At 42.1% G+C, this 243793-nt stretch overlaps 7 protein-coding genes across 20 annotated transcripts; 3 read left to right on the top strand and 4 right to left on the bottom strand.

Moving 5' to 3' along the window:
* Positions 1 to 2594: 2594 nt before the first annotated feature.
* ARL14 (ADP ribosylation factor like GTPase 14) lies at positions 2595 to 7641 on the bottom strand. Its single transcript, XM_027777767.2, has 2 exons — positions 7278 to 7641; positions 2595 to 4654 (listed from the first exon to the last, which is right to left on the bottom strand). Exon 2 carries the CDS (start codon positions 4561 to 4563, stop codon positions 3988 to 3990), a length of 576 nt encoding a protein of 191 aa, XP_027633568.1. The 5' UTR covers positions 4564 to 4654; positions 7278 to 7641; the 3' UTR covers positions 2595 to 3987.
* A 1249-nt stretch (positions 7642 to 8890) lies between these two features.
* Positions 8891 to 20294, top strand: B3GALNT1 (beta-1,3-N-acetylgalactosaminyltransferase 1 (globoside blood group)). 6 transcript variants are annotated; one of them, XM_055816978.1, is made up of 4 exons: positions 14356 to 14521; positions 18678 to 18937; positions 19552 to 19730; positions 20160 to 20294. In XM_055816978.1, coding segments are annotated over exons 1-4 (591 nt in total). In that variant the 5' UTR covers positions 14356 to 14370; the 3' UTR covers positions 20161 to 20294. The 6 variants fall into 6 exon arrangements, 3 of the variants coding, with proteins under 3 accessions (XP_005228958.1, XP_055672953.1, XP_055672952.1); XR_008749364.1 differs by lacking the exons at positions 14356 to 14521; positions 20160 to 20294 and adding an exon at positions 8891 to 9099 and having other exon boundaries at positions 19552 to 19682; XR_008749365.1 differs by lacking the exons at positions 14356 to 14521; positions 20160 to 20294 and adding an exon at positions 13065 to 13192 and having other exon boundaries at positions 19552 to 19682.
* PPM1L (protein phosphatase, Mg2+/Mn2+ dependent 1L) lies at positions 15200 to 123236 on the bottom strand. Of its 2 annotated transcripts, none has more exons than XM_055816976.1 (4): positions 122818 to 123236; positions 48437 to 48607; positions 29548 to 29709; positions 15200 to 24956 (listed from the first exon to the last, which is right to left on the bottom strand). In XM_055816976.1, exons 1-4 carry the CDS (start codon positions 123218 to 123220, stop codon positions 24610 to 24612), a joined length of 1083 nt encoding a protein of 360 aa, XP_055672951.1. In that variant the 5' UTR covers positions 123221 to 123236; the 3' UTR covers positions 15200 to 24609. The 2 variants fall into 2 exon arrangements, with proteins under 2 accessions (XP_055672951.1, XP_027634025.1); XM_027778224.2 differs by lacking the exon at positions 122818 to 123236 and adding an exon at positions 118601 to 118743 and having other exon boundaries at positions 48437 to 48611.
* Positions 123237 to 140024: 16788 nt separating this feature from the next.
* On the top strand, positions 140025 to 149342 carry LOC106112065 (serine palmitoyltransferase small subunit B-like). Of its 6 annotated transcripts, none has more exons than XM_055817533.1 (4): positions 140078 to 140195; positions 145050 to 145236; positions 146329 to 146381; positions 148349 to 149342. In XM_055817533.1, the coding sequence occupies exon 4, from the start codon at positions 148381 to 148383 to the stop codon at positions 148621 to 148623; it is 243 nt and encodes an 80-aa protein (XP_055673508.1). In that variant the 5' UTR covers positions 140078 to 140195; positions 145050 to 145236; positions 146329 to 146381; positions 148349 to 148380; the 3' UTR covers positions 148624 to 149342. The 6 variants fall into 6 exon arrangements, with proteins under 6 accessions (XP_055673506.1, XP_027634041.1, XP_055673508.1 ...); XM_027778252.2 differs by having other exon boundaries at positions 146329 to 147033; XM_013294303.3 differs by lacking the exon at positions 146329 to 146381.
* A 10969-nt stretch (positions 149343 to 160311) lies between these two features.
* NMD3 (NMD3 ribosome export adaptor) lies at positions 160312 to 170108 on the bottom strand. The gene is made up of 15 exons (XM_055817335.1): positions 170009 to 170108; positions 169588 to 169722; positions 169042 to 169138; positions 167938 to 168018; positions 167407 to 167535; positions 166776 to 166866; positions 166522 to 166600; positions 166118 to 166214; positions 165739 to 165856; positions 164930 to 165075; positions 164151 to 164263; positions 163408 to 163480; positions 162794 to 162900; positions 161597 to 161667; positions 160312 to 161174 (listed from the first exon to the last, which is right to left on the bottom strand). The coding sequence occupies exons 1-15, from the start codon at positions 170050 to 170052 to the stop codon at positions 161041 to 161043; spliced, it is 1515 nt and encodes a 504-aa protein (XP_055673310.1). The 5' UTR covers positions 170053 to 170108; the 3' UTR covers positions 160312 to 161040.
* Positions 170109 to 187144: 17036 nt separating this feature from the next.
* Positions 187145 to 198699, bottom strand: SPTSSB (serine palmitoyltransferase small subunit B). Of its 2 annotated transcripts, none has more exons than XM_055817337.1 (2): positions 198348 to 198699; positions 187145 to 189096 (listed from the first exon to the last, which is right to left on the bottom strand). In XM_055817337.1, the coding sequence occupies exon 2, from the start codon at positions 189063 to 189065 to the stop codon at positions 188823 to 188825; it is 243 nt and encodes an 80-aa protein (XP_055673312.1). In that variant the 5' UTR covers positions 189066 to 189096; positions 198348 to 198699; the 3' UTR covers positions 187145 to 188822. The 2 variants fall into 2 exon arrangements, with proteins under 2 accessions (XP_055673312.1, XP_055673311.1); XM_055817336.1 differs by lacking the exon at positions 198348 to 198699 and adding an exon at positions 198132 to 198328.
* An 11830-nt stretch (positions 198700 to 210529) lies between these two features.
* Positions 210530 to 223842, top strand: OTOL1 (otolin 1). Of its 2 annotated transcripts, XM_027778274.2 has the most exons (9): positions 210530 to 210610; positions 212109 to 212259; positions 212474 to 212667; positions 213715 to 213816; positions 217613 to 217745; positions 218860 to 219219; positions 220847 to 220936; positions 221847 to 221918; positions 222064 to 223842. In XM_027778274.2, exons 5-9 carry the CDS (start codon positions 217736 to 217738, stop codon positions 222957 to 222959), a joined length of 1428 nt encoding a protein of 475 aa, XP_027634075.2. In that variant the 5' UTR covers positions 210530 to 210610; positions 212109 to 212259; positions 212474 to 212667; positions 213715 to 213816; positions 217613 to 217735; the 3' UTR covers positions 222960 to 223842. The 2 variants fall into 2 exon arrangements, with proteins under 2 accessions (XP_027634075.2, XP_027634071.2); XM_027778270.2 differs by lacking the exons at positions 210530 to 210610; positions 212109 to 212259; positions 212474 to 212667; positions 213715 to 213816 and adding an exon at positions 216558 to 216661.
* Positions 223843 to 243793: the final 19951 nt, after the last annotated feature.

The following is a 243793-nucleotide window of genomic DNA, read 5'->3' as shown; positions in this document are numbered from 1 at the left end:
ATTTTGAGTGAGTCGCTCAGCTCTACATTACCTGGTACTGAAAAAGCCTTGTCCCTCATTCCTTACACATTATGCTTCCCTTTGATTCTGCAGAGTATTTCATTATTGGGGGAGTTGTCTTCTAACAACTAAGGAGGAGGGAGTGTTACTATCCAAATTTGCAATGGTTTCTTATGCTGCTCTGCACCTTCCCTTAAAATGGCATTTCAGCCCACTGGAACTATGTTAAATGAGCTCCATGACAGCTATTTCAAAACTCATGATTTTATACAACAGTAATCTTATTAATGAATGGTCAAAACGACAGTTCCCCTTACCCTGGATTTGTCAACTTTTAAAATGTCACATTCAAACGTGTCTGAAGTGGATTATCTTCTTGTGAGGGCACAGGATATAGCATGTCTTGGTTTCACAGATCCTTTGTGTTTCACAATCTCAGATACGTACTGTTTATTTCTTCATGGATGACTGTTCTGTCAGCAGAAAGAAACAGGTGCAGCAAACTTTGTGCAAGAAATACTAGCAGACACTGGGGGACTTGTCCACTTCAGCTACAATATAGTTGTAATGCTTCTACCACTTGATTGCAGTTGCACAAGACTGCCAGTATGCATCAATAAAAAATGCAAGAAACGCCAGGGTGAACAAGGTGTGATTTATTAGGAGACCTAATAAAAAAAGTTCCAAAACCTGAAGCAATATAAACAGCTGAGGGGTGTCCCAAACTCTTTAAGGCCTTTCATTCCATGCCAACTTTTCAGCTTACAGGCTTTGGTTCCACTGCCAAGTGGGGCAGTACTCCTCATATGCTGATTTCTTACCTTCTCAAAGCACTCCAAACCTTCAAAAATCCTAAAATTGTTTTTAGTGAGTAACCTATATAAATTCTAAATAATAAAACAAGACTTATCCAGGAATAACTTATGCTTACGATACTATGGATTGTATTTTTAGCTCAGGTCGAATTCTACTTTGTTGTGCTCTGAAACATAAAGACAATTCTGCTCATTATATTGTTCAGCCAAGCAATCAAAAGTTATAAAACTCTCCATAGCAGGATGAAGCTGTAAAATGCCTTTGTAACTTCCTTGCTATTGATTTCACCATGTAACACGTGATGGGATCAGATATCAAACAGTTTCCAGGCTTCCAACAGGGAGCAAACAGTGCCGTGGGGCTCGGCAGTCTTGCAGAACTGAGCCAGAAGTTCCAATTCCTCTGCACTTTCCTGGCCTATGCTTTTTCAGAGATCCTTCCCAAAACATGCTGAGTCGTCAGGGAGATTCTTTACTCCATGTGTAGAAAGGAAATTTTAAGCAGTGGGTTCTATGTCCTCTATCTCCTCATCCTAAACAAGCCCCCAAGTACACCACTTACTCATGCAGTATAGAGAAAGACCAACTAGCTCCAGGAGCAGGGGAACTAATTAAGTCTGAGCTCTGTGGATTTATGTTCCCGCTTAGGCTCTCTTGAGGCTAAAACGGAACATTTGTCTCCTAGGGGATTAGTCTTTTGTACTTTATCAGCCTTGCTTTCACTCGGGGCACCAGTATGGTCACTCCTCTATCTCACTGATTTTTTTAATTAAACTTTCAGGCATATAATTATTTTGAGAACCTGCACCTTTGTCCAACTTGATATTAGTTTTAAAGCTTAAAAATTATTCAGTAAGGTAGGGATCTCCAGGGGCAGATAAAATGGGCACGGCTTCACTTCTTTAGAAAACCAAGCTCTTAGAAAAACTGAGTTTTAAATACTTGATATTCTGCAAAGTGAATGGAATAAAGTTTATTTATTTCCTTTGAAGCATAATGTAAAAGATTCTCTTCAAGTCAATGTGAGCATCATTTAATCTAATGTGATAACCTGGAGAAGGGATTCTGTGCCTGAAAGCTTATTCTCTGTTTTAGCTATGTGAGCTAGTCTATTACACAACTTTATTTCTCCCTTCAGAACTTGCTTCTTGTCTAATTAGAGACCCTCGTGCACTCTCATTAAATCTCTCAAGGAGTATTTCTCCCTATGGAAGTCCCGAGGCCAGCAAACTATATTCAGGTTTATTATAATAGACACGATTAAACTAGTGGGAGAATTCAATGTGTAACATACACATGCAAATGTTTATAAATATATTGATCTGAAATAGTACATTTTCAACATTGAATCGTCAGGTTTAGAAAACTAATGTTCCCATTGTGGCTGACTTTTAAGAATCTTTTTGGGGACAGAGGATGTTATTTTATATTGAGCCCAAATCATCAGACCAGGCAATACAAGTCTAAATACTTTCTCAACATGACTCAGGATTTAGCCTGTAGTAATTACTGTCAGTATGAGTGACAACTGCTGTTGAGAAACCTTCCTTTGTTTACTATTTCAGCAAATTCACCTGATGATGTTTTTGTCTTTGAATTATATATGCATGAGACAACAGGGTATGTCTGGGTGTTTTTCTTGCTGCTTCACCTTTCTACAACTTGAAATTCCTGCCTGTTTATTAGTAAGAACTAAATGTAAATTTCTTATATTATTACTTGGCATAATCGTTTTGTTTACGAAAAAAGCTCGTAACAAGCTTTTACAAGTGAGAAAAGCTCACAAGCTGACCTTTGCTACAACTTTTTTCAGAGCACATAACTGGGGGGGGAAATTTTGTTAAGGGACTGTTGAGGCACAGAGTGATCAAATGACTTGCCCATGGTCAAAGATTGTGGTAGATGTAGGGAAAAAAAAATAATATGACTATCTAAGCAAGCATCCTAACCACCGGAGCATGCTATGTCTGCAGACACTGCCCAAGGAGGCAGAAATAATTGGGCTGGATTTTCTGGGACTGTATAACCAATAATTAGATGGTCTCTTTACTCTTGCTTTTAAAAGAGCAGGCCCTGTTAACATTTCAGCCTTAGTGTTTAAAGTGTTCTCATGGTTGATACAGTTCAATTAGTCTTGTAATTATGAATCCTTCGATGCTTAATGGACCTTATGAATGAATTGGAATACTAATTCACTCCATCGATCAGGAAATCTAAACAGAAATTTCATTTGGAATTTTTTTTCTACAAACTATAGTAAGAGGATCAGCAATTTGGTGCCAGTTTTATCTCAAGTTTAATTAAACCTAAATTTATGAGTAACAAAATTTCAGTTGGATTCAGTACAGGCAGGACAGGATCCATCATGATCTATAAAATTGACAAGGAGCCAACATCCCCATTCCTCCCCACTTTATTCCCCACACAGACAACGGGGATGAGCGCTTTGCTGGACCAATCCTGTGCTGGCTTCCACCATCCTGCTCTTGGCTACGGGTAGCAATCCAACAGCACAGAAGCAAAGAGATCGGTACCTGGAAGTCTGTAATGAAGGGACATCAGACCTACACCTTACAAACAGCACCAGATCTTTGTTTTGTCAGTGACTTGATGAAGTGAAGATCCTGTTTGTTAAAATCTGTTTGGAGTAACTGGTTCCAGAATGCAATAACATCCAACAGGTATTTCAGATTCATAGGATCTCCTGTATATAACTAAGAGTTTAAGCTCTAAACTGACTATATTTTTACATGAGAAATACATCCATGGAGCATTTATTACAAAACAAACATTTTATCCCTCGCTTTTCTTGCTGAATGAACGACTTCACTATTTTATATCTTGACAAAATGACTCGATTTAAACATTTGAAGCACTGCTCACCTATTTTGTTTCCACCTGCTAAAATTCGGAAGCTCAACTTCACCTCTTTGATCATCCAACAGCCACATTTCTGAGCAGAATAACCCCAAGTATACCGTCACCAATGAAACACTGCAGAGTGGCATCTCAGAAGCATGTGCAGGTGTAACAGTATCATCAATTATTGTCAAGGTTCTTTATAGATATTTACTGATAAGAGTTCTCCAGAATCCAGTATTTTCAGATTTAGTCCAACAAAATGTATTCATTAATGTTCATGAGAATGCGATGATAGAAATTCTTGAAGAGTTTAAACTTCCTTAGAGATTGTAAAAGTCTCCTTTGATCTGCTGTAGTGTTTTGAAAACATGGTTAGCCTTTGGAGAGCTTCTGATAAACCTTCTCCTGTGATGGCACAACAGGGTTGTACATACCAATTTCTGTCACTGCAGTACTTCTTCATGTTGAATTTCCTGGTTATTTCCTCAGCGTTCAAAGCTCCAGGCAGATCCTGCTTGTTTGCTAGCATGACAACTGGTATGCTTTTCATAAATTCATTCTTTAAAATGAGTTCAAATTCTTTCTTTGATTCTTCCAGACGTTGCTTATCAGAGCTGTCCACAACGTACAGAAGTCCATCTGTGTTTTCCAGGAAATTGCACCAGACCTGTCTCATTTTCTGTTGTCCTCCAACATCCCAAAATGTCAATGTAAAATTTCTCTCGGTTTCAATCATATCAACATTAAAGCCAATTGTTGGAATTGTTAGAAAAACATCATTATACTTGAACTTGTACAACAGTGTAGATTTTCCTGCAGAATCAAGTCCTAACATCAGTATATTAGCTTGCTTGACTTTGGAGTGCTTGGTGTTCTGGAGGCCCATTTGTGCCGCGGGGTTCTCTAGCAAGCCCTTAAAGGTGAAATTCCCTGTCTTCTGTGAAGTTGATTTTTGTCAGCAATGTGTCTGTCTGCCTCTGTGAGACGAAGCACAAAATGTAAGGAAGAGGAAGAAGCAGCCTTGAGATATGGAAAGTAAGTAAAAGCTCTGTACAAATGCTTGCTGGCTTTTACCAACTTGATAATATGCAAAGAGTATTTATGATGGTGCACTGTACATTGCCAAGCCTGTGGGTGGAACAGCTATGAGTAACATACCAATTGGTCACAAGCACAAAGGTTACAGTCTTTGAACATGTTTGAACAGTGAACCACACTTACAGGACCATTTAAGAACTCTTTACAATGTAAATTGTGCAAACTGAACCCCCAGCAGTCTAGCTATACTCCCAGATCCCAAGGTCTAGGGAACTGCGAGCTGTCTGCTCTGTTTCAGTGTGTGCCCAGAGATAAATATGCCTTTATGACTGCATCTGCATCCATTTTGGAAAAGAAATTAAATATAAACACAGGCAGTGAGGAGGGGGAATCTTAAGGTTTGCCCATACTCAGCAAGCCACAAAATGACACAGTACCTGATTCATTGGTGCATCTCATGTCCCAGCAACAAATACATCTCAAATGGTTTAATCATAGAATCACAGAACGGTTTGGGTTGGAAGGGACCTTAAAGATCATCTAGTTTCAACCCCCAGCCATGGGCAGGGACACCTCCCACTAGCCCAGGCTGCTCAAAGCTCTATTGATCCCAGCCTTGAGCCCTGCCAGGGATGGGGCAACATGTGCCAGCGCCTTACCACCCCCACAGTGAAGAATTTCTTCCTGGTATCTAATCTAAATGTCTCCTCTTCCAGTTTAAAACCATTCCCCCTTGTCCCATCACTACATGGCGTTGTAAAAAGCCCCCCTCCAGCTTTCTTGTCAGCCCCTTCAGGCACTGGAAGCTGCTCTAAGGTGTCCCCGGAGCCTTCCCTTCTCCAGGCTGGACAACCCCAACCCTCAGCCTGTCGCACACCAGAGGGGCTCCAGCCCTCCGAGCATCTTCCTGGGCTCCTCTGGGCTCGCCGCAGCAGCTCCGTGTCCTCCTTATGCTGGGGGCACAGAGCTGGACGCAGGGCTGCAGGGGGTCTCACCAGGGAGGAGCAGAGGGGGACAATCCCCTCCCTCGACTGCTGGCCACGCCGCTGGGGATGCAGCCCAGGTGCGGCTGGCTTTCTGGGCTGCAAGCGCACGTTGCTGGGTCATGTTGAGCTTCTCATAAACCAACGCCCCCAAGTCCTTCTCCTCGGGGCTGCCCTCAATCCATTCTTTTCCCAGCCTGTATTTGTGCTTGGGATTGTCCCGACTCACATCCAGGACCTTACACTTGGCCTTGTTGAACTTCATGAGGTTCATGTGTGAGTCTACATGGGCACATGTAAACACATGTAAACTGGCTGCCTCCGACTCCCACAGTTACTCCTCTTGCCTGCTCATGCATGAAGCTGTCTGCTTGGATTACACTGTCAAGAGTTGTAAACTCGATGATTTATGTTTATATGAAGAAGATTAACCACACTTTGCATGGTGGAGACTAAATATCGATCTTACGATCTGGTCATTACTAAGATTCTGCTACCTGAAATTAATAATTTCAGTTAGCTTTGTTACGCTCAGTTGTTGCCCATGGATCTACGATGAAGATTTCCTTGAGGAAAGGAACGAGAAGGGTGGAGTAACTGAGTCTCAATTAAAAGACCTTTTTTTTGCCAGCATTCTAAATAGTGTGTGTGTGGGGAAAGAGGATAGAAAATTTAGTCTAGTATTATTTAATTCAAGTCTCCATTTTTTGGCAGTTAGTAGACCTACGCTGGGCTGGTTGAATGTACGCTGGGTATTGCAATACTTATTTGCCCTTATACCCAGATGCACTAGTATTACTTATTACCATGTGTCTTTGCTTCAGAAAGTACATAATCAGCAAAACAGATGTAAAGGTCTTCTGGCCAAATAAGCTGCTGACTGATAGGGTAATCATTTTGATAATTATGATATTGGTGGCTCAGGTATTACAAATGTTGCGTAAAATAAACCGCAGCCTTGACAGACAAGTTATAATCTGGTTTCTCTTGAAGCTAAAAGGGTTATACCGGAACTAATTGGGGGCAACAAAAGATGACAGTGACATACTCACAGTTGTACATTTTTCAAACTTAATAACATGTATAGATTACATGTAGGATTTTTTTTCAGGAGTGGGTCATGATGTATTAGACCAGGGAAGAAAGTGTTTGCATTTCTTTATAAATAATGTATATGAATGAATCAAAAGATGGGGAGACAAGAAACTATGCAAAACACATTGTTAACACAGTTGAATGAATCATAATTCCCTGCAAAATAGCATGCCATTTCCTTGAAATATGGTTATCTCCATCAAGGGCAAAACCTCCCTTCTGTGTGACCTGTGACAGCATGGATGGATGGTCCACGTCCCTGGGTGGTGCTCTGATTTAAAGATTACTCACAGTTCTCTGCTCTCTATGTTTGCTCCAACTGTATCTGATATTTATGGTCTCAACTGTTATTTCATTACATCAGACTATCACCTTAAAGAAGTGATTAACCAATCTCTGATTTTTTACAAGCTAATTAAATTTATTTCCAGGACAGAACAGCTAGCTTCTGAAGACTCCATGGTTTTGCAGTTTTTAACCTTACCTGAGTCAAACGTGAGTTTGGTTCAGAGCAGAATTTGGTGATGCAGAGCCGCTTCCAGTATGATTTCCCACATTGCTCTGGAGTTTATACACCAGCATGAGGTCAAACCAGAGCCGTAATCAGGTGCACCAGACACAGCGTGACACACACAGCCTTCTGCTTGCAGGTCCTGAATCTACATTGCACTGAAAGGTGACCATTTGACAGAATGAGAAGTGTACCTTTGATTTGTCCAGAGGTGTGTTTGCCTAGCCAGGGTGAGGCTATCTTGCTTGTGTAGGGTTTGCCTGCATGTTCGGTTTAAAAAAATGCAGAGTAATAGAACAAAACCAGGACAGCTGATTTACCACCAATTAATCTGAACTCAAACTTTGCACAATAAACGTTTCATAAATGATCTAAGTTCCTGAGTTGTCCAAGCAAGATATTCCACCATGGCTGCATGCTTTTGCAATGTGACAACATGTAATTAAAGTAATAATTCAGGGAGGCTTGGGGGTGAATCCTCACCATGGACTGAAGGTATTCAGCCTGGAGAAAAGGGACGGGGGGGGGGGGGACGGGACACGGGGGACGGGGGGGGGGGCACGGACGGGACGGGGGGGCAGGACGACACCTGATTGCTCTCTGCAGCTGCCTGGAAGGAGGCTGTAACAAGGTGGGGTTGGTCTCTGATCCCGGATAACAAGTGACAGGATAAGAGGAAACGGCCTCAAGCTGTGCCAGGGGAGTTTTAGCTTGGGTATTGGGAAAAATTCCTTCACTGAAGCGTGGCCAAGCACTGGAACAAGCTGCCGGGGGGGGGGGGGGGGGGGGGGAGTCACCATCCCTGGAGGTGTTTAAAAAACGCATAGATGCGGTGATGTGGTTCAGTGCGGGGTTAACGGTTGGACTCGATGATCTCAAAAGTCTTTTCCAACCTATGCGATTCGATGCTTCTATGATCGGTTCTAGCGGCAGAAGGATGAGAGCAAGTGCGGTTTGCAAACGGCTGCCTCCTGCCCTGCAGCCCCTGGGCTCAGTGTGACACCAGCCAGGCCCTGGTGCTGGCGCCGGGGCCCCAGGAGCGCGGCCAGCGGCCGGCCCCGAGCCCCCAGCGGCCCCGAGCCCCCAGCCCCGAGCCCCCAGCGGCCCCGAGCCCCCAGCCCCGCAGCCCCCAGCCCCGCAGCCCCAGGCAGCCCCCGCGGAACGCCATTTGCCGCGGCCCCGGCGGGCTGGCGGGGGCGGGTGTTTCCCGGTTCCCTCGGCGCGGGCAGCCGGTGCGAGCAGGACCCGCCGCCCTGGCCCTGAGGGGCCGCGGCCGCTGCGAGCGGGAGGCGCGACGCCGTGCCCGGCGGGCGGCAGGTGCCAGCGGCGGTGCCGGTGCCAGCGGGGCCGGGGGGACGTCGCGGCTCCTCACGGCGGCGCGCGCGAGGCCGGAAGGGCGCGCGGGGGCGCCGCCATTTGGCGCGAGAGGGCGGCTGAGGCGGCGGGGGCGGCTGAGGCGGCGGGGGCGCCCCGCTCCCGCTCCGCTCCCGCTCCCGCCCCGCTCCCGCTCCCGCTCCCGCTCCCGCCCCGCTCCCGCTCCCGCTCCCGCTCCCGCCCCGCTCCCGCCCCGCTCCCGCTCCCGCCCCGCTCCCGCCCCGCTCCCGCCCCGCTCCCGCCCCGCGTTCCCTTTTCGGCACAGGAACCGTTACATCGCTTCGAGTGTCTGTGCGGTTCCCGCAGAGCGCGGCAGGTGTCCCGCAGAGCCCGTTCTGCCTTGTGGGCCGGGACCGCGTGTGCGCGGCGACAAGTTGCCTAGAACGGAGAATGACGGTTGCTTGGGCGATTTGAAGTGAGAGTAAGTCATCGTTAAAGGCTATTTCAAATAATTTCTAAGATACTGTTATATTAGATCGTCGTACACCAGGATCTCGCAGAAATTCCTCTAGTTTTTGTTGGTCCTAAGCCCTATGAAGAAAACAAGAAGCCAGGAACAATGCAATGCTTCCAGATTATTTCTGCTAGTAGCTAATAAGTAAATAAATAAATAAATAAATAAATAGATATTTTTATGTACATCTAACATTATAAATATGGACTTTTTAAAAACTTTACACAGGGATATCCATTGGTTATGGTAATTATTAGACTTTAACGCATGTGGGAATTTGCCACCCTTTCCCTGTGAGGAATGCCAGCCCTCAGCGCTGCCTGGCTGTAGCGGAGGGAGGGAAATGTATCGGAACTCACTACAGCACATACACAGTACAGGTTTTCTTACATTTGTTTTAAAGTCAACCGATTTTATCTGCCAGCATAATCTCCAAATCGGTCGCTGTGAGCTTGGAAGCAAATGAAAGTGTTCCCCTGAAAGGAGCAGTTCTTGAGCTGGTGCTGCCCTGCTGCAACTGGAAGCAAAAACTGCCCCCAAGGAGAGCCTGGAAGGGGTGGAGAACCTGTCCTGGAAGGTCTGCAACTGCACTACTTCCAAGCAGAGGTGCCAGCAAAACTTGCAGACCTCACCACTTCAACATCGTTACTTTGTTTTAGGCGTTTGAAATAGAATGGAGGTTTTCGTGCCAAGGGCTGTGGTTAGGGTGTCAGCCCTGGTTTGCCCTTTTCTGCGTGTGTTTGCGCTCAATGTTGGAGGATGACTGCCTGTATTTTGAATGGTCGGCGCTGCGGAAATGTCTCATGTTTTGGGGAGTGTCGTTTCTACCCTGTGACCATTATAAGGGCTGTGTCTTGGCGAACTTATGACATCTGCCAAACAGTTTAGTGTGCCGCTGGAGCAGTGGGACCTCAGGGAAGAGACCGGCAGGGTCTGGACTAACTAGCTCCTCAGGAGTCGTACAGCAAACCAGCATTTTGCAGTGCATGTCCTGGATGCCCTGTGGTGCAGCCTTGTCATAAGGATTTAAGATTGTGTATTGCATAGTGTGGACAAAGGACCTGAATTAATGATTTATTTTTTCATTACCTAGCAGATCAGGCACTGGCCTCCAAATCTGTTGTTCACAGTATCACATAATCAGGCTTTTGTGTCCATAAATAATCAAAATACTTACAATCAGATTTTTGTTCCATTAGGTAGTCAAGAACTGATCAAAGTTTTATATGCTTTTACTTTAAATTGATCATCAAACTTTGAGAAATGTTATTTATATAAAATGAAATACGTAAGCACTGATACATGATTTAGGTTAGTTTCTTCCAGTTTCTTCTATAAAGCCGGAAAGTAAATATGAGATTGGCAAATCTAAACTTGTTTACAGTTATAATTGACTTTTGTAAATGCAGTTTGAATAGTCCCGATGGTAGTTTCCTTTGCACTCCAAACTTCTATTCTGTTTTAGTCACAGAATCGTGATTTTACTTGCATGTGTTTAATCCCTTTGGAGAAAAAGAAGTGAACCAACATAAAGCTTCTGGGGTTCTGTGTTTTTATAAGCTAGGACACTGGTCATTTTGGGAAGTTCTTACCAAACCTCAGCTTGTTCATTTGCAGTTATGTGAGGTACCTTTAATGAAGGATTGACTCCTGTTAGCCCCTCGGTATTTTTGAAGTAATGCAGCTTTGAAAGGAATCTGTCTGAGATTCTTCTATTTAAACAGCTATTTGTATAAAATTGCTTTAATACAGTTTAAGTGATGTGCTATGCATTGCTGGTGAATTGCGCTCCAAATGCTTCCTTTAAATGGTCATTAATATAAAGTCAAATTATACCCAGAAATACAAGGCAGGTGGGCTCCGGCAAATCAAATTCACCTGAATTCTAGTGTGCTGTGTTGGGGTTTGGATCTGTTTTTTTTAATATAAAACATTTACAAGCCCTGCAGTGATCTTTTTGAAGATAAGGTAAATAGTAATTAACTGTGCTGTGGAATTGAACCTTCCACCATCCTTACTGTGTCTTTGTGGATACTTCACAGTGTAGGGTAAATATTATTACTGCAAACATTGGAAATCATTTGGAACTCCCACAGTAAGACATTGTAGTTATTTTGGCTTGTCTAATATATGTTCACAGTGTATGTAGTTTTAAAGAAATACAGTAAAGGTAAGGACTGCTAAATGGAGGGTATGGGACTGAGATTTTATATTTAAATTTATATTAAAAAGTTGTATTGATTTGAATATCTAGTCCTGCCACTGCAGCGATGTCTTGAGCATGGACTCTATGTGGCTGTGTAAGTACTTGCACATGTAGATCGGACTCCAGAGCAAGATGTGTGGCTTTAATCGAAAAATGCTTTAGTTTGTCTTCATCTCTTGTGCTGATTGCCATTTTTGGTTTGTGTGGCGTGCCTGATGGAGCTGAGCGAATCTGTTGTGTTTTCATGCACTGGCAGATGGGGGTAGGCTTTTTAATGAAAATAAGGCAGATAGGATCCCTTCTTTAAAACTTAAATAGGTGGACGTAGCAGGAGGATTTGGTAGTGTCTTGTTTGCTTAAATGGAAAATATCAGAAGAATTCACAAAACTCCTTTAAGATTTGAAGCTCGTCTACTGGAGTGGATACCCTGCTGCTCCCATTACATCAACTGTAAAGCTGCTATGACAAAGTTGGTTGCAAAGCCCCCTTCTTAAATCACTTGATTTAATAAGCACATATTAGATAATAATTGATTGCTGTATAATGTTGCGTGTTGTGGGAGCAGCCACTTCTTTGGGCAGTGTCAGAGCTCAGTCTGTCTGTCAAGACAGGTTTGTGTTCGCGTGACTGCAGCTCTGACACTGTTCGTAAGGAAGCTGATTTTCTCTGTCTCCCCCCGTCACCTATTCAGTCAATTCAGAACAAGCAGCTGCTGAACCCTTAAATGAGGGATGAAATACTTGGGCTTCTCTTTTTACCTGCTTGCTTGGCTGATTTGACCCAGCTTATAAAAACTAGTAGGACTTCCTTTCTATACAAATTCTGGAAGCTTCTGAACATCAATTTGCTGAGCCCTTTGTAGCCATTAGATTTTGCACATGGTATTCCTTCCCCGAGATTTAATTGAGTTGACAACGTGCTGAGATCTCTGTGATCACAGTGCTTGACGTGTGCTCTTTTGTGATCAGGTTTATGTAAGGCACATTTCCAGGGTGAAAGCTATGAGGTTTCAATCCATACCATCCTCAGTAGCAGCTCAGTGTTCTGCTCATACTCATTTCTGGGATACAACAGTGATTTCTGGTGTATAGGTAACGCTGGACCACAGTCTCGGATTCGCCTTCCATTATATTACAGCGTGCTTTCAACTGACACTTCAGGCAAGACAAGAAAAATGCCGTATTTGAATAACAGCATTCTGAACACTACTGTTTCATTTCTTTTTTTTAGCAAGAAACACACTTCAGGACTTGTGGTACAGGTTTTGAAGTCACTGACTGCTTCTGCAAATTAGTTGCTGCCCAGTTCCAGTTAGTATCATGTATATAAGACTGTTAAAATGGATTTTTTTGTTTCTCCTTGTATTTCCTGTCCTTACGATGTGGTACCTAGCTTATTTTTCCAACACTGTGATTGAGCATACAAACCTTACGTATTTCTATGAATATGAACCGATTTACAAGCAACAGTACCTTTTCACACTGCGGGAGCGCTTGAAATGCAAAGATGTAAATCCACTTCTAGTCATCTTGGTGTCTTCAAGTCCTAAGGATGTGGAGTCAAGGCAGGCCATCCGGATAACATGGGCATCTCAGAACTTCTGGTGGGGACATCGAATTCTGACCCTGTTCTTACTAGGACAGGATACTCAAAGAGAAGACAATCCTGCAGCACTGTCGGTAGAAGATGAAAGCATCCTCTGTGGTGACATAATTTGCCAGGATTTTATGGACACTTACGACAATCTCACCTTGAAAACGATCATGGCGTTTCGGTGGGTCAGTGAGTGCTGTTCAAATGCTAGATTCCTCATGAAGACCGATGCCGATGTCTTCATCAATACTGCTAACCTGGTAGAATTTCTTCTGAAGCTGAATTCCTCAGAAAGTGTTTTTACTGGTTATCCTCTTACAGATAACTTTGCCTACAGGGGCTTTCACAAAAAAATGTACATCTCACAACCTGAATGGATATTCGGTGTATATCCTTCGTATTGCAGTGGGTTGGGTTATATATTGCATGGAAAACTGGCTCTGAGGATTTATGAAATGATGAGTCATGTCAAACCTATTCGATTAGAGGATGTTTATGTTGGAATTTGTTTAAATATACTTAAAGTGAACATCACTATTCCAGAAGGTAAACAACAATTCTTTCTTTATAAAATTAATTTTCATATTTGTAAGTATAGAGATCTGATTGTGGTGCATGGCCTTACATCAAGTGAAATAGTCCAGTTTTGGCAGGATTTGTCATCAAACACTTCAGTTACTTGCCTTTGATTCTGTGATCATGTATGAACTTAAAACTATTCGGTGTAAAACCGTTAGAAGTACAGGGCAGCACAAAACCAGAGCTAAAGAGATGACTTTAGCTGAAGGAGGGCTGTGCTGCCGGGGCAAAGCTGCAATGGCAGCGCTCCTTTGGGACATTTTAATATTCTTAAATAAAAATATTAGGAATTCAGAAAGCACTTTTCCATGTCTGTCTCCCACACGTGCAGGATACTGCGGAATACTCTCCCCGTCTTCCTGTGGTGCTTCTCCATGTGGTGTGCTGTAACCACGGGATTTCTACATGAATCTTTTGGAATGTATAAAATGTCACTGTGGAACAATGTTTATGCCAAGAAACTGGCTTTGATGGTGCTTCCCAAATTCCTACTTTGATTTTTTTTTAATCTTTTTTTTTGCAACTGCATAATCCTTTGCCACTCCCAAGTATTTGTTCTCTGCCTAGCATGGAACTTAGAACAACCTTCTTTGTCCTGGTTTCAGCTGGGAGAGAGTTAATTTCCTTCTCTATAGCTGGCGCAGCGCTGTGGTTTGGGTTTGGTGTGACAGCGGTGTTGACAGCGTGCTGATGTTTCTGGTTGTTGCTGGGTGATGTTTATACTGAGTCAAGGACCTTTCAGTTTCTGGGGCCCTGCCAGTGAGAGGGCTGGGGGGCACCGGGAGCTGGGGGGACCCGGGAGCCGGGGGGACCCGGCCGGGACAGCTGACCCCCCTGACCCCAGGGTACCCCAGACCCTATGGCGTCACGCTCAGCACGTACAGCTGGGGGAGAAGGAGGAAGAGGCACGGGACATCCAGCATTACGGTGTTTGTCTTCCCGAGTAACGGTTACGCGTGACGGAGCCCGGCTTTCCTGGGGATGGCTGAACGCCTGCCTGCCCATGGGAGGTGGTGAATGAATTCCTTGCTTTGCTTGCGTGCGCAGCTTTTGCTTTACCTCCTAAATTGTTCTTACCTCAACCCCTGAGTTTTACATTCCTTTCCAACTCTTCTCTCCATCCCTCGGGCTGAGGAGGGAGTGAGCGGCAGTGCTTGGTTGCCAGCTGGGGTTAAACCACGGCAGCCTTTCAATGCATCACCTCAGTAATCCTTCTGGGCGCGTTGCACCTTCTTATTTACACGTATTGCCTCCGTAGTTGCTCTGAGAATGTTACAAGCCTGTGGATTTTGTGGGGTCTGCAGGAGCTGATGGGAAGTTCCAAAAATGTGATGCACTGTGTGTGTGTATTTCTAGCTATATTTATATACATATAAAATAGAACGGCTTTGGTGGCTTTGACAATGTGTGCAGACTCTGGAGGGCTAGATGCAGGCGAGTTCATGTGCAGTTTAATGACTAGACATCTCTAGTATATCGGGATAATCAAAACCCGCATCTGTAAAAGCAGACGTGTGTGTGTACTGATGCATCCCCAGAGCTTTGGAACCACACAGGGAAGATTAAAACATTTATACAATGACTTTATATCTGTTTCTAAAATAGTTTTCTTTCTTCAAATTTTTGAATCAAAAAAGTAAGAAATACCAAGATGTGTATTTCTTAAAGAAGACAAGCTCTACTACATCTGTAAAGACAGGTTTTTGAATCACTTTATTCGTATCAGCAAGGCCAAGTTTTCAGTAGTTTACACTTCTAATAGACAACAATACAGAATTTGCAATTGCATTAACATAATTATTCTTGACACACCCACTACACAGTGAAGGCAACATCCTGTACACCTAGAATGACAGAGCACTGCCACCTTATTTGTACTACAGCTAAGATGTTATGATGTATTTACATTTGGCTGTCTTTCAGATAGTCTCTTAGAGACAAATTAGAAGAGGTGCAGAAACCTCTAGTACCAAGTTGGAGGTTTCACCAGTTTTTTTGTTACATTGTGATTATGGTTGGTACTGAATCTCGCTATCTTTTCAACAACTGCACATGTTTTTTGATGGAATAATAGGATGTGTTGGTTTTTTTAGATATAAAAATGAGGTCTTGGGGACAATACTCTCTAGACAAGTATTTCAGATGTCAGTGTTCTAAGAATTTATGTTAAGAAGGTCAAAGTTTTCCAAAAATAGATTTCTTTTGTTAAACTAAATAGCTAAAGATACAGTATTGCATAACTGAGGGAAGAATGCTATTGTATTTCTAGAAACAGGTAGAACTGCAGCCGTTCCTATGGGTTTCGGATCTGTTGTTTGATTGTACTGTGGTCAGATCCTGAGAGCTCTGTGAGAAGTGTTTAACTTGTTCTTTGATTGTTTATACACCTTAAAAAAAAAAACCTCCATTTTTTTTAGAAACCTGCCATGTTAAATGTTTAGAAATAAATAGTTTGTCATGAGAACACTGATACTACAGCACACATTGTATTGCTTTTTCAAAAAAAAAAAAAGTAATTGTGAAAGACTACGCAATCTTCAGAAACTGGATAGATAAAGCAGACAGTGCTCCTGTTGAGAGAGTACGAAACGAGTATCAAGAGAACTGGCTGTGCGGGGCTGCACTAAAAATGCAACTGTCACCAAGCACGGTATTTTTTATATTTGTGCCCCAGAACAATACTACTGATTGTAGATTACAAGGCTTTTGCTTTCACAAATGCAGGTTTATACACAGTGATCTGTTTATGCCACCTGAAATTTAACCTAAAGTGACATCAATTCTGCAAGAAATTTACATTGGAAAATATGCCTGCACCTGTTCTGTTTTTTTTTTACAAAACCCTCATTTCCAAATCTGGTTTGTATTTGAGTCTGACCTTATTATTGCTTAAAAGACCATAAAAATTCATAACTAAGCTAATGTTTCCACTTAAAGCAAGTATCAGGGAAGTTTCTAGTGTGTGCAGCCATGCAAGAGGTAAAAAAAAGCTTAAAACTGTGAACTAATATAAACATTTAAGTCAGCGGTGGGCCCAAATTGTATAGCATCTGCCTACAATATTGTACTAAAAATGAAGTTTAAACCACTGGCTAAGATTTTTCCAAATCCTAAGGCTCCTTTTGTCGTGCAGGCAGGTGGTTCGGAAAGCTGTATTAAATCAGAATCCCAAGCACTCGTGATGTGGGTATGAAAATGGGGCGCTCTGACTTGCAAAGCCCAATAATAATCCATCAGTCGAAGGTGTTGGGAAACCACTGCTGGGTGGGCAGCAAAAGAGGTTTACAATGTGAAATGTCAAGCCTGTGCTGCCTGTATGTCACTTCGGAAGAGTTAAAAAGTCAAATGTATCAATGCTTGTGTGCATTGGAGAGCAGGCAAGCTCAAAGTGAACCATGAAGCAGTACGTGCTGCCAATTCAGGGCATTATTCTCTATGATCAGTTCGCTATTAAGAGGACACAGACGGTTTGGAGTATTTTCCTAAGTTTTGCCTTACGTTTTCTAGTCACTACTAAAGCCTTCCAGTGGAAGTTCATTGCGAGTAACTCATGAATGCCTGGATGCACAATAAATAATGTAATTTTTATCACATTTCTTTCAAATTTAAACTAAAAACTGATTGAAGGTTGTTAACCAAGCGATGCTGAGTTCCTGATAGGTGTCCCTGGGTTACGTTAGGTATGTTGAAGAAGTTTGGGAGGCAGAACTTTGCTCCGTATTCCTAAAATGTTTGTTAATCTCCATTTTTGTCTGAGTAGCGTGTATACCATTTTGGTTGTTCAGGAAGTACTTTACAGTTCACCTAAGGTCGAGGTGGTAGGGAAGGAGATGTCGCACTTTCTGCACTCTCTGTTAAATTAGGCTTGCCAGGTTTTAATGCAGTTACTGTATGTTGCATATTGAGCTGTAAACCGTATCCAAATGCAAGTACTCCATGTAGGAGGGGAAGAAAACCAAGTTAAACTGAAGCTAAGCAGATGGTTGGGTTTGGTGGTGGGTTTTTCGTGTGTAGTTGAGTCCACATTTTAAAGAAACCTAAAATTGTAAAACCAACACAACCCGCTCCCCCCTCCCCTATTTATATATTGGGTTTCTAAAAATCCTAAAGCCACTTCCTTTCACAGGACTAAAGAGAGCATAGCCTGTCTCCGAAACGCTGCTGTTACGTGATGCTTCGCTAAAGGTGGTATCGACCTGCAACTCAGATGAGGAGGTACTACCTGTGGTACAGCACCGTTTGTCTCACCTGCCCTTGTGGGACTCTGGGACTTAGTTTTCCTCCTATAAAATAAGGACTGAACAGTATAAAATTTACCCAAAGTCACCTCCCTTGGGATGGTTTACATACCGGAGCTCTGTTTACCTCTAGCCTTCTGACAGCTGCTGCACAGTGTGTTCGTTTTCCAGACCACATTAATCCCAATAATCTGAATGAGTGGGGTTTATACAGTGTGAGGGTGTCACGGCCGCCCCGGCTGGGGTGGGGCTCAGCCCAAACTCCTAGCTGCTTCTCTCAGTAATGCTTTGCCTGCGGTGGTCCTCCACCTAGGAGTAAAGTGCAGTGTCCCCTGAGCTTGCAATAAAGATAAAATCTTAAAAACATTTCTGGCTTTGAGTGAAAAAAATGTTACAAACAAGCCTGAAGAGGCTCTTATCTACAATAATACAGCCGCCTCCTACTAAATGGAAGCTGTCCTTAACCAAGATGGATTGCCTAAACATTGCGCTTTGTTATCTGGTGTGTTGTGTAGGATTTTTGTTAACGAAGCTCTGACCTGCCCTTGCAGAGTTCCAAACGTGCAGTTCATTCTCGAAATGACTGTCTCGAGTGTTTCTCAGGGAGTGTTTCCCAATACCCTGTGTAAAAGCGGTTTTACAGCCGCTCAGTGTAACATTCGCACAGTACGTGTTTTAAAGTTGTTTTTCCACACCCCGCTCCTAACAACTTTGTAGTTAAGTTACGTGACGGTTTGAACTTTTTAAAGAGTTGATTTCATTTGTAAATCCAGCATGGCTAGCCACCGCTTACGTTCTGTACCTAGCTTACATGCACAGGAACGACGTACCAAGGAGCAGCGAGTGATTCACTAGAGAGTGGAACTAGCTCTAAAGAACTTTTCCCAAACGAATCATGTTTTCAACATAACTAAATTTGTCTTTCCAGAAGGAAGAAATTTAAAAATGACACATGGACTTTGGCAGTTGTGTTGTGGGAGCCTCTGGCCATCAAGAACAGCTGGAGCCAGCGGGGTGCAGGGGCGCGGGAGCAGCCCGGCACGGAGCCAGCCTGCCTTCCCGGGGCGGCAGCAGCGTGGTGGCACCGGCACTGACGTGCGGGACGCTGAGCAGGTGTCCCACTGCCAGCCCACACAGCTGGACTTCAGGACTCTCATTCCTACCAGGATTAAAGCAAGTGCGGATCAAGTAAGTGCAGATCAAGTACGGTTTCACCTGAATTGCTCTCACACCCCTGAATACAGCGCATGAATTCCCGGAGAGCAGGGTTTGATAGTTCTGCATTTAGATTCCTAAAATGTTGTAACTGGTTATTAATTTCATTAACTTGGTGGAATAAAGGCTGAAGTAGATCTGAGCATCCACATTCCTAGAAGTACTAACACATTTCCAAAGGCTTAAAAGAATAGAGGGTTGGCCATTTAAATGCAGAAAAAAGTGCTTTATTTCCCTATTGCTCAACTAATTGGAATTCTTCCTTAAGACTGAGCAGCCCAGACACAGGAGCTGAGCTGCTCACGAAAGTGGATTTCAAAACTTTACTCAAGAACTGCTCTTGTTGTGAGCATCTATCTATGGTTTTAGATAGGCTTCGGCTGCTTTGGCCGCACACGTTTTGCTTGACAGAGCGTCTAGACTATCATCTATAACCAGAGACACCTGATACCTACAACTTTAACTTACCTAAAGGAAAACTATATGTAAAGCAGCTGCTTACCTAAGCCTTAGACTGTCACCACTATATAAATAATAGTGATTAAAACTGCAACTCAGTATTAACTTAACTGTATATATCTCTTTAGATACGAGTCCTCAGGTTTAGGGAGGTAATTTATCACCATACTGACTGCACGGAGGGGCAGCAGCTCTGGATGTACAGCTGCCAACTTCCGCAGGACATTCTAAATTCTGACCCTGCGATGGTGCACAGCCAGCTTTCGGAATGGAGGCCTAAAAACCTACTTCAGGAAATGAAAGGCTGGTGAGTTTGGGTTTTTTTTTTCCTTTAGTATAATCACTTACTAGATGTTTCTCTGTGTAAAATAAGTATCAGATACATTAGCAGTACATTAATATTAAAAGCAAGGATGTCGTATATTCTAAGAGGCAGCTGAACAACAAAACTCCCTTACTTTCAAGATGCAGCGTTAGTGTTTATGTAGGAAACACTGTCAGCTCAAGCAGATGCAGTGCTTTAGTACTAACTTTTGTATTCTAACAACTTGACAACTTACATAATTTTCCCTTACATAAATGGTAAAATACCATAATAACATCAGCAGCAGTTGGTACTGGCCTTGTGTTCACAAGTCAGTGGACAATACATGATGTTGGATGGAATTTATTTATAGTTACCTAAACGTTCTATTCAGTAAAACAGGCTCATTCATTTCAAATTTTGTATTTTTAGAAATTGTAGGACCGCAGTGCTGATGCGAGCCTCACAATGCTGTCTGCGACTGTCCCTCCCCCGCGAGACAGGATCAATACGCCCAGACCACTCCTGCTGGATGTTGCAACAAAAGAAGCGGCGTACGATTTATACAAAATAAAATAGCGTCTCCTGCCGCCCCCGAGACTCCCAGTGAAGTATGGACTCTCCCAAGCTGGATCGCTGCGCTCTGTGTAAGCCGCGCTGTTGCCAAACATTTGGATCCCACTAACAAGCATTTAAAATGCATTCACCAAGGTTGCAAAGCCACCCACGTGGGAGGGGGAGCTGGCAGGGGCCGCAGGGCCGCACTGTGGTGTGCCAAACTTTCACGTCTGTTTTTTTAGCATCTGAGCGTCTGCGTTTCGTAGCTGCGCCTGCGGATGCACGCCTTCAGCCCGCGCTGCTCTGGCACTGCTATAAAATTCAGCCTGAGAGAACGGGCCTGCATTCACCTCCTCGTGAACTGCACGAGGGACAACGGGAACTTCTAATGACTTTTTTCACACGGGCTGAGAGCAACTACTCGCAGAATGCTGCGTGGGTACGTGCCGAGGCCAGGCCTGCCACTAGGCGGAGCTGCGATCGCACCTAACCAGGCCGGGACCGAGACCCGGCACCCCGCGGCTGCACCAGCAGCTACAAACGGGGATGGTTACAGTCCGTCCGTTACACCAGTGAAAAGCCCAACACCCCACTGGTATATAATCAGAACGATAAACTAAATGGCAGTCCATAAGCCAAATGAAAAGCTAAATGGCAGTATCTTTAAAATGCATGATGTGAGTTACACTGTTAGCTTGTAACGTCACTGGGAAAAACCCAAACGCTTCCAAGCTCTGGATGAGATGACTAATTACAAGGTACATTTTTTCATATTGGACCGTATGGAGGATGCTTTTTGGCAGCAACTTCATGTTTTTCTGCATGGGACGCTCTTGAGGAACAGATGTCACCAGTGGAGCTACTCGGGCTTAAGCAGCAAAAAATTCTGCGAACAAACACGGCCAGAGGGAGCTCTCAGGTCTGCACAAGCCACTGCAGCCGGACAGCATCTCCCTTTGCGTGCAGAGGTGCCCAGGCAGCAGGGAAGCAGCACCGAGGATGCCCCTGCGATGCTGTGACACATTCTGCCAGGCGGCTCGAGCATACGTGGGGTATTTCTGGTTACAGTGTCCAGCAGTGCTTTCCAGATGTAGGATGTATTATTAAGGCAGTGGAGGATCAGACCCTAGACTGTTTAGGTTGCATAAGCAATATGTACATTGGTTAATCTTGTCATCCAGCAGCTGTATGTATCACAGCAGAATTTGGCACAAATCAGCACGACTGGAAAGTTATAGGTGTCCAGATCTGCATTAAAAACTTCTTTGAAGACTTCTAGCAGGGAGCATAGGTAGGCACTGCGCATGTATGTGGAAGACCGCACAAAGCCTCTCATCTCCGTTAGTCCTTCATCTTTAAACAAACCTAAAGTAGCTATAACTATTTTTTTTAAATAATAAACCCAAAAGTCAACAACCTTACCAGAGATCATTGGCGTGAATGTCTTTGGCCAGGAGAGAGCTACTAGAAAGGTGGGAGTGTTGCAGAGAGAATTGAAGGTGCTAAAACATCTATTGTTGCACCTGCAGACGCTTGAAATAGGGCTGATTCAGTAACTGACTGGACAGGCCTGTGAGTGACAGAGTAAATGAGTCCTGGAGTAAATCTCCAGACATGCCTGCCGAGCAGTTCTGCATTGCACTGCACTATGTGTTTCCCCAAATCCTGCGAGCATGGCTTACTTCCAGAGCAGGCCACGTTCCCACTGCTTCCTCACGGCTGCCTCAGGAGTCTGTGAATGCCTACGGATTCCTGCCACCTCATTTTCCCATCTGTCTCGAATGCCAGAGCAACCGGCAGGCGAGCTGTGCTCAGCAGGTCGGGCACCCCCCGCAACGCTCGCTAACCTCAAGAACATGAGCTGCAGGAGCCTTAGTGGCAGCCATGAGCTTTTTGCTCAAGCGGCGTTAGCCTATAATGGTTTTTTTGGAGCTGACCACTGTTCCAGTTCCAGTTTCTCAAAGGATTAGTAGTGATGTCTCTGCTACACAAGCGTCCCTCGGCTTTAGAGTTCTGTAGGCTGCTGACTCTAATTCTTCTTTTCCCTGGGCAGCCATTTTGACAAACATCCAGGCTGTCCCCTCCAAAGAAAAGCCAGTACAACGGAAACATCAGCTGTGAAGGAGAAAGGAAAGGCAAACACGACATGCACCAGGAACTCTGCCTGGAGCACAGTTTGGATACTGCTGCTGTAGCATTACTGAGTACACGATTAAGCGCTCCCCATGAAAATATCACACAAGGTTTTCATTTCACAGCATTCTAACCTCAAATACCTTTTCAAAATAAAATAACTGAGGCGCTCGGCAATTATTAACATTCCCTGTTAGCTGCTCAATTTAACTGCACAGTTGCATTTAAAATTCACTGAATGCACAGTTCAAGAGATGTAAAAAGTACAAAATCTTCCATCCTCTGGGGAAGGACCGGTGGTGGGCTGGCTGCCTGCTGGCTTCAGAGGGTGCGGGACACTTCTGTACTCCTCTTTTCACTTGCCTGTTACTCAGCGTCAAGGGGCTCTACCCAGAGTCTGGGATGAGAAGAGGCTGCTAAAGGGTATGTGTACAACGTGAATAGCACTGGGAATAGCAACAGATCCAATTAAGAGTTGTGACGATCTCCAAACAGATGAAGGGAGGGAATTTTGTTGGGGAAGAGATACCCTAGGGACAACATGGAAAGACTAAGACGGACATTCCTTCTCCAGCAGAAATTTGTGCTCATTCATTTTTGCCTTGAGAGACACACACCCGCTCTGCACAACCACAACGCATCACAGTATTTTAGGGATCAGCAAGCCACTGGCCCCAAAACGCTGTAGGGTGATGAGAAATATTGCGTCTACCCAGGAAACAGACAACACTAGTTAACGCGCTGCACCCCTGATTCACCTCGGGACCTAAACGCGGACAGCCTCCACCACCTTCAAGATGAGAGACTTCAGCAGATCGGCCAGGACCACCCTGTGAGGGGAGGGAATGCCAAGGATAGCTGTAAGACGCGACAGGGGTAAGCCATCCATCCGAAATACTGACCTCCAGCTCAGGCCCTGGCTCTGTCCACTGACACGCGCTGCCCTGGCGCTCCGCGGCTGTTGCCTCTCGATCATGAAGCAGGCAGCTAAACTGTCAGAGGTAGAGCAAACTCAGACGGTCGTTGTTTAAACTTACAGCAGTCACAGATTCCAAAATTAAATACTGAAAGCTAGATCTAAACATATTTTTATGTAGATCTAACACAAGCTTTCATCTCCACAGTGCAGTGACACTACCTGGGATTTATACATTATACCAACACACGGTTCTAGAGTGACCTTCCCCCGGATTAACACCACAAATTAATCTGCAGCAGTACAAGGAAGTCTTTTAATAGGCTTGACTTCCATCTAGGTAGCTCTGCGGAATGCCCTGTTTTAATTAGTTTTCCAAACAGTCACTCAGGAAATTAATTTCATCTTGCATTCCTTTCTTTACACGTCTGTGAAAAGTCCATGCCAAAAAAACACTGTAAAGGGTGGGTCTCGGTGAATGACAGGCATCCTTCTATCACGACAGAGCCATTTTTTGCTATGGAAGGTGTCAGACCTCACCGTATTTTGTTGAACTTTAACATTAGTTGGTTTGAATACAATATGGCGTAGAAGAAATGTTATTAGAGTATCGCACAGACTGAGTAAACATGTGGCTTCAGGTAATTCAATAACTATACCTAATCACATGCTCGGTGGGGATTTATTTAAGGGGGGTGAGGTTAAACAAAGCGAGAGAGCCAGTTCTGTGGTAGCAGGCTAATAGTTGGCTCCTCTTCCTCCTTCATATCAATAACAGGCCAATAATCACAAACCTTTTCCTATACAACCTTATCACTGCAGATTAAAACCAGAAAGAGATGAGAAACATGAGAATCATTCTGAAGAATCACACCGATGAGTGAGAAGCAGCATCATTCCTATCACTTGCTCTTAAGCGGCAGCACTGCCCTGACCCTGCCGTGCACCTGAACGAGCCTTTGACTGTTAGAAATGATCAAATGGAATCAAACGAAATGCGCACACAGGATTTGTAAAGAAAATTCTGAAATGGAAGATTACAGTTAGTTTCTAAGGAGCAGCAAGGTCACAGGAGACAGGTACATGTGAACAAATGTAATTCTTATCACTCAGAATGAATTTGTTGTATTGCTCCTTTTGTTAAGCAAAGAACAAAGACCAGAGGGATCTGTTCCTTTTGTGTAGAACCTTAATGGTATTTACTACAGCTTTCTACTATGTTTAAAATGTAAGAGTTTGTTTTTAGTTCAGAGTGAGGCAGAGAACCGCTGGCAATTACTGTTCTTCCGTTTTGCTGCTATTCCTGAACTTCACCACCATCACTGTTATATTATCAGGACATCCTCTGTAAAAGGACTGTAGAACTATACTCTTTGCACCGAAGTGTGGTTCATCCAAGCGTTCCTTGATGAATCGGACAGCTTCCTCGTTGCTGAAAGCATCCCACAGACCATCCGACGCCAAGATCATGAACTCTGGCTGCAGTTTGTCCAGGTCAAAGGTAAGAATATCGGGGTCGGGAATGACAACATTCAGGTTCTTCAGAGGGTAATCTCCTAACGAGCGGGACATGGCCAGGATCCCCTGCACGCGCCAGGAGCCATTGAAGCTGATAAAACCACCTGGAGAGAAACACCAACACTTAAAGCCGTTCTTTTGCAAGTTAGAGCATTCGCCTGGCTCCCTGCCAGAGCCCCCCACCATTCCATCCTGCAGCATCCTGAGGCGTACAGACGTTACCGATCTCAGAAAGCAGGACATGGCTTAAGTAAAGCTCGGAGCGCTGCGGGGAAGAGCTGGATTGTGGCTGCTAGTGCTATTGAACCAGCTGAAGCAGGCAAGTCATGAATAGCTCAGCTTTCAAACGAAGCAGCTTCATGCTTTACTCCCCCAGAGACCGGCACCTTACTGAGCACAGGTGTCCCTGCAGCACACAACTTACTGGTCAGAAAGCCTCATGGCAACGTTAAGACAAAAATAGAGAAGGCAAATCTTTATGTTCTTGTGTTAGTGAACCTCCTTTTCCGTTTTCCCTGTTTCAGAAGATCTACGAAGGAAACAACACTGAAAACACCCTGCAGTAGGACGCACATCTCACTTTAAGGCATAAAGCAAAGCAGCAAGTGCAAAACCATTTATAGGCTCTTCCTTCAAGCTGCCTTGAATGAGCGGTGTCAAAAAGGACCAAAAAACTGCTGTGAACAAACGGATCGTGAAATTTTACTTCGAGTCGGAAAGATGCAGTGTGGGATCTGACTGACTGATTTTACCATCACCAGGATTAAGGCTACTTCTAGTTGAAAATATATTCTTTTATTTAGGGGTTACTTACAGCGAGAGAACATTTTGCACTGAAATCGATGACTGAGGCTGGCAGCCCCTGGTTGCTACACACTCTGGCTGTGCCAGGGAGGGAACAGCACAGTATTCAAGGTCAAAGAGTGAAACTGAGGCACCTTCAATTCCTGTGCATGCATCTGCGTGCCACTGTCTGCACTGTTCCACAGCAATATTCCTGCCACTGGAACGTGAATGAAAAGCTACTTGAGGACAAAAAGATTGCTAACATGGAACATTAAAATCTATGACGAAATTAGGGGAACTGTTGTCTTTTGTGTCTGCAAGCTGTCTGCTTTGGTGTTCTTATAAATGTATTTGTTCTTTGTCGATATCAGGACGTTTTCAGCTCTGCACCTCAGCCTATGTGTTATTTGCCAGTCACCTACTCACCTAAATCTTATGATAGCGTTTCCATTCCTGGTTGGCTGATCTAATCTGTAAATTCTTTCTGCTTTCAGGTGAAACTATATTTCATTTGTTGATTCATGGTTGCTAAAAGCTTGAAACTTGGTTTGTGTTAAAATCAGCAGAAACACCACTTTTTATCTGGGTGTTCAGAGCCTCCGTTGTGAAGATGCTTCCTTCCATAGCCAAAGAAAGGAAGGACCTGCGAGCCTACGGCAGCTCCCTCAAACACACCTCATCCAGCTGCTGCTGTAGGTTTTGGGGGCACCTCGGCTGAACGTTGCACAGCCACCTGCTCACCAGCTCTAGGTTTTTTCCTCAGCCATTAGGACTATAGTAACTGGAGTGTGATCATCTGTATGTATCGGAATGACAGGGGAAGCAAAAAGCAATAAGAAAAGGCAGTTTTAAGTAGACATTTTACACATAATTAGAGGAGAGCAATGCCTGCACCCGTTACTGTACCTGCAGAGCAGACAGCTGATGCTGCCGAGTTGCTGAGCACGCTTACTCCAGTCTTTGCAGGCTGTGCTTACGTGTACAAAGTGACTTTTCGGTGCCGTTCTCACATGGCACCTGGAACTGCCTACGGCACAAGTTGAATTCCAGTGGTCTGCTGAAGTGTCTGTTGGCACTTCTAGTATTTTCTTTTATAAAGCCTTCCATACAGAATACATAAAAATGCTCAGGGAAAAGCAAACATTCCGCAGCGCGGGCTGCTGCTGGAGAAGCAAAGGCATCAAAGAAAGAGAAGCTTTTTGGCAGCCGCACATTTTGCATGTTGGCAAGAGCTGAGCTTGGAGGATTATGTTCAAGGTGAATCACTTAAGTTTCCATCTGTGACAATCACCTCGTGGCTCTACAACCCACCTTCTTCACAAGCCCAAACCAGGGTGGTTTCCAGGCCACTGTCCTACACTGGTACAATATACATCGCTCAAGCGCCTGATCAGGAGCTTCCTTGTGTTTTCCAGGGACACCAACATCCTTGTGCCACAGGACATGCATTTCCCTTTCCCACAGCAACAGGTCAGAGCGGTGGGACCCCCACCTCATTTAGCTGCGAGACGACCAGCACCGCAGTACTTGTGCGCGTGTGTCAGCCAGGCTCTTGTTGAAAATAAATCAGTCCTGACAAACCTCCCGTAACCGGTGCTGTTAACTACACAGCCACGCTGCGGAGCAGGTAACTCCGCAGGATGTGGCACCTCGGCTCAGAGTGGAGGGCGCTGCCCTGCCCTCGTAGCTGCCACCTTTCCTTTTGGCCTTTGGCTGCAAGCTTGGGTACCAGGGACTTCTCGCTGCGCTGCACAATGCCCGTGAGAAACCTGAGCAGAGGCTTCAGTGCAACAGCTGCTCGAGCCCTGTTGGACTGATCAAAGGAATATTTTTTTTCTGGTTGTGGGTTGACTAAGACTTTGTACGTGGTTGCTGGGAACAGGGAAAAGAGCGGGACTGAATTAATTCCGCATCCGCTGACCGCTGACAGCAGCAAGCAGCGAGCCTCCTTAACATCCTCCATGGCAGCCAAAAATGATGGATTCGTTTAGACCTGTCACCCCAATGTTAACGCCCTGCTGAAACGCAGAGGGCAAGTCACGCTTGTCTTGGAGCTGTTGTTTCAGGCTGCCTCAAATTCATTTCTATCAGAATGAGCTTTGAAAGATACTTTCTCAACTGTGGCTATATGGGTTTAACTTTTAAATTAAATCTAACCCTACTAACACAAATGTGCAGTCATTTTATAACTATCTATAGGGCACTGGACAGTGCAGCTTGGTGGTGCAATGTGAAGTCGGAGCTACCAAAATATAACATAATGATGGGTTTATTGTCGCTTTTTTCAGCTCTGCATGACGATAAAGTATCTAGACGGTGGGAAAGAGTCTGGTATGTTAGTCACAGTAGCAACGTAGGGTTGATAAATCAGTTTGGGCACTTTGCTTCAATTTTACGCTTACTGTATGTAAAGAAGGGATATTCCAAATCGTAAAATTATCCAGCAGTAGTATAAACTGGGTTGTTTGTTTTTAACAGCACTATGAGGCCATATCAGTCATGATAATACAGTGGGGCAGCAGGTCACAGAGAAGTGAATTCATTAAGTCACTAGGGTAGACAGAATATTTCTTGTTTAGCTGCAGATAGTTACAACATTTACCTGTCTATTAAAATAATTTCTTCCCAAGCTGGAAATTCCAGAAAAAATCCAGGTTAATTTTACATGTTGTTGTTATAAAGCCTCACTTCTGGACAAATGAAGTAATCATGTTATTTTTTTCTTCTCAGTGAAGGCCTTTTCTAAGGGAACAATTGCACAGAGGCCCTGGACTTGCCTCAGGGGGAAAAAATTTTACAGACAAATCTCCAGATTTTACTAATGCATCCCCCAAGTAAAGACTTGAAGCAAAATGAGACCAAGATGTTCTTATTCCCTCTTCTTAGGATCTGTATACTTTTTCTTCTCCTTTGGGGAACATACGTGACCTCAGCTCTCTGCCTAGCAGCGGGAAGGATCCCCACTGCTCTTACGCCTCCTCGGCACTAACAGCAGAGCAAAGCGCACATGGTGCACGTACCGACATCTCTGCTGGTGTGAGTGTACCGATAACCTGTTGGTTTTAAAAATGTTTTATACTTGGGGGGGTGGTCTGGTGTGAAACTTGTTCTTTCCACTTTATAGAGAAAGACTTGGAGGCAGAGAGGCAATGCATCTCTGGAGGCAATGCTCATTGGTAGGTTTAACACAAACAAGGGGAACTTTTTTTCATCAAACAATTTGCTGCTGCAGGCTGCTGCAGAAGCCAAACCAGAAATGGGTTCAAAAGAGACTTCGACAAATTTACGGAGAATTGGCTATTAAACTTGATGATCCAAATGTAACTTCTAGCCCAGGAGGTCACTAAACTGACAAGTGATGAAAGCAATAAAGATTTATTGCAGAAAGGTTTCTGTTTCTTATATTCTTTCCCTGTACTCCTGCTACAATTTACATGTTCGTGCTCCTGAGCAGTCACTATATGGGAACAAAAAACAGCTTTGATGAATTAGATTTATGTTCTGCTTATTTTAGGAACTAAACCTCACTCAGCTTCATACCCAGTCTCTCACATAAAGGCTGCTGATACGGTTTGGCGTGAGGAAGCCTGTAGCACTGCTGCCCCTGTTTATTAATTCGCTCTCTGCAGGGGTCACAAGGCAACTGGCTGGCACGGGCAGCGGGCTGTTGAAGATGAAGGCTGCTCTTCGTACTCGACACTGGCTCATTAAGGTATAGGTCAATCTGCTTCCATTTCTCTGTTTGCACCACAACATCCCACTGAAAAGTGCTGTGTTAATAATGGGAGATTTTATCTGCTGATGCCTCAGTCTGGTACTTTACAGTTTCTCTCAGGGGAAAAGTCTATATTATTGACAGAGAAGAAAAAAGATGGAACTTCAATCCAAAGCAAAAACGTTACGACTCACCAGCTCTTTTAATCCTCTTCCTCTCTTTCAGTTGGTAGGGCTTGTGATCGTGTGACAAGGGGATAGCGTTCCCATCCTTGTCACACAAGACTCCTCGCGAATCACCAACGTTGGCCACTGTGAGCTCTTTATCTGACAACAGTGCGATCAAACAAGTTGTACCTGGAAAAACAGAAGGGAATGGGAAGCAAAACAAATATATGGGGGGTGTGTGTATATTATATAGAAATGATCAGCAGGAAAATGCTTTTCCTATTAATAATGTCAGAGGGGGGCTGAAGTGGGAGGAACATTTCCCAGTCTCGGTCTGAGAGCTGGCTTTTCTTCATGGCCAAGGAAAGTAATAAATGAAAAGTATAAATTGGCCCCAGAGCCCACTTGCTGCTTCCATGAACAGTTTCCATGCTGCAGTGGTCCGTGCGTGTGTGAAGCAGAGCTCTCTCCCCTCATCCTCCCAAGAGCTACGGTCAGTTTTAAATTTTTTTTATTGCAAAAAGGAAAACATTTGACATTTTTAATTACCTCAACCTTTAAATACACAGAAAATGACTAATTAGTCATGGACCACAGTATCCAACAGGCATAGTGTTTATTAGCTAAAATGGCAGGAAAATATTGGAAAAATTGCCTATTTTTCAAGTGCAAATACTATAGTTTTTGTTTTCCTCATATAATGGATGCAGAGCAGAATGAATGTTGAGCAAAGCAGAACCTATTAAGACCATGCCTTTTCTCCATTTCCCCCTTCCAGCTAGTGCGAGCTGTATTCATATAAACTCCAGCTACTCCAAGCGTTCCTTGCACGGCCTTTGGACCAGATGTCACAATTTCATTCATGCTTTAGAATCAAAAGATGGCAAGTAAGTTTTTAACACACTAACAAACGTTAAAAGGCCATGTGCCTGGCACTCAATTTAGATTGCACAGTGCTGCTAATACTGCTACAAAAGGCAATTCAACAGTAAATAAAATTAACTTCATGGCTGCTTTCTTTTTCCTTCACGTAGACCAGAAAAGCACATGGTTGAGTTTTCAGCTCTGTTGTTAATTTAAACCTGATTATTCATTAAAAAAACCAAGGTGCATCCACAGCTGGGTTGCTTGCATGTTTTAATTGGACAAAGATGCAGTTTTAATGAAAATGCTGGCAATGGGGCATCCCTGCACTGCCCACCCCCAGCGGCATCCTGACCTCTGGTTTGCTCCTGGGGAGCCATATTAGGGTTTAAGTCTACGCTCTGTGTCTTTAAAACTGAATTCTCATAGCTGCTGCTTGTTGCACCGCTGTCCGAACCCAAGCTAAAAACTGTGTTTTGCTGTTCCCATGTCAGTAGTTCAATATCCCATGACTGGTATAAATGAAATAGCCACTAATAAACAATTTGTGTTTAGATGCACCGTGTCCTGAAGATTTATTTTTAACTTAATGGTCTGTCTTGCACAGCTCTAAACTAGAGCTATTTTTTCACAAGACAGGCATATATACGTATGTATTATTTTTACAATTGATTGACACGTCACAGACCTAAATGGATAGAGTTTCCCATTCGTTGCTAAACCCCCTGCTAACTGCACAACTCAACGGCTCACCTAACACCAGGACGTGCAGAGGAACCTGTCCACCGGGATCACCCGAGGCAGCCAGTAATGAGCTGCCCGCTCGAGAAGTCTCTCCTCTGCAGACTGAACGAGACTGCACCCAAGGGCGCGGGAGGCTGTGCCGGGGGAGCACTGCCAGCTGGGCGCCCGCCCTGTGCAGACGCAGGGTGTCTGGCCTCAGCACCCTGGTGCACAGACCCGCTCCAACCCCGGAGGACTTGGCAGTTAGAATACCAGTATCCAAACCAGAAAGACAACAAAATAATAACGAGGATACAAACTACTGTAGTGGGGTGCAGCTGGTCACTGAAGCAGAACAAAATGGGATTTACCATTTGAGGTCACCTCATTCTCTGCCTGAACAAATGCTGGTAACTCTCCACACCCATAAAACTCTGCTTCAGTAAGAAAACTGCAGCAATAAACGGCACCCTCCCTCGCTTTCATTTATGAAGCCTTCCTTAACAAATGTTCGAGCAGCATCATGCTGACAACCTGCATGAGACTAGAGGGCTGGTACCTGCTGAAGCTGGTCTGACATTTCGCCCTTGCAATTTGGGTTGAAAACAAAACCTGTGAGATGTAAAATGGGCGCAAAAGTGAAAGCCCTGTTGGATGGGAACACAAAGCCAAAACCAACGCGGGAAGGATCCTGGAGTGCTGCGGGACAGAGACCCACGCGCTGCACGCGGGGCTGCACGGCTCCGTGAGCCACCACCCAGCCGACGCTTCCTTCTGAGGATCAGAGCTCCAGCTTTACCTGGAGCTGCCGTCTCGGCCTGACATTTGCATTTGTACATCCACCGACCCTCCTGCACACAAACCCACCCTGCTGCTCCGCAGATTGCCTTCCCCCCTTCCCATGACACCAGCCCAGCATGTATTTTTCCTACAAGCCATAGTAAAAACCACATGTTTCCTAGTAAGGAAAATACTTCAAATAACATCCTACAGCCCTGGCATTCAGAAAGTAAAATGCTTCACAAACACAGTCATTATTAACACGATTTATATAAAAATGGTAACTTTGAACACAGTCATCTTGGTTATATGATCTGTGTGAATGAAAGAGAATGAGCGTCTGAAACAGAAGATAATTTCCAATGTGATTTAGGAAGAATCAGTTGTTTCATGGTCCCTGACTGATGGCTGGGCTATCGTTAAATCCCTGACCTCACGCAACTGCCTGCCATTACATGAGAAAGAAAACTTATTTTACTTTGTTTTCTTTCCCATCTATTTTTATTTCAGTCATTTAACCTTGTGTAGAGTTAGAAAACATCGTGCTCTTGTCAGCCGCCTCAGATTTAATGCAATTGCACAATGGAAAATTCCCGACATAAAGGGTCTAAAATTGAGAACACATGTTATATTAGTCCCTCGATGCAGCTGCCAGAGTAATACCCTGCTGAGCTGTTTACAAAGAAAATGACCAGAAAATTTAAAACCTGTACTACACTGGCTGCAGAGATAGGGTGTTTTTGTTGTTTGGGTTTTTCTTTCTTAACTCAGGTAAGATTATTGGTGGTGTGGTTTAGTATCAGACAAGGCACCTTGTAAAAGTCAAGGCTGCACTGGCTCTACCAGTTTTTAGATAACTGCTTTGTAGAGACGAGAAAAAAGTCACCAGAATGCAAACAAAACCTGATTAATACATTAAAAGGCATTAGAGAGCCCAGGCATGATCCAGCTCACCCTGCAGCCGCTGGAGATCTCGTGCTTCCTGTGTGGCATCAAGAAATCCTGCTGGTGCCTGGCTCCAAATCTCTGCTGGCAGGGCAGCTCAGGATGAGGACCAGAGCTCTTGGGCTCCAGATGGCCCAAGCTGGTTGAAGTTCCCCCAGTACCCTCGTTCCATCCTAACCCATTAGAGAAAAGGTGCAGATAGTCTCACCAGGTTCTCACCACAATGCTTCTTTTCTCCCTCTTTGTCGAGTTTTCCTTCTGTTTTCCAAGTCTCTCACACCCCACAGCTTTCAGGCCATCAGCACGTGTAACCGCTGCCCTTCCTCTCCCCCCTCACCACCCTCCTTGACCCTGAATTTTTGCTTGTCCCTTGGTGAGAAATCACACCTCCACCCTGCCCTCACCTCACACTCTGAAACACCAGAAGTCCCTGGCCAAGACTCTTCCTCCTGAGCAGCTGTCCTTCCACACATGCCTTCCCACTGCCTTTCCCAGTCCTCCCCCACCTTTTCCATAGCTCTTTGCACAGTCTCTCAGACAAGTGGGACTCCCTCCTCCCACACTGTACCCATTGCTTCCCCATTTGCCCGTGTGCGAACGTTGCTCATGTGCTGCCTCCTGCAGACCTGTCTTTCTACTCCAGTGCCTTTTTTGAAACATCTTTTATTTGTTATCACCTCATCCCTATGCTTCTCCGGCTCCTTTCTTTCACAGCACATCTTTGTGATGCCCCTCTAAAACCCCATCACTACCCTTGATGATTTTTATGGCTACCCCTGCGTTCCTGTCTCACCTGCAAGCTCACTGAAGGTGCCGCCTGCCATCACTGCCAGAGGTTTCCTTCCCTCCAGCTCCACACTCCACCTCCTCCAGCGCAGCCTCTGCCCCAGGCTCACCATCGAAGCAGCTTCTGATGAGTCCCTAGCAGCGTTTTCCAGTGGCAGCGCAGACAGTGAGTGAGCTTCTTTCATCCCTCTCCCTGGCTCCAGCACAGCCAGCTCAGTGCTGCTTCTAGGCTGACGAGACACCACTTCTCTCCTAGTTTTCTGCTTTGATTCTCTAATTGCAACCACCTCTGAAGACCCCTTCATCCCTCTCCTCTTCCCGCTCCTCTCCTGTCTCTGACCAGCGCCTTGCCTCTCCGCAGGCTTACTTCTGCATAACCCCACCTGCAAACACACACATCGCCAGTATCTCCACACAGACCCTGCACCTGCTTCTCCATCCCACACGGGCCTCTTCTCTCACCTAAAAGGTCCGCCTGTGTCCTTTGCAGGTATTTATCCCAACGTCTCTTGCAGCCTGTTCCATGGCCTGAAAAGCACCGTCAGGCACCTCGTGGTGCCACCACGGCAGGAGGAGCAGATAGTTTCACTGCCTCATCTCAGCTTTCTATCACATCTGATGTGAAGTTTCCCGTAGGGAAAAGGAAGAAAATTGGCAGAATGGTGACTTCAAAACCATCATCATTCTCTTCAGAGAGACCAACACTGTCCTCTTAGCATTTGGCCTAAAAGCATTAAACCCCAGAGGGCTAAAAGCTGCGTTAATTCCCACACAGGTAGGGCTTGTGACAGCTCATTGGCATTAAACAGAAGTCTGTGCAATAGGAAATTGGTCTAATCTCATCTTGGAGGTGGGCTGCAGAAGGAGGAGGTGGGCTGCACCAGCTGGGACCACTGTGAAGCTGCAGGGAAAAAGATCCCCAGGAACCTTAATTAGAAAGGGAATAACCTGGCTAGCTGGGCTGCACCACGCCTGGACGGGCGCAGCTCTCCACACCCTGCTTTTCGCAGGCTCAGCCACAAGAGCTGGGGAAATGCCTATGTGAAGAGCATCAGCCCTGCACTGGCAGCGTCTTTCAGTCCCAGGTTTGAAGCAGCCGCGTCCTGTCCTTTACCCGGGTATCGAACTGAGAATGGAATAACAGCTCAGACCAGTCCTGCCTTGGCAGGTGATTCCTAGTCGTGTGGGAGGGATGTTCAATCAACCCACACAATTGCTTTTTGCTAAGTCTGGATGCCCTGTCACAAGCTGAGGGTGTACAATAGCACTCCTGTGATGCCCGACTGACGGAGGGCAGAGGTCTACTGTACCATTTGAGCAGAAATGTGTTCAGAGCCACTGCAGGTCAAGAAATTCGGTACTTACCTGGGTGGACCAATTTAAAAAAAAAACCAACCAAACAAAAAACAACTCAAAAAATCCCTTCCCATCTTCTTTTCAACAGCGCTCAAGCTTGAACTCACATAATAATTAAGCAAGAGCTAGTATATTTGAGCTTCAATAATCTCCAGGAGGAAACAGAATTACTCAGAACAGTGCAAAAAGCGGGATAAAGAAACCCACAGATTTATATTTACTCTCCACTAGCAACTCACACCGCATGCAGCTTCTTTCTCATTTATAGACCATGCATTTCCACTTGCCTTACAGGGACTTTAGATCCTAAACAATAAGTCTCCAGTAGTTTTCAGGGCATATATGTGATGTTTTTATCATTAATGTAGCTGTCCTCTGTGCCCATCTGCCTCAGCTCCTCCTGTCGAGACCAGCCATGTGTCTCCTGATTTCCGATTTCACATGCTGTGCACATACCCCTCGGGCAATGCAACTAAAACTTTGATTATAGCCTGTGGAATAGGCAAGACTGAGAAAAATGACGGAGGATAAAGGAGTCTCTTGCTTCCCAGTTGCCAGGAATATGGCTAAAAAGTGGTGCGTGACCTTCAAGATCATGAAACGCTGCCTCCATGTGCCCTCCAAGTGATCCACCAACTCGAATCTAAAGCCATATAAATAGATCTAATTATCCACTGCTTATCTATAAGATAAGAAACAATAAAACCAAGCACGAGACATTCACAACGAGACATTCACATTTTATTCATGCCTGAGCAGTGAGAGGGCTGCAGGAACTGCAGGGGCTGAAGCCCTTTCCTTGCTTGATGCTCCCCAAACCACCATGCACAGAAAAGGAGGGACAAATCAGGTACTGAAAACAACAGTTTTCCAAACAAAAATGATCCAAACAACCTTAACTGAGGTGGGATCACTGTAAAACCTTTTGCTGAGATGGACCTTTTGCTGGGTCCCAATGGTTGGCACCCGTCCTCGGCTGGTTTCTAATCCAAGGCACCACGTCTCGTGCTTTTTCAGCTTCTCTAACAACATCCGACCTTCACCAAAGATTTTGTGGAAGGCTAAGCTAATTGTGCTCATCCTTTACTCCTTTATAGGTTATTGAAATGTTTAAATAGCTACACACTTTCCTTTAGCCAAAGCTACGTAGATTAGAGAAAATGCCATTATAATTTCCAAAATACACAATTTTGGCAATTTACTGGGCTAACTGCCTGCAACTGAAATGAACTGCCTATCACTCAACAATACCTTGCAAAATACATGTGCACTTTTAAGATATCCACCTAATTTCCTCAAATGTCTCGCAAGGTACACAGGACCGAGCAGCCTACACATTATACAGGCTTCATCCCCGAATCCCCTCAGCGCTGTGTTTCCTACAAATGAGCTGCACTTGCCCCTTCTTTCAGTCAACAAAATTCTTCTGCAAAAGTCAGTTCTGTAAAGCACGGACCTAAAAATAACCATTCTGAAAACTCAAGGTCTCATAATTCGTTAATCATCTCAACATAATGTTTTTTTCCGCTCTAAAATTAAAAGATCTCCTACTTTTAAAATAGATTAAAAGAAACATTGGATTCTTACAAATACGTAGAAATTGCTTCACATCTTGGTAAGATCATAGCTTAATTTCCGTCATGAAACAATTCCTACCTGGCTGTATTTTAAGATTTTGTATTTGATGCAGAGAACCATATTGTATTTCTGGTTAGATCCTATTTTCCTGTCTAATCAGTGAGTATGTATATACAACTCAATCCTGTTTACCATTAATCATATTGTATTCATCATATTTGGGATACACTTACAGACTAACAGATTCATGCAGATGTTCTGACTCAGCTATATAAAAAATGGCTAAGAGTGTTTTCCAGGTAGGAAAACGAGCTGGAAGGAAGTTTTGTGCGTCAGGTAGCAAAAGTTAATTACTGAAAAGTGGAAAGCCTTTTGGGCAGCCTCTCCATCTTCCAGACTGCTCTGACATTGCCTCATCAATACTGCAGCGGAAATGGCGAGTGCTCCCACCTTTGTGCTATCCTAGTGCCACTTGATTAATTTCTTGTCCATGTGAAAAATAATCTTAATACAAAGGGAATCTCCATTTCAATTCAAACGTCGATTTCTTGGCATCACTCCCATATGTAGTTTCACCTGAACAACCCACTCAGCCATTGCATATGCTAGAAGTAGAAATATGTTGAAAACAGTTTATTTTTTTCTGGTTAGAAATTTCCATATGCCACCAGGATAATTAAAGTGCAGAAAACCACATGTGCAAACTCCTTTGCAGACGGGCTTGGGCATTCTGCAGTAGTTAAGCCTCCTGTGCAGTGTTGCAGCGACACAACAAGAAAAAAATGCCTACACTATGGTCTGTATGCAAGAGGAAAAGAAATCTCAACAACAGCTCCAACCAGCTGCTACATAAGCTGAGCAACAAGAGGAAGGGTCTAGCTCAGCGCGAGGTTTAGAGATGTCAGACGGAGCAGACAACGCGCAGCCCCCCGCTCAGACCATGGCAAGCACGCAGCATTCCCTTGCTGAAAAGCACAGGTTGTATAAACTAAACCCAGAAGTTACTGCTTTCAAACAGGAATTATACCTATTCCCCCACCCTCCTCCAATCTGTTGCTGAACATGTTTTCCCCAATTCCTAGACCTCTACAGCAGAACTAAAATTTAGGGGCAATTTCTATTTCTCTCCTTTGAACCGGAGGCTTTCCTAGGAGATCCGAGCTACTCTGACCCAAGGTAGTGACTAGCTTGGTTTCGTTTAGCTCAGCAACTGTGCTGAGCGATTTCGGAACAAAGCGGTGGGATTTCTATAGGGTCAAATGGCCAGCAGAAGGGGAGCCAGAGGATATCACAACCCTTCCAAGCCCAGAATAATACCCGCCTCGGTTAACAAAAGCTGCTCACATGAACCTGGGACATTCAGGAAGAAGTTGTACACTTTTCATTGGGAAACATGAGGGTATTCCTTCAAAATAACAATACCTAAACTTTTCTAAGGAAGAGCTGGATAAAAGTTTACAAACAAATGAAAGCTACTAAAAGTTTTACAGTGAGATGTGTGTAGTCTGCTTCATTAAGATGTGTCCCAAATTCTGTGATCTGTAAGACAGATCTTCTACAGATCCATTAGAAATCTTCTACAGCTTTGCATTTCCCATTATGGAACGATATCAAATTTCAATGTAAAACACAGTTTGCAAAAGTGATTGCACGGGGGGGGGGGGGGGGTGGGGGTGGTGGTCATGGTGGTGGAAATAAAAGGATTCATCCTCTTAGTAATTTCAGACAAATAAACCCCTCCACAATCACAGTGCCAAAGATATTAAAGACGTGAAGTTTATGACACTAAAGGCTTTTGAGTGAGTCAGTTGGGTACTGACCTGCTGCAGGATCCACCCCACGCTTTGGGCCAAGCAGAAGTTTGCTGGTGGCAGCACAGGGACAGCCGAGGCTCGATGCTCGGAGATTCCAAGCGTCAGCAATAGGGTCAGCAATGCCACTGCTCCACACACTGCCCCACGAAGCCGCTAAGAGCATGACTGACCTTATCTAGTTAGAAAATGTTATGCTAGATGGTCAACAGGCTTTTATTAGTGATGTTCAACTGTAATGAGGCCTGTAATCACAGGGAAAAAGTAAAAGCAAAATGAAAATCCTACTTGGACCCCTCCCCCCTCACCAAAATAATTAAAAGCATGCAATTTGTGCCAAGCCCTGTGACATCTCTGGCTTTATCCCAGTTCTGCCTGAAGGATCAAGGCTACAAAATTTCATTTGAACCCCAGGAACTGGCCTGCACTTCCCTGAGGTGCCTAAGCCATAAATACCAGAGCCAAAGCAGCAGCTATAAATAAGGTGTCAGCAGGCAGGCACTAAATTGAACTCAAAACACATAATTAGCAAATCCTTCACAAACAGTGCAACTAACAGCTAACTTATAGATGCTGCGTGCATCCCTGCATCACTCAGCCTTAACAGGACTGTTCAAAAACCCCCGTAGTGGCTGGCAATTGTATCCGACAAATGGTTTTTACGACAACTGCATTATCCCTTGTCTCCTGGAGCATTATCCCTTGTCTCCTGGAGTCAGGTTTTACAAAGGACCAGCACCCTCAGCAGCAGGACCGTCTATCAGGTTGCAGCTAATTTCACGGGGGACCACTGTAAATATCTGCTGCGCTCTCCAGCTGGCCCTGAAGCACTTATATGATGGATCACTCACCTTAACTCCTGAACAAATAAGGAACTTATTAGTATACAGGCAGAGCTGTACAGCAAGGCGGTATTTAAGAGTTATTTATTCGGTGCCCAAGGTGTTATCACAGAATTACAAACACAAACATGTACCCCGTCCAAAAGGATTGCAATCTTACTTTGTATTTCCTGCACTGGCTGAAAAGTGGAAGCGAGTCGAGGAGGAATAAAAGGGGTGGGGAGCGACAACACACCAGAATTACACACAATTAAAGAGGTTTGTGATCTAATTCAAGATCCTTACTCTGTTCCCATCCCCTCCACTATCCAACACACGAAATTCGGTGATGCAGATTTTCCTGAGCTGTAAATTGAGGCTGGTTGGCCTGAGCAAGGGTGGCAGCTTTAATCAAACTGGTGACTTTTCCCCTTTTCAGGTTAATCAAACACAGGGGCTAACCATCTTCCAACACCCCTCCAAAAGTCACCTTGGACCATACTTTTTTCTTTCTGTATTTTCTGGTTGTGTCTTCCACTTCTCCAAATCAAAACCTACTTTGGTCATTTGCAAATGCAAAACCCCTCCATCCGCCAAACATCCATTTTCTGGGGGCAGAGCTGTCACCTTGGAAATCATCCGCCCGGCACGCGGCTGAGTGAAACAGCACGCTGTGGGGTGAACGTTTGTATGAGATCAGCAAAACCAACAGGCAGCTGGAGCCCAGGCCGACACCTTTCCAAAGACAGGCTCAAGCCCCTGGCAGACGGTGGCTGCAGCCTGTCATCCCAGAGCTGATGGAAAAGATGCACAGAGAGGGAGCAAAAAGCAACAGTATTGCCAAAACTCAGCAACTGCCACTGTTAGAAAGGTATTACAGCATGAGGAAGAGCTAGTTTTTGCTTGTTCATGACCAGCTTCTTTACCTTAATGGGTTGTTACAGATTATGGATAGGGTTTTAAATAAAGCTTCACTTGAGAACAGAAAGCCGCCTTTTGTTCTTGCTCCTTTTTCCTCCTACATCTCCCCATGTATAATTCAAACACTGGGAAATAATGGAAAAGGCTAACAGTGATTGATTGTGGCGTGCAATGCAGTTGTGCATGCAAAGCAGGGCTTAGCATGAGCTGAACGCTGCTGCAAATGCGGAGAGCACAAGGACAGATGACACAAAGATGTGTGCAAGAGCGCAAGTGATCTCCAGAAACACAGCAGCGCCCACCCTTACACCATAAATCCCTGTGCATGTGCGTGTTCTTGATGTTATGATGTATTTTCTTCCAATGATTTTCATATTAAAATGTTCTCAAAAGAAAGCAAATATTAGCTTTTTGTACACAATATGGCAATACTAGGAGCAGCGAGAGTGAAATTACTCATTTCAATACTAAAATCTAAGCAACTGTGGGGTGAAATGAATAGTCTTGCAAAGGTGCAGCCGGTGATGATTTTGTGCCGCTCCACCCTGCTACAGCAATGCTGCTTATACTTGTCCGGGTAATGATGCAGGAAAATTTAATAAGGATCTCCAAATGGTCTGCCAGGTTTGTAGGCAGAACAAACTTTGCTGCTTTCATGGCTACTCACAAGACCCTTCAGGCATCTATCTCTGCATCCATCAGCAGGTGACAAACCCCCACTGAGATGGATGGCTTTCTTCCAGAGGCCTGGAACAGATATCCTCTCTGCCTACACTGAATTTGCAGCAAGCTGTGTCTTCAAATGCTATCTGTGTCTGATATCTGTTTAATAAAGGATACAAAAATGAAATAAATCCGTGCTCATGTTTATCTATTCATGCAACACGTGCGTCTAGAATTCAGGAAGAACACTACAGTACTGACAGCGACTATCTCAAGCAATGGTGCACATCAACTGAATCTATAGGTTTTCAAATGAAATCTAACAAAAACTTATGCAAAATAAATCTCAAATAATGGTTTTAATTCCCCAGAGCTTACTTCATTAGGCCAAAGATACAAACAGGGAAGATGGTAACCAGGTGGTGATAATGCAGTGTCCCTGAAAAAAAATCTTTAAAAGGCTGGAGAAGCAACCTTTCCCGAATGCAAGAAACATCAAACCACCCTTCCACTGGGCACAAACCAGAACTGATTCTATCTCAGGTTATGGTTAAACTAAGTAACCACCGAAAAAATAAGTTTATGCATTTTAAAGATGCTTTCCAGACTTAATTGATAAGTACACAGAAAGAAAAAGGTCAGTTAGTAATAATTGGTATTAAAACCATTACATGGTTTATAAACCATTTTCTATTAGACTTCTGAATCTCAGCACTCTGCAGGGCTGTGTTGGTTTCTTCTCTTTCTGCAGGACTTTGGTAATCGCAAAATTATCTTTTTTTAATTGCTTCAAATGTATAAACACCAAAGTAAAGAATACATGGCATTTATACCGTAAGACTAAAAATAGTTACATATACTTGAGTGAGAACAGAACACTTCATGTGATTAATAAAAAAATCCCTAACTTACTGACACAGCCCTGCAGAGTCACCATTGGACCTACACTGCACAGAGGTTTCACCAAATATAAAAAAAAATATTTTTTTTGGTTTACCAAATCTATAAATAGATTTACTAAATACTCCAAACTAAGTATTGTTAGTATTTATATCAGTTCTGGAAAAGCAACTGCTAGCTGACAAATGGAAATAGCTAAATACCTACTTCAAAATTGATGAGGAAGTGAAGAATATTTCACAGGCAAGTAGGCACCTGTCAAAGTGCTACTTCTGCTCTGAGCTTCTGCTGAAAGGCTACAATTACAGGAATAATAAAAATTTATTTTAATGGAGCAAAAGAATACAACATGCTTGGGCTGGCTTAAATACATGTCTGTTGTTTATAAACATTGCCAATATACCAGAAAGCTGGAAGACCACAACGCAGGAAATTCAGGAGTCACACAGTTTGCATTGAAGCTACAACCTGAAATGTAGTTTAAATGGGTTTATGTGTTCACATGCAGAGACACTGAGGCTGGCGTTCAGCTCCTCACTAGAGCTGCTTCCCTGTATTTTACCTGTGAACAACAAGCTAATTCAAAGCCAACAGAAAAGAGCGGGCACGTTTAGGATACGACTCTTCACATACTAAAGCACATGCTTAAAATAAATCCATTAATCACCCTAGAAACACCATTCTCCTTCCAATGACTACTGAAGAGCTCTAGAGAAGTTGCCAGAACTGATGTCTTTAATGCAGGTATCAAAAGGTAGAAGAGGCTAACTCTGCCCTCGATGTCTGCCCTGTGATTTCTGCTGCAGGTACTGGCCCTCTGCAGAAGAGCACTGTTTCACAGTGACCAAGTTTTAGCTGTACCTTTAACGTGTAAAAGAAACAAAATAATCCAAAGAAAGCGTGGAGCATAAGGCAGAGATTAAATAAATTCAGCAGTAATCATCTGGCTATAAAGGGTAAAACTTCTACTGTATTATCTGGAAAAAGCACAACATCAAGTTCTCACTGCAGTGACCAAGACTCAGAGAAGGGAGTTGGTTTAGATCATGTTTTTGAGACCAAATAGCTAAAAAACATTTAAAAATCAAACCTGAGCTGGAGAGAAAGCAGCCACCCGTGGTGGCCTGCAGGCCACTCTCGTTTTCTGCTTGTCAGAAGGAAGCCTCTGGCACAGCAATAAATGTTGCCCAACACATTTGAGCGCTGTTAGTTACACATCTGTTGTGTCGAGGTGTTTGCAACACATCAGAAAATAAATGTACTGGATCGCTAAACCCCTGTCAAGGGGCGCTCGCTACAGCACACACAAATCCTACCCAGTAGCATCTCTCGAGATAATAGAAACACATCATCTTCTATAATTATCCTTTTCTTCAGAAAAAGACATAGTCCCTGGCTCTTCGCTTGCTTGCTGTCTCCTTCCCGCTCCCCTAGTTTTGTTCTTTCATATTCCATGCAACCCACTGCCTTTGCAACTGTTGTTTTTATCATGTTTAGTGCATGACACTCCTTCCTGCTCTTTAAATCCCTCCTAAAAATGTACATAATGCTTTTCAACCATTTTTTAAGCTCAGGTCACTTCATTTTTTGCAGTATTACATGTTCTTGTAGGACCATTATCACTGTGTAACTGTCAGATTACGGATGTCTGCTCTTCCCAGTGCTGTCAGCACAGCAAGCCCATACTCTGCTTTACTGGTAATGGCTGTAGCCAAGACTGGAAAAGAAATATTCCCAAGCCTCCTTGTCAGGACAAGGATTTCAACACCTGAAAAGTCAGCACTACTGAAAGTGTGTTCCCGTATTTCCCCAATGACCAAGCCCTCCATGAAAAGGACCAAACACATACCACATGCATGGTCCAAGCACAAGTGTGCACTGTAAGACAATTATTTTTTTTTATGTTTTGAAGAAGGACATAACAAACCCAACAGATTTCTTTCTGCATTTTTAATGGATTACTGCTGAGCACGAGCCACCTTGGGATAAACATCACAGCAAAGACAACTTGCTTGATCTTCCCTGTGATGTAGCATAACGATGACTTTACCTGCTAAAGCTCTTTGCAGTGGGAAAAAAGGTTTTCCCCCAGAACAGTATTTATTATTTCAAATTGTAGGATGTATTTTGATGCAATTTTACTGCCTTAATTTTCTCATTTTCTCCTTGTAGTCACTTTCTCTGGGGGAAAACACCTGCCTGCACTGCTAGAACGGGAGCACTGTAATTGAAAAAGGAGCATCATTGGCCCTTTGATGACTAAAGTTAACCTTTTCCCAGCATGACCACACTAGCACGGATGCTTGTGTGAAGCAGATGGATTTGCCAGCCTCTTGGGCTGAAGTTTAATCCTGGATATTTTTGCCTTTCTGTACTTTTGCCAGCAACAGCAAATGCCCACAGGACTGGATCTACGCTGGGTTGCAGTCCTGAAGTCAGAATGAAGGTCTGAGCCTTGGATTTACTCAGAGCCAGTTTTCACAGCTGCAACTACTAGTGAAACCAGACTCAGCCTTCTGTGAAGCACAGACATACAAGTTGAATAAGAGGAGTTGATTTAATTCCTTATCAATTTATTATATACTAAATCAGGCCAGGAATGAGGATAGGAGGACGCTGCATCATCTGCTTTGCAGGAATGTGTGATTCCCAGGGAGAGCACAGCACCAGGCATTGCTGGGGAAGGCGGACTACAAACCCCATCTCATCAGAGACAAAGCGCAATGTGTTGTAGCACCAATCACCACATTTTATCTCAGCAGAAAATAAATTCTGTTGCTAAAATTGGAGTATTCAGGCGATTTGGGACACGGACTGCTAGCATAAAAACCTCGCTTTAAGAAACACTATGGTACTAACAGCGAGTGTTGCAAGCAATGGTGCACATCAACTGTAGCTAAATTTTACAAATGAACTCTAACACAAACCACACCTATAGGGAGAGGTGCGCAGGCTCTGGGCAGGTGTGAGCTTTCGGTCCCCCGGGGAAGATGTGAGGAGGAGCAGCCACCCATTTTCCTTGCAGCGTGCTCCAGGAAATGCTGGGCACCCTGGCAAATATTAGCTAAGAAAACATGTTTTGGGCTGACATGTGGCTGTGGATACAGTGCCTAAATATCTTTCATGACTGCTTCATGGCAGGAAAAAATGAAATTAATCTTTTTTGTCGCACAATAATGAAATTCAATTTCTACAGGACTCTGGGGGAGAGGAGCCATCCATTAGAGAAAAACCTATTGACAGCACAAAACCACCACCAGAATCTCCTAGCAGGCTTTCGCTACCTGCCACACCAGAGTTAAATGCCAAAGCGCTTTTAAATATCCCAAATTTGTATTTGTACAGAGTAGTCACCGACTACTCCAGCTGTTTAGAGATGCTATAAAGCGAAGGAATAGGATTAATATCCAACAAAGCTTCAGTGGGAAAAAATGTTCTTGCACAAAATTAACCCAGCCGTAGCTAGTCAAGAATGCCACTTTTTACACTAAAGGATTTAAAGATTATGAGAGGATTCGTACCCGTCTGTCACTTTTGGCCTGCTTTCATTTTATAAAGCTTCCCTAGTCAAACTTTACTAAAAATCTTGTCAACATCTGATTATTTTTAGATGAACTCATTTTATTTGGTACCTCTGATACACTGATTTCCTAAAGGGAAAGATTTACAAAAAGTCATTAGGATGTTGAGCCCACTGAAGCTGCACGTTATTAATATTGCATGCTACTAGAAAGGCCAAATTAACATGCAAAATTGTACCAGAAACCCAAGCCATTCTAGTGCAGTTCTGTTTTATTCTGACAAATGGATGTAGCTGAATTCTACCCATTTTGGGACACAACCCTGGGGTGAAGGGAGTCAGCTGGGGGTAAGCACTCTGTGAACCCTTGGAAAACAGCCCTTCCAAGAGGGACGGGAAAGGCTTCTGGATGGAAAAAAGTCTGCTCCTTTGCTGGGGAAGTGCTCCCCTCCACACAGCACCCTGCTACAGTCAGCCACTGACCCCTCGTACCACATACCTTAAACTCATAACTTTCTAATTTCCCTGGCTGACACATAGAAGAACTCCAACTGCTCATGATTACAGAAATTAAACCGGGTTTTGCTCATGTCACACATAGTCCCCAACCAGTCAAAGCTGTATTTTCCCTTTACATCACAATCACTTTTGTTTTCACAATTTTGATTTTTAAAGATTGCTTTCTTCATTATGTATGTAAGAACAGCAGCTTGATCTTCTCACTGAATAGACTTTGGTATGGAAAAACACTAATAAAAAGAAAAATGTCACCAACACAACTGCTTGAGTGCTGAATAGCTGGAGCACTCTGGATCACAGACAGCTGCTGCAATTATATTTAACTGCCCATTTTCTGTGCTTTGCTCACAATCAGATCTTACTTCAAAAGCAGGTAGCATCATTCCTGCTTTTGTTGTAAACAAGTGGCATGATTAGAATGACGAACAGGTTCCATCTCTGTGTTTTAATCTCTACAGATGTCTCTACCTGATTGGGCAGCCGAAATTTTGGCTTATTATTTACACTAAGCTGCGCTCTCTGTTCGTTCTGAATGCTGGGACTTTTCTAAACTAGTTAGTTCTGTATTTCTACATGACTGTTTTGTAGCATGATATAAATCCCCAAATGTGTGTTTCAAGCAGTTTTAATCTTTGCTTTCTCTTACAAACACAGAGTTTTCAATAAAGGAAAATACTTTTTCTTCTGACAGCATTTGGTAATTTCCTCTACTACATTTTCTCCTTCTTAACAAACTTCTATCAATCAAAATGACTGGAAAGATGAAGTGACTGAACCAGGGAAAAAGATTTACTTGAGTCACTGGATTGGTAAATTCTGCATTAAAAAAGATAAACAGAAGAAACAGAAAGCAATGATTTTTGAAGCTTATTTTTAATGCATCATTAAAAACAGGCCATAAGTGATTAAAAAAAGTATCCTGCACCCTCATTTTAACTCAGTTCTCCTTTTGGGAACTCATATGACTCTGACATCCTGAAGTACGTGACATGTTGTCTGCAAATGGCACTGTATGGGACTTGAGAGCATCCGCCATCAAAGCAGTTTAAGAGAATCAGGCTTATTTATTGGGTGAGTGCACGAATATAATTGATATAGTAATAGAGCACTGTAATTACTTGAAGTTACTAAAGCTCACAGCCCTGTAAGTACCCAGAATGCGCAGTCTGCAAATGGCATTTTAAGTTGCTCGAGTGCCTTTGAGATCAAAGTAGCTTAAGAGAATCACATTGCTAGTGAGTGGGAGTCTGAGTAGAAGTCTGAACGAAGTTGATAAGCAGTCTGAGCATTTAAAGTACTTCAGGGCACTGCAGCCTGAGTACAAAGTAATAGGACAAAATAACACCAGCTTGTCAGTGCTTGGTTTTCCAGAGCTGGACTACTGATGAGAAACTCAGATGATGGCAATTTTAGCAGGGTACCACCTAACCAAACAAAAGAGTGATCCATTTGGGCTGCTGTCTGGAAAACATGATCTAAACAATATGAAAAACCCAGTTACAAATTTGAGGCTTCTGCCTGGAACACAGCTCAGCACAGCTCCCCAAGGCCACCACAGTGCCAGGTACAGTCAGGGGAATAACAGAACAAGAAAATGCCACCAGGGATTAAGAAAAACCCTCAAATGGGGACATACTAAGTATAAACTCTCCTTTTCTATGACAAGGCTGCTTGAGGCTGGTTGGTAGGGCTGCAGATGAAAGGAAGTGGTGTGTTGCAGCTCTCAGCCACATGTGGTTAAAGCGGAGAAACACAGCAACATCTTTCAGACAGAGCTAAGAAATGGATGCTGAGAGATGTGCTACTGGGGAGAGTGCAGTGAGCCACACATGCACACACCTGGAGCAGAAACACACAGCTCGTCCAGACAGACTTCCATATGCATTGCCAGTCCGCTCATTACCGTGAATACTAATTCAGTGGTAAAATAATGAATTCTTCTTTTTGTTCGATTCCTTCTTTGCAAGGTTGCCTCATTAATTTCAATTTATCTACACACTGAGAAACTTGGGAAGATTCAGGGGAGTAGGCGTATAGCATATATGGGTAGCTAGTTTGGAAGATCAGCAGAAAACATGAAGAGCAACTCATTTTTTCCTCTGTAACTGTGAAGATCACGCACCAAGACAACTCTGTGAAGGATCTAAAAGCTAGAAGAAACTTCTAACTACTTTAACAAAATGCTAGTAAGTAGTATTAGCTATAATTAAGAAAACCTTCAAATTATTAAGAGGTGAATAACAAAACTGAACCCCCCTGTAACTGCACTGTTAAAATGCCTCCAACGCTCAACAATTTAACTAGTTTTGGGTATTCACGTGCATTAAGTCACATTTAAAAATCAAATTCTGTGACTATCCAGTACACTCTTAACTAAGTAAGCCCAAAAATAAGTTAGCAATGAAGGAGAAAATCACAGAAACCAGGTCGCACCACTTGCAGAGACAATAAAGAGACACAGCTACATCAGTCAACATCAGTGCATTGCAAAGGACAAAGTGCTGTTAGAAAAATAACTGTCCTTTCAGATAGTTAGTATGCAATCACTGATGTGGAAAATTTTCTATCTCAACTTGATTTTAGGAAAAAGAAATGTTTCACTGAGTCACTTCATACCTTTGAGGACGAAGTTCAATTTGCCAGCACAAGCACTAGTATTCAGGAGAAAGACTGAAAGTGAGCAATTCTTTTTCAGTAAAATGCAATTTAGAAAGAAACACAAAATATACCTGCTTCATCATAGGATACAGTCAGTTTTTCCAGCATTTCTCGATCAATTGATAAAATCTGCTGTTCCAGGATGGTTTGGTAAGACAGCACACTGTTCTCCTTGTCCTTCTCGTAGTCCTGAAGATGTTGTTTTAGGACTTCAGGCAGGCGGGACTTCACGTATTCTGCTGCTGACTATGTACAAAAGAGGTAAAAGTTTAACTAATATTGTCTTTTGAAAAGATTAACACAAGTCCATAGTATTTTTTTTTTAAATTTAAAGCATTCTCCAACGTAACTCCTCACAATAAAATACTCAATGCTACTAACTCCATGGTGCAAAATCCACAGGTCATTTCTCTGCCAAAATGACCCCTGCCCACCCAAAACTTCCAAGGAGTCAGGGATATAATGGACCAAATTCCTCTAAGCTGAGGCATAATGCACTCTTCAGCAGGGAATCTATGGCAGTTCAGAAGGAGTTACCTATGCTGGACTAGACACATACATACCACAACAGCTCAACTTATTCATTAACATATTTTGAAAATATAATCATGAAATATAATGTTTTTATTCTAAATTTTAAAGTACAAACTGAAAGAGTGGAATCACTTCACCTGCTATTGATACAAACCCAGGCTTAGACAGGGAGATAGAAGTGAATGTTTAACAGCACTAAAAAATTACATACATATACACACATGCATACACACACAGAAAATTCTTTTACATTTTTTTCTCTGACTGCTCCAGGCCATAAGGGAACAGAAATTAACACAAGGTGGCATGGTTGTACCGATGTTATGGACCTTTGTGCAAAAACATAAATGGTGGTAACTAATAAGAGCATCTGCCTCTGGAGAGGTGTGAGTGCCCCAGGATCCCTGCCACCACTGAACAGCTCTCTCCTTCGGGGCTTGGGCTCAGACACCCTAAGGAGATCCAACACAAGATAGCTTTCTGGTTTTTAAGCATTAGCATCCCTCTCCTGCGAGTATTACACTCCCACTATAAGGGATAATTAGAAAGTCCCTCTTTCTGGCACGGATTTGGGGTTGGTTTTTCCTGCTTTCCATCTCTGATACAAATGGAACTGGAAAAGGGAGAATGTAGCCCAGGCTGCTGCCCTGCTCCAGCTTTCCTGCCAACCTCAAGACAAAAGAGAAAAATAAATGATAACAAGGTCATATTATTTCAGGCCTGGGACTGACCAGAAGTTACCTCTACTCAGCAACAGGCTGTTCCTGGATTTATATTTAGTTTTCCAAAGTCAACTGCCAATTAAATTGCGACCTTAAAATGTCACTAAAGTTGTGTTCAATTTTTCTGCAAGCTAAGCCATGTGAGACAAATGAAATTATTCTAGAAAAACCAAACAAACTCTCCACACGAGTACAGCATACTTAATGTTACTTTGTAATAGTGATTTTCTTCCAAGGGAAGGCCAAAAGATACACCAATTATTTTAGTCCAAGTTCAGGCACTTGTGGTTAGTGTTTCCTTTGAGAAGAGGTTTTTACTCTGCAGGGGAGTATTTTTGTGCTCTTCCCAAGGCAGCAACTTTAAAAAGCATAAAACAAAAGAATAATTTATACATATTCATTTCCTGAAATACAGTGCCAGCTACGTGAATATTTATATATTACTGGCTGTAAGGAAAAATACCCGTCCTGTCCCAACGATCTTGCAGCCCAAGGGAAAATCAGGAGACAGATGGGTACAAGCAGATGGGAAAACCATCCGGCCCATCAGCCGCAGTCGGTGTGATGGACAGCCATCGCCAGCCACGTGCAGCCCAACTGGCAAATTTTTCCATAGACATCGAGGCAGAGGATTACACCTACTTCAAGTGTGATCTCACAGGCGGGGTTTCTCCCCCTCAGCGAGAAGCAAAAGCCAACGCTTGCTTAGCCCACTGCCTTTCAAATTACATCTAGATTAAAGATTTAAACTGTAAAGCAATGATGAAACTGATACAAACTCCTCTCTTTTTCCAGCAAGAAAGGTGATCAGCTACATCTGAGTAATTACGTCCTTAGCTGCACTGCAGCGATGAGACAGATAGTGCTATATTCTATTCAGTACAAAAGCAATTCTATCTTGGTTTTAAAAAGTTACTCCCAGTACCTGGAATATTAAAAAATAAAAAGCGTGAGGGTGTGAGCGCATGTTTATGCATGTGTTTGCAATTAAAGAAACCAAGAAGCTAACTGTACTGGGTGAATAAAAAATAAACAACATTTATCAAAGAAAGACTTCCACCATTTCCATGCTCTTCCATCTTGCCGCAGTTCTCACCACACAGACCACAACACTCATTGACCAGATCAGAAACGCCCCCTGCACCCGTCCCACATGGACCTCGGAGCAGGTCACGGTCCAGAGACCCGTTTGCCAGGATGCTGCTCACGGGCAGCCTGCCGGCAGAGCATCCCACCCCCCTGGGCAGCCCACCAACAGCTCGGCCGCTCCTCCACCAGCCAGCACAGGGGTCCCCTTGCTCTCAGGATATCTATTTTCATTAATATATATTTGTGTCACAGGTGGAAGTTAGGGGAAATAAACCCATTTCAGTACTTTGAGGTTTCAAAATAGCTTCATCCTTCTCCTCCCTATAGTCCCTCTTACTCCTGCAGGAAGGAATTACAAATGTAGCTGCTCCTGGAAAGTGCCTGGCCTCAGCCATTAATTATAGGTACAACTAGTGGTACAATATTTTCTGGTCAGCCTTCCTCATCACCACCCCTCTGAGAAAGCAACTTGGAGCCATAGGCACTGCAGCAGTGAGAAATACAAAAGAAATGGTGGTCCTGCTCACGCAGGCACCTTCCCACAGATCGCTGCTTCAAAACAACAGCTTTGCAGAAATGCACATTGCTGAACGACTACCTCTCTTGGTCACAATAACCTCCTATTTTCTGGTAGAAATTTATCCTTTTCTTTTATAAAATTGTAACTGCAGCATCCCTTGTGGATCTGTTTTCAATGTGAAGCACCCTTCTCCAAATTAAATGAAAGACTGACTTTTAACACCTTAATTGGCTATAGGGAATTTCATCCTACCATTGAAAACTAATATTCCACATATAGAATAAGTTTTAAAACATCTACATACAGTGAAATACACTTGCAGTGCTTATTCACACACACACAAAATAATCACATTTTTATCTATTCATTAAAAAAAACCCCTACATAAAAATCACATCAGGAAATGCTGAAATGCCTCACTATGTAGTAAATGCAGCCAGCATCTGTCTTTAACTTTCAAATTTGCCCACTTTTTTTAATTTTTAAGGAATATATATCCAATACAAATTGACATTTTATAAATTATGCTAACTGCCTACTAAAATTTGTTCTGCTTTTCTGAAGTGCATCCTTCTGGGAGCACCATTGTATGTGAGGAAGCAAAGACCTAAACCAGTTAATTAAAGGCTTCTTTATGAAGCTACTTCAAAAATCAAGTAGCACCTTGACAAAGCAGTCATCTTACACAGTTACATTCGGTAGAGTATTTGGCGTCTGGAAGGCTACCACAGGCGCAGGGGACAGCTGCATCCTTGCACATCCTCATCATGTTCTGCAGGCTGCTACAGCTCAGCATGTCCCACAGCCTGGCTTCACCAACCCACCTGACCTTTAAAATTCAGGTTTTCACCAAAGCAAATGCAGGGACCTTGCATATTTCTGGCACTTGAAACACTCATGCAGGTCTCATTAAACTGCTACTGGCTGATAAACACTGTTCAGTGGAAAACCCTCTCTAAGCGGCAATGCCCTGGGAATCTGCTTGCTGCTCACCCCTCGGTGGGGATGGCTAGGAGGAGCATCAGGACTGGCTCCTGAATTATGTGTCTCTCCATGCAGATGTTTGCACACAGCGAAGATGCACCTACACGCCATGTGTGTAAACATGCAAGAAGTGACTGGAGTACTCTATGACAAAATACATTAATTAAGAGGCAAGTGTTAAGCAGCTTCAAAACCCCATGAAAAACAAGCAATGCAAATGAGAGCTATGGGAAGATCAGAACGCTGGCACATAAGCAACTGAAGGATTTAATTAGATGGAATGGCCATTATTTATAAACACAGATTTCCAATTTAAAAAATGGAAGACAGAGACTTTATTGCCTCAGACCTGCACTCTGCAGCAGCTCTTATGATTTACAGGGGAAGGAGGGAAAACACAAATTTATGGTCTTAATATTCTTGGGACAATTCATTCTGCCTGCCCAGTTACTGCAAACATTCAGAGATCACAGGAAAATACAGGATCCATTTTAGAGTGTGGTATTGCTGGTGTAGCACGTACACCAATGAAGGATTTCAAAACCCATCCAGATTCCTCTATCACATCTTGCTGCCTATCTTTTCACACATTTCCCTCCCTTCCAAAGACACACAGGTCGCTATGACAAGTTTCCTTCTTCAGAGACAACACACCATGAACTGCTAGGCAAGAACAGAGTTCACCTTATGAAAAGAGGAATATCAGCTTTGTTCACCTCTTGGTTTAGCTCAGGGAAAATATTTTTTAAGCAGGATCAAGTGAGTTTGACAAATAAAAGCCTGAGGGGGGTACAACAAATGAACATGGGTGTAAACCCTATGGAAGATAGTGTTGGCCATGATAATCTCATGGGAAGGAAACACAATGAAGAGCAAAGTGGGACTGATCTATGGACCGTATCAGACATCTCCACAAGACTTGTGGAGAATACACAAAAGGAGCTGGGAGGAAATCAGTACAGTATCAAAACTATAATATAAATGGGCAGTAAGAGAAGCTCGGTAAATAACTCACAAGACTAGATTACTAATACAGATAACTTACTAAGAAAAGAGGCTATGGAAATAAGGAAGCACCCTGCACATCAAGAGAGTATTTGCTCTTTTAGGTCCAGTCTGTAAAAGGGAGACAGCCCTGACAAAAGTCATCATGTAAAAAAGAGAAGCAGAGGGCACTACCATAGCACAGGTCCATCAGATACCGAATGAAAAACCAAGAAGTTGGGGGTTCTTAACCAGGAACTGGAATAATCGACCAAAGCACAAGATGTAATGAAGTACTGCAACTACTCAGATATGTTATAGGAAATTATTCAGAGCACAGGTTGTCCAGCAACCTTGGAGTGTGTTGGTAATAGCAGCAAAAAACAGCCTGGGTGAGGGATGTTCCAGCACAGAGAAGCCCCCTAAGATAAGCAAGGCAAAAGACAACTTGCATGAAAGTGCCGATTAATTCTTCAGGGAGAAAACAACATAATAAAGACAAAGGACTTTAAAGTAAGGACACTTAAAGATCTCTGAGGCTTCGCAGTACAAAAAGACCAACAGCTGCACATCAAAGGAGAAAAGAAGGTATGGGACCAAATGTTTCCTTAGAGAAATTATGTGAATGAAAACTATCCCAATGCAGAAAACGCCCAGGAATTAACCTGGCTAAGCCACAAGCTGCTCAGTGATCTCAGACTCGAGAAGGACACATATACACAGTCAGAATAGTATGTGAGTATAAAAGAATAACGAACACTGAGAAACAAGTGGAGACTAAAGAAAAAAATGACTTGGAGCTAGCCAAGGTAGCACGAAAAAATTCTACAAGTTCATTTGTAATAAAAGAAAAAAAAAACCAGGCAAAATGTTGCTCTGCTGCTCCGCAGAGTAGAAAAGATATTGACAGATGATGCCATAAAAGCTGAAGTATTTAATGTGGGTTTTTGACACAGTACTCACTATCTTTACCTTGTTGCATTCAACTAGCAGCTAATATCAGAGGCAAATAACCAAGATCTCAAGACAGAATAGGGAAAGAACACGCTGGAAAGTGCTTATAAAGATTAGATATTTTCCATCTGGCTGGGCCAGATGAAATTCATTCAGGTATACATAGGTAATGGGCTGAAACAATCTCTTTAATGACCTCTGTCTTTGAAAATTCACAGAGGATGGCGAGATGCTATTTGGAAAGGGCAAATATCGGGGCTACTTTTAAAATAGTATAAAGGGAGAGAAATGGAATTACAGACTCGTCAGTTTAACTTTGATGCCGAAAAAATGGGATAAAAGATCAAATGATTTCTACGCACATGAAAGCACCAAGATTTGTAAGATGCAGAGAGCAAAGTGGTTCTCTCAAGGTGTAAGGAGACCTGCTAATTCAGTTCCTGTAAACTGCAGTCTAGGGAGCAAATGCTCCCTTGCTTGTTCCAGCAAACACGCCCGTGCTTAAAAGTCTGAGTACCACTGATCACATCATCAGCGCAGACAAATCTTTCATGCTATTCTCTTAAGCCTTAGGGGATCCCAGAGAAATAGCCTACCATGTAAATTAGTACACTGAATCCCATGCAGATCAAGCATTTCAGACACTCTTCCAGGATTAAGATGCATCTCCAGAGTCGCTTTGGACCCAACGCGTGTGTTTGGTGCTTCCAGGGAACGGATGCCTGTCACTGCCAGAATCCGACCTTCATTCACAGCTCAATCATTTCAATGCTTACAGAAAAGATTTCAACTAGAGGTGCTATTTGAAATACATAATGATCCCATTTGGAATTTCACATTCCATATTTCAGACTAGTAGTACTCCGTAGCAAAAATAATTTTACATACAGGTTTCTGGACCCACATCTTTAAGAAACCCGAAAAACACCCACACAATTCATTATTCTAGGAACAGTGCACTTATTAGATATCTCCCAATAGGATGGGAAAAACCATGGCATGATAAGGTTGTGGACAAGAAATGTATTTTTTTGTAGCAATGACATAAGGCTTTCCTGTCTATTTTTAAAAATTACAGTACAAAAAATACTTTTTTATATATGTATTGCTCTAAAATCAGATTGCTAGGTTAATGAAATCACATCCCAGATTAGAGTAAAAGATCTTAAGGTCAATCTCCCCCTGACCCACCTCATTCTAATAGAGATGTCCTTTCTTCCAGGGGTGAACCAGGACAACTTTATGAGCATATTCCCTCTGTCTAGCCACCCTGTTTTCAGACTTGGTGCAGCACAGGTAGTAAGCATTTTTTCCTATTTTACTGTCATTTCAAGAGTTGTTTCTTGGCATCCTGATGCCCTGTCAGATACATACTATAGGAAGGAAACGGTTAAAGCATATACTTTGGGTTCCTGCCTTCCTGAGAGCTAAACTTACTGCAGACAAACCACCTTCTCAACTTATTCACACTACAATGTGGGAAAGGCTGGTGTTGATTGAAGCAGACACAAAAATTCTGCCTCCAGGCCCACATGTGCCACTTAACTGATTTCAGAGAAATATACGTATATCAGCCCTGACTCCCACATCTCACACATGGTATTTAGGATCAGATGCCTCTCCTTCATCAGCATGAACCACAAATAACTCCACTGTAGTCAGTGAGATTTTGCTGAGGCAAACCTCTTGGAATAAGGACATGAAGCTATGAATAGTTATTCAAAAGGAAAACATACGATAGCAAAACATAATCTACTCTCAAGAGGATAATACAAGATCTACAAATGGCACCAAGACAAACATTTTGCCCTCTAAAGCAAGGAGCTATTTAAAGGACAAACATGCCTAAAGAAACCTGTTAGTAGAGTTTTCCTGTAATAGAAACTTCTGGTGCAGCTGGCCTATTATTTTCTATTAAAAAGTGTCTTTTTTTTCTCCAAAATAAATATTTAAGAAAATAATTTACTATTGATCAATATGTATCCTAGGAAAGCCAAACTCACAATTTAAAACAAGGTTATTAGCAAAAGCATGGTATCTGAAAATGTTTGGGGAACTCAGAAATTCTCTCCTAGGACTTTCAGCAAGACTGAACACTGAAAACACCACTATTATTTTGCAATCCATGCACAATTTATTTCTGTAGCAGGAAAAATATTAGCCTCACAAACATCTTTAGTTAATCAGAAGCTATATAATCATGAGAAAATTAACCTGATTCCAAGGAGATGTATAAAGTTCAAATTAGTATTCATACTGGATTGTCAGAGATATATTAAATACATAATTACAGTAATCCACAGCTGCTTCAACTGTAGAAAATAATGAATTGCCCAGTGAGAACTAGTGTCCATGAAATGGAAAGAAAAGGCCATCTGTTGGGGAGCTTTGCTCTGACTTCATGCTTTGAGCATGGAGAGCTTGATCTTCTTTGACACAGTCTATATGTGGATTTATGGCTACAAGCAATCCAAGTAATCCTATCACCAAACAGAAACGATAAAAATAAAAAAATGATGATGACTTACGGCTTTAAATTATGCTTTTTAGTTTCTTCCCTAAGACAGCACTTGTCATTCACTTCTTAAATAGACTTACTTAAATGTCCTAGAATGAGAAGCAAGTCAACGAAATTTGTAATGGAAAAATTACATGTTCTGTTCTCCCTCCCACTCCCCCCACCATTAGTCATATAGAAATGTGTGCCACTGCAGTGTGCATGCACCGAATGTTGGCATGGTACTCGTTAATCTAGGATATGGATCAGAAGAGGTGAGAGTAAATACAGAACAATTATTTTCCATCTTCCAATGAGGGAGTGGTTAGTGAAATACACGTACAAGTAATTTTTTAAATAATTGATTTTAATTAATTAATTAAAATTAACAAAAATAGGTTCCATGTGATATAGTCAAGCAGTTACTCATTTTACAGATGAGGAAAGAAACAAAGCACAGAGACATTTGTCAGATTTCACTGCAATTGGCAGAGCTACAAGGAGTGCTCTGGAATCAGGACGTCTAATTAGAAGATTAATTTTATCAGGGCAAGGGGGAGCATTATGATTATCTTGTCTGGCATCTTGAATCAGGACCGTAGGACTTCCCTGTCTCATTGTTTGAATGAATAAGTTGCATATTTTTCAGAATTACTATTTCAGAGACAGAGAATCTTCCACAGCACTTGGAAGTTAATTATCCTTACTGTTAGAGGAGAAATTCACATGCTACAGAAAATGTTCACATTATTTCCAATCTGAATCTGCTATTATCTATGACTTTCAGCCACTGAATCAAGTAAAATGTCTGCTCACCTACATTCCTCTTTCTCATGTAAATACATGCAAATTGATCAAATCACCCCATTATCTTCTCATTGATAAATTCCATAGATGGAACTCATTGAATGGCACATTATTACATGTCACATTATGACGCGCCCTTTCTAATCTTTTCAGGCATTCATATGGTTCTCCTTTGAGCACATTTTCCAACACTGTTCTTTAGGGGTAATCATCACAGTAAGGCAACACACCACGGAGGAAGACTTACTAATACCAAAACCATGTCCTTACTTTCATTAACCATTTGCATTATGCTTATTGGCTCACCACTGCCTTGAGATCTCATGTGCAGTTCATGCAGTCCCTAAATCTTTTACGACTTATACTGCGCACCACTAGATAGTGGATTATACTGAAATGCATGCTTACATGTCTTCACCCAAGAAATGAGTCAAATTTCTCTGGATCTTTAATTGAACATCATTATTTATCCCTTCTCCAATCTCTGATAAGAATAAGTCACATCCCTAAAAGAGCCAGGATGGCTCTCCATATGAATATACCCACTGAACAATTTCTAACTATCCCAAAGTCTATCACATAACCCAAGTTTAATCCCTTTAATACATACCTTATTGATTTGAAAGTATTCAAAATAGCATGTACATCAAGTCAAAACACATGTTCTTCTCGTAAGATTTGGCTAACCACTATGAGAACTATTATTACTGATGAAAACAATCAAATGCTTTGGTTCATAGTTAAAACAATCAAATGCTTAGATTCCATGAAGTGGAATCCTACTCACAAGGAAATCGAGTATATTCTGATTAATGAGCCTGGATGATGGGACAGAGTGCACGCTCAGCAACTTCACAGATGATATAAAACTAGGAGGAGCACTTGATACACCAGATGGATGCGCTGCCACTTAGAGGGACCTGGACATGCTGGAGAAATGGGTCAACAGGAACTTCATCAAGTTCAGCAACAGGAACTGCAAAGCCCTGCCCCTGGGGAGGAACAATCCCAAGCACCAGTACACACTAGGGGGCCAACCAGCTGGAAAGCTGGTTGAAGAAGGACCTGGAGGGTCCTGGTGGACAACAAGATCACCACGAGACAGTAATGTGTCCTAGAAGTAAAGAGGGCCAAGAGCACAACAGGCTGCATTAAGCAGCGCCTTGCCAGTAGGTTGAGGGGTGATGCTTCCCCTCTGTTCAGCTCCGGTGAGATGCATCTGGAGTACTGGGTCCAGCGAGGGGCTTCCCAGTACGTGACAGGGACATACTGGAGTGAGTCCAGTGAAGGGACAAGAAGATGATCAAGGGATTGAAGCATCTGTCATACAAGGAGAGTGTAAGAGGTCTGGGACTGTTCAGCAGAGGGCAGGCTTAGAGGGATCCTTAGGGGGATTTGTGTACCAACACAAATGATAGAGCCAGGTTCTGCTCAGCCCAGTGAATGGCCAAGAACCATTGGGCACAAACTGAAATACATGAAATTCCACTTAAACCAAAGAAAAAACTCTTTTTGTGGTGAGCAGTGTCAAACACTGAGGCAAGTTGCCCGGAGAGGCTGTGGAGTCTCCATCCTTGGAGATAGTCAAAGCCCAACTGGACATGTTCTTGAGCAACCTGCTCCAGCCAGCCCCAGCTGCAGCAAAGGCTGGACTGGATGGTCTCCAGAGACACCTCCAAACTCAGACCCCCTCTGACTGTGAAAATATTTGTAGATAATACAGTGGGATGGCTACTCCACCTAGAATATTTATTCTGACTGTTTAGACAACTACATATATGCACCCAAAAAATGTTTAGTAAATCTATAAAGAATAATGAGATAAGAGGAATTATTACCCTAGTAAAAGAAAATGCATTAGCACTTAAATTGCATATAACCAGACACAAACTCTGAATCTTAATTGTGCTAGGAAGGCAATTATTATTCATGCCTTTTTTAGGAGAAGAATTAAGATTAGTGGGTAAAATAAACCGAAAATTAGCCACAGACAGAGCATTTATTTTATAACACTCCTGTTAGTTTTAACAAACAGGAAGCTGAGTATTATTGTAAAAGTGATGTATTTCATAAATCCTGGAAGACACACAAGCACAGGCACAAAAGACAAGCAGTAATTATGACTACCATATCCATATGGCCATATGTAAAGGACATTAGTATTTGGCATATGAGACTAATATCTCTATTTGCCAAAAGGCATGATTTAGCTAATGGAACAAAGCAAAATATGTTTGAATGAAGTACTAAAAAAAAAATAGGTATTTCAAGTTTTAACTGAATTTTTATGCTAATTGCTTGTAACTATTAACATAGATGAGCTGAATATTAAATAAGGAAATGTTAAAAAAGGTTTAAAAATGCATGCAAATACTTGTCCATTACCAGTTAGCAGTGCAAAAAAATCTAGTCCCAAATTACAATTTATGGTCGCAAGTGATTACTAAATATAAATGCCTATACAGCTACTGAAGATCTGCGAGAAAAACTTTACCCAACCAGGACGAATTGAAACATTTTTTTATATTACTATAATCAAACTGAAGCAATGGAGGATCTTTTTTTTTTTATATTGGCATAAAAAAGCAGAAGTGAGAGAAAGAAATAACACTGAAAATAATGTTTGAAATGTCATAAAACCAACTAACTTCACAAGAGTATTGAACTGCTCATTTTGTAAGCTAAGCATCAAACATTTTTGGATACAGAAAAATACTCCATTTTGTATTTTACTGAGCTCATCAGGTTCAACACAGAAAGCGAAAAAAATCAGATTTGCAAAATGACTACAACTTTGTGCAATCCCCGAGAAACTGATGCTTAAAACTTTGCAATTGTAACCTTGCATCAATGCAGATCCTGAAATGAAAGCCTTCATCAGCAATTAAAGTGCCTTAAAACTACTCTAGGGGATTTCCACAGGTGCTCCTGTGCAGATGCTTTTCCAAAGAGTAGCAGGATATGAGCTGGTTTATGAAGAATCAGTTTTTTCAGAAGCCTTTCATTCTACTACTTTAGCTGAAGGAAAAATGTATTTATAGCCTCTTAGACTCAATTAAATAGCAAGAAGTGTTCTTTCTTTGCCATTGTTCTCTCCCTCCAAGCAAAGGAAGAGTGAGTACAGCGGAATATTTCAGTCTAAATGGCCTCTCCTGATTTAGAGACATCACTTTCTGCCAAGCAGAAATTATCGCAGGAAATAGAAAGGTTTGGTCTGGGCTGAAACACTCCAAGAATCAGTTTGTTATGCAGGAGACCAAAAAGACTCTATATTCACCTGCTCAGAATTTTATCAAAATTCAACCATCTGGTCAGAAGCCTGTATTCTATTTTAGATTCTTATTCTAACTGCCCCTTGCACCCCCCACCCCCACCCTCCCAAAAAAAAGAAGTATTCCAAATAATTTAACTCATCTAGGGAATGAAGATAAGGAACAAGACATTGCTGTTCCCTTCGTAAAAGTCACAGTTTCAGCAAACACTTCCTTAAATAGCTTCAGCTCAGTACTACCTTGGCCACGCAGAGCGGGGACTGCACACGCAGAGCACTCGTACTTACTGGGATGTCTCCATGCCGGAGCAAGGCACTGCTATCAGGTGATGGATGAAGAGACCAGCACACAGGATACCTTATATAAAGCTGGGAATTTGAATTTCTTATGATGCACAGTGCAGAAACATACCAGTATTGCTTGTGTCCTTTGCTACCTGCCATCTGTTTGACTGTGTGGTGTGAAGCCTGCTCAGAGGGATGCTGGTCAGGACTGGTAGGCCAAGGCTCGCTGCAGTCCTGACCATTACTTTAGCTGAAGTAATTTGTACAGATGGCTCATACAAAGCTGTCCTGTATTTACAGGCTCTCATGCAGAAAGGCAGGTGCACAGATGCCAGTCTAAGTCACTTCTCAGGGTCTAGGACATGGAAGAAGGTAAATAAAAGTCCTGCCCTTCTGCCTTACACTTTTATAGCTGTGTGGAAGACGGGTATGGTTCATTCTAAAAAGCAAATGTAAAAGGGTTTTTATAATGGATGTAAAAGAATAGGGGAAGCACAGTATCATGACACACGCTGGCTCCCACCCTTCTGCTCTGGGGATATTTTCCCCCCACGAATGAGGGTACCTCTAAGGTTCCCATTGCTCCTTTTCCCAATACTGAGTCCAGTGATCCTGAATGAAATATTTCTGTAAATTATTCCAGTACAGTTTCAAAACTCCAAAGCTCAGCAAGCAGAAAATAGACAGGGATTTTCAAATAACTGTGGAGTGTCAACATATAAAGTACTATTATTTTGCCTTCCGCAGTCATAAATCACCTGCATGTCCCCAGCAAATCCAAAACACTGCAGCAGCAGGCTGCACATCACCTACTTCTGTTCTGGAGCAGAAGCTTTGACCAGATGTTGTGCCCTGGAGCCCAACAGCCAAGTCTGTCCTGATAAGGCTTTTACTAAACAGCCTAAGTCTAATGCTGGCAACAGTTCTTAAGCCTTCATTTAGGTCCCTATTTCTCTTATGAGTGACCTTATAAAAATTCTGTATTAAGAAATCACATTAATAATGAGCCCCATGTTACATCTGATGCTGTGATGAGGAGATAAGAAGCAAGATAAACCACTTCAGTGTGAGAAAGTACATGAAGCTGCAGAGCCTCAGGGTTAATCCAAGTAGTTCTGCTGTGCCGTTCATTCCGAGGAGCTGGAGGGATTAATGAATAGATGACACAACTGCGATTTGTTCCAGCTGTATTTACTGGAGTCCCCTGCTGTCTCTTCAAAAGCCAGAACAAACCCTGCACACAAACAGTTAATGAGGAAAATGTGGCCGTGTAGTCCTTTAAACAATTTACTGCTGGGGCCTGATTACATTTTCTTTTAGTGATGCATATGGGAATTAAAATTTGTGAAGATAACAACTACAAGATTCAATGAGCTCTGTTTAAATGCAATTATGGTTCTTTTGCTTAGGTCCTCTTCTTGCTTCAGATTTGAAAAAGGCCACTGTATTGACCCACGTTGCAAATAATGAACTGGGAGCTACTGAGGAAAGCACTGCATTCACAGTTTACATAAAACTAATCCAATGCCATTCAAGAATAAAGAAAACTTTTGTCTCCTCTCTGTGTGTGCTACTGTAACACCAGTCTGCCAGGAAAAAAGATTTTTCTTGCCCATCAGACTTTGTGATCATGTGGGTGATAAGCAGCTGAAACATAAGATTATGGTACAATATAGTGTTTAAGAAGTCTACTGGAATCCTAAGATGTATAAATAGAGGAATAATAAGGATTTATTGTAGTAAAGTTATTATGGAATTTTTAACGGAATACTATGTTGAGTTCTTACACTTGGAATTTGAGAAACAAGAGAACATCTGAGGGTTCAAGAAAACAACAACAAAAAGGAAAACAATTTAAGTAACCCCAGAAGTTTACAGCAGGAAAAGCAAGGCTCTGTCTGAAGTTTATCAAAGCTAAGGTCAAGTGGAAAAACCGTACATGTGCTCCACACAGGGGTCTCCATTTAGTTAGAAGGAAGACACCACTCATAAACTCTCATGGAGAACCAGGTTACTCTGAAATCTCTACACTGCCACCAAAGTAACCGCTGCTGAGAAGGAAACTTTCCCTCTCATGAGCAACACACATTAACAGCTCAAATAGGTAAGGATGCAGAGACGGCTCTGAAGCAGGAGATGCTTTAGTGACTCCACTGCTACGAATGATGTTAGACAAAGCAGCCACTGAGGGCACGAAGAGGTACTACCTGCATGTAAAGAATGCCAGAACTTTCATAAACCCAAAATATCTCCAGGATTATAGCAAAGAAAGAGCCAGGCTAGGTATTCTGCCAAAAGCACACAGATGTTGTCTGTATTGACACAGAGATTGGATCGCAGCTCCTCTTCCTAAAAGGAGGAATAGGAGAAAGTTTTGGTACATCAGCAACTGAGGAAAAAACAGAACAGCCTTAGCAGCATCTCATCCCACCTAACTCAGTCTGCCCTGCTACAGAAAGTGTCTTTACCTTGGGATTCTGCATTTTTGTGTTCTGTTTTGTCTCCGAAGTTGAAGGACTTACAAACCAGCATTAAATAGAACACCTTCAGTAAGAAAACTCAAACCTTCCAGAGTGGACAGAACTGATGACAGCGAGTAATTATATAAACCACTTAATTAAATGGCACAGACTCAAAGACAGGGACTTCGTTAAACAGAAAAGCAGCCAATTCGAATTCATAAATAGTTTCCAAAGCATGTTCATTTTCTAGTGCCATTTCACTACATAAACACTGAGAGCAGTACCCTTGAGAGAAGGAGAGGCATAAATCAGGCCTCCAGTTAGGATAAACACCAATGCTTGGATGTTATTTTTTCTTCCCTCTAAAAATGCACATATTTAAAGAATAAACAAAGACTTTCATTTGCCTGTGTGATCAACACATCTTTGCTTATTGAGCCCAAATGCCTGTAAGCACATGGGGACCAGCTAACGCTCTTGGTAGATGCATGCACAGAGCCCATCTGTCATGTGGGCAGCACCTGCACACAGAGAGAAGTTTGTGTTGGGTTGGAAAGAAAAGTGTGCAGACCAAGGTGTGACAACCCAGGGCACTGTGCCACAGGGCTGCAATGGTGGCAGAGCAGAGCAACGTGGCTGTCTGCAGCACGTTCGCCCTTGATGCCTTCTCACCTGGCATTTGCAAAGGCAGTGGACCACCAGCAAAGAGATGCAGAGTTCAGGAGAAGCCTTTGGGTTTTTCCACCTCCTTTTTCAATCTTACCCTTAACTGGAGAACCAACTTGTTCACTTGTTTTCTCTGAGGAGTGTCTGCCCTTCCTGCACATCCCTCAGTTCCCATTATCCACCCTGGATCTCTGCCATGCTCCGATGCTTTGCTCGCACATGTTCATGGAGGCAGCAACAAAAGCAGAATTGCATCTGCCTTTGGAGGTATTTCTGTATCCTTCATATCACTTCAGTGCCTGACCAGCCAATTTATATCAAAACAAAAAAGAAGGGAAAATAAGGAGGAAAGAGAAGGAAAAAAGGACAAAGGGATACTAACTAAAGGGAGAAAAGTAAGGAAAGGGGAATGAAGTCAGAAGAAGGAAAGAGAAACCAATGCCAGGGAAATATAAGTTACCATTTAAATGACAGTTTTCTGAAACACAATTTAATTAAATATGATAGTACACAGTAATTTTGTTTCTGTATCTCATTAGGACAAGGGGTTGTTAATCACACTTACTAACAAGGCAGAAGGTCAAGTAGATTTCAGGCTATTTTCATCACTGAATAGATGAAGAAAGGGGGGCTGAGCAAGGAAATTATTCAGCCAAATGACTTGTTGCTGAAACCCTGTGGCTGGGATTAGGATCCAGTGTTTCAGCAAACACCTCTTTTCCTGCATTAGCTGCCAGAGTTTAATGCCATTGTGGAACAAAACCACAAAACACAAATCCAGAAAACCAAATACACACAGGCAAAAAAAAACCCCTCAGAAATAAGTAAAGTTATTTCAATGCAACTTCGAATGCATTTTCCTAAAGGGAGGAAAGTAACTTCACAATACGCTGATTTACAGAAGTGAGTAAGCAGCACTGCTGGGGACAGCTGCCTCTCCATTGACTCTAACCACAAACACACGCTCCGAGTCTCAGGATAACATTAAAGAATATGTTGTAGTCATCACTTTAGTAGTTTCTAAATCTCTATACATCATGACACTGTACTACACCTAAACTGGGACATTTCAGTGGCATCAGGCTTAAAGTAGCCGTGACCAGGTTTACTCCATACTGGGACAGAACTAGCAGACTCTATCAAGTGAGACTGATTAAATTTTCAAACAGCTTCTTTTCCTTACTGCTTCACTTTGCAATTTCTTTCGATTTTTAAGAGCAGCCACAGCACGGATTAAATGTCCATGATATCACACCAAAAAACTTCAAAGACACAACTGGAAGTTATTTTCCTTCTGCATTAGAACCTCCTTGAAAAAGCTCCTGGTCTGAAGAGATAACAGCACAGCTTTGATTTTAAGCCTTTTGTATTGCTGAGCGTGTTTGTATATTAAAGTGACACAGTCTGAAGTTTTCAGATTTCATGGCAAGCCTTGAGACAAAAAAAACACATACCTTTTTATCAGGAGTATGTAGTGAGGCAACTTATGCAACAGAGCTTAATATTTTGGAAAGTTCCCATAAATATTCAACCTTTAACTTCCAGGAGTTTAAATAGAAATTTAAGCAAACCTGAGCCAACATTTCTAAAGAAAAACAGATTTGAAATTCAGAGAAACCCAATACATCATTAAGGCTAGTTGTGAATTCATTTTGAGGGGAGACTGCTGTTTTGAAGAACGACAACTGCTGGCAGCGTGCCTGGACCTGGACTGCTGCTTTGACCCATTGACCTCAGGCACATGAACCCAAACCCTTCCACTTGGGTACATCTGGAGGACTGCTTTCTGCATGCCTGGCATATTCAGTTTGTTGAAATCTGATATGCATATGCCTCGACTGAAGACAAATGAACCATCACCACCCTGGTGTGTCCTATCCACAGGAAGGAAATCTCAGACACAGAGAAGGTGCTTTGGCCAAGGTTGCACAGCACACTGGTAGAGAGGCTAAGAAGTCAGACCCACAACTCACAACCATCACCCCACAGCTCCTCGGTGAGTGCAGGGCCACAGCTCATGGAAAAGTTCCTTCCAGGCTTATTTGCAAGGGAGTTATACTTACAAAGTGTGTTATGTATATCCTGCAGCCATCAGCTCAAGAATAGTTGTGCATCCTTCACTCCAGGGAACATGTATCATCTTTTGGATCATCACTTTTCAGCACTCCAGCACATAATGCATCTTGTGAGAAGAATAATATTACTCAAGATTTTCATCAAAAGCAACAGCTAAGTATAATATGGCTGTTCCCTGTGAACCACATTAACACGGCTAACAAGCAGCTTATCTTACAGCCTTCACTTTCAAAACCTCATTGAAATATCTGCCTCTTGTGAATAAATTACTCATGTTTTTCTGATTCAGTTAGCTGACAGCCTCTGAGGTATATAGTAGGAAGTTGGTGAGATCAAGATTATTTTCTCAGCAAAAAGGGATGGTAGAAAATCTTCCTTTTGTCACTCAGTTTTTGACTTACTATTTTTCCCCCAAACCCTTAGGCACTTGGTCTCTTTAGTAAGATGCTATGCCTTGTCTTTCAGACTCATGCTGTCCCCTAACTTCAGTATTTCCCCCCTGAGGATGGATGAACTCTGGATTTCCTTCTCCCCACGCTCATCATTACCTGCACTCCACCTGCACAAGCACTGTTCTCTCCCCTGTTGTTTTTTCCATGCCACACAACTGACAGAAGATGTAACAGCTTCAAGGACACTGAGCTGGACCTCTGTACCACAAGTCGGCTCCACCAATACACTCTGGACTGCTACCAGAGGCACATACAGGACTGTGCACGGAACAGGCAATGAGTAACGTCTGCTCTCCTGAGGCTTTACAAATTCCACCTCTCCTGCATTGCATGGATTTCCTTGCTACTACGTACTTCTAAGTCCTTGTATAATAAACAGCTTTTTTTCCTCTCTGCAGAGTGCTTGTATTAAACCAACACGTTCCTCGAACTTAGATCCTACATCCAAGCCTGTACTATGTCCGGTACAGTTTGAGGCAAAGAAACTGTACAGATTGCATAGCAGAAACTGATTTACTGAGAGGCATGAACAAGCAGACATATTTCAAGTAAAATTTCAGAACATGCAGGTGCCATCAAAGAAAACAGCCCAGAACAAAAGAGGCAGATCAGCAGCATAACTGGGGATGACTCTCAGGTAAGGTCTCATGGGCTGGGGTCTCTACTGACATGTTTCTGTACACCTCCATCCACATCACTGTCAGGAACATAATCACCACTGACAGTATTGCTTTCTTGAAATTTTGCCTGCTTTAATGCCACTCTCTTCCCCCTTCCCCCCTGCTGCTAATTATTCCATCTGGATCTTTTTCACCCAGTTATTCCCATCCCACCTGAGGGTTTCCACGACGGTTTCATAATGGTTGTCCAAGACAAGGCTCATGGCCGAGTCCCACTCATAAGGAACCAGATCAGCCATAATCTTTATGCTGTTGACTTGCCGATCTGCCTTGACTCTCCAGAGCTTTCTGAACTAAAATCTAAGTCAGACAGCTCTAACATTTACTTGGGGATATTCACACAGTGGTGCAAGATAAAGCAGTGGAAGCATAGCTCTTAATCTTCTCTCATAAGTCCTCCTCTCATCCTTTTACCCCAGAGACCAGGAGAACCCCAGTGTTATTCTTAGAAGGATGTATCCAAGGCCTTATCTTTGACCTGGCTCTGTTTACTACACTTCATAACTGAACTGTGTCTAAACCTTCCCCATTCTTCCAGTATATCATCTAATGATACAGTTGCTTTTAAACCCATGTAGGTAACGTGCTCCTTCCAGGCACTGCATGATCTTAACTACTGGATCACCCCTCACTCTGCCCTCTAGCTTTATTTCCAGCCTTTCAAAATGCTGTTGCAATACTGCTTCTCTATCAACGCCACTGTAAACTGTTTTGAGCAGAAGTACATACTAAAGGGATGAACTGCAGTGAAACCAAAAGAGAAGAGCAGAATGGAAAAATATGCTACTTGAAGTATCTCGACAGATCAGGACAAAAATGTGAGAAAGTAATTCAGAGCAGGAAACTGCTGGAGTCAAGGCTTTTTGCACCAAAAAGTGGGCTGTTTCTTGGCGACTGAAGTTGGGACACAAACAGAGAATGAGAAAACAACATCTGAAAGAATCCCAGTGTCATGAATATGGTTGAAAGAAATGGTGCCAACACTGAGCAAAAAAAGGATAAAACAGGATTTGGGAATGTTGTGGGTGTAACAGAAACTAATCTTGACAGAGACAAATAAAATATCACCAGAAAACATTGGGGGGAAAAAACCTGGCAGACACACAGTGTGTAGAAGACTGAAACCAATTTTGAAGCCAACATACTGGTATAGTACTGCAGCCAAAGAATAATGGGATTACTTCAGGAGAAAGTATATGCAGGGAGGGAAATGGTAGACAAAAGGGAAGCCCAACCACCAAAAGCTTGCTACAGAGAAGATAAAATTTAAGAGATACTTTTAAAGATTCCTTTGATGAAGAAGTTAAAACAAGTTAGAGGTGCTTGAGGCACTTTGTAAATCAGAGCATATCGTCAATTGCCTAAACATGGACACACCTGACTTCTCAGCCCTCAGTTCATTACAATGCCTTTCAGTGAGATGGGTATCCAAAGACTGATGTACCAGGCAGGCTACAGTTACATACAAACCATCACCCCCTTTCCTCAAAGAGAAAAAAAATAAATCACAGATTAGAAGTTAATGCTGTCACCAACTTCTGGGCTGCTTTCTGCAGGCAAATCCCCAGGTTCTGGCATTATTCAGTGCCCTGCCAGGTATTAAGTCACTACATAAACTTAGAGTCTATCAATTTCCTGTTTTCTGAGAAAAGCTTATTTGGTTGGGATGAGTATGATAAGAGCACTAAACTGGACTTCACTCAGAAAGAAACTTGCAGTTAAAGGTAGCTTTGCTAGCTGCGAAGCAACATAAAAAGCCCAGTGCCAATCCCTCTTGGTGTATATACCAGCTCAGTAGTTCAAAACCAGATTAGTTTGCCTTGCTTGGCCTTTTGATTGAATCTTGGCTATTTTTAATCTATCCCATTATACAAAGGAGAAAATCCCCTGCAAATTAATACTGAGAATGAGCGTTACCTTACAGAGCTACAGATATTTATATATAAAACCAAAAATAATCCTAGAAAGAAAATGCATGAATCTGAGAGCAAATTAATCTGATGAGCTAACTTGAATGCACTTGTTGCTTCTTTAGGCAAAAGTCTTGCTTTAAGGAAATACTTCATTTTGTTTCCCACCTAAGAGGCTCCACAAAACGTCAGAACAAAACATATAACCAAAAAGCCCAAGAAAATTTGATCAGGGCTACTTCTGAACTTCTTTTCTCAATTTCTGAGTCAATGAACTCCCTTTTCCTTAAATGTAGATGCAATATTTTCAAAAAGAGCATCTTAATGTACTGGTAAATTGAATTTACAAGAGCAACGACTGTAGGAAATCATGACAAAATGTTTGATATTTCCTGACACTTAAAAAAATATTCTGCTTTAATAAAATCTGCTTTTCCAAAGTTTTGCAATAAACTCTACTGCTTGGAAATAAGGTAGAAATCAGAGGGGATGAACGAATTCAAATACAAAATTAGGTAATGAATCTTTTCATTAGATACAATTATGAGAGATTATATTTTTAAAGAACTGCAGATTAAACTACCTGGATGTGAAATCTTTAATCCCAGCAATTAAAGTAACAAAGAAACAGAACTGAATTTGGCTGGGTAAAAAGATATTTCACATGGACATACTTCATCACTTACATTCAAACACAGGTGTTCTGGAGAACTTGTAAGTAGCTTGGACTTCTTTTCCATGAAGGTTATTTTGGTCACTATCCAAGTTTCACATACACATGAGGAACTACCGGCTATTTTTTGGTAGCAGTATGGTCTTTATCCTGCTATTTTTATTTCTCATTGCCATGCTTTTGCCCTTGGCCTCTTACCACCGCTTTCCCACATTGATTCCTCCCCCATCTCTCAGTTATTTGGCATCCTTTCTTAAAGCATCTAGTTTTATTTTCCTTAAACTCCTTAAATTCTTTAACAACTTAGAATTTATGGCCTGAACTTTCCAACATAGCCTAGACACTTTGTTACTCAACCTCACATTCCCACTGTATATTTTTTGCATAACAAGGCATTCTGTACATTAAAATCTATTTTACAGATTTTCTGTGGCAAGATCAATGATATGCTAGATATTATACAAAACGCAGAGAATAAATAGAACAGTAAGACACAGCTTTATCTGAAAACCAAACTATGTGCACTCTTTAAGTACCACATTTAGGTAATCTAACTGAGGTGGTATTAAAACTTCTTAAAATCTGTTTAGATGGTACTTCATATAGATCAGCATGATGTGCTTGATAGAAAAGGCTGTTACTGCTAGCTGCAACACAAGGGATAGACTGGTGGGACTCAGAAATAGTCCCATGACTGAACTCCAGGTTTGGACTCAACTGAAAAAAACAGGTTTATAAGAAGGAACACTTCAGCCAGTCCCTAAAGAACTTCAGCTCCTCAGGAGCAAAACAAAAGGCATCACAGCCCATAGGCTAAAGCCACATTACTGTTATATGGACCACTGTTACGCTGGACATAGACTTCTCCAGCTTAGGGATGTTGTAGGGGATGACTAGAAAGAAAAGGCTGGTACATGCTTTACAGATGCCTTCAGCAAGAGAAGACCTTGTATCCTCTTGCCTACAGTGGCAACAGATGTGCCATTATCATCAACAGGACCTGTTGCTAACGAACGTATGATGCCACGTAACAAACGCCACCTGTGCTAACGAATGTATGATGCTATGCTGGCATGAGCTCTAACATGTGGACATGCTATTTTATTGCATCTCTCCCCAAGGCCAGTGATGCTGATCCCCCAGGCTCTCCAAGTGGGTCTGCCAACCCAAGGGCAGAGCAGATGTAGCGGCCAGCTGGCGTGATGAGGTGGTTTAGAAAGGTTTCCCTATGCCATTATAGATGGCACCTTCCTGCCAGAACTGCCCCGTGAACTGAATGAGGATTGTCACCTACAAGTTGAGGAGAGCATCTACATGCACAAGCTATCATCAGCTGAAATCAAGTCTCACGCACCCTGAAACCAAGTCCAGCCACTCAGAAGAGCTCTATGCATTAGAGCGCATGGGTGACAGCTCTGGACATAGGCGGAAACTTCAGTACTGCTCTTACTAGAGTTGCTTGTCCAGGTCAGTCTTGTTAATAGCTGGTATGGTACTACAGATTGAGCAGAGGAGTGTGGATATATTCCCTGCCTTCTCCTGGGTGCTGTGATCCATGCCAAAACTGAACACATCAGCCTTCCCTTTCCTTCACCCCGCCAAAAAGAGTCCAACAGAAAGTATGACATTAATGGGACCTGAGAGTCAATTCAGTGTCAGAAACTCCAGCGTGGCACATCCACAAGGAGGGTGCATGGACCTGCTAGTTATTTTCTGGCTTTTCATTGCTGATTCCTGTGCTTTTTTATTGGTGGCAGCTATTAGCCTTTCTCAGCACTATGGATTGTAGGCATTATGTAAAATAAAAAATATATAACTACAGGGTCAAGCAAAAAAGCTGTTACAGTATTTTCATAGTTAGGTGTCCAATACTCTGACTTACACTTAAAAACCAAGTTAGAAATCCATTAATTCAAGTAATGTCTTTTAGTGGTTTAGCATCATGTACTTTTTGTAATGAAATCAATTACAAGAAAAATCGGTGCTCTGTTACTCTCTCATCGAATATTACCAAAATAACATGCAGATTGTTTCTTTCTAAAAGGACTAACACTCACTTTAACTTTGAAAGGGACCTAATAAAATAATTTCCATGCAGCTTTATCTGAATAATCACCTAGAAAATAACTTGAGGTATAAATATGACAGGGAATTCAGGGTAAATCACATCTCTGACGTTTGGCTCTCCAGCAGTCCTGTGACTGCTTTCCTTTTCATTAAGGGTGTCTAGCATAAAAACATATGTCAGATTTGGCATTTTGAATTGTTAATAAAATACCAAATGTTTAACCATAAAGAAGGAAAGCAAAAGCTTTCCCTTAATTATTTCTGTAACTTTGTTCAACTTTCTTATATTTTTTGGTATCTCCTGATGACCTCTAGCAATTACAGGTGACAGACAGGAAACCCAGCACAGGCAAACCCTGCTCTGGCTCTGCGTCTAAAGTTTCTGCATCATGGGAAACAGAGAGGGAACGAGAGAAGTTTCTCCTGGTGCAATGAGAACATCAGTGTCCCTGCAGAGACTGCCAGTGGAAACTACATAAACGTGGTGGCAGCTAGAAATCTGTACAATTGCATTCTGTATTAATATGCACAAATAATTTCATATCCTTATTCAGTGGCTGCTTTGCAGTGCTGACCTGTTCCTTTGCAGTGAACAAGTCATCAAAGAAACTAAAGGTGATTTTTCTGAGGAATGGGTAAGTAACTGGAAAAAAATCAAAGAATTCCCACTTTCAGGCCTAAATCTCTGCGGAAGTCACAGTAGCTGTGCATCTCTAAAAGAAAGCCTCAACTCTGTAACTCTGGCATAAATAAAATATATTTTGTGCTGAACCCACTGCCTTTTCTGACTGAAATAAATGCTTCAAAGAATTATCTTGGATTTAAAAAAAGTATTTTGGCCCACCTGAAGGCTATGTGGCATCATTATATGTTGCAGTGTAAAACCCTGCTTTGAGCTTTATTGCTGGTTTGCCTTGTTCTGAGGAGTTAAAGAGCTCAGTCAGATCACAGAAAGACAAAACCAAGGACATGTACTGAAATCACTGTCACTGTTTGCGCAAGTTTCCTGGTAAAAAATGTAGTGGCTGTAATTAAAAACCTCTTGTAATTAAAGGAATATTGACTATGGTCAGCTATAGAGCAATGGTCTGAACAGAACAAAACATCTGACATATTTCTACACCTCAACAAATGAAGATAACAATCTCATTGTCCTGCACAGAACACGATAAACAAATAAATCTGCAATTTTTGGGGTAATTTACATATAGCTTCTAAAAAAAGTATTTGGAGCATCCCATTCTTGGAGGTATCACATTCCAAGGGACAATGTAATAATTATGGGCAGCATATTTAAATTAATTCTTTCACACCTGCATGTATGCACGCTATAGCAAATAGATGTAAAACTGAAGGAAGAGAAAGCAGCTAGTCAGTCTACCTTAACTATCGTTCATAAATCAAAACAAAATCCACTGTATTTAAACTGCTGGAACAGAAATGCTTTATAAATAGATAACCCCCCCTAAGTTTATAGATCTTCTGTCAACAAGGAAGCACCACAAACTATTATTAATACCAACATCCTATTCAGTGCTTTGTTTGCAGGTTTATTTTAGACAGGGAGAAATTTTTTACAAGGTTCCTCTTTGATGTATCCCTTTTAGTACTATCTTAAGAGACATTTTTTCGGAAGTGGTGTTCATCACAGAAGTGGACAGGATGTTTGTACATTTTGTATTTGAAAATGGAATTATTGTATCCTGGAACAAACAGCAGCTGTGCCTGATGTTCTAAACACATGCTTTTCATGGTAGCTGCCAGAATAAAAGTTGGAATAGCACTCAACCCATGACCAGGGGAAAAAAACATTCCTGGTCCAAAATCCACCCTCTGGTAGGTTTTCACAGTCCCACTGACATCAATGGTCTACAAGCACGCAGAAACATGGCTGGGACCTTGGGAAACATGCACTGCATACATTAAAAAAATGTTGGTATAAGATTGGAAAAGAACAAGATACAAATGACTGTAAACCTAAGAACCTCTAAAAATGGTTTGGGGTGAAGGTGGTTTGGGAGAAGAAGGGACATGGGAAGGCAGGAGGGTGATCACCTCTGCATTTGCAGCTGATAAAACAGGAACTCCAAGAAAACCCCCATGGCCATGCTTTTGTTGTGGCAGCAAAAATGCTTCTTTGCCATGCTTTTTTTTTCCATGCAGATGCAAGCTAAGCTTGATTTAACAGTCAGTTATCATCAAAAGGGACAGCCCTGCTCTCTCCCACCACCAGGCACATGTTCGCATGTTGCTTACATTACCTCCAGCAAAAAAGCGGCCAAGGACTGTGTTTAGATCAGCTGACTGATCTAACTGAAAGCTAACAGTGGGAAAATGAAGGACTAGCATGAGATCTTCAGTCATGGGAATGACCTGGCAATGGACTAATCCTGGGACAAACACCAGAGGACTGGCGTACCCACTGCTGTCTCTCAGGCTGTTACTCTACCTGGGGCCATCGGAAGTATCAATCACACTGCCATGCAGGAGAGACAGCATGGGCTTATGACTCTCATCTTCAGTATCTCAATATAGTTACAAAACTGACTGCTAAAACATGCAGGAAAAAAACGTGCAAATATGAATTCTCAATCTGTGTAATTAATGGGACATAACCTCACATACTACACATTAGTTAGCTTCACAAATTACCTCCTTCCTTCCCTCTGTCTTGCCCTTCTCGTACTCAGCTTGGACTTCCCTGACAATTTAGCTAGGTACTTTCTGATGAAGACCATCTTAGGCTGCCATCAGGGTAATAAATTTTTTTGTTTTAAATCTCCCCTCTCAATTACTTCTCTCTGGAAGAATTTTGAAATTGTTTCCCATTTTCTTTCTAACAGCAGTGGCAAATTTCTGTATTAATGCAGAATGAAATTAACAAGTTCTTCATTGCCTCTTCTTACAACAGAACTGCTGGAACTTCTGTGTTAGTAAACCTCATGTTATCTCTATTGTTCCTTATACTACAACATCTCTGTGAGCATGAAGTGTTCTTTCCAGCTTTTTTTCCTTTGCCACTGAATTCAAATATCCCATAATAAACAGTTCTCCCTAATAATAATATCTACTAGGAAGGGACTTGCCAGCTTTTTGGAAGAGTCCTCATATTTCTGTATCTAGCCATGAGCAAATTTGTAACATTTATACCTCCTCATCATCATTGCTAGTGTTAGTTTTGTCCAAGAAAGCCTCCAAATGAGTATTAGTTGGACCAAAACACTGGATTGCTATTTGGTACTTTCTCAAGATGCTATTTATTGACTACACCCAGAATAGATAGCTTTGTTGTGTGCTTTAATAAAATGTATTATTTCTTAATAGCATTGTCTATTATGCACTTAAAATATTCAATATATAGCATGAGATGAAAGCAATATAAAGGAAAATGAACTTAAGTGAATGGTATAGACAAGTTCTCTTTTATTTTCCTTTCAGTGCAGTCTCAAGGATTTGGAAGGAAATGTGAAGAAACAAACACAGAAAAGTGAGTTTGCCCAAAGGGCCTGAAAGTGAGCAGAAGTGCAGCTTAGTCATGTGAGATTGGAAAAATATTATTTACAGAAAAAGCAGCATAAAAAGAAAACCTCTCTTTCATGAATCTCAGTGGGAAAGGACTAGGAGAGTGGAGAGAGTACCCCAGCTATAGTCTGCACAAAGTATACATACCTGCACAGAATATACACATGGATACATGCTTTTCTACTAGTACAGTGCATTCACAAAGCCGGTCTCTACTAACCACTGTCTCTCCTTCATTAAGGACAAGAACAGCTAAGTACAAATATAAAACAAATGTTCAGTAGGTCAGTGCTAATACAAGAATTGTTGCATTTCTCCTAAATAAAGAACCAGAGGTCTTAAATAGGGGAGATGTATCTGTATATATATAGAGAGAGATACGAAGAGATCAGCAGGTGTTAAGAAACAGCCATCTCACTAACTGGAAGAATTTCAGGGGTGGTGACACTGGTATACTTCAAGTAACTGCTGAACAGCTGTAAAATAAAGCACTGCACTAGGAAAAAAAGCAGAAGAGAAAAGAATCTGATAAAAGAATAGGAAATGATTTATGAGTAAGTGAAGAAAGAGTCATCTGGTGTAGTTACGAAGGTCACTGTATAGAAGAACAGATAAAGGTACAGTCGGTTAACTCGCTACACTTGAACAACCAACAAAGAAAAATGAAAGGAGATGTAAGAACAGCCTGGCTCAGCAGCAGGGCCAGGAGATCTTACGGAACAGCTAGATAACATACAGCAACGGGAAGGGCATTGAGCTGTCCTCCAGACAGAATGCTGCATGGCAGAGCCTTCAAAAGTAGCAGGAGGAAAAGGAGGTTGAAACCAGAGAGAGAAGATCTCAATGGCTTGCACAAAACCTTGGGCTTCTGCAGCTGCTGCTGGGGATCTGCAGGTCTGGAGATCTGGTGGAGGACAATGGGGCATCAGCTGTGACTCTGAAGGCTGATGCAGACCTATTAGCCTCCTTCAAACAAGGGGATGTGTGACTCTGCTCAGTGTTTTAGAAAGCTCACAGAATCACAGAACAGTTTGGGTTGGAAGGAACTTAAAGCCCACCTAGCTCCAGCCCCCTGCCCCGGGCAGGGCCACCTCCCCCCAGCCCAGGTTGCCCAGAGCCCCGTCCAGCCTGGCCTTGAGCCCTGCCAGGGACGGGGCACCCACAGCTGCTCTGGGCAGCCTGGGCCAGTGCCTCCCACCCTCATAGGAAGGAATTTGAGTTTGAGCAAGATACCGTATTCACTAACTTTATTGCTGTGTAAAAGCCATCAAGTCTGCAACCAAAAGGGCTGAACAAAGAAAATTAAAAACAGTTTAAGAAGGTTTCATATATAAGCTGCTTCCCAAGCTTTACAGCAAAAAGCTTCAGGGAATTCAGAAGTATAAAACTGTCACCTGTGTAGTAATGTCAAGCTTGAGTAGGAAATTATCAAATAACACATCAGAAAACTACCAGTATGGGTCAATACTTAAGACTAAAGTCCTATTGGCATTTTATTAGTGAGCAGGTTCTTCACTTACTTATGGTTCCTTGCACTGGAAAACAGGTTTGTTCTTAATTTCAGTTATAATGCATGTGACGAGGGGCAATTCGGCTTTGAGCTCAGGTTAGCAACTTAAATTACTTGCTATTTTAAACTATTTTAGCTAATTCAGGCTAATCAAAAGAAATTGCCTTCCAAGTAATGGCCATCTGCAGAACTCAAATACACCATGGCAGTGTTTTGGGAAAAGCCATAACATTATTAACAGTAAAGGACAAAAACAAGGATAAAGAAACTTCTATTTAAAAAATAAATGAATGCAAGTAACCACCTCCACATGTCTAAGTTGTTATTCTCCTCATGAACAGCTTTTCACAGCTTATTGAAATTCACATATTGTCTCTGCAGTAGATGTAGCATTGGAAAAATAATTACAGAAGATGACAAATGAAGTAAATTATACCCAAACTGTGGCTATAAACCAAAAAAAGCTGTCTGCTTCATGTCTGATGTTTTGAGATATTTTTAAGACTAGAGGTTCAGAGGTTAATCCAATAAATATAATTGTATTCACCAGTTTTAGAACCCATGTAACATTATTCTTAAATATACTGCAACCCACAGCATCTACAGAGAAATTTAATTTATCCCAGCAAAGAGAAAATCCTGCTCAAAGCCCTTCTAGGAAAAGACTGCACAAGTTAAAATTTAATGAACAGATTGCAGAAGAAGGATTCTGAACTTATTAGAAGTCCAGACTTGTTTAAATGAAATAGCTGTTTAATTCTGAGTTCTTAGATATCAGGTTCCCAGTTATAAGATTAAAATCTTGAGAAGGAGGCAAAGCTGAGTTTGGACCTAAGGAGGCTCCTCACAGCAGCGGAGATGCATGTTTGGTGATGATGGTGCAAGTATTGATTCTGGTCACGTTATAAACACCTCAGACCTGCTCCTGGCTAATCACAGGAATGACGGGACTAATGTACTAAAAAGTAATTATACCTGCTTCTGCTTCCAGCAGGCAGATCTACAAACAGTTGGTATTTATTACTTATTCTCCACTTCATTAAATATGGGTTATTATAGAAGGGAAACAACAGCGGTGTAACTATTGTTTGCATCTAACACAGAACTAGTTTTATGTACCAGAGGGAACAGAAGTTAAATCACTAGAATTATGGAAATTAAAATACAAACTGCTTGGCACAAGGTATTACTATAGGCAAAGGTTAGTGTTACTGTTTACTTTACTGGCATACCTAAAGGCCGAACCCCAGGTAAAACAGGGAAATAAATTGTGACTAAAGAGAGAGCATCTCTACTTAGATTTCCTCTCGGGAGGAGAAGGGTGAGGGCACAGCACTGGCGCATCACTGTTCTCAGATATCCTCCCTCCTGCCTTCAACAGACTGGCAACTTTAAAAGTCTTCAGGAGTACGAAGCTGAAGATGAAATCACAACCATGCATTTTAATTTGATCAGATGAAATTATTTTTTTCTGCTGTTAATGTGAAATTAGCGTCACAATGTACCTTAAAATGTCATCGGGAAAGAAAAAAATAAAAAAAAGATACAACTTAAATCTAAAGCTACAGCTAATAGCATGAATAGCATAGAAACTGAGCATATGGGGGAAGCATGGTACGCACTACAAGGATCAGAAACTTAACTCCAGCATTTTTGGACTTAGAGAATTACAGCCTTAAGAATGTTCTTTTAATACTGCTTGAGTGTGTGCTTTTATAAACATCCAGATCAGGGCTGGAACTAGATGATCTTTAAGGTCCCTTCCCAAACCATTCTATGACTCTATGATCCTTAAAACATTTAAAGCAAAATAGGAGATTAAACGGCATTTTCCTACACTCACTGTACTTGTGAGTGCATATACCTCTTCACAGTTGCATAGTTCATTGAGCATATACTGTACAATGCATGAAAATTGTTAATCATGGGGGGTTTTACCCTTGACAAAAGCTAAGTAGCCAAATTGCTGCTGATGTGTGGCTCATATGTCAGCTTTTTCTCCCTAAATTTACAGCAGCACAGACACTTAATAAATAAATTTCAGAAACATAATGAAAACCTTAGTGCAGAACTGAAGGATGCTGTAATAGAGTTAAGATTTGAATTTCAGATGTAATTTTTGCTTCAGATGTGAATGCAAAAACATGTACGAATACAGAATTGAGTATTTTGAATATCAAGCAGTATTTGTAAATGTGAATGAACTATAAATGAAGATCAAAGGCTATGCTATGGATGCTCCCGTACAGTGCTGCCCATGCAGAGCAAAGAATTGACCACGTATCTATTATTTCGGCTGCTGCTAACATACAGAATTATTTTTAGAAATCTGCAAGATTTGTTTCCACTGTTCAGAAATCCTTCACGCTAAAGAAAATCTAGTTGCTTCCCAGTCATACTGTCACACTTTGCTGGCTGCAATAAAACTGATTTACACATTAGAGTAATGGGTAAAATTGTGTATAATTGTGTATTGGCCTTCTGAAGCCCATTTTGAATTCCACCCCCCCCCCCCCCCAACACCACCTCCCCCAGCAAAAAGCAAAAATACACCAAAAAACCCCCCGTGGTAACAGCTCTTCTTTGAAAGATAAAAATAAATGTTGGTAAGGACAGCCTGGACTGCTCCCCAAAGTTGACAACAAGGCAGTAGGGCATGGTGATAGCAGAGAACTTCCACATCACTGCCACCCCATTGCCCGGCCATGAAGCAGAGGTGGTCGGCTGAGTGAGCATGACAGCCGCCCTGCCAATGGGCAGGTAGATAAAGTCCATCCTAAGTCAGGAGGACAACAAAAACAGTAAGTACATCAAGCAGAACATACTGAAATCAAACAATAATTCTACACTGCCATTCCCTGGGAAATTCCAAAATGACATTGCAGCAGGATTGGTGCGGACTGTGAAATCAGTCTGCTGAAACACTCCTACTGTACTATGGGTTTTCTGTGTCTGGGTTATTACTCAAGTCTAACCTCTAATAATTTTGTAGATGTTAACTTAAAATATGTTATCTCTGCTTAATTCAAGATAATTACAGGACAGTGAAAAAGGTGGGGTTTTTGTTGGCCTTTTTTGTTTTTCCTTAGTGTTCCCTGCAGTAAGGCTGCTGCATTAACACCTGCCAGATTTCCTAGATTAAGGAAGACCTAACATTAAGGCATTTCAATAAGACAAAAACAACTTGCATCTTTTGCCACACTTACAATTACTATAGCAGCCTGCTATTTCTCTACTGCTACTTTTGCAACACAATGTTTAAAAACCAGAGATGTAATATTTCCCTTTATAAAATCACTGTGAAGATGGAACAAGCAAAAATTGGAAGAAAAAGTCTGGGCTGTTGTTCCCAAGGATGAACAACCAGGGATTCAGCAACCCCTGTTGTAGCCCTCTCTAGCTCATGGTCCTTCCTATTGCATCCAGAAAGCCTGGCTGCTGCTCCAGAAACAGCAAAAAAGACTAAAATTATGCATATGCAAAAGAGATAAAGCACAGGTGAAGGCATTGCTTTGAAAGTTTCCTGCCCCAAATGTGGGATTTCTCCAGTTACTCATGCTCAGGCACTTACGACAGCATTTAGCAACGCAGGCTGCAGGCAGGTTAACGCGTAACAGGTTCAGAAGTGACCTGTTAAAGATGCTTCTGATGGTAACATGCCACCCCTTAGTGCTAGTGAAGTGATGATGCTCTACGGAACTCTCACATATCTTAATTCTTTCAAAAATTTCGTAAAAGTTGCTTGTACCATTTACACTTCATTCAGGACTGGCAATCTAAGGTAATACTTTGAATTTTGTAAACAACATTACATCAGTATAAACAACATATGCTATAATATATACATAATATATACATACACTTTCTATATGAAACATATTTATAAATAATGTGTTCAGCACATATATGGCTAGGCCAATATTATAAAGGTTCTTGCTTTACATACATCACAACAAAATTTATCTTTCAAAAGCTGCCATCTCTTTAAACTAAAAAGTCAAATCAGAGAAAAGAAAAACTGTTTAAAGGTAAATGACGTACAGCCATTTCCAGAAAAGCTAGAGGAGGAGATACAGGAAGATGCTCTTTTATTATGAGAAACCCAAACAGCTCTCTTTCTTGTTTTTGACACAACAGTAGTAGTAAAAAGGAGATGATTTGTTTGGGTAAGCTGGGGGTGTGGGTTGTGTTTTTTGGAGCTTGATGTTCTGTCATCATTGCAGGCTGATGCAAATCTGAAGCCTGGAAAAGGCACAGAGAAGACATGATTTGTTATCCCAAGAATAACATTCATTCTTAACTGTTGCCAGAATCATTTGGAGAAGGACAATTTTCTTTGCTGCATTTGTCCATTTTTTTGTGATGACATACATACTATCAATATTTATGCCTGCGCTGTACATGTCTTTGATGGGACTGAGGGAAACATGATGCACTGAATGTCTTTAATCCACACAAGAACATTTACAGAGACCATGCAACGTTATTACTGCAAAAAGAAAATAACGTGCTTAAATAGAGTTGCTGAAGTTAGTACACAATATAAAAATGACAAACTTTGTGTATACAAAATCACATCCACATGAAATTCACATTAATGCGATACATTTTCATAAATTCTTTATCAGTTCAAGTCTGGCATTGGGCTTTATTATCTCACTATTCAAGATATGAAAAAAAAAATCAGCTTCATAATCTTGGTCCTTAGCTTTACACGAATTATGGATATGGGTCCACCATCTCAAGCCTCAGGATGGAGAACATTACCAATTACTTAGGAAAAATGCAGCACTACCCAAATGGATAAAGGTAAACTGCACAGAGACATGCTTTCTATCGTCCCTGATCAGCTGTTACAACTGAAATCCCCCCAAAAACTGAGGGGATTGCAAAACTCACCCCCCAAGGTATGCTGCTTTCATCTACACCCTCTTATATAAGACAAAGCAACATTTTGCATTCATTTAGCGATGAAAGCCTACCAAAGCAAACATTTCACTGCACAAACAAGTTCCCACCTTGAAAAATGATACAAAGAAAAATGAGCGATGTTATGTACCTTAACACAATCCAGCACTACTTCAACTAGGACAAGTAGTACAGGAACGTGTAAGGCATGAAATATGTGTGTTCACAGGCTGAACAACCTAAAAAAATGCTCTTTGCATAGTCTGAATACCAACAATCAGTGCCAAGAAGACTACAAGTTTTGGAGGAATACTGTGGAAGTGACACTTGCTCCAAAACAGGAGACACACATTCTTGCAGAGCTCCAGGCTTCAGCCAGGCTCCCCACTTCTTCCTTCATCTTACTATGTGTTGGATTAGAGCTGCTTTTGTGTTACGAAAAGCATTTCAGCAGCAGACAGACCTGTTTCAAACTGGCATCACTTAGTCACTATGGTGTAGACAAGCAAGATGCATTTTTAGTGACAACTACCACAGTAATTGCTGACAGCAGAGAGCTGATGATTTGCCAAAAGCAAAAAATAGCGTCACTTCTTTAAGCCAATTTTTATAAACTTTAAAACCTCAATAATTTACTCCTACCTTTCTATCTAAAGCATGTTGATCAGCAGCTCCCATTCCAGTGGGAAGCTGTCCTTCCAGGAGGAACCTGTCAAACTGATTAATATGAATACAAAATTACACTATTAATACTACCCAAGGGCAGATTTTTGCTGAATATAAACTGTCATAGCTGCTGCACTGCATTTTAGACTGCAAACTGCCATAAACTGCATCAATAAAGGGATGCTCCCCTTTCATTTTCAGAAGCCAGGAAGAAAGCTGAGGCAGACAGGGGATGTGGGAAAGCATTTTCATGAGAGAGAAGAGGAAAGGAGAGCACAAGGAAAGAGAACAGTTTGGAGCAGATCTACCTCTTCCCTTTCTGGGAAAATGGGGAGTAAGTGCTGCCCTCCCTTGCAACGACACCACAGCTGAGAAGGGGTGTAAGAAGGGAAGAAGCCTGGGACAGGATGGTTCAAGGGAAAAGTGATCATAAAATTCATGCATTATGTCAAAGTTTCACATATCCCTGCAGCCCATGATACAAACCTTGGTATTTCTACCACAGGCAGCCAAAACCCAACTTACATATATATATATATATACACACACACATGTTCAACACAGCAGTCTCTGAGAAGCCACCCATAAAGAATGAACAGGGAAACTAAAATAGTAATTAAAAGGCCAAAATAAGAGGATATAATAATATTTGTGAAGTCTGGAGATTTTAAGACACTGTTGTGAATTTTAAGTTTTGGTAATACTCTGCTGCCTGCTGTTTTCCAGCTGTTTCGCCTTAGGAACACGACTGCACAGATTCTTATATGTTATTCAGTATAGTACAATAAATGTCATCCATCATGGTCAACTTGACAAGACATATTTTCCTGAAAAACATGCCTGAAAGATAAGGGACAGTTATTCATAACTGTTTTATGGGTACACCTCCTGAAAGCCCCTTTAATAATTAATTAATAAACTTTTGGTCTTCACCAAAGAGTTACAACTCAGTTGCAAATGCAAGGCGTATTTTATATTTACGACCTGCAAGGAAATTTGTGACAGGCCTCCACTGAAAATAGGAACTGGAAATAGTTCTCCCCCAAAAAACATAAAGCAGGGCACCCACTTCATTTCAAGATAATCGCTGGACTATATCTGATATTGTTGCCAGGATGATAGATCTAATGAAGAAAAGAGGAATTTCTGCTTTAATCTAGCAGTCAGTCAGTCAGTTCTGGTCAGTGCATATGAGAAAAGTTTACTCTATAAATATTCACACAAAGGGCCTTGAAAGAAACAGTCTAGGCTGCAAATTAACCATGACATTGGTCAAGAACTGATAGTGTAGCAATCAACTATAAACTGTTTCAAGAGCCAAATTCTTCTACAAACTCAATGCAGGGTTGAATTTTTAACCCTACAGCAGACATAAATCTGGTTGTACATTTGATGCTGGAAAGAGAAGGTTGCCAGATCCTTTCTTGCCCAGCCCCTGCCCTCCCAAGACCTGCATATGAACGGTCATTGGGCTTAGCAAGAGCCATGTCACAGCTCTTACTGCAGTGAAGCCATTAACACAAACGCTTCCCTCAAGAGCACAAAAATAGAAATATATTTCTATTATTGAAAGAGACATATCTTGTATGGTCAGCAAACACTTTCACATATTTTTCTGTCTCACCTGCAGACTAATGGACCGATACCAAAGCACTTTCCTTTCTGCCTTCTCAGCTCCTCCAAGATAAATATTAATGGCAAACTATGGAGTAAACACTCAAGTGATTCCTCTGCAGCTACTTGAAACTAAATAAGTGTATTAAAGTATTTTTTCCACCGAATCTTTTCCTCTGAATATTTTCTGGGCTTTGCTTGGGTTTCTCCTCAGTGAGATTTAAAGGCTCATATGAAAATGGGTTTGACATTTGTGCAAAGCTGCCAGGTGTGGGGGAAAGCAGCTCTGTGGCCTCCATGACAAGTGCGTTCTGGGGAAGTAAACTACAATTTGTCTGAAACCTCTCTCTTGGAAAAAAAAAATGGCCTCTGAGGGGTGGTTTTGTGAGGTAGATTGCATCTCTGAGTGTTCAGCCTCCAGGCACTGATGTCTGCCAACACAGCCTCTTCACCAACAACAACCTACGAGTAAGGCCCCAAAAAGCATTTACAGTGGCCATGGGTCCTGTGTTCTTGTATAAGGGAAAGAGGTAATATGTTCAAGGCACCGTTCTGTTAAGTATCTATTTGCAAGCATTATGTTTATACTTTTAATGTGGGATGAGGGCAGTATGCATTCCTATGTATCTGACTTGAATGTCTATTGACAATCACTTAACTGCCACCCATATTGCACACTCAACCCCCCACATGACTGTGGAGCTTGTATTCTTTCATTGAGGCTTTTAATGTTACGTCTTTCCTATAATAAGTACAAAATTAACTAAACTAAAGCAGTATCTCTGTCCTTCCAGGTCTGATAACAGCAGCAAGGCACGGTCCTTTCTACTTTCCTCTTCTGAATGGGCAAGACATTTTAACAGAGAACTCACTCTGCGCTACACAGCATAAAATAGACTCTAAATCCCCAAGTAAATGTAAAATGAATAGTCTCTAGTCTGCACATTCCAAAAATAGTTCACATGTACATTATGCTATGAATAATTCCTCGGTTTAGGAATACTGAAGTGCCTTTTAAAATTTAGACCACGTAGTCTGCAATTTGGACAAACGATATTGCTAGGGGCACTTCTATTCAAAAAGGGTAAGCCTGTATAATTTTCTCTTAATAGCATTGTTGCCAGTGCTCCATTTTTCAGGATAATTTGCTTTCGTTGATACAATACTTTACACATCCATATTCATGGAAACTACCAAGGCGGTGTTTTCCATTCATAACTCACAGATATCTTTATACCTGCCAATTACAATACCCTAAGTCAACAGAGAACAGGATAATCTTGTATCGTCACTCTGTCTGTAAGGAATGGGGGGACTGAGCTGCCAAGGCCAGCATAAAGGAGGAGGAGCTGCGAAACGAGGAGGAAGCAGAAGCTGCTTCCATCAGCCTGGGTCCCCCGTGTTTCCCTGCATCCCCTCCACCCTGCCAGCAAGAAGCCCACCTCCCCAGCACACCCAGCCACCATTCCTGCCCGGGGGTCACGCAGACCCCTGTGGCACTCAGAACTGGCCCCACAGAACTGCCCTCTGCCCTGCGCAGCCCCAGGATCCAACGTTGGCTACCAAAGACCACGTCATCCCTGGCCCCATGACCATCAGAACCATACTGCAGCTCCCCAGCTACCTCTGCACAGCTGGGCCTCCCTCTGCCACCCAACCCACAACGCCCAGCCCCTCAAAGCTAGCAGAAACTCCCAAAACAGTCTTTCCCAATGGCTGCAGCCAGGAAGCACAGACTTCATTTCACTTCCAGACTTCATCAATCCCCTGCGACATGTCTGGTGTGTGTCTCAGCCTGAATTTTTGGACTTTGATAACTTCTTGGTATCTGTGTTTTGCAGATCACCAATTTGAGACAGCACAGCTTAATCTGTGAAGATACAAAGCACTTGCAAATTTATTTGTAATAAAAATAATATAAGAAAATCTTTGAAACTTGTGGCCACTGTGTTCTTGGGCTTTAAATGTCTCAAACAGGACAACCAAAATGTTTTTGTAGTTCAGCCTGCCCATAAAGAAGCATGGGCAAACATTTTTTTAAAAGATTTTAATAAAAAAGAGCTAGGTAAATATGTGTTCCAGATGTAGACCGTATCATTTTGCAGATACATAAACACAAAATAATTGTTTTAGTAAAAGACATACAAAAAAATCCTTGAAATATTGATTTGAATGGGATGGAAATAAACCTGGACACCTATTTGATTCACCAAGTTAATTAGGAACTTGTTTTACTTGCAATAATTGCATATTGATCATAGCAATTACTGCTGAAGAAGCTGGAGAGATGGTTTAAACACACGCCAGGCAGTGCTAATAACACTGATTTCATCTTACAGAGCCTGACTGCTACGGAAACAAAAGCCTTCTTAAGATTAAACTCTGCTGTTACTTGCTGAATTTCTCATCTTGATGAACTTTACTCACAGTTATTTAGAAGCAATTTAAGAAAAGTCATGCTTTAATTCTCAGCTAATTGCCCAAAGGCTTAATTGCTTTTACATGTAAAGTCGGACAGGGGAAAAAAAAATAATTAGGCTATGTCATTTAAAACACAACTTTGTGGCTCAAAGAGTATCAGTCTATAAATAGTATGAACAAATGTTGTGCAGCACTGCATCACGCAATGCAGCTCAAGGCAAACACACTGACTTGGTGAAAGCAATGGGACAGACACTTGCTGCAACACTTAAGCAGCTGAAAAAAACATACCACAGGAGTTCCCGGGGAATGTATGTCTGGGTATGGCAAACATAAACCCAAACTCAGTAAGCACTTTTATTTAAGAAAGCAATATCTGAGTCACAAGCAGTGACATCTCTTTGGGCTGATGTACTACTGAGCATTCAAGCTGTCAGTGAGCATTAATAAATCAGATTATTCAACTTGCAACAAATTAAAGAATAGTGAGCATCGATATAATAGATGCGGCGAGAAGGACTATAACAGTAATGTTGCTTCCCACAGTCTTCGCATAATAACAGTCTTAAAAAGGCATTCTCTTTTCATTTATTCTTTTCTTCTGAAAGCCACAATTATTCCAACAACTCAACATGCTATGCCCTAACAATTTGTAAATGAAAAACTGAAATGCCTTTCATTACACAGATTAAAACAGACTATTTATCACGCTGTTTGTACAAAGTGAAGGAAAACTTGCATGTTTACCTTTCTGAACATAACTCAAGCAGGCTCAGAGCTGTAACTTCAGCTGCTTCTGGAAGTTTTTCATAGCAGCTCCTGTCAAACAATTTTCTAAAGCTTTTATCCCTTTTTAAAATTTTTAAACTCCTCAGTAGAAAAAAAGCACATAACCCCAAAATTACCATTTTTCCTACAAGATGTTGCACCTAAATTGCTAACCTTTCATTAAGATGTCACAAGCGTGACCACAAATAAATAAATAAATAAATCACTCTCCATTTCAGGCCACAAAATAATAAAATCAACTGTGTACAACTAACTGGGATATGGCACAGGCAAATCAAAGAAGCGAGAGAAAGCACATGATGCCAAGAAGGACATCTGGGATTTGGGGCTCTTCAGAGAAACAGCTCCAAAGCAGGACCTGTATCTCCTTGAATAGATAGCTCTGATAGTTAATTCCTGGTGCTGATGGTAGAGGAGAAATAACTGTATTTCATTCTACTGTTATTTTTCTTTTCTGTTGCCCTACAATCACTTACTTCAGTATCACTTTTGAGTACTTAATAAAAACACATGTATATTCAAAAAGATGGATTACAGACAGATCAAACTATTAATCCGTAATCACTTTTCCTGCTACATATCCAGGATCAGAAGAATTTGTCTTGCACATGTCTGTGGTTTTGTTACAAAACTGTGTAAAGAGAAAGGCTTAAGTCTGTCCTGAAATAGTAGGACTTATAGGGTATTCAGTTACTCATGGCAGAGAATTCTGTAGTAAATAGCCATTTGCTGGCTAAAGTAAACAGATGAAAACCTAACCCAGTATGAGTAATTACTGTAGCTGAACAATAGCACCAAGGAACTTGGGAGTGCCACAAGTGGCTGGGCTGTGGAGTAGTGCCCAGGGTGCCTGGGGAACAGACAGCACTGGCAGTTGGAAAGTGAGACTTGCAGTATGACACATATCAACATGCAGCCCAGAACACGCCTGAATGTGGCATTTAAAACTGCTTAGCATGAGATGAGCAGAAAGGTGCTGCTAAAAGGGTTTTGAGTACATGCTTAATATATACGTAAAAACCCATTTAATTGGAAAGTACATCAAGGTGCAGACTCAAAGACAACATCCAAGTGCTAACACATGGTGTAATGTACAAAAAGCTTACTAAACTAGTACAAAGAAGAAATGTGTATTCAAAGAGCTGAACAATAAAGAACTGCAGCAGGTTTTCATGCTGAGATTTGGACATGTGTTGTGGGATGTCTTATACCATTTCCAGCAGGTACAGTCAGCTTTGCTCCAGCATTTATTTTCTACCTTGGCAGGTAACTACTAGGATATGACCAGGAAGGCTGTCCTCCACATTAAGGAATAGGGTCATAGTTCTGGAACAGACAGCTGCCCACGGGACACGTGGGAGTCTTGTAAACTGTCTAGTTACAGGCTTTCGTATTTGCATATATGTGTCCACAGATTATAGCATGCCACAGTTAGAGATGTTACCCAGCTACCATGACTAATTCATTCTCCTCAGTTGGCTGCCCCTGCTCCACAGAGGAGACAGTACTTTTTCTAATAAAACTAAAATCTTTCCCTCACCCATCCTAGATATTTTGTCTTAATGTTCAAAAAATGGCTCTAACACCCCAAAAATCTGTTGGTTTAGCTGCTAACATTTCTACTGACCTAGATCTATTCAGGACTCAAGTAAACTGTAATAAAAATTTAAAGCAATAACTGGAGTTATCCTTTCCTATACAAATATATATAAGAAGTTAAATTGTAATTTTTATTCTAAAACCTTTAGGTGATACAGTAGGTTTAAAATTAAAGTACCTCTTTGAAATATGAAACTATTATTTTTCAGTTTGGTCAAATTCTCTGGAAGAAAAGCAGCAATTATCAGCTACCACTCCCTACAAGCCTTGCAAAGGCCCATTCTGTTCTTCTGAGTTTGAAAGATGAGAAGGCCAAAAACAACTCTTGCATGCAAATGTGCCAAATAAATATCAAACCACTAGAAAAGAGGTAACATTTCTTAGACATGAGAACATTTCTCCCATTTTTCTTCTTACTACTGTACATGAAGACCTCTTAGGAGCATACGGTAAAGCATTGATAAACAGTGTGTGTCCCGAAACATGCAGTCTGAGCAAATCCTGGATGGCCTCCTAGCCCTGCAGTCTGTAACCCAAAACAGTGCAAGAGAAGATCCTGATCCTGCAGGATCCCCATTCCGAGCCCACAGAGGTTATACTCACACTTTCCCGGTATCCACACCCCAGGGATTTACAGCCTACTTTCCTCTTTAAATGTCAGAAAACTCAGCTGGGCCACCCCCCAAGTGCACAGTGACATAGATGGCTCTTCCCAGAATAGATGCGAAAGGGTCTGTGGAGCAGCATGTGGGCAGCCAGGAGAGATGCACAACTGACGTGGGCTCTGTGACATGAATTCAGGGCACACAGGGAGAAAGCCAGAAAGTGCCCAAAACCCGGCCTTCACTTGCAAATAAATTGTGCGTATGGTCATTGTAAAACCAGCCACTTTGCAACATGGATCAGCCTGTTCCCTGATTCAAGCCAAAACCTGCATGCAATGCAAATCAACACAATTTTTTTTATTTATATGTATCCCTTCAGAAGAAAAATTAAATCCACCCAAATTTTAAGTAACAAAAACTACTGGGATGCATAATAATTTTTTTAATAAATTCATTAGGACTATTCTTAAGCTATTTGGGAGAAAGTAGGGCTGCAATGGTGATGGTAACGGACAGTCACTCCTCCACCCCATGGTATGGAAGCCCATACAAGCCCGCTGGCCCTCCCTGGGGAGAGGGTGTACCACCCCTGCTCCCCACCTCATGTCTACACTTCTCCAAGTTTCATAAGTATTTTAAAAGGGTGACACTTCATTATAGTCAGGCGGAGGAAGTCAATATTTAATTTGGGATAAGAATCCACTCACTTGACACTTCTGTGTTAGTATTGCTTAATTTGTTGTTAGGACAATGACAAAGATGGAGTGCAATCCCACATAAACACTTCCACGTGATCTTTTAATTTTGTGACTGAAAACTCATGAGTCACTACATGTGATTAAAGACGGCTCTAATGGCTCATATTGACAGAAAGCTTGATTCTTGATTGACTGCTTAAGCTTTGTACAACCTGCTGAAGAACAGTTATCATCTAATACTTTTATGCAATTTTGATTTAGTAAAAGGATCCAAAAGATACCTCTCTGAGGTCCTCCATGATCACCATGGCAGCAGGGTGTGATTAGGCTTCACTGCAGTGAACAGGAAGGTACGAAGGCCAGAGGATTTCACAAACATAATTAAAACTCAAGAAGGCCTCTCACAGCTGCATTTTGTACGAAATATTGTCATCAATGTATCTCTGATTAGCCCCAGAGCTTTGCTATTCATCTTTCCCCCCACTGCAGAAAAGACCATCTGGGCTGCTTTACACATATAAACTGTAGATTGAAAAAGACATTTTCCAGGCTTTTGATTGAGTAGCACTTTATTCTCAAAAATCTTAATTTCTACGTGGAAGAAAATGTTACTCAGTGACATGAGGAAAGGAATTAGGAATTTCAGATCTCGTAATGCCTCCATGAGGCACTAAATAAGGAAGTCAGGCTGTGCCAAATATTTTTAAGTGTTCAGGTTCTAAAAGATACAGATTGGTGACTGGCAGGAACTTGCAGTGCCCAAGTGCCTCAACCCTGTTTAACTTAAAGTAAATTAGACATACAGTCACTTTGTTAATATCTCAGAAAGTAACTAACAGCAGACTATATGAAGGCCTAAAATATTTTGTTATTACTTTATCTGTTCCACAGTCTAGCTTTATGTTCACCATACCAGCTGTGGAACATACCTGCTTTGCATTAATTAATAAACATACCTTCCAAAAAAAAAAAAAGGGAATAAAAAAAAAGGGCAACAGAAAATATACTGTGCACTCCTTTGTCACTTGATTTGTCTGTAGTTAACAACATCAATGCATCTTTTGAAACCACCTCCCAGTTACTTATGGGAACACATGCAACCCACTGTACAAACCGCCTGTCAACACAGGTATTAGCAGCTGAAAAGGTACTAAGCTGAGAAGCCAGATTCAAAATCACAGCTCCCTCCAGCCACTGAACACCTGACGTGCATTCAGAAGAGTATCTCCAACTGCTCTCCTGAAAAAATTAATAGTTTTGGTTCAGCAGCCTAAAACCAAGTGTCCCCACAGGAAAACAAACTTCCAAGTTGATATCAAAATGAACTTCATTAGGTCTAATGAGACCGATTGTACAGTTAACTACATAAAAACAATCCTTACTTTGGATTATTCATTGAAAAAACTGTTTGTTTAAAAGATACATATTTCTGTGATCAACAGTGCCCTTGTTTTCACCTAGCCCATAGTATCTACAGGCCTCACAATGTTTGGTATATTTGTATTCAGACATATGTAATGCTAGGAAGTTTTTCTCCCTGCTTCACAGATGGGGAAATGGAGCACATAAAAGTTAAATAATTACCCAAGGTCACACAGGAACTCTGCAACGGAGAAAAGGCCGCCTGGTGATATAATTACTGAGCCAGTCTGCCTCTCTGGTGTATCCAATAAAGGCACTAGTAACAGCCTTGTAAAGTTAACATAAGAATTAATTTATTTAGGGGAAAACACCCCATGTAACATGATCTTAGAGTATTTTTTAAAAACAGTCCAATTCATCATTCTGAAAAACTATCTTGTGTACTTCTCTTAAATGTAATATGTTCCTGAAAAAATACAAACTTCACTGTTTAATTATCAAGTAAATGTTTTAAGATCAAGGCAAACAGAAGTAGGAATAGTGATGTAACTGTAAAATCCACCAACAGCAGCAGCCAAGAGATGCTGCAGTCCTGTACCCCAGGTGTTTTTGCTCACCTGCGTGAAGTCAACCTTTCACTACACTCCACCACCACGTGTTAGCTCTGAAGGAACATATTAAAAGCTTTCTTGCCTTCACACGGCAGATTAGAAAACACTTGAGATGGTTTCAGATTCCTCCTAAGAAGAGCTGGCACTAACATTTTGAAACTTTAAACATATTGAGGAGGTTGAAATGCTAAACTTTTTAAAATAAGTGGCATGAAACGTAATTACAAGAGGCCTCTATTTAGGAAAGGTTGTGTGCAACCTCATATTAGATTTCCTACACATATGCAAACTTTAATCCTAATACTGTGGTTTATATGTTTATATGATGTGATTTATTTTTGAACTTGTTACCAACTGAAAGTTACACTCCCGAGCCTGCGGAGCTCAGGGACTGCCTTTTAAGAGAAGGACTTTTCCAGACTGCCCCTTTTTTTTTGCAAAGTATCACCACATTCTCAACAGCCAGCAAGACAGTTTAACAGAAAAGCAAAGAAATGAAGGCAGCAGTAATGTTTATGGTATTAATTTTTAAGTTTAAATAAAAGGAAAAACACTTTTGGTAATACATAATATTTAAAGAATTATGTTTATTTAATATTAATGTTTTCTGGGAGTATTTATTCCCAGACAGTTAATTCTTTTAATTTGATACCATGAAAGGAAACTAGTTGACATATAAATATAAAACCAACATAACATTTCAGCAGGAACAAGCATATCAGGAGGAAATGTCAATATTCATTAATCAACACAAAACAGCAAAGACAGAGACTACCTTGCTAATCCATTCTGATGCCCTTCAGAAGCTAATCAACTAGGACTACACGGGTTTTGGCTTTGAGAGACAAGAGTTAAACACAAAGTGTTTTGCGCTTACAGGTTATATCTTGTTAAGAAAGGAAAGCTGAAACTGATACAATTGTGGAGAACAACATGACCCTGTGATCATTTATTTCAAATTTCTAGTGGTTCCTAGGGAACTGCATACATCGCAGGCAGAGGGTTTTATATTCCCTAAATAAAAAGGACCTACATCCAAGTGGAAAGCCATGAAAGGATTCATTCCCAGATTGGACATAAAGTCTTGTATTTATTATGGAGCTTTATTTCAACACATAAGCCCAAAAGTGTTTGCTCTTCACATCCTGAAGCCACTCACATTACAACTAAATGTCACTCAGTAGTTTTCTGCTCCTCATATTTTACTGCCTATGGGAGAGCTAGTTTTTAATATTTTGTTTCATTAAACATTTAGCTAGACACTTACGTGGTACTCAACCCTGTGATATCTAATTTGTGCCCATCTGTCTTGAAATGATTAGGGCCTAATCTAGTGAATTCATTGGGCTTGTATTAGACTCCTTCTGAATTATAATGAACAAACATCAGCAAAAGTACTTGAAGATGCTAGATGTTACTGTGAGAGATGCCAGTCCCCATAATGGAGATCTGCAGAAGGGAGAAATGTAGATCTGATGAAAGGAGTAGCAGTGTTGGCTCAGGTGTGGAAAATTAACTACAGTTATATGGCACTGGCCGAATATTTAAATATTTGTTTTTCTCCCAGTTCTGAAACATTGCAAATATGTCACTACATGCTTACTTGTCCTTCAAAGCTCACCCGATGGTATTAGACTATACGGGGATGTAATTAAAACCTATCACTGGACCAAGTTACTCTGCAAACAAAAAGTGACGCTAAGATGAATTTACTCCCATCTTCTCTAAATACCTAGTAAAAACCAGTTTTTAAACAAGGTATCTAACAACCAAAGCCTGTTTCTGAATACTAATAATTAAATAAAAAGCTCTTTTGTCAAAACAGCCAAGCCTGCCTCTGAGTAGGCTGACATTCCAGGAACAGAATAAGGAGGCGAAGAGAGCAAAAGCTTTGCAAGAACAATTGCCTTTTATGAAGACACCATGCAAGGCAGGCGGATTTTGGGGTTTTGCTATTTTTTGTTTCACACACGTAATGCATTGTTGTTCTTTGCTTTCTTTCTTTCTACTCACTGCACCCAAGCACAACAGCTGTCTACTGGGGAAGTGCCTGTGGTTTCTGCAAAGAGATGTATTTGTTCAGCCAACTGTGGGCCCAGAACTTCATCAAATTAGCAGAATGCTACTTACAGCTGATGACTTTATCTGGGTGATCTAATTAGAAATCGAAAAAGTGACAAAGCACTGTAAGATAATTCCTCACTCTCTTCCCATGTGAGAACTGTTGAACATTGAAGAGCTGGATGCATATTACAAGTAGATTGCCTATATACAGAAAACTTTACAAATAGCTACAGAACAAGGAATTTATTCACTTGGCACTACATATAACAAATTTAACTACACTTTTTACCCACCTTCCCTGACTGTGTTTCACGTTTGTATTACTAAAGTGATAAGCTAGTATAGTAAATCTAGCCAGGCAATGAATAATGACTTTTCCAGCAAAGGAATAAATCAGGACTCAATAAGCACAGTCAATTTTTGCTACGACAGCAAGCAGTTAACCTGCAAAGTTATTTGAATATGTTTTGCAATGGTTTTAAAAATTATTTTATTGTATTACTGTTAGTACTTATTTCTGTATGAAATCCCGTTCTCTAAACTGTGTTGAGCTCCTCCATAAGGCTGCACACTCATCCTATAAAATCACACACCACAATTCACTTGAATAAAATCAGAAAATCTCCCCCCAAACCCCACAGTTTGTGTAGAAACACTACATAGAGATAAGAACAAAGCAATGGGAATCCAGGACTCTTTCCCAGCAGGAAAAAAAAAGAACAGTACTGCACACAAGACATGAGCCGGATCTGAGCATAGATCCAAGACTGACAGTCTTAGGAGCTCAACCAGAGAGTAGGAGAACTTGGTGCTAACAACACACCCGGAAAAACAGCGGAGCCAAGGCTGTATTAATGACTGGGAATGGACTGGAGAAAGTGCCTCACTATTTAGTTTTAAGCAGTTGTACTTGTTAACCACCTGGGAAACAGCACCACGGAAAAAGACAAAACACACTTAGTCCAAGGAAATTGATGAGCACATGTCAAGGTGTTGCAAAATTGAGCCCTCAGATATATAGACAGTCAGTCAAGGAAATTATAATAGTAACAGAGACAGATAAGCAGGACTTGGCCATGCACAGACATCTTAGCTTAGAGAGAACAGAGGATGAAATTTGCACGTTCTACCTTTAGCTGTAGCAAAAGAAAAAGAAGGGCCAAGAGGACAGCTTCCAGGGACTCTCCCAGAACATGGGATTAAGGAAAAAAAAAATGCTGAAAAAGAAGTATGAAAGAGACGAGGGACACAACCTCAGGCTCAGGAAGAGATGAGACATAAAAGCACCAGGAGATCTAAACTCAAAGTCAATTTGGGTCACGAGATCAGAGATAACTACAAAGATCAGAGAGCCTGAAATTTTAGGAAGAAAGATGCTGGCAAGGATGCAACAGTTTGTGAAACTTGTATAAAAACATGAATGAGGATACTGAAATTGAATGTAAGTTCTTGCTATAAAAACTACTGTACTGAAATGAGGCTGCAGAAAGGACCACAATGATGAAGAAAAGCTAAATGAAAGTTGACTTGGTTTTCCCCCTCATGTTGGAGATAAAGGGATACTGAAAATAGTTACTATTTAAGGTACAGAGAGTTTGTGGGGACAGCCCTATGCACCAGAAGGTGTTTTTATGACTATCCATAATAACTATCAGCTTTGCAAGAACTACTAGGCAGGAAACTAGATCCCTGGAAGTGTGCTTTGAAACCTTAGGAGTAGTACCCAACTGTCTGCTGAGACACAGAGGCTGAAGAACATAGAGTATCGTTGATTCAGGTGTGATAGAATAGTGTCAAAACAAAAGTAAAGGAGCTCAGCAAGTGTTTCCAAGGACTGCTCATGTCTCTGGACAACTTCTCCGGTGCTCCAGTAGTATTGGCATTTACCTACCTGGTACATGTGCACCTGCTCTAATGAGGCAGGTATGTCACAAAATTATTTCACTCCGTGTCAGGATGGGACAAGATAAGCCTGCAAAGGGCAACACTCAAGTCTGACTGTCTTAGCTCTGTCAGAAGAATGAACTCTTATCAGGTCAGGGCTTTGTTTTAAGCTGTGCCCCAGCATGAAAATGCCATAGCTCTAAGGAAAAGCCACCAGGCTGTCATCTCAAATGAGTTACTTCAATTCTAAGCATTAGGACCTTTAACTCTTCCACAGAACTGCATGCTTCAGCCATACAATATCAGCAAATGGATGACAAATACATGTATCGAAATACAGCACTAGAAACAGCCTCTGCTGAAATTTTCACATACATTTATAGCACTTGGGATTTTTTTGAAACTATTAAAATAGTTTTTATAAATGTAATTAATTTCCTATGCCTACAGTCTCTAATTCATTACTGGTGCTCTAGCAACATGGTTTAATCCCCCACTCTCCAAATTCTTTATAAAACTATGCTTATAACATATTATAATCCTTATTGACAAGCAACATATTAAAAGCAAGATTGTATTCCCAGAAGGTTTATATGGAAAAAAAATAGTTTCCTTAGGCTCTGGAAAGAAAATTTATAAAGGTACAATTAAAACCCCCACACTATTATTTCTAGAATGGTGTACTTTGAAGTGTAATTGATTTTGCAGGAAATCAATTGTAAAATTAGAAGTTCATTATTTGTTATCTTAACCTCTCCAAAATGTTGGCTTCATATCAGGTTGAATAAATTCTAAGAAAATAGCAACTCTAATTTAAAATCTCTGTTAGAGTCTTTTTAACTGTAAAGTACTTATAATTTTCATCCCTCACATTTGTCAGCTGAAGCCATCTTCAGTGCGTACAAGGATTCTTATCAAGTTATTTCTCCCTCACCAACATCTTGACTGCCTTATGTCATACAACATGGATTTAACACAAAGACACCTCTTTTGTGGCTGGTACTCAACAGATGGAAGTATAAAATAATTTTTATTGTGTTTGCTGGTATTTCCACCAGCTCTTTGACAAATTAAATGGTGATAAAGTGATACTCCTATGTACACTTTGTCACAGGCAGGTCTGGCTTCAATTTTTTTAAAAAATAAAGTAAGAAGGGATATTCATCTTTATTTTTATAAACATAATAAGCAACTTTTTTCCCTTTCAAAGTTAAATTAACACTTACTTGTGGAGTGGCAGTGATCTGTGCTGGACATAGCATGCTCCCTGAGCTAAATATTTACAATGTAGATAGACAGTGCAATCTATTTTGGAGAAAAAACTTTAGCCTCCAAAATGTGATGTATCAATGTCATCGTTGGTTTAAAATTAAGTGTCAGCACTGGCCTGAAGAGACTTCTTGGAGTGCACATGAGGAGATAAACAAACCCAGCAAATACTGTGCTCTGAAGTGGGAATAAAGTAGCATGTTAAGAAATCCATCTGCTGAACTGTTTATAAGCTTTTCTTCATACACTTTTGTCATGTCTGGCAGGATTAGCAACCACATTTCTCTTAAGATATGTGAAGGAAAAATTAAAACCAGTATTATTTATGTAACTCATGATGATTTTCAAGTGAACCTGTTAGATATGAAGCGTTTACTTTCCTGGCTGAATTTTTGAACTGACACTGCCAAACAGGCAAGCACTTTTACAGAGACACAAATCTTCATCTTGAACCAAACACAGTTGCTCTGGGATGCCACAACCGTCACTAACAACAGTCGGAGGCTGTCAGCAACACAGGGAAATTTCTCCTATCATAATGACCTCTGTGATTTGAACCCTCACCATCACTGGCAGACAGGAAGTTGAACACTCATCTTACACTACAGTGAAGAGTATTTTCAAAGTAATTTGCAAACAGAATTCCTCTTCAGCCAGTTTGTGAACTTAATTTTTTTAACTTCTATGTAAACACGTTATTAAAGCACAAATTAAGAACAGCCTGCATTTTCTCCATGGAAGTACCATATAATTTATAAACAATAAACTTAACTCCATTATCTGTATTATCATTATTATTATTATTATTTTAAAATTTTGAATTATTTCCCTTTTATTTTGCTCTGCCTGATTTTAGCCATAGTTCTGAAGCAATCAGCAACCTTCAGTACCAGTTACTAAACTATTGCTGCTCATACATGTAACTCAGACTGATCAGATCAGAGCTGATTGCCACCTACCACTCGGTTCCCTTTGCCATAGAGCAGTAGAACTAATTAACCCACCTTCATTACTACAACAAAATGCAGTGTTCAAGGCCTTATTTATAAAACTTACAGCTATTATTAGATAATCTGTGACCTTCCTCTCTAATTTTTGCTACACTGAAGAGACAACACAAAGAAAACATCAAACGTCATGCCTGCTTTTACATTAAAGGAATTAAAAATTAATAAATACGGCTGAGATGATGCCAAACAGGTCAAACACACATGTTTTTGATTACAAAATGAAAATAAACCATAATTCTGAGAATCTGTGAAATGCAATCAATGAGCCCAAGAGGACAAAAGCTTACTAAACAAACATAATAATATGCCACTTCAGTAAGGTTGAAATTTACCGGAATGTTAAATATTGGCACAAAGGAAGGCAGCACCTGAGCTCCAGCTTCAACTTATAACTAAATTTATAGCAATATCACATTCAGGTAAACAAAAAAAGGAGTCATACCTACATACAGTATGGGATACTTTGTATTTTGCAACTTGTTCATGTAAAAATGAGGGAATAATATGGGACAGATTTTATTTGTTTCACTATTTGGGACTTTATTCCTATCACCTTGTTTTAGAGCTGAACCAGATACATAGTGGCCTGGCACAGAAGAAACACCATCTAAGGTCCCTCATCCTCTGCTGCTTGGAGCTCATTTATCCCTAGTAATTCCTATTCCAGCCACTGGTGTGGAGACAGTCCCTTTTCTCTTCTAGTGACACAGTTTTTATAGGAACACGTTCCATTTTAGGCACCTTCTGTCTTTAAAAGGCTACTGCTTACTTCATAAGAGCATTGCTAAGAATAAAACATTTGGTAATATTAGGAATGCTGCACAAATCCAAAGATGCATAAACAGAGACAGAGCAGTGGTTTCAGTATGTAAGATTTAGCTTAATATGGGAGACATGCCCACATCGAGGGAGGTATTTTATAGAGAAGTCATTCTGCAAGCCAGATTTAAGAGACCCCAGAACTGCCAGGTTATGGCACATCACTTGAGTTTATACGGGCTTAATGACAGGTTGCCTAGAGTCAGTGCCAGGAGACCTGTGTATTTTTTCCAATTGAATTTATAGAGCTCAAAATATAAAGGCTTTGCAATGCTATATTTTACTTGCCTTTCAATGGCTGGAAGGAGAAAAGTGCTGTTACTCCTGCTGCCAAAATTCTTCAGCTCCAAAAGTGCAGAAGCTACTTTTAGATCACAGTCCTCAGATTCAACCCCCACAAAGTTTCTTCTCTATATATTATGTCTGTTTTGGAGCATTGTAATGCTGTTAACTCTGTAATGAATATTAATAGAGCCTTTGGGGAGAGTTGTTCTGTCTCTACTATGCCTTGTGTATTATGAAGCACTTTTAAATCTGCAATAACAGTTTATCATATCAGAGACAAGCAATTCATTGTACCCTGGCACAATGGATGCACACGCAAACCCATGCACTCAGACACCACCTTAATTACCTCTCCTGCCTTCTTCCCACTAAATACATTTTTTTGCAAGACACAAACTATGGCTGCCTTCTGCTGCTGTACTTCAAAAAGAAAAAAACCATGCAGACAAGCAGCACTGCTAGCCTCCCACACCTTTGTAACATTTCTAAAGAATCAATTACTTCTCCCATAGCTTCCCTGACTGACTCAAAACCACAAGCAGTTGAATGTCCAAGACCAGACATACAAAGGGAGGAAAAAAAAATAAAATATACAGCAAGAGGTCAGCAGTGAATAGTTCCAACCAAGGGCCAGAGGAGCTAAGCTGATGTTTGGAGGCAGTGAAGGGTTTGGAAAAGAAAATATTTCCAATGAGACACAGGTGTAAAAAACACACAGAAAGATTGGGGGGAGTAGGAAACAGTAAGTCACAGATATACTTGAAAAATGCCCCATGGAGCCTAACCTGAGGCACTGCCCTTGCAAGGAAAAACAGGTTCTTTACGTCATGCTTACACAGAAACACAAGTGCCTGAAACTACAATGTTTGTGCACTGAAACCCAGCAAAGTGGTGGTCCCTGCCTCACCTCCCCTCTCCTCCCTCCCTGCTGGCTCTGAGGTTAGGTCATGCCTGTGCAACGCTAGCTGGAAAAAAAACAGCTTCTGCCAAATTAGGTCCCTGAAGCAGCTTTGGACAGTCAGTGGAGTGTCAGTGCAGGAGGAAGGCAAGGTCGCAGCAGCAGTGAGGGGAAACTGCCTCTTTTAGATCAACTCAACACCCAGAACCCACATCCTGGTTACTTCTGCTAAGCAACTTATCATTCAGCAGATGAATTGCAACATGTGCACCTAATCAAGAAATAAAAACCAACTTTGCAGTCTCAGTCATCCTGCTGGAATAAATTAATGTATTTTTTGCTCGTACTGAAGGGGCTGTGACGACAAGCACAGCTGGGTGCTGTGGCCAAGGAGAGATGCTGCAACTGGTGGAGCCCCAGTGAAGTCCTCCCTTGCACTGACTGTGCTCCCCTGGGATGGGTGAGCACTGGCTGGTAGCTTTGAACTTGTTGGTGGCTTTAGCCAATTTCACTGGATAAAACACACAGCTGGTTAGAAAAAGTACACTCACCTTGGCAGTGCAACTCTGCAGGGTTTTATTTTGCTCGCTTGTTTGTTTGCTTGCGATGATATAGCAGGCTATAAACAACAAAAGTAAACCCCAAGAAGTTTGGCTTAGGGAAGTTTTGCCAACCCAGCTGCATAAAACAACCTCATTTCAATCCGTTCGGCTGGCTGACAAGGTGTTGGGTTTTTATTAGGACAGTACCCTGGGGGGCTGTGGAATTAGGAATGCCCCCCTTTCTGTTTTTTAGCACAGTAAAGCTGGGGAGGAAGCTAAGTCCATGGAGAGCTAATCTAACAGTGAGGCAGAAAACTTTTAACTGCAGTGGTTCGGGTGTCCAGAAAAAGGAAGAAAACGAGTAGAGTAGCAGAAGGCGGCCATGCCAGTTAAAAGGGCTGAATATAGTGAAACAGGATGAGACAGGACATCCTGTGCTAGAGGATTTTGAAGACCTGTATGCTGATGCGAACTAATTTAATGCAAACAAATTAAGTGTCAATCTACCAGAACCACTGCATATAGATGAGCCTTAAGAAAATACAGGCTAGAGATTATGGAAAACTGGTTAGAGCTGTTTCTGATGAGCTCAGAAAGAAACCTACTCTGCGACTCTAAATCCAAAGCAGGAAGCTATACATATGACAGGTTTCCTGATGATACCTGGTCTAACTTTAGACAGTATTACTTACTGCACATAGTGCTTTTTACACTGCATTGTAACTGAAATGTTGTACCATAATTGTTTTTTATTCTTCTTTTTAAAGAAAGTACAACATATTCCACTAAAAGAGCCACCAGTTTTCTAAAGATTTCAGAGAAACCTTTTAACACAAAAATTCAGAAATATTAAGACATTTTTCTTTCTACTAGTATAAAAGCATTCCTGCTGCAGCGGTTTCTCTTTCTCAAAGGCAGAGAACACTGGGACCACCTGAAAGGTGAAGGACTCTGAGACCTCTTTTTACAATGCTGGCTCTGCTCTCTCATGCTGATTATCAGCTACCACATCTGCATCTCTAAAAGGCTAACAGTCTAATGTGGATTTTTTTCATCAACTGGAAATATGTAACTCTTGAACTCCTCAGGTTTTCTTAAAAAATTCCCCAATCCATAGGGCTAATCAGAACCTGATAAACATTGTGAGAGCATCTGTTAAAATAATATTTTCATGAAGTTTTCATCCACAGAGTTTGGTTCTGTTTACCAGTAACTTTTTGATGGGGCCAAGAACTGCTAATCAAAGCAAATATCCCATTATGCCTCTTGAAATTTTTTGCTGCCCTCCAGGCTTCAGTGAAAGAGCAATCTGCATTTCAGACTTTCCTGTATTTCATTCTTGCCACAATGGCATCTGAATTTAGCATGCAATCTAAATGAACTATTGCCATTCCTTGCTGCATTAACTCTTAGGGAAACATTTTACATCCAATAGCTCACTGAAGATTTTTATTTCTGCATGTAAAGTCTAGGACTTCACTTGTGAGCAAGTGTGTGCGCATACATGTTTGGATAAATACACATATCAAACACACATTCCTTGTCTTACTGACTAGCAGACTAAATCAAAAGACATTATGACCTAAGAAAGCTGACTGATAAATAAATTTCTTCTAATGCTTAGATACTCAATCAGCATCTCTAGTTAGGATGTTCCCTCTTGCCAGACACTGCATCTCTAACTAAACAGCAGAAGAAGGATTATTGTAGGCACACAGGCTTTGTCACGGAGAAAGAATTAGGTTGCATTTACTTGTGCCATTTGTGGTAAAATAATCGGGACTTTTCTGATAAGACAAAGCAAGGACCATTTCTTGGAAAACATGAATTTATATACATATAATCCTGCCTTGGAAAAAATATATATTTGATTTCATGTATATTTAAGAGTACCAACTGGATCTTAATGTGTCACAAAGAAATAATACTTTCTTCCTTGCAAGGCAATCCAAGGGAGTGGTTACTTGTGACCATCACTTGAACAGGTCCGTCACATATTCAAGGCACTGTGTGGAGACAGGTGTTCCTAGAATAGGGTAATACACTGTATCCTGCTTACAAACAGAAGATGAAGGCTGTACATTGCAGTGCAAAGTTTTTCATGTAGGAGAAAGCAAAAAGCAGATGGGGAATAATGTCACATTAACTCAGATAGGCAAGAGTGGCTAGCAAGAGTGCATCCCAGAGACATCCTGCTACCGGCATCTTACAGAGCTAGAGGAAATCTCAAACTGTAAAATACTCAAATGAAAAACCCTGCATGAAAAAAATAGCACATTTATAGGTGTTTGGAAGCAAGTGTAACTTCACAGCTGGGGAATTCATGGCAGTGACCACTCCCACAAAGATTTACCAACTCTCTGCCAGCTCCACCCACTGACTGGAGATTTTCCATGTGCAAAAGTCTTTTTATAACAACTTGAACTTCAGTATTTGACCTCTGTTCTGAAATGCCTTTTACCTACTCAGTCACCTAATATATTTAAAGATTTTGCAACCAAATAGGTGTTTGTGTCACAGGACAAATTAGATCATTTTAAATAATAATACTACACTTAGCAGTTCCTTTTTCTCTGTTGCAGCTATGAATAATATTTTTAAGTTCTATTGGAATAGCAAGACTATTGTTGTTTCTCCTTCTTTGAGCTGCTAAGCACTGAAGAAAACTGCTTGTGTCCCATCAAAATACTGTCAAATCAGAGATGAGTTCTGTTTCAAATTTTGTTTTCATTTCTATGAAAAAAATAAGATTAATTCAAACTATTTAAATTTATTTTTGCAGACAGACTTGCTCTGCTATCAAGTATCCTTCAGTTCGCATCACAGCTGTAACAGTCGTTCCCAAAAAATGTATTTCCATGTCTCTCAACCTTAGAATGAGATGTTTTCTTGCAACGCAGCTGCTCAATTGATAAATTAAAGAAATAGTCTCATCTTCAGCATAGAACCAGAAGTAAATGCTGCACAATTTCTGCAAAGTGGTTCAGAAGTTTAAAAAAAATTATCATATGTTTTTGAAGTAAATAAGAATCAAATACAGACTGAAATGTTGTAGTTATCAGAGATTAACAGACTTTATAATATGGCAACATTTTCTCTTCTTTTTTACCTTCCCTCAGCGTGTAACAAATTTAAAGTCTGTTTTTCAAACTTAACTTTTCAAAAAGAAAGTGTGCACTGGACTATGGAGGACACCACTGCAATCAATATTTACCATGGGATGGTCATTACCTCAAAATCAGACTAAAGCATTACAGGGAAAACCAATTATTTATTGGCATTGAGGAAGAGCAAATAATCACAGAGCATGAGTATGACTATATCCAGATTTTAAAACCGCATTATTTCTCTAAAGAGAAGTCATTTATTAAGATGGGATTAATTTAAGATGAGACATACAAATCCAACCATAAATGCAAAAATTATTTTGAAGGACCATGTCTATAATACATACTCAAAACATTTCAAAAGCAAAATGTAGTTTCCACAATGAAAAAATCAGTGAAGCCAATTTTTGTATAACACCAATCCATTTCAATGGCATATACAATATACACAGCAAATGCTCAATCTCTGACATGCTAAGAGAACTTTACAGAAGTACTAAAAAAGGTTTCCTATTTTTTCACTTGGAACAATTTAAAATAACAATTTTCAAGACCCTCCTGACTAAGAGACCTGAACGCCAGTAATGCTTACAGATTCTTCATCTTCTAGATGGTGTATCTCTACTTCTCCATTCCCAACATTTGGCTCTGATAAATTTTGCCAATGAGCATCTGTAGCCTTCAAATAGCAAATTTTCAGTCAGACCTCTTACTCTTTTTCAGTTGGTGAAATATCACATTTCCTTCAAGTACTCCTACTTTTTGCTAAAGAAAACTCTATCTTGTCTTTAATAGGGAATAAAACTTTGTTAATTGGGTTCTCTCATACTTTACACGTGTTTCATGGCCTCTGTTTTCCTGTATTAGCACACATTATTTCACCAGTCTCTGAACAAGTTCCTGTGGAGCGAGAGTGCTGTCCACCCAAGGCGTTCCCCGACATAATAAATAGTTGTCATTCCAGTCATCTTCTGTCAGCCAAACAAAGGCTGAAAACACCATCTGGGAGAATCACACGAGGACGGACTACTAGTCCTAAAAAACCTAACAAAAAGCAAGAATCTGATATAGCTGCACAATGCTGCAGTTCTTATCCTCTTTTTGCTCTTCTCCATCTCCTTCCTTACATACTTTCACGCACTGAATCTTTTCTTTTTTGGTCTCAAAGTTCTGTTTCTATTTCGTCTAGCTGAATGCCTTGCGACTAAAGAAGTCTGGAGAACTTTAATCTGCAGTGGGAAAAGCAGCAGTCACATCAGGATTACAACCGGGGAGTGATGAATTATTCAGCCAACATAAATCTACAATTTTTACTGTATGGGCAATTTAAAACATTCACGATTTTCACTTTTAGGGCAGTTTTAAGCAACCTTTATGAAGAAGGAGCAAAAAGTTACTCCAACAAGCTCTCGCATCCCCTCCCTTGTTAAATCCAGTCTGCACTGGCAAGGCAAAGATTATACGCTAACCATCTCCTACAGTCAAACCATGAGCAAGTTGTATACTTACAAGCAATGAAAGAAATACAACACTGATCTTAAAACACATACACATGTAGGAACAGGTTTCATTTAAAGATGACCTCTCAGCTGTTAATAAACCTCTATTAAATATATTTCAGGGTATGAAACCTTTATGGTTATTCTCTTAACCATGTTCAACTTAAAAAGAACAGTAACATTTTGGAGTCTGACCTCCTGTTTACATACACACTATGACCAAACATGCAGAATGTTTCTCCCCAGACTTGATTCATTAAATTAGTATGTATGCAAATTTCTTGGCCAAAAAAAAAGCAGCGTTACTAACTGATGAAATGCAGATATAGTGCTGGACAGTGCTTTTCAAGCTTCCCTATCATGCTTCAAAACCATCTAAATCCACATTGTGAAGTTCAGACTGGAATTCAGTTTTCAAGACAGGATGCGAGGATTTGAAGCCTGCACTTAAAAAGCTGTATATAAAATAACAAAACCTAATATCCATAGAATGAGCAATTAGTACTAAATTCTCTCATATAGCAGAATCTGAAACAGTACTTTTATCATCTCTTACTAACTTGAAATCCCAATTCCATCCTAATGAACAACGATCTGCTTTTGTGTACAAATACCAAGCATGAATTCCCGTAATAGCTAACAAATAGTCCATTTAAGCAGTTAAACTTTCCCAGCTTTGGTGCTGGGAAAAATGAACAGGAATTAAGTAGGTCTGGTGGAGACAGCAGAAGATATATTTATACTGAAGATAATCTACACTACTGTGCTGACGTGCAGATTTTAAATAGCTGCTTTGCATATTGCTAGCACGTGGCTGCTGTGAAATGGAGACCCACACAGGCTAACTTTACACATCTTTATTCAGTCTGAAATCAGAGTGCTGAAACAGCTACACAAGTCATGGTACTCAGGCTAGTTCAAACAAACTTGCACATGCCACAGTCATGACAGTGACCATGGTAACAAGCATGCCTTATGTCTCCAAACTATCATAACCTGATGCAATTGTGCATTCTAATGCAATAGCTCTCCTCATTCTTAAGAAACATTTCAAATGAACGTTAAAGCCATTATAGCCTCAGGCTTCTGTACAAGCTGCTCTTTTTCCCCACTAGGAACTCACATGACAAAGCAGGAGTTGGCACGCTGTGGATCATGAAGTACATTACACAGGTGCACTGCAATTACAAGAGACACTGCTAACCAAGATTTTGCAGTTGCACCCTTGTATCTCCTCTCAGTCCAGCACAAGAATATCTGATATTATGAAATGCACAGAAATATATTAAGAGCCTGTACATCTTGCTCAGAGAGTGGCCATCTTTCCTTTCTCAGTTTTGTCCCAAACAACAAATAGCTTTTCTATCAAGAGCTTTGGAAACAACACAACCGGAAATGAAACAGGATGATGAATACCTAAGAAAACTCTCTTTACAGCTGCTTCCATGCACACAGATATTTTCACATTGTCACTACTTCTGTTGGGACTGGTGGTGGCTTTCATTAGATGTCCTCAAGAAAGAGCTATCCAGCTGCAGGAGCAGCGGTGTTCATGATTATTACACACACAAGTGCACAACAAAGCCAGCTTTGGTAAGTCAGTTCAATACACGGGTCTCTCTTGATCCTTGTTTCAAACGTCATTTTCAAGTTGAAACAGATATTCTTATTTTTACCGTAATGAATCAAGGAACAAATGAATTGATTTTGGTTTTCTGTATCAAGGGAAGGAAGGGAAAAGACAGCTTGTTTCACTTATTTTTTAAACTTTCCCTCAAATATCACTTTGGACTGATGAGATCTTCAGTTTCTATCCTTTGATAAATCAAAAAGTCAAGCTCTTTTTTTGCTGTAAATAGTGTCCCATAATGCTATAAATTCTGCTAATGAAAGAAGACATCAGGGATAAGAAAGCCTGTGCCTATGCCTCCCCTTTCAGGTGCACGCCCCACAATTACCAGGTACCTGACAGGTATATGAGACACGCACCAGGCAGTTAAGCCCATCCTTACTTTGGTCCCTTTGGAATTCAACTGTAATTTAAAATAGCCCTGCTCTTTTCAACTTCTTGCAAGCAAGAGATCATTAACATGTTTACTATTTCCAGTTGGTTCAAATGGTCTCAAATATTGAAAATTATCATATTTAAAATAGTAAGGTCACATGACAGGGAGAGCTCAAGGCAACATTGGTCCCATATCTCCTACTGAAGTGCAAGAAACACTGCTAACTCCCAAAGCAGCCCTGACCCTTCTCTAATTTATCAACCTAGAGCACCACAGCTAGGGAGTTGGAGGAAAAACTGCAGAGCACTTACGGAGCACTGCCAGTGCTACACGGCTGTTAGTGTTCCCTCCAGACATCTGTGCACATGCTTATGGCCGCGTGAACCCAGGGCCAGAGCTTTCAAAATCCAGATGAAAAGAGGTGCTCCCTCAGACTCCTGAAGTACATCAGTGGGTAGGAACTGTGCTCCCCAGGACACAGGCATCTGCAGAGACACATTGCTAAAAAACCAAACTTGAGTGTTTTGACTCATATTCTTCCCAAGAAGTCAGTTTAACGACAGGCTTTTGAACTCTGGCATCTGAGTAAGTTCTTTGGTATTACAGCTTAATGACTGAAGTAGAGAAGGCACTGGTGATGCATTCTGAAACTGTTTCTGAGGAATCTAGATTCTCTGGCAGCTCAGGGCCCGGGCATTAGCTTATTCCTACCACTAATTACTTCTCCCTACAACACATTTACATATTTGCTCCTTTTGAACACTCATCATGTCTCCCCCCCCCCCCTTTTTTTTTTATTTTATTTTTGTAGTATCTCACTAACTCTTGCTGCACAAAAGTAATACCTGTAAGTTCTTTCCAGTGTCATGGAGTCAGTTAAGTGATAAGCTCATCCCTGTTCAGCTGGGGTAATACACACACTTTCTTTATTTGCTTGATTTGATTTCCTCTCATCATATGACTATACAGAGGCATGGTAAAACGCAGACGCCCTACTCCCATAATAATTTAATGCCCTTTTAGTGTTCCCAACCCATCCCTCTTCACCTTGAAACACCCCACACTGCTCAGGACCATTTTCTTGCAATATGGCAATTTAATTCAGGAACGATCAGGCAGTCATGAATGTTTTATTAACATAACTTTGAAAGTCAAAACCAAAACCACTTAACTAGATCTTCTGGGGCATTTTCATGAAAATAATAATAATAATAATAATCCCCTATGTTCCCTAATTTAACTTCTCTTTCTTTATTTAAATAAAAAAGACATTACTCAGTCAGTTCCAGCCTCTTAGAAGTTGGTGTCCTGGATCAAAAGCTTCCACAAAGTTTTAGTCTTCCAGGGCATTTATTTGACTCTCAACACCAGAAAATTAGAGAGAAGAAAGAGCACTGCCTCAGGAACCCATGCTGCAACACCTGCAGCAGTTACATTGCAAGCAAAAGACTGCTCAGTGATTCTCCTTTATGTTGCTCAAGAGAGGACAAATTATGCAGAGTTTTCAAGTCTTGCCATTGGCTCCCTACTGAAAGACTCTTGCTGGCAAAGAAAGGGAACACCAAGTTCCCTTTACAGAGAAGCAGGTGAGCACAGGGATTACATTCAGCTTCTCCCCCCTGCACAGCACCACAAAGAAAGGGCTGGAAGCTCTGGGGGTTAACTCAGCTAATTGGTTACATGTTTGGGTCTCCCAAAACTGCCAGGCAGACCCACTCCAGCTCCAGAAATGACTGATGAAGTGTCAGACTCTCATGTCACGTGTCATGAGTTCATGACATCTGCAGTGAGTTTCAGCTATCACGTCAGCCACCAGGTCTGGCAGTTCATGAGAAACCAGCTGTGCTCCTCATCCTTGTTATGTCTGTGACCACTTTCTCACACTCATACCTTCCTATTTAGATCACTTTTTAAACAAAAAATTCTGTTTTACAACAAAATGCTGAAAAAATTAATTTTAAATATGACAAACAGTAGCACAACACTTGCCCCAGGTTCAGCTCAGGGTTTCTCACAGTGACAGGGACACGCCAGTAACATTATTTCGTCATGAAAGACAACCACTAAGATCCACAGTACCGATGCCAAATAAGCATTGATACTGCTAGGTCTTAGGTGCCATTATGTTGTTGATAACCACATTAAGAAAAGAAACTGAAGACTGCAAAACCCAGCAGGTGGTTGATGGTGTTACATCAAATAATGGAAGGCACACAGTTAACGATGTCAGTGTCTGACAGAGAGAAAGAGGAGCAGTTGCACCTGGGGGAGAATGAGAGGAGGACTATAAAGTTCTATTTTCAGTTGTGTTACTGACTTGTATTGGAACAGCCAAGGGACATAAGCAGAAATTTAAGCCTGTAAAATGATCTGAAAACACCTGTTCACAGAGGTATAATATGTTTTTGTGACACACTTTTGAAATACTTTGTATCAGAAGCATAGTGAGGTCGACTTAAAGCCATGGTAACAGACAAAATGCTGTTTTCAATTTGTATGTGTGTCACTGACATTGTATTTAGCTCTCCTACCAATTGGGAGTGCCGGGAAACTCAGTAACAAAACATTCCAGTAAAAATACCTCTCTTCACTGTAATAGGTTTGAGGTTCTGGCCTTTCATATTATTCATCAACATGATTTTCATCTTCCTTCACAGTCAGGTTGTTCCTTAATAAGAGACGTACAACTCACAAGCCAAAAAAGCTTTTAAAACCTGTATTTGAAATAACTAATTCCAATATGCAGCTGGATACACTTTCTTTTGGCTCTTCTACCACAGCATCATCATGTTGTTTATAGTTTATTAGAAGCAGGTCTTTCAATGGCCAGTCTTGAAAGTTCACATTAACACTTTGGAATGCACAAACTGCAACTCATGCAACTTAAAAGTGTTGAGTGCAAAACCCAACACATCCCAAGAGATACTCGAATTTACTCAGAGTATTTTTCTAGTCATCCCATGCGGACCTGCAACACAAACCAATACGCAGCTACCGCCTTGAGCTGCTACACAATGCTACCAGGCAGACCATCACTGTTCTTAACAAGGAGGCAGATAAGTTAGATACAAGTTGCTTTTTTAAAGAAAAATGTTACTTAAAAAAAAAACCTTAACAAAATTTACATCTCAAAGCCTGATAATAAAAGCTATCTCCTTAAGATAACTAATCAATAGATTAGAAACAGCACATACTTGCCCATGAAGGTTGAAGAGAAATAAGAATTACTGAATTAGTAAAGTCAAGGTACCACCTCAACTAGAGCCACTAGAACAGAGCCTTTAAGCAACTTCAGATGAGGACACCAATACCTAGCAAAGAATACCTTACAGGATAGCAGGTTCTCCTAAGCAGGAAAAACTGTGGCATTCTTGAAATTATTGACTACCATCATCATTCTCTTTGAAGAGCTGGTAGGTTAGCTCGATCAGGTAGAAAACTACCTCCAATTCTTGTCCAGCCTGCTCTAACTCAAGTTATAGCTGGAGTCTGAAGAGATGGTACCCAACCTCATAACAACCTGGCCACAGATTCCAGGTCTTGGGAGGAGATACTTGATAAGAGGGCTTCCATCACAAAACTGACCTTAAAAGTCCCAGAAGCATGTCTCAAATCAGTTCACCCTCCAGGGGCTTAAAATATTGTGTACATGTAGTTCTAGATAAAAATAATTCAATAACTTTTAACAGATGTAGATACATTATTTGGCCTCTTATTTAGCTTTTTGTTTTGCTTTTATTTACTGTTACAACATTCACACAAAAGCAGGGCAAAAAAAATCTCAAAGAAAAAAATGATAGTAAATACCATTCTCCTTTTCAGAAACAATTCAAAATAAAAATGTCAATCAGTATATCAGGATACATAATTGCTAAGATAAATATTAAAGCAAAAAAAGAATTCAGGTTGATGACTTAAATGTTTGTCAATTTAAGGCATCACAGAAAGTGTTTATTTAAAGCACTGATTGAAATAATTCCATCCTGGAGGCAGGAGATTGCTCCTGCCCTCAAAGTTAAAAATAATATCACCATTAACCTCAGCAACAATTTTCTAATTGCCAAAGATTACAAATCTTTTATGCAACATTCATCCTCAGAGAATTCAATCATGCTACTTTGCCTTCCAAAACCACTACTATAACAGTAGTTGTGACTTTTAAAAATAAGGCAAACTTATGTGATGTATTTTATATGAAAGCATAAAGAATTTTGCAAAATGAAAACATCTGCCATAACATCTTTGTAAATTATCTAGCACCTCTTACTATTTATGCATGAAACAAGCAAGAAGAGGGGCTGCTCGGAGCTCTTCTCTGACATGTTGATGCCAATTGGCCCTATAAAACAGGCAGCTGATCCTGCATTTTGTTCTCTAAGTCCTGAGCAATAAGGACTGCTGATACGTGCCAGCAAGCCAGTGACCATCAGTAGGAACAAAGAGGGCAAAGTTTAGTTTCCAGAGCATCCAGAGTTACAAAATTGTTGATGATCTTTCAAAAGCCATAAAGAAATGCTGCCAAAACGCACACTTGTGCTCTCTGTTTCTCTCAAACATGCACAGAGAGAGATAAAATCCTAAACCACAGAATTAACTCTTACACATATATCTCTCAGGTTTTGGATCTCCAGCAGTGTATCAACAATAGTACATTGAAACTGATAGTAGTTTTCCTATAGCTGCCTGGTGATCTTGCTAGGACAGTTTGTTATTAAATACATGCAGTCTTACAGCAATCTAAAATGAAGGCAAGTTACAACATAATAACACACACCATTCTCTTTTCTCCTCTACTCATAATTCTTGTCTTCAAGTCCCAAGATCCACTTCTCATCTCCCTCATCCCCTTCCTGTGCTGGCATCCCTGTGCCTTGTTATTCCAGTAGGGACACCAGATACTTTCAATTTCATGGCCAAAAAAGATAACAGCAGCTTCTTTTCAAGCAGTTAGTAAAAATTTAGTTTCCTTGTCATAGTTCAGAGTTAACTGCACCTCCAAGCATGGAATGCAAGGCCACTCACCTTCACTTCTCTCCCAGGTAAATCCCAGCAGCATCACACCCACAGTCAAGTTGGCATAGTCCTCACATCAGCAACTGTGATCAGGTGTGCTTAAGCATCATGATCCCAGTATCAGGTGATCATTATCATAGGCCTTTCACAACAAAATCTTGGCTTATCTCAATTATAGGAGCACATGAGTTATAACACAACCACATATACTGTAATCCTACATACGACTTTGGTCAGTTTGGCATCTCCCTGTTAACACCACACCAGAGAAATGAGATTGGTCTCCTTTCCGGTGTTGCTGCTTCTCTCCTTGTGAACTAGAGCCTGCTTTTGTCTGTTCTGCAGTTATTTTTCTACTTCTCCCTTTGTGATTTCCCTTTTCTTCCATATCAATAAAGGGCCAAACTTAGGGTGATCAGGAATAAAGATCTAATGAATGTAATCGTTCTGTTCAGTGGGATCATCCAGATTCTTGTCCAAGTTCCCTGCTTCTCAAGAGAAATAAACCCACTGTAACCACATATGTGTATGTCAGATTGAAAAAAAAAGAAAAACATTCAAAGCACCTTCTACACCCTGCATAGTGTCCTACACATCTCTAAAAAGAGTTAAGAAGAAAAAAAAAAAAAGGCTAGAAAAATGAAGACAACAAATTTCACACTCAAATGCAGGAAACAGATGAAAGCTCAGGGGTATAAACATTAAGAAAACTACAGACAAGCGTGTTTTGCCCTCCCCTTCCTCCTACTCCCACACCAAGTTTCCAGTCCTGAAGTATATAGGCTTGGATAGACATTTTATTTAATGCTGATCACAATCAGATATTAAAATACATCAGCTTCAGTGTGCGTTTGGAGGAAACATACACTTCAGGGAAAGTTTAGGCAATTCTGTAGTGCAGCCCGTGCATAGAGTACCTGCAAATAAATTATGTTCCCATTTAAAATGCAAGTTTAAAGAAAAGCAAGCGAGCCACAGCAACACCAGAGAACTGTATTATGGGCCATGCACTTTCACTTATCAGAAGAAATGTTTCATGCCCTCCAGCAGTTTTCTATCTGGTAGAGAATGAAAAAGTAAAGAGATGTATTACATTAAAAAGCATTGATTGAAAGCAGTAGTGTATGACAGTTTCAGCTATTATAACAGAACTTAATAAAATCAAATGTTTACCCCTGAAGGGGATTTGGAAAGAAAAAAAAAGAAAAAAAAGAAAAAAAAAGAAAAAAAAAAGAAAAAAAAAGAAAAAAAAAAGAAAAAACAAAGAAAAAACCACCCAAGCCTTTTCAACATTTATGACAATGACAAAATTTGCAAGGGATAACATTTTAGCACTGAAAGTAAATGCAAATAAATGTTCATTTCTCCAGGGGAGCTTTGAGGTTTGCCAACATGACGTGCTATGGATAATTGCATTGTGGTTTAGCAGTTAAAACACGTACTTTGATTGTCTGGCTGGAGATGTCAGCTGCTCACACAGCTGTGAATCAGACAAGGTCGGAGATGATGAGAGCCAGCAATGTTTCAGCATCATAATCAATTTGTATCAGCAGCAGTAGGATTGGTACTCTGTGCTGCCATGCAGGTCTCAGAAGTTTGTTATGGCACCCAACCGAAAGAATGATGCTTCTTCCTCTCCCCTTGTCCGCTTTGCTTATGACATGACAACTTGGACATCGCTATCCTGGAGCCTGAGCCCCTGTCCCAGCTCAGTGCCATATGTGACCACCTAACAGCTACTTTTCTGGAATGACTTGTCTACCAGAGTAGAAAGAGGTATATTTTTCCGTTCAGATTATTTTATGGCCTGCAAATTATTCTAGATCTGAAAGCCTGGTCTTAACAAGTACTTTCTGTTCTTTTTATTTCTTGAATGTGATCAAGATAGTTCACTTATACCAGATCAGGAACAGCTTTGCCATCTAAATATCAGGCCTTATGGCATAAATGCACAGATTTTTAAACTACAATTTACACATTCTCACCAGCCTCCCCTACTTACCCTGACGTGAGTATCTGTTAGTATTCTGGCACCCGCAAACCTTTTTCCTTGTGAACTGCAATGAAATTAACTTTTTTTAAGCTACGCTGCTTTCAAATGAGATCTCTCCATTCAGCAATAAGGTAAAACTGCTTTAATAAAAACACTAGCTGAATCGTTTAACACTAGCTAAACAACAGGAGTAAAAGTACACAAACAGCCCAAAAGAAATTCTCCAACTTGTTGCAAATACCGATTCTGCATACAACTTACAATGGCCTCGAGAGCTCCAGCTGTCTGTACATACATCTTTGTCAGGATGGAAACTTCCTTTTGGACTTGGTGTAGCTGTAGCGTTTGTTGTCTTACTACCTTCAGGGCGAAATGAAACTCTACAGGACTAATAAAGACAAAGGGTCATTAAGTCTTCATGACCTTCTTTTACATGGGGGATCTCCTGGGCTGCCCACGAGCCAGGAAAACTGGTCTGTCCAGCTGGACTGATACCTATTAATAAGTCACTGATGGTGAACATTGATGATGAACCTGACTATGAAGTCATCAGCTGAAGGGAACTTGTAGTTATAAAAGCTGTCTTAAAGAAAAAAAAAAAGAGTGTCACCCATACCTGCTCCCTACTTCAGAAGGCAGTGGCACAGGGCATACATTCCTGAACTTGTTACAGAGGTTTTCAAACCGGGGCATGCACGCTAGGAACATGCAGATCATTCTAATCAGCACGGATGTGCCACACAGTATGAGCAGCAACAGCTCACATTACTGCTTGTCTTTGGCATCCTGCCCGAGATGCAGGCTGAGCACCCCAGTGCTGCTGTACTGCTCTTCCTGGGTCTGCTTGGGTCCCAGCACACGCAAGGACCTACCAGTTGCAAAGACCCAAGGGCTGGCACGGACAAACAGAGTACAGCTTGTTGAAGCAGAGCATCCCCTGAACAGGTGAAGGTGTAAGGTTCATGGAATGCTCAGTACAGAAGCATGGTCACAAATTGCCTGGACAGCAGGGGGGACAGGCATGTGGGTGAGGCAGTGTCTTTGCAGGGGCACAGAGTAGGAAGGCTGGCAGTAGGATCCAAAGGGTGGGTGCGTTCACTTAAACTTTAAGGTTTTACCAAGTATTACAGTGAAGAAGTGGAGCTAGAGGCATGTGACCTTCTGTGCATAATTAGAGCAGCTGCTGCCCTTAAATTAGTTTTGGAAACTCTCCTTTCAAGGACATAGATTCAAACCAAAGGGGACTACAGGGAGTATACAAGCATTTTGTTCCTTTCTCCAGATATATCTGTATCTATGCTGTGCTTAAAATGGACAGCAAGCCCTGAACCTCAAGACCCCAGAAACATTACTGTGAAATACCTTTGGACTGCCTTTCATAGAATGTTTTTTGTTGGAAGGGACCTTGAAGATCGCCAGCTTCCAACACCCCTGCCATGTGCAGGGACACCTTCCACTAGACCAGGTTGCTCAAAGCCCCATCCAACTTGGCCTTGAACGCCTCAGCAGGGATGGGTCACAAAACTCAGCAGATCTCACACATGACCATTTCTGAAGAGATCAGCATATTCAAAGGTTCCTGAGGCCGAGGGAAAGGGGCACCACTGCCCATAGTTTCAGTTTTGTGAAGGCAATACCTATGGGCTGAGAAAGCATGCTAGATGGGCCAGATGAAGAGGAACAAGGCTGAAGAGTCCTGAGAGCAAGGAAAAATTTAGAGGTGCCAGACCCAGTGCAGGGGAACCCAGCAATGCATATGGGGCCTTCCTACAGGGCCAAGTGAGCTGCAGAAAAACGTGTCCACCAGCAAAAACTAGACAGCAGCAAAACAAAGCATCCATATGCCTGGAGAGTGTTGAAAAAAATAAAATTGCCAGAAGCCAAAACTCAGCTTTAAGGAACAATTTACACCATAAATATTTGGATCTCTAACAACAGGGAGGAAGGAAAAATACTACTCTGGTCCAAAAAAGCTACTGAAAGCATGACACTCAAGACAAAGCTAGAGCAATCTGCTGTTTTAACTAATTCCACATGACAGAAGCATCCAAATTTTCTTTCTCTCACACTATTAAAAGCAAAAATATCCAGGTTCCTGACATGCAGAACAGAATTGATCAAAATCCTACTGCCCCAAAAGTGTATTTAAGTTTACTATTGTCCAGGCTGGACACTAGGTTAAGCACGACTAGCTAACAAGTCTTCACCATTGCCTATATTGTGTGGTAAGCAGTATCAGTTTTTAAGCAATTTAAGATGTTGCTCGTCTCTGAGCTTTGATCCATCTTTAGAGACAGCTTATGTATCTAAGGACGTTGCCACAGCAGTGCTGCCGCAGGGTATCAAGTTAAAAAGCGTCAGGCACTAACAACTGCGGTCTGAACATTCCTGTTTGGTAGCTGTGAAATATCCTCCCCATCTACAGCGATGGATAAGCTACTGAGCATTGACCACACATAAAAAGCATGCACACAAATGCTTCCTATGGAGCAGTCAGAGTTAGTCAAGTTCACAGAGAAACTTAAAATTCCTTTTATAATCTAAAAGCATATAAAAATCAAAATTAATTTAATTAAACCAGTGCCAATCAGTTGGCTGCCTGTGTGCCCAAACATAGAAGCCCTGATCCAAGCTAAGCTGACAGACTACATTTAAAATTAATTGACTTTTTGATTTTTACAAAAATTGAAAAAGACTCAATTCTACACCCAATGATACAGCTGTGAACAGCAGTGATAAGAGTTCCTACTCCCAATTACGTATTTTTACACCATTTTAATCAATTTTAAGTCACAGTTTTGTACAGCAAATGAGTGTATAGTGCAGACTTAAAAATCAAATAAGCATGGTTTTGTAGGGTGAAAATCATAACCCTGTAACATGATATCCAAGAACCAAAACTTGGATAAACTAAACAAAATGACAGAAATGTTTCTATATATCATTTTGGCTTGTATTTTAGGCCACTTGTGGAATTTATAAGCAGATTTGAGACTTGCCTATCAACATGACCTCACCTACGTAAATATTTATTCAAACATTTAGGCACTTTGCAGAAGATTCTAGATTAGAAACTGAAGGAAATTACTATAAAAGGGAAAACCATCCCAGCAGTTTCTTTTTAAAAACTGCAATAACGTCCATAAAAATTCAAAGCTGTTGATTTATTCTTACATTTTATAAAATCTCAAGCAATTAATCCTTAATGGCCTTTACTCAGAAGTATGATAGATAAATTTTCATCACTAAGTTTGCTTAAGTAGTTCAGTAACAGAGGAATAGGTTTTGAATTAGAATTAGCAGACCCAGATAAATTTAGGAAAACCCCAAAACTGTTAGCTTTCTCTTCTTTCAACACAGCATAAACACCTTCTGCTATTAGGATCAGAAACTATGAAAAAAATCCCAAGATCATAAAAATAAAAATATTAGTTCATATTTGGTGAAAGGCAAATATTATCTTGCAACTGTCACTATCACCTCCAACTAAATGGAATGTTTCCCCCTATCAATGCCTGAAAAGATGCTCACCATCATAGCACAGCTTACACCCAGGTCAGTTCAGGTCATCAGTTTGTGAAGAGGTTAAAAATCATGTTAACTGATATTAAAGTAAGTGTACAGACACCATGTCCTGCTCTGACAGCAAGATTTACAGCTGCTCTGCTGATATCTGCACGTGTTTCGTAAATTTAAAGCACTTTACCCCTTCACCTTCATCGAAGACCAAGTCAACTCATTCATTAAAGAAGGAGAATATGCACACAAGCTATTACCATGGTACTCAGCATTTCAGAAGTTTCCTTCCCAACCTAACCTCACGGCAAATTGTTTGTTGTGGCAGGCCTGAAAACGACAGCAAGTTCACCACAGTGAATCCGGGAGGAATTAATCATGCTTTCAAGTACCTGTATTTTGGATGCACAGCAGGATCATTTAAACTCAGCTGGCAGGGTGCCCTCTTCTCAGGCCTCACCTCAGCATTCATGTTTCCATAGTCTCAGACAATGCTGGTAAGGGCTCTCACCATCTCTCACCATTATCTTCTGACCTTTCTTTTTTTTTTTTTGGCTTTGTAAGTTAATCGGTAATCAGAGACTTCTGCCAGCAGTTCATGCTACTGATTTCAAGGTCCTGGGGCACACAAAGCGTTATGTGATTCTGTATGTGGTTACAAACATTAGCCATTTATACAGCAAATTCCCTCCTTTCACACTTAAGCTCCCCAATCTTTCCTTACATTATGAATAAAAACAAAAAGGTTTATTTCACATACTGTAACACAACATCAGCATCTCTAAGAGCCAATTATATCATGCAAAATGCTCTTATCCATACCTATAGATCATAAGGGACAAGCCTTGCCATGTTCCTATTTAAAGAGGCTAAGAGAAATAAAAAGAGCAAGACATTTTTTATGAGACAGTTACTGAGCTTTAATTTCCCACCGTCGTTACCCACATCAGTTTACAACTGCAAACAAGCACAGGCAGCATATAAGGTACTATCTATTACTATAATTATTTTTAAAGTCTTCACCTCATAGGGTTAGGGAAAAAACAATGATATGCAACATAGCCATAACCATAAAACTGCAGATGGTAGCTGAGCTACTTTGTTCTTGTCTAATACTGAGATCTCATTAAACTGAGTGCTTAAACCTTAAATAGTTGAGAAAAAGAACACTTTAGTAAATGATAGTTAAAATAGTTAAATAAATCATTCTGATTAAGCATCCAATCTTTCATTTGCTCAGCTTTCAAGCTCATTGCTTGTTATTTTGTCATTTATGGAATTTGCTACTTCTCAATCTTCCAGTCTAGGCAGCCCCAAAACTTCAAAATAAACGAAAAAGGGAAAGGGGCGGGGAAGAAGCACCCAAGCCATCTTTAAGCTGATGACAGAACAGACAAAAATACTTTCTTCTCTTCTTTTATGATTCTGTTAGACCACTTGAAGACTCCTTTGGCCAAAGTCATTCAGTAAAACAACAAACAGAAACTTTTCCTTGTTCTTTCTGAGTCTACTTCTTTGCCCGCTACCTGTTCTGCATTACTACTGTTATTCAATCTTCAGGAAACAAACTAACTCTTTATAAAAGGAAGACCAAGTTACGCACCATTTATCAAGTTTTTTCTCTGAAATATTATTGCCTTTAACAAGTAGTTGCAGCAGCACACCAGATTCTTAGCTGTAACACAGAGCATTAATAATTATTTTTGCTTATTGCTTTCTCATCAAGCCAGCCACAAAATTTAAGTAAAAGGCTAGCAACCTATTCAGGCTAGAGTTTTAAGATGGAAGAGGAAATGACAAAACTGAAAAGGAGAATTTATGCAAAATGTTAGTAATAATTAAGCAAAACTCAGAAATCTTCATAAATTATCACTACACAGTAATACATATTACTTGAATCATGTTTTTCTCCGTCCTTCTACTTCAACATGATATGGCAGGAAGTAATTAATGAAGACACACTCCCTTGTATATAGCTCGGTAGAATTAATCTAGCATCTCATTTGTGGTATTGTCTGTTTGGAAAAACAATTGTTCCCTATACAGAACAGTTTCTTTCACGTGTAACTCCAGAGATTAGCAGTTCTTTGTTCTTTAAATACACATAAAGAAATTTACTGGAAGCCCATATGAAAAATTTAATCTCCACAAAGGCTTTGCTACATATGTAGGTAAAGTGTTCCACAGAGTCATTTATCGTAAAAAAAACCAACAACAACAAAAAAACCCAACATCCAGAAAATCAATTCAAATAATGACCCAAAATTTAGTATTATGTATTATTGATTAAATAAGAGCATTATTTTTTGCTGTTTCTTCTCCCTCCCCTCTTTTGTACTCAAAACCTGCTTAGATTAAAAAGTGTTTTTCATTATTTTTTGCTGTATGCACAGCACACAATTCATGCTCTTCTAATCAGTTCTACATAAAATCTAAAAGCTAGAAACTAGTTATGTCCTCAGTGATTAGGCATGTATTTTTGTAGGAATAAAGGCCACTAAGACCACCTGGGGAAAGATAAATCAGGGATAATAGATACATACATTTTACAAATACTAATTTAAGCAAGGTTTGGAGAAAGATCTGCTGTCACCTTTCAAAATGACAGGCCTCATATAAAAGACTCAGACTTTGCCACTGAGTCAATTAGAGCAAGTTCCAAGGAATTGGAACACAAAAGAGAAAGGCACTTTCCACAGGTCCTGTATTATCATTAATATACCCTACGAATGTACTTCCAACATCCACAACAAAACAAACAAACAAAAATATATAGGGCACATTCTTGTAATTTAGCTATTCTCTGTGTTAGTTTTGGATTATTTAATATACTGAGTTTGCAATCAAGTGCAGAGCAAGATACATATATGATGCAAAATTCTCGAAAGCAATAAGATCCTCCTTTCACAGTGTGAAAGTGTTTTTTTTTTAGTGAAATCTAAGCACGTCTATCATACTTCTATCTGTAAGAATCTCAGAATACTGTTTAAAAACACGAGACTGATATTCCTGCAAACTTGGTTTGGCTGAGCAGTTCAGACAAGGAAAACTATCAGTTTAAACAAAGGGAAAGAAGGCAGAAGACAGAGCACAAGCACCTTCCGTCCAAAGCTTCAGAGAACAAGAGAGCCAGATGTATCAAATACACAGATCAGAACCAATATTCCTTCAGCAGATGTATACCAGTTTGCGATACATATACATTGCTACTTGCATTCCTCGAAGGCCAAGGAATACTGAACTGGCACAAGTATGCCAGTAAGAGTTGGCACAGCTGTACCCCAGTTGAAATCTGACATAAAAAGGAAAGCAGATTTCAAAAACAATCAGAATTTTTCATTAAGCTGACAATTTTCAATATCCAGTGTTCACATTATTTTAAAGGGGGCAAAACAATAGCTGCTGCAAGACAGCAGCAGGACAGATGACTGGCTCCCTTTAGAACCGTGCAGGCAGCAGAAGAGCAGCTTTTTGATGATGTGCCTAAGGCCTGGATTTTTCAGGCAGCACTTACAGGTTTAGAGGGGCAGCAGCTGCCATCCTCTTGCTCCATTAGTGTCTGGTCACTGCCGATGCTTTTCTAGGCAGGACTCTGTAAAAGCTGCCGGAGGAACACCCGAGCTCTCTTGCTGCCTTACCCTTGGCAGCAGCACTTATATGAAAAACTTCAACATTTCTCTCCAGCTTCGCATAGCCAGCATATGGGTTGCTAAAGCTAATTGTCACACAAGGGCAAATTCTTTGTCCTTTTCCACCATTATGAAACACGTACTTTGAGCTATACAGAAAGCTACGTGGCAGCACCATAATCATAAATGAAGAGAAAGCTATAGATTCAATGTCTGTCAGCTGTAATAAATGAAGTATCCCATCTAATACTAATTACACAGCACAACCTGAAGGAATTTGCCGTACCTAAAAAAGTTAAGTGGTTAAACACCAGAAAGTTTCAAAATTACGGTTTTCCTGGCTTTCCACTAGGGAGGGGACAAATATGACAGCACAGCAGTAATAACTTAAAAACTACATGCAATTACTCATTCTCAGCAACTTACTGGTCTTCACTTGAGAGGGAATTACTGTGAAGACACATTTTAGGCACACCAGCTTTAGAGCTGCACACACATCTGCCTTTAAGAGGACTCCTCTCTAACCACTACAGATGAGCCCAGCTCCTGGCTGACAGGAGGGGGAGACCATCCCTGTGCCAAAATCAGATCACACAACACTTCGCTGTAACAAAAGATGACTCCAGGGAGTTTGTGCTCATCGTCATTATTCCATGCACGTCAGAGCCACCTCCAACAGCTTTTACTTCAATTAAACCTTTACTACCGCAAAGGGCAGAGGGGTATAAACACATTTATACCATACTGATCATGGAAGGGGCAATGAGACATAAATGGAATGGAGTATTTCTCAATACCTAGAGACTCCCTCCCCCCTCCCCCAAGAAGCAAGGACAACACCCCTCCACCCCCAATGTCTCAAGATAACTGCACAAACCTGCTAGGGGAGAACATATCCATTCCTTGCCCCATACCATCCTCCCCCCACACACCCTTTTTTTGTTTGGGTTTTGGTTTTGGTTTTTTTTCCATCTGAGCACTTGCCTCTCCTCCATGCCCATCAAATATCCCGAAGATGGAGGGGTGAGTCTTGTTCACCAGGTCAGTGATTACTTCGAACCTGTCCTCCATGTGATCCCTCCGGCCTTGGATGGAGTAGACAGCCACATTGTGGCTCTTGAACTCCCAGGTCTTGGAGAACTCTGCGTCCAGCACGTCTAGCCCCCCGAGCCTGTCATTCTGCATGATCTCAGCCACCTTGCCCTTCACCATCTTCACCGCATCCCTGCTGGACTTAACAATGGTTTTCACTTCATCCGTGTGGAAGAAGTAACTCCACAGGGCCAGGCTGATGCACAGTAAGAACAGGGTCTCCGGTCTAAGCAAGAAGTAACGCATGATCCGACCCAGCAGAGACAGCAAAGTCATTGTATCCTCTATCATTTATTATCGAGACCGTGTATCCCCACACCATGCAACGCGCACCCCGGCGGCTGGGATGGCTCTGAGCCGAGGCTGCGAGTCAGTGCATGCTCCGCTGGGGCGCAACCGGCGGGCGGGCAGCGCCGAGTCCCGCGCCCCGCCGCTCCCTCCTCCCGGCGGCGGCCTCGGGGGGCCGCTTCGCGCACCGCCGCTGCCGGGCGGCGGCCACCGGCGCGTCCCGGCCCCGCGGCGCCCCGTCCCTCCCGCGGGGGAGCCGCGCCGCTAGAAGCGGCGAGGAGCGGGCCCGGCCCGGCCCGTGGAGGAAGGCTCCGCCGCTGCCGCACCCCCGGGGCCGCGGCCCCCCCTCAGAGCCCGAGCCCGGCGCGGGCGCCCCTAGGCCGCTGCTCCGCCTCAGGGCCCCGCGGGAGGCCGCCGCGCTCCGCCGCTCTCGCAGCTCGCCCCGCCGCGTCGCCGAGCCACCGACCGGCCGCAACGAGGAGGTTCCTGGCAGGGTCGCCCGCGGGTACCTGTCTCCCGTGTCCCCCACGCCTTGCGCCGGCCCTCCCCCGGGGCGGAGCGCCGCCACCGCCGCCGCCTCCGCCTCGCCCGGCCCCCGCCGCCCGACTACAAGCCCCGGCGGCCTCCGCGGCGAGGCGCCGGCACGGCGGGGCGGTGGCGGGGCGGAGGCCTTCTGGGGCTTGTAGTGCGGCGGGGCCGTGGAGCTGGGCCCGGGGGGAGGCGGGCGGCTGCGGGCAAGCGGCCGCGGGAGCAGCAGCGCAGCCCGGCCTGCAGCGGGCAGTGCCGCGGCAGCCAGCGCTCGGCGGCAGCTGACCGTGTTCCAGAAGTCGGGGGGACTCTACCAGCCCCGCTCCCCGCTTCGGCTGACACCCCCGGGCGGCCAGGACGCAAAATGGTGCTGTGGTTTTTCTGGGGGATAATCTTGCATGACGAGCAAGCAATCTCCGGCTACGTTCACGGGCTCGCAGGTGAAGTGGAACCAAAGTGGGAATTAAATTATTAAACTGATAGTAGAGTTTGCCTAGTCAGCGTTTTAATGGCAAAACCCGTGCGTTCTCTTTCCCTGACCCGTTTCTGTAAGTGGTCGGTTTCTGCTAACTGATGAGCAATGAAAATTACAAGCTGTGACTGTGTGAGCAGAAGTTTGCTGGAATATAAACAAGTCAGCATTGAGCCTGAGCTGCAAATGAGCTGGAGCAATTTTCAGCCATCTGGCAGAGTGGGGGTCAGAAAGCTGACAAAACTCATACACCAGCCTGAGAGAGTATGACAGCTGATACCATAGTCAAAGGCATAAGAGTGGTATTGAAAATGAATTAGCAAACCACAAAAGCAGCTGGCAATTTTGAGTGAAAAAGGATATAAAACTGCCTTTCAGCCAAGGCTGAGCGTTCAGGTACGTGCCTTTCAAGTCTTCCAGCAGCTCCTGCTTCCTTAGGACTTTTAACATAGAAGTCACACGGAAACATACATAAACTATTGTTTTGCTAGTTTTGTCAAAGATCAGCTTAAGTAAATTTCATAAACTCAGACTCTGTTAACCCAAAGTTAATGATTTAAGCATTTTTGTGCCTGATTCTTACATCCAGCTCTGAGAAGCAGAAAAGTTAATGACAGGTGTTGTATAAACAACGGCACTGCTTTAAGTCTTAGAGGTACTAGTATTTCAAAGGACTATCCAAAGGTGTATGTTTCAAGCCTGAAGAGACTCTTACCTTTTTCTTATCTGTCTCTATCCACTTGAGTTGAGCTGCGGGTTCTTTACCTGAAAGGCCAAAATACATGCCCATGAGTCCAGTAATACAGTAACAACACAGACTTTGCAGCATCTGTAGCTTATGATGCTGACTGAGGAGCAAACATAACGAGTGCTTCCAGGAAACATAAGACCAAATGTGACAAACAGGCTGAAATAACTTGCACCAATGAAATAATATTTTTCAGACTAAGTCCCCATTTTGTGAATAGAGCTTTTTCTAGAGAAACTGCTCAGTTCAAACAAAGCCTCAGTTTTGTCTCTAAACTGTGTCTTAGTGTGCCTGGGACACTTGCATTACAACACAGATCCCTCGGCACAGTCAGTTTGTCTTTGTATATGTGCCCTTAGCTAATTTCTTCTCTCTGGCTTTTTGCTGTATCTGCTGCAGCAACTCCCCTTTCAGTTGTTCATTGTACTGGCTGGAAGCCATTTGTGGCCGCTAAGCAAAACTGGATCTGTAATGTTCGTGTTTGGTTTTAATGACAACTGTAGTGTGGCTTCTTTTAGTTCTATTTATGTTTAAGGAAAGATAAAATAAAGGCAAAAATGTGGAGAATACTGCTTACTACCACCAACTAATTCATTATTTATTCAATCAGTTGTCATTTTAATGAAATATAAATGTGTATGTACTGTCAGGGAGCAGTGACTTGTGTGAAAGTTGTGTTACACTGATGGAAGTTTGAATGCAGACTATGAAACTGCAAAGTGAAATAAAGTGGTTTCAAACCAGAGAGTGCACAAATCACTCTTCCAGTCACCAGCGTGCATCTCCTCATTGTTATTTTAGTTGCCGAGGACTAGTATCCATACACTGTCCAAAATTTCCTCCAAAGAAGTATAGGACCCTCTCTGTGTTAAAGGTTGCCAGAAGCTAAGATGCTTCATACTACCTTGGAGCAGTCCATTAGCAAAATGATTATTGTTGCCTATCTTCCATTGTATTAATCATATTTTATGCTGCAAAAGAGTTTGAGCTGGTTCCAAAAGCATCTCGACTGTGAAAATACGATCTGAAATGCTCTGCAGCTGCAGAGTGTCTTAAGGCTTTTCTTTTCTGAATGGAAGGCAGATGAAACAACAGGGTACAGGCAAAGTCTTGTTCTGCTGAACAGATGCAATGCGGTAGCAATTGTTATCGTGCTAGGGCCATCTCAAAGTCATCCATCTGAATATTCTGCCCTTGATATGGAACTGTCCACTAAATAAATGCTAACAATCCAGGTATTGAGTAAAAGTTCTACACCAATTTACTGCTAAGTGCAAAATTCAAAGCAACATTGAGACAGGCCAATGATCTGATACAGAGTGAGCCAAGAAACCCAGTTATGGGTTTCACTCTGCACTCCATGGCTGAATCCTGCACTGCATACTCCAGCAAATCTCCCCAGCGAAGGAACAGAACTTCAAGATCCAAACATGTTTCTTTTAAACACTGGAAATCAATAATAAAAATCCCATAAATATTTGGGATATCAGTTGTTATTGAAAGGTTTAATTCTGGGGTTTTTTTTGGGGGAAGAACTCTTAACTGTTGTTTTATTTCTGAAAGGAATGAATAGTGATCACTGAGTCTGCTTCACAAACGTATAGACTATGTAATGATTTGAATGTGTGTAAAAACATTTCTTGCTCAACAGCTCCTCCTACTGCTTGCACCTGGCATGAAGCGATCAAGGCATAATTTGTTTTCATGCGTTGGCTACAGAAGCAAATCATCTGTTAATGTAAACATATATTCATCCTCTATTTAGTGTTACAATACGTAGGAACTGTGTATATGTTGCCTGATCTGGAGTAAATTGGGAAATTCTTTTGGGTCCCAGAGAAAAAAAGCAACATACAACGTTGATTCATAGGCAATTTTCATGGTACCCAGAATTAAAATACAGAATAAGATGTTGGAGAAAGCACTCACTTTTTCCTCGTCTGGACAATACCAACACTGTTAGCTTGACCATTTATTAGTTAGAATAGAAACCCAGTTATTTTTGATTGTAAGTAGCCTCCTTTTATAAAGATACTTACAAGGATAACTTTAATAATAACAATTAAAACCATTTAATTTACTGTAGTAGCAAACTGAATTTACTATCAACAGTGAAGATACAATACTGGATGGGTCACCAGCTTTACTGGACAATTTCACCAACATGAAACTTTTAGTTTGATGGAAATTTCCTCATAAAAATACTAACTACCAAAATTTCTAGAATTTATATTCTATAATATTCTCAGGGTTGCTAAAATTTGGAGTATGCTTCTGTTATTATTGACTGTATTCTGTTGCCTATTTGAAAAGTCTTCTCAGGGTTTTCAGATTCCAACAGTGTTATTAGCATAAATCAGAAGTGCACACTAATGTAGCTTACTGCAGGTTAGTCCTTTCATGGCAGGTCAGAACACTGAAACTTATATCAAAATATTCCCAGATGCCTACAAAGCCATCTCCCTTTTCTTCTGTTAATATGTAAAATCATAATAGAAAAATTAGTACCAATGATAACTATAGAACTGGCTTTTTGCATGTCAGGAATAAAACTGCAATGCAGTAAAATATCTTGTGCATTTCCTTTCAGATGTTTTAAAGAAACAAGTTTTAGAATATTCAGGATAACAGACATAGGTCTCCAGAGGAATAACAGTATAGTAATATCATAAACTGTTTTCTACAATAGTCTTGATAACAGATAAATTAAGTTTAGTTTTTCTGCCAATAGTTTTTATCCTTTCTTTCGATCTCAGTTGATGTAAACAACACTTTCTAATACTGTTTCCAGAATTTCACGTTGCAGCAAATGCCAAGCACTGCAGGTAAATTCTGCCTTCTCCCTGGTAAACCTATGAGAAATCTTATTATAGGAGTATTGCTCATCTTGCATCTCCATTGAAGAGGAACATTTGCAGATGTGGAATGAAAATAGCAATTTTCCACACAAGTTGTTCTTTTCTATTTTCCACGATTCTCAATTCCCATTCCTCATTATAGTACATCTTTGTGTGTAAAGTCTGATTTTCATTTATTTCCTGGCAACATAAAGTGACCTTAGTGTCAATAAGAATGAGAGTCACAGGATGCAGGGAGATTTCTGGAAAAGAGTCATGTTTTAGGAACATCTTTTATTTAAACATAAGATTCTGCCATGGAATAGCGTGCATCAGACCACAACACTGAAGCAGTGTATCACTGTTCAACTGAAGCACATCCTGGATATCTTGGAAAGGTTAACTGCATGCAAGTACGCACATACAGACACATAACATAAGAATGGAAATCCTACACCTGGCTTACTAATGTTAGGGTACATAATTTCTGATTATTTACTTATGTATATATTTTGGTGTAAGTTATACCTGGAGCTAACATTATTTTCAGAAAACAAAAATCAGTGTAATTCCCCAAGTAAAGTAAGGCGTGTTGCTTATTAGTGTTTACATGTTCTTATTTACTTTTAGTATCAGAGCCAAACTATCATGTGCAAGAAAAGATGCTGGTACTAATTTTATGGAAAAATTGAACCAGGAATGTATTTCAGAAGGAAATTCTGAAGTTTATCAACTTACAGGACCTTGAATTAATACAATTCTAGAATTGCAATAAAAATTCAGCTATTGTAGGTGAAAAGTAAAACATTTTTCTAACAGAGAACTCACATATTGACGTAAAGACAATCTGCAGCTGGCATAAGGAAGTGGGATGGAAAGAAGCTGATAGAAATACAATGTGATTCTGATCTCAGTAGTTACACAGTTACCAGGTGATCCAAATAGGTAAAAGGTTCACAAAAACTAATAGTGACAAGGACAATGAAATGAGAAGAAAAAGCTCAAGTTCTGTTCCCACTGAAGTCAGTGGGAGTCTTTGCCTTGGACCTTGGTGGGAGCACAATCCCAAAATTTTGATTCTGAGTCCACCTCTCAATGGCAAGACATACTCTTGGATATTCTCACTGATTTATTCTGTTTCCCTGGTTAGGCCATCTGTATCATAATTATTCAAAACACATTTTCCCCTGTCAGTTTCCAGAGATGAACTCACTAAGAATTGGAGTGTGACTGAAATATCACCAAAAAAGCCCAGCAGATAAAGCTGAAGATGATCCTGACTGCCAAATCTGCTTTATAAAGTATTCTTTAATTTAAATCACAGCATAACTTTGCATCACTACTGAATGAAGATATATTTGGAAAGGTTTGTAAAGTATTTGCTGGTAAGTTAATGAATCACAGACTTACAACTTCTATGAAAAACTCGAAAATATGCAAGGAAAATATAAATAGAAGTGAAACAATTTAGAATCACTTTGAATTAGCTACAAAGTGGTAGCATTCTTATTAAATATTTCTCAGATTTGAACACAAATTGATAAAAAAAACCAACAAAGCAATCTTAATTTTCTTCTTCATTAATTTTTACTCTGTTTAGCAGATGTTTCTTGTCTTTGTTGTAGACTATTCAATTTGCATTAAGCAAGAGACTACAAATTTGATTTATATGTTTTAATTCCTTGCATTTTCACTTCTTGCAAGCACATTTGTATGCAAAACATTACAGGCTGCATTCTGGGTTAGATCCTTAAGTCAGCCATACTAGGCTTGTACCAAAACTGAGATGAGAGGGGAACTGAGGTTACAGGTGCCTTTTCTGTGACTTTTACTAACTGTCAACTCAGCTAACGGCACAATTTAGAACAGATTCTAAGTTGCACTCAGTTTCATGACTCTTCAAGAGGTTAGTTACAGCCATGGTGAATTTCAAAGGTGCAAGCATGTATCCAACCCTGACATCTCTCCCCTTAACCATATTCCTAATATATGCTAAAAAGTAAAGCCTTCTAAAAGGCATGATAGAGATAACTCAGCTCTGGGCCACTTAAGATTTCCTTGAGCAAGCCAGGTAAATTGGTTTTCTGACTGCTTTATGGTTCCTGAATGGCATGAAGCAGTCAGCCTGTGTTCCTTTTTGTCTCTGGGAATATGTGATTGATTCTCACATACTCCCTCATTTTCATATACAGCCTCAGGGACAGGCTCCTTTAACTCAGTTCAAAGGGCTCACTTATTTTCCCAGATTTTGGTGATGGAGATAGAGAAATATTCAAACAAGGATGGTGGAAGATTTTTTTTATTGGGATATGGAGAATTTATTAGGACTTTCCCTATTTTTTAAATGATAGTGTTTGTATTCATGCCCAGTGCTTGAAATTTGCTTGTAATGGGTCTGTCGATAAATAAAGATGAAGCTTTCATACCTCTAGGGCTGAAAACGGGTATGTATTTTATAAGGAGCTGGCACAGAAAACTGAAAGAGCATTGCTGATTGTCCACTGGATACAGCCATAACCTTCCTCCAAGAGAAATACAAATGCACAGAAAGGAATACAAAGTAATTAAAAAAAAAAAATCAGAACTTAACTGTTAGGGACACTCGCATTAGACGACTTTTAAAACATTCTGTGTTAGGTAATAGCAACAAACTGCTTAGAGATATTTACATGTCTACCCTCCACTGAATCGTACAAGAAAGTCTGGGTTCATAAGAACTGGATGCACTAACAAGAGTGATCATTCCCATACACAACTACTGAAGGATGTTTTAAGTGGTATCTATTCTTATTGTGTGTCTGCAGTGACAAACACATTTCTTTTTGTTTGTTCTTCGTCTTCGCATGGGCAATATGTCTACTGAGATCCAAACAGCATGGTTTGTACTAAAATAGCTGCATGGATTGGTACCTTCAGCTGTCGGAACTGTCTCTCCTTCCTTCCCACTTTGTGAAATATACATACCACAGCACCATCTGCTTTACCGTGACGCAGATTTGCCGCATAGGAGCTGTATTTTAATGGAGAAAATCATCTGACTACAAGAGAATTTTATGACTTTGTTTTAATTTTCTTTTATATCTCTTCCCCCCCCCCCCCCCCCCCCCCCCCCCCCCGATTCCCACATCAGTCCTGAGTCTCCTGAGGCACCAGACTGTAAAGCTGACACCAGATGGGAGAATGAGTTTCAAACAGCTGCGGGCTTCCCTACTGCTACTTCCAGCTATCAAGGATTCATTTCTGCATGTGCATACGGAAAAAGCTGGTGATAGCAAGACAATACTAAAATCAGTTTTCTTCCCTGCAAGCTCCACTGCTTTCAGCATTCTCACTGCTCACAGAATTTGCCACCATCACAGTATCTGTTTAGAAAGGGCAGTGACTGTAGCTGCCTTCAGCTGATGAAAAAGCAGCAAATAAAGCTTGAGAGAGCATGTAGAAGGAATGGAATGTATTTACATGGATCCCTCTGAAGGAGGCTGTTTATCAGATGTTATGAACTGATTTATTTATAGCTAATGACTTCTCCAAAAACATTGTTCTCTTCTGACCTTTATGCTTAAATTGAAAGTCAGGAGACCTACTCTGCCAAGTAAATGAACTAATTTTAAACTAAAATACGGGGGGGGAAACCTTCTTGCTGTATTATGAATCCATTGTTAACTACTGTGCCTCCTGCTTTTTTACCTTATTATCATTGCTGGTCACTATGGGCAGCTATTAATTCTCCAGAATAACCAGTAAACTTGGAACATGAGAAGAAAACAACCACAACTCAATTTATTATGGGAGTTGAGGACACTTAGCCAGTAATCTGATCAGTGCTTATACTGTCACCTCCTTATACAGGGGTTCCGTCTCTTGGTGGCCTGTGCAATGCCCAATCCATTAGTAATGCTCCACAAATACGGAACAGGGACTTGCGCTTTTGCTGGCTGGCATAGTTAGTCATTGCTTCCTACAAAAACACAGAAAGCAATGACCGGGGCTATTTCAACCCACCAGATCCAGCCTCTTCTGACTGTCAAACCCACTCACACCAACATGTTAGAGCTCAGTTTACAGAACTGAGATGTTTGCTCCCAGAGAAGACTGTGCCCTTTCTTTGATCACTATCTCTGCTCTCCCAAGTAGCTTCCAACAGCCAAGCATAATGAGGTTCAGCAGTATCGAAAATGCTGGCACGCTGGAGTCATCTGTGCCCCAGAGAGACTGTTAATTCACCTCACGCTGCCATTAAGTCCCATGCTGTGGGACTGAAGATGCATGTTATACAATGCCTGTCACCACTTTCAAACCAGGATGTTTCAAGGAGTCAGAGTGTGTCCTGTCACCTCTTCCTCTCACAATGCTAATTAAGACTCTGCGCTCTGCAAACGCACAACACAGACAGAAGATATTGATGAATCTGATTTGTTGTTGCCCATAGGAGTTACAAAGGAGACCTTTGCAGTAAATGGAAAGTGATGCTGTTTGCTGGAGGGATGATACAGTATTTCACATGCTTGCTATGTCCCGAGCTCTTGCTGGAGGAGGGGAAGGGTTTAGCTCCCTTCCTTGATGCACAGTCCATAGTCCTGCTGCAGTTCCTGCAGCCGTGCATCTAGCTTCTGCTCGTGCCCCTGCAATCCTGGTTCCACCTGCCGCCTGGACGGGCTCAGGGAGGCCAGGGTCATTGCAGCTTGACTTGACCTGCTACAGCAAAAGGGCATTGACCACACTCTGCTCTGTCACCAGAAGTGACAGCACAAAGAAGCAGCAACCCTTTCCTCTACGGCCTCTCATAACATTTCTGCTTTAACTTTTAAGCATAAGAAGTGTGCCTCAGGATAAGCAGATCAACTGAGCAGAAACATCTTAATGTTAGAATTAATCCTGTGCTTTAGAAGCAAAACCAGATAACTGCATGCACATAAAACAGTTTCTCCTTTCTGCTCCTTGCTGTAATGGAAAAAGTAAAGTACTCAAGCAATAATTCCACAGCTTGGCTAGGCATTAACTAACAGCACTTTCTGTGTAACAAATACATGGTACTATGGATTGGTAATGGCACAGGAGATGGCTGATGCACTTATATGAAAGGAACTGGGCTACCAGCCAAAGTTTGAGTTCTACTAGTTATGTTCCCAACCAGTAGCAACAGGAATTAATTCCTGAATTGATGTGTGTGAGGATAGAAAAACAAAATATAACATAATGTGCAGAATCTGTGGGCTGTGTGCATATTAATCTATCTTTCTTCTATTGCTTTTCTTTATCTTTCTAGTTCTGAAAATTCATACAAGTCTTGAGTCACAAAACTGTTTGGAAGTGAAGCAAGCTATATTTACAACGCAACTCCTGTGAATGATATGGAAGATCCTACTTTTCTAGTGCTTTTGAGCCTGGCGCCTTTTAAAAGAGTTTCCTTCAGCAGTAGTTGGTTCAATCAGTATGCATGAAACAGCAGAACCATCGTGAAAAAACTAGATGCCCATATACTTTATTCCTGTAATGATTATGACATGAAACATGTTACTTGTAAGACTTTAAGATATTTTTCTTTATCTTCGTAAGTTTCTACCTGAAACTACCAGTAGCAAGCACTTTTAAGAAAATCTTCACTGCTGAGGTATAAGGAGCAGTCTAAGATAAAAAGCTGAAGCAGTGGCAGGAAATATTGGTTTGTGTAAAATACAGTTTTGAGACACCACACAAAATTTCCTTACAGGATTTTTTACTCAAAAATTAGGAAGATGTAAGGAAGTTCAAGTACTTGTCTGGTGGACATGATGGAACATAATAAAGGCCTCTAAATCCAATTAAATGGGTTCTTAAATGTTTGAGAAGTCTCATGCTGACAGACATCAAGACAGGAGTGACAACACAAGAAAGCAAGTCAGACAGAACCTCTCTGAAGAAGTGAGAAACCCTAATTTTAAATGAAGAGATATATTTTAAACTTAGACAAAGTTATGTTGGGGTGAAGTAATATGTATTTGAAACTACAGCTGCCATTTTCTAAACCTGCAGTATCACTTCCTTAAGGCTAGTAAGTTCACTTAGTTTTATTCCTCTATGATACCAAGAGACATTTGATGAAGTGTTGAGTCTTAAAATCAGTTTCTCCAAATAGCTGAGTTCTGCTGAAAAAACTAAAATTAAAGGCTTTTTAACTGTGACCCTGCTCTGGAAAGGCAGTTCAGCACATAAATAGTCTCACTGACCTTCAGCCTATGCTCTGCTATACACAGCTCTCTTGAATTTCTCTTTGGAATACATATACTGCTGAAATCAATGGGACTAGTTATAAGGATAATGATACAACTGCTTGTGGTATTTGTTTTAATGCTAAAGGACCTTGCACTATCTGCCATTATAGCACAATGCATACATAAGAAAATGGAAAAATCACGTAGGGAGAATAAGTACCATGTGCTGCACTGTTAAGGCAAACATCAATAAACTAGTGAAAGACCTGAGGAATGGTTTATAATAGTTCCTTCCACACCTGTGCTGCTGTTAAATACTAGCTCTTATTTGGATGGCAATTTAGTTTACTATTTAATGTTAATAGCTGTGTGGTTAGAAGTATAAATAGCGTAATTTCACTGTTGTGCTGTTAAACTGTATTTTGTTGTATTTAACTCCCTACATGTACAAAAGGTTGTAAAAGAACAGAGTGTAAAGGTGTGGCTATATGAGACTTCTGCTCACTGTCAAAATCAGTTTAAGAGGCTGCCACTGTCATGCTGCAATTCTTTGCTTTCTCACCATTCCCACACAATTCCTTAACTCCTTTGTTTCCTGACAGCCTAAGGTTCTCATTTTAAAACCTTCCTGAGATTATTCTTCTTTGTATTAGTTCTTTAGAATTATTTTTAAAGGGCATTGAAAATATCAAAGTCGCTATAAAGATCTGCTTAAGGAATCACTGACATTTACAGTTTTCATAAAAAATAAATTTTTCATTAGAACATTTGAAAATCACAATTTTTTGTGGAAAACTGTTTTCCTGCCCATCTTTTAAATAAATACCATTTGAAAGAACACCAACAGTCCTGCATTAAATTTATATAGGTGAAATGTCACATATGGATCTGACAACTGAATCCAATCTCTTCCATGAGATGCAGATTTCTTAATGACTCATAGAGATACACTGGTATCATTTAGCAACATCTAAATCTTTGCCTAATGCATTGCTTACCGTTCGAATAAGTGGCAGATTTATAGCTAAAATGATGGTTTTCTGTACTCAGAGCTCTCCCTTTCTCTAGCCATTTGATGCTAAGAGTATATTAATAAATATCCTTCATTGGAAGCATACTTAGTGATTGAACTCTGCATATGAAAAGAGGCAGGAGATCAACAACTGTCACATTTATCTTAGCAACATGGCGAAGGATTTCAACATCTAAGTAGCAATGAGACAAACTACGGATAATTTTGCCCTCTGTTTTCAAAATGGGCTTTGTTTTCTCTCACCATCAAATGATACTTTACAGAGGTCCTCTAGGGTTACATCTGGAATAAGGAAAATATGGCTGTAAGGATTTAATTTATCTTTAAAATACAATCCAGTATGTCATTCAGACAGGAAAGCAAGCCAGGGATAAATGTTTGATATAAAAATTTATGAAACATGAAATGGGCTTTAATAGTAAGTCTGTGAAGTCTTGAAACAATAGGTCTCTCTGGAGTGGCAGAGTCCTATTTTTACGGTACTTTGATAGGTCAGAAGGTCATAAAAGTGTTGGGTATGAGAAAAGAATTAAAACTGTAATTGAACATGGGTCATAAATCCATGAAGATTCAAAAGCTGCACTCTGGGTACTAATCCCTGCTGGGAAATGTTTCTATTTAGTTACACTGTAAAGGTTAATTATAAATACAATCTTGCATCTGCAAATCTCTGGTTTATTTTTCTTCTAAGATATGACTTACTGTTGACCTGATGTTATCCATCATTGATGATTATGTCTGCATTTTCCAGTAAAAATTGTTCTTCCCTTTTTTGATTAAATTAGACTGAGCTCAGATTTTGATTTATAAGGAGTAGCAATCCCTCATCCTTCCAGGACTGAAAATGTCCTCATTTAAGATCAGATCAGAAGATGGGGTGAAAGCCTTTTCTAATTTTGAGAGGAATCAAGTCTTTCTAGGCCAGTCACTACATTTCTGTTATTAATCATAAAGATGGATATGTATAAAAGAAGATATTTTTATATCTACACTAAAATTCTGAAAATTCTGCAGTGAAAAATGGCTTTTAATAAGAGAAAAGCAGAGAGAAATGTTAAAAGTGAGACCTCGTGGCTCAAAGACCCATTGCTTCCAGAGATTGCAAATATGAAGGGGCACTGAGGGAGCTAAGGCAGGTGAAAGGTTAAAACTCAAGAATCCCAGTTTCTCTTAATTTACTGTTTGGCAACTAACTGTATCATATTTAATGAAGCATCCATCTTTTGGGTATGATATACAAGATAGCATCCCTCTGGTAGTGCTTAATTACATTGAAAATAAAGCTACAGAACGGAAACCTCTTTGTTGATCCATACATAAGTTCTTGCAACAGTATGAAACAGCTGTCAGAAGACAGCAATAAAACCTAAGAATTTTCACACAAACCAGTATTTTATAGGAATACTGCTAAACCTGACAAGTAAAAATTTCATAACAGAAGAAATACACAATTAACATTACTGTATCACTAGTACTATATGTACTGTTCTGCCGCTCATGTGCATGCCTGTGAGCACTGTGTAGTAACAGCCATACAGTTCTTGCATCGCTTTTAATTATAAGCTATTAATATATTTATTTTCCATTTTTTCCTCATGTATTTCCAGAATAGTTCTAATTATCCTTCAGATTTTATTTTTGTCAGTGGTGATTTGGGAATTACACTGAAAATAAATTCCTGTTTCTTATGCCACAGTCCTAGAGAAACTAGGACACATGTAAAAGATGTCTCTAAATAAAGAGAATTCATATAGAGGGAAGGGTCCAAACCTCTGTCAAAATAATACGAATAAAGAAGCAGCATCCCCAATTGTCTTGGCAGTGCAGAAATGCAGAAGACTTACTTTCTAATGAAAATACATAAAGATTAAGACAAATCTGCCTCAAATTCTCACTCACAATTAATCACTTTCATGACTCAGAAATCACAGGAATAAAATATAAGGTGGATCCACTTTTCTGATAGATGCTACCGCAAAGTATAGATGGCCAGAGCTAACTTAAAAAAAGCTATCTGAAGGTTTCAAATTCAAGTGTCCTGGAGAACAATGAACTGTAATATAGTTAAGCAAAATATGTATTTCTGCGCATTTTAGCCTTCCGATTTTATAAAGCATCTTATATAGAAAGACCAATTAAAAGTAAATGCAGAGAAATTAATGCACACAAAAGAGACACAAATTTTATGTGTTTGCCTTCTTTGTAGACAGTTTAAACACTGTTTATAGATGTTAAGATTTTATTTTAAAATAATAAACTTCCAGTTCTCTGGCTAGGGAAATTAACTTTGAACATAAATTGCTGCATTCTGTGCAATTTCCACTGTCTGACTCTCTCATACTTGCAGATGTCTTTTACATAGGACATTATTCTTCAGTCCAAGAATAAAAAATTTCTCTCCATCCTAATTAGCCCTGAAAGAAAGCCTTTTCCCCTTCATGTGCCACAGTAGAAACCAAGTCTGATGAAGACTTCTGGGCAAAGGTGAAGGGTCTCTGCTTGAGGTCCATATATATTTTTAATGAGCTAATAAGAATTTCTTAAAGCAGAACCTGGTTTATCTGCTAGTTTCCCTTCTAAAACACAGGATTAATTCTAACAGTTCTGCTCGATCCATCTGCCGGTCCTGAGGTGCATTTATTAAAGTTACAGGGCAACAACAAACAAGATTTAACAACATCTTTTGTGTCTGTGTTGTACACCTGCAGAGCACAGTCTAATTAGCATTGTGAGAGGAAAAGGTGACAGGACACACTTTGACTCCTGAAGCATGCCGGTTTGAAAGTGATGACAGGCATTGCTGACCATGATGAACCCATTGTGAAACACGCATCTTCAGTTCCCCAGCACAAGGCTTGATGGCAGCGTGAGGTGAATTAGCTGTCTCTTTGGGGCACAGATGATTCCAACGTGCCAGCATTTTCCATACTGCTGAACCTCATTATGCTTGGCTGTTGGAAGCTACTTGGGAGAGCAGAGAAAGGGCACAGTCTTCTCTGGGAGCAAACATCTCAGTTCTGTAAACTGAGCTCTAACATGTTGGTGTGAGTGGGTTTGACAGTCAGAAGAGGCTGGATCTAGCGGGTTGAAATAGCCTGGTTATTGCTTTCTGTGTTTTTGTAGGAAGCAATGACTAATTATATCAGCCAGTAAAAGTGCAAATCCCTGTTCCTTATTTGGAGAGCATTGCTGATGGGCCACTTTTCCCTCTGTCAAGTAAATTACATTCCATTACTGAAGTTGCAGGGTTTGCTGATTTTTTTTCCGGTCTTTCCTTGACTTATTCCTACTCCTGCTTTCATAGCAGTGTGAGGATGTTCACTTCTCTAGTTCCTAGGAGTCAGCAATTAAGAAAACAAATGATTTCCTGACTCTTCAATTGTCTTCTCTGCTCATCTTATAGTAGATTAAATTTCACTGAAAGTCATCTTCTGCCCTGTGAAAGGCACAGGCACCCATGAGGCAGTCTGGGCTAGTATCTCAGCAGAAACTTCTAGCAATATTTCCATTTCTATAGGTAATCTATAGCACTTTTTTCCTTTCAGAGGTATGTGGAATATTCTTCTTCCTTATAGTTATAAAGCACCAGAGATCGAAACAGAATTTTCAAAGTGTAGGGATAAAAGAAAATTGGGTTTAAGTAAAATTAGAAACAGTTTCAATTTGATGACATTGACAGACTGTTTTGAAATAAGGTTTAGATAGGCAGATTGATGTGGCCTTTTGGAGATAAACCATGTATTATTTGGAAGGATTATTCAGTTTCCCAGTGCTTTCCCCTTGCATTGTGTTCACTTTTTACACCGTGTATTTAAATCCAAGCAAGATTTTATCAACTAGGATTTCACTGAAAGAGACTAAGTACCCAAATGGCTATGCCATTTCAACTCCAGTGCCTATAGCTCAAAGCTATTTTGATATCTAAAACCTCTTCAAGACAATTGGGAGTGATGTATTAAATAACTTGGTAAATCTAATTTTGGTTTCTCATCCTAACAAACTGTTCACATACACAATTGTGGCCATGTGCTATGTGCCCCCGAAGGCCCATTCACTTGAGCACAGCTATGCACACTGAGGAATAAACACCTCTGCCTCGGGTTTGATGAGGCAAGGAAGAATCTATGCTAAAATAGCAATAGTCTCCTACAAAAATAAAGGAAAAAAAGGTAAAAAATGAGAAAGACACTCGCAGACTTTCTTCCAGGAAATATACCTGTGCCTATACAGAAAGAAAAGGGAACATTTCTTAACAGACACATTTGAATGCCATGCACTTACAAGCAATTACAGAAAAGACTCCAAGTACTGTAATTCCTCTGGAGAGCCTTCTGTTACCGTCGAAGGTAATACATTGAATGTTCTCAAATTTGCCTTTTCAAAGGATCACTTACTCAAGGCAGGAGCTATCTTTTCCTCATAACTTTCTTAATGAATTACCTGATGCTGTAGAAAATATGTGATTAGATTTTACTGGGAGTTTTCTTTTATACCCGCTTTGGGTTTTACTCACCAAGTATAAGGCTATGCTGAAAAGATGTGCAGCAAAATGGCGGGCGTGGGTTACCTAAAGCACTCTGTTGAGGGTCGCCGCTGGCTCTGCACTGGCTGGGACACATGGCTGCCTGGTCCACCTGAGGTGAGAGACAGACAGTCAGTAAAGAGGCTCATATAAGCGAAACCACTTCTAATCTGGAAACTCTGAAGAAAAATAGAGGCATAACACACCCCCCACCCCAGCTGTTTACATGGTGTCATTGCTGCTGGGGAAGGGGAGAGTCTGGGCTGGAGAAGCTTTGAGGAGGGTGGATGTGGCAACAACCATCAGCACTATGGAAGATGAATTCCTGAGATCTGTGTGATTGTTCCTATCTGTCACTATCACAGACACGAGTTATCCCCTCACGATATGCCCACAACCTGTTCCCGCCCCTTCCGCCTCACGCTTTCCCGCCCGACGTTTCCCAGGACTACCGGCCCCAGCATCCCTTGCGGCGCCCTCCCGCCGCACCTGGCGGCCCCGAAGCGCGGGCCGCTGGGGCTTGTAGGCAGCTGCCGCCCCGCTGATGGCGGCCCTGGGGGGCCGGGGAGCACCGGCTGGGTTACCCGGTAGGGCAGGTACTGCCGGCTGCCCGGGGCGGAGGGAGCGACGCGAAGCAGCAGCACAGGGTGAGGGACGGGCCGGTAGCTGCGGGCAGCCTGGCAGGGAGGCTGAGGGGCCTGTGAGAGGCCAGCAGGAGGCTGAGGGGGTGTGAGGGGCTAGCGAGGAGGCTGAGGGGGCTGTGGGGGGCCAGCAGGAGGCTGAGGGGGTGTGAGGGGCTAGCGAGGAGGCTGAGGGGGCTGTGGGGGGCCAGCAGGAGGCTGAGGGGGTGCGGGGCTCTGGGGGGCTCGGCTGTGGTGAGCAGTGGAACGGGTGCTGAGGAGATTTTGCACGGCTGCCCATCTCCCCTTGCTTGTGATGAAAATATGAGATCTGAGTGGGTTGGGTTTGGGTTTTTACTTTGGGTTTGTTTAATGGTAGTGAGCACTTAGTGACTCCTGCTTGCCCTTCACCAGCCAGCTGGCAAGGGCTTTTTTCTCAGAGCAAGGCCAGCTCTTTGGATGATAGCTGGATGAGGAGCTACACTCTGCTGAAACACTGAATTTGAGAATGTTTTTTGGGGTGGTAAAAGCTTCAGGTAGGCTTTAGATGCCACAACTGAAATTAACAAGGATGTCTCCAGGAAGGGACACCCATTTTGGTAACTACCTGTCCTAGTTATAACAAGAGAAAGTCACTGAGCTCATGCTTTCATCTTGCATATTTTCTTAAAACCTCAAAATTTAATTCCTTATCTTTCCTCCTGAAAACCAGCTTCTTGGATGTCACCCTTTGCTAATTTATCTTACAGAGAAGTCTGTACAGTGCACTAGTTCTGGTGGATTCTTAGCGCTTGCTAAATATATGTTGACATTCTTGGGAGGGAGAACCAAGCACACAGCTATTATCCTTTTGATGCTCTGTAAGTGGAATGTTCCCAACTCTGTGCTGTTTCCTGTGGTTTCAGCATTACATGGGGGACAGTTTCATGCTGCAGTGATTTAAAATTTGTTGTTGACTGCTAAAAAGCCCCTTCTGCCTTTTTTGCAGCTGGGCTAAGTCATGAAGGCATTGGGAATCCCTCAATGCCTGTGACAGAATCAGGCAGCTGAGTGTCTTCCTGGAAAAGGATTGGAGCTTTAACGGAGCACGTCGGGATTGCAGCTGTTGCCATCCTGAGCCTATATATAGAAACACTACTCCACACACATGTGGGAGACAACTGTATTTCCTGGCAGCACAACTGAAATTTGTAGCAGCTTTTTGTCATCTCTTGAGACTCAGTTACTGCAGGAGTACTTGGGAGTCTGCTTCAGAGTTCTTAGGTTAAAGGTGGAATTTCATTGAAGTATGTAGTTGAAATGTTTACTCAGACTGTTTGCCAGGGGTGCGTATATTTCTGATCTGAATGAGGAGGGTGAGAGAAAAAAAGAGGAGACTGGCAGTGCAGGAGGATGTGGTGACCAGTGCTAATGGAAAGTTGTCAATTCACATCCTGTGCCACTCTACTGTTGTCACTTTAGGAGGAAATTCTGGTGCAATTTTGTGTGTGCCTCACAAATAGGCTAATGACTGGAAATACGATTTTAGACACTTTTTTTTTTTTTAAGTCCTGTGTTCATGAATTCTTCCATCGTATTTGACAGAACTATGACTGTCATTGTGCATATGATTTGCTGTATGCATTTAAAAATGTGTAAAATAAGGAAGAATCACAGCTATTTCTCTACTAAAAGCCCAATGAAATTTCTTCCTACTGCTTTACCCAGTTCTTTGTGTAATGTGTGCTGAAGGTCTGCAAGGTAGCTAGGGTTGTATCACCCCGGTTCTAAAGTAAAACTACAGAATGATCCTAAAAATTAAAGAACAGGAGAATCTTGGTCTTAGGAGAACTCTCAGTTTAATCCACTCCTAGTCCCAGGCTGGGCATGCAGCTCTGCAATTCACAGTTGTGGCTTTGTATCTCTGTACAGTTACAGATTTTAAACTCCTTGTAGTCAGCATTTCTTTTTCAGTTATATTTGCTTTGCACTTGAAACAACATCAGTTACATGTTGACTGATACCACAGCATGGGCAGCACTGGGGAAAAGAACTGGAATTATTAGACACTGTTAACTGCTGAGGGAAACAAGGGACAAAACAGAGCTCAGCTGCTCGGTGCAGTAACACATAGCTTCCCTTATCTTTTCTATTCCTAAATGACGCATCCTCAATTCAGAAAGGGACGTGAAAGTCTGCCAGGTGAAGGAACAAGGAACCAAGCACAGTGTGGAGCTGGAAAATGTGGTGAATTTGAACCATGCTTGGAGAAGGGCCTTTGACCTCCGTGAGAGACCAGGCATGCAAGGACTGTCACAGCAGACTGCCCAAGAGCATGCTTTATATACTGCTGGGACACTGGTGGCGCAGAAGAAACTTGCTTTCCTGGAGTTGCCTGTGCATCTAGTAGCTAAATAAAAAATTATGTGAGTGAGCTGTATAGTAAGATAAGAAGCAATTGCAGCTGGGAAGGTCTAGGCTTGCTGCTCTTCACAACTGCCATGCTTAACTGTCGAACTGAGTGTTTCATAACAATTGATGCCATATTAAATGGTATGATGTCATATTACCTCAAGCTGAAATAGTCTCTGCCTAATCCTTCTGGGGCAACTATGCATATTCCTTGTGCTTTTGGAGATTACTAGTTTCCACAGTTTTCACTTACTTAATTATCTGTCTTGATGTAGAATTAAAAAAAGTTCCTGAACTGGTCTAGCCAGGTGTCGGGAAGCATGCTGGGAAATTGTATGACTCTTGCAGACAACAATGTAATAATTAAAATATGTTATTTGCATTACAAATGGCAGTAAGCCATTACAATGGCAAGCCCCTATAAGCTGTAGCCAAGATACATTCCTCATCAAGATATGTTCCTCATCTAGTTGTTATGTGGTGTCATACAGCCTGATTTTGGGCGTGATACCACTCCAGATGAACCTGTGGTCTGGTGCCGGGATTTGTGGACCCGCATGCCAGGTATTTTACACCATGCAGAACAGAACCTTTCTAAGAATTTGCCTGTTCTACACTATAGGGCATTTTTTCTCCTTTCCAAGAACGGTAGCGTGTATTCTCTAGGTTCTTTGGTGCAGCTTGATTGTATTGGGAAGTCAAGCTAAGAACTTGCTATAGGGGCCATTCCTTATTGCTGCATTTCTTTCCTTATGCCATGAAGCTGGTGCTTGGGTATCTTGACACAGGATGACTATTCAAGGGTGCAGGAGGAGGCTGACACCTCTGTGATCACGTTACTTACCCTGTGGTGTGGCTCTGTAGCAGGTCAAGCTCATCTTTGCCTGGGCTACCATGGCCTGCCCAACCTTCCACCGTCTCCTTGCCCTTGTCGTGTGTTTCCACCCTGTTCCTTCCCCCAGTGCCTGCAGTTGTGTGGTCAGGTTTTGCGCAGATGGAGGACACTGTCACATCTTTGTCCTGCCAGGCCTGACTGGTTCCCTGGTGTGTCCTCCTTGCCAGCACATGGGAGAGGGCAGGAAGAGGTTGCTGGGCCAAGCAGAACTGTGTTAGGGACTTGAAGCTGCAGCCAGAAGAGCTTGTACTAAATGCTCATGCAGATCCTGGCTGTCACAGAGACCTGCAGAATGCTGCCCTCCCAGTATGTTAATAATCCATCAGAAATGCTGCTTCTTTCCAAGTGGTGCTGGAGCCAAAAGGGATCAAAAAAATTGGTGTATACTATTACAAAAAAACCAAACTTGCCTGTGCCTTGCTTTGTGTGGATAGACTGATGGGGTAGATTAGAAAGCTGTCCTGATCACTTTAACTTTCTGCTTTGATTATTTTCCAGCATCTAAACTTTAGGTAGACAGATAAATAATTACCACAGTGTATAGGTGTAAGGTAGAGATATTTCAGTCATTTTTACTTAGTCTTCTAAGGAAATGAGGCTTATTTTCTTTCATTACCTGTATCTCTCTATGCATACCGTACTTTTTAACCCATGACCAGTTTCAGTTAAGTTGAGAAAAAAGTAGTGATCTCAAGGATAAAATTTTGTCAGAAGAGATGATGAAGAAGAGAAAAGCAGCATTATTACATAGCCCTTACTAGGCAGCAGAGAAGCTACACAGAAGACACCCATTCTGAAGCCAAATGCAGAGCAAATGCCTCGGTAGGAGTTTATTATTAGCCCTTATATTAGACCTACTATTATACTTTATTAGACATCAGAGGATCTCATTATAAGGCATGAAATAATAGGGGGAAAAAATATTACCTCTTCTTATGGAGCTAATAGGCTAAATTCTGTATAAACCAGAAGTCACTGCTTTTGCATATGGAGCACCTCACTGAACTTAGAAAAGGGAGGCTGCTGGTTTCCTTTGGTGCAGTGGTAATTTGAATGTTTCTGATTTGCTTTGTTAATTTGTGTTTCCCTTGCTAGGAGGAATTATTGCTATGTCACTCTGTGACTTGTATGGTTGTGTTTGAATTTGGCTGGAAACCACAGTGAGGAGCAGTAAAAAGAGGTTTAGAAATTTAATCATGTGGGCAGCATGATCAAGAGACTTGTAAAAAAGAGTCCAGCCCCTCTGGTACAGGGTGCTATGGAGGAGAGTCTCTTTCCCACTTTTCAGAGTGAGATCTTTGAATGCTTTCTCCATGCATCTGTAATCATGTGTCACAGTGTCTCACCAAATGTAGCAGTATGGTTTTGCCTGGTTTTGTTATTTTTTGTATGTGTGTTTTGTTTTTTGTTTTGGGTTTTTTTTAATCTTGAAGACTTTCTTCTCTGCGTGGGGAAAAGTATCTTAAAGCACATAAGCTATATCTGCCTTAAGAGGTAGGGATTTTAGCCAAATCTTGTATTCTGACTGATGCTGTACACATCTGATTACGAATTGTGAAAGGTATTCATGAGTTCTTATTTCCCCTTGAGGTAAGGAGCTGGGAAAAGCAGCAGGAGTGGCTGCTCAGAAGAGAATGCCTGAGGGCTTTACATACCACCGTCCAAGATCTGCTTACAGCATCACATTGGGAATGGATTCTGCTTATCCCAACGTTTTATTGCTGTGAAACAGCCTGTTCTGCACTACCACCTCTCTCTTTCACAATGGCGCTCAGCTGTCAGGTAAAAACTTTTTGTAGCTGTTAGAACTAAAGCAGACTGAGACAAATCTCAATTTCTGCATTGTTTCAACCTAGGGAGTTTGTTATTGAATTACGAACTCAATGTTTGTGGAGAATTATTGAAAAGAATGAAAACACCTGTACGGTTTTGCACTTGAGAACGGCAGAAGTACTGACACGAGTTTTCCTGGCTTTATGTAAATGTTTTTTTGGAGGGGATTTAGAGAGCACAGAGGTGACAGCCCTACCTTTAGCTGCCTTGGTAATGGGTGCTCTGCCACTGCATCTTGCTGAAGGATTCAAAAGAGGCTGATCCACCTAGCAGGGAAGGTGAATAACATGTAGTAGGGATGCTGGCCACCAAGAACGTGGACACTGTGGTAGTCAAATATTGTTTTTCCTGTGTATAAGTTATTTTTCACCAAGATTTTCATGGGGGGAAAAAAACAAACTAAAAATCTCCTTGTCCCACCACAGCCCTCCATGCTCGGTTGAAATATGTAGCTGAGAAAGTCTGGTTGAAAGTAGAAACTCCTGGGGTAAGAATCCTGCAGCAGTACTCCAGGGCAATTATATTTCACATTTGATGAATTCATTCTGTAGACCCCAACCTAGGTTATATTTTCCATGATGTAGTATCTCATCCAGCTGGGGAGATACACTTCTGTGGTAGATCTTAGCTCTACAGGAGAAGGGTGGGGCATGTCACCTACTGCTGCCAGGGGCAGTGGTTTACCATTTCTGAATTTTCTGTGGAAAGTGGACAGTTTTAGAACAGAAAACTTTATTAAAAGGTTGGGGGAGTAGGTCAGTGTTTACTAATGGATCAGCTCAGGCTGTGTTTGGTAAGAAAGGGAAAAAGAGGGTGAGGCTCAGATGTCTTAAACATTACTTGTGGCATATTCTCCCAAAATAAAGCTGATTCGTATTTGGAAATGATTTGACTGCAGGGAGATGGTTTAGAACATAATATACTATGCAGATTTCTACCTAATTTATTTGTCCAATTAGATCATTAAAATGCCTCAAGCATTTGTGGCTTGGTTTTATTTTGTAGCATTTTTAAGAGAAACTCAGCATCTTTTCCTTGCAGAAATCTTGTCCGCTTATTCTCCACTCTGGGGTTTCTGGATGAGGATGATTAAGGTGTGTATATGGGTTGGGAGAAACTGATGCAGAGAAGACTGGGAACTGTTTGAAAGTGGTATTAATCAAAGGTTGCAGGAGGTGGTGGCTTCACCAGAGACTTTCCTGTGACATATTAATTGAACTACATTTTTGTGGCTACTTAACTCTGACGCTGTATTTTTGCGGCTACTTAACTCTGACACTGTATTTTTGCATGGACATTAAATTGCACCTTGTTAGAACTTTGGCAGCCTGCATTGTAAGTCCCACGAAAACAGAGATATTTTTTTAGATTTTAAATTAGGGAAGGTACTAATTGTAAACATTTTTTGCTGGTTGCCCTAGATGTATTTCAGCCTTATATCCTCCTCCCTACCTGCAGTTCTTCAACTCTAACTTTGTACAGATTATCAAATTAATGCTGTCATGAGAGTGTGGTACTGAGCCAGACCATGGCTGTCCTTGTTGCATAATGCAGATAGCTTAGGCCAGGGGAGTTTTTAGCAATAGTGAAGAAGGGGTGGGGTGTGGAGGACACACTCTGTAATTGAGGTTCAAAGCTAGTTGTTTCTGCTTCTCAATCTGTACATGAGCTGTTCAGCTGCTACAGGCAGAAGTGGTAGGAAGCATCTCTCACCTAGATGTTTTATCATCAGGGAGAAGTGAAAAGGTAAGTTCTACTTTTTATAGAACTGATTCTTTTAAAAGTCTTTCCTCAAAGTGGCTTGGCAATACATTTGATGATAAGAGGCTTAAGTATAACATAGGTATGGTAAAAACTCCATGTAATGTACAGAAATGTGATGGCTATATTAAGAATATTGCTAAAAGTAGTTAATGCTTCTGTAGTTAAGAACTATTATTATCTGGTTTATCTTACCTGTCAGGCAGAAAAGAGGTGGGGAAGCTATGGAAGTAAAATGGAAAAGGTGAGGCAAATTTTTTCTACAAACTTTGGGAAGTAGCTTTTGTTAGGGTAAAATCCCACTCTATATAGGTTTTTGAAGTTGTATTTAATTTCTGTGGAATAAGTTTTTTTCCACAGATCTTGACACCACCGGAAGTTCTTAACTTCCCAACTAAAAAGTAAGGAACCATCGTTTTTGTTTTGTCTCCTCTTACTTACCAAGTGTCAGGAAGCACTAGTAACTGAAATAGTTCTGTTTTCCCTTTACCCCTCCAGTTCTGCATTCTGGTAACTATATAATGTGACACTCAATAATTATTAGCATTAATTTGAACACAGAGCTTTAAAATAATTCTTTATGTTTTCATTCTGGCAACAAATCAAGTCAACCTCTGTTGCAGAAGCAGCTGGATAATCCGTATATGGTTTCCTTTTATTGTAGTTCTGTATGTGTGGTGTTCTCCATATTCCCAGTTTGTATTCCAGGAGCAACTGAGGCATTACATAGAAGTCAGTCTGTAGTAGCAGAAATCAGAATTCTAGCTAAGTTCTGTGTCAAAATTCATGTGTGGTGAAGGGGAGAGGGCTTGAAGTGCTTTTTTGGATTAAGCTGCTTCAACAGTGTCTTAATGCAGTGCAAGGCAAAGTTATGAAAGTAGAGTTTGGCTTGGAGAACAGAATTGCAGCAATTATTAGGTAACTAATTTCTGGAAAAAAGATATTGTGGAAACTCCATTGCAAATAATGGTGCCCACTACACAGTGGTCTAAATTGGACCATCATGTTCAGCACTGAGTATAGGAAAGGAAAAAGGAATACAAATGAAGCCTTTTATGGGACAGGGTAAAAGAATGACTCATGCTAGTCTGTTACCATCTGATCACGTTTCAGGCTTCAAAATGTATTTGTGATCTTGGAATTTTAGATCTCTTGGTTTTTTAAAACATAATTTACTAAAAATGGTGAGTATGAACAAACCAAGTAGCATGGAGTTGCTGCCCTTATGATGTTTTTATATATATTTTTGCTTTTCTTTTGTAAGGTTTCTATTTCTGCTAACTATACTTTATTTTAATAGGGAAGGCTTTCAGAAGCAGCACAAAGCTGAAGATGGATATTAAGAGCATGAAGAACTATCTGTATTGGCTGTACTGCCAGTTTGAACTGATCACCTGCAGCTATCTCATGGAGCCCTGGGAAAAACTGCTTTTCTATACCTTCAACATTACTATGTTAGTTATGCTATTATACACCGCTTACATCTTTGTCCCTGTCCACGTTAGCATGGCTTTTCAATTCTTCTTGCACTTATTTGGAAACCAACATGAAAATACTGTTTCTGTCGTGAAGTAACATCGTCAACCTGACACTGACTTTTGGATCAACAAAGTGTTTTTCTTAACACTCCGTTTTTGTTTAGAAACAGGTTCAGTGTGTGTGCAAACACTGTTTTATTCTGCAGTATCTTTTAATGTTCTTCTGTATTCTGGGACTCTCTGACAGCAAATTATTTTGCCAAAACAATTGAAATCCGTCCTTGTTTTTATTGTTTGACTGACTGCTTCTTAAAGAGCTTTCCATTTTAAAGACTGGCTGGAGTTAGGAGGCTGGATTTGGTACAGAAACAACCGTGCTGCATATTTTGTTATTCCAGGGAGAGCTGCTCTGATACGGAGTTTTCATCTTGAGAAAGTACATGGCATGCCTTTGTTCTTGTCTGCCTTACCTTTGCTGACAGGAGAGATGTGTACAAAAAAGGTTTTGCACAATGCTGTACAACTATAAACTGCTTCTCTAAGCTTGGTATGTATGTATTTATAGAATGATTTTGTTATTTATGTACTTTCCTCAGTTATTTAATACAATTAATTACTTGACTGGTTCATCATCATTATGGAAACAATGCAGTTGATTTATTAAAAATGTGGGGATTTACTTCCATGAAAATTTATAATAAAATTCTCATATTCTTAGACTTTATTAAAAAAAGCGTGCATATCATATACAGAACATGAAAATACATATTCAGTTGTGGAAGGACCATTTCAGTTGAAAAACAATAAAAAGCCTGCCTAAAATACAATGTCTCTCCTTTTTTCCTAAACCTCTCATTTCCCCTCTTTTACCTCCTTTTATACTCTACCTGTTGAGTAGTGTCTGAAACATGAACTCTTGAGACTGCAGACTTTGTAATTAATGTGCTGTAATTGGTTTTATTTCAAAGTCTGTGTTTTTTTAAACTTCAGCCTTAGAAACACGAGATACCTGCACTGCCAATTTGCTACAGCAGCCATTGGCAGGAGCTGGCTAGAGATGAAGCACCAGTACGATGAACCCGGGAACTAGAATCCGTGTTGTGTATCATCACAGAAGAAGAACAGAGTAGTAGCAGGTGGCTTGCAGGGTACTATAAATGCAGCTTTCCTCCCACCCACACAGAGGTGAGTTTTCTTACGTCTTTCGAGCACAGAGATGCTACTAGAATGTCTTCTTTAAGAGAATAGGATGTTATTAGTAAGTGGCAATCAAACGACTTACAAAATGAGATTTTGTCATAGACAGTGATAAAACAAAGACACTAATTACGTAATCTGTCATGTCAACATGAGATCCAGTTACTTTCCCAGTTTATAACCTGGGGGAAATATATAGGATATGAAAATAGTTTATTTGGGAAAATGAAGGCCACTGTGCTTAAACTTACAAGGCTTTGGATGGTACCCAAAGTAATCTCTTAAGTCTGCAAAAACAACAAAAAAATCTATTTAATACTTTCAGATTAGAACCCAGTTGTAAGTTTTATTGAAGTAATATAATGGCTTATGTAGTAAATATCTTACATTTGCCTGTAGCAGCTTTTGTGGTCATTATGTGTGTTGCATTTACTGATGTTTAGGAACAGAAGAGGGAAACATAGTATTGTAATGTCAATTATTAGACTGTTTATGAAGACAATTTTGTTTCAAAACTGTCAGTCTATAATGTAGAAAAGAAAATGCAGCGTTTCACATTATATGTGCTGGAGAGACGTGCACATAACACACCGTATACTTGCGAAGAAAAGCTCAGTGGATAAACAGGCCACCATAACTATGTTTACACTAAACTATAGTAGACTACTATACACATACATCCAAAGTATTTGTCGACATTCAGGAATCTGACATCAGCCTGGAGACTAGGAACTCTTACCCTGGGTGTGTTTTTGTTTATTGCCGCCCTTTCCCTGTCTCTCCAGCACAAACCTACTGGGTGTTTGTTGTGGTTGCCTGAAGCGCCTGCTGCCTCTTTTGCAACAACCAATGCAGGCTTGTGCCTGGTGAGCTGCCCTGTTGGCATGCACCACTTCTTCGGCAAGGACCAGCTCCTGGGTGTCTGCCTGCGACAGTGTCATTTCAGGTCTTCATGCTGTCCCACAGCAGCAGGGATCCCAGCTCAGCTGCATGAATCAGAGAGCCAGGAAAGCACCAAAACCCAAAGGAGGGCACAAGGGGCTAAGTGGCAGCTGACACCCCCTCCCCCAACTTCTCGATTAACTTCACTCATCACAGTCTTTTCCCTGCCTATCATCAAGTCTCTCATCTACAGGAGAGGATTTAAAATAACTACATTCAAACTCTACCTTGCAATTTCAGTTTTGAAACACAAACCTGTGCAGGCAGATTCCCCACGGGAAGCTGTGCTCTGACCAGCAGCCCGAGGTGTTGAATTGACAGAAGGCAGCTGTGGCTCCCGATGTGCTAATGCTGGCCCTGTGCATGCTCACCCAGCAATGTAAATTTGATCAAAGTCAGGCACTGGTATAATTTGGAGTGTATCAAACCAGCCATACGCTTGGTATGTTGATCCCAGCTGTGTGAGAACAGATGCTATCTGCTGTAGAATAGTCTACTTCAACAGTCTGCTTCAATATTTTTCAAGATTTTTTTCAATCAGCAGAGTTTGTACTGGCTCAGCAGCCTGCACTGAGTAGCCACAATATTTGTTTTTCGAACTTGATGATAAGTGCTGCAAATTAGATTTATTAATATGTGGCCAAAGCAGAAAGTACTTCAAGAAGAATACGAAAGAAATTGAGTATTCCGGGCAGTTCCTGCCTGCACACCCTTCTTAGGACACTTGCACTAAGTTCAGTTCCCTGTGACTTCTTGCTAGCACCAGTAGCATTTCCATCGCACTTTGCCTAAGTTTCTTGCACAACCAAAACAAGCAAAGTTTTTCACACATTCTCGCATAGCGAGGCCAGCCATCTACACTTTTTGCAGAGACACTTAGAGCATACACACAAATAGGAGGCTGGTTGTTAGCCACTGGAAAGGCTGGTTAGTCTTCTAAACATTGTCAGAAGATCTGCTTGCTCAACAGGAGTATCAAATCCTTAACACCAATGCCTGACGCATGAGATAGCTACTAATTCACCCAGCTGTCTTCCACTGTCCATGTGGGCTGAGCACTGGGGTGTGTGCGTGGGAGAAGAGATGTTGGCTGCAATTGCTGTTTGCAGGGTTTTATCAATCAGATGCATAAATAAGATCTCCTGGGCTTGTTGACCACAGCGTATGCTCATATAGGCAGTCTGTGCTGCTTAGTGACCTTCTGTCAAGAAGGAAATTATGGCATTTGCAAACATGTACTTAAACATGCAGTCTTAATTTGACAAAGTTCACTTCTGACATATTACCAGCCCAGTACTCTTAACATCATTTCCACTCTCCACCTCTGTGAATACATGTGACTTCCTGGTCCACACGCGTTTATACAGGGGAAATTTGTGTCACTGCAGTACTATACATTAAAAAGGAAGGAGAGAGTGACACGGAGCACCATTCAGATCACTGTTTCACTGACTTTTTAAAAGGAATTTCATCTTTAAATCGCACAACTTAGCAACACTGGTTCAGCAAGAGTTGAAACTAAAGGACAAAATAATAAACAACTAAAATAAAACTGCTCATGCTGTTCACTGTGAAGTGTTGGATCTTTACAGCTATAATACATAACGGTAGATTCACAGCATCATCATTATGAAGGTTTATTATTGTAGTACTTTTACAGCTTCTCTCTCATTAAACTATAATCTTTATTTTATTGATCCAAATAATTTAAACTTCCTAAAGGCAATGAAGAAGATGATTTTGTTCACATGGAACCGTACCCCCTCTGCTGCTGATTACTTCTAACAGATTCTAGAGAACTAAGGTAAGTTCATGCTCCTTGTTGTTATTTTTATTGTTTCGCTACTATGATGTATGCATGTTGTCTATGCTATTTACAACTGAATGTAATTGGAGTTCTTATCTTACCTATTCATTATCTGACTTGAAAATCCTGTTTCTGAGATGAACTTGTCAGCACTCAATAGCCTTTGCGTCCCGCAGAACATACTCCTTCTTATCTTGCATATATTTGTTTAGAGCAATGTTGAGTTTTACAGCAGATGTTTCTTTTTACAAAGCTGACCTTAAATTACTCAGTCCTGCTTGGCTGAAACTTTCCAACTTTCCTGCTCAGCTGAAACTACTTCATGCAACAGCTTAGTTATAGCCTGCTTTGTTACAGGAAATTACTTCTTCCTATATTGGTGACACTTCTGGCATACAGTGTAAATACTATATAGAGTAGTATTTGCATAGTAATTTTTCTAGATATTTTTCAGAGGGGCAAAGGTGAGAATTTGAAAATATGAATGTTTGCCTGCTAATGCTTCCCTGAGGAGACCAGGGCTTTGATTCTTTTCCTCTCTGCAGCATCTATAGCTTCTCACTCACCTCACTGACTTTCACACTTCTCCTTCTGAACTGCCTGCCCTGTCCAGGGAACAGGAATGAGAAGCACAGCTGAGGGTACCCAGAGAAGTTCTCATGGATCTTACAACTGCAAGACTCTAAAATGTTTTCCCTTCTTATGTAGCTAACTTGGGTAGGATTTATTTTTGTTTGAACAGAATGTATAAGAAAAAAAAAACCAACATTATCGAATAACCTAGTATTTCAAAAGGATATTTCTAGAAAGGCAAGAGCTAACTTTTTATGTGTAATGGGATTATTCTTGGTTTGGTTTGAAGGCTATAGAAAATGCATATAAGAATATTGCCTGTTCAGCTTACACACTTAATAGGCGGTTCATAATCTTATACTGCAGGCTTTCCACTATTTATCTGCTGTTTAAAACTAGAGGCACCAGAGCTCCTAGGCATCCATCTAAAAGGGGAGATGTGATAGCTTTGCCAGTGAGAGGAAAGATTTGTATCCAAAGCTCTAAGACAGGGCAGGGCAAAGGGCTGCACCTACCTGTTACTTCCCCACCTTATGATCGGTGTGTAGCATCCCATCTATGAATCTGAAATATCTGTTAATACTTCAGGGAGGAGCATGATTAAAACACCTGGTCTACATGGTGCACAAGCACCACAAGTCCCTCAGCAAGCCCTCTCCCATCCCCTGGGGCAGCAAGCCCATTTGGGCTGGAAAGGGGTGTCCAAGCAGCAGAGGAGCACACTGGGTACAAACCAATGTCAGCCTGCAGTCAAAGCGTCGTCCCAGGCTGTTGGTGGGTCCCAGCCCTTCCTTCAGCTCTAGTTTGGAGGGGCACAAGCTTACCTGGAGGCAAGTGAAACCTCTTTGTTTCTTTCCACTTGTGTGTTGCATGTGGAGGCTATAGAGTGTCACCCAGAAATTAAAATATGCTGTTGAGAAGCACCTGTATTTTTTAGAAAGCTGGTTAAATTGAAATTAAAACCCCAAAAATGCCCCCCCCCAACCCCCCCAAGCATTCATATCCTGTAACAACCTTTCCTATTGGAAAGCCTTATCTGAAGATATTCAAGGCTGCTTTCAAATGTACATCTATGCATGGCTAATAACGAGGTGATGCATTAAAAGCCAGTATAACACTTGAACTTGACCTTTATTTTTAAAATATTTATTATAAACCTACATTAAAACTTTTGGTTTTGAGATTAATCTCGAAATGTGTATCTCACACCCTGTCAGAGTGCAGGGAATTGTGTGTGATCTCAACTGCACCAGATATTACTGACCTATCCTCTGAGTATGTAATATGACACTTCAAGTTTCTCACTGTACGCTGCCTGTCAGTGACACTTATAGAGGCTTTATGTCTGTATTACAGGAAGTGATATTAAAAAGTCAAATAGAGAAAACCTGGAGTAGCTAGGAATACCCGAACTTTTGCAAAGCATTTTAACTCAGGGTGACCTTGTTACAGAGTGGGAAAGCTGCAACAATAGGAATCCTTCCAAGAGACTGTGCCAGGCTGAAGATCACTGGCTTCGGGAAAGAGCAAATTCAGGCAAAGAGGAAACCGTGGTAAATGGGTGAGTTATATATGGAGTTCAGAGGCTGCCAAGGTTAAACGGCAGCTGTCTCAACATTGTCACAATTTGGACTGAAAAGAATTCCTTTTAAATCCTACGTGGAGTATACACATCCTTTTGCTGGATCTGAGTCTTTGGCAATACCAGCCACCTGCTAGAACACAGAGTTCAGCACATGGGTGTGGGAATGGGCACCGAAGCCTGGAGATGCTGGAGGGCTGAAGGAGCAGCTGGCCCCAAGAGCCAGCTGGAAGAGCAGCCCGAGTGCTATTGCTCTCATCAGTGCCTGTACAAGCACTCCCGCTGAGCTGGCTCCAGCATCCCCTTTCTCAGTGCACCAGCTTCTGCAAATCCTCTGCTTTAGGACTAGCTCTTCGCCTGCTGCGTTGGGAACCTGCACACCTACCTCTGACTGACGCTTCCATCAGGGAACCTCAGATCTGGACAGTGCAACACAAAGTACCAGAATGCCCCCCCTCCTCAGGGGATTTGGGCCTCCTAAAGGACCTGATTCTGGATGATTTTCAATATGATCATTTACCTTTAAGGAAAAATCTAAAACCTGGGTCTTCAAATAGCTTTGAGGGTTTTCTCTTCTGCTGCATTCATACAGGCTTAAATAAGTCAGGCTTTCATATATGAGCATAAATTCATTTCAACGGTCAGTTAAAAATTGCAGCCTGTTGTATCTCAGATCCGGCCTACAAAAAAGTATGAATTAACAAAGACCTACATTAATAACAAAGGTGTTAATCATAACTGTTACAGCCCACGCAACCTGAAGTCTCATCATGCTAAGTGGTATACAAACAACCTGACGAATTTACAGCTTAAATAGTTACCTTCTATCTTACAAAACTTGTCAGTGAGCACAGATTATTTTAAAATAGTCTTTCAAGTCTTTTCAGTCCTTGGCACATCTGAAACATTTTCTTAGTTGATATGAAAAGGTACATTAGATGAGGATTTGTCTCATACATACTTGTTTCATTTTATAAAGTTGAATATTCCAATTACACAAAAGCACTTATCTTTCTTTACAGTTCTGCTTTGTTTTTCATCATGGAACTGAAATCCTGACAAGTTTTAAACTTCATCTCCTGTTTCTTGCATGTCTTAACCAGGTTCCCACCCTAAGGTTATGATGAAGGTGAAGTACAGAAACGTCGGTAAATTCTGAAGGCAGCAATAGTCTTTGCTATGCAACTACGTTCTGGAATGAGCTACAGCAAACACTGCCAAAATCACTCTGAAACCCCACACGAGTCTCAGCCCTACAGTTTGCTGTTCTGGGAGAATGCAGCTATAATAAGCTGCCCTGGCAGAGCACAAGTAGAGGCAAATCTGCGGCAGAAGGAGCAGTTTGCTAGGAATAAGTCCTTTAACATCAAGATCAAAGCAGATTTTTTCTTAGCTTAGGCTGGTGCTATTTTAAACTGAAATGAAAATATTAGGAACTACATCGGCATAAACAAGTTTTTCAGAGTTTATAGCTATCTTTTCTTTAGAGCAGCTGAACAGACTATTGGGGCTGCTCACATGAAGGAACAGTGACATCAGGTGGACTATCACATTAATCACAGGCACTTCCCAATTTTTCTATGGCAACTTCTACAGAAGAACGGGCAAGTGCCAGCCACTGTGGATGGATGCCTCCTGGCCAAAGAAAGACCTGTGCCTCTCACCAAGATGTCACAGCCTTTCAAGCAAAGTGTATTTGGCCATTCCTAGAAAGATCCTTACAACACACCTGGCAGTTTGGTTCCATCTTGAGCACATTGCAGTTACCAAAATGAGTCTGCCTAGCAGTACTTGCCCATCAGATTCTCAACAGTTTGATTGCAGGCAGCATCTCCTAGAATGGACCATACGCTTCTCTCTCAGCAAAGGTCAGCAGTGCATTGCCCCACAGCTCCTAAACCCACACTGAGAGCAGCCAGGGACAGATGTGAGGAGCAGAACTGATACAGGAATTAATCTAAGGGCAGATTTATTTAGGGCAGAGAGAGATACGCATCTGCAGATTCACATTTTTCCCCTAAGTGGTCTGAGAGGATGAACACTGTCTCAAATATGCAGGTTTCCCCAAAATACGTTCCCTGTTTGGAAGTGGTGTCTCCTTCTTTCCCTCCACCGTAACTGCAGCACCCTGACAGAGGAGAGGCCGAGAGCGCTGGGACTGTTTAGCCTGGGGAGGAGATGGCTCAGCGGGATCGTATCCATCTGTATCAATACCTGCGGAGAGACAGTAAAGATGGAGCCAGGCTTTTCTTAGTGGTACCCTGTGAAAGGATGCTCCCCCAGCCACAATCCAATCAACCAGCGCACATTATATGCTACTCTAACTTCTTTAAGAAAATATTTATGACACAATATTTCCCTGTAATTCCCTATATTTGAGCTACTTCTAAGCGCAAAAGAGACTAAACCAGTATCGATTCTATTAAGAACACCCCATCAGATCAGTATCTCAACGACAACCAATGCATACACTACTTCCTCCTCAGCTTGTAATTTCCCAGAATTGGCACAGAAGCAGTCCTTTTTATATGACAAAGGTAAGTTGTCTGGCACAATTGTAACAGTATTTTCCAGTAAGTATTTCACCTGAATAACTTCTGCCTGAACCATATTTGGGAACCTCTGTAGTTACGTAAGAGAATCTACTAACAGATTTTTAAAGCAGTTGAAGGTGAAATGATCATCCTTAAGTTTTTCATCATTAGTATACAACAAGACTTTTTTCTATAGAAAAAAATTTCAAAAAGTAGTCCTTGCATACCCACTCACCTCTTTCTGTGCATTTCTTTCCCTCAACCCTCCAGCTTTCATGCTATAAGGTTTGACTTATGCAACATAACCTCCACCATTTTCTGTGGACAAAACTTTCAGACAGTTATTATAAGTTCTGCAGTTCTCCCATGACAAATTATTTTTTTTTTATACAAGAACTTTGAATTTCAATAAAATGATCTAGAATCACAGTAACACATCAAGAGCTCAGGGGAGCTACCGCACACTGTTCACTACAGCAACCAAACCCCAAGAAGTGATTCACCATTAAGCAAAATGCAAATTCAGCACTAAATCCCCACCAAGTTTAGATCTAGTCTTGCATTTTCTGCCTCCTTTCTTCCCCCCAGTAATTCCCTGTGGGGTAAAAAAGTGAAACTCCATTAGCTTAAGCTGCTTCCACTATTGCTAGCCAGGGAAGTCAGTGTGACAGGCTGAAAGGCTATATGGAGCCGTACTTTGTTTCTCATTGTAAAAGCCTTGCTTCTGAAAGAACAAAATGTTGGCTGTTTTGAAGGACAAAATTTCTCTTCTCTGCTGAAACAGAATCTCATTAGCTGGCTGCATTTTTTTATTTTTTTTTAAATACTTTAAAAAGTATTCTTTTTAGATTTACAACTAACTACATGTGGCGAGTGCCTTTCAAATTTAACTATCATGTAACTACTTCAGACAATCCTTTTACACTGCGTTGCTATTCATAAATTACAATACGTACTGCTTGGTACTCACTATCACACATACTCCGTGCCAAATCTGTACACCCACACATGCATATATTCACATCTCAAAAGCAAACCCCCCTCTCCCAAGCAAACTAGCAGGGCATTATGCTTTCAGTTTTTCAAATTCAAAATGCATCAAAATCAGGGTGCTAATTAATCATTATCAGTTATGACTTAAAATCTTGAAGTAACTTTTACACATATAAAAGGAGAGGAGCTTTAAGCTGTGGCTCACTCCAAAGACAGACTATTTCAGAGTGAGTGGCAGCCTTTTATCTACTGTGAATTAAGTGCATTTCATCAAATTACTTATCCGGTGTCAGCGAGAAGACCTTGGCAAACATTTAATTTGCTGGTACACCATCTAAGCCTCTTTTGGCTCGCAACCATTTAAATGTTAAAGGGACACTGTAAACTCAAGAATCTAAAATTAGAACTAACTTGTGTTTCAAGTACACAGAGCTTACCCACTCATTGGAGAGCTGTTACTATGTGTTACCGGCTAGCAAACAAATGCACAAAAAGCCGAGCAATATACTTAGATTTATGACTTGTTTGCCCAGCATCCACAGCATGAGATCTTTCCAGACAAGACTCTTGCTGAAAGATACTAGAAACCTAACACAGACTGGCAACAGACCACAGCTGGGGGAAAGAGGGACACATCCAGTAACAAACAGGATGACAGACAAGACAGCAATACATCTGAAATTACTGAGAGACACCATGAAGGAAAACATTAGACGGGAAAGAAAAAGATTTATCAAAAAAGTACAGTTTAAACCAAGCTTTTATTACCCTGCCTTCACCTGCCAATAACAGGAACCTTATTACCAAACTATGTGAGATAAAGGCTTGATCATATTTACCTCTGTCAGAAAAATCACAACCCAAAACACAGCTCATCCAGGCATAGAATGTGTTCATTAGCTACAGGTTACAAATTAAAAGTTCTTCAGTTTCCACAGATTTGGCCCAACAGTCACTAGAATAGTTTATCTACATCTCCCCAGTGCTACTGGCAGGTATAGCTGCTGTTAAAATATGTATAATAAAACATTTTTATTGTAGTGATAATTCAGGTTACCTATGCAGCTGCATTCTCGTGAATGTTTTTAAGCAGTTTTATGCCTTCCCTATACTGAACTAAAATACTGTCGTGAGATAAATTGTACCTTTATTTCTCAGCAGCTTTACGGATTTCTCTTAACTGCTCTTATACATAGTAAAAAAATGACAAAGCACCCAGGAGTGGAAGCAGAATTGCTTCGTGTGACACAAATACACAGCAAAAGACAGCACTACGGGATGGCTGAGCTGCTAACAATGCCAGCAGATGGCTTAGAGCTTTGCTACATCAAAACTGCCCTTCCACATTTCCATTTTTCCCCCCTTTACAAATATTACAAGATTGTGAGCCATAATAATAATGAAAAAACCCCAAAACTATGAATAACTGGTAACTAAACCTAGCTCCACCTTTTACAATCAAAAATATCTTTGCTTTCTATGGCGTATTGTCTGGGCTTGGGCAGCAAGCCTGAAATTCAATTCACACCTGCATGGAAGCACAGTGAAAATCTGACATTTAAAAGCAAAAATTTCATTCACGTGGCAGGGGGCTGTACTCTGAGAAGTCCTTGATTATTTCTTAACTTTTGAGTCCCTGAAAAGCTGTGAAGTGTGGTGAAATAGAGAAAGGTGCTTCCAACACCTCCTCAGCTGATACTACAGGGGAAAAGTGTTATTTTCAGCCATGTGTATTTCTCTTAAAAGTGGTGACAACTACATCAAGCGTTCTCATTTGAGCTACACCCATCCTTGGTAAGAGGACTCAATACTACCCTGTTTGACAAATCCCACACATTTTTTTTTCACCTTCACATTGATAGTATTTTCCTCCTTTACACATGCCAGTTATTTCAGAAGATTTCTTTCTGAAGTTACAAAGATGCAGTTGCATGACGACTCTTGCTACACTATGCTTCCACATGTCCAGTTAAATCAAATGTATACCCACATATACTCTTAGTAAAATTTCTTTTGAACCACCTTTGTGCAGTAAAGTGAATTAAACCCAAATGAATGAAAGTATGCAATGTCCTCCTACACCACTCATGTCCTCTTTGGGCCTCTGGCAGAGCAAAATTTGATTTTAAAGTTAACTAAAAAATGATGGACCAAAAATATCTGTATAGTTTTTTAATAGTTCATACCTGATATATTAATTAGACATTGTGCATATTGTTTAATCCACAGATACAGGCATGGGTACAGTACAGTATTCATTACACTGAACAGAAGTTTCCAATCTTTCTGATCAAGAGCTGCATCTTCAATCAATTTACAGGGAAGTTCTTTTTGTGTATGCAGCATGTATATATGGAGTTCCCTTACCAAAGGATCCGAAGGTACACTCTTGATCTTCCCCAAAACAGTTCTATGGAATAATCTAGCAATATCATAAAAGGCTTCAAAGCATTCTGCCAGAATGATTAAGACGGGAAAAAAACCTTCCCATGTGAAGAAATGAAGCAATAAACAGTAGGTAGGTAGTCTACCTACAAATCTAGCAAACTAGAATAAAATCTCTCCCTCTAGGCATCCTTCCTTATCAGCTGTCTTCAGTGCAAGACAATGATTATTCTGGATGGATAACCCTGAAGTTGCAAGGAGAGCGCACTTGGGGACAGGAGGGACTGTGGAACTTACGTTGCAATGCTTACACCAGAAATTTAATTCCCAGTTCTCTAGAAGATTATATATAAAATATTTATCCAGGACCATTATTTAGGGGTGTAGTGGTAGTTATCACATGATTTTTCATATATATGTGATCAGTTTGTAATGTTGACTTATGTTTTGCATACTTTTTCCTCACCAAGGGAGTATTTATTACTGACTAATGCACTATTCTTATTCTGTCATCATATTTGCTCCCTCCCCACCAGTGGCATCCTCAGAAATATGGAGATCCTCTAGCATTTCAGCCAGACTGATTCGCGGAGGACCATCATCATCTGTGTCGCTCTCCACTGGAATATCTGCATCTAAAAACACGTACGAAAAAACAGCTAAGCAAAGGAAAAATAACCCCAAACCCGAACCAACCCCAAGGAAGGAAGGGGAAAAACCCCCCCCAACACCCAGAACAACCAACAAACCATAAAACAGCAAACCAACAATCCCAAATGCCCCCATAGAAGACCCTGAATTATGCATCAAATCCTTCACCCAACAGAGGTTTTGGGTGTGGGAGAAAATACGCTTCTCTCGTGCAACAGGCAAACAAACAAAACCCATCTACATCCATTCAGTGCATGGGAAATGCATTGAATACCTGAAGCTATCATGTCACACTGTTATAGGCATGAGTAGTTCAAAGAATACAAATACACAACTTTAGGAAAAATATTTCAGTCAAATAGTCATGATTTAGTTACATGCAATTAAATTATTAAAAAGTCCTTACTTCTATAAATGTTGACATTCTTCCTTATGGCTTCATCTTCTTCGAGATCTTCAAGGAAGTCCTGGTATTGTCTGTAAAAGACGATTAATACATTTACTCACTTTTCCTTCGGATTTAAGCAGATTTATAAAACAAAATAAAATGAAATAAACAAAGCCCCAAGGAATAACTGCAATCTGCAGTCCTTCAGAGGTGCCTTCTGATAGCACTCCTACATTTCCAACTCATTCTTTCTGCCCTTTTTTTTTTATTATCACCTATTAGTTTCCAAATAATTTAACTTGCCTGTCCTCATTTAACTCTAATTGCCAAATTTTTTCTACTCAATTGCATGTTATTTACAATCTGCTGTTGCTGTTACCAGCTTTGTCACTGAACAAACCAGCATATTTTCACATAAGTGTTCCTTTAGCTAGACAGACACCAACTGTAAGCTGCAGACATACTTCCAGTATTACTCACTTGTCTCATTGTTTATGCTTTTCTTAGGAAAAACATAAAACCAATTTTTTTTATTTTGCAACAGTAATTTTTTTTATTTTTTGCATTATAAATTTGCAACTGAAAACCCTGCAGTATCATCTTTCAGATTTCAGGATTTAGTCTGTTTCCCCTGGCCTGCTGTCCTCAGCATCCACGTTCCCTGAAAACTTAGCTGTCAAGATAGGATCAGCTTAGGTCAGGCTTAAAGCACTTTCTGAACTAGGGAAGGGGGAAAAAATGCAGGGAGATACTGCTCTTCCAAGAGCACTGATAGCAACCTGTCCTACGAGCCAGCATCATGCTCAAACAGAACCAGCATTTGCTTGTGCCCCCTTAACAATCAGCACGTCAACTTAGGTGTTACACTGCATTTATGCTCAGCAAAAACCAAGAACTATTATTTCTAGACTTGGCACAGTATCCTCCTTAAGCAAAACCCAAGAACTATTATTTCTAGACTTGGCACAGTATCCTCCTTAAGCAAAACCCAAGAACTATTATTTCTAGACTTGGCACAGTATCCTCCTTAAGCAAAACCCAAGAACTATTATTTCTAGACTTGGCACAGTATCCTCCTTAAGCAAAACCCAAGAACTATTATTTCTAGACTTGGCACAGTATCCTCCTTAAGCAAAACCCAAGAACTATTATTTCTAGACTTGGCACAGTATCCTCCTTAGAAGGGACTTAAAAGCTTCACGGCAGATACTGAACCTTTCATCGTCTGTATCCGTGCCTTCTCTGTCCCTTTCTAGCTCTTTCAGCTTCCAGTTTCTGCGACGCTGGCGTTTGGTACGGTCATAGCTCTTCTTTATTAATACCTACAGTGAAAAACAATATGTATTTACACAAATATACCTTCTAATGCAACTGATGACACTCTTTTGAAAACCCCAAACACCCCCCAAGTCTAGACTTGGGCAACTGTAAATTCAGCTGAACAAATGGTAGTCAGTCTGGCGCTCCAAAGTTATTATAGAATTCACGTAGCATTTGTCAATTCAGAAGTTTCAAAACACTTCAGATTACATCCTGAAGAGGCATGCACACACTGAGGCGTAATACAGTTTTCACCACACAGCACGCAGTGATTTGAACAAAACCAACAAAGAGTAAGGGAAGTTAAAGTAAATGTGCTATTTAACCACCACTCAAAAATTTAAAGTGAGAGAATAATTCTCAACATTAGATGCTATTCAAGTTTCAATATTAATATCCCCTCTTCCTTTAGGCACCATGGAACTAGTGAGTAGTCATTATAAAATCGTATTTCCTAATACCTCTGAGTAATGCAGAGAACTTCGTACAGAGAAAGAAAATAGTCTTACCACATCAGGAATATTGTGTGGGTTCATCTTATTGGCAAACTCATCATTTAAGTTGCAGTTCGCCAAGTCGAATCTAAAATGAAAATAGGTATTTTATCCCTTTCATGTAAGCCTACAAAACTGAACTCATGTCACATGTTTGTATTAAAAGACACCATAGTGTAAGTTACAGATCTGATGAAAGAGAAGTATTTCCAAGTAACATACACAGAAATAAATCTACATCAATATGCAGCTGTCATAACTATGAACAACTCTTAGAAGCTGCTGTTACCAAATTCTGTTCAGCAGCACTCCCCAGCCTCCTGAACCCAAACAGCAATACCCACTGAGGTTCTGTTGGGCTCACCACAGCTCCAATAACATTCATGTTTAAGCCTGATTGAGACTCCCCTAATTTGCCTTATCTTACAAAAATTTCACAGTAGTCACTGCTGTATACAAGTCACTATCAATCTCCCATCTATTTGTGTCTAAACTGTTACTCCAGTCTCCACTCTAAAGTCAATACTTCATCTCTCTTATTACTAACAGCCCTCTTCACAAGATGACTTCTGCTAAAAATTTCCTGTATTAGGACCTTCTCTTCATGGCCAAGATCAAAGATTCTATCCCTTTTGCCAATTTCATCTAGAAATCAGAACAGTTCAAAACCTTCTTGATAATATTTAAGGCTGTAGAGAATCCAAAGAATCCAGTCATTAAATAATGATTTAATAAAAAAACCAAGAAACAGAACAGACCCCAAGACAAGGTCACCAGGATTCAGAATGTGCCCCAAGTGAGTACAGCAGAAATACTGACGATCTGTATTCAGCTCCGAGGTTTTCTGTACCCAGGCTTCAGCCAGTGTGTGCTTGAGGAATGAAAAATAAAACACTCTTGTAATCAAACACTGCTTAACTTGCTGCACTATTAGAACATGTATGCTGCTATATTACTGTTTTAAATTACATTTCTAATTAAACTTGTATTTCTACATGAAGCATCTGGTGTTAATTGCTTGCTACTCCTCATTTCTCACCTTTACAAAAGCAAATGGACATGTCAACCACCTTCCACAGTAATTCCACGAAGGCTGCTTCTGTAACTAGACACCTTTTGGTGTCTTTTTTTTTTTAACTATGTAACTTTCAACCACATAGAACTTTTGATTGAAAAGAAAATATTTGGCACCAATTCATTAACTCTGATTAAAAAGAAATGCTTCTATACGTCAATAAAAAGAATTACTAATTGAAGAGTGGCAAAGCCAATATAAAATAATTTTAATAATGATAGTAACAAGTAAAGTTCTCTTCAACAGGAAAGAATTTCTGGAAATGGAATTCACGTAACGCCTGTGCAATCTCCAAACCCTGAGGAGAGTTTTTACCAGTGCCAAGACACAGAGAATGATACATCTGACTTTGCAAGGTGTAATGATTCAAAACAGAAGTTCAGCTGAGCAGCAGAGGGAGCGGAAGGCCCAAAACCTTGAATCAGACTGAACTCTTATGTTGAATCAAAAAGGAGCTCTTACCTTGTTTGATCTCGCCCCTGCCCCTGCCCCTCTTTTCTTTTCTTGAACCCTATTGATATCCACAACGATAAATTCCTCCAGTTGTCTGGGGTGGAACAGGCTGTTGAAAGGGTGGCGCCAGTAGGTATTGCCATCAATTTCAGCAACTGGGAAAAAACCCATACACCAACACAGGCAATTAAAAGAACAGAATTTCTTGTGAAGAAATTAAACGGAAAAGGAATCATTAGCTAAAATTAAGGCAACTGCCAAAAGCATTTTGTTCAATTTGTTACTGTAACACAAGTATTTAGGACATGACCCATATTGCAAACTCATGCTGTGAGAGTTGATCTGTGACAGCCAAATCTTGTATCATGTGTCTGAAGCACAGACCTTTTTATTCACAAGAACAGTTTTCCTGGATGGATCCTTATCAGAGGTATTTTGCTGGTAAAGCTTACCAGCATATACCAATCACTGTACAGTGCTTCTGGTCTCTAAGTGGCTAGAATCACAACCCAGAGAAAAAAAAAAAAAAAAAAAAAGATACCATGTAATTTTAGAAGGACATACCTGACAAATGCAAGTGCCTAGCAGAGACCTAGAACATCCAGAACTTAACACTGAGCCCACACATTTTGCCTAGGACACTAAGGGAATCAAGCTTAGAGCGCTACGTCTTAGTTCACTATTAAATTTCCAAGCGATTGTACAAATAAATTTACAATATTAAGGTCTAAAAATACAAGGTTTCATGAAAACAGAAAAGTTATGCCAGCAGAAAAAACAAGATGCTGCCGTAGTGCAGAAAAGAACCCAGAACTTACTCTGCAGAGTGCTAGGATCGATGAGGTGAATGGTACTTGTTACTCTAATGCACACACAGATCTGGCTCATGTTACCAAGACTTTGTGCCAGTTTTGGTGACAGACATACAACATTGTCCTGCAAACGAACAGAAAATAATTTACTCACATGCTTAATTTTTACTCATATCTTCCGAGAAATCTGAAATAAGATTTTTAAACTTTGTATTTTCAGTTCTCCACCCAGTATTTCCTCAAGACAGCTGCTATCTGCATTTTCCATGCTTCGTGGTGAGTAGACCCCTCCCCATCCCAAATACAATAAATAAGGCCTCCATCACCAAAACCAAACTCTACCCACTTCACACAACACCCTGAAGATGAAATAGAGAGAAACTACCTTGCAAATTGGAACAATTTCCACAGAGAAAGTGCTTTTGTAATTGTAGACATTACTATGAATATCATGTGACATCAAACGTTGGGATGATTTTGATCTACAAAACATTAGAAAAGAGCCTTCAGGCAGCAATGAGGACAGGAGAAAATCAGTACAAAGTACAGCAATGAAAGTATATAGCTATGTACTGCAAATACAAAAATTAAGGAAACAGAAAAATCCATGAGAGTTAGTTTTACAATGGCCAAGTGGAAAACACGGGACTTCTGTAGAAGGGATTTAGTCTGTTTTAACTAGAATCAAGTTCCTTATACTTTCACTTTTGAAAATTTTGAAAAATAGAAGAGAAAAGACATTTCCCAAAAGCTTTTGAGAACTCAAGGAAATAAATGTAAACGACATACCTACATGGCACTATACACTGAAGAAAGTCTACCATCTTCTGGGCCTGTTGCTTTGAAGAATAATAAAAATCCAGGCCATCTTAAAGAGAAAAGAAAGCTGGATGAACATATCTTTTTCAAGTACTGTGATTTTTTTCAAAATATGCCAAGTAATCTGCTGCTTATCTGTACATAGCTACTAGCACACACATGTTCTTCCAATACAAAACAGGCCAGTCTATTCCACCTCGAGACTAACAAGCCACCTCACTTACCGTGGATTTCTTTGATGCGAAGTGTATTTTGATGAAGCCTGTGTTTTAAAATCAGCTGTTCCAAATAGTAGAAAGTCTTCTTGTGCAGAGTCTAAAACCCAAACAAAGATAAAATTATCAAGGTTATTTAAGAACCATCTAATGCAAATGCAGGATCTCTGAAGAATAAACATTTACATGAAGAGATCACCTAGAGAAGGAACAGTCCAAAGCGTGTTCCAAGAAACAAAAAAGATTTCAGAGATGTGCTCTATTTATACCAAATTATTTAACACTTCCATTTCTCACTTCTGTGCAGCTGGTTGCTAGAGATACTATCTTCTTTAAAGAAGATTTAAATACTTATAAACAATCTGTCCCACTGTTTCTAACACTACCTTAAAATACAGAAGGACATTCAGCAATTCACACACGATGCTCCTGCCAGCCATCACTTAAAAAAGCATACACTAATACTGGACAGCAGAGAGTTTTCCTAAACTAAGATCAGCTAAAAAAAACACAGCCTTGAAAACAAAATGTATCACTGTGGCAGTGTGCAAGCATGAGTACATCTTCTGAGAAAATCAGAAAAGAATCCAGTATTTGTCTGCCCGATTGTTCTGCCATGAACGAATGAAATTGCCTCTACCTTTTGTCTGACTTGCACTACAGCTTTCCAGTAATCCTTAGCTTCAATCCTATGACAGTCTTCACACATTTGAGGCTGAACTATATATTCCACCACAAATATCTGCTGAAGAACTGCTCCATTTATCACCTGCAAAACAAAAGTTTAAAAGGTTTCTTTGTTAGTCCTAGACAGTTAGTCCAAGACAGAAAGCTAGTTTACCACAGCATTCTGAAATAACTTCCGTACTATACTAAAACTATGTGACGGACAGCTATATTTGGGTCACAAATAGTAGCAGTATTTTCCCAGCTTTACTGGAACAGCTGATAACCTGTTTCAAACCGTGAGTGATGGCACTTCAATGACAAAATCCAGGCAGGATGAAATCAAGTTTTCTTTCATAATAGGCCAGTAAACACATGCTGGATTTTACCAAAGAGAAACACTTACCTAAAATGTAATAATAACAATAAAAAAATTAAATAAAATCATACTGTTTGCCATAAAAACTTTTGAAAAGCCACATGCAGAAAACCATATGCCAGTTACCTCCTTCTGAACAGTTAGTTTCAGCTTCAGCCTCTTAGAATGGGGTTCAGTCCAAATAAACCCTGCATCAATCAACCGGACCTGCCAGTGGGAAAGAACAAGAACTCAGCTGCTGCCAGTAGTTGTACTAGTAACGTGTTAAGGACATGCAGCTAGCTCTAACTACCACAAAGCACAAGCTTCTGGTATAGTTCACAGTTCCTCAACCAAGTGAGGAAGTAAATAACCTTAATTAAAAACGTATGCATCAGTATACCAAACCAAATTAATAATGCTTGGTTAGAACACAGAGTCTGATCTACCTAAAATAATGACAATGCAACCTCAGACTGTCACACTAGAGTAACTGAAAACACTATTCAACAGTATCACCCTATGCCATGTAGTGATGAATTTGAATAGAATGGTTTCCTCAGGACTTAAAAGCCTGTTTAACCTCTAAAACTAAGAGCATGCAACAGAAGGTATTTCGTATATTTAAGCATTAAGCCAATAGTAAGAAGCTCAATAAGGCAATCTAATTCCAACTGTGATGCCTGTGGTAGAAAAACAATTTTTTTTTACCTAAAACGCTATCTCACATTTTTTCCTCTGGTAAGATTCTGAAACTAAGAGATACTTTATTCAGCTTAGAACATGTGACTTCCATATATAGAGCTCTGCAACCCTCTTTCATACTGTCATAGACCAGTAAGAACAAGTATTATATAAAAAAAAAAATCAAAATGTATAAAAAGAAAACTGTAAAATTAAGGTGCATGAAAAACATGTTAGCTTCCTTTGGTTAATTATGCTCAACTCCCATCCATACAGTAACAGCTGTGCAGTACACTCTATGCTTTGAAGTCACAGAATTGCACTGCAAGGGCCTCCTCAGTATGCCTGGAAATTTTTGTTCGAGCCTGTCCTTACTGAATCCTCCAAAATTCTAGTACAGAGTGATCCGAGATCTGATTGTCATTCTCTGTGTTTAATATAAATCAGTAGATAAGCTCTGCACTGGTACAAACAGCTGCTCCAGAAGAACTGAACTGTGTAAGTTAGCTGGCCTTTATGTGATGCCAACAGATATGCTATGAAATACCACCAGGACTGGCTACTCACCTTGCTCAGTGAAGCTTTGAGTTTTTTAAGACACAAAGCAAGAAGCTCCCTTGATTCTAAGGTACACTGAATCCAGGTTCCTGGTGGCTGAAGGTACCTGTGACACAGGAAGCATTTTACAGCACGTTAAAGCCGCTTCAGCAAATTACACCAGTCAGAAGATGAGCAGTTATTCCCCAAGTTTCTAATATCAAGCAAGGGGCAACAATTCTTGCCTCCCTCAGCATTCGGATCCATACATTCCAAGTGCAGTCACGCTTCTACTGCTCTCCTTTGAAATTTGCCTGTTTGGTTTTTTTTTTTTTTAAAACTTTTAAGTGCCGTAAACTCACTCATTAAAATCTTCCAGACCCTACACACCAAAACCTTTCTACTGCCACAACAAAAAACACCGGCGAAGGCGCTGAGGAGAGGCCCGCGGAGAGCAGGCGCGGCCCGGGGCCCACCGGGCTGCCCCGCTTCCCGCCGCCCCTCTGCGGGGGCCCGACGCGGGGGCGGGGGGGGGTGCCGGTGCCGGGGCTGGGCAGGGGGGTCCCGGCCGCCCACCTTTCGCACTGCCTGCAGAAGTGGAGGGTGCCCTGCTTGGGGATGCCCTCGGTGATGTCCACCTGCGCCCGCAGGCAGCCCACGCACATGTTGGCCGGGTTGGGCGGGATGGGCACGCCGCACTGGCAGCAGAGGCTGGAAGAGAAGGGAGGGAAAGTCAGTCACAAATCCCGCCCGCGGAGACCGAAAGCTGCGGGAAGCCCCGGTGGCGACCGAAGGTACGCGTACGCTTTTAATTTCAGTTTTAAGAAAAGCGGTAGCTCAGGAGAGTCGCGTGTGCATGTGTGTGTGTGTGCGCGCCTCCCCTCCCTCCCCCCGCCGCGGCGGTGTATGCCCGCCCGGCCGCCTGCCCCCGCAGCAACACGGAGGGCGGCCCACCAGCACCCCGCCGCCCCGGGGCCCAACCGCCGGGACCGCTTACATGTTGCCGTGAGCGGGGGCCGCCGGCCCCGGGAGGTACTCCATGGCGGCGGCACGGCCCGCTTTCCGGGCGGCAGAGGAAGGGGCGGGGGCGGCGGCGCCGGGCGGGACAGGGCGGCCGCAAGATGGCGGCCCCGGCTGCGGGCGGGATGCGGCCGGTGCTGGCCCGTCGCGCCGTAACCAAAGCTTGAAACATTAATTCATTTTTCTTTAAAAGTCGTGCGATTTGAGCCACCCGCCTCCCTCCCCCGCTGCTGTTGTTGCAGCAAATGTTGGGAGTACGGGACAGCCTCGGCGGCTTCTTGTATTCTTCCCATGGCCGATAGATATATGCCCTGATTTATTATTATTATTTTTTTTCTTCATGGAAATGTGCTGCATCATTTATTAGCGTGGGGACTAACTGGAGAGGTATTGCACATCCGCAGATCCCGCTGAAATGGGGGTGAACTGGTGTGGTCAGCAATACCTGAGGGGTGGCCCTTTTCAACTAATTAATTCTTACAGGTTGCTGCTAATTTATCTTAAGAAACACTTGCTTCAAAGCAGTTTTATCATTGTTTCAACCTACGTGTCGATTATGGCTGAGCATCTCCAAATACTTCTTTAAGCGCATTGTAAAAAGAATTTGCAACTTTGGTGGAAAGAGTAAGGACGGGGATGCTTGTCATTAACTTTTTATTACTTTCATTACTGATTTTGAAAAAACTATTATCGTTTGCTTCAGAATTGACTAGCTACCTTTTGCATCTGCTAGCAGCTTCTCATCACTTTGTGGAAATGGGTAAACCCAAAGTTCCTGAGCTTCTCCCCTTGTTTAGCCTTCCTGTGTCTGAGCAACGAGATCACTTTTCTTTGGAGAAGATACAGATTATAGATTATATACAATAGGTTGTATGATGGTGCAGGTGCTTGTAAATGAAGAAACACACAGCTACTCCAGCTGGAGATTCAGTGTTGATTTGAAATCGTTATCAGGCATGGATGAGTAAGAGTCCTCATCTTGTCACTGATCTATAAAGGATCAGACCATGATAATTATTAGATACCTTTAATTCACTGTTAGGCTGTGAGACTGGCCCCTGGCCGCTGCGAGTTTCTGAAGGAAGGATGCAGTTTCCAGAGTAGAATAACAGGACGGTACTGTAACTGATGGCGATAATTTACTGACCTTTTTTCAGAAGTTCTTAGCGAAGCCTTTTTGGATTTTGAGACAATTTAAAGTAATATTTTACAAAATAATAAATAATCAAGAGTTCACTTTCCAGACAGGTGCTTGTCTTCCAGTACAAAAAAAGACTCGATAAACTGGAATGGGTTCAGCAGCAGTCACTGCGGTGGTCAGGGCTGGAGCACTTTCCCCCCGGGGTGGGAGCAGAGGGACCAGGGCTGGTTCAGGCTGGAGAAGAGATGGCTTTGAGGGAACCTAAGAGGGGCCACCCTGACCCATGAGGAGGTCATGGAGGAGAAGAAGCCAGGTTCTTCCCAGTGGTGCATGGTGGGTGGATGAGAGGCAACAGGTGTCAGTTGAAACAAGAAAGATTCAGAGTGGTTTGAAGAAAAACTTCCCTATGAGGACAGTCAGGAGCTGGAGCATGTTGTCTATGGAGTTGTGCAGTGTCTGTCCTTGGAGGGTGTCAAGTCTAAGCTGGTTATAACACCAAGCAACCTGCTGTGGCTTCATATTTGACCCTGCTTCGAACAGGAGCTTGAGGACTACAAACCTCCTGAAGTCCCTTCCAGCCTGCCTGATTCAAAACAATTAATTCCTGTCTTTTCAAGGTATAAGTTAAAGCTTAAATACCAAATATCCAAGCCTGGCACCAAGTTTCTCCTCTCTGCTCCACCCATCTACCTTCTCTGAAGGATCGATCGTTCCTTCCCCTTCAGAAAGAGGCTTTGAGTTTCCCCAGGGGAGAACAGCAGGACAACAAATACCTTTCTTCCACAGACTATTGCTAATACAGCTTACCTGCAAAGCTAAAAAAACCTTTATGGTGAGATTGTTGCCAACTACACTGTTGTAATTCACTAATGAAGAGTTGTGTAATACTTTGGTTTAGGAGAAGGTGTTGGTACAATCTGTTTGGGTTAGATTCCATTCATGGTGTACAATAACTAACCATTCCCTTTAGAAAAGAGGAACTGTCATTAAGTTATGTTTGTGGGTCAGCGTCTGTTTTCTGCAGGTTTATAGTTAGGATGGAGAAGAGTAGAGCTGAATTGCATCAACACATCGTGTGTGGCTTATTTAATGCAGTAATAACCTGATGGAAAGGAAGAGTTGTTTTGATTGCTTTAAAGTTGCTTTGGGGACTGAAAATCACAGGCTGTCGAGCTGTCTGACTTGTTTTTTCTTCTTTGGCACATTTTGCTTTGATGGGCTGCTTGTGTTCACAGACTGTTACCCCTGTTCCTTTGAAATTAAGTTTCTTTGCAGACCTCCCTGGACTCTTACTGTAGACTATATTAAAAATAAGAAAGGAAAAAGAAAAAAAAAAAAAAAAAGTGTTCCCCTGCACTGAAGTTTCATTTCTATACTCTTCAGAACCCCTGCTGCACAGTGGGTATTATAGAGTTTTTACTTTCAAGCCCTGATGAATCACTCAGTCTCACTCAATCTTTGGTGTCTTTGATTTATGAAATAATACACTTCCTGTGAATTCCAGGCTGTCACTTGGCAAGTCTCACATTGCAAGGGGGGTAGGACAAAGCCTGCCATTAATGGGAGCCCAATCTTCTGTGAAGTTGCTGGGAGGAGAATTTGATCCTAATAATACTTTAAGTGTTTCCACTGCAGATATATTTTCAACTGCAGTTTTCTCTGCTTTATTTTGGTGCTAATATGTAGAGGAGTTATAGAGGACTGTATGAAAAATTTATTTGTAAAAAGGTTGTAGTGATTGTTAAAAACATAAGGTATGAAATGTTGAAAAAAAAAAAGAAGAGGGAATTGTGGAAGAATGAAGCTGGGTTAATTATCATTGGTAATATACAGCTGTGGGCTGGCTTTAGGGGTGCTGGGTTGGCTGATGTAGATAAGGTGCAGCTGTGGCTGGTTCTGTTAAGAGGTTGGGCAGCTGAGGAAGAGATAGGACGAAGAAGCAGAAAGAGAACATACGCCCTGGAAGAGGAGAGACTAGGAGAAGGCAGCAGAGGGGCTGGCATGAAGAGTGTGTTGGTATGTGATTGTAAAAGACCTTGTTGTAGCTGGCTAGTTTGGAGAGTGCTGCGACACTAATATACTAAACACTACCTTAGCTTAAGGCATGGCCACCGTCTACTGCCGGTTAGTATCAGAGCCACGTTCTTTGTAGTCATCAAGGTCCTTTGTATTGCTTTTGTAAGCGCTTGTTGCCCTCTGACTTCCACCCATCCAAGTAAAATTTGTTTCAAACTGTCAAAATATTGCTATAGTCTTAGCAGTGCTTCTGAAAGATTTTACATTTTTGTACACAATTAACAAAATAAAAAGCAGACTGCAGAATTCCCTGAGCACTTTAGCAAGGGTAGGTCTGGATGTCAGAATTTACTATGTGGACTTTGGCCATGGGATGTGGGCTGAAAGATTTCACCATCTCTTCCTAGTGAGGATCTAGTATTCAAAGAAAAGCTGGTATTACTGTAGTTGTTGAGATGGTTGATATTTCCTCTAAACTGGAGGCGTTTTTAGGAATGGGTTTATGGGTAAGACCTTACTTACTATAGGCTGGCACTAGCCAGAGATCTGACATCTTAGGAAATCATTTATGCTGCAAATCATTTAAGAGAGGGTCAGATTTGCGTAGGTATGAGTATTAATCCCGTAGGCTATCAATTTCTTCTTAGCATATGATTGCCACATGTCTATGATAATGCCTGTAGAAAAAATGATGGACATGGGTGTATTTTCCAGACCTGTTGAGCCACAGCAGCTTGATTTGTGGTAGTCCAGATCAGTCTTTTAAAATAATAGACTACATCTGGGAAGACTGCAGAGTATTTTTGCCATTGTATGCTAGTTACCATCTTACTGATACTGCAGCCAGACTCAAAGGAGCCATGCGGGATATCTGACAGGGCTGGTGTGCCTTCAAAACCAGACATGCCTTTTCCTTACTGCCCTACCAGCCGCGAAGGGACTGTGTAAGAGGCACAGAAGGAGACCCCAGGTTCGAAGAAAACAGTGCATAAGTACATTTGTGTGATTCTTCGCTGTTCTGTACATATGTGGGGCAGTCACACTTGTAGCAGTCAATATAAAACTATAGCGTGGAAACAGAAAAATTGGATTTGAGAGTGTTCAATTGCAGGGTGGTGTAAGTGACTGGGGGAACGTAGGGCGGGAAGAAAACTGAGTGTGCCCAGTTGCTGTTTTAAACAGGCCGAAGAAAGATGTGGGGGCTGGATTTCAAGCCAGTCTGGATGCGCTGCTGCATGTGTGCTGTTGGCTTCATTTTCATTGATTCTCACTGAAACAGCCATGTGCTGCATAATGGCATATGTGAGACAGAAGTAAGAAAGTGGCAATAACTGCTTACCTTCTTGGGAAAAAACCTACAGGAATTATACCTCTAATGTGAGCTGAGGCCTTGAGTGTTTTTTCCGTTCCCTACAAATATCTCTGGAACTGTTATCTAAAGTGCAAGATGGTAACTCATCAGGACATTTCAGTTTTCACAGCTCCATTTAATTTCCCTTTTCACCCAGGAGCTGCAGGAGTTGTAAGAGCATGTACAGGCACTGCTGTGAATTTAAAGGAGGCTTTGTAAATTCTGGCAGCTTGGGTGATAAAGCTGTCAGGTCTCCACCACCAGCTACTCTTGTACTCATGATGGAGGGTGGAAGGGGTGAGGGGTGAAAAATGTTGTTCCCCCTTCTGTGACTGCTGCGGTCTAAAACTGCATGGGCATTTCAGAGTATGACTGGTTGCATGGAGTTGTTAATTACTCCTTAGGATTCCCTAAGGTCAGAAGCATAGTAAGCAGTGTGCGTAAGTTTTTATTTTACATTTTTTCTTTGCAGAATTTGGAGATATAGAGTGATTTAAATGTTTTGTCACTTTTTTCCGTTTGGATTTATAGGGTAGGATGAGAGCATCTGGCAAATAAACACTTGGTTTGAGAAGTGTGTACTTGCTAATCCTCTGCATCTGTGTCTGCGCAGAGCTTGCTTGTTCAAATAGGGAAGGCACAGCATTACCGTAGCATCAGTCTGAATGCTGCAGTAATCACGAAAGGGCAAGCAAAAGCCCTGCTTTTCAGTGGCCCAGGTCCTACAAGCTTCTCTGTCCTGTGCATCTTGCCTTTGTGCAGGACTGTTTTGAAACATGTTGAGGTCCATGTAGTTTCTCCAGAGACTGAGGGCACAGACAAAGGTTGTACGGTGAGGTTTTATTTATATAACTCAGTTTCTTCTAATTTCAGTTACAGAATCAGAAATTATGAGTTAAAATACGTATAAAAAGCATCATCTAGAAATACAGAATTTATTAATTGACAGTGTGTACAGTACACCCATCTCATTTATAGAACTCTAATAATTAGGGCAGTTGTATAATTAATTCAGTCATCAGTATAATTAATTCAGTTATCAGTCTATATACTTTATTACATCCTAGAATGAGCCTTTTCTCTCTTGCATTAATTTTATCGCTATCAACAGCTGTGGCAATTTTTTAAGTGTCATTTTACCCTGATTCATCTCTTGCAAGAGGTACATATATTTCAATAAACATTATTTTTAATTCCATTAATCCAGAAACCAGTCATCAGAATGATTTGTAGAAATGGAGACAGTATAGAGAAAGACCTTTTCTGGATGGGTACTGCTGCTAAAGGTGTGAATGGCTGCTAACGAAAAATATTTTTTTTGCCTATTGCTGTCCCGTGGGGAATCTCCTGACCCTGTCCTTTGCACCAGGAATGGTCCTTGCCACTGGATTCACACCTCTAAGCCAGTAGAAGTGTAAACAGAAAAGAAGCGATATTTTTTGCTAGTAGTGAGCTGTGTGGTGAATTTAGACATTTGCTTGAATCTTACACCTAGTGAAAAGCGTATCAGTTTGCACTGATGGCTTCTCTTTCCCTTTTCTGATCTTTCAATGAGTATTAACTGTTATATTTATGGTATGTATTAGTTTTCTGCTCTTACTGTTATATTCTTTAGGGTCTGTATAATCCATTGCCATAAGCACACTACTTGATCTTGTGCTGTGTTATGTTTCACTTCTATTCATTAAGCTATCCAAATATTTAACTGATGTGCACACCAGCATTTGAATTCTATGAATGACACTGAACTCATATGCAAGTCAAGATGAGTTTATCCTAAGATTTGTAACAGATTTTGTATCCGATCTTTAGAAGTACTGCTTAGTCCCCAAGCTTCCAAAGAATACCAAAGTTGCAGCATTGAAAGGACCTGTGTGATATGTAAGGAAAGCAAGCGCACTGTATCTGACAGGTTTAATACAGGTTTGCTGTCATTCTTCTATGCAGATGACTGGGCCCTTGGGTAAATAGCTGTGTGTAGTTTGCATGAAAGCTCGAGTGTCGAGGCAAGAAAAGGCAGGACAGCATTCGTGGAGGTGTGCCAGCCAGAACAGCTGGCTCACAGCAGCTTAATTTTCAGTAGGAACGTCAATAAATGGAAGAAGCATAGAATGATAAATTAATGGGAAAGATATTCCTGTGATTAATTTAACAGACACCTGAGGTCACTATTCCCTCACGTAAACTGTATCCAGGAAAGGAGGTGGTGAAGCTACTAGTGGAGCTTCTGGGACCTATTGACCAGTCAGCTCTGCTCTGACCTTCCAACAAACAGGTTTTGGTCTGGTCTGGGCTACTGTTTTCATTAGCTGTGTTAATTTAAATGTAAAACTCTCAAGGATTTAAGAACAAAGGCAAACACATTTTATGATTATTTTATTTTTTCACTGTAAAATAAATTTGGGATTCAAAGCAATGTGCAGAGCTCCTAGGACAGGCAGCACCACCAAGTCACAAATTAATAAAAATACCCTCATGTGACTGTATAAGAATACTAACAAACATTCAGATGGATGCACAGGCAGGGTTGCATAATAACTATGAAACACCTCTATGATCTTTACTGATATCAAATTTATTTTTTAAGGGGATCGTGGTGACACTAGTCTGTGGTTTTAGTTACTGAGGTCCTGGCCGTGGATACGTTCCTGGCAATTTTACTCTTCTTCCCATTGCATCAAGTAATAATTTGGAGGAATGAAGTGGTTTCCCTTCAGAGAGCAGACAAATAATGGAAGCGTAGTCAGTACTCTGAGTGGAGAACCGAAGGCAGGGCTGTGGCCAAGTGAGCTGTTGAAGGATGCAAGGTGGAGGCAGCAGCTCGCTGTGCCAGCAGTTCTCGAAGCTGTAGGAGGTATTCTTGTGTAGGAACAGATTGTGCCTGGTTTGTGTGTGGGGCAGTAACTCCCAGCTTCCAAATAGAGTATGACCCAGATCTAGCTCCCAGCAGGGACCAGCAGGTGCTTTGCTGACCAGGAGGTATCTTCCCCCTTGTACAGCCGGGCCTCCTGCCTGCCCCTGCGTCATGAGCCTCAGGAGGGGTGGCCTCACATCTTCTCCCTGGAGGATTGCTCTTCTCTGCTGTTTCTCCTGTGCAGCTTTGCATTTGGTTGAGGTTTTAATCAGACATTGCCAAGTGGCCTGTTCCTTTAGGAAAGAAGGGCTCTCGTTGCCTTTCTGGATTGCAGCTGTGAAGTTGCATACGAGTCATTTCAACAACACAGAGCTGGCAGAGCTGTGCTTCAGCAGAGGTACTGCTGTTCCAACTTGTCTTCCTTCCATGGTCCCAAGGAGCAGTATGAATGGGAGGAATAACATTAGCTAATTCCATTGGGACATGACACTTGCAGGGGCTGCTTTCTGTGAGATAATCTACACTAAATGTACTGAGATAATGCTCCAGTTATTTTCCAGTTCTTGCCTAGTTCTTCAATTCCTTGTGAGGAATCCAATTAGCAATCCAATTTATAGTGTGAGCCACAAACATTATTACTGTTGAACTTAAGAGGCAGGAACAAAGAGAGCCGAGAAGAAACTTCTTTTGAATAGCTTTGCAACAGAGATCGGCGTGTTGGATGCTTTCAGCTGATTGATAGATAAAACCCGTGCGTTGCATCGTCGGGCTTCAGGGAGCTTCGTGGCAGCACACACAGCCGTGGTTTGGGTTCCTTGTGACTAAGCCATGTGTTCCAGGAAACTGGCATGTAGGAATGCTCTGACCCCGTGCAGGGCACGCTTCTTGCGCGGTGTTTGCCAGCGCAGCAGCCTCTCGCAGGGGTGCCCAGGCTGGCCTGTGCACTGCACCGGCCGGGGGCTGTGCGAACCCAGCCCTGCTGCTGCAGGCAGGGGCACTGCGGTGGGTGCACGCAGCGGTTTTGCACTGCAGGGTATCCTCTGCTTTCTCAGTTCCTGAAGCCCTTTAAGAATCACTGCTGTGTCTGCTGTGGGATAAGCAACAGGTGAATTTATCTTAGTAGCCTTTTAAAAATTGAAATAAGCCAAACTATGAAGTTGCTTGAACTGAGCTGCTTGAACAAAAAGACATCCTAGAGTCATGAAACAGGATCTTCTTCTGCGTATTACAAAGGAAAATCCTCCTCATGCTAATTTCTATTCTTCAACAGCTTCCTGTCACCCTTTTTGTGTTTGTCAAACATCACAGCTTGTTTCTTGATAATCACAACCCCCCAAGATTTTAGTTTATTGTCAGGACAACTTCAGCAGCGCAGCCTTTATGCTGTCTTATCAATGTGCTGTATGGTCAGAGAAACTCTTTTTGCTAATTAATTCCCCATTGCATTTTAATACTTAGCTATTCTCCCGAGATTGCAAAGTATTCCTCTTTAAAAGAGGAGTGACAGTTGTAGTGTGGCACTGTTAGCTTGCAGTTTTTCTTTTTTAGTGTAAAAGATTGTGATGGGTCTTGTTACTCAGTTCAGCTCTCTTTACCTGGGTTGGGGAACAGCTATGGCAGAGATTGAGTTTTAAGGAAAAGTGTGGACAGGAGCCAGGAAGTGTTGCTTTAGTACTGGTATGTTTGTTACCTGTACTGGGATGCACTAGACCTGAACCTCAGACGAAGAAATAATTGTTTTAAAAAGGTAAATATTTGCTCATTGGAACATGATAGGGATCTTGGAGACTATTGTACAGTAGCTGTTTGCTTTCCACTTGCACATTGTGTCTGTTAAAAACCAGTACATAAATATTATGGGTGATGTTGACATTTCCTAGACTTGCCTTGCTCGAGCTGGCTGGAGACAAACCAGACAGAAGAAGCCAAAAAACAGTTCAGTGAACTTGCTCTAGAAACAAACCTGTATCCCTTGTCTTTTGGCTGGGATGTGCACTGCTTATCTTCCCTCCATCACTGCTTTTGAGGGTCAAACAGAGGCCAGGAGTATCGTGGAAGGAGTTATGTGTTTCGATGTGGGTGGAAGATTGATAGTTTATAGGGGAGAAGGAGGAGTAAGGGCAAGTGTTGAGAGGACAGGGCCAGGCTCTTTTCAGTAGCATCCAGCGACAGGACTGCGGGCAGCAGACACAAACTGCAACAGAGGAAGTTCCACCTGAATATGAGGAAAAATGTCTTTACTTTGAGGGTGAGAGGGCGCTGGCACAGGCTGCCCAGGGAGGCTGTGCGGTCTCCTTACTGGAGACATGCAAAACTCTCCTGGACGCGGCTCCGTGCAGCCTGCTGTAGGAGAGCCTGCTCTAGCAGGGGGTTGGAATGGGTCATCTCCAGAGGTGCCTTCCAATCCCAACCATTCTGTGATTCTGTGAAAGGAGACTTTGTTGGTGGAAATGGAGATAAAACAAATGGAAACAATGATCCAGATTTGCAAGGGGGCCATGTGGAGCCAACTGGAAAGGGTAGGGAAGGAAGATGATCAAAGACTACACTACCGGATGAGTTGCCTTGCACCAGACTGGAGCAGCCCGAGGTCTGCTGTAAGGCATGGCTTCTCTGGAGTGCAGCCGGGGAGAGGTGGGGTGGCTCTGCTTTTGTCCAGGCTTGATGCCTTCTTCAGTAAACAATGGTAATATTCCAGCAGTTACTATGCCAACCTTGCATCACTGGAAGTGTCCTCTGAGGCAGGGCTGCACTGCAAAATAGTCCAATTCAAAGGGACAGAAAGAACTTGAGAGCTAGTCTGTGTGACTGTAGGTAATTTGTGCCAGTAAGTGTGGACTGATAAATGAAAATTGCATAAACAGTCAGGAAAAAGGAGGAGGACAGGGTACTCTGTCCACCCAGGGCTCCACCAGGCCACTTGAACATTTTAGCATTAGACACCTTTCCAGTGGTAGCCTAGGACATTGCTGAAGTAGCAGGTTTGATATATGTAATGGCAGTTAGCAGTCTTTCTTGGCTTTTTTCTTTTCTTTTTTCTTTTTTTTTTTTTTTCCCTTGGGACAGTCTTCTATGATGGTATATGCATTTTATAATTATTCATCAAGGCAAATTCTCAGAGAGAGGTGTTGCAATTTTAGTGGGTTGAAATATTCTTTGCACCGCTCCCATCTTGCTGGCACATGCACAACATGGAGATCCAACACGTTGCTATTAAAAGACGTCTGTGTAGGTATTGCTCAGCTATAAAATTGCAAAACTGGAACTTTCTGTATGTATGATAGACTTTTAATATAAAGGCACTGACTGTAGACGGCTGGTTTTGAGTGGAAACTTCCAAAGCTGAAATGAATGCTTGCAGCTCATGATTTATTTAGGAGTATATGCATTTATATAAAAGATGACCTCAGTGATGCTAGTTTTGCTGTTGAAGATTTCTTGGGAAAAACAGGCCGTGTACCCAGGGCTGCTGCAATAACAGTGCTTCAGTGCTCAGGCTCTGCATTCTGATAAGAACGTTTGGATGGAGTGGATTTTAGAGGACACAGTAATTCTGAATAGAAAGTTGATACTGAACTGCGTATGGGGCTCTAAGGTATTCTGGTGCCACCAAAATGTATCTGTCATAAGGAGGAGCTTTTGGATATCAAAATACTCAGATTATTGGATAGCACGAGTCATGTCTAGCCAGATGTGAAAGGCTTCAATACAGGAAGCACTTGGCATTTCTTGATGTTTCTCCACTCTGTGAGACAGCAGGGGCAGCACTAGATGTAGGTATGTGCACGTCAATAGTGGATTTCATCAAGTTGTGCCTTTTATTCTCATGTGAGGAGAAATATTGGAAAGGGGAGTAAAAAGTATTCATCTGTGATGTGGAGAGGGCTTCTTGGCATCTGAGTATTATTTATCTTGAGTGAAATATCTGGTATGTCCTGTACTTCCCCTGGGCAAGGCACCAGCACATATGGAGTTGGATGCGTCTACTTGGTTTACAATCTTTTTTCCAGCTGTTACTTCATAAATCACTCAGTCTCTGTGCATTTGGCAGATAATTATGTATATGCGCTACCAGGCATCTCTTGTTGTGCAATTTGCAGCTGTGGAAAATGCAAAGAACTGATACAAGCTCTTTCCTCTGCCAGGCTGATGGGTGAGGCTGTTTGCTGTGCCTTGTCACCCCGTTTTTAATTACATTGCTGCAATCCTATTACAGCCCTCTCTGACATTAGGGTGCTTTATTCTGAGCCTGGCCCTGCTTGTTTTGTGTCAAATACTCCATGATGTACATTTTACCTGCATTTTCTCTTCCTGCTAATTTTTTTTAATATCTAAAGATCAGATTCATGGCATGTGACTTATCCTTGAATATGACCTTTAAACAATGAAATATTTCTGATCTACTCCATGATTATGAAGCAAAGATAGGAGCTGACAATATGTCTATTCCTAACGCTGCCACAATTTACCTTCGTTTCCTCTCCTTCTCCCTCTTCGCTCAGTCATTGTAAGCAAAGCAGAATCTGATTTTTTTTCATACAGACTTGCCAGATTTACCCTATCCTCCTCCACACAGATATTTCCACTCTCCTCTTTGTCCTGGTTCTTGGCGTTTTTTTTCTCTTCCCTGAGCATGTCTTAGCAGTAGGATACATATTTTGATACAAAGGTATGCATGCATCTTTTTTTAGTTTCACTTTTAAACATAGACTGATGTATCTTGGCAATTGAGGGGGGCTATAGCTTATATTGGGCCACATGAAACAATTTCTACAGCCTATTTCTAGCTCTTACTCTAAAGGAGATCTCAGTTATCCTGGTAACAGCTCCAGGACAGCCCCACTTTGGAGCTGACTGTGCTGAAACACTAGAATCAGCAGAGTTTATCAGCTCTTAGCTGTCCTGATGTAGCAACTGCTGAAAGCAGCCTCTGAAATAAGGGTGGAGCAGACAACAATGATGAGAAGTATGAACTCTCAAGAGTTAATGCCTGCCTCCGCCTGTGAATCATATCCTTGCAGGTAGGGAGTTTCCATATAAGTTGTCTGTGGATCTTTTCATAACTTGGACTCCTCAATTTCAGGCCAAATATTGCTTACTTTAAGGAATAAAGAAATTAAGGACAAAATTGATCATGTTTTGGACCAAAGTGTCTTTACTTAGTTCAGGCTTCCTTCCTGTAAGGAGAGGGTTTTCATTTCAGCTCTCGCTGCTGGAGTTGTGGGACAAGCTCTGTGCTGTTGCTGTGCACTTGGATCTAGCCTTTGGAGGACCTCGGGAATGGTACAGGCATCTGACATCCTTTGTGAGCTGACAGACACTGATAGTACGCTGAATTTTCAGTTTCCTGAGATTTAAGGTGGTTTATCTTACCACAACATGTTGGCAATTTCAGCTCCCTTTATTCCTTTGACTGCAACAAGTTTGCAGCAGGGCTGCATGCTGGATGACGTTTGCTGTGGCTGTAGGAGCTGGTGATCTGCACTTTTTAGAAAGAGTCTGGCTTTCCGGCTGACCCGTTTTTTGAGTTTCTGATCAGGCTTGGCTTGGAGGGAAGTACTGATACGATCAGAATAAGGTACTTCAAGGTTTGTGCTGGAAAGTTCTCCAGGCAGCTGGAGAGCTTAGTGCAAGCTAAGAAGCACCAAGTAATTTAGCAGGCAAAAGAGATAGGTTTGGTTTTTAATTGTGATTTTGTATCTACTTTGTCTGACAGAACATCCCACTATCCTTCTGGAAATAATGAGGAGCCCACCTGGTTTGGGAAGTGTAGGAGGGGGTGTGGGAATGCCATGGGGCGGTAGGATGGAGGGGCGCACCCTTTTTCATGCGGTGTGCCATATGCTGATCTCAGGGAATAGATGGGACTATGTTTTCCTCCTCCTCTGGGGATTAATGTCAGCAGCAGAAACTTCTTCAAAGCAGGAGGGGTGTGAAACAACGGTCACGCACTGCTCGGACAACCTTTAATCCCATCTGGGACAGCAACAGCAGCAAAAGTCACTTTCCCAGGAGGGCGAGCTAGGTGCGGCCACAGCTCTCGGGGGGACTGACAAGCTGCTGGCGGGGCCATGGGGCAGGGAGACACAAGAAGCTGATGTCTCCTGCTGTCCTGTAACCCCACTGCCACATGCTTTCTTGTCTCTCAAGAAGGTAACCAATACTCCAGAAGGGGGTGGTTATCTTTGTCATGGTTTATCACTGAACTCTGCTGTTGTCAATACCTAGATGCACAAAGGGAGTCCAGATAAATGAATTGTTGCCTTATCTTGGCTAGGAAGACTTCTGGAGTTACCAGAGAGAAATGGGCTCCATGCAAGAAGCAGTTTGTGGTAAGATAACTTGCTGATGATATAGCTGTGGTCTGGTATTTCAGGAGTGAATAATTAAAATGACTTGGGTATGGGTTGACTCGTGCACTGTGAGAGGACAGTGCTTCTTTTGATGCAACATTGATCGTTTTTGTGTGATTATGAGAAAATTATGACAAGTTCAGTAATATTTAATTTGGAAATTAGCCTTTTCTGCTTTAATATTCAAATGCTCATCCTGGCACACTGCCACTTGTCCACATCTCTGCCCCAGAGTGCAGTAATCCATCTGCGAGAATTGTCCCAATTCCGGCACACACATTCCAGGGCTGTGTGAGTGTGATTTGCAGTTTGTATGGTTCTGCTGGTTGTTACTACACCCTACTGTACTTCTTTTACAGTGGCTTAAATAGTTGGGTTATTTTTTTCCTAGTAATTAGGGAAATTAAATTCTAGAAACGGAGCATTGCCTTGGTAAGAGGTGAAGGGAGGCAGACACAATGCATCGTATTCACAGTCCTCCTTGGTATGTGCTGTGTGCTTGCTGGGCAGGGCTAATTCTGCGCGTACAATATCAGGACAACATCTGTCCTTTGCAGCAGAAACTTCCTGCCGTGGAGATTGGAGTGATTTCCCTTTACATACCAATTTTAGTTGTAGGCAAGTTTCTAAGAGGTACCTCTGTGGAGGCACATTTCTTACGCCTTAGTTTTTGCATGCTCTTGATTATTGCTGTTTGCTCTTTTGGAAGGTTTATCTAAAACGGAGCCTTTATAAAAATGATTATTTTAAATACATTAATAACATTTTTCACTTGATAAAACCTTTAGGGCCTTTTTACCTTTAACCATAACTGTGTATGAATCATTGTAAGTGAAAAGAACAGTAATTTTTTTTTGCTGAATTTGCATCCAATGTAAGAATCTTAAATTATGGCCAAATAACAGCAATAATAAAACTTCAGGAAAACACCACTGTACTTAAAAATCCTTGAGATTTCAAAACTTCATAAACTCAATGTCTCATTTTTCAGGGAATTCCATGTAGATGAAGTCAGACACTCAGATGATGGCCTGTCTCTACAAGTGACTGGTTTGAACCCAGGTGCCGTGAAGATGTGTGGGAAAAGCAATGGCAGTGCATCCCTGCCAGCTGCCTGGGACTGTTTTGCCAGTCTTTTCTAGAAAGATCAAAAGAAAGGATGGAAATAGAGCTTTCTTGTTCTTCTGTTGAGTAAGCAGTCAGGCAGGAGCCACTGTAAGGTGTTCTGGGGGTATGAAAAGGACTGGGAATATCACTCTTCAAATAAGTTAGCACCACATTTAGTCACTGCTCACATAAGCAGAGTTTAGTTGGCAGCTGATCATTGGAGATGTCTGTATCCCACTGATGATCCTCTGAGCTATAAACTGCTGCTACCCTCTTGGAAGCTTTGCGTTTTAGTTCATGTGATAAAGGGTGTGCATGAAAATAACTTAGAAGTAAGCCTGTTAGATGTGCAGAGTCACTGGTGGCAATGCTGATCCCTGTTTCCTGTGCAAGACCACCACTCGGGAAAAGGTCCCTGGGAAGCTTTTTTTTAATAGTCTTGGGTAAAGGCTGCCTGGAGGGGCTTCAGGGGGAGTCTTCTAGAGGTTCATGGTCTGGGCGTGTGTGTGTGTAGTTGCCCTCAGTAATGGATTTGGGAGGTGATCCATGAAATTGGCCAGGAAACCTTTACAGCAGGATAAATGCTAGCTTTGATTAAATGAAATTAAGAAAATGAATTTTGAACAAGGGAGGTGTGGTGCTGGCCAGCTGAGCCCAAAGATTTCTTGGCGTTTAATTTAATGATGCATTTGTACTTTCAGGGTGGATGCAACTGGAACTGGTTCATCTCCCTTTCTGCTTTCGTTTCATTTATCACTGTTGGATTATTGGTCCTGTTTACTCTTAACATAGTCCTTTCATTTGCTTTCTTTGGTGTAAAAAACTTCCAGCTGCTGTGCTCAGCCTGAACTGCAATTAGCATAGGGTAATAATGGAGCAATTAACTAAAATTAACATGGAGTAATAATGAAGCAGGAGAAGAGTGTGCCCTGCCAAGGTGTTTTATAAAGAGCCCAACACTACACCCTTCACGATGGAGTTGGTGCCCATATGCTGTACGTACCGAGCCGTCTGCTGGAGTTACTGGCAGCCCTCCGAAATGCCACCCTCCTCCTGCAGCTTGTGGCTGTTACAGCAAATGGTGCTCCCGTGTTGGTGTGCAGATGTAATCAGATGAAAACCTCTTTCCATCGTGTATGAACGGCTTCACCTACAAGGAAAATGTTTTCGGAACTGGAGCAGAGTTTCTTTCCTATGCTGTGGTGTGGTCTCAAGCTGTCGGAAGTAGTATCCCACCTCCTCTGTCTTTCAGCAGGGGAAAAATGTTTCTGTTCACTGCTGTGTGCCAAAAATGCTTTGAAATCCCCTGCTGGAACCCACTAATTTTGAATATTAAGTAGCTAGAGTTATTTGAGCTTTTCTAGTAGAAAGGAGAAGTGAAAAGGGTTGGGAAAATCTCAAAAGGCTTTTTAGCAGAGAGAGGTTGTTTTCAGCTGTCTCTTTCCTTCCTGGTGAATACTTCTTGCCCAAAAACTTTAGAATTCAGTAAGGAAGCTGAAGAACGCATACAAAAAAAGTGTTTTCACTTAAGTAAGTCTGCTGGGACCCTCCCAAAGAGAAACTGCTGCTCTTTTCCTCCCTCTTTCGAGCACCTCCTGCACAGCTAAACACAGATAACCGGAATAAGGAAGAGAAGTGCTTTGCAAGAATCCCACCATGAGAGGTCAGTGGAAATTCCCTCTTCCTGAACGAAGCTGTTTGCTTGTTCTGTTTGCTTTAAGTTAAATGTTTAAATAGCAACATTGTATCGGGGTGTGTGCTTCTTGAGATATGAGACCCAGCCTTTGCATACCTGTAAGGAAGTGTTTTCTCTCATACTCCAAAAAGCAGGTCAGTTGTGTTTGGTGCCATTGGGAACAAATGACCTTTCTGAGAAATTAAAAAAAGAAGATGATGTTGGAAACAGGATTGATGGGGAGATGCCGTGGCATTTACATCGTGACATTATCTAGTAGAATCTTTTGAGGATAGGATATTGGGAAGTATTTTTGGGTCAAGCAGCAACTTCCTAAGTAAATATTTCAACTTTTTCACCTCCCACATTTGGGCTGTTACTTTTATTCTATGAAAGCAATCACAGAAATTTGCACAGGTACTCAATGTTTTTTGTCTCCTCCAGTGCTTTATTACTATAAGTGTGATTACAGCTTGGTACCTCATATTTGCAGGTTAGCAGCTGTGATTAAACTGATACAACAGCTAAGCCTTTGGCTCCTGTATGAGCCTAAACGACTCAATTGTTGTGCCACCAGCATACACAGGTATTTATTGCCATAATTTGAAGCACATCAGTGGCTGTCTGCAAGAGAATTCGGGCGCATCCATGATCTGCTTGTATTGGCAATATGAACAAATGCCTCAGGTGTGAGCCAGAACCTGAACACAGCTAGGAAGTGGGATATGATGAACATGGCCTCTGACAAGCAGGAGACCTGTGCATCCCTAAGAGTTGCCTTCAGTACCTCCTGAGCAGGTCCGCAGAGCAGGATCTGCGATGAACTTTCTAGTATTTTTCTTTTCTTCCCCCCCCACCACCAGAGGGAGGAGAGGTCTTGGGCTGGAGGATGACCATGGCAGTCCACACAGGGGTTTATTTAAGGGGGTATGAAATGTTACCCTGAAACATTTGCAACAAAATAGCCTGTCTGCCATGGTGTCAGCCTGGCCCACACACATCCTGGGTATTTATGAACAAATAGAAAACACAGGAAGAGCAGAGTCATGCACTGAAATGTTATTTCTGATGAATAAAATTTTATTTTTCTCTGAAAAAACTGCATACACATGTTCAGATCTGTTCAACCGTCAAAACATGTCTCAGTTTCCAAACAGTGTTCTTTTAAGCATGCAGGACCCCACTGCAGCTTGGTAAAGAAGTTATGAGTTGGGTTTTTATAATCCTATAACTGTGCAAACATAATTTGAAAGCTATTTACATTTTGCACCTCTCACTTCTAATAACAGTAGCATCAGCTGTTAGATACATGCACTGTATAGCTATAGCTTATGATTTGGCATTCACATTTGATTTAGGTGTAGAGTGAAAACCAAACAAAACTTCCATTGTTCAAGAAACTCCCTACAGGCAATTATAATAAATCTAATTTCTTCTTTATAAAGGAGATCTCTTTAAGCACTCAGACTTCCCTGCAGTTATGAAAATATTACTTCAGCTGTTTTCTGGATTGTCTTCCTCTGGTGCAGACATGCACTTTGCTTGCCTTGGTGGATGTGAGCAGAAAGAAAAGATGTCTCGGTTTTTGATCAGAGAAGGCAGAAGTGCACTGAAACAGAGCCAGTTCTGTGTCTTTCTGTCATTTTCAGTAAACTGCAAGATTACCTATAGTATGTTTTTACTATCTTAGACTATCTAAACTCAGATGAAGCAACTTTGATGCAAAAAGTTGGATTCAAGTTCATACTCGTATTACTTTTGCTTCTCATTTCCTCTGCCATCCATTAAATAACAGAAGTCAATAGCCAGCCAGATATTAATACTCAAATCATGCTGTATTATATTCATGTCTTTATATTCTCTAACCTGGGTCAAAGAAGGCGTGGTATGTTTTGCCACTGAATTCTGTTGGCAGAACTTCTTAGTGCATAATGAGGATAGTACCGCTCCTCACAGCCATCATAAACGGTCTTTGCTGTTTTATATGTGCCAGTGTGATTAAATTAGGGTGCTGAAAGTGGGAGCCGGTTGAATATTAGGTAAATGTGGCATTCCAAGTGATGTTTTTCATTTTCTCACAGCAAAAGCTGGCCTGTGTTTCTTTTAATGGGAACTGTGCAGCTAGTAGTCAGTGCATTATTCTGCTTTTCAGTTACAGGAATTAAGCAGGCTTATTTTGTAAGAGAAAATGGTATTTTCACAGCTGCAAAAATGCCTCAGAATTAATACATGTAAGTGAAGAAGACACTGCATCTCACAAGTTGCAAAAGCTGCTGTTCCCTACTCTGGCAAATTCAGTTCACGATGGAAACCGTGCTTTCAGGCTGCTCTCCAAATATCTGGGAGAAGAACTCAAAAGCCAGGCGGACATGGATGGGGACGAAGACATAAGCTGTGTACACCACCATAGCGAAAACAGTCACAGTGATGGTGTGGAACATGGATCGCTCCCAGGGCTCCAGGACATAGCTGCAGGTGATCAGTAGGTACTGGTAGTACAGCCAATAGATATAGTCCTTCACATGCTTAATATCCATCTTCAGCTTTCAGTGGTTTTGAGAAGATGACCTGTAATGATAGAGAAGTCTGGATTACAGCTGCAGTGGGAAGGAAGTCATGGAACTAAACAATGATGCAATGACCATAATTTCAAATTTGATAATATGTGTAATTGTTACATAAAATAAAGTTCAAATAGAAATAATGCATCAGTGCCATCACCAGCCTCTGCTGCCATGGAGCAGCGGAAAACAATGCTTATCGCTAGTGCCTGCTGCTTGCAGTTATTGAAGCAGTATCAGTTAGGCACTTTCACGTCCTGCGTTCTGATTATGAGTGTGTTTTGCTATTCATTTTGCAGTAGGAATTAAAACTGCATTAGCTTACAAAGGCAGAGGGTACATGTGGAAGTAAGGGAGACACACATTTAAAAGGGAAGGTTTGGGGCCAGCTTCCACAAAGGTGGATGGCAGACTCATATACTCTGAAATAAAGATGAGATTAAAAGAACTGCTCTGTAAAAACTCTGCTTCTGGTATTCATTCTTATTCTGCAATTGTTGGGAATAAAGAAAAGACAAGCTATGAAAGGGAGGGAAAAAAGTAATCTCAAATAGCAGAAGTTTTTGCCACTCATTCCAAAGAAATAAGATACATTACTGATTAAAAGAGTATTTAATGCCAGTTACAAGTCTAGGAAAGGTTTTTCTCTTAGGTAATACCTTTGTGCATTCATTGTTCCCTTCTCCATGCAGAAAGAAGAACAGCTGAGCAAGTATTAACTAGGAAATGGGGTTTTCCTTCCACTGTTTTTTGTTAAAATTGCTTTTCAGTATTTTACATCATCTTTAAATTCAGGCTAAAAACATCTAAGAGAAAACACAGAGACAGAATGATAAGCAACTTCATGAGGCTCTGTAGAGAGACTCCTTTATTTTGGGGATTGAGTTTAAGGTCACACAAGCTCACCAGGTCAGCTCACAGTAAAAGGGAACACAGCAGACTTCAGTCCTGTTGGAAAACCTTCCAATGTATTATTTCGTTCTACACTTCTGTTGCCTAAATTGCCTGGAACAGAGATGCTTGGACACGTCACATCCCTCCGGTGTTGTGTTTGGAGTGAGTTTTGGGCAAGAGAAATTTTCTGTCCCTCAAGGCAACAAATACTAAGGTAGCACTGGAGAATTTGCAGTGTGTGATTAAAATAACGATGGGCCACTGATACAGGCCAAATATATTACAATATTCAGTGGTTTACTGCCTCTGGAGTCTGTACAGTATATTCTGGTGGTATGTGGGCATTTTCTGAAGGGAAGACAAATTGCCAATAAAAAGGATCCCTGGTTTGTTTTGTAACAGCTTTACTTTGGTTACTGATGTGTAAAAATTTTGTCCAGTGGATGCACTGTTAAGTGCACACACCTTGACAGACCATATTTCTCCATCTTGCTTCCTTTAGATCACCGGTATGGCCAGCTCAGCATTCCCCCGTTACCTTGCAAATGGAGCATCCTGCCAGACTAGCTTACACCTCGCCTGCTGGAGGTGCTGTAAGATAGATTTTTGCCCCTTCTTCTTTGGGAAGGCAACAACTGCAGGCTTACTCTAAGTGTGGCAGACTTTTGATTGAATTGGCACCCCGAGTGTCCAACATTGTTGATAAGGGAGCTGACTATCTTTGTTTCCCTTCCTTCCTCCATGCGCTGGCCTCTCTCCCAGTGTTTCTCCTCCTGTCCCTCAGCTTCCTATCCAGATCTTGCATCTGTTCCCCTCTTGCAGCTCAGCTCTCAACACCCTCATGAATGCAACCTTTTGCTGGCAACAAGCACAGTGAAACTGTAAACACTGTGCATTAAAAAAGGGAGGGAGGCTTGTTTGTGTTAGCAGATTTTATGCAGATTTTGATGTACTTGCCCCATCGCCCACCCAGCCTTTACTTTCTACCAGCCCCTCTTCTGTGTCCTCCAACCGTCAGTACCTTCCCCCAATATATCTTTTTTCCCCTCCTTCTCCCAAAGCAGTCCGTTCCCTTCGCTTCCATCTTCCCTGTATCTCCTAGACCAAGAGGCCACCTACAATGCTTTTGCGGGGCAGATCACTTCCATTTTAAACTTAACAGTGACTGTCTTTGCTGTGAACAGCTTCACTTGCAAGGGTACAGGCTGGTGAGGAAGGCCACCATTGGTTTCTGTCCTGGTATGAATGGAAGATGATTCCTTTCAGAAGATTTGTTTTAAGGCAGGACTCAAGAGAGGCCTTAAAGCCTTGTAAATATTGCAAAGCCTGTAATAAAAATGGCACAGCTGGCAAACTGTGACTCACTGGGAGCCAAAAGTGTCTCTATTTATACTTTCTGCAAAAAGAACAGCATTTTTCAATGAAGAGGTTAAGCCCTTTCCTATACAATTGAAAGGAAAACGATAAGGGCCCTCTCATACTATCTAGGATTATGGTATTTACACTGGGGTTATACCTGTGCTAGTTAAACTCATACCTTTCTAGGGTAAATATCTGTTAAGCCTGACCACCATGCAGAGAAACTGCAAGGCTGGAGCACTTGCTGTGGATGTTTAAGGCTATAAGGTTATCAGAGCGGTGCTGCAGTGGTTTTGAGGGGAGAGATCCCAGGCTAATGGAGCTTTCTGCCCACAGCGGCCCATCCACTCGTATATCTCAATACAGAGCTGATATAAGGAACAGCCAACAACAGGAAAAAAATTCCCCAGGCTGATATTTTACTGATATTAGACCAGTCTACCAGGCTGCAGACTCACCACTATCACTTATTAGACGTTGCTGTCTTGGAGGGAAGCATGAATAAAGTATGAAGTAATTAAAATAAGGAGCAGACCTTCTGATTTATTCCAAAGACCTTGTTACACTTTCTCTAGCCTGGGGATTGCATTTCTATTCAGCTCGGTAGCCAAGTCCTAGCAGCCAGCCTGTGCTTTTTCAGTTCTTCCAGTTCACGGCACAGGGGGATAACCCCGTCCCCCAGCACTCAGGCACACCGGTAATGGGACTCCCTGGACTACCAGCAAGGACATAAGCAGTCTTAATGCAGAGGATACACGGTCTCCAAATGAATGACAGAGGCTGAGATAAGTAAAAGAAAACCAGTCACATTACAGTCATTGTCCTCACCGCTAAACACACTTCCACTGCATTTAACCTACCCAGAGACTTTCTCCGTTAGCAGGACTGTCTTGGAAATGCAGCAAATGTGAGGGGTATCTTGGGATAATGCGATTCTAGATGCATAATTTATAAAAGGAAAACACAGGATGGAAAGAATAAAGAGCCATCTTAAACCAGCTGCTGAGTCAATGAGATACAAGAATCCACTGCGCTACTGTGACATAGATACCTCTCCTGAAGGTACCCCATTTGCATTAATTCAGGGCCAGTTTTAAGCATAAGCAATAGCCCAAAGCTCCAGAGATCTCAGGCAGCTTTACCACCCAGGCCAATTACCTTGTAGCAATAACTAAAGGGAATGGCAGATGAGGAGATAAACTTTTGAGGCTAAAATTTCTGTATTTTAAATAGGACTTGTCCTAGAGAGTGTCTACTTACATTTTTAAGCATTACTGATTTTTATTACATTAGTGCTGCAACCAGTTGGTGCTCTGAGTTTAAAGGGTCTTGTGTTCTTAGCTCATCATTTCTCAATATTCCAGCACAGGAGATAATTTGCTATTATGCAATTTTAACTTAGCACTCATTTGTCTACAAATTTGAATTTAAGTATTCAGTTGTGTTGTGGAAATGCCTTCCTGTTTAGAGGCCACGGGACTGTCACAACCAGCTATGAATAAAATTAATACAATTCAGCTTCTAAAGCCATTAAGCAATATTCAAATTATTTTCAGCAATTTCACCTCCAAGCAAAAAAATCAAGAAGAGAAACCTGTAAAGCAGCTTTTATTGTTTCAAGTGGCAACCTATTTTTCTGGCTTGTTGACATGTCTCTGATTAGGGCAGCTGAAAAAGATAAATCATCATAAAAAATATCCCAGGTTTCATTTAAAAGCATGCCTAATCTCAAAAATTTATTTATTAATAACTGTAGTTCCCAGCGTTGAAGCTAGTGATTGGAGTTGTAACCTGAAGATTCCAGCGTTAAGTACTTTACTAAATCATTTCTGTTTTGAGCAACAGGGGTTTGGGGACTTTGTTCACACTAACACTCTGCAGCTCTGGACAGCATCTAGCAAAATGCATCTGCTGGGAAATTCCTGTGGAAAGAAACAGTCTTGTAGGGAAACTGGGGTAGACTGGTTTCCAAAGAATGCTTGAAAAACACCTTACACCCTCAGCAGGAGAGTGTAGTTGACTTATACAGAGAAAAAGTGTTTCCAACATACATTCAGGTCTAGATAAGTTTATCTAGAGCGGGGAAAACAAACCCTGGAGCTGGAGATAGCCCCCTTGAATGTAAAGTAGGGCCAAGTGTTCTAAACAAGGTAGGAAGGAAAACCAAGCAAACAATAAGTCCATCCCCAAATGCAAATATTTAATTGGCCATTTGCTAAATAATTGCTGTGATAGCACAGAAGCAAGAGTTGGTGGGTGTTGCAGAATCCTAAGGGATTGCACTCATGCTGGAGCTTAAATAAAATCCTGCCACAAGCCCCTGCAGCTTGTGTTTGGTCTCATATGTAGAACACCTACAACATGCAGGCTCCAAATGGCAGGTGTGATGCGGGAAAGTGCAATAATTATTTTCAAGTTGTCCGATATGTAAGTAATTTCACCTCTTAGAAGAGGAATGGGTAGTCATCCCCCTGGGAATGGAAATATCTCTCCTTTCTGCAAGTTATTTATCTGTAGTTGTTATTACTTATTTGTAACTTTACTGTGTTAAGGGTTTGTTCTGCTGTTACTCAGAATATCCAAATTGATCCAATGCACCAGTCTTGTCCCTCTTAATGCTAACATAACTCTGGGATGAACCCATTGATTTTATGTAGAAGGACAAACATTTCTGTAAGTGCAAAGAGAACGACAAAGGGATTCACATTCCCAGTCCATCATGCCTTTGCTTTAATATGTTTTATTCAGTGAGCACCAAGCATAGCGCATAAGGAATGAAATACAGGTCCTGTGGACCAGTAACTGGGAAGAAATTTAGATGAGGCAGCAGTTAAAATTGTGCAGAGAATCTGAACACCAGCATTTCCCAGGGACACCATCTCAGTCTGTTCCTCTATTGCATCTGTGCTGCTCAGATTCCCCATGCGCAGCATGGCCTGTGGCCATATAGCATCAGCTCAGCCTAGAAAGCTGCCTATTACCTACTGACAAGCAGAACCCTCAGGTCACTGTAGTACTTAACACACGGATGTTTAAATGTACCCTAAAGCTTGTTTTCACAGGGAGGTAATGCCAGACAAAGAATGTCAATGAGAAGAGCAGCAGTAATCACAGCATAGCTCCCACTATGGACAAGTATGCACCAGTAAACATCTTTACATATAGATTTTAATAAATAACTAACTCTGGAGTAAAAATGTACAGCAGCAATCAGGCTGTCTCTGGTTTCTCAGCATTCATCTTCCCGAATCAGCACCTCATCGCATGCTCGCCCATACATTACTGTCAGCCACTGTGCTACAGGAACCGTGAATTCTTCTTTCTTATGTGTTCTTGTCACCATCCATGCAACACCAGAGTGAAGTTCAGAGCTGGTAAAATTTTGTTGCTTGAACATGACTCAGACATTTTGCATGTGGGTGAACATGGTTTGACTGTGCCTGTGGGGGTTTTTTTTGGACAAAAAAAATCTTCCAGGAGTAGAAAAATATGTGAGGAGTGGACGCGGTAAGACAGAAAAGGGAATGGCATTTTCAGCCACATTTCTGCTTTACCTTGTTCAGAAGAATGAACTCCAGCAGCTTCCTCATCTGTAAACGCTAACCCTCTTTCCTGCCGAACTAAGTGGTAGCATGTAGGTGCTATTTTGTTTCTTTTAAGTGTAAACAGTTACATGGTGCCTACAAGACCTAAGAGTCTAGCAAATACCTTTTGCTGTTGGCAGAAAGACTTCCTTTTACCTTCCGCAGCTTCAAACAAGGCAGCAAAACACTCATCGAGTTGCTCTACAGGAGTGGCAATGCCACACCTGCACAAAACCTGACCCAGACTTTCACAGTGCCAGCTCTGAACACTAACCTAGTCCTTATGTGCATGCTTCTTCAACAGCTCTTCAGTAATCCTGCAGTGCCAAGCATTAGTTTGGTGCTATAGTTTAGCTGAATCTGTAACTGGAGCAAATGGATTCTTGTCAGACTCTCCACCCAGACTGCAGAACACCCAGATGATTTCCGAATTACCATTTGCTCCTTCAGTCAAGTTATATACACAGATCGAGCTTATGATGGCCTGCAACAACATGGGCAGTAATTTTAAGCGTGGTATATAAACTATTTACCCTCAAGAATGGAGAGGATGATCTATAGCATCCATAAGGACCTGATTTGGAGAGAGGCTCCCAACCATTCAAGTTGAATGCAGTTAATGGTTAGACTGATTTCATGCCTTAACTGCTGCCTGAAAAACTGTAGGCTGCTCCAAGCAAAAAAACCCAAACCCATATTAAGAAAAATAAACTCCCCCTTAACTCTGAAGCCTGGCTAATATATTGGCGCACTCGCTTTTCTCTATTCAGGCACAGAGAAAGGAGAAGATGCAGCTTCTGTAACAAAAACACCCTTGGAGCAGCTCTGTCCCATTTTCTTCCAAGGCCAAATTAATTTCTCAAAGAATTTTCTGTTCTTCCCTCCTCTGAAATTTCCTCAGTTATTTTCTTACATAACTACCTTCTTACAATTTATGCACAGACCCTTTCCTTTCCAGCTTTCTCTGGGCTGGGCATGTTCTGGGCTCCAAGTCCTCCCCCTGTGACAGGACTTGCACTGTGGAACAGAACTGGCCGTTGTTGATAAGTGCTGCCAGAGAACAAATGTGAATTGGCAGGTTGAAATCTCAGAGCAAGCTTCCCCTGTATTTCCAGTGTAAGCATAGTTTACTAACATGGTTTTGGACAGAGCTGATTCCCAAACAAGACCTCAAATCTGTGACTAGAGACCAGCACCAGGTTTAAGTTGCAAATACTTAAAAATTTAGAGTTTTTGAAGGGCTGTTCCAGGAGGTATCTAAGAGCGGTTTTGGCTTTGCTCTTGGTGACAAGCCTCCATTCCTGTGAGACTTTTTGGGTTTGGGATATCAGCTAGATCCTTCAAGGGGACTTAAAAGACTCTAAAGTTCAGAAGGTTGTGTAAACACATCACTCTATAAATAAGATAGCTAGGATTTTTTGAGCTCTACTAAAAGATCTTTCAAATGCAGTTCTTGTTTTGTTCAGACTCCTTTGGTTTGCTCTGAGTCATTTCTGAAGCAGCTGAAAATAGTAGCTGGTCTTGGGTTATATGTACCACAAGAAGGTGAATACTGTCATAGTTATGACAAGTTATTAGTGAAAAACAGGTACTAAACTCTTGTGCAAGTGCATCTCCTTTGAGATCTAATGAAAGGAAGCAGTATTGCATCATGCCAGTTATTGCTCTAAAGGGGGGAGGGGGAGCATAAAACCAAAGTGAGATACCTGCAACAGATAAGCAAAAAGGAAGATTCACATTTTTTCCACAGAAACTGGTTTAATCCCATCTATGCAATAAGGAACAGCTTCCTTCACAGGCCACTTCATCCCTATGAGCCAACAGCTTTGAAGGCAGAAATCTTGGTATAGCAGGATACCCCTGAAATTTGGGAGAGCCAAGCCGCCCTTCATTTTTTGGGGGGAGAACACAACAAGAAATACTCCTGTCGGACAGCAGGGCAAGACAGAGCTTTTCAAAGTTGCAACATACTGCTGTGCTGATTTCTCCTGAAAAGCAGTAGGAGCTGGGGGTATGTAGTCTTTAAATAAAGCAGATGGCATGGGTGAAGAGAAAGGAGGAGGTCTCTGGAGTGACCTGCTGACATCTTCAAGTGCTTCATACATGCCTATACGCCCACGCATGAGGCAGTGGGAGCTGTGGGAGCAGAGCTCCTGCTAAGCAGGGGAAGGTGGGTTCCCCTCCACAGGGACATGACCAAGCGTCACATCACAGCCCAGCTGCATGGGCTCCTCTCCTTTGTGGCACCAGTTTGGAGAATACTCACTTGGCTCTACACCAGGGCAACGGCCAGGCTTGCGGTACACAACTGCTGCACAAATAAAGCTCAGCAAAAACAGGATTGGCAGAACACAGTGCAGAGCAACGATTGCTTTTCCCTATCAGCCAGCTGGAGCACCCAAGTCTTGCTGCTGTTCGCTGCATCACTTGTCCTGGACACTTTTTGGTCACAGGGGTGATGGAACAAGTATTCCCATGGCCCTGAGCTGCTCCCCAGGCAGCCTTTCACCACATCTCCTATTACTGCTGAAACAACGTACATGCTCTGTGCAGAGCTTCCCCATGTTACTCCGCCAAAACCACACCATCTAGAAATCACTCCATGGACTTGCAGAATCGCTCTCAAGATAGAGTTATTTGTGCCGTACTCATGATATTCATAAACAAAAGATAAACATCCCAATTCCTAAAGCATTTTAAAAGACACAGTCCAAAATGTACCACATGTGCTGATCAAGCAGAACAGCAGCATTTACTACAGGATTTCTCCTCCGTTGTATCCCAAGTCTGCTTACACAACAGAGAGGTACTCTCGCACCTGCTTCATACTGCAGGATTACTGGAAACAACCAGCAACTCTAAGAAACCCAAAGAGCAGAGACCTGCAAACAGCAAGTATTGCCACCACACCGGTACAAATAGCACCTTCACCTTCACCACCCCTCCCCACCTCTTTCAACCTTTTTAATTCTAGGCATTTGCCTTGTTTCCAGTGACTCACTGCTAAGGCAAACCACCTTCCCAACAGCTGTATGAGCAACAACACCTGGAAACCTGACTGCAGATCTCCAGCAACAAGTCCAGAGAGACCTTGCTGGAGGCCATAGGTAGCACCACCAGGCACCTTGAGGAAGGCAGACAGCAGATCTCAGAGGCTTTCCTGCTGCCACCCCAGCCCCAAGGCCTTTGCTCCAGCGCTTCTTACCGAGCTGCCGATGGCAGCGCAGAGTGCGCGGCTCCGCTCGGCCAAGGTCACCGGCGCCTGCATTTGGGGAAGCCCCGGGACGGTGCCGGTGCCGCCGCGGGCCCTTGGCGAGCGCGGCAGGGGGTGGCTGGCCACGGCCCTCACCCCCGCTCCACCGGGCTCCGCGTACCGCCGCTCCCAGCCCAGCGCTGCCCGCCCCGCCGCTTAAATACCTACCGCCCCGCTCCGCTCCGCTCCGCGCCCCGCCGGGGCCGGTCCCCGCCGCCCCGCTCCGCGCCGCCCCGCCCCGCCCCGCTGCCGCAGCCGCAGCTGCGCGCCCCTGGCCCTTGCGCCCGGGCGGGCGGTGCGGAGCCGTGCGGGGGTGAGGGGCTGTCACGGCCGGGCCGCGGGGCGGGGTGCTGCTTCCCTGCGGTGCGGCTGCGGCGGCATCTGCCGAGGGCACTTGCGTAACGCGCTCGGTGTCCCCGCCGCAGGAGCGGGAGCGCTCCGGGGAGCCGGGCACCGGCCCCGCCAGCCCTGCCCTGCACAGCTGGCGCCGGAGCGCCGTGCACTCGCCCTAAACGCTTTGTGTTCCACCCGTGCTTTGCAACAGATAAGCTCCTAACGCGGTTTGGAACGTAGCTGGGGGAGGGTGGGCGTGCAAGGGGTGCCCGGGGGTGCTGGCAGGTGCCTGGGGGCTCCCCAGCTCCGAGGGGCTGAGCGGGAAGGACCTGGTCCAGCGTGGCTGTGAGAAACCAGCGTGTAGAGAGGGACGTACGTGGTGACCATGGCTCAGATGAGGTGTTTCCGGAAAAGAGAGATACCGATGGACAAGTGCTTACAAGACTTTATCTGAAATCCTGTGAATACTGCGTGGCACTGCTCACCACAAGGCTTAGATTTCCTTGCTTTTCTGCCCTCAAAAAAACCCCCCATGATTTAGTGTCCTGCTCCCTACCAGAGAGCAACAGGAGAACTGAACTTTGCCATATAAATGAGAGATAAAAGTAATAGAACTGCTTCGTTCACTGTTTTCCCCTCAGGCTGTGGGATACCAGGTACAATCTCATTCACTAAGCAAAGCAGTTGCAGAGACCTAATCTTGACAGGCTGATCCTATTTCTCAGCCTTCAAAACTGTTACTATGTGACACTAATTAAGCGATAAGTGAGTGGCATTAAGAAGGGTTGGGTTTTGTCTCGTGTTGCTTCACTTAAGATTATGGTTTTTGCTGCTGGGCTATGGCTTCAGCTTTGGGGCCAGCGGGGGTAGCGCCGCTTGACATGAGGGATGCCTGAATCGCTCCTGGTGACCTCTCCAAAATGAGCTTTGCCAGTGTAGTGTCTGCACCTAAACCCTCACACTTGTACTGCAGCATAATGAACAGCTCACGGAGAATGAGCAAATTCCTGGCCAGGTACGTGGCCACAAGGCAGCATCCCGTTTAAACGGACACATCGAATGGCTCGTACCGGGTGTGCTGGCTCCGAGAGCAGTGTGACAGGCTCAGGGAAACATCTGCAGTTTTCAGGGGAGCAGGGGGGCTGCAGGCATGGCTGTGTGGGCTCGGGCACGTTGTTTGGATGCGCTGCCAGCCTAGATCCAAGTTTCTGCAGTGCTGGGAACAGCTGGTCGTCCTGCTCTGCCCTGAGCTGTTGAAGGAGCATGGAAGCAGCTGCTGTACAAAGCCTTCCTGTAAAAACTGCCCAAGCCAGCCACACCTGGGCATTGGGACATGCTGTGTTTTATATATGCAGCAGGAGGTACAGAGAAACTCCCGTTGCCTTTCAGAGCAAAAATCCTTAACTTCAGCCCCCTAGGTGTGAGAATGAGGGTGTTGCGAGTGTGGTCCGAGCGTGGGTAGGAGCCGGGCTGTCTCTAGTGCCAGGCCCTTGCCTTGCTGGGCAGCAGGCAGCTCCCACAGCCAAAGATTGCCTGAAGTCACTCAAGTGCTGTTAGGAAGGACCATTCCCAAAAAGTGTGGGAACTCATGGCTGTAGCATCGTGTGCCTGTCCTCAGCTGTGGCACAGAGCCACCCAGCCCTGCCCCTCTCCCTGCCTGCCCCTTTGGGGGCACATGCCCTTCTGTGGCAGGGGGGTGAGCTGGGCTGAGGGAGTCATCAGCTGAAAAATAAGTTTATTTTGCTGGTGTCTCTCCATGCCACAGAGGCAAGAGCAAATGGCCGGGGGCAGCACAGGGATGTGGCAGGTGAAGTGTTGTTTAGCCTGGGGAAAAGGGCACTCTGAGGGTTTGGCCACAGGCTGTTTGGCTGTAGGCACCGTGGTCTGTTTGGCTTGTGGTTGTGCTCACGCTGCAGAAGCAGCCACACGCACACCCATTCCAAAGGCAGCAGGTACTGCAGTGAGCCCAGAGGCTGGAGCTGGCTTGTTGTTCTCACAATTAGAGCTGCTTTTTACAATGAGGTGGGAACTGTAAGACAAAGACGTGGTGTTGGTAAATTGTGTAGTTTTCTGTGCGACAAGCTGCCTCTTAAAGATGTGCCTCTGCAGGTGAGGTGAAGTTTGCCCGTTCTCTGCAGCTGTGCAGTCTAGTTTGTTTAGATCATGGCTTCACCTTGCCAGAGGTGACTGTCACCACGGCTCTGCATGCAGAGTCATGGCTGCACCCCCAGTGGGGACCTCCCTGCAGAGAGGGGTGGCTCGTCCCTGAGCGGGTGGCTGTGGGAGCTGGGGTCACCTCCAGCTCAGTGGGGCCACTGTATTGCTGTTCTGGCACTGGCTGGTGTCTTCTGAACCACAGACAGCCATAAAGGAATGCAAACTGTTTCAAGGGCCAGATGTAACTGCTGTTATTTAAGTTATTCTTTTAATATTTGAACACATTTTAATGGTCCTTTAAAAATGCTCTTTCCTCAATTAATATCTTTAAAAGGCACTTACACAAACAAAGCTGCCCAGGCAGCAGAGGGGCAATAAGGATGTGACGCTTTCATTCCCAGCTCATACAGTGAGAACAGTGCCTCTTTCTTCTGCTGCTATTTTTATGGATGTTGACTGCAGAACTGATGCTTGCTTATCTTTGATCTTAAAAAATACTTATGCAGAGGCTTTGTTTTAGACTTAGAAACAGTTGTACCCCTTTCTAGCTCAAAGCAGAGCTCCCATCAGTCCTGGAGTACTGTGGAAGCTTGCCTTGTGTCTGTGCACGTAGCTTAGCTTGGTAAAATACCTGGTGGCTGAGTGGACAGTACATGAAATGGTCAGAGTGTTTATGCAGTTGATATAGCAGCAGGTAGATATCACTTACAGCAATCCTATACAAATACTTGCAAAAACATTCTTGGTTATCAGAGTGCTTGCTCCATGCAACAGCTTTAACTGTTGTTAGGGCATTTTTTGAAGGGGAGTTTACAAATAACTTTCCCACAGTCTCATCATCATCCTGATGATCTGTTACTGTCCTGATTCACTGGGTTCCACTGATGGTTGCATTAGAATCATAGAATTGTTTATGCTGGAAAAGAACTTTAAGATAATCGAGTCCAACTGTTAACCCAGCGCTGCCAAGCCCACCACTAAACCGTGTCCCTCAGCACCACATCTACATGTCTTTTAAATGCCTCCAGGGATGGTGACTCCACCATGTCCCTGGGCAGCCTGTTCCCATGCCTGACCACCCTTGCAATGAAGACATTTTTCCTAAACCTCCCCTGGCACAGCTTGAGGCTGTTCCCCCTTGTCCTGTTGCTAGTTATCTGGGAGAAGAGGCTGATCTCCACCTGCCTACAGCCTCCTTCCAGGTAGCTGCAGAGAGTGACCAGGCCCCCCTGAGCACCTTTTGTCCAGGTTGACCCCCCCCAGCTCCCCCAGCCGCTCCTCACAGGGCTTGTGTCCCAGCCCATTCACCCATTAGATGCACTTGCCAATTTTTCCAAGATGAAGGTTCAGTGTGTATACAAATGCTTCACACTTGTCTTTACACACACACACACACACACACACACACACACACACACGCACGCACACACACACACTCTCTCTCTCTCTCTCTCTCTCTCTCTCTCTCTCTCTCTCTCTCTCTCTCATCAAATGGAGGAGGATTTGCCTTACAGTGAATGCCAGGTTTGCTGATAATCAACTCTTGTTTGCCTTAAGACGAGACAGGGGCCCTGCCAAGCCCTGCTGGTGTTTCAAGGGCTAGTATTTCCAGAGGGAGGAACCTCACCGAGAAGGATGGGCAGAACTGCCTCCTGACTGAATTCAGGATTAATAACTCTGGTGAGGAGTGGGACAGGATTTAATCTAAAGGAGGCTGTGTTGTGATCTGTCGTGTGTTGCTGCTGAGAGAGGGAAGGGTCTTTCCCTTCACCTGCTGTTTCTCCCTGAGCTACCTGCTCCTGTGGGTCCCCTCCACTCAGCTGACCCAGGAGAAGCCTGCTGGCTCGCACCTTGGAAGAAACGCAAAGCAAAGCAATGACACAAGAACAAAAAGAAAGTGAGCAAAAACCAGGAAACAAAAAGTTAACTTTTCTACTAGACCAGCTGGAGCAGCCGGGGTTTGAAAGGGAGACACTTCGTGTGGTCACATAAATGCATGTAAAAAACCCATCTAACCCCCTTCCCAGCAGTGCGTGGTGAGCCCCGAGGCAGGTGCGGATCTGCCCGGTTTGGGGTCTCCCTCCCCCACTGTTCGCCCCTCTCTGCAGGAGCTGTGGTGGTGCCTGGGTTTGCTCGGCTGCCCTGAGATGTGCATCCCCATGTCCCTCATCCCTCACATTTACCAGCACAGCCCCTGCTGTGGGTGCTCCCAGGGCTGTGGAGGCCCTTCCACCCTGAGCAAAGGAGTCAAAAAGCCTCCCAATGCCTTAAAAACAGGCCTATACAATAAAAGATGAGTAACACTGATAAACAAGTACTAGCCGTCACCTTCCTTGGGGTTGCCAGCCTCTTGCCCCAAACCTGCTTGAACCTCAGGCTTCTCTGAGTTTTGTGCTTGCCATGGTAAAAATCACACCACAGTTGTTACTGGTATAAAGGATATAAAAAGAAGGGAGTTTGTTTCCTTGTCTCCCCGGGAGTTAGTGCTCTGCTCCCTTCCTTGTTTTATATCTGTGGATTTGTGTTAATTATTACTGGGGATTTGAATGTTGGATTCCTGCAGGAAATACACAAATTACCCCCTTGAGGCCAGAATAAGATCACTTACCTGCCGTAAAGGCTAACAATAACATTTAGAAAGTCAAAACTACAGTTTTTGAATATTTCATGAGTCTTTAGGCTCTGTTACACCCTGCTGCAGAAATACTTGCCGAGAGGCAAGTTTCTTTTCAGCTTGGGTCAGTGGCTGGCTGGATTGCACACCGGGGCAGGCTTGGCTGTCCAGGCTCATTTCCATCCCATTGCCTTCTGCTAGCTCCTGCAGCTTGCCTTTGCCCACAGGACTTGGATACAACACATGGATGTTGAATTTGGGCAGGAGCTTAGGTGACACTGCTGTGAAGATGATCAGTGGGCTGGAGCATCTCTCCTATGGGTACAGGCTGAGAGAGTTGGGGTTGTTCAGCTGGGAGAGGTGAAGGCTCTGGGGAGACCCTGTAGTGGCCTTCCAGTGCCTAAAGGAGCTGACAGGAAAGCTGGAGAGGGGCTTTTTACCAGGGTGTGTAGTGATAGGACAAGGGGGAATGGCTTTAAGCTGAAAGAGGTAGATTTAGGTTAGACATTAGGAAGAAATTTTGGCCCAGGCTGCCCAGAGCAGCTGTGGGTGCCCCGTCCCTGGCAGGGCTCAAGGCCAGGCTGGACGGGGCTCTGGGCAACCTGGGCTGGGGGGAGGTGGCCCTGCCCGGGGCAGGGGCTGGAGTTAGATGGGCTTTAAGGGCCCCGCCAACACAAACCAGTCTGTGATTCTGTGATGCCATGACTTTGATAGCAGTTGCTTTCTTGCCAGGGAGCACCATTTTGCAAATGGACCGTGTCGCTGCATGTTACAGCCGCGTTGCTGCTGCCCGTGGGCACAGGGGTTTCTGCAGTGTCCCTGCCCCTTGTCTGCTGCTGGTGATTTCACTCGCACGTGCAGGCTTCATCCATCCTAGAAGGTAAACCACCGGGCTGTGAGGCCGCTTGTTAGGGATTAAGTCGACTCTGAGGGCAGAAAGGGATGAATGTTCTAAAAATAAAGACCTTCATTTGTTAGCTGTCTGCGTTTGTGTCATAGTCAACGTGTGCGTTGGGTATTTGTATGCAAGCTTTGAATGTCAAGTATTTACTAAGTCATGTCCAATTGCCACGGTGATGCTTTTATTAACTCTACTACGTAGTCTGCACCTGTCTTCTACATATGGTAGATATTCTGTCTCGCAAGCAAGTCTGAAATTTCATTTTCTTTCATGTAGTTTTATTTTGGATAAGTATATTTTAAGTGCAGGAGGAAATTAACTGCAGGGTCCTCTGCAGGTCTGGTTACCAGAGCAGACCTGAGGATGTTCCTGCAAACCTAGCAAAACAACAGTCCTGAGCAATTTTCTTTTTGCAATAGTGAGATATCTGGGTGTATTTTTTCAGATCTTGCCTAGCTGGTCACTTAGTGGAAAGAAAACTTCTGGACTAAGTGCAAGGTTTCGTTTTGTCTGAGTTTGCAGAATATACCTGTGAAACATCCCTAGGCTGGGATGCTAGGCAGAGGTGATGCTCTGGCTAAACCTTTGATTATTGTCCTAATTAGGTGTTACTCTTCTCTTGTGGTCCTGTTGAAAGTCACAGACCGATCTCCTGACAAAACTGCAGTTAAAGTCAACCTGACAAATTGGAGAACAACCTTTTATCTAATTATAGGGCTGATTGGATAAAGCAATCACCTATGTGGGGTGTGTATGACGACCATTTGGTTGGGTGATTATCTCTCCACTTTTTTTAGATGAACTTGCTATAGATTGGTTTATAGCTTCTATTTTGGAAATTAGTGTTAGTGCAAAGGTGCCTGTAAAGCGGGAGAGGCTGTGCAGGGCACCAGGCAGATGCTGGCTGGCAGGACGGTTATGAGATCCTGCCTTGTGATGCAATTTCTTTTGGAATTTTGTGCAGGGTAAGATCCATTGTCTGGTGTGAGAAATTACGTTGCATGGGAAACTGCTTATATGTAGCATACAGCGAGTTTGTGATTATTTATAAGCAGCCTGTCACCTGTCCTCATAAATATCAGAACTAACTGGTGTTCTGGGTAAATTCCAGCTGGGGTAACTCTGCCAGAGGAGAGGCTGGGTGGCATTCTGAGATCAGGTACAACAAGTAATTAGAAGGTAAAGGATTAATCAACAAGGGCTGGGTGTGTTCTACAGTCTTGCATGAGTCAGATCTTCACATCATTCTGCTCTTGGTGTGTCCCTTGACAATATTAAATTGCTACAGCCAGTTTAATAGTCTGTATAAGCAAGTGTGTGATCTCTTGCTGTAATTGTAATCTTGTTGATGGCCTCTAGAAGATCTGAACATGTCCATAGTCACATCCTCACTCAGATATCAGGTGTGAATATTGGTGCTTGTGGACTAAAAAAGTGTTACTGGAAAATTTATTGTTTCATTGACATACTTGCTACAAAGCTTATTTTTCTGAATAATCATAAAGACAAAACAGGAAGAAGGGCGAACGAAAATCAGTTCAGAATGGGTTTGGATGAATATTCACAAGTAGGTTTAGTTACTGCAGAATTCTTTCTTTCTTTCTTCTTCAAAGAGTGGCTCATCTACAAGATCTTGATTTCTGATAGGCAAAGCTGCTGTGAGCTTTAGCCAGGGATGTTCATACCTTCAAGATACAAGCCAGTCCTCTTTCCCTATCTGCTGGGTGACCTGCACTATCACCTACCTTCATCAGTAGCTACTGTGGTAGTGAATGCATGGTTTGTTGCTATAACTGCTTCTTGAGCGTTTTAGAGAGTAATGAAGTTGGCTTAGGAGTTTAGAGAAGGCGGCTGTGTTTGGTGGTGGTCTGGAAGGAATCGCCCATTGGACAGCAGTGCCAGCCAGTTTGGCAGCTGCTCTGGGTTGCACCCAGTTGCTGGAGAAGGCTTTCATCTTCATTTTAAAAACACGCAATTCCATCCACTATCTGTTTGATCTCCTCATGCTCTTTCACAATGCTGCATGAGTACAGCCAGCCTTGTGATTAATCCTACTCATTCTGATACCAGTTTGCTATGGGAAATGTTCTTATAATGAGCACTTCCTACCAATAGGTGAGTTGGTTTTATTTTTTTTTTTCCACCTGTATACTTTGACCATACAGATTCAGCCTTTATTACTGCTCTCAATGGAAACAAGTTTGAAAAAATGTAGGTCTCACAGGTACCTGATATTTTGTGTTTTATCTATTGATCACATCTATTCAGTGTTCAAAAATTCCATTTTGGTCTAGAAGCTGTTGATAAGTTATTCCAGGAAAATGTTTGTTGTATCCTGCTGCGCTTGTTCTGGATGGAGCAGGATGCTCAGGATGTGGAGCGTGACATCCAGGGTCTGTGGGGATGATTAAGGTTTTGGGCTGGGATGTTTGTGCTTCATTTTTGGATGGTGCGGGATGTAAAACCATCCTTGGCAGGGCTGTTGGGAGCACTTTGAGTGCCCTCTTGTGCTAAGCCTCTGGCTGAAGCAGCTGTCCTCCACATTTTCTGAAACTTCCTGTGTTATCCTTCTCCATCCCACCTTCTGCCTCCTCATCCTTGTTTATTTACAGCTGCACCTGCCAGTGTGGAAACCTCCTCCTTTGTCTTTCAGCTCTGCTTGTAAAAATATGCTACATTTCATCACAAGTTCTGGCATATGGCAAAGCTCGTCACTACATTTGCAGTCCAAACCGGGCTCTGTTGCCTCCTTGCAAACAGCAGCTTCTGCTGTAGAAATCCTTCCCGCTGAGGCACATTTTGCTTTTTCTCCCTTTCCAAGGCCTGCCATGAGAGACAGAAAGGAGGTTACTCTGCTCCTGCTCTAAGCAGAAGATCTAAAGAATACTATGTATCTTCTGGTTTATTTATATTTATAATTTATTATTATTATATATTCCCCTGTATTATTCTTTTGCTGCCTCTGCTGCTGCTGGGTGAGGTGCAGAGGAGGGGGCGAGGTTTCCACAGTGGTTCCTTTCAGGAGGTCTTCAGGGAAAATTGGGATAAATATATGTGGGAGAAAGATGGATGGTACTTTGGTGGGTGGGAGTGTAACCCCACAGAGCATGAGATACTCCTATGTATGGAAGTCCTGTAACAGAGCTGTGGTGGAGCCAGCAGATGCTCTTCCAGCCCCACACTGGTGACTGCGGCCACCGCACAGGAGACCACGGGTGTAACAACCTCGACGTGCACCTCGCTGCCTCTGCAGCTCATCTCTGAGCATGCTGAGGTGTGAAACGAGCCCCAGACCACGATGTTCTTCTCACACTGCCTTTCGCCAGTTGTTACACGGGGAGTTGTGCTTCTAGGATAGTTAATTTTCACCTTGCGTGAGTGATTAGGCATTTATTCCGAATAAATCAGTGGAAATATTTCCCATGACTTTAGTGTTGATCCAAAGTCCCCTGAATCTCGTTTGTATAAAAACAATTCTCTCCCTCTCCTCTGTTGCTTTTTAATTTTGTAAACACTATAAACTCTCAACGAATTTTGAGTCCAGCACACAGACATGGTTTTGTTCCCAGATTTCTTGCTTTCTGTCATGATTTTAAGGTTGCAGCACATGATTCTTTAAAACACCGTGACCTGTGCTGTAACTTTTCTTTATTACAAAGCATACATTTGCCAGAGCAAAGAAGAATTTGGGTTAAAGGAAAACGGATATTTCCATTTCCTTATTTCCAAGGGGTGTTGCAACACCTCCTGATGCAAAAGAGCCTGCAAAGGCGTATGCATCACTGTGTGTTGACGTTGTGCCACAGAGGAGCAGGACAAGATTCTCTGCTAAATAAAATTTGCTGTTGTGGAGATCTAGAAGCCCTTTGTTTCTTAAGATGCTATTAACTTGGGTAGTTTCAGGCTGACTGGGTTTCACAGTATTAAAATAGGTAATGATTGCAGTGTTTAGGGTGGAATAATAAGCTGAAGACAAAACCTTTTGCTAATGCAAAGCACTTTGCCTTGGACAGGCTGTGTGACAGTGAGACATTGCCATCTCTTGGGCAGGTGCAGCTTGAGCGTAGACTTTGTTTAAAACCTACAATAATTAAAAGCCTGGTAGTGTAGCTGAGGACTAGGGAGAGGCTGAGTCTGTCACTGAGTCCACCATCCTGGTATTTTAGTTGATGCTGTTCATATGTGTACATCTTAATACTGGCAAGGGCACAATCCAACTCAGAAATCAGAAACATGGCTTATCTCTTTGTGCAAAAATTGTAGCTACCAGGTTGAAGTCCCTTAAATATTACAAGCTGTGAGTAATTTCTTCTCAAGTTATGAGACTGGAAAAATTTAAATATAACTACATTTGGGATTTTTGTCATTTGCCTTCTAGAGTCTGAGCCTTTTTTACACAAGGCTCAGAACTGACTTTCTAAAATAAAATCTGCAGTTTTCTGCAATCACAGGGTTTTAAGAGATTAAGGTTTAAGAGTACTAAATATCCTAAGTCTCATGGCAAAACTATGAGGGTTGGCAGTACTGTTGCCTGACTTGCTGCTTGATACTACATCTCCCTTTTTAGAAAGAAGGTTTGTGGGCATAAGCTCCTGATTTTAATTATTTTTTTTCTTTCAGAAGGGAATGTGGCAGGTTATGGAGCTAGAGAGACCCTCTGCGAAATAACTAGATGAAAACTGATAATATTTGGCTTAATCCACAGTGCTGGCATGAAGGTTCTTAGAAAACAACACCTGGCCTTTGCTGGTTAATAGGCTGCTGCTGTGTTAGTGATCCCAGCATACACCTTCGGTAAATGTTGCCTGTTGTAATAGTAAAAAAAAAAAAAAAAAAATCCTAAAACTTGGCAGCTAGCCAAGTCAATTTTATTTGTCTGTGGAACTTTATGGGAACTTTACATACATGAGAATAATTGCACCTGATCCAAATACAGCAGCAGCTGTATGGCCAAATCTCTCCTTATTGGTAAAATAAAAGGCTAACAAACCAAAAAAACCCTCCAAACACAAAAAACCAAAGAAACAAACAAACAAAATTTTTAAAATTTTGAATATTAGAGTATGAATTTTGAAACAATACTGGTTCGCTATTTTTGACCAAGTTTTGAACTATAAGTGTTTGGCCTTTATAGCCTGTAGGGTCTTTGCAAAGGAAAAGCGAGAAGCTGCCTGTTTCCTGAAAGAGCCCCAAATACTAACGCCTGTGCTGCATCTGCCAGGTCTGGCATTGGAGTGAGGGTGGTATAGGGGTGTGCACTGCAGGAGGAGGCCTTGGCATGATGTACCCATAAAAGTGGGGAAGGCAGATATGTGGGATGAGTGAGACAACAAGCAAGTGAAGCAGTACAACCAAGCATACAAAAAATTAGAGACAATCTAAAACTTTATGGTGCACTCTTCATTCTTTGAGTTCAACCATATGCAACAGGAAAATCTCCTAGAAATACTCCCTTTTACACATATGTGCATGTGTGTGTGTGTATATATGTTTATATATATATATGTATATCCCCACACACTATAGTGCTTAGATGCAGAAACTTCTGTGCTCAGGGTGGTCCAAACAGCCTCTTGACTACTCCAGCGCATCTTTCTCCAGGTGGGCTGTTGCCAGCTCACTGATCCTCTCTCCTTCTTACTTTGGCACATAAATGCACTTTGGATTCCGACTTGCACCCACCAGAAGGCAGAAAGGGCCGTCACCTCTTTAAATTGTTCAGAAAATGCAGTTAAAGTTGGATGTTCATATAAAATCACTCTGACAGTTCATCTCTTTCCTAAGATATTAGCCAAAATACAGTTCTGTAGTCCACAGTGTGAGTAGTTTTAAAGATAAATAGATAAATTACAGCTTACAACTGTTTATAGAGGTCACTGATTTCTCCCAGATTATTCACAAACAAATATATAGCCTGAGAGAAAGAAATATTTTGAATCGTTTAGGTATCTATTTAAATATAATCAGTTATAAATTTGGATACATAAAACTGCTGGTTTGTAATATGCCATAGGCATGATGTACCTCCTTTGGGATTATTTTGATCTCAGAATAATTAAAAACGGGGATATACATCATGAAGTGTTGAGTGGCCACTTTAAGCTGCAGAATTTGCTCATGAAGGAACGTGAAGGCAGCACATTACCTCATAGGCAGTAGGTACTGGGTCTGTCTCATGGGTTTCATATATTAAACATGAAAAAAGAGTTTTCAACAAGAAAATATAATTTCCAGGAAGCTGCAATAAGACAGCTGTTGCTCTCTGTGTCTTGCAAATAGTGACAGTGGAGATCTTTTTGTGCTTCTTTTAGGACTGTGCAATATATGCAGTTTTTCTTCTTTATTTTTGGATCCAGTCCTCTGCATACAACAATCTCTGTACTTGTGGATGGGAAGGAAGCTTCTGCTTTGGTAGATATTCTTCAGGTGAGATACTTGCACTTGCATATTGCTTCTCTGCTTCTTGTAGAAGTTATCAATTTGCTGGGAAAGCGCTTGCTGGTGGTGCATTCAGCTGCTTCCCGTTGATACCAGGAACAGCAGGGGACAGGGACCAAGAACCAGGGACCTGCCATGGCCACCTGCTGTCCCCGCTGTCCCCGGCTGGGGACACATGCCACAGAAGTGGTCCCAGAGGGTGGCTTCTGGGGGGGCTCCTGGGCTGCTTTGGCATCCTCAGCTGCAGCATGCAGCTGGTGGAGGGGCTGAGAACCCTCACCCCAAAGGGACTAGCTGCTGTCACCAGCCAGCCTGGCATTTCAGACCCACCCCAGCAAATATCGTCTTCCATGAAAGACGGTACTGGAGACGAGGAGAGGAGGGAAACTATCCCACCACTTGCTATTAGCAAAGGCACCGCTATTGAGGACTATTGTGTTTCTTAAGCACACTGAAGGAAAACAACAGTACACCAGAAAAGCAGGGTTTCTGTGACATCCCCGAGCCCAGCACACAAAGGGAGACCAGGGTGAAAAAGGGGAGCCAGGTAATTTTATCACTTTTTACCTTTGGCCGTCTAGAGTTTCCAAGGAGCACAATGGATGTGTTTCTCAGTCAAGACCAGAGGCACCTGTAGATCCTGACAAAGGAGATCCGTGCCCCGGAGCAGGGCTTGGAGTGGTGCCGCACTCTGCTCCCCGCTGCGGTGGGTGGTGCGGCACATGGGGCAGCGCATTTGTTTGCAGGGCCGTTTCACACTCCTAAAAGGGCTTCAAAAATCAGCACCAGTGTAGGTTTTCAGCCCGACAAGCTAGAACTTGTGTGCTGTAATTCTGGTCTCTCACATAAATAAGTACATGTTACTGGTGTTTTAAATATGCATTTAGGGACTCTTAGGGTGATTGACTCAATAGAATGTAATAGGTATCATGAAGTTCTTATAGTCCTTAAATAACTCCCCAAATGCTTATTTATGTGAAACGGTAGCTTTTGGATCCTTCTAGCCATTATACTTTAAAATGCAATAAATCTCTATTTAGGTGTAACTGCCCTGCCATCCTGCAGACCTAGGAAATTTAAAACAACATATGGCGTAGGGTTTGTGGGATATACTGGCATAGACTGCTGCAGTCTGATCTCATTTTCCCCTTGATATCTGAATCTTAATAACTCTAAATGCAATTATACTGATTTTACAGGGATATTATTTTATTCCTTTGCATCTAATGAAAATCCCTATGGCAGTATTTTTCTGAAGTCAATCATTTAGAAATCCTACATGAGCAGTAGCTCCATTTTCTACATCAATGACTTGTTTAATTTTTACATGACACAGTATTTAAAGTTTTTGTCATGAATGAAAGCCCCCCCCGCAAATTTTGAGCTGAAAACAGAACAACTGTAAAGGCAAAATCCAAAGAAAATTTGTTGTTATTAGTTTTATGTTTTATTTCTCTCAAGCATTTAGTTCATAATTCTTTTGCAGAAAAATGCAAACTACCATCCCAAGTGCTCTGCACATGGACAGACCACACATGACCTCCTGGTTTCCAGGACGGCTGCAGTGTCCCTGGAGCAGGAAGTTCTCCGTGGCATCTGAAGAGAAGTATCCCCAGATGGAAAAAGATTTTGATCTTGTAAGATATTCCTTGCTTTATTGTGGTGTTTTTACGCTTAGAGCTTAGTTCTCAGTAGTTGTATGTTGCATAGCAAAAAATTGACATTATTTGGGTGAAAATGTAATCTGATGACCAGTGAAGGCTTTCCTACAGAGCTGTATTCTGTCTATTCTGACAGGTTGCTCTCAGTAAAGGGAAGTTAACGATTTCTTCCCTTTTCTGGGTAAACCAGGATACATTGGGAAGAGAGGAATACAAGGACCCCCAGGAGGACCTGGACAGTGAGGACCAGGAGAAAAGAGGTATCAGGAGCTCAGTGGTGAAGTAGGACTTCCTTCCTGGAGCGGACAAACTGGTCCTGGAAGACCTCCAGGAACTGCAGGCTACAAAGGGCAACTGGGTCCCAGGATGACATGGAACTGGGAGGTAAGTGGGGAGAAAAGAGGTCCAAGGAGGACAAAGGACAAGTGGGTGGGAAGGGCTGGCAGAGACACATGGGGTCACCTGGTGTTCAAGGAGTGCTGGTGCCCAAAGGGCACCCTGATGTCCCTGGGGAAAGAGGTCAGCCTGGAAAACATGGGCTGGCTGGATTTCCAGCTTGAAAAGAGAAGGGACAGAAGGAAAATGGGGGAGAAAATTAAACCATAGCTTTTCCAGCAGGTCTTAAAAAAAAAAATAATGCAGCCTTCCATTTTTCTTTCACCCAGCAAGGGTGAATTCCTGCTGACCATTTAGTGCTGCCTCTAAGCGACATTTAGGAGGGTACAGCATATTGAGTACATGAGAGAGGGGGAAAAAAGTTGTATCTTGACTTGATAAACTTATCTGTTTTACTGTCTGCTATGGAAATATTCCCTCCCCTAATTAACAACATTGCAGAAAATTTTCATTTCAGTCTGTTTTCTGTTTAGCTCAGTTGCTTTGTGATAATGAATAAAGGAAACCAAAACACATTTCAGTGTTTCAGAAAATAAAATTACGGGGCGGGGGGAAGGGCCTTTTCTAGGAAGCCTGCTAAATTGTTGTGGGAAATCTTGTGAGAAGTGCTAACTATTTTTTTCACACAGAAATGTTAATTTCCTTTTAACACTTTTTATTCAGCTCAAATATAATTTAATTCCATTTTTACCCACTTCCTATTCTATGTGAATATTCTCTTTTCCAGTTTTCCTTCTTGATAGTTGAGCATTAAGATTTTAAATTACTTATTATCACAAACCTAGCCTATTTTCTCTGCTGCTTTGGTTTTCACTGTTTCCTCCTTTATTGTATTTCCAAACCAGATTTTTTTAATTTATCAGTCTACCTTGCACCTGCAGGTCTAAATTTTCTATTTTCATTTGCAAATAATTGGAAGTGGAACCCTTTGAGAAGTGCTTTTTGAATCTCTGTTGCTGATCTTGTTTAAGAAATACTCCATTAATTTAATAAAAAATACATTTACACAGTTTGCTGTGTCCCTCTGTGTTTCAGTGGCAGCCAAGGAGAAGATCCCATAAGGACAAGGTTTCTGTGGCATCCAGGTTCAGGACGCCATTGTGTCCCAGGAGCAACAGGCTGCAGAGGACAGGAGAGGTGAGGGTCTCTGGTGAGGTCCTTCTGTTCCCCCCCATCTCTGATCGTGATGGGGAGCTGACATTGGGGTTGCAAGGATGCTGCTTCCTTGGGGAATTGCTTTATGCTGGTTAAAGCTTCCTCCAGGATGCATTGGATTTCATGTTTGCTTTTGCCAAGCCCCAGGATGAGGTTTTAGTGACCCAGCAGTTAGCAGAAGATCACAGCCCTTCCTGCCCATGGCTGGTGGACGTGCTGGTAGAAATCAGTAGCATGGACACAGCTATTTTTAACTTAATGTCATGGTTTAACCCCAGCCAGCAGCTAAGTACTGTGTAGCTGCTCACTCACTCCCCACTCCCTGGAGGGATGAGGAGGAGAATTGGGAAAAAGGTAGAACTTGTGGGTTGAGATAAGAACAATTTAATAATTGAAATAAAGTTAAATATTGACAACAACAATTGTAATGAAAAGGGGGTTGAGAGAGAGGAATAAAACCCAAGACCGACCAGCGATGCACCACCAGCTGCTCCCCCCGCTGAGCGATGCCCAGCCAGCCCCCAGCAGCGATCGGCCCCTCCCGGCCACCTCCCCCCGCCTATATACCGAGCGTGACGCCCTATGGTATGGAACAGCCCCTGGGCTAGCTGGGGTCAGCTGTCCCGGCTGTGTCCCCTCCCAGCTCCTCGTGCTGGGGAAACTGGGAAGCCCTTGGCTTCGAGTGAGCCCGGCTCAGCCCCAGCTAACCCATCGGTGTGTCATCAACAGGATTCTCACCCTGCACCCAAACCACAGCCCGTACCGGCTGCTGGGCAGAAAATTAACGCTGTCCCAGCTAAAACCAGGACACTGAACTTTGCAAATCAAGACCAGTTATCTACAAATATGCAAGGCTAGGAGTGTGTTTCAAACATACTTTTAAGGAATTTTAACAGCCCACATGCATCATTTATATCAGTAAAATGGAGATCCAGATCCTCTGAATAAACAAAGTGATTAATCTAATCTAGTGCTAAATCTTAATTTATAATCTCAGCCCATGAGTTTTCCAGACTGCTTCAGTAACTCGGTAAGCACTGTATAATTTAAAAAGCTGCAATTGTCACATAATCTAATAATACTATCCTAGACTACTATTATTCATGCTATTCAGGAAAATAAACTAACCTAGGATTAAAGCGTGTTTCTTGCTTTAGCTTTAGTGTGCAGCAAATATAGCATTAAATTGAAATATATGGAGTAGCAGCTTCAGTGAGTGTGGAGGCAACACTGCAAAATGCAGTAATCTTTGTTAAAAATGCTTAATCTTCTGTTCAGTAACTTTTGTGGCTAATGAAAAGTCTTGATCAAAATAAGGTTTTAATTATAATTGGTTTGATTACCTTTTATCTGCAATTTATGCGTCCATGATCTTGTCAGAATTACAACTGCTGAAGACAAGTATTTTTAACTTCAGTTTAAAACAATGAGTCCAATTACAGTATTGGAAATGATTATTAGTGTTTTTATAAAAAACTGTTTGAATTCAGGACCCAGCTCTGTTTTCAGCTGTATGAATGAGCATCACTGAGTGCTGGTGCAGGTTCCATTGCAGGAGATGTGACAAGCCCATGTCCTACACTTAGAGTTAGGTTAGAGTATCTCACTGCAAAACTCCTAACTGATTTCTTTGGAATAGCCTGAGAAGCTGGTGAATCAATCTGGCCTCGTATTCTTAGTAATAGACTTTCCTTAATCAACTTTTTATTGCTGAAAGCTGTAGACTATTGTGCAGGAAAGGGTGGTCACACATAAATCACGGAGGATTATGATTCTCTCCACTTACATTAAAGGACAATTGATTGTTTTCTCAAGCCCACCTGAAACAAGCAGCCTTTATTGTCTGGCAGCTGAGCTTTGAGTGTACTGGTATGTAGTAAATTCAGACTGACTGAATGAGGTGGTTTCCTTGCTCATATTTCACCAAGACAAGGCGATGAAAGGGAACCTTTACGTTCCTGTGTTTTGCACTGCACTCTGAACTGGGTTGGGAAATCCAAGAATAAAAACTGGCCCATTTTAAGGCCACTGGGGAAGGAAATGAGTGCTATGATTGCTGGGAAAGAGTGAGGAAAATCAATTAGCCTGTGAAATCCAGAGGGGCTATCGGTTCCAATAAGAACAACGTTGTAGCAACCCTCCTCGGATGGATTTGTTCCTTTTCCCAGCAGGGCTGTGTTCTGCCACCGCACTGTGCAGCACAGCCGCCCGCAGGTACCATGATCTGCGCTGGAGATGGAGAGAGAAGAAAATGTTTGCTTGTTCCATCTCTGCATTTACCTGGGACAGCCCAGATTTGAGGCTGAATTCCTCTTTTTGGTGCATTTCCATGCAGGCACATGCACACGTGCACTCATGACGCCATACAGCTATTTCTGTCATTTCTCCTTCACTCTTTCTGAACTCCCACCACAAGGAGGGGACCACGATGCCATATTGCACTAAATACCGCGAAAGAAACCTGGACCCTGCTGACGCAAATGGGCAAATTCATGCTGAGTCTGATGGTACCAAAACCTGATGCTGTGTGTTGAAAGAGGAGTGTCCCTAAAGCCCTGAAAAATGGTGTTGGGGGAAGAGCCCAAAAAGTCCCATGTGAAGAGCAGCATCCCAGCCTGGGGAAAGTGTTTGAATTTCCTCGGATTTCAAGGTCACCTTGCTCCTTTCAGGGGACTTTGCCAATCCCCCCTTCTCCCTGCACCATGCAGGCTCTCATTGGCCATGGGAGCAGCTGTTACACAAATAAAACTGATTGTCCGAAAATAAGATTGCCTTTTTCAAACTGCCATTGAGGGGTGATCGTCCTGGGAGCAGGACCGTTTATAAGGTAGGAGGTAGCATGCACTGGTTGTTTAGCCTTCAAGCAGGATATTTGCAATGAAGTCATAGAATTTAAGACACAGTGGCAATATAATTTGTCTCAAGAAGTTTTACTGTCTGTAATGAATATATAGCTGCATGAGGACTACTGTTTTTCCTCTTGAAATAATTGAATAATAGAAAATACAATCATTTCCCTGATATTTAAATCTGGGAGACTGGGGTTAAATACATGTTGGGAACTGGAATATCTAAATACTATAATTTTAGGGACCAAACAAAAGTGCAAATATATTATCACAATGCAATTACGGGACACATGCTAACAATGAATAGATATTTGGATCCAATTAAATACAAGTGTATTGAACAAGATGTCACTGCAACGAAGTTTAATTCTTCATATTTTGTGTCCACTGCGAATCATAATTTTTCCTAGCAGGGAGATTCAAATGAATGATTTTAGAATCAGTGGTAGTAAGCTAATGTAAGGAAAAATCCCAAATTTCAGCTTTATTAAAAATCATTTATATATTTAGGAATAATTATTTTAGGAACAGTCCTGTCCATTATAATGATATTCTGTTTAAAGATTCCCTGCTCTGAGCAATTTATTTTCTAAACAGACGCATAAGGTGTAATTTTTTTATTAATTATGTTTTTCCAGAATTTGACAGCAATCCATCAATCTGGTTACGTGATTGGAGACTGTCTGGTTTTAGAGCTTGTTGCAGAAGTGGTTTGTGACAGTAAAACATAGAAAAGGTTTTGATTTGAAAACTGATTTACCATCGCCCCATAAAGTTACTGAGTCTCTAAAGTTGCAGCTTCTTTCTGCTGCCGGCTTTAGGTGTGTGGAAGTTAGGGGTTTATTTAGTTACCTCCAGCCGTGGCAAAACACTCCTGCATGAGTATATTCTTCAAAAGGAGAATTTGGTGCTTTTTTCTCTCTTCCTAGGTGGCAGATGACCCTCCTTCTCTGCGACTGCGGCTGCGTCCCTGCTGCCGGCTGTGAGGTCTGGCTGCTCTCTGCCTGCCTGTGCTGAGCCCTGCCCTCCCGCGCCAACCGCCCCGGAGTTACATGCTTCATGGTATGGTTGACCAAATGTGCGCCTATGACAAAAATCAGTGCCTGGCATCCTGTCCTGGCCTGACACATGCATGGAGAAGGGATAATTTATCCTTTACTGGAGCTGATGGGGTGAAGAAGGGGTTGAATGACAGCAATGGCAACAGTGATCCCTGAGGATTTTGTGTGGATAATCCATTTTCCATTAAATGATTGGGTTTTTTGTGAAAAAGGAAAAAATATTGACCCTTTCCTCTAAAACTGAATTCTTAAAGATAGAGATGTTATAAACTAGCTCCCAAATACTTGACTTTGAGTTGGATCTCCTTTTGCCCTCTGGGTGGCAAGGGTAGTCAGCATCTCTCCTGGTGACTTTTTTCCTGTAATGAAGGGCCTTAGCTGCTAAGGAAGGTTAGATTACAGGTTCAGCAAGAAAGGGAGTCTGTTCCGTTTGTGTTTACAGGTCAGTACACTGGTTTAAAAAAGAAACAAAGATGCTTTATATGACAAGTCATCTGAGAGGCATCATCTGTCCTATAGCAAAACATGTGTGCTTCTTGCTTTGTTCTTTCTTCCTGGTTCAGCTAAATCAACACTTTAAAAATAAAAAGAACAAATCTGAAAGTTTACACTAGAAGAATATGCAAGTCCAGAAAATCAGCCAGTAACAAGGAAAAAATTGACTTAAAAATTTTGGAATACTTGATATTTCATTTTGTTTCCATTTATTCTTTTAGAGCAATGCTTTTTGTGATGTGCAGTTGTGTTGGACTCTGAAATCATTATTGAATTAATCCTAATCATACACTCAGAGGCATCATGTGTCCCAGTGTAACTCGCAGTCAGTCCCTTGAACTGCTGTTGGTAGCTGTGGCAGCACTTCCAACCACAGCTAACAGGAGCAGCTGGACAGCAAGTGCTCTGTAGGGTGATGGTCAGCTGGGGTGAGCAGGCAGGAGGTTTTGCTAAGTTTGCTTTACTTTCCCCATAAAAAGTGAGGCTTTGTAATGTACTCCTCTAGGCAGATGCCCCCATGTGCCTGACACTACTCGTGCAGGTCTTCTGGCTTTGTGGGAACATGCAAATGGGAAGGGTGTTGTGCAGCAATTTATTATTGTGTTCATCTCTTCCTACAGCTGCCAACATGAGGAGCTCACCGGGCTCCGTCTCGGCGTTTGTGATGCTGGTTGTTACTGCTGTGCACGCGGGAGTGAAGGTGACCCCAGCTGTGAAGTACACGAAGCCGAAGCCCTTACAGCTGGTGGGCAATGGTGCCTCCCACCCGCCCCTCACCCCTGTCGTGGGGAAAAGCTCATTCCCAGCAGCAGCGGGCAGAGCCGACTTACCCACCCTGAGCCCCATGGCCCGAGGGGCCACCACGCTCTTCCCCTTTGAGAACTACACACTCGATGCAGCCGATTTCTTCTTCAACTGCTGTGACTGCTGCCCACCTGTCGCGGGGCCCCGGGGGAAGCCAGGAGAGCAGGGACCCCCAGGTATGGTGGTACCTGCCTCCCCACTCTCAGCTAAAGCACATAAACCAAAGAATTTATCAAAGAATCTCCTGCTTTTCCTTCAAGAAATGAGTTGGCAAGACTTGTGCGGCAAACGCCAAATGTGACTATTCCTCACGTAAAGCCAGAGCAAAAAAAGTGCATGCTAACTACATCCCAGATGTTATACAATGCCAATATGAGTGGGAAAGCCCCCCAAAAGGGGGTTTGGGGACCGCACTGGTGTGGGAGCGCATGCAGAGCTGGCCCCATACCGCGTTGCTGCCGGCTGCACTCTTTGATTCTCTGTCCCTTGTGTCTGATCCCCTGGGAGTCACAGATTTAATTTCACATTCACTTCAACCATGGTTTTGTGGCCCTCAAAACTACCTGCAAACAGTTTTGTATCTTTGCTGAAGGTTTATGATAAACCCCTCTTTTTCTTGGATTTCCCCCCCCCCCCCGGAGAAGAGAAAGCTAAATACAAAAAGAATTTTGGGTTCAAATTTTAAATTAAATACTTGCTCTCACAAGACACAGCTCTGTATAGAGCACCTAAATATTTTATAAGATACTTGGTCTTTTTTTTTCTACTGCTAAAATACATCTCTATAGAGCAAGTAATTCTACTACTGCTATAACGAATAGTGCATTAGTCTGCAAATGTTCACTTCAATAGCACTAATACTGGAGATAGAAACTATTCATCTGAGGAAAGGTGGTAAAATCATGAAATAATTTTCTTTCAATACAATGTACTCGAGGGATTTTCACTTCCCATAGCTCGGGAGGGATTGGCTAATGGAAATTATAGTGGCTGCAGAGGGAGTTTGCATTCATACGTCTCCTGAGTGTTGATGGAAAAGCCCTTGTGTCAAATGGGTGTGTTGTGATGACTGAAGCTGCCACAGCCTGCTCCCAGACATGCACTTGGAGTCTTTAGATTCCCAAGTGGATGAAAAAGAATATAAAAAAAAGATTGAAGCCAGCTTGCTTGCCTTTCAACCTATCCTTTATGCAGCGTGGAGCTGTCTGCCAGGTTCCACTTTTATATTTGCAGACTTAATTCTTTTTAGGGAGAGGGGCAATTATGAAGCTATGGGAGCTCCTTAGATGCACTCAAATATTAAACACAGATTACTTCTGATGTTTTATGAATGTCTGAGCTCCTGTGACTCTGAGGCAGCTGAAAGTTGGTTTTTAAAAGTCTACCTACAGCCAAGAGTGAAATGCAAAACTGTAAGGTTTGGGGATTACAGTAGCTGAAAGGAAGAGGCTGGGGAGCTGCGTGCCTGACCAGGGGACCCGTGAGCATGCACCCCACTAATTTCAGCACGAGCAGTGCGGCATTGCCCGGGCCACCCCGCACCTTTCGCCCCGCTGTAAGGTCTCGGCTGCAGTGTTTGCAAGGTGTTGGGGAGCGGGGCTCGGGCCAAACCCGTCTGTCTCACGCTTTCTTTGCATTGGTTGTATAATGTCAAAGAAAATGGCCAGCTCTTGCCAGGGTGGTGGAAACGGAGTTTGCCTTACACGCACTCCTCAAGGCTGCTTAGGTGTTACTGCAATTTTTCTTTATAAAGGTAAACCTTTGAGTTACTAAGATAATACTGTTGATGTGATTATGTTACAGGTCCCAAGGGGGAAAAGGGAGATGCTGGTCTGCAAGGTCTGCAGGGAGCCCCAGGTCCTCAAGGTCCAAAAGGTTCTAAAGGAGAAAGAGGTAAAGCAGACTAAGCGCTCATTTCGAAAACAGATGTCGTTGTCCTCATCAAATATGACAAAATTATATGAAAACATATTTTTAAAAGGAAATGGAGTATACTGATACAGATTGACACCTCAGGAGTTTTAGCTGGCGTTAGTGCAGGGACAATAACTCAGTGGTAGCGTATGCGCAGGCAGTATAGGAATAGCTGCTCATAAAGATCTCACTCGAAACTCCTTGTTCTGCATGGGTGTTCAAAATGGGATTTTAATGGGAGTTTGAATTTGCTTTGGATAAGGGACACAAGTAGGAAGAAACCACTGTGGAAGCTACACGCAGGTATAGATACTGCATTTCAGTGTAGGTATCTCAGGCAGAATTATTTCAGCTAAGATGGAGAGCAATTACTATCCATCAGTAGTAACCAAAAGGAAACCCTGCCCTTCCTTTCAGGCTTGGAGCAGCTCTGTCCTGCTGCCACTCGCTGCTGGTAGGATCCTGCGTCTGCCTTTGGTTATGGAGAAACACACAGCAAAGCTGTTAATGGGGTTACCAGCAGCGCCGTGCTGCGCAGTTCAGCTAGCACAGTCTTTTAGGCTTTCTTGAACAAGGCTTTTGGCAACTGTGGAGTGCGAAAGGCAGAGCTGTCATCTTCTCCATCTCGCCATTAAACAGTAGCAACTGCCTCCCAGTGAGGCGCTGATTAAACATCTGAGTCGATGCGGTTGTCTGTGTGATGGTGCTTGGAGCTGTGAGATTCAGCCAAGGTTTCTGAAAGCATTTCTTGACAACACACATTGCTCATGTTTGGTTTATTTAATGAAGTGAGGGGGAGATGCAAAATGGTACCAGTCATCTTCTATGTAATGATTGCTGTGCTGCAGACACAACACACCAACAGTATATTAATGGTGAAATGTCCTAGGAGGCAAAGGGGAGCAAGGCGAGCGAGGAGTAAGTGGAAACCCCGGTTATCCAGGCAAACCTGGGCTGCAAGGTACGTAACACGGGCTGGGAGACCCAGGAATATAGCGTTGACCTTTGCCTTTGCTGTTGGTGATGCCCCTCTGTCTCCAAAGCAATCCAATACTAATGGATTTAATTATTTTTTTCCCCCCCTCTTTGCCCCCACTCTTTCTTAGGTGAAGCTGGAGTAAAAGGCAATAAGGGCAACTACGGCTTCCCTGGACTGAAGGGACAAAAGGGGTCCAAAGGGGACACTTGTGAGAATGGGACCAAAGGAGACAAGGGAGATAGGGGGGATGCTGGAGACCCGGGAGTGGATGGAGAACAGGGGGACAAAGGGGAAAAGGGAGACACAGGGCAGAAGGGGTACTGTGGGGAGCCAGGGGGAAAAGGTGCGAAAGGAGAAAGAGGGGAAGGGGGGGCAAAGGGAGAAAAAGGGAGCAAGGGGGAGATGGGGGTTGAGGGTGTTCAGGGAGTGGATGGGAAACAGGGAGAAAAGGGCGAGCAAGGCACTAAGGGTGAAAAAGGGGACCTGGGACCCGCTGGTTTGATGGGACCTTCTGGGCCCAAGGGGATTGCCGGCAGCAAGGGGGGCCGAGGGGCCCCGGGAAAGAAAGGCTCCCGTGGGGCAAAGGGTGCCCGAGGGGACACTGCAAAGCTCCTGCGATCAGCATTCAGCGCCGGCCTGTCCAAGCCCTTCCCTCCACCCAACGTCCCCATTAGATTTGATAAGATCTTGTACAATGACCAGGAAGATTACAACCCTTCCACGGGGAAATTCAACTGCAGCGTGCCTGGGGCGTACGTCTTCGCCTACCACCTGACGGTGAGAGGGCGCCCAGCCCGCGTCAGCCTCGTCGCCCGCAGCAGGAAGGTGGCCAAAGCCCGTGAGACGCTCTATGGCCAGGAGATCGACCAGGCATCCTTTCTGACCGTCCTGAAGCTGAGTGCGGGCGACCAGGTGTGGCTGGAGGTGGCGCGGGACTGGAACGGGGTCTATGTCAGCGCTGAGGACGACAGTGTCTTTACAGGCTTTCTTCTGTATCCAGATGTTTTTGAGATCCTGCTATAGGTTTAAAGGGCAAAGATGGTACTGAGAAACATGCCTTTCCCTCTGCCTGAGGGAGCAGAAATGAGCATCAGTTTAGCATCGTTTGGTTAGTTGCTAGGTTTTGTGATCTTTTAACAAAAATATTTATATTTGCAGTATGTGGATTAGTTTTATCTAGCAGCCCCAAGATGCAGCATGTCCTTTGCACAGGTGGGTGATAGCTAAGAGAAACCATCGTCCAAATGCAGGACCAGCATGGGTAGGGGATTTCACATCACAGATGTCAGGTTTGTAATTAGCCTATTCAAATTATGTAATGAAACTCATTGTCCAACTGCAATTTTAACGCAACCAGTTCCTGCAATCCTTGCGTGGTCAAAACTCCTCTGGAAATCAGTACTGATAACCATTGGTTTTTGGGAGAGATTGCAGAGTTTGATTTATAGAGCTTAATCAGACAGGAACATGAACAGTAGGTTTCTTGAAATCACATGAAAAGATTTAAAGTTACTTTATCGTTGAATCAGTATTATGTAGTACTTTAGACTTGGTCATGAATTATATAAAGGTTTGTCTAAGAGTATTAGAGCTATTTGATAAGTGTAAAAAAAACCTTTATTGTCCTTAGGCAAAAATATATCTTGCAACTTTCTAAAGTAACTGTGAGATGCAAATCCACTTTATTAGTCTACTCAGACCCCCCGGTCTGAGCGGCTGAGGGTTCGGCTGATGCTGTGCGGTGACCCTCTGCTGCGCGGAGGAGGAGGAGGCGGTGGCAGCGGCCAGGAGCAGGCTTTGGCACTTATGTGAGTCCTCAGCCATGGCAGGGCCCAGTGGATGTCTGGGCATGGTTTTAAAAAGCTGGTTTGCCACAATGGAACTGAATCTTGTGAAATAAAAGTATGGCATGAAACAATCTCTGGATGTCAGATTGGATATATTTCCTTATTAATGCACCTTCTCCCATCGTAGTTAACTTTACGCCACCTTTGTCATATTAACTAAGGCACACAGAATTGTTCCAATCACTTTCTTTTTTTGAACTAACACTCAAGTCTCATAGTTAGCCTTCAGTGGCACTGGGTTTAACTTGTCTTCTCGGGCAATGGCCAGCCTGGGACACTTTCCCGGTGAGCCAAGGAATGCTGGGTCTGACCCCAACACAGATGGGGTGAATTAGGCTGCTGTTCCCGTTGGTCCTGGTTTCCTTGCTTAAAATGCCATGGTGCTTTCCAGACCATATTTAAATACCATCATAAATCATGTCCCTGTCCCTAGTGTCTTCTTTTTACACAGCACCAAGATGAAGAGTTCCTGAGGGTTTTTTTTTCAATCCAGTGAGAAAATTAACAGCAGAGAATTGCTGTTAAATTTTAAGATAAAAACAAGGCAGTTTTGAAAGGCTGATCCAGTGAAGGGTCCTTCAGCTCATCAGCTTTGCAACCCTCTTTTAATATCAACAATTCAAATGGGAGATGTACTGGCTTTGTCAAAAAGTTGGTACTTCATTTGGTGCTTAATCTGAGTTCCTATGTGGTTCAAATCCAGAGCACTAAGTATATAAAAGATGCAGATTTCAGTTTATGAATTCTCTGGCAGCTATTAAATATTGAACAAAACCAAGAAGCTGTAATAATAATTTTGGATTCCTGCTGTCACAATACCTTCCATTCTTTTGTTGTGCCTTCATGCTGCTTCCCATATAGCCCCTGTAACAGATGGTGGTATATGGACACCCGACTAGAAATTTCCTCTTCTTCTGCTTAAGTTTCTTGTGCTTTTTATCTAAATAACCTCTACAAATGCCTTTAAGAATACAATGCAAAAATTTAGGGTCTCTCAAGAATCTGCTTAGGTCTCATCCTCTTCATAAATTAATTACCTGGTCCTCTAGAGAAAAAAAGGAGCTAGCAACACCATACAGGCTAGAAGAGTAGCTGCTTGCTTCTAAATCTTTCTGCCTAAAATATACCCATGGGGGAGGCAGCTAGATTAGGAGATTTTGAGCTGCTTAAATCCTGCAAAGGTGCTCTGAGAGCAGGTTAATAGGAGCAGCTGGAGACCATTCAGGCTGTGCAAATGTCCAGACTTGCAGATCCTGGGGAAAGAGATGGGATGTGCTTAACACAGTCTCTCTGATTTTCTAAACCTCCGTAATGGATGTGCGAAGGCTGTGATAGCGGTTTGTGCTGGTTTCTGTGCTAAGAATGTATTTTGTCATTAACCAAATACCAGTAGAAGGGATTTCTGCCTGAAACCCTGACTGAGAAGGCAAGGAACATGCATACAAATCACTGAGAAAACACACAGCTCCTTCATATTCATAAATTTCTTAGGGTTGCTAGCTGTGCCAGTGGTACTTCTAGTTTAATTTAAAGTGTTGATGTTTGTTTTGAAAACAGTGGTTTTTTTTAAAAATTAAAATACACTAAACAAGTATCTTGGAAAGTTAAGCACAGTGAGGGGTGGTTTGGATAAATCTGGATCTTTGTAGAGAGGGAGCTATTGTTATCTAGTATCAAATTGAATTAACAATAATACCTAGAAAATGTTGTTTCCCTACATTACTAATTTTTTCTACTTTGGTATCTTGGCCAAAGCATGTGTTGTTTGTTAACCAGGCACCTTTAATCAGATCAGTCCGCAGCTGGGCTCAAAAATTGCCCCAAATGAGTTGAAATTTTCAACACAAGTGAACGTACACGCCTCCTCCTTTTACAAGTAGACCCTTACAGAGCTGGTGCCTTTGTAGGCTTTTTCTGTCTTTTAAAGGTTATTTGAAACCTCCCTGCTCAAAGGGTTTCAGAGCTTTAAACACAGCAGATCTACAGGAGGGCTGAAATGAAGGAGAAGGGCAGAGCTGCTGCCCAGCTGGGTGTGATGCTGCTGTGGAGGGTCTTGCCAGCTCTGCCTGCACGGCACAGCCCCGGCTTTACCCTTTCCTGCCTGCTCCCAGGTTGCCTGCCCGAGACCACTCAGCTAGAAAACTTGAATCCAAGCCATTTTCCATTTTAAAAGGTCATTAAATATTTTTTTTTTTTTGTGATGCTATTTGGAGTCTCGCTGCTGTGGGGCACTTTGGTGAAGTGTTCTGCTGCAACAGCTTTTAACTGAAGCAAACTGTTCTGTGGAAAGTTTCAAAGTATTAAAAAAAGCCCTCATTTTTGTATGGCTTTCCCCATTTTGCATGCTGTGTCAGAAAAACAGTGAATGAATTGATTGAGGATGTGCTTTTTCTCATTATGTAGCATTATTTATGCTAAAAAATGCCAAAATATTTGTTCCATTTTGCTTCTGCTTCTACTTAGCACAGATTTATTTTGTGAAACTAAGTGTCTTCTTTCTGTGCTGCAATGAAGCAGTTTGACACTGGTATAAGAGAAAATAAATGCTCAGTGTACTAATCAGAAGAGCAGCTGTTTTCAATAACTAAGAAAAATTATTCCAAGCTGACATAAGGCCATAAAAAGCAGCTGCTTCTTTAATTAGGATGTTGAGGGCTAAATCTACAGAAGGATTTGGGTGCCTTGCTAGCACAAACATACTGGAGCCCTGAGTTAGGCAACTAAGTTCTCTGTATAAAAGCAGGGGAGAGTGAGGGGTATCGGATGGATGGATCCTGAGCAGTCACGACTCCTTGCTGCAAACGCTCTTCCTGACCTCAGAAAACAGAGCGTGCTTGTAGGAAGGAAAATAATTCTTCATACTTTGATAAAGCCCCTATCTGATACAGCTTTGCTTTGTGCCACCACTTTCATCTCAAAGTAAATAAAGCACCTGGAGTGGTGTCAGGGCAGTGCTGAACTCGTGCTTGCCTGGCACAAATCATGTTGCAATCAGCTCTAATGAGATTACAAAGCTGTTCTGATTTCCACAGAAAAACACCTGTCTTCTGGTATTTTTCATGCCTTTTCATCCCTGTCTCAGACGTTACCCAGGTGCCATGGTATTATCACTTATTTTCATAATTTTTTGGTAGGGCTGTGGGTTTTGCCCAGAGGGGTATCAGAGGCACTCTCCTACACCAAGTACCTTGGATCTCCCATGCTTCTTGCTCTTGTGTTGTGGCTTTCCAGATGCCCTGTGCTCCTGAGAGCCACCACTTGCTTTCAGACATCTCATCTTGCTCACCAGCCTGGCTGAGCTTGCCCCAGAACGAAGCCCACCTGCAAAGCTTGAGGGCTACAGGTTGGCTAGTAAAAGGGGATAATATCACCCTAGCTGGGAGTGCTTTGGTTTTTTAGGAGCAGAAACCATGCCTTGGTGGTCTTGGCTGGTGGAAGGTAGCCAGCCGTGGTGAGATCTTCCTCCTTCCCTCCTGGATCAATATGCTGTGTCTCAGGCAGTGGCCAGGTAAGCAAGCATGTGCTGTTATAGACTGGTTTGGATGAAAATGGATGTGTTTTGGTGAAGGCACACTGACTTTGAGAGAGGAATGTGTAACAGGTTTGAAAACACAGTATAATAGCCCAAATTCAGGTATTTCAGCTGAAATATGTCTTGCTTTTTCAGAGATCCATAAGTTTGCTTGCAACCACTTGGCTGCAGAAAGACTTTCTCTGTTGAAAGGAGAAACCCCACCTTTCAACGTGAATTAAAAAGGATTATAGTGTGATCACTGCCGGTTATCCAGTATGCTTGTAAAATGCTGGAGCTGCTTAATAGGGGATATTTATCAAGTGGTGTGTGGGCTGGCGTTGTTTTCTAGATATAGCCACCATTATTTATTCACAGTAAGAGCTCTGTCACAGTTTTATGTGCCTTGTCTGCAAAGCTGTACCTCTGAGGCTGGAGTTTCAGAAATATTACTTGAAATTGTTTCAGAATGGCAGAGCACTGCACCGTGCAATGATTTAATTTCAAAATGAAAAGGGTTTGCTCTTGCATGGTGTTACAAGGTCTGGTTTAACAACATCTATAGTCTTCTGTAGAGGTGCCTAAATGGAGATGCACATATTAAAAGTTGCGTAGTCAATTTTTGGGTAGATTTGAATCACTTTGTGTGTGTTAATGACTTCTTTGAATTGCTTTAGCTTTTTGTAGATGAATCCTGTTTTTCAAGCAGGGATTTTCCATTTTGATGAAAAGACTTTCTGGGTGAAATTCTCCTCACTGTAGCCCAAACTTTCATACTTTTTTCCTTTTATAGGCAATCTCTGACTTCAGTGAGATAAAATTGAGAGTGGATAGAAAATGCCCTGGCTCTGTTTTAGCTAATCTTTCTCATTTTAAGCTTGGTTTTGCAACCTTCAAGCCTATCTTTTAAGTTTGAGATGCTCCAGACTTTGACTCAAATTAAAAAAAAAAGGAGTAAGTCATGTTAGAACTGAGATGTCTCTGAATTTTTTTCATGAAACGGGTATTTGTTCATGGGACACTGGGGGGTGAGTGAGTGACGCACCAAGCTGAAGGGCTGGTATCAGATTGTGACATTAGGGCCATGAAATCAAGCAAAAAACCATGCACACTGAGTGATTAAACTAATAAATTATGGTGATTGAGTTTTCTGGTATTCAGTCAAAGCGCCCCACACAGCTGGTTCCACAGCATTTAAATCTTGTTTTGCTATAAATCCTTTTTATGGTCAAGGGATTTGAAATTACTTATGGGACTATGTCTATGAGTATTTAAATTTAAAAAAAAATAAATAAATGGTTCACTTTGGCCTTAAAGGCTTGTGCCTGTGTGTGCAGCTTTATGCTTGCACATGCCAATGCGGATGGATGTTGTGATGTGTCTGCGTATTTGCTGTGGGGTCATGCATGGGAGGAAGGCATTGCTTTGCTTATTTTCAGGGTATCTAAATGGGGACTGACATGCTGGTGGGTGTCTCTGGGTGCTGGGGCTGTTCTGTGCACTGAGTCACACGTACTGGCTATCAGCAATGCCTGTTCCGTTCCTTGGTGTGGCCAATGCAGTTATTAATACTAAAGAAATAAATGTAAACAGGGGAGAAAATAGAACGTTTGATCTAAAGGTGCAAAGGTAGTGGGAGACGAAGGGAATACAAAAAGAGGTTGGAATGTCTTATTTTGAAAATGTAACATTTTTTTTTTTAAATATGACAGCTCTGTCCTAATGGCTTTGTATTTTCTGGATGTAAACAAGGTGGTCTGGGCTCCCCCGCAGGTGTTTGATTGGATTCCGTGGGGTTGCTGTGGTTCATACTCCTGTGGAGTCTGGCCCTGTGTGTGTTGGAAAGAGCAGATGACAGGAGCGGGGAGCTTTGGGGGAGCCTGCGGTTTGTTCTGCTTGAAGTCAATGGGCCGATGCTAATGAATTCGGTTACAAGCCACAGCGTGTCCTGCTTAAGGGAGCATGGCTAACTGAGCTGGGTGGGGGGTTTGTGTCCTAGTAAAACAATACAGGGAAAATGTTAGGAAAAGAAAGGTGGAGGGGTGAGCGGCATTAAGGAGTGCTCTGGTGAGCTCTGCTCGGCAAATGGAAATTCAGAGCTGAGCACCAAATCCCCATTGCATCTCCAGGGCGGTCATGGCAAGGGAGAACTTAGTTGTTGCAAAGCCTTTGCTGTTGCTGGAAATAATCATCAGGAACGAAGCTGACCTAGGAGTGTTTACAGGGAAGAGTGTAGTACCATCTGAGAAGGCTACGGATCTTGTTTTGGGTGATAGTGGTGGACACGAGTTCATTTATAGTAGGGACTAGAAAACGTATTTACTCTTGGCCCCTTGCTGGTCCTTTGCTGTTTCATATGTCCTCCGCAGCTGGAGTTGGGTATGTAACAGCTGAGTACATCTAACTCGGAGTCACAGTGTGACCAAAATACTTAGGGAGTCTGTTTTAATTCTGTTTCCCTACCTGTGCCTCTGCATCTTTTTTTTCCAGGGATGATTTTTGGAGAAGGTTTTTGTCCAAGAGTGCCACATTCTGATAACAGAGCAGCTTCCAGAGTTGTGTTTCTTGGTGAAATTGTACTTGTTTAGGCACAGCTTTAGAGAAGAGCTCCAACTCTTGCCCTGCATAATTTAGTGCAGGGTTTGGGACCCGTCTCCTCTCGCTGTGTGTTGTTGCAGCCAGCAAACCTCTGCTGCTGCTTCTGGGGGAACCGGCTTTTGCTTCTCCCACCAGTGCTGAAAAGCCTGCGTCCATTTGGATGAAAACTGGAGTTTTAGTCCCTAAAGGTGACTGCTCCTTACTCAAGACTGCAGTAGAGCAGCCGGGTACAGCTTGAAAACTTATTTTCAGTTTCCCTTCATGTGTTTCTGGTGGATGATGTGTGAAACAGATGATTAATTGTTTTGGCAAGATAATATAAATGTTTAAGACTCCCATTCATGCTCCAAGGAGCTTTCAGTTTGTTTGATGGGAGATGGATCATCTGAAATGAGATTTATTTTTTATTTTTTTTTTTTTGCAAAGGGGCTGGTGCGTGTGGTCTGTTTTGGCCCAGCTCTGCCTCTCTTAGGAAGCCAGGTAGATGCCTGGGAGAGGAGATAACCAGGCAGAGCTGCTTTTCCTTTCTCTTACGCTCTTCTGGTAAGAGATCAATGTAAATATGTCTCTTCTAGACAGCGTAACACTTCATGGCTCCTCTCTTCGAAGGAGCCACGAGGCAGTGGGGAAATTGCTGGCGCACCCTCTCTCCTGGCAGAGGAAGCATCTGTTATTGCTTTATTGTTAAACTCTCTCTGTGGTTGCTTCTTGCCCAGCTTTCTCTATGCACTTTTTCTTTCTATACCTTAAAATTAAACCTACTGCTCTCTAATGAAAATCAATTATCAGTAAGTAAAAATTATGTCTGTGGCATGTCTTGCTGTGCTGAGTCACCAAGCAGCGAGAAAGGGCTGGAAAACTGGTTTGCTATGAGGGTAAAGTCATAAAACAAGCGCTGGGTTTTCTTTTAGTTGGATTGTGATTCAAATGAGTACTACCGTATTTTATGGTGCCTGTGTAATATTATTCTGACATTTCTAGTTATCTATGTAAACTTTCATTGCTCCATAGCAATTTATTAAGCCATATGGTATTCATAAATATGTGGCTAGCTTAATATGATTGTTCATCAGTTTGGTATTGAAAGGGCACCAACCTAGTCAATAAAGATATCTGTCTCGGTGTTTCTTTCATTTTAAAGAGTCGATAAAATGTCAGTATAATACAATCGCTGTGTGAGCTAAATTGTTATTTTTTCACTTTGACTCTTGCCCTTTTCCTTTTGGTATTCAGCGCGTAACACAGGCCAGTAAATTGGCTTTAAGGGTGTACGATTGGGGTTATGGAGGATAGCTTTATAAACACAAACTGTAATAATTTAGATTCAAAGCAGTTATGACCCTAGAGAACATCTTCTGCTGGATAAAACTGTTATCAGCCTGTTCAGAATATTTTTCTCTTTAGTGAGTGGAGCAGCTCAGAGCTGCGGAAAGTACAGCTGAAACTGCAGGGGATCTTGAGAATGTGAAGAAACAAACCCAAAAATTTACAAGTTTTCAAGTCCTCAGTAAGCTTCTTGGTATCAAAACCAGATGATAATTCTTGTTAAACCTGACAAGTCATCTTGAAGCTTTCAGTAGCTCTATGGCAGGTAAATCCCAGGTTTTGAAAATGGGTATTACTAAAATGTAGTTAATGGTGACCGCCCCAAGTGTTTTTCTGGGATCAGTTACAACAGCCCGGGTGGTGGTTGTTTCCCCCTCAAGATCCCCAAAATTAAATAATGAAATAATTTGGGGATTCACCTGCTTCCAGTGCAACAGTGTGGGGTGTTTAGGGTGCCGGGTGTTAGGGTGGGGACACGGAGGGGACCTGAGCGGTGTAAGGGAGCTGCTGAGAAACCCCGTGTCCCAGTTACCACCTCGCTCAGCAGGTACCTTGAATTCGTCACCACGGACATGCAGGGTTGCACAGAGCGTCTTGTAGGGGTTTGTTCCTTGTTCCTAGATTTTGGAAGGTCTCTGCAGGGCTGGGTTAGCTGGTGAGCTCTGGTAGAGCCACACATGCTGCGTGGAAGACAGGGCAAACCTGACTCTCCTGTGACCAACCCTTTTCCTCTCTGCTGAAGCGTTATCTTTAAGCAATTCTGTTGTCTGCTCCATAGCTGGTTTTCCTACCTATGTTACATGTACCGATGTCATCTTAGCCTCTCTGCTCTGCCACGGGACACAGACTGAGGGGCTCTGTATGTGATGAAAGGTGATGTTTCTTAGCTTGCACGGCCGCCCTGCTTGCGGCGGTGATGCGCAGGAGGGCAGTGTGGGGGTCCTGCTGGCGCTGCCGCAAGAGGAGGAGAAACCCTGATCCCAGAGCCACAGTGGGTGCTGGGGCTCCGTCAGGGCAAGCGAGTGCCACAGGTGAGAACTCTGTATGAACTCTTCCGTAGTTTGTTACGGTTACTTGGGAGGACCTAATTACACCAGAAAGCTCAATTCAAATGCATTTTTTCACCTAGTAAAGCTCTACTGCCTTTATAGCTTCTCTAAGTGGTCTGAATGGCCCAGAAAGGTCAAGGTCTGACCGTGGCCACCACAGAGCCCAGTGGCCCAGCTGTCACAAGACCTTGGGATCCTTCCAGTGTGCAATTACCTGCTCTAAACAGTAGATTAAACTGTCCCACAAATGCAGCTGCAAGTAGCTCTTTGTGGCATGTTCCTCGAATTTCCCATAGAAAGTGTAATTAACATAGCTGCAAACGAGCTCTTTCAGCAGTTTTCCCCACTGTCCCATAAAATGTGAAAAATATGGGTCAGTGCATTTATTAGACCCTCAGAATGTGCACAGCTCTATCAGCTCCTGGCACTTAGCAATAAGTCCTCTGCTCTCCCATTAAAATGTAAATTGGAGGAGAAAATGTCTTCAGGCTGGTGGGTTTCTAACTTAGCTCTTCTGGTACTGCATGGGAAGTTAATGGGAGAATGTGATTTTTCACAATCTCCCTCGTGCTGAAAGAATTAGCTGTTTTGAGGCTGATATTTAATTAGTTCTGCTTCTCCTGGATAATAAATGGGGAGAAGGGAGTCGTTGCATATGTTACTTAACTTCTGCCTGTAACAATGACTAGAGAGAAAGAGTCAGCAGCTATTAATTCCCCAACAGTTTTGCTACGACTGACACAGCTGTAACTGGGGGTTCCCACCTCTCTGCAGTGCTAAATATACCTGAGAGGTGGGCAGGTGTGTCTCGCATCTCTGATAAGCAAACTGCATCTTTAGATTGCTCTGTTCTTTAACAGCTTTCGGTGAGTTAAGGGTTGTCACTGAGTGCTGGGGGCTTTCACTAACTGTATGAAATAGGTGGGGGTTTTGTAGACTCTTGGTGATGAGAAGATTTCAAATGTTTCTGCTCAAACTATTCACGTATTGAAAATCAATTTCTTTGAGGTAAATTTAATGGCTGTAATGTTACGTGTTCTTGAATACAAAAATGTTTGGCACCAAGTAGTGGTGCTTGGGCTGGAAGCTATTTCAAACCTGAAATATTTTTAATGTTTCGGTGCTCTTATTCTTTGGCTGTTCTGTGATGCCTCTGCTCCTGCACAGCTCCTGGCATCAAGAGGAGACAGTGCTGGTGGAGGCAGGCTGGAATGTGGGGGTCTTTCTGCCCGTGTTCAGGACAGAAGTGTGGGGTTCCCTTGCCTGTGCAACCTGCCTCGCTTCTCGTTTCTGTTGTTTGAGCGCCTGAAACCCTTAGGTAGCCAACTCTATGTGAGTTGAAAGAAAAACACAAGGTTTCTTATGGATGGAGGAAGGCTGAAGTCCAGCCTGGTCAAAACAGGCTGTGGGTTGTATTTTTATTTTTATTTTAAATATGCTTTTTTGACTAATTTTCTTTGAGGCACTGAACATCAATGACATGTTTACCAAAACAATAAATTTACTTTAATAATGATTTCCCCTTCCATCTGGAAATGTTTGAAGACAAAGCCTTTAGACTTCTGCTCTAAGTGAATGACACTAATGTGGGTTTTGGTTTGGGCCTCTCCTTGGGTTTGGTTCCAGGGAAAGCCTGCCCGCTGTTCCCATGCGATCGCTCCGCAGAGAAGTGGGAAATAGCAGCCAGAGTAATAAGTAGCTCATCCTTGTTAATTTACCAAGGAGATGGAAACAGGGCAGGGACTAGTGTAACTGTCTTTCACTGCCAAGTGCAATCCAGATGTCTGACATGCTCCTCAAGAGAATACTTAATACCCCTGTTGCTCTGTGGGTTTTTTTTCTTTCTCTTTTTTTTTTTTTCTTTTTTGTTCTTTTACCCTGCCTTCTGCAAAGGGTAAATACAAACAGTATCTCAGCTCTTTATCCCTGTGTCCTCTTGCTGAACAAGAGATAGCCTCTGACTTACCAGAATTTGCATCTGTGGATCTGGCAAACAATTTCTGGACAGGTGGAAAGCAATAGGGTCCAGGAGAATAACCTGCTGTGCATATGCTATTTCTAGATGCTGTGTATTACACGTAATCTGTAATGCAAACTGAAGGTAACAACACAGCCCTGACATGAGAGATGATTAGATCATCCGGACCATCTTCTGTCTTGGCAAGGTTGCTTGCTTTAGAATATTTCTAAGAGAAATTACTTCAGAAAAGCTATTTATTGCTGAAGAGATCCTGCTTTGTGACCTTCCCCCCCCCCCCCCCCAAAAAAAAATAATTTAATATTAAATCCTGAATCTTAATGTATCCTGAATATCCTATCACCTCTAGCTGCTGATGCACAGAAGGTGAATATGCATTGCACAGTGCCAGTGCTGGGAGTCTGAGGCTGCTGGCAAGTGCTGGGTGCATCACATGTATGCTCCTGGGTGACCCCGTGCCCGGGCTACCAAGACTTGCAGAATGTGCCAAAATGACTCTGCAATGTCAGACCGTAGGTGGTGTGGCCAGGCACGGGGAGCGTATGGCTCCTGCAGTGCGGGGGAGGCTCCCCCCCAGGTGTGCTGCAGGGGATCTGTGTGGGCACGGCTGGGGCCTCCATCTCCCTCTGTAAAACCTGGGCCCAGGAAATACTGAAGTGTTTGAGAAAACACAAATATATGGATGGACCTGTATGTTGCAAAGGCTAGTGTATTCAGTGCTTTTAAGATCTCGGCCTTTCTTTCAATGCAGTCACACAAGAAATGAGCATTTAGCAGAGTTGTTTGTGCCTGCTTTGTGTTGCTGTGGCTCTTTTAATATTCACTTTTTATTTGTTTCTGTCTCCTGCATACTCAGAGCCTTTGTTTTTCTTAAGGTGTTTTTTTTTTAGTTCTATTGCTATCCAGATTTTTCTTCTCCCCAGGGCATATCTATTTGTTTGGATGACTAACTTGCTTTTCCTGTATAAATCTGAATTTCCAAGTTGCTGATCCAAGTCTCTCCAATGATAAGTCATTGTCCATCTGTTTGCTCTCTCTGAGCTTGCACTGTGAGCTGCTAAAAGGATTAATGTATATATACAGCAGACATGCAAGTTAGGGTAGTTGGAATTAGTAAGGAACAGCCTCATGCCTTGTTCTTTCTGTGTTTGTGTCAGTATTCCTGCCTGCTGAGGAAGGAGTCTTTTGTACTAGACTTACGTTTCTCACTTTTCATGCTCAGGTAACTTTCTGAAAAAGAATATTCTTCCAATTTCCCACCATAATTAAGACCCAGGCTCCATCCCCTGAGTCTGGTTAGGTTTGTCCCAAAGCCATCGCTTAAACATGTGTTTAATAGAGACCTTTCTGCAAGTTCTTTAGGAAAAAAAAATAATAATAAAAGGACAGGACCATGGGCAAGCCATGAAGGTTGCTTGCAAAAGCAGGCGGCTGAGGGGTGCTCGCCTGCCTGCTTGCAGGATTTACATAGAAGGTTGTATCTGTTGCAAATAGCTTGTCGTATCATTTCAGGAACCAGTTAAAAAAATACTGTTGTATGCTTGGATGATAAAAACAAGACATTATTAGCTGAAAAGGCATGATTTATTCTTGGATGGCTGAACTGCTGGAGTATTGAAAGCTGTTTTAGAAGCGATACACCCATGCATACTATCATCCTAATGTGTCAAGATTGTGTTGCTGTTGTACACTACTTTTTATTTGTGCCACTTAATCTGCCTGTGTCCTTGCAAACTGTATTGGGTTTGCCCAGCCAGGGTTTGGTGCTGGGGGGTGCCGGCTGGCTGCTGTGCGAAGGTGCCCGAAGCTGCCCCCGTGCTGCCCAGTGGAGCCCGTGCCAGCCGGTGCCACCGGGCCCAGCCCCGGGGGGGACCCACGCTGGGGCAGGACAGAGCGGCAGCAGAAAGGAGCAGCCGAGGCAGCGTGTGATGGACTGACCATAACCGCCATGCCCTGGCCTCGGCGCTGCTGGCGGGGAGCAGGGAGTGAGGTTGAGCCTGGCAAGAAGGGAGGGGTGTGAGGAAGGTGTTTTGAGAATTGCTTTTATTTATCATTACCAATCAAATTAAAGTAGGATAATAAATTAATTTCCCCAAGTCAGGTCTGTTTTGCCCATGATGGTAGACGGTGAGCGATCTGTGCCTGTCCTGCCCCGGCAGCCTCTTGCTGCACACCGTGCTGGAGCAGCTTTGGTGGGCACATGGCTTCCAGCCAGGGTCAACGCGCTGCAAGAGCTTGTCTCTTCTATTTCTTAAATAGTTAATTAAAATGTTAAAATCCACTTATTTAAGTGACGGATTGCGGCTCTATTTGCATTTTGAGCAGCTTTGTTTAGACTGCGCCGGCTGTGCCGCTGTATTTCACCGGGCGGCTGGTGATGCTGCGCGGCGGCCGGGGGACAGCAGATGGCAGTGTGGTGCCGCGAGCGGGCCCGCGGCGCGCGCCAGCTCCGCTCCGGCCCACGAAACCCCTGAAAGATGACGGCAGCTGCTAGCGTGGAGGACCCACTGCCGGTTGTGACCTTGGCGTGATGGGGTGGGCGCAGAGAGGGGCTTTGTGCTGGGGTTGGGGCTGTGCGGTCGGTTCTGGTCCCCAGCGCAATTAGGTTACTAGACGTGGCGTACGGGCTGCTCTGATGAGGATCCTGTCTGCAGGCTTCCCGTAACGGCGAGGCTCGGCGCAGCGCGCTGCTTTGTCCGGCGTCCTACTTGCTGCGTCCTTGTTGCCACTTGCAGATGTTTGGGCTGGGCTGGAGGGCGCTGGGCTCGGGGCAGTTGTGGTGGTGCGATGTGACCAGGGTGCCCCTTCCACTTAGGGAAGGTCAGTTTAGGACTTTATGCCCTAGAAACTGCATGAAAGGCCAAGCTTGAGTCCGTGAGTGGGGTGGTTCGTGCTTGTCAGTGGCTCTCCGTGTATATTTTACGGCTGGCATGCACACAAAGAATGGGTTTTCCTGATGCCTTTGCTGCTACCAACCTCTGTGCCTGCTTGTTTCTTCCTCCCAGCCTCTTCCTCGCTCTCAGCCTTGCTGTTTGGGAGCCCTATAATAAACTATATGACACATCATCATCACGTCACACTGAAGATCTATAGATGGGCTGCAAAAACGTGCAGGTATCTTCTAGAGGGATAAATGCTGATCAAATCACTGAACTTCACTTTGTTTTTCAAGATTTGGAATTAAACATTGTTTTACCACAGGGGAGACATCCATGGTGAGAGCTCTGGCTGCAGAGAGCTGGAGTGCAAATCTCCGTGTGTAATATGCGTGTTATTCCCCAGCCATTCCAGTCCAGACTCTATAAAGTGTGTGACCATGTAGGGGACTGTGGGGATTTTTTGCAGGTAAGGCCTGTGTTAAATGAACCAAAACCTAAACCTTCGCATTTTTGGTGTCTCTGTATGCACAAAATTATGAGGTGGAAAAGCTGTAAGTGCAGCACTTGGACATCTACTTGATTTGTGAGACTTATCATTTATTTAGACATCCAAATGCTGTTATCTGCACCTGCAATTGATTTTTGGATGGCAAATTACTGGTACATTATTAGAGGTGGTCTTTAAAACAAACAAACAAACAACTTAATTAGCCTTTCTGGAGCCCAAAGCATAAATAAATCCAGTGGGTTTTCAATGCGTGAGATGTTTCTGTTTTCCCTTTTGCTTCCTGGGGAACAAGGAAAAGACATTCTCAGTTTTTTTTCAAGTACTGATACTTCCCAGGTGCCTCATTTGCACTGGAGCTCATTTTGGATGGAAAAGCAGGGAGAAGGGCAATGTGGGTGTTACTCTGAAGAGCAGGGTTATGGTTACCAAGCAAGTGAAACCATGGCAGGGCCAATGTTCTGGATGCCCTCAAATACACTTGTATGGCACTGAGGAGCTGTTACCTCTATTGTAGAACTAATGCATGCTCAAAGCACTGGAGATTATGGAAAGTTATATATATATATAAAAAATATATTTTCCCCTTGCTTAATTTTTGGTCTAACTAATGAACCAAAGGATTATCAGAATTTAACTTTGTGCTTTGTGGACTAAAGGACCCACTAGCATTTCCTAGTGTTGAAGTCTTTGCTTTCTCACGCAGCTGAAGAAACAGATGATGTGAGTAGCAAGGGCATGCGGGCCTTTGAGCAGCCTGGGCTAGTGGGAGGTGTCCCTGCCCATGGAGGGGGCTGGAACTTGGTGATCTTTAAGGTCCCTTCCAACACAAACCAGTCTATGAATACCAAGCCAAGCACCTGGACTGCAAATGGATCTTCTCTGAGCAACCTGCCTGGACCCAGAGATACTAGCAGAAGTTATTGAGTGAAGAGCAGAAAACAATAACTGGATGGCAGTCATGACCCATCTGGTGACTGACAGCTGAGAAAATAGGGGTAAGCCAGCAGAGATCTTGTTTGCAGCACAGTGTGAAGGCTTTTCAGGAAGATGCACTATGAAATAATTGTGCTTTCCGTTCTTCAGGAAGAGCTTGCAAGCACTATAAATGATTAACTCAATGGATATATTAGCTCTTTTTAATTTCATGCTCTTAATTTGGAAGATCTTTTCCAATTTTTGAATGAGCCAGGATTTTAATCTGCTATAGTCTTGTGTCCCTAACCACTGCCTCCACTGTGAAGGATGACATAAGTCTCCTTTAAAGGCTCTGCCTTGGAGCTTTCCCAGTCACTAAAAATCTCATTTTTCACAAGGTATTTCCCCTGGTGTAGCTGGGCAGAGGCGAACAGGGTTTGGATGGTGTGAGGTTAATCAATAAGCTATTCTTATGCTCTGAGACTCTGGGGTGGGGAAGAGAAATAGCACTTGTTCCTGCCCTCCCTTCCCCAAGCCCCATGTGTGCTCGGAAAACATCTGTGTTTTTGTTTTTTTCTGTCTGCTTGTAGCTCACGCAGTATCTGCTTCTGAGCACCTGAAGTCACCGACCCGCAGAGATGGGTCTGTCATCCAGCTTCCCAAACCCCAGAGCTGGGTGTGAGCCCTGCCTGTGTCCCCTCCTGTTCCTATGCCATGGACGCCACGTGTCTGTCGGCTTAAATAATCACACACTTTTTTTTTTTTTAAAAAAAAACCTCATAGTGAAAGAGGATTGAAATTGGGTATCCACTCTACTTTTTCTTTTCAGCCATAAGTTGGCCTTCAGAAATTCTCATGGACAAAATGATTATTAATTTAAAAATTCATGATATTTCCTGAATTTGTTCTTTCCATGTCTTGTATGGCTTTACAGCCGGCAAGTGCATGCTGACCACAGGAATAACAGCCCGGTACAGATGCTGTAGAAATGCAGGGTTTGGATCTGGGCTGGACTGTGGCCCCTGAAGAGCTCTATACTGCGGTTTTAATTCCTACTGCACTGCCAAGCTTCATACAAGCATAAAATGATATTTCTTTTAAAAGTACCTCTTATACTACAGACTTCTTTTCTCATTAGGCTGCAATGCAATGATTTCTTAAACAGTGCCAGTAACACACCAGCCTAAGCTATTTTAGAATAGCAATAATTATTTTTTTTTGCTAGAAATCTCTAATATGGTAATGTTCTCTGAAATGTACTGAAGCAGATGGGAGTAAAAAGAGATGAACATCTTGTTTTTGAATTTGTAGAGCTTAATGGAAGTAGCCTTTAAAGTCAAATGGTTTAAAGCTGATTTTCACACAGTTTATATGTATGAAAGAACAAATCCTGTCTTATCAGGACACCCGAATGAGTAACTGCAGCAAAATGTCTTGTTATGAGACAGAACATAAATAGTGTCGGCATAGAAGAGAAGACAAAAGTGTTGTTAACATCACTGAGGAAAGAAATGAAGTCGTGTAGAATAGACTGGAGCCAGATGTAAGGATTGCTTATGCCGAGCGAGGCTTTAAAGTACGTGTAGCATAACAGCGTGACCTTTAGCGCGGGACCGCCTCTGCAAGGCAGCTGGGTTTTCTTCATCCCTCAGGTGGTTGTTTTACAGTACTTAATCACGGGCTCTCAAAGGTCAGACAATTTTAAGGGGGGAGAAGTGGTGTGTGTCACTTAAATTCTTGAAAACTGAAACTTTATGATGTGCTGTAACTCTGCACTCTAGTATTCCTAGAAAATTCCTGTGTGTTTAAGTGAGGACTTTCCCCGCAGGTGCGGGGTGCCCTGCATGTCCCGCCAAACCTCCGCCCCCCACCTTGTCAGACGCTTTGGCGAGGACTTGTGGCGAGCGGCAGCTCATGGTGGGCTGGTGGGGCTGGCGTGTGGCTTGGCTGGGAGCACGGCTGTAGTGTGATTTAGGTTGGAAGACCCCTCTGGAGGCCTTTACTCCACCACCAGCCATGGCAGGGTCAACCTTGAAGCCATAGTAGCTTCATCAGGGTGCTGTAGTGCTATCTACAGAAAGTTGATTAACATCATAGAAGCAGGGGGACAGCTCCCATCCCCCCCCCCCCCCCCCCCCCCCCCTTTTTTTTTTTTCCTCCTTTGCTTTCCTGTATGCTATATGAGTGAAGTTTAGCTGTGGTACAAGGACTTATGTCTTCATGGGCTGTCAGAGATGACTGCCTCTTTCAATCTAGTCTTTGACACTTGTTAAATATCCCGATGGAGTACCTTATCAACATTCTTCTTGTTTCCATAATATAACTAATAGCTGGCTGTTTGTACAGTGTAACTATTCAGTTCGTCCCTGCAGTTCCCACCGGTGCACTAGGTCTGGGTGATAATAAATCTATCAAACAGGTGCAGTAACTGCTTGCCTTTAAGCTTAATAAGATTTATTCGTGTGGATTTAGCATGTGAGAAGTAGTCCCAGGCTCTACTGGCTGTAGCATTACTTGCACTGCTACTGTATAAAGATACCAAGGTGCAAGAAATGGTGTCTGAAAGCTCAGAGCTCTGGAATACAAGAGTTTCATGAAGCTAAAATGGTATTTGCCATCTTTAGTGCGTTGTATATTCAGCATTAAAGGCTTTTCTGTAAGGTTTATCTACTGGTGACTCCAGACGAGAGGAATCTGGGTGGAAGCGCTGAGGATAAAGGGACTTGCTTGGTAGGCTCTGCAACTTTGGGTTTATGAAGAATTTATTTAAAAGCACTCCTCTGCTGGCTGTAGTTTGGAAATGACATTTAACTGTGTGAGGTGAATTGAAATGAGCGTACTTGCAAGATCACCTTGCTGTTTACAGCCGTTGCAGGGGATCTTTGGACCTAACATTGCAGCCATGGTATTTATGAACAGGTTGGATGCTCCAGATCCAGCTGTGGCCCATGAGAGCAGTGCATGTTCTATGATATAACACAATATTCAGGTATCTAAAACTTTTTTCAAAAAAAAATCTCTTGTGTACTGGGAGGAGGTCACTGAGGAGTGTATTAACTAGGAACTCTCTCTTGCTGAACTTGTCTTCTAAGCCAGTGCTAAGTATCAGACTTCAAACTTATGCTTCCAAACTGCATTGATAAAGCTCTGGAAAACTGGATGAACACAGGCTTGCAACGGATGGTAAATTGTGAGCTACTTTCTTTTGGGAGAATCTGCTGTGCATCTTGATAATATAACTCAATGATCTATGTGTACGAGCATGGTTTTCTCCTTGGGCCTTTTTAGTGCTATTTTTGGTATTGAGATTAAGGGTAACTGCTCCTTGGCAGGAGGGCTAAATAGCTTTTTGGAAGGGAGCAGACTCTGATTTGTGGGTTTGACTAAAGGTGATGGTATTGACGCTAGATGCTGATCCTGTGCTTCTGCGTTTGTGCAGCTTCTGCTCTGTTCCTCGTGGGCTTTAAATCGCTGACTCCAGAAGGTCCTTCTCCAGCTTGAGCGCTTATTTTTGCAGGCTAGAGGCACACCTGTGGAGATGTGCGAAACACGACATGGGGGGGCATCAGCGCTGGCTGCCACTAAGCTACTTGCAAGCTGGAAGTGGCACGGCTGCGTTGCTGCCTGATGGAGGGGGTCAGCCCAGCTCCTTCCGTATTTACCTCTCAGCAGGTGTGTCCTAGCTCATGCTTTCACTGTTAATCTGGAATATTATCGATCAAACGGAACTGGGACCAATAACTTCCCATGTAGCAGTGCTTTACAGTCCTGTTGAATGTGTGACCCCAGTGGCTAAATGAGAATTTCAGCTTAGCTTCCTGCACTTGAGACAACGTAAAGAATAATTGAAATGGATTGATTTTTGTTCAGCGTTCACACACAAAAAGAAGACTCCCAGCTAGCAGGCACTCTGCTCTCAATGCCATTAGCTTCTACGTGTGGCTTTTGAGCGCAGCTTTTGTACTCTGCCTTAACTCCTCTCTTCACTCCATGCCAGCAAGGCTGCTGAGTGCTAGTGAATTTCGGACCTCTCCCTTGAGATTTGCTCCGATGCCCTTTAAAAGAAGCAGGAATTTTGCTCCGGACCCAGCCTGCGAGGTCAGCCCAGCCCAGGGGCCATGGGCAGGACACCTCCATGGGGTGCTGAGGCTTGGGCTTGGTGCGGCCACAGTGGGGTTGTTACTCCTGAATTAGATTGGATAGGTTGAAACTGAGCACAACTTAACTTTCAGTTGAATAACAATAATGAAGAAGAACACCAAGCTATTAAAACAGTAATCGGTTATAAACAGCCATGCCATAGTCTCTTTGGCTACTTCCAAATATATCTTCCCATTTTTTATTCACTGTTTTTATCCATGTTTAATATAAATGTTTCCACTCAATTGGTTGCAATTGACTCAGTCACTTTAAGGAAAATAACTTAAACGTGGCTCAATACATTCTTTCAGAGGTTCATAAAACCTTCCCTAAAACTAAACAAAAATAAATCCCATATACGAGCTGCTGTTCCCAAAGGAGACTAAATTAATCTGCAACGTGATTAGAGTTATAGCATCTCTTGGCAGCCAAAAAGAGTAATCAAGAAGTAAAACCTAAAAGATCTCAGGCACTGGAAAGTTATTTTAAAAACCAAAATAAAGCACTTGAGTGAAAAAGTAACTCATGATAAACCCAATTTTAGTAACAAACTGTCAGCTTGGTCAAACTATATATCAAGTTAAGAGTTATAGCCGCATCTCTGTCTTATTCAGAGTAAACAAGTTATAATTGAAAGTACAAGATTCTCAATGGCTCCAGTATCTAAAGCGAGCCCACAGACACCGGTACCTGAAACTGTAGGAATTCAGTGCAGAAAATAGCACTTGGATTTCAACACCATATGCCCACCTCTTGTTTACATGTGAAGTTATTCAGGAGGCAACACTTTCATCCCCAGATAATAATGTGCTTATTAATGTCTTGGGTACTCCAGAGTTTGTGGAGAGGTGCGCAGCCTGAGGCAGGTAAGCTGGGGGCTGCAGCATATGTGCCAGCTGCAAACCTGTGGTGCTCCAGATGTGCGCTCCCCCTTGGGCGGGCTCCTGGTGGAGCCTTTGTTTGTCAAAGGAGTTGCTTAATACCACCGGCAGGGCTTTGATGAAGATAATAAATATTTTCTGTTGTCATTTATGTGTTAACGAAATATGTAATGGATACAGAAATACTTTTTAGCAATATAGGGGGAAGAAAATGTCCTGGCCTGT

Source organism: Falco peregrinus, chromosome 12 (genome assembly GCF_023634155.1).
Source record: "Falco peregrinus isolate bFalPer1 chromosome 12, bFalPer1.pri, whole genome shotgun sequence".
In the NCBI taxonomy this organism is placed as follows: Eukaryota; Metazoa; Chordata; class Aves; order Falconiformes; family Falconidae; genus Falco; species Falco peregrinus.
This window is presented reverse-complemented; position numbering and strand designations above follow the sequence as displayed.

Bases quoted from the DNA above. Each gene is read 5' to 3' on its own strand.
- OTOL1 (XM_027778274.2), top strand. The intron at 219,220-220,846 runs GTATGGTGGTAC...ATTATGTTACAG, and splicing joins AGGAGAGCAGGGACCCCCAG to GTCCCAAGGGGGAAAAGGGA. The intron at 221,919-222,063 runs GTACGTAACACG...ACTCTTTCTTAG, and splicing joins AGGCAAACCTGGGCTGCAAG to GTGAAGCTGGAGTAAAAGGC.
- SPTSSB (XM_055817337.1), bottom strand. From the start codon at position 189,065: ATGGATATTAAGCATGTGAAGGACTATATCTATTGGCTGTACTACCAG.
- NMD3 (XM_055817335.1), bottom strand. From the start codon at position 170,052: ATGGAGTACCTCCCGGGGCCGGCGGCCCCCGCTCACGGCAACAT. The intron at 168,019-169,041 runs GTGAGTAGCCAG...TCCCACTGGCAG, and splicing joins TCAAAGCTTCACTGAGCAAG to GTCCGGTTGATTGATGCAGG. The intron at 164,264-164,929 runs GTAAGAGCTCCT...TCATTCCTCAAG, and splicing joins CAGGGGCGAGATCAAACAAG to CACACACTGGCTGAAGCCTG.
- PPM1L (XM_055816976.1), bottom strand. From the start codon at position 123,220: ATGATAGAGGATACAATGACTTTGCTGTCTCTGCTGGGTCGGATCATG. The intron at 29,710-48,436 runs GTATATTTTGTG...CTGTTTTTCCAG, and splicing joins TGTATCCTATGATGAAGCAG to GTACAACTTGTTTGATCGCA. The intron at 24,957-29,547 runs GTGAGTCGTAAC...GTTTCTCTCCAG, and splicing joins GAAGAGGATTAAAAGAGCTG to GTGGTTTTATCAGCTTCAAT.
- LOC106112065 (XM_055817531.1), top strand. From the start codon at position 140,093: ATGGCGGCCCTGGGGGGCCGGGGAGCACCGGCTGGGTTACCCGGTAGG. The intron at 140,196-148,348 runs GTGAGGGACGGG...TTATTTTAATAG, and splicing joins ACGCGAAGCAGCAGCACAGG to GGAAGGCTTTCAGAAGCAGC.
- B3GALNT1 (XM_005228901.4), top strand. From the start codon at position 12,659: ATGTATATAAGACTGTTAAAATGGATTTTTTTGTTTCTCCTTGTATTT.
- ARL14 (XM_027777767.2), bottom strand. From the start codon at position 4,563: ATGGGCCTCCAGAACACCAAGCACTCCAAAGTCAAGCAAGCTAATATA.